Below are 288358 nucleotides of genomic sequence, written 5' to 3' on the forward strand. Positions count from 1 at the left end.
CAATTGTACGTAAATCAAGGTTGCTTAGGTTTGCATCGAGAATTGAAACTTGTGGGCCTGTGGGTCCAGCAATAATTACTAAAAAGTAAATCATAATTTGTTTTAAAACTGTTTTTCTCAAATTATCCTTTCCACCGTGTTGAGTATCCCAGTTGTAAAAGTGTACTGAACTAAACACAGGTGCTAACGACACTTTCTAGGAATATATAAACCAGGAGCCAATAGAAAATATAATAAATTACTGAAATTATTCTTAGGTTCAAAAAGCATGACAAAAATATGTAATAAGAAAAACCTATGATTAATATTTGCAACTTAGTCCTACTCGGAACATCATAACAAAGGTTATATACTTGTAGTCAAAAGAAATGAAAACAACTACAAGTCCTTAGTAGACTGAAGGTAATGTCCAAAACTGACTTTCAAATTCAATATATTCATAACATTACAAAATGAAAACCTCCCAAATTACAACTTTATATCTTCTGATTTTACATAGCAAAAAACTGATTGGTAGAAATATTGTGCTGTCATCTCTTCAGGGCAGTTAGAGGTTAACCATGAGACCCTTTGGCTCATAATTGAGGGACATTGATGTAGTCCCGAGAGGCACTGTTAGCAGGTTGTATACAGTATTGTAGCTCAGAGAAGATGCAGGGCAGGTGCAGCCGTATTACTCATCCTTCTTCCATAATCCTCCAGCTTTAATGTAATTAGATCTCCTTGGGATTCACATAGATCTGATTTTCTACTTTAAGTGGTGATGGAGAAGCATCGGATCATCTATTACAGAATAGATATATAGTTTTAGTTAATGTGTGTCTCTAGGATTGGTGGCTGTAGTCATGATTAGATGAAAACATTCGGATACTGTAGTAGAATTATAGGTTTATCATATTAAAAGTCTTTGCTTCATCATCTTCGTTACTTTTGGTGGTTTCAAGACGTCACGTCATTGAATTAAAATTCCATTTTGATCTTTTGAACATCCAAACCTTTCATAGCTCATAATATCCAAATAATGTGTATATGTGTGGAAAATGCTTGGATCAATAAGGTACCTTGCAAATAATTAGGGTGCTATGTATGTGTAAACTGTAGATGCAGGTATACACCATGCTATGTCATAGGTGCTCTCTGCAGAGAAACTGTCTATATACATTTACCTATAAATATATACGCACTGTGTACTCACCAGTTGGCAAAACATTTACACACTTTTTTATAGACTAACCTAAAATTGTGGCATATTCACATACATTGCTACATTAACACTTTGATGCACACAGATATGCGACACACAGGGCATGCATACAAATGTGCAGTGTTATGAAACCATTAGCCAAAGTGTCTTCTGCTATAGTGGGCAGGATCTTGTCATTGAGGCTTTGGATTGGTGAGAAATATTCTCCGGCTGACAAACATTGGTAAGAATACTGCCATTATGGTTGAGTTTACCATCGCACCTCATAACTCATGTGTTTGCTTTACACTCCTCATTACACCTGTAAATTCTTGAAGAGGATCACATTTCTGGAGACTGGAGAGTTTGATTAGGTTAATGTTCTGGCAGTGGTTGCACAGGAATAATGATGAATTAGTGAATTAAATAGGATCTCGCTCTTGAACATACTTACGGATAAATCAAACGAATTGAATGAAGGTGATATAGTGATACCCTATCGTATCAGCGGGCAGGTTCTTTGTAGTTTCCATTAATTTCTTCAGAGATGGTAACAGCCTCAGCTCCCAAAGGGAGCTTATCACTGTACTCAGATCCCACCTCAAAATCTTCCTGGTTGGTTTTGGATTGAGAGGTTGGAAGAGTTTCATCTATTACAATTCCTTCAACCTCCTTCTCAACCTCTTCTTCTGCAGGTTGTGCTTCTGCCTCTGCTTCTCCTTCTTCTCCTCCAGCTTCACTAGGTTCAAAATTCTTTTCAGACTCTAGGTAAGATAATCTGGGATCAAAATCAGCAGCCATGTGCTTCTCCATTGGATCTTGTTTGTGGGTCTTCATTATTAATTTATAATTTTTACCATGATATTTAGAAAGCAGATGACAACATGTAGCTCCTACTAAAGGTATGGTGGCCAAACCAAGAAGGAAAATGCTCACTATAATAATAATGATCAAAGAGGGGACTTCTTTCTTAGTGGTGAAAACCACCTGTATTTGGCAATCTTCACCTTTGTATGTTAGGCACACAGAATAGTTGGTGCCAGGTGTTAGCCCTTGAAACCAGTATGAGTTTACTCGATCCTCAATTTCTGACCACTGAACCAAAGAAAAACCTTTAGGACTTTCCTGGCAGAGGTATAGCATCTTTAGGTTCTGCTTACCAGGTTGAGTATTATATGGAGTTATTTGTACTTTTGCATCTTTCTCTGATACATCAAGTGCTATAACTCCTAGATCAAACACATGAGGTTTCAAGTTGCTACTCTCGTTGAATGCATGGTTGGAAACATGCAGCCCTCCTACACTGGGTCCACATTTCTTCTCATTTGATTCTGTGTTTTCTATGGTGTTTATCTTCTTAATCTCAGTACCTGCCTTTGAGGTTGTTTCCATTGGATTTATTTTTTCCTCTGTCTTATCTACTTTAAGAACACTGTTTCCTAATTTTTTATCAGCTGTCTTCTTCGTGTCCGTAGGTATCTTTCCTGCACCTGGATCCTCAACCTTTGAGGGATATTTTTGAGTGCCTGCAACAGAGACATTGACTAAACTCTGGCTACTTCCCATCTCATTTGTGGCTATACAAGTATATGCCCCTTCTAATTTCTTGCTAAGGTGAGGAATGACCAGTGTTCCATTTTGATAGACCAAAAAATTTCCATATTGCTCTGCTTTGGCTACATCACTGGGCAGTTTAATCTCTGTTTCTTGGGTTGAATTGCGAACTTTCCACTGGATTGCTGGCTTGGGATTTCCACTGACCAAACAGTGTAAAGTGAGAGTAAATCCATCATATAACTCTGTGCTATCGAGATTAGGGTGGTAACTTAGTTGCACAGTTGGGGCCTCACATTGCAAATCTGGAATTTTAACAAGTGTTTTCCCTTGGAGCTCTTCAGGGGTACCACATGCTATCAAGTCCTTTTCTGCTACAGTGATTTGAGCTTCTTCAATCCATTTTTTCAACCACATGAGTGAGCAAGTACAGTGGAAGGGATTACTGTGTATCTGGATGTGAAGAAGAGAAAGAAGAGGTTTGAAGGTTCCTTCCCGAATAACAGTGAACTGATTATTATTTATTCGGAGTGACCTAAGATCTTTTAAATTATCAAAGGCATCCATGGGTAGGTTGACCATACGGTTGTTGTTCATTTTCAGCAGCTGAAGAGCAGGAAGGCTGGACAGGTCCACCCATGGGAATTCTACTAGTTGGTTATGACTAATATCCAGGTTCTTAAGATTCACCAAAGTTGCTAAAGTACCCCTTTCGATGGAACTAATATCATTATGAGCTAACCACAGTGAGGTCACCTGTGTCACCCCAACAAAATTTGATTTCTTTAAAGTGCTGATTTTATTGGCTGAAAGACTTAAGGTGGTGACATTGGAAGGGAATCCAGTTGGGACTTTTTGGAGCTTCTTGTAAGTGCAGTCAGCAAACTGTTGATTGTATTTGTCCACGCAGGAGCATGCATCAGGGCAGCTGAAAGTTGTCCTCAGAAAAGACACAGCAACATACAGAAAGAGGAGTGTACCCATCCTTCCACCTGCAAGATAGATATATTATATATATATATATTATATAACAAGGGATAATACAACAACTTTGCTGTAATTGATAAGTGTAATATGATACAATAGCCTATGAAATAACATTTACAACTAGAAGATACAACAATACCTATACTTTTGGATCTCAGACACATAGACAGTTGAAAGGTTCATACATGAGTTTTATTAATCAGCCCATTTTAGTTCATAATAAACCAAGCTATCATTGGAGAAAACTGAAGGGGTTGTCCACTATTTGGCCAAGCATTCTGAATCCCTGTTTCCCATGTGCCCATATGATGTTTCTCAAAATGGGCATGGCCTTTAAAATCCCTCTGTCCTATCAATAATAATAAAAAAAATCTATTGTGGGCTGCGTTTTTTTTACATGATCTTTATTGCTTTTATGTTATGCAGAAGAAATTTTTTTTTCTAAGCATTACCAGGTCATAGTGGACATACTGTACATTTTTGGCTCATAAATTGTTACATAGAGCTTTATTAATGTGTATTTATAACTTCCGATTATCACTTAAATGAGTTGCTCAGCATACATTTCTTAGGGATGGGTTGCTATAAAGTATCATACAAAGACCTAATCCCCTGTTCTCACTACCATGGATCCAGTGGCTGGCCTCAGCTCTGGAAGCACTGTCCAGGTGTCTCAGGACTCCTAAAGCCTGTGATTGGTTGCAGAGGCCAGGTGTCTAGAATAGTGTGCTATCTGATGTTTTTATGTTGATGTGCTATTGCAATTGACCATTACAGCTAGTCACAGACTTTAGAAATCCTGTGGACATGTGGATCATGCAGTCATCAGTTCCAGAGCTGGTGTCCACAGCACCAAGCTCTGGCTCAGTCTACAGGATGACAACAGGTGAGTATGCCTTCACGTGTTATCTTATACAATCCATGCTTAACAAAATAAATCAGTCAGACAAACCCTTAAAATTTCTTGTTTTGCTCATTTATAGTAAAGCGCATTGACAGAAAAACTCATAAATGAGTCTAATTATGGAATAGATAGTACATGATATTTGTAAAATATCTAAGGAAATCCAAGCCCATTATATCTGAATAAAGTGATTTTTGTTGCGTTTTTTAAGGCATTTAAGTGTGTACAGTTTACAATCTGAGCATAAATGTACATTTTAGGCTTCTCTTTAGTGCCTTTTTGAAGCAGCAAATATATTCGGAAAAAAATAAAAACAGAAAAGATACAGCCCATGGTCAAGTTTGGAACACCTTAATACACTCTGACATCCATGCGACAAAACTCCAAAAAGCCTCATCTGATGGATCACTTTTTTTTCTGCCTCCTGATGAACTAGCATCTACAGGGGGGAAATAGGTAAAGGTCACGGTGAACTAGTAGCTATGAGTCGTCTTTTTGGCCTTTATTGTAAGGGATATTGTTGGTGCCGATATATCATATAAGCATTGTGGGTTGCTTCATTTATTTATTTATTTTTTTACATTGAGCACTTTAGGCCATGTTCACACAGTGCGTTTTTTACTGCGGAACCGCAGCGGTTTTGCCGCTGCGGTTCCGCAGCTGTTTTCCATGCAGGGTACATAACAATGTAACCCTATGGAAAACAGTCACTGCTGTGCACATGATCCGTAATTTCGTTTAAAAAGCCGCGCAGAATAGCTGCGGCAAAAAAGAAGGAGCATGTCACTTCTTTTTCCTGAACCGCAGCGGTTCTGCACCCATAGACCTCCATTGTGAGGTCAAAATCGCAGTAAAACCCGCAGATCAAAAATATATCTGCGGGTTTTACTGCGATTTGATGTGCAGAACCGCTGCAGCAGGAAGTGCGGGGGAGCGGGCGGAAGTGCGTGGGCGGAGTGTGGCTGCCCCCCCGTGCTCCGATCCCGCCCCCCCGTGCTCCGATGCCCCCCCGTGCTCCGATGCCCCCCCCCAGTGCTCCGATGCCCCCCCCCGTGCCCTAATCTCCCCCCCTTATACTTACCCGGCGTCCCGGTGTCCGTCCGGCCGTCTTCTCCCTGGGCGCCGCCATCTTGCAAAATGGCGGGCGCATGCGCAGTGCGCCCGCCGAATCTGCCGGCCGGCAGATTCGCTCCAAAGTGCATTTTGATCACTGAGATATAACCTATCTCAGTGATCAAAATAAAAAAATAGTAAATGACACCCCCCCACTTTGTCACCCCCATTGGTAGGGACAATAAAAAAATTAAGAATTTTTTTTTTTTTTTCACTAAGGTTAGAATAGGGGTAGGGTTAGGGGTAGGGTTAGGGGTAGGGTTAGGGTTAGGGGTAGGGTTAGGGGTAGGGTTAGGGTTAGGGTTAGGGGTAGGGTTAGGGGTAGGGTTAGGGGTAGGGTTAGGGGTAGGGTTAGGGTATTTTCAGCCATTTTAGCCCTAAAAAGCTTCCTAGGAAACACACAGTCTCTGCATAGAAAACTGCATAAAAAAAGGATAAAAAAACGCATCAAAAAACGCATCAAAAAAGGACAAAAAAAGGACCAAAAAAAGGACCTGCGTTTTCTGCCAAGAGCTGCAGTTTTTTAAAAAAACTGTCCTGAAAAAAAAAGGATGGAAATCCTGAACGTGTGAACATACCCTTATATTTGTTGTTTATTGTATATGGCACTGAAGACACTTTATGATATCAGTGCTTTAAACACTAATAATCATTCTGTTATTGTTAGATTTTCTATTTAGAGTTAGCCATTACAGGGCTTCCTTGGATATTGTTAGGGCCAACCTATGTTGACTGCGGGTGCATATCTTGCATGTTTTTAGGGTGCCAACCTCTGTGATTAGGCAGGGCTACCTATAGGGTTAGTTGAATTGGGAGAGTAAAGCATCCTTATCCCCCGCTGTGCCCTGATAGGCTTCCTATTCTCCATTGTGGCCAATGTGTGGACATTTATCGTTACCACTGGGGCCAAATAGTTTGATATTTGGAAAATTCATTTTTGTAATGATGCTGCCTGCTGTCATAGAAAGGCAGCCTAGGGGGCCCTAGTGGGACCGCAGGGACAAAGAGGAATGTGTCACCCAGTACACACAGGACCTGAACTAGGCTGGTCATGTGATCACTGCAGGGATGATGGGGTGGAGCTACTGCACGAGAACGGGGGGTCTGCAAGAAATGCAGGACACAGAGTACAAAGACAGAGACGTGGTCAAAGGACAAGCCGAGGGTCGGGAGCCAGACGGGAACGAGGTACCAAGGGGCAAAACAGCAGATTAGTCAGAGACAAGCCAAGGGGTGAGAAAGCCAGGACAGACAGAGAAGTACCAAGCAGAATAACCTGGGTCAGCTACATCAAGCCAAGTAGACGGACGTATAACCGACTCAGAACCCAGGAACCACCAGCACTAAATAGCCGTCCCAGAACCAAAGAGAGATGGGCTAATTTAACACAGTATGCTGAAAAAAAAGGACTAAATAGCCACAGCCAGCTCACCGATCCACGCAGGTGCACGGAACTTCATCTCGGACCAGGATGAGTGAATTGCATTGAGTAAGATCATTTAGATCGAAACGCGTCGCATGTACTCTGCACTCACATTTTCGCCCTAAGGCAAGGATTGCTGTTTCGCATTTTAATGGAGAAATAAAGTTTTTGAAATTTTTAAAGGAGCTGGAATGCCTTTCTTCTATTCCTTCTGTTAATTTAACACAGACCTGACCAGGATGGAGCCAGAACCAGCCCATCCACAGTCATGACAATATTATCTCGTGAGTTTTCCTTTTAAGATATATATATATATATATATACTGTATATATATATATATATATATATATATATATATATAGGTTATTTTTTTATAAAATTAAATGGTATTTCCATATATGTTACATAGAAAATTTTAATTCGGTCACTTTTTCTTATCTGTCCTGCTCAATCAAACTTTGATCACAATAAAGATGGATTTAAGTTTTGAGTCTCATAAGTCCTGCCTGAAACTGGCTAAAGGGCATTCCTGACAGATGATCCTCTATAGTTGACAGTGGTGCTCTCAGCATAGGTAAATTGCTTGCAGCATCCCTAGAAATACAACTGTCAAAGTCTTTGATCCTTGTCACAGCCATTAGTTACTGTGTTCACAATCTATTTTGACAGCTTCTCAACTACAGTCATAGTAGGGCTGCAGACATAGCAGCTACAAATGAGTAAAAAGTAGTGGGTGTGGTGAAACTACAGAAATAGCATAGAATAGATGCACTCAGACTCAAACACAAAAGTTGGACATCCAATGACATCGAATATCATGGCTCCATGATGTCTCCCATAAGTACAAAATTGTTTTGACTACTAAAAGAAATCAGTCTTCTCAGTTTTCTTTATCGCTATTGTACACTGAATAGTAAAATTGCAAAAAATGTTGCATTAATTTGCCAACAATGCCACCATAACTAGTGAGGCCACAATCACATGAGGGGAGGCAGAACATCACTGCAGGACCACCAGCTTTCTGATTCTCCAGTGCCCCATACCCTCCCTAAAAAGATTAGGAAACTGTGGTACCCACCAGCTTTCTACCCATTTAAAAAAAAAAACAAAAAAAAAAACATTGGCATCAGTTTTAAAAAGACATCTTTCATAACAGATAAAAGTCTTACTACATCAGTACCATTTGTAAAAAAAAAAAGATTCTTGAATTTGTGTTAGAATTTGTAAATTTAATTATTAAAGGGGAGTCCACAACTTGGAAGTTCTCTTGTTAAATTCTGTAGTCTCCTGTGTAAAATAATATAAAAAAAACCCTTACATTCACCTCTTGAACCCGCACTGTTTGAGCAATGCCAGCTCCGGATCTCTTGGTGTTCAGGTGACATTAAGGCACATGAGCGCTGCAGCCATTCAGCTGTCACTGATCAACTGCGGACTTTTAGTATTCCTTTACAGTTATTCCTTTACAGTGGACGTTTGCTATGTAACAAGTATTTGTGAAGTGAAGAGGAAATGATTTATGATTTTCTAATTATTTTAAAAATATAAACCTGAGTCAATACTCCTGCAAGTCTTTGGGGTATGGCTTTAACAGTTTTGCACATCCAGAGGATGATTTATTCCTCATTCTTATTTGCAAACTAGGGAGATTGGATGGAGAGCATCTGTGAACAGCATTTTTTAAGTCTTGTCACAGATTCTCAAAGGGATTTAGGTCTGGACTGTGACTGGGTCAATCAAACGCACGGATATGCTTTAATCTAAACCATTCCATTGTAGCTCTGGCAGTATATTTAGGGTCGTTGTACTGCTGTAAGGTGAACCTATGTGAACCTATGTGCCAGCCTTAAGTCTTTTGTTGCCTGTGACAGGTTTTTCTCCAGGGTTGTCCTGCATTTAGCTCCATCCATCGTCCCATCAACTCTGCCAGCTTCTCTATACATGCTGAAGAAAAACATCCTCACAGCAGAATGCTGCCACCACCATGTTTGACTGTGGGGATGGTGTTTTTAGGGCCATGTGCAGTGCTACTTTTCTGCCACACATAGCGCTTTGGACTCATCTGACCAGAGCATCTTCTTCTGCATGCCATGTAGGGGACAAAGCTAGCATGGTGAAGAAGGTGCTCTGGTTAGATTAGTCCAAAGTAAAACTTTTGGGGCTAAATGCAAAGCACCATGTGTAGCGGAAAACCAGCTGTCACAACTCTGTTTTTGGATATCCCGGGTCCAGGGGCTACTTCCCTGTCCCTAGAGCTAGAGACACCCTAGCTATCCCTGCTCCCTGAATTACTTCTAGTTGTAAAGACACTGGGACCACATACCTCGCTGAGCTCCTGAATCTATCCTAAGTCTGTTCCTTTTCCCCACCAAAGGAAGAGGGGAGTAGTACTGTATGGAAATGCACCATCCAGACTAACAATGGAATGCATACAGGGGTAAAGGAAAATATTAATCATACAAATATGCTCTCACAAACAACAGAGGGGAACACCGGGGAGCAAAGGAAGGAAAAAAACAAAGTAGGAGAAGAAGAGGATTTGCATGCAACCGAGACCAAGCAACAGTCTTCAGATAGATCCACCAAACACCTTCTCAAAAAAACAAAACTCCAGCCTCTAAACCATACAGCATGAAGCTAACTTTGGCAATGACAGTATATATATAGGAGAGGGGAGTTGCCAACACTGAACAGCTGAAAGCATCAACTAGCTTCCTGGAGCTGTCAACTGAACAGATGAATCCCAGATTAATGCACTGTTTAATATGAAGGTGAAGTGCTTCTAATCAATGTAGGAGTAGGATAAATCAGACAATGTGGTTTTCTGGCTCCTCTCTGTCACAGTAAACCCATGACTCTAGCACTGCACATCACGCTGAAAACACCATCCCATCTGTCAAACATAGTGACAGTATTATGTTGTGGGGATGGTTTTCTTCAGTAAATACTCTTGTTTACTATAAGAGGATGAAAACCCAACAAATATATTTGTTATTGTAGATGACAGTTTGCAACATTTCATAGTTGTAAGGTTTGAGACAAACGTCCATCAAGTTCAACCTATAATCTTTTGTTAGGTGTCAAGTTCCCGCCACTTCACAGGGGGAATCTCAAACCTCCTCCGCTGTGGTCTCTCATTCTCCTACAGCTGCAGTGGAGCCTGTTCAGCAGAGACGTCGGTCCCAGCACCTGGCTCAGACAGATACTGCGCGTTTGGTTACTGCTGGCCTTCCAGGTTCAGCCATTATAACCAGTACTGTTCAGCGGCATGCAGGCGCTCCTGGGACTAAGTCCTGCTTTTCTCCTTCTGAGCATGCCCAAGGGAAGGCCTCTCATTGGAGTTCGGGGGTCACACACTCAGGTCCTGTAACAGCTCCTATTGGTCCACTAGGAAGGTCCTGGAGAGCTACAACTATAAAAGGTTTGCATGGCCACACAGCCATGCGCTAGTATAAACCTGTGTGTGTGGTTGTATGCCTGTTCTGGTGATTGCTCCTTAATCATTTCCATTCCTAGTGAGCACGATCTGTAGTGCATCTAACCAGCAGTGACAGCCAGTGCAGTGCTGTATGCAATCTGTGCAGCTATCTTCAATTACTCCTGACAATTGGTCAGTGTAGGGTGGGAACTCCTGCTCGATATCTGCATCTGACTCAGGGCGTCCTCAGGCGTGGACTCAAAAGCCACCGAGGGTCAGAGCGGGATCAAGCACCAGCATAGTGGGGGTGAATTGCAGGGATACCACTAGTATTCATTTGCTGCTCCTTGCAACAGCTAACAGGGCACAGCGCTTCCTTGATTCCCTGCGACTCTGTGAAGCAACAGAGTTCACTTCTGTATAGACCGGGTGATGGAACCCGTGTCTATTCTTTTGTAGTACTGCCATATAGTGCCGCCATTACCTAGCAGCAGGTTCCACTCCTGCATGGTGGACCCCGGGCTGCGAATGGACCTTTACTATCGTTATATTTACTTGGTGCGTTCAGCCAGCCCTAACATCTATAACCTAATTTGTCAATGCCAAGGAAGGCAACAATCCCATAAGACAGATAATAATTACCTCATATTGCCCATTGTCATTACTGCAGGCCATATTGTATAAAAATGATTTGAAAAATCTCCATACTAACCATTTATAATCAAAATCTCTGTACTGTACAACCAGTTTGAATTTAGTGTAGGGACTTTCAAGTATGAGAGCCCTTGACATAGGTTTTGACCAAAATCTCAAAGAATACCTGATGGATTTTATAGTACTGGCCAGCCAGCCTGATCTAATAGTATGGGCATCAGCAATAGGCTGTAAGCCAGATACTGTGCATCACATGAATCTGTGTGACAGACACCCTATGCAAGCCTCATCTGTATGCATTTTTAATACTAGGCAACCACTCCCTCCATGAATTGGTTGGTTTTTGAGTGGTTGTTCCATCAGTATTTTGTACCTGTGCTGCTCCCCCCTTTACCATGGGGGAATCCGGCATCCTTCTGGTGCATTGGTAATGTGACCTAAAGTTGGTAAAGCTGTTTTTTCTTGAAATAATGTCCTTTGTGAGCTGCTTTCAATTTAGTATAGGGACTCGCAAGTATAAACACCCTTGACGGGGGTTGCGAGCTTGCTTATTTTGGACAAAATATTAACAAATACCTAATCCATGTTATAAAACATCTTTCATCTTTCTTTTAGTTGCACTTTTTTCCATTTTTTTTGCAGGATGCAGCCAGGCCATTTAGTGTTGGCTGGGTGAAATGTCTTGTGGGGTCCACTTATATAGTGCTGGGCAGCCCACCTGAATTAATGTCTTATGTGAGCCTTACCTGTCTATTTAAAAACATGGGGGGTGTATGCTTCCAGACCCAATGATTTTTCTATCGCAGAGTTTTTGACGGTATGCCATCCTTCCTGCTGGGTAGACATATGACATTTAATTGATAATTTATGGTATCCCTAAATCATGTCATCAGACATGGGATTTTCTTCTGTAAGTACCAAAGAGAAGAAGCCCTTTAATAGATCGTCCTTTTCCTTGTCCTCCTCCACTATTTCACCCAGATTTTTTTAGAGTCTTTTTGTATATATACTTGAATAATATTTTTGGATTATTTTACTCTCCCTGGCAATTAGCCTACTTGTCTCCGTCTTTGTTAACTTTATTTATTTTATGCTCAACTTATTATTCTTGCTGTAATTTTTAATGTCCTGTTACTATCCTGTCTAAATGCTTTTTTTTGTAAATTATTGCACATCTTTCAGCTTTAATTAGCCATAGTGATGTTTTCCCATTTCTAACTTATTTGTTTCCATAGGGTATATTTGCTTTGAGTCTTTCGAGTTTGAGGCAGGAGATCCACAGCCGGTCCATTCATTTGCACCCGTACTCGGACTACAAAACACAGATATATCCAGTTTTAATAAATATTCATTTACTGTAGATTTTGATATTTTTTCTGTCTTATTAGCATAGATTCCACTCTAACAATGTACAAAGTACAATGCAAATTGATAGAAGAAAGAATAAAAAAGTATATATTTATATAGATAAATCTGATAGTCTGAAAATAAACCTATGTATTTCATGGATCTTTCAAGTATATAAGAGAGGAAATAACAAGAGAATATACATTCACTGACAGCAAGAAGGTGAAGAATAAATGTCCAAAGTATACTAGAAAATGGTATCACCTGTTATGGCACAGTTATCCATGGTAGATATCCCTAAACATTTACATTAGATAAATGTTCTTAATTAAACTATACATATCACGTGTCATATTAAAGCAAATATGAAGAACACTGTTTTTCCCAAATTGTATTGTCTGTATATGCTTTCATAAAAGGCTGCCCAACAATTACAGCATCAACAGCTGTCATGTCGAAATGAAGAATAGAACAAGTGTGTAGGCGACTAAAAGACTCTGAAAAATAAGCAACTGAAACTTTAACAGAAACCATTAAATATCATTTGTTGCACTTATTAATGTATACAGACATCTATTATCTGAAAATTTCAACTATGAATTTCTTGAATACAATCCCACTTGGGGCATATGCATGATACAAATAATGTCCGCTGATCAGTATGTATCTAAATAAGCCATATGACAGAGCCACCCACACTTAGGAAAGTTGTGAGATATAATGCAGGTCCAATTTGCCATTATTTTAAGATATTACTATTTTAAGCAGATTCATCTACAGGCCCTGCTTTCTGTTTTAACTCAACTTTCCGTTAGTGCAGATTTCAGACCCCTTTTGGCCATTCTTTCTTGTCAGCAATCCACTGCTGTCGTATGACTGCGAGTCTAGTGCTTTGTAACACTGCAGTCCATGTTCAAATCCCACCAAGGACAACATTTGCAAAGGGTTTGTAAGCTCTCCCCGTGTTTGCGGGGGTTTCCTCTGGGTTCTCCGGTTTCCTCCCACACTCTAAAGACATCATACTAATATGGAATCTAGATTGTGAGACCAAATGGGGACAGTGATCATAATGTATGTAAACCACTGCAGAACATGATAGCGCTATATAATCAATACATAACAAATTAATAAATAATCAGACCATGCCAGGACTCTGATGTCCAGTGTGTGCTCAGACGCTTTGCAGGAGGACTCATCAGGATCCTGGATTAGGTGAGTATATAATGTTTTCTATTTTAATTGGGGGCATCATAAATTATGGGGACATTGTGGGGACATCATAAAGTATGGTGGCACTGGGGGCATCATCAAGAGTGGAGGAATTGTTGGGGCATCATAAAATGTGGAGGTATCATGAAGTGTGGCGGCATCATGTGACTGTGGTGGCATAAAGTATGGGTGATCCTCATATATTGTAGGGACTACTGTGGGAACACCTAATACATTGTAGGGACTATTGTGGGGTACCTCATACATTCTAAGTACATTGTAAGGACTATTTTGGAACCCCTCATAAAGTGTGGAGGCTACTGTAGGGGACATCATATATGATTGGGGCTACTGTGGGGGTACATCATATAGTGTGGGGGCTACTATGGGGGGATCGCATGCAGTGTGAGGGCTACTATGTGTGGAACTCATGCAGTGTGGGGGCTTCTGTGAGGACCTCAATTCAGTTTGGGGGTTACTGTGAGCACCTTCATACAGTGTGGAGGCTATGGTGGGTTGACCTCATACAGTGTGGGGGCTACTGTGGAGGGATCTCATACAGTGTGAGGCCATTATGCAGTGTGAGGGCTACTGTGGGGTTCATTATACTGTGAATAGGGAAGCTGTGGGTCCATTATACTGTGTATAGAGGAGCTGTACATGAGAGGACTCATGGGGCATTATTAAATGTTAAGTGGGCACTTAAGAAGCATCATTATTCTAGGGGCACTCAGAGTATTGTAACCGCCAGATGTAATTATCACTTTCTTGAGGCACAATCTGTACACAGTTTTGTAGGGCATTTGCACAGGGCATTAATATTTTCTAACCTCTAACTACGCCTGTGGTTGGACCAATAAGTTTAACCTATTACTTTTCCTGTGGATAAATAATAGCCTATTTTCATTAGCAAACACCTTTATATAATGTGATTATGATATATTTTAAGCCTCATTAGACTATTAGTTTATTTTATTTTAAACTTTAAGGTGATGGCACACAACTGTAAGACATTACATTACAGTGCTGATTCATATACAATACCATGGTGGCAGTCATTATTAAAAGAGACAACTGTACAAATGATAGTAGTGAAAAGGTAATATTCCTGGTAAACAAAAATACATTGGAATATGATTGATAGGAGAAATCTTGACATTTTATAGTCTTTTACAATCATATTAGATCAATATATACAAAGATCATCCAGAATGATAAACCCTTCTATTTTGCTTTTTGTGCTTTTGTCTTTTCATTCTTTTATTTTTCTGTCAATGTACAGTGCCTGAAAAAGTTTGTGAACTTTTCCACATTTTTTAACGTTAAGCCTACAAACTTAAATGTATTTTATTGGATGTTTTTCTGCAGCATAGATAGAGAAACTGGCAGAGTTGATGGGAAGATGGATGGAGCTAAATACACGACAATTCTGGAGTAAAACTTGCAATCAGAGTTTAAAACATATTACAGGCTACAAAAGAGACTGGGGCGTATGTTCACCTTCCAGCAGGACAATGACCATAAACATACTGCCAGAGCTACAATGGAATGGTTTAGATCAAAGCATATTCTTGTGTTTGAATGGCCCGGTCACAGGCCAGACCTAAATCCCTTTTGAGCCATATCCAAAAAAACCTTCAGCATTAACTGCAGCGAAAGGTGGTCCTACAAAGTATTCACTCAGGAGGGTTCAATACAAATGCATGTCACAATTTTAAGATTTATATTTTTAAAATAATTAGAAAAGCATGCATCATTTCCTTTACACTTCACAAATACTTGCTACTTAGTGTATATGACATGAAATCTCAATAAAATAAATTTAAGGTAAGTTTTGGGGTATAATGTGAAAATATTTGGAAAAGTTCATAGGGTAGGAAATTAGGAATACTTTTCAATGTACACTAACTGCAAAAATGGAAAAAAATCCAAGTGCAGTGAAATGGTAAACAAAATGGAAATTTGCTATTGTTTTTTCTGGGGGTTTGAGGAGGGGTTATTTTAATGGTATTTGCTGTGTGGTAAAAAAAAGACCTGGCAACATTATTTGCCAGGTTATTACAATTACAGCGATACTAAACTTCTACGGTTGTTTTTATTTAAAGGATATATCTGGGACTTTACAAAAAACAAAAAGACAAAAATGAATCTACAGTATTTTTCCGACCATAAGACGCACTTTTTTTCCTCCAAATTTGGGAGGAAAGTGTGGGTGCGTCTTATGGTACGGATGTAGCATGTGGGGAGGGGGGCAGCAGTGAGTGGGATCGCACTGTTATCCCACTTCAGGATGTCCCCGCTGCCCAGAATCAGAGCTGGAGAAACCATGTGCTCCCGACGATTAAGTGCAGTGAATATTCATTAGCGGCTCCCCGCCCACCTATCAGATGCACGGTGAGCCGGGAGCAGCAAATGCTTAAGCAGGGACACACATGGCTTCTCCAGCGCTGATTCCTGCAGCAGCTGGGCAGGTCTGTGTGTCCAGGGGAGAGGAGGCAGCAGCAGGGGCCAAGGGAGAGAGGAGATGGCTGCATACCTGCCTGCCATGCCTGGGCTGGACGCTGAGTTCTGTGCAGGAGGACCTGTGATGATGTCAGGAGTGGGCGGGCGGGAGCATCACATGGCAGCTCAGAGCCCTCCCTCTTCTTGACATCATCACAGGTCCTTCAGGCTTTCCAGTCTCCACTGCAGCTTCCTCATAACCTGTGCTATGGAAATGAAAGAGGGACTGCTCTGTGTACAGTAATGGGATGCTCCAGCTTTAACCTCACCATAGTGTGGCTGGCTGCCACATTTAAGAGGTTAGTCTTTACAAAACACAATAAAGCACTCTGCCACTCCTTTGGTGAACTATAACTCCCAGCATTTCATAGGATCTGCAGGACATGCTGGGAGTTATAGTTCTCCCATGGGATTTTAAAGCAGCACTCCAGTGTTATTTTGCAGTGCTGGAGTGGTGCTTTAAATATAAGCCCTGTGCCCCCATTCTTATACTCACCCTCCAGCATCTTCATATAGTACTGTACAGACACCACACTTGTCCCGCAGCTTCCAACATAATAACATACTATTATATATAATAACACCACATATAATAGTATGTCATTTATGTTATTAAATATTTTACCACATTTTTTAGCTTCAAATATTTTTTTTCCCCTATTTTCCACCTCTAAAACCTGGGAGCGCCTTATAGTCCGGTGCGTCTTATAGTCTGAAAAATACGGTAAGTACTAACAGGCAGGTATTTGCAACTTATATATATATATACAGGGGCGTAGCTAGAGCTTTTGCTGCCCGGGGCTGCTCCCGAGTTTGGCGCCCCCCCCCCTCGGCTCAATACACACAAAGGTTACCAAAAATAGGACAACACGCATGATCGGGTCTGCAAAAAAAAACCAAGTTCTGCTTACCTGACCGCGCTCCTGCTCTCTCCACGCAGCTGAAGCGTGCACTCGCCGGCGACTGACAATGACGTCAGCATTGCCCCAGTGTCTCCAGCAATCATCTGCCCCAGTGTGTCCTCCAGCATTGCCCCCAGTGTGTCCAGCAATCTGCCCCAGTGTCTCCAGCATTACCCCAGTGTCTCCAGCAATCTGCCCCAGTGTCTCCAGCATTGCCCCCAGACAGTGTGTCCAGCAATCTGCCCCAGTGTGTCCAGCTTTGCCCCAGTGTGTCCTCCAGCATTGCCCCCAGTGTGTCCAGCAATCTGCCCCAGTTTCTCCAGCATTGCCCCAGTGTCTCCAGCATTGCCCCAGTGTCTCCAGCATTGCCCCAGTGTGTCCACCGTTAGCTTATCAAAAAAACAAAAAACAAACAGAGTCTCCTCACCTGACCAGCGCTCCATGCGGCGAGCTCCCTCCAGCAGCGCACACTCGCCGGCGACTGACAATGACGTCAGAAGCCGGCGACGTGTGCGCTGCGCCCGACTTCAGCTGCCAGCCTCCAAATGGCTGGTGGCTGTTGTTAACTATTGACGTGCGAGCCCACACATCAATAGCGTTAAACAGCTGCAGCGCCGGCCGCGGTTTTAGAGGGCCCCGGGCGAATGAGACTCAGTGGGCCCCCCCTTTAACACATAGCACGATTCATGATGCAGATACAGCAGAGAAATATAGCATAGCCACATAGCATATAACACAGCCCACGTAGCACATAACACAGCCCACGTAGCATATAGCACAGCCACGTAGTGTATAACACAGCCACATAGTATATTGCACAGCCCACATAGCATATAACACAGCCATGTAGTATATAACACAGCTATGTAGTATATTGCACAGCCCACGTAGCATATTGCCCAGCCACGTAGTATATTGCCCAGCCACGTAGTATATTGCCCAGTGACGGAGTATACATCACAGAGTCACGTAGTATACAGACTTAAAATAAAAAATAAAGATATACTCACCCTCCGATGAAGTTCTGGCCCTGTACCGCACGAGTCAGCTTCCGGTCCCAGGGTTGGTATGAGCGCAGGACCTGTGATGACGTTGCGGTCACATGACCGTGACGTCATGGCAGGTCCTTCTCACATACCATCCTTGGCACCGGAAGCTGCCGCTTGCATGGAGCGGGCACTGGAGCGTGGGGAGGAGCGGGAAAGGCGATGGAGGGTGAGTATAGCAGGTTTTTTGTTTTTTTATTATTTTTAACACGACATATTTTTACTATTGATGCTGCATAGAAGCATCAATAGTAAATAGTTGGGGACACACAGGGTTAATAGCAGCGGTAACGGAGTGCGTTACACCGCGGGCCGTTACTGCTGCTATTAACCCTGTGTGAGTGGTGACTGGAGGGGAGGAGAGTAGAGGGGAGACAGAGGCTGCGACCAATGAATATCCGTGAAAGAAAGAAAGACAGAAGGACAGACAGAAAGACGGAAGTGTGACCCTTAGACAATGATGTTATATATATATATATATATATATACATACTTCTCACCTGTGTCTTGCCTCTCTATTGTGTTTTCTGTCTCTCACATCTTTTCTGTCTCCCGCTCTGATTTTCATATTTCCTTCTGCCTCTTCTTCCTGCTTGTCCGTGGCTCCGCCCCCGACATTTAGCCCCGCCCCTCCATGGCTCTTCACACTGTGAGAGCTGTGAAGCTGCTGGAGGGGAGGGATCGGAGCTTCTGCTGCTGACTGCAGGTGCGGGGGTGAGTCACAGCATGTGTGACTGTGTGCCCCTGCTACACTGCAGCCAGCAACTCTGCACGGCCGCGCGCACTGCCAGCACTCTGCTCCAGTCCTCAGTATGCAGAGAGGAAGGAGCAGAGAATGAGTGCGCGCAGCCGCGCTGATACCCGCCCCCCGCATTGTGCTGCCCGGGGCGGCCAGCCCCCCCCCGCGACCCCCTACCTACGCCACTGTATATATATGTATTCGCGCTGGAGGTGCCGATAAATCTAGTACACAATTAAATAAAAAGGCTTACTACATAGAATATCACTCACATTATGCTCAGTCCGCTACCTCATTAACGTTCGGCGTCTGTTTTCCATATACAGTCCCCACGGTTACCAGGTTTTCATATTAGTCTTTAGGGTCTTTCCAGATGTATGCGTAACGCTGATTTTCCAAAAATGTGCGAGGAAAGGGTGTGAACCTGAAGAAGAAGTCTGCTGACTTCGAAACGCGTTGGAGAGACTTTTTGGTCCTAGGTGCATTCCGTCAGCCGATCACGTGGAGTGTCACGTGTATGTGACGTCACGCGAGGTCCTGCAGCGTTACTGCACCTCGCCGGCAATTTGTTTGTTAAAGCGCGGCTTCACCGCTGAAGATCACGAATCATTGTTGGTGAGGTAAGGGGTGACTGTCACCAGCCGGGACAGGTTCACACCCTTTCCTCGTTATTTTTGGAAAATCAGCGTTACGCATACATCTGGAAAGACCCTAAAGACTAATATGAAAACCTGGTAACCGTGGGGACTGTATAAGGAAAACAGACGCCGAACGTTAATGAGGTAACGGACTGAGCATAATGTGAGTGATATTCTATGTAGTAAGCCTTTTTATTTAATTGTGTACTAGATTTATCAGCACCTCCAGCGCGAATACATATATATATATATAGCTATTGTGTCTTTACACTCGATATCGGACTTTTTTTGTAGTTGTGTCCGTGTATTTGCAGCAGGAGGAGGACCAAGGAATGTGCAGCGCCCTTGGTTGTTTTTAAAATTTTAGGTATTTGCAACTTACCTGCCTGTTGTGCATAACGCCATTCTTCCCTGGCACAGAGAGGTCACAGATGCTCCTGCCAGGATTCAGAAGCCTCTGCTGACAACACGTCTACAGAGTGGAGGTTTCTTTTCCTGGTCCACTCTGTAGACAGGGTGGGACTTCCAAGATCATTCTGATTGAGAGCCGGATCCTCGCGGCCTAATTGGGGGAATGGCTTGTCAATCAAAATTACCTCAGAAGTCCTGCCTTTTCGCGTCAGTAGAGGCAGCTCAATCAATAATGTAATTATTAAAACTTAAATAAAAAGAAAATTGAAAGAAAGTAGAGGCAGCTCAATCCCCAGCAGGAACCCTCTCTGACCTCTCTCTGACCGCTCTGTGCTGGGGATGAACGCCGTCATGCACAACAGACAGGTAAGTTGTAATTAACTGCCTGTTAGTGCATAGGTACATTTTTTGTTTTTTGTAAAGACCTCTCACCAAAGCTCTTCTCCAATGATTGCTCAGTTTAGCTGGACGGCCAAACTTCTTCCATGTAAGGATTATGGAGGCCACTGTGCTCTTAGGAACCTTGAGTACTGCAGAAATTCTTTTGTAACCTTGGCCAGATTTGTGCCTTGCCACAATTCTGTAGCTGAGCTCTTTGGCCAGTTCCTTTGACCTCATGATTCCCATTTGGTCTGACATTCACTGTGCCCTGTGAGGTGTTAAGGTACCTTCACACTGAGCAACTTTAGAACGAGAAAGACAGCGATCCGTGACGTTGCAGCATCCTGGATAGCGATCTCGTTGTGTTTGACATGCAGCAGCGATCAGGATCCTGCTGTGACATCGCTGGTCGTAGCTAGAAGTCTGGAACTTTATTTGGTCGTCAGGTCGGCGTGATTCGTCATGTTTGACAGCAAAAGCAACGATGCCTGCAATGTTTTTTCATGGAGCTAACAACCAGCGAGAACGATAAGTACGTCACTGGATCGCTCCTGCATCGTTCAGCTGTTGCCGTGTTTGACGTCTCCTAGCGACCTAAACAGCGACGCTGCAGCGATCGGCTCGTTGTCTATATCGCTGCAGCGTCGCTTAGTGTAACGGTACCTTTATATAGACAGGTGTGTGCCTTTCCAAATCAAGTCCTATCAGTCTAATTAAACACAGCTGGACTCCAATGAAGGAGTAGAACCATCTCAAGGAGGATCACAAGGAAATGGACAGCATCTGACTTAAATATGAGTGTCTGAGCAAAGGGACTGAATACTTATGACCATGAGATATTTCAGTTTTTCTTTTTTAATACATTTTCAAAAATTTCAACATTTCTGGGGTTTTTTCAGTCAAAATGGGGTGCCGAGTGTACATTAATGAGAGAAAAAATGAACTTTTTTGAATTTACCAAATGGCTGCAATGAAGCAAAGAGTGAAAAATTTAAAGGGGTCGGAATGCTTTCCATACTCACTGTATATACGGCTCCAACAATTAGTTTGTACTATGATACTGGATAATAATGACTAAGGCTTTAACCACTTTACCCTGAAGGTGGTTTGCACATTAATGACCGGGCCAATTTTTACAGTTCTGACCACTGTCACTTTATGAGGTAATAACTCTGGAATGCTTCAAAGGATCCTGATGATTCTGAGACTGCTTTTTCATGACATATTGTACTTCATGATAGTGGTACAACTTCTTCAGTATGACTTGCATTTATTTGTGAAAAAAAGGAAATTTGGCGAAAATTTGGAAAATTTCTCAATTTTACAAATTTGAATTTTTATGCCCTTAAATCACAGAGATATGTCACACAAAATAGTGAATAAATAACATTTCTCACATATCTACTTTACATTAGCACAATTTTGGAACCAACTTATTTTTGTTAGGAAGTTATAAGGGTTAAAATTTGCCAGCGATTTTTTATTTTTCCAACAAAATTTATAAAACCATTTTTAAGGACCACATCACATTTGAGGTCACTTTGAGAGGTCTATATGACATAAGATACCCAAAAGTGACACCATTGTTAAATCTGCACCCTTCAAGGTGCTCAAAACCACATTCACCCTTCAGGTGCTTCACATGAATTTTTCGAAGAAAAAAACAAAAATAAATAACATTTAACTTTTTTTCACAAACATATTTTCTTCAGATACAAATTTGCTTATTTGACAAGGGTAACAGGAAAACCCCAAAACTTGTGTCACTTTAGTCCCAATTTTTTAAATTTTTCTAATGGCTAATATGAGGGTTTTTTTTTTTTTTACCACAAACTGAGGTCCATTTTTCCTCATGTCATGTGAGGTCTTTTTGTGGGACGAGTTGACATTTTTATTGGTACCATTTTTGGGCACATAACATTTTCTGATCGCATTCCATTCTGATTTTTGGGAGGCAGAATGAACAAAAAACAGCAATTCAGGATTTTTTTTTTTTTTTGGGGGGGGGGGAGTTTATGCCATTCCGTGTGTGGTGAAATTGATAGGGCAGTGTTATTCTTCAGTAAGTACGATTACAGCGATACCTCATTTATATTGTTTTTTATGTTTTGTCACTTTTACACAATAAAAACTATTCAGCTGCTCAAGCCAGAGGCTGAACTATCACTGACAAATGCTATCAGAAATGGCACCAATAAATAGTCACCCATGAACCAAAGAGAGGCAGGAAAGGTTAACCCCACCATAACCAGGCCAGGGAAAGAAATGAAAGAAGCAAGCCCCGACCTGGATCATGGCAGTACCCTCCTCTCAAGGGGAGCCACCGGACCCCCAGGTTTCTCAGGATACCAAGCATGAAAGGCCGGGATCGACCGATCCGCATGGACCGATCACACTGGAACCCAGGAACGATCCTCAGGACTGAAACCCTTACAATGGACCAGATATTGGAGTGAGCGACAGACCATGCGAGAGTCCACAATCCGTTCTATCTCATGCTCACTCTGACCATCCACCGAAATAGGTGACGGTGGAGATAGAGACCCCCCTGAGGAAGACCCCGATGATTTCAAAAGAGCTTTAGTAATGGGGGAAGGCACAAACAGAAGGCCACTGGATTGACTACCTTGATAATCTCGAAAGGTCTAATGAACTTGGGCCCTAACTTAGCCGAAGGAACGTTAAGCTTAATATTCCTGGTGGACAACCATACCATATCCCCAACTCGGAATACTGGCCCCACAGATCGTCTTTTGTCAGCAAAGCATTTATACCTCCCCTGAGCCTCCCCAATTTTCCTCTGAACCTCCTGCCACACCTGACTCCAACCGTTGAACAGCAAGATCAGCTCCAGGACACCCTGAATCCAGTCTGGAAAATCCCCCAAAATGAGGGTGAAACCCATAATTACAGAAGAAAGGGGATGTGCCCATGGACTGATTAATGCGATTATTAAAAGCAAATTCAGCCACAGGCAAAGAGGAACACCAATCGTCCTGCCGAGCTGTGGTCAGACATGGTAGTATTTGTTCCAGGGACTGATTGGTCCTCTCTGTCTGACCATTAGTCTCAGGATGATATGCTGAAGAAAAAGTCAAACAGATACCAAACCTTTTACAAAAGACCCTCCAAAACATGGACACAAACTGCACTCCCCTGTCTGAACCACACCACATGTTCAACAAACAATTTAGCTAACGTCTCTGCATTAGGCAGACTTGCTAAAGGTACAAAATGCGCCTGCTTGCTAAATCTGTCCACTACCACACAAATGACCATTTTACCACTAGAACGAGGAAGATCGGTGATAAAATCCATGGACAGATGAGTCCATGGTCTATCAGGAATTGGCAACGGCACAAATTCGCCAGTCTGCCAGCTATGGGAGTTCTTAGCACGAGCACATACATCACAGGTTGACACAAACTTCACCACATCCGAAGCCAACGAGGACCACCAAAACAGCCTAGAGACAACTTTATGGGTAGCCAAGATTCTAGGGCACCCCACTCAGGGCTGAATCATGAAACTCCCAGAGTGTCCTGAGATGAAATTGAATGAAATTGGAGCTTATTATTTGACAATGACAGAGGGGAAATAGATTGGGCCTAACGAATCTCCTGCTCCAATACCGAAGGTACCTCAGCCACCACTACACCATGCTGAAGAATGGAGGAAGGAGGTTCAGGAGGTGATATCAGGTCCAGACTATGAAACAATGCATCAACCTTGACATTTTTAGAACCGAGTCGAAAGGTAAGAGAATTGAAACCATGAGAAGAAAAGTGACCATCTCATCTGTCTCGGTGTCAACCTTTTAGCAGAGTCGATGTACTCCAGTTTCTTATGATTTGTAATAACAATGATTCGATGGACTGCCCCCTCTAAAAATTTCCTCCATTCTTCAAATGTCAGTTTAATGGCTAGTAACTCTCTGTTACCTACATCATAATTATTTTCCACAGAAGAGAATTTCTTTGAGAAGAAGGCACAAGGTCTTAAAGTGATAGGTCCATGGGACAATACCACCCCCACCCCCACCTCCGAGGCCTCCACCTTCACAATAAACGATTCCGATGGATCTGGTTGAATCAGGACAGGGGCAGACATAGAGCATTTCTTTAATGCTGAAAATGCAGGCCAACTCTTGATATCAAACCTCTTTCGGGTCAAATCAGTGAGGGGTTTGACAATTTGAGAAAACACCCTTATACATTTCCTATACCAATTAGCGAACCCCAAGAACCGCTGAAGGTCTTTAAGATTTCTGTGTTTCACCCAGTCCACAATGGCTTGAACCTTTCAGGGGTATATACAAAACCCCTCAGCAGACAAGATGAACTCCAGAAATGACAATTCCTGAATCAAAAACAAACATTTCCCTGGTTTAGCAAAAAGACTGTTCTCCCAGAGCCTCTGGAGAACAGCACACAGATGACTTATGTGGGCCTGCTTCTCTGCAGAGTACACTTAGGCAGTTAACTGGTTCATGCAGCTTTACATGAACACCCGAGCCTTACACTATGGCCTGTCCGAATAACTAAAGCAATTGTTACCATCCACCTCTCGTGTCTCCCCTTCTCCTCATAGTCTGTAAGCTTGCGAGCAGGGCCCTCATTCCTCCTGGTATCTGTTTTGAACTGTATTTCTGTTATGCTGTAATGTCTATTGTCTGTACAAGTCCCCTCTATAATTTGTAAAGCGCTGCGGAATATGTTGGCGCTATATAAATAAAAAAATATTATTATTATTATGGCGGCTTACTCAGGACCAGGCAGATTATACAAATGGGCCTTGGGCAATTTAGCATTGGGAATAAGGTCAAAAGTACACTCAAATGGGCGGTGTGATAAAATCTCAGCCTTTTTTTAGGAGAACGCATTGTCAAAGTCCTTCAGGTACTCTGGAATACCCTTCAGACCGACGGATGACATAGACATAGTAGTAAGCCAATTTTCAGAACAAATAAGTCCCCACTTAACAATATCCTGTGACCCCCAGTCAATAATCAGGTTATGCAGTAGTAACCAAGGAAACCCTAACACCAGACCAACAGGGAGATTATCCAAGACAAAACATGACATACGCTCCTGGTGAAGGGCCCCCACCTTGAGGATGAATTCTTCAGAAATAGTCACCGTCCTTGGTGAGGGGTGTAAAATCAATGGCCACAATCTTTATGGTAGTCTCCAACCTAACTGTCCCTAACTTACAGCTGGCCACCAGTTTAGAGTCAATCAGTTCAGGGATGACCCACAGTCCACAAAAGCCGAAGTAGGAGTAAGGCTAGGTTCACATTGCATTAGTGCAATCCGTTTAGCGCATACGCTAACGGAATGCGCTAACGCAATGTACAAAAAGGGATTGCATTTAGCGATCCCGCTAGCGCAGATGCCCGATCTGTGCTAGCGAGAACGGACCCAAAAACGCTGCACGCAGCGTTCGAGGTCCGTCAGAAAATAACGGGACATCGCTAACGCATGCCAAAAATGGCATACGTTAGCGATGTGTTAGATACATTGTGGTCAATGGGTGCGCTAACGGATCCGTTACATTGCGTTAGTGGCGCTATGTAACGGATTCCGTTAGCGGACTGCCACTAACGCAATGTGAACCCAGCCTAAAACAGCTCTCAACACCAAGTTCCACTTTTAACAGTACTTTAAGGAATAAGGAAGAAGGTACCTGGAGTCTGGGCAACCTCCTCAGTAGTTACCTGGACTTAGGTGTTTCCTGACACCTTGGGAGTAGGAGGACAGGAGGGACAGCCCTTTTTCCAATGCCCTGGGGCACCGCAGTAAAAACTAAGAATACCCTCCCGTCGACGTCTCCTCTCCTTCTCCTTGATTGTGATGGCCTCTACTTCCAAGGGCTCAGAAGGTTGTGAGGGTTCCAGCTTAACCGGAAGGAAAGGAGCCTCCCGATACATGACTCCTCTCTCCCGTAACCTCCGACCCATGCTAACAGCCTGAGTCATGGCCTCTTCCTGAGAGCTGAGAGGAGAATAGAGAGCCAGAGCATCCTTTAAATGACCAGACAGTTCCCTACGGAACTGACATCTGAGTGCTGAGTCATTCCAGGACACCTCTGTGGACCATCGCCGAAATGCCGAACAGTACCATTCGGCAGAGAGCTTCCCTTGAGGGTATGTGCACACGTTCAGGTTTTTTTGCATTTTTTTTGCATTTTTTCGCGATAAAAACGCATTAGAAAACGCCTACATATGCATCCTATCATTTAGAATGCATTCTGCAATTTTTGTGCACATGATGCGTTTTTTTCCGCAAAAAAAAGCATTGCGGTAAAAAAGCAGCATGTTCATTAATTTTGCGGATTTTCTGCGTTTTTCCTGCTATTCTATGCATTTGGAAAAAACGCAAGAAAAAATGCATCAAAAACGCATAAAAAACGTGCAAAAAACACATCAAAACCGCGGAAAAAAACGCATGCGGATTTCTGGCAGAAATGTAAAGTTTTACACATACCCTGAGATAGACCCATAATAGTGTCCTCCTCATTGATGACGCCCAGAGCCTCAAAGAACCTGTCCACATTCTGTCAGGGGCAGACGGGGGTAAGGAAAAAGCCCAAGACTGTGGACCCGGCCTCAATAAAGATATAATTATCCCCACCTGCTGACTCTTATCCCCTGAAGATTGGGGTCTAAGGGAAAATAGTAGTTTGCTCCCCTCCCTGAACATGCAGAAATTATCCTTCCCACCAGAGAAGGTGTCAGGGAGTTTCACCGAATGTTCAGGAGAGTGCAGAGACATGTCAGTTACCTCACCAGACTTACTGACAGAGTGAGTCCCCTGGGCTATCTTAACTGTCTCAGCCATCTCCCTCTGCACCTGCTTCTGGGAAGTGAACAAAGCCCTGTGCTCCACGGATAACTCCTGCATCATCTGAGTAAGGTTAGTCACTTAGTCCACTAGAGTACAGAGTGGATCCATACTAGAGAAAGGAAAAAAAAAGTGCAAAATCCCTTTTAAATGCTTGGGTCAGTAATAATGTAATGCAACTGCAAGGCAGTTGCACGCAAACACCACCAGGGGGTGCAAGTAAGGGGAAACAGGTAGCACCACAGTGCAAAGCACGGAGCGCCATTAGGAGGTGGCAGAGTAGTCAGACTGGCCGGTCAGCAACAAATAGGAAGACAAAGTACCAGAGGTCACAGCAATAGATAGAAGACGTAGTCAGGGTACGAGCCAATGAGTCAAAGCCAGACGAGAAACATAGTAACAGAGACAGAAAGCAGGAGGCAGGGTTCAGAATTCAAGCCGAGTCATACACTGGGGGAACCACCAAACACACACTAAGTCAGGGATAGGGAACGAGACAGGCACAAATACAGGTAGTCAGAGGCAGAAGGATCACGAGAGTATAGGAGTCAGCTGCTCAAGCCAGACACTGGAAATATCACTGACAAATGCTACCAGAAATGGCACCAATAATTCACTAGTCAACAGCAAAAATGGTTCAGACTTGAAAACAGTTCAACTTAACTAATTTTGGGATGCTGAAAACAAAAATGATGCTTACATTTTGAAATTGGCTCTAGTTTTTATGATACAGGGGTGTGTCGATATTTCTCACAGCTTTGATACAACGCTATGCAAGATGGAATACATCATCGGCCTTGCGTCATCAGTTTTGCACCATCCAACTGACTAATGGATTGCTTCATCAATATTGCATCATCTCCAAATGACTAATAAATTGAGTCATCAGTGATGAGATGACTTTTGAGTCACAAAAGCGAAACTTGACTCATATGGTTAAGAAAGCCTACAACTTGTATTTTGGCTGCAAAATAGGCGATCAGGACAAGAGATGGGCTCCACATACATTCTGTAATCGATGTTCATCACATCTCATACAGTGGTTGAATGGGAAAAGACAATCAATGCCTTTGGCAGTGCCAATGGTATGGAGAGAGCCATTCTGTTACCTCCATTGCATATCAAATTGGGTCTCATGAAGAACTTCATAAAGGCATGGGACAAAAACGCTGAAGTTTCTCATTTGTAAATTTCCAAGGTTGAGTGAAGCAAATATAAAGGAAGTAGTCTTCATTGGTCATCAGATTCGTGTGCTTCTGCAAGATGAGGAGTTTCACCGTTTACTGTGTGGCAAGGAAAAGGCCTAGTGCCTTGTGAAATAGTCACCCATGAACCAAAGAGAGGCAGGAAAGGTTATCCCCACCTTAACCAGAACGGGGAAAGAAAAGCAAGTAGCAAACCCCGACCTGGATCATGACAGGAGCTTGTTTTTTGCGAGACAAGATAACATTTCCAGTGGTACCATGTTTATTTATATACGTCTTTTTCATCATGTTTTATTCCACTTTTTGTTCAGCGGTATGTTGAGTAACCATTGTTTTTTACCTTGTTTTTTATTTATTGTTTTATGGTGTTCACTAAAGGGGATAAATAGTGGGATAGTTTTATATGTCGGGTCGTTGAGGACGCGGCGATACCAAATATGTGTGCTTTTATTGTTTATATTTTTTTTCATTCAAACATTTATAGATACAATATCTCTCGATTTTATTTTTATTAATTTTGATTTTATATATATATATATATATATATATATATATATATATTTACAATTATTTTTTTAAAAATTTTTTTTTACTTTACTACTTAGTTCTATTATGGGACAATCATTTTTTGCAGGCTGATCGCTTGTATAGTATGTGGATGCAGCAGCATCTCCATGCTGTAAAAACTGTCAGCTCTGCACTGACAGGGAAAGTTGCTGATCATGCACTGCGCATGATCATCAAGTTTCCTAGCATCTTAACAACATTGGATCACCATGGCAATGATCGGGACCTGCATCACATCGCAGGGTCTCCGATCCAAAGACAGAGGGCCTGTTATACCTCTGCTTACTCCGCGCAATTCTGCTATCTCGTTTGATCGCAACACTTCGGGGGTTAAAGTGCCAGGAGTGGTGCGTGACTGCTCCTGGCACTTAGTGCTGGGAGTCAGCTGTCAGAATCAGCTGACACCCGGCGGTGATCGCGTGTGAGTTGGCGATCACACGGATGTAATAATCAGTCCCTGGTCACATAGACCCAGATCACAAGGACTGATTATTACGTCTGATGTCAGAAAGAGGTTAAACACTTAAATTTCCCTTGCTGTTATATAGATTGTCAGGAAAAACCAACCTCCTATCAACTCCACATCAATACAACCCACCAATGCCTTTAATTTGTCTAGCCATCTGCTTTGAGATGCTAAAAAATTCCTTTTAGGGAAGGGCCTTTCATTTTGTCCAACTTATTACAAGCAAAAGATTTTCACCTTTTTTGGACCTGCAAATTTCCATCAGGAAAATGACATTGAAGCGACACTTCATTATCAATAAAGATACATTTCAACCCAATAGCTTGCTGTCATAAACTAACTCAAATCATCACACTGATCTCAAAAGTAAATCCTACTTTTATCCATTACAAAGTAAGAGACATCACATCAGCACCTTTAATGATCTGGTCCTAAATAACTAAATAAATTCAGATCCTTTACAGATATACAGTAGTACAATGTCCCACTACAAATCCACATAATCTCACATTCACTGATAAAAAAGCCCTTCAGTGATGATAATAATATTATCAGATGTGCTGATAAAGAGGAAGGCATTGTGAGAAAAAAAGCATTACGTTATCTGGACCAAGTGCCATGCAAGTACCATGCGAGTGTCATGCGAGTATAAAGCGATTTTCACACCTAGCATCCGATTTACATCCGAGTGCAGTGCGATTGCTATCCAATTGCAATGCAATTTTAACAAGAGCTTTTACATGCAGCAGTTCTCTATGTCAATTACACATCGTTTTCAAAGGAAACATTCGTCAAAACACACACACATCTACTATATAATCGTCTAGCTCTGTCTGCTTGTAACGGAAATCCTGCGTCGCTGATTGGTCGCCACACAGTTCACTCACATTTACTGAACAACTTCTGTCAGTCACAGTGCCATGCAGTTCAGTCACGTTTAGTGAACAAGTTCTGTCAGTCACAGTGTGATGTAGTTCAGTCCCGTTTACTGGACAAGTCCTTTCAGTCACAGTGCCACATAGTTCAGTCACGTTTACTGAACAAGTTCTGTCAGTCACAGTGCCACGTAGTCCAGTCACGTTTACTGAACAAGTTCTGTCAGTCACAGTGCCACGTAGTTCAGTCACGTTTACTGAACAAGTTCTGTCAGTCACAGTGCCACGTAGTTCAGTCACGTTTAGTGAAAAAGTTCTGTCAGTCACAGTGTGATGTAGTTCAGTCACGTTTACTGGACAAGTCCTTTCAGTCACAGTGCCACATAGTTCAGTCACGTTTACTGAACAAGTTCTGTCAGTCACAGTGCCACGTAGTTCAGTCATATTTACTGAACAAGTTCTGTCAGTCACAGTGCCACATAGTTCAGTCACGTTTACTGAACAAGTTCTGTCAGTCACAGAGTGACATAGTTCACTCACGTTTACAGAATAAGTTCTGTCAGTCACAGTGTGACGTAGTTCACTCACATTTACTGAACAAGTTCTGTCAGTCACAGTGTGACGTCGTTCACTCACATTTACTGAACAAGTTCTGTCAGTCACAGTGCCACGTAGTTCAGTCACGTTTATTGAACACATTCAGTCAGTCAATGTGGTGTACAAAAGTATTTTGGGTTGATATTGTTAAAAAACATATTATAGTGTCGATGTACTTCTTTCGTCCGATGATTTATTTAAATAAAGTAAGATATTCATGTAATGGTTCATATATTTTGATGATCTGTTTAATAATTTCGTTCAGTTGTATTAAGTTATATGAGCAATAAATTTTAATGATAATGTATATATTTTAACTGGAAAATCCTGTGTATTCATTGCATTATTCTTAAATCTTCAGAAATAAACTACATACATATTCTAGAATACCCGATGCGTTAGAATCGGGCCACCATCTAGTATACATATATTTACCGTATTTTTGGGACTATAAGACACACCGGTCTATAAGACGCACCCAGGTTTTAGAGGTGGAAAATAGGGAAAAAAATATTTGAAGCAAAAAAATGTGGTAAAATATTTAATAACATAAATAACATACTATTATATGTGGTGTTATTATATCTAATAGTATGTTATTATGTTGGAAGCTACGGGACCAGTGTGGTGTCTGTGAAGTACTATATGAAGATGCTGGAGGGTGAGTATAAGATTGGGAGCACAGGGCTTATATTGAAAGCACCACTCCAGCACTGCAAAATAACACTGGAGTGCTGCTTTAAAATCCCATGGGAGAACTATAACTCCCAGCATGTCCTGCAAATCCTATGGCATGCTGGGAGCTATAGTTCACCAAAGGAGTGGCAGAGTGCTTTATTGTGTGTTGTAAAGACTAACCTCTTAATTGTGGCAGCCAGCCATGCTGTGGTGAGGTAAAGAGCTGGAGCATCCCATGACTGCATACACAGAGCCCTCCCTCTTGTTGCCTCTCCACAGCACAGATTATAAGAGGAAGCCAGCAGATTCTAATGGGGAGTCTGCAGGACCTGTGATGACGTCAGAAGAGGGAGGGCTCTGGGCTGCCATGTGATGCTCCAGCCCGCCCTCTTCATGACATCACACAGGTCCTGATGCCCAGCACTCAGCATCCAGCACAGCCAGGCAGGTATGCAGCGATCTTGTCCCTTCTGGCCCCTGCTGCTGCCCCCTCCTCCACTGGACACAGATCTCCCCAGCTGCTGCAGGAATCCAGCGCTGGGGAAACCATGTGTGTCCGCTGCTTAAGTGGAGTATTCATTTGCTGCTCCCCACTCACTGCTCAGCACTGCCAGGTTGGTGGGGAAGCGGCTAATGAATATTCACTGCATTTAATCATCGGGACCATGTGGTTTCCTCAGCTGATTCCAGGCAGCTGGGACATTTTTCTGCCTCCTGAAAGTGAGATCCCAGTGCGATCCCACTAGCCGCTGCCCCCTCCCCACGTTACATCCCTACCATAAGACGCACCCACACTTTGCTCCCAAACAGTGTCTTGCGAAAGTATTCGGCCCCCTGGAACTTTTCAACCTTTTCCCACATATCATGCTTCAAACATAAAGATATCAAATGTAAATTTTGGGTGAAGAATCAACAACAAGTGGAACACAATTGTGAAGTTGAACGAAATTTATTGGTTATTTTAAATTTTTGTGGAAATTCAAAAACTGAAAAGTGGGGCGTGCAATATTATTCAGCCCCTTTAACTAAATACTTTGTTGCGCCACCTTTTGCTGCGATTACAGCTGCTTGGGGTATGTCTCTATCAGTTTTGTACATCGAGGGACTGAAATTCTTGCCCATTCTTCCTTGGCAAACAGCTTGAGCTCAGTGAGGTTTGATGGAGATCGTTTGTGAACAGCAGTTTTCAGCTCTTTCCACAGATTCTCGATTGAATTGAGGTCTGGACTTTGACATGGCCATTCTAACACCTGTATATGTTTATTTGTGAACTATTCCATTGTAGATTTTGCTTTATGTTTGGGATCATTGTCATGTTGGAAGACAAATCTCCCAGTCTCAGGTCTTTCGTAGACTCCAACAGGTTTTCTTCAAGAATAGTCCTGTATTTGACTCCATACATCTTTCTATCAATTTTAACCATCTTCCCTGTCCCTGCTGAAGAAAATCAGGCCCAAACCATGATGCTGCCACCACCATGTTTGACAGTGGGGATGGTGTGTTCAGGGTGAGGAGCTGTGTTGCCTTTATGCCAAACTTATCTTTTGGCATTGTTACCAAAAAGTTCAAATTTGGTTTCATCTGACCAGAGCACCTTCTTCCACATGTTTGGTGTCTCTCCCAGGTGGCTTGTTACAAACTTTAAATGACACTTTTTATGGACATCTTTGAGAAATGGCTTTCTTCTTGCCACTCTTCCATAAAGGCCAGATTTGTGCAGTGTACAACTTATTGTTGTCCTATGGACAGACTGTCCCACCTCAGCTGTAGATCTCTGCAGTTCATCCAGAGTGATCATGGGCCTCTTGGCTGCATCTCTGATCAGTCTTCTCCTTGTTTGAGATGAAAGTTTTGAGGGACGGCCCGGTCTTGGTAGCTTTGCAGTGGTATGATACTCCTTCCATTTCAATATGATCGCTTGCACAGTGCTCCTTGGGATGTTTAAAGTTTTGGAAATCATTTTGTATCCAAATCCAGCTTTAAACTTTTCCACAACAGTATCACAGACCTGCCTGTTGTGTTCCTTAGTCTTCATGATGCTCTCTGTGCTTGAAACAGAACCCTGAGACTATCACAGAGCAGGTGCATTTATACAGAGACTTGATTACACACAGGTGGATTATATGTATCATCATTAGGCATTTAGGACAAGATTGGATCATTCAGAGATCCACAATGAACTTCTGGAGTGAGTTTGCTGCACTGAAAGTAAAGGGGCTGAATAATATTGCACGCCCCACTTTTCAGTTTTTTAATTTCCACCAAAATTTTAAATAACCAATAAATTTCATTCAACTTCACAATTGTGTTCCACTTGTTGCTGCTTCTTCACGCAAAATTTACATTTGGTATCTTTATGTTTGAAGCATGATATGTGGAAAAAGGTTGAAAAGTTCCAGGGGTCCAAATACTTTCGCAAGGCACTGTACATACATAGAGAATACATATACAGTATATACATGTCAGTGACACACACATATATATGTATTTATATTGCAGAGAAAGATAGATAGAAGAAAAGCCGGTAATTCATCTGCCGGCTTCTGTAAAATCACTGCAGGAGCCGACAGGATAGAAGAGATGGATTACATGCAGTAAATACAAATAGAATAGGTAGATATATAGATGTCAGTGACAAATACAATTAGTACAGTGTGTGTGCAAATTACTGGACATGTATTTAATTAATAAAAGATTATTTTACGTAGCTTTTTTCGATTTTGCATTTTCGTTTTTCGCTCCCCTTCTTCCAAGAGCCATAACTTTTTAATTTTTCCGTAAATATGGCCATGTGAGGGCCATGTGAGGGCTGTTCAAAACAGCTGACATGTCTGCTATGATAGGCAATTCAGTAACACAATGTACATAGCGATCAGAGCACATACAGTGATCTGACAATAACCCAAAATAATAGAACGAGCTCTGAGACGTGGAAACTCTGTAGACCGCAATTCCTGATCCTCTCCAAACACAACTAGAGGCAGCTGTGGATTGCGCCTAACGCTCCCCATGCAACTCGGTACAGCCTGAGAAACTAACTAGCCTGAAGATAGAAAAATAAGCCTACCTTGCCTCAGAGAAATACCCCAAAGGAAAAGGCAGCCCCCCACATATAATGACTGTGAGTAAGATTAAAAGACAAACGTAGGGATTAAATAGATTCAGCAAAGTGAGGCCCGATATTCTAGACAGAACGAGGATAGGAAAGATAACTTTGCAGTCTACACAAAACCCTAAAGAAAACCACGCAAAGGGGGCAAAAAGACCCTCCGTACCGAACTAACGGCACGGAGGTACACCCTTTGCGTCCCAGAGCTTCCAGCAAAACAAATAGACAAGCTGGACAGAAAAAATAGCAACAAATAGCAAAGAAGCACTTAGCTATGCAGAGCAGCAGGCCACAGGAATGATCCAGAGAAACACAAGTCCAACACTGGAACATTGACAGGAAGCATGGATCAAAGCATCAGGTGGAGTTAAGTAGAGAAGCAGCTAACGACCTCACCAGATCACCTGAGGGAGGAAACTCAGAAGCTGCAGTACCACTTTCCTCCACAAACGGAAGCTCCCAGAGAGAATCAGCCGAAGTACCACTTGTGACCACAGGAGTGAACTCTGCCACAGAATTCACAACAGTACCCCCCCTTGAGGAGGGGTCACCGAACCCTCACCAGAGCCCCCAGGCCGACCAGGATGAGCCACATGAAAGGCACGAACAAGATTGGGAGCATGGACATCAGAGGCAAAAACCCAGGAATTATCTTCCTGAGCATAACCCTTCCATTTAACCAGATACTGGAGTTTCCGTCTTGAAACACGAGAATCCAAAATCTTCTCCACAATATACTCCAATTCCCCCTCCACCAAAACCGGGGCAGGAGGCTCAACAGATGGGACCATAGGTGCTACGTATCTCCGCAACAATGACCTATGGAATACGTTATGTATGGAAAAAGAATCTGGAAGGGTCAGACGAAAAGACACAGGATTAAGAACCTCAGAAATCCTATACGGACCAATAAAACGAGGTTTAAACTTAGGAGAGGAAACCTTCATAGGAACATGACGAGAAGATAACCAAACCAGATCCCCAACACGAAGTCGGGGACCCACACGGCATCTGCGATTAGCGAAAAGTTGAGCCTTCTCCTGGGACAAGATCAAATTGTCCACTACCTGAGTCCAAATCTGCTGCAACCTGTCCACCACAGTATCCACACCAGGACAGTCCGAAGACTCAACCTGTCCTGAAGAGAAACGAGGATGGAACCCAGAATTGCAGAGAAACGGCGAAACCAAGGTAGCCGAGCTGGCCCGATTATTAAGGGCGAACTCAGCCAAAGGCAAAAAGGACACCCAGTCATCCTGATCAGCAGAAACAAAGCATCTCAGATATGTTTCCAAGGTCTGATTGGTTCGTTCGGTCTGGCCATTAGTCTGAGGATGGAAAGCCGAGGAAAAAGACAAGTCAATGCCCATCCTACCACAAAAGGCTCGCCAAAACCTCGAAACAAACTGGGAACCTCTGTCAGAAACAATATTCTCTGGAATGCCATGCAAACGAACCACATGCTGGAAGAACAATGGCACCAAATCAGAGGAGGAAGGCAATTTAGGCAAGGGTACCAGATGGACCATCTTAGAAAAGCGATCACAGACCACCCAAATGACTGACATCTTTTGAGAAACGGGAAGGTCAGAAATAAAATCCATAGAGATATGTGTCCAAGGCCTCTTCGGGACCGGCAAGGGCAAAAGCAACCCACTGGCACGAGAACAGCAGGGCTTAGCCCGAGCACAAATCCCACAGGAACGCACAAAAGTACGCACATCCCGCGACAGAGAGGGCCACCAAAAGGATCTAGCCACTAACTCTCTAGTACCAAAGATTCCAGGATGACCAGCCAACACCGAACAATGAAGTTCAGAGATAACTCTATTCGTCCACCTATCAGGGACAAACAGTTTCTCCGCTGGGCAACGATCAGGTTTATTAGCCTGAAATTTTTGCAGCACCCGCCGCAAATCAGGGGAGATGGCAGACACAATTACTCCTTCCTTGAGGATACCCGCCGGCTCAGATAAACCCGGAGAGTCGGGCACAAAACTCCTAGACAGAGCATCCGCCTTCACATTTTTAGAGCCCGGAAGGTACGAAATCACAAAGTCAAAACGGGCAAAAAACAACGACCAATGAGCTTGTCTAGGATTCAAGCGCTTGGCAGACTCGAGATAAGTCAAGTTCTTATGATCAGTCAATACCACCACGCAATGCTTAGCTCCTTCAAGCCAATGACGCCACTCCTCGAATGCCCACTTCATGGCCAGCAACTCTCGGTTGCCCACATCATAATTTCGCTCAGCAGGCGAAAACTTCCTGGAAAAGAAAGCGCATGGTTTCATCACTGAGCAACCAGAACCTCTCTGTGACAAAACAGCCCCTGCTCCAATCTCAGAAGCATCAACCTCGACCTGGAACGGAAGAGAAACATCTGGTTGACACAACACAGGGGCAGAAGAAAAACGACGCTTCAACTCTTGAAAAGCTTCCACAGCAGCAGAAGACCAATTGACCAAATCAGCACCCTTCTTGGTCAAATCGGTCAATGGTTTGGCAACACTAGAAAAATTGCAGATGAAGCGACGATAAAAATTAGCAAAGCCCAGGAACTTTTGCAGACTTTTCAGAGATGTCGGCTGAGTCCAATCATGGATGGCTTGGACCTTAACCGGATCCATCTCGATAGTAGAAGGGGAAAAGATGAACCCCAAAAATGAAACCTTCTGCACACCAAAGAGACACTTTGATCCCTTCACAAACAAAGAATTAGCACGCAGGACCTGAAAAACCGTTCTGGCCTGCTTCACATGAGACTCCCAATCATCCGAGAAGATCAAAATGTCATCCAAGTACACAATCAGTAATTTATCCAGGTACTCACGGAAGATGTCATGCATAAAGGATTGAAACATTGATGGAGCATTGGCAAGTCCGAACGGCATCACTAGATACTCAAAATGACCCTCGGGCGTATTAAATGCAGTTTTCCATTCATTGCCTTGCCTGATTCTCACCAGATTATACGCACCACGAAGATCTATCTTAGTGAACCAGCTAGCCCCCTTAATCCGAGCAAACAAATCAGATAACAATGGCAAGGGGTACTGAAATTTAACAGTGATCTTATTAAGAAGGCGGCAATCTATACACGGTCTCAGCGAACCATCCTTCTTGGCTACAAAAAATAACCCTGCTCCTAATGGCGACGATGACGGGCGAATATGCCCCTTCTCCAGGGATTCCTTCACATAACTGCACATAGCGGTGTGCTCAGGCACGGATAAATTAAACAGTCGACCTTTTGGGAATTTACTACCAGGAATCAAATTGATAGCACAATCACAATCCCTATGCGGAGGCAGGGCATCGGACTTGGGCTCATCAAATACATCCCGGTAATCAGACAAGAACTCTGGAACCTCAGAAGGGGTGGATGACGAAATTGACAGAAATGGAACATCACCATGTACCCCCTGACAACCCCAGCTGGACACCAACATGGAATTCTAATCCAATACTGGATTATGGGCTTGTAGCCATGGCAACCCCAACACGACCACATCATGCAGATTATGCAACACCAGAAAGCAAATAACCTCCTGATGTGCAGGAGCCATGCACATGGTCAGCTGGGTCCAGTATTGAGGCTTATTCTTGGCCAAAGGTGTAGCATCAATTCCTCTCAATGGAATAGGACACTGCAAGGGCTCCAATAAAAACCCACAACGTTTAGCATAATCCAAGTCCATCAAATTCAGGGCAGCGCCTGAATCCACAAACGCCATGACAGAATACGACGACAAGGAGCATATCAAGGTAACGGACAGAAGAAATTTTGACTGTACAGTACCAATGGCGGCAGACCTAGCGAACCGCTTAGTGCGCTTAGGACAATCAGAGATAGCATGAGTGGAATCACCACAGTAGAAACACAGCCCATTCAGACGTCTGTGTTCTTGCCGTTCAACTCTGGTCATAGTCCTATCGCACTGCATAGGCTCAGGTTTAATCTCAGGTAATACTGCCAAATGGTACACAGATTTACGCTCACGCAAGCGTCGACCGATCTGAATGGCCAAAGACATAGACTCATTCAAACCAGCGGGCGTAGGAAATCCCACCATGACATCCTTAATGGCTTCAGAGAGACCCTTTCTGAAAATGGCTGCAAGCACAGATTCATTCCATTGAGCGAGTACGGACCATTTTCTAAATTTCTGGCAATATAGCTCTATCTCATCCTGAGCCTGACAAAGAGCCAGCAAATTTTTTTCTGCCTGATCTACTGAATTAGGCTCATCGTACAGCAATCCAAGCGCCAGGAAAAATGCATCGATATCACTCAATGCAGGATCTCCTGACGCAAGAGAAAATGCCCAGTCCTGAGGGTCGCCACGCAAAAAAGAAATGACGATCCTAACCTGTTGCGCTGGGTCACCAGAGGAGCGAGGTTTCAAAGCCAGAAACAGTTTACAATTATTCTTGAAACTCAGAAATTTAGTTCTATCTCCAAAAAACAAATTTGGAATAGGAATTCTCGGTTCTAACAAAGAATTCTGAACCACAAAATTTTGAATATCTTGAACTCTTGCCGTGAGCTGATCTACACATGAAGACAGACCTTTAATGTCCATTGTAACACCTGTGTCCTGAACCACCCAAATGTCTAGGGGGAAAAAAAGACAAATCACAGTGCAAAGGAAAAAAAATGGTCTCAGAACTTCTTTTTTCCCTCTATTGAGAATCATTAGTACTTTTGGCTTCCTGTACTGTTATGATAGGCAATTCAGTAACACAATGTACATAGCGATCAGAGCACATACAGTGATCTGACAATAACCCAAAATAGTAGAACGAGCTCTGAGACGTGGAAACTCTGTAGACCGCAATTCCTGATCCTCTCCAAACACAACTAGAGGCAGCTGTGGATTGCGCCTAACGCTCCCTATGCAACTCGGCACAGCCTGAGAAACTAACTAGCCTGAAGGTAGAAAAATAAGCCTACCTTGCCTCAGAGAAATACCCCAAAGGAAAAGGCAGCCCCCCACATATAATGACTGTGAGTAAGATGAAAAGACAAACGTAGGGATGAAATAGATTCAGCAAAGTGAGGCCCGATATTCTAGACAGAACGAGGATAGGAAAGATAACTTTGCGGTCTACACAAAACCCTAAAGAAAACCACGCAAAGGGGGCAAAAAGACCCTCCGTACCGAACTAACGGCACGGAGGTACACCCTTTGCGTCCCAGAGCTTCCAGCAAAACAAATAGACAAGCTGGACAGAAAAAATAGCAACAAATAGCAAAGAAGCACTTAGCTATGCAGAGCAGCAGGCCACAGGAATGATCCAGAGAAACACAAGTCCAACACTGGAACATTGAAAGGAAGCATGGATCAAAGCATCAGGTGGAGTTAAGTAGAGAAGCAGCTAACGACCTCACCAGATCACCTGAGGGAGGAAACTCAGAAGCTGCAGTACCACTTTCCTCCACAAACGGAAGCTCCCAAAGAGAATCAGCCGAAGTACCACTTGTGACCACAGGAGTGAACTCTGCCACAGAATTCACAACACATGTCCCAGAAAGAGGTGGGTTCATTGCTGGAGCCCACATCAAAGGGAGGGAGTTCGACATCGGCGTACTATTACGCTTGATGTTGGAAATGGGTTAAGGACTAACGATAAAACATTCCAAACCGACGAGGAATTGCATTTTAAAGGGAAAAAAATTTCAGAACATTTTTCCTCTATATAAGGAAAAGTTTAAATAGAAAAAATATCTATAATTTAAGAAAAACTAAATGTATTTTTTTATTTAAAAAAATAGGAAATTTCATTTTAATTTATGAAGAAAGCAAGAACTGCCAAAAATTAGGGACTCAGAGGGACTCAGGTGCACCCTGCATTAGACATAAAGGAGGGCCTCATACACATTCTGTTCAAATTGTCATGTATTGGTAATCGTAGACTCATAAAGGCTATGTACCTTTGAGGATTATACAGTGGGGAAAATAAGTACCGTATATACTCGAGTATAAGCCGACCCGAGTATAAGCCGAGACCCCTAATTTTGCCACAAAAAACTGGGAAAACTTAATGACTCGAGTATAAGCCTAGGGTGGAAAATGCAGCAGCTACTGGTAAATGTCAAAAATACAAATAGATACCTATAAATGTAAAATTAATTGAGACATTAGTAGGTTAAGTGTTTTTGAATATCCATATTGAATCAGGAGCCCCATATAATGCTCCATAAAGTATATGATGGGCCCCATAAGATGCTCCATACAAAATATGCCCCATATAATGCTGCACAAATGTGGATTATGGCCCCATAAGATGCTCCATACAGACATTTGCCCCATATAATGCTGCAAAAATGCGGATTATGGCCACATAAGATGCTCCATACAGACATTTGCCCCTTATAATGCTGCACAAATGTTGATTATGGCCCCATAAGATGCTCTATAAAGATATTCGCCCCATATAATGCTCCACAAACGTTGATAATGGCCCCATAAGATGCTCCATAAAGATATTTGCCCCATATAAAGCTGCACAAACATTGATTATGGCCCATAAGATGCTCCATAAAGATATTTGCCCCATATAAAGCTGCACAAACATTGATTATGCCCCATAAGATGCTCCATGTAGACATTTGCCCCAAATGCTGTTGCTGCGATAAAAAAAAAAAATCACATACTCACCTCTCGTCGCTCCGGCCCCCGGTACTTTCTATATTCACCTGCTCCTCATTCCTCTGCCATTGGCCACCGCTGCGTCTTCCCCGTCCTCTGCACTGACTGTTCAGGCAGAGGGCGGCATGCACACTAATCGTGTCATCACGCCCTCTGACCTGAGCGTCAGTGCAGAGGACGGGAAAGAAGCAGCGGCAGCCGGCGGCGGTGGAACGGGGAGCATGTGAATATCGCCCATTGCGTTATACTCACCTGCTCCTGGCGCGGTCCCTGGTTCACCGGCGCGGCAGCTTTTTCCTGTATTGAGCGGTCACATGGCACCGCTCATTACAGTAATGAATATGCGGCTCCACCCCTATGGGAGTGGAGTGGGGTCCATTTTCATTACTGTAAAGAGTGGTACCATGTGACCGCTCACTACAGGAAGAAGCTGTTGGTGCCGGGGAACCAGGGACTGCGCCAGGAGAAGGTGAGTATGATTGCACAGCTGCTGCTCCACCTCCCCTGCCGACCCTTGGGTATGACTCAAGTATAAGCTGAGAGGGGCAATTTCAGCCTAAAAAAATGGGCTGAAATTCTCGGCTTTTACTCGAATATATACGGTATTTGATCCCTTGCTGATTTTGTAAGTTTGCCCACTGACAAAGACAGGAACAGTCTATAATTTTAAGGGTAGGTTAATTGAGAGATAGAATATAAAAAATGAAATGCAGAAAATCACATTGTATAAATTATATAAATTTCTTTTCATTTAGCAGTGAGAAATAACTACCGTATACGGTATACTCGTGTATAAGTTGACCCAAGTATAAGCCGAGGCACCTCATTTTGAAATAAAAAAATAGGAAAACCTATTGACTCGAGTATAATCCAGGTATGCATTGTTCCCTTATCCCTATCCTGGTATACATGGCTCCCCATCCCTATCCTGGTATACATGGCTCCCCATCACTGTCCTTGTATGCATGGCTCCCCATGTCTGTCCTTGTAAGCATGGCTCCCCATCCCTGTCCTTGTATGTATGGCTCCCTGTCCTCTTCCTCGTATGCATGGCTCCCTGTCCCTGTATGCATGGCTCCTTAGCCCCTTCCTTGTATGCATGGCTCCTTATCCCCTATCCTTGTATGCATGGCTCCTCATCCCTGTCCATGTATGCTTGGTTCCAATAAAAAAACACATCGTACTTACCTTCCCTGCGCTCCCTCACTGTATCTCGTGTGCATGCTATAAGAGAGAAATGAGCACAGTGAATATTCATTTCTCTTTAGCAGTGGGCACAGGCTTTAGCTGCAGCCGCCGGCTCCTGCCTCTGTGACCTGCTACTCCACCACTCCCCCTCCCTCGCCATCTTTCTGGGACAATGACTCATGTATAAGCTGAAGGGGCATTTTCAGCACATCAAAAACTCAGCTTATACACGAGTATATACAGTATTTGATCCCCTAACAACCATTAAGAGTTTTGGCTACTACAGACCAGTTAGACGCTCCTAATCAACTTGTTGCCTGCATTAAAGACAGCTGTCTTACATATTCACCTTTATAAAAAGAATCCTGTCCACAGACTCAATTAATCACTCAGACTCTAACGTCTACAACATGGGCAAGACCAAAGAGCTTTATAAGGATGTCAGGGACAAGGTCATAGACCTGCACAAAGCTGGAATGGGCTACAAAACCATAAGTAAGACACTGGATGAGGCGGAGACAACTGAAAATGGAAGAAATACAAAATTTTTGTTAATGTCGATCTTGGGCACCATGTAAAATCTCACCTTGTGGAGTATCCTTGATCATGAGGAAGGTGAAAGATCAGGCTAAAACTACATGGCGGGAATTTCTTAATGATCTCAAGGCAGCTGGGACCACAGTCACAAAGAAAACCATTGGCAATAATTACACCATAAAGGTTTGAAATCCTGAAGTGTCCTCAAAGTCCCCCTGCTCAAGAAGGCACATGTGCAAGCCAGTCAGAAGTTTGCCAATGAACACCTACATGATTCTGTGAGTGATTGGGAGAAGGTGCTGTGGTTAGATGAGACAAAAATTTAGCTTTTTGGCATAAACTCCACTCACCGTATTTGGAGGAAGAGAAATGTTGCCTATGACCCAAAGAACATCATCTCCACTGTCAGGCATGGAGGTGGAAACATTATGTTTTGGGGGTGTTTCCTTGCTAAGGGCACAAGACTAGTTCACCATATCAATGGGAGAATGGATGGAGCCATGTACCGCAAAATCCTGACTGACAACTTCCTTTCCTCCGCCAGGACATTAAAAATGTGTCATGGTTGGGTCTTCCAGCAAGACAATGACCCAAAACATACATTCAAGGCAACAAAAGAGTGGTTCATAAAAAGCACATTAAGGTCATGGAGTGGCCTAACCAGTCTCCAGACCTTAATCCCATAGAAAACTTATGGAGGGAGTTGAAGCTCCGAGTTGCCAAGCGACAGTCTCAAAATCTTAATGAATTAGAGATGATCTGCGAACAGGAGTGGACCAACGTTCCTCCTGACATATGCACAAACCTCATCATCAACTGCAAAAAATGTCTGACTGCTGTCAGTCTTGCTTTAGTCTTGTTTGCCAGAGGGATCAAATACTTATTTATCAATGCAAAATGCAAACAAATTTATGTAATTTACACAATGTGATTTTCTGGATTTTTTTATATTCTATCTCTCAATGTTAAAATTAACCTACCCTTAAAATTATAGACTGTTCCTGTCTTTGTCAGTGGTCAATCTTACAACATCAGCAAGGGATCAAATAATTATTTCCCCCACTGTATACCAAGGAAATGTACTCCAGACCACAGAATAGTCTATGGACAAGCAATATAATACTGATAAGGGTATGCGCACATATTGAGTAAAATTTCTGCACCATTTCTGTATCTCTTGGCAGGAAAAATGCAGCTGCCAAAATGCGCGTTTTTAGTGTTTTTGGTGCTTTTTTTGTCTGTGCTTTTGGCTGATTTGAATGAAGTCAATGATGAAAAACACAGGCAAAAATGAATTAAAAATTGAAATGCTGCAAAATATTTTCTGCACCAAACCTTAAAGTCAAAAATACTTAAAATGACGCTTTAAGTTTCTCACTCACTTTCCTGGCATCAGGTTTTATGGCAAATCCGTGCCAAAAAAATGCAACAAAAGAGCACCAAATCTGCAGTGTGGGCACACAACCTAAAATTTCTCAGGCTAATATAGCAATGAAATCTACCCATGAATGTGTAAAAGTCTATGGATGAGCAATATAATACCGATACATTTTTAAACAAGTTTTTTGAGGGTTATATACCAACAAAATGAACCCCAGATCACAGAATAGTATATAGGTGTGCAATATAATAACGATACATTTTTGAGGCTTTTAAAACAACTAAATCTACTCAAGAATATGTAAACGTCCATGGATGAGGAATATATTATACTGATCAATTTTTTAACAAGGTTTTTTTAGGCTTATACAGTTACAAAATCTACCTAAGAAGATTTAATACCCTTTGGATCAGCAATGAAATACAGATACATTTTTTAACAAGTTTTTTGAGGCTTTTATACCGATGAAATGGAAACCATACCACAAAATAGTCTATGGGTAAGCAATATAATATTTTTTTAGGGTTATATACCAGAGAAATGTACTCCAGACTACAAAAAAGTTTATGGGTGTGGAATATAATAACAATACATTTTGAACAATTTTTTTGAGGCTTATATAGCAAAGAAATGTACCCAAGAAGATGTAATGCCCTATTGATGTAAATTATAATATCAGTAACTTTTGAACAAGTTTGAGGCTTTTTTAGCAACCACATGTACCCAAAAAGATGTAATACTCTATGGGTGAGTGATATCATACCAATACATTTTTGATCAAGTTTTTTGAGGCTTTTATACCAACTAAATGTACTCCATACCACAGAATAGTCTATAGGTGAGTATTATAATACAAATAAATTTTTACCAAGCTTATTGAGGCTTTTATAGTGACAAAATGTATAAAAAAAAATGTAATACCCTATGGGCAAGCAATATAGTACTGATACATTTTTTTACACGTTTCTTGAGGCTTTTATAACAGCAAAATGGAAACCAGACCACAAAGTAGTCTATGGGTGAGCAATATAATACCGCCAAATTTTTGAACAAGTTTTTTGAGATTTTTATAACAACTAAATGAACTCCAGACCACGTAATAGTCTGTGGGTGTGGAAAATAATAACGATAAATTTTGAACAAGTTTTTTGAGGCTTATATAACAATGAAATGTACCCAAGAATATATAATACCCTATGGGTGTGAAATATAATATCAGTAAAGTTTCATGAAGTTTTTTGAGGCTTTTGTAGCAACATCATGTACACAAAAATATGTAAAACCCTATGGGTGAGCAATATAATACCAATACATTTTTGGCCAAGTTTTTTGATGCTTTTATGCCAACGAAATGTACTCCATACCATAGCTGAACATTATAATACCAATACATTTTTGACCAAGTTTTTTGAGAATTTTATAGCAACAAAATGTACCAAGAAAGATGTAATACCCTACGGACGAGCAGTATAATACCAATAGATTTTGAAAAAGTTTTTTTAAGCTTATATAGCAACTAAATGTACCCAAGAAGTTGTAATAGCCTATGAGTGAGCAATATGAGGTTGATAAATTTGGAAGAAGTTTTTGGAGGCTTATATAGCAACTACGTGTACTCAAGAAGATGTAATACCCTATGGATGAGCAATATAATACCGATAAATTTTGAACACGCTTTTTAGGGTTATATATCAACAAAACATAATCCAGAAAACATAATACACTTTCGATGAGCAATATAATGACGATAACATTTTAAGCAAGTTTTTTGAGGCTTGTAAAGTAACAAAATGTACCCAAGAAGATGTAATACCTTAGGTGAGAAATATAATAATGATACATTTTGAAAAAGTTTTTTTGAGGGTTATATATCAAGCAAATGTACTCCAGACCACATAACGGTCTATGGGTGATCAATACAATACCAAAAAAATTTTGAAAAAGCTTTTGGAGGGTCATATACCAAAGAAATGTACCAAACAACACGCAATACTGTATGGCTGAGAACTGTAACCCAGATCTATTTTTAAACTTATTTTTTGAGTCTCGCATATCACAAAAATGTACCCCAGAACACGGAATAGTGTATGGGTAAGAAATGTGAAGAAACAAGCAAAATTTTCAAACGCTTTTTTTCTACTGTTATAACCACCCAAATATGACAGAAAGCACATAATACTGTATGGATGAGTAATCTAATCCTGAAATATTTTTCTATGCTTTTTTAAAGTTTTACATACCACTGTAATTCAACAATAACAGTGTTAAACTGTATACATAAGTCATGTATCTATAACAAAATTGTGAACAAAAAATTCTGAAAGTGTATTTGATGTACTTATGGAATCATAAAGGCTTTGCAGAAAGTGCTAAGCCAGACAGAAAATATGATGAGAGTCATCCACAGACCCCTGATATGCAACAACTGGCCTCATTTAAATATTGAATATTACAAACACTTTACATGCTGCTGTTATATAGTGCTCTGGAGAAATGTGGGCTAATCCAGACCTTTTACATTTTTATAAGAGTGAGCCTGTCTGTCTTCTTTGTTGACAGGCAGAAGCGCCTGTCTGTTATGACCCTGCTTCCCATGGCAGCATTAAAAGCCTATTAAGACAAGATGCTAGCAGCAGGGCAGCACAACACCCCCAAGGATTAGAGGGACAGCTCAGGCCAGGTGTCCAGCTTTGAGACCCAATAGTTGACAGTCACAGCGGAATTAGTGAGTACGCTGATTTAGTCAGACAGGTATTGCTTGACTAGGTTTAAAAGATTTTCCCTCCTTGTTAAAAATACCCAGTCATCAGGCCCTGGGTGCTGGAGTGGTGTCATTAAATTGGCCCATGCCTTTGACAGTGTACTCCTGCCTCTACTGTGTGTCTCCCTGTCCTCTCCTCCTTGGTTTGGCAAGGAAGCTTTCCTACTGCCGCCAGCATTGTCTGATGGGATTTTTTTCAACATATTTTCCACAATAGTCTTTTGGTAAAGCAATATTTTAGAAGACTTTTCCACCTCAGGAAGAAGAGATACAAAGTTCTCCTTGTAGCATGGGTCTAGCAGGGTGAACAACCAGTTCTCTTTTTTTGCCAAGATGAATGTTACAGGAGAGGCAGTGGTACATAAAGTCAGCCTAATGTGCCAAGCTCCATACAGCCAACACTTTCCTATCTCCACCATGATGATGACTTCTCATCTCCTCCTCCCTCTCTTCTTCCTCATTCCCATCCGTAACCCATCCACATAGCCTCTGTTGCGCTAGCCACCAGCTCCTGTTCCTCCTCAGCGTCCACCTCCTCATTGTTACCCAATCTGTGCTGGAGTTCCAGTGCGTGGTGATGTCGCCCACCAGTTGGTGAGCTGGCACTTGCATGCGATTCTGCAGCACTGCCAGAGCAGTGGCAGCTGTAGCCGACTTGTGGAAATGGCCGCTGCCTTGGCATAACTTGACTAGAACCTCTATCAAATTTAGGTATGTTTTCAGAAACTGCTGAACTACCAATTTGAACACATGTGCCAAGCATGGTACGTGTGTGAGCTTGCTGAGTTTCACAGCCGCCACCAGGTCACAGCCATTATCACACACGACCATGCCTAGTAGGAGGTACAGCAGCAAAAAACACAGAGCTGTATGGTCTGTTATTCCTTTAGTATCTCTGCCCCTGAGGCAGTGCTGCAGAACTTCCAGCTTCCAGCTGATGTGAACGACATGCTCTCAGATATCACATCAGAGATGGAGGATGAGGAGGAGCAGAAGTGAGTGCAGGAACTGCTGTAAGAGGTGAAAAAAACCCTGATTGAAGTTTGGCAAGCAATCCTTGGCGTCGGAAGCACGTGTGCCGTGCCACCGGTTGACTTGGCCCCAGCCTCCACAATGTTCACCCAAGTGTGCCGTCAGGGAAATGTAGCAACCCTGGCCAAAAGCGCTTGTCCACGTGTCAGTCATTAAATGGACAATGCCAGTAAGTATGTTGGTAAGAGCATGGGTGATGTTCCTGGACACCTGCAGGTACCAGACGGAGACCGAGTACTAAGTGACCACTGCTGCCATGAGTTGGCGGATATCCTCCTTGTCTACCAATAAATGGCAAAATTTCCATGGCAAGCAGCCTTTAAATGTGCTCATTTCGCATTTGAGACTGTTGGTGAGTGGCTGTGAACTTTCTTCTTCATTTTAAGGCTTGTGGTAGGGACAGCTGAACACTGGGCTGGGACAAGGATTTGGAAGTCTGTGATGATGATAAGTCAGAATGTGCCAGGATAGGTGCAGGGCATGAGTCATCTTCACCAGAGTTTTGGACAGGGGATTGGTAAGCACATAGCACAGGAAAGAGGCAATGGTGTCACCAGATGGCACCAATCGTGAACCCAGGCGTTCAGTCCACTGAGTCGGGTGCTTAGTTGACATGTGCCTGATCATGCTGGTAGTGGATAGGTTCTTAGTGGTCAGGCCCCTGCTGATTTTGGCATGGCACAAGTTGCAAAAGCCATTTCATTTGTCTCAAAAATCCATTAAAAAAAGTCCAAGACAGAGGAACACCTAACTCTTTGACAGAGAAATTCAGAAGTGTTGGTGCTCTGTGGAACTTTTGTCCACCTTCTACCTCTGGTCATCCCACTGTCTTTATCTGTCTGTTTCGGTGCTCCCGATCTCTCCCCATCAGGCCTGCAAGACAGCTTCCCAGGTTGAGTTGGTGACTTCGTCGTCCACCACCTCCTCTTTCACCACCGCACCTTGGTCCTTCTGACATTGTGACTTAACAACAGTAAAACTTAGCAGCAACTGTGTCTCATTATTATCATAATCCTCCTTATCCAAAATTTGACATTCCCCACCATTATGTTCTTGTGGCCGTGGCTACACTAAGTTTTGTGCATCACTAAACAGCATGTTGTCCTGTCCCTCTTGGAGCATGCAGATTGAGAGACCAAATCAAAGAAATGTTGTGGTAAAGAGCTCCGTGGAGTGTCCTAGTGTGGGATTAGTAGTCTCCTGGGACTCAATATGGGGGGAGGAAGGAGGATCAGAGTAAGGATTTAATGATCCAGACATTAGATTGGTGAGACTGGACATTTTGGAAGACTGGGTGGTGCTGCCAAGCCTTCTGGAAGCATTATCTTCCATCCAACCGACCACCTGTTCTCACTGCTCTGGCTTCAGAAGTGGTGTACCGTGCCTCATTGTGAAGTGGGACAGGAACCTATGCATCATGGATGGTTGTGTTTCTTGTGCTCCAGCAACAGGAGTAGTCACATGTGCCCCATGTCCTTGGCATCTGTGTGCACAATCATCAGCACTTCCACTTCCCCATCCCTTAATGCACGCCTTACACATTTTGTAATTGATAAGTCTCTTGAAACCAAGTTTTTTTAATAAAATAAAAAAATTGGTTACCTGTGGCACTCAAAGCAGTTTTTGTGAGTTTACTCCACCATAATGTAACAGAAAGAATGCAAATGTAAACGGATGACAATTAAATTCAATCCAGAAAAATGTTTCAATGCTTTTTTTCTCACTTTTAGAGATCACAGAATTGTTCACAGAGCATGTAACACTGTATGGCTGAGAAATGGAAGCCTACAAAAGTTTTAAAAGCTTGTGTTCACTTTTAGAGATCACTTAAATGTACTCTACCCTACGGAATAGTGTATGGCTGAGAAATGTAGTCCAGGCAAATGTTTCAACGATTTTTGGGTGTTTTATATTACACAAAAGACCTCAAAACACGTAATACATTAAATTTTTACCCACAAAAATAACTGCAGCTATATATTTGCCAACAGACTGCACAGGCCTAATCCCTGTATACAGACTGGATACTGTCACTCTTCCAGCTACTGTGACTTTCTCTCAATAGGCTAAATGCAGATTGTATGTGCTGCAAACGATTAGCCCTTAGAAGGGATGTTAGTATGATGGCTCAGCTAAACCCCAGTTCAACACTATAAGCCTCTGATTCGTTATACTATTCACACAGACCTAGACAAGCACTCTCTCCCTCCAATATGTATGTCACAGAGCTGTGCAATGTCATCAGTGTGCCGAGCAAGGCGGCACATGTACTTTTCTAATCTCTACTGATGTCAGACAAACAGCCAATTTCAGTAATGTCACAACCAAGATGACTATCCCCGCATGATTATTGGCCGTAAAATAGGTGCCAAAGTTGTGGGGCGGGGATTCGAGTTTTACATTGAGCACCACCCATTGCTTGCTGACTAACGAGCACGTCTGAGCACCATGATACTCAAGTAATAACCGAGTATCATCAAGCACATTTGCTCATCCCTAATAATTCCCCTTTACAATTCTCTCATCAGGCAGACAATTAACGATAATCTACAGAACGCACAAGAGAAAAGATTCCTCACGGTTAGATGTCCAAGACTCCATTTTTTATCATCTTCCCAAAATTCTGAAAAACCTCAAGAAGCTATCCAGTAGACCTATTATTTTAGGTTCAGGCTCACTCACCAGCAATTTATCTGAATATATCGAAAAAATCATCAGCCTCATGTCCCCAGCCTCATTTTACCCAGCCATCTCATGGATTCTACACTTTTGATCGATCTATTACAGGATATATAATGGAACTCATTCTTCACATTTCTTACATTAGATGTTACTTTATTTTAATATTTCTCATGATATAGGATTATTATGTTTTGAAAAATATCCAATAGCAGGTAAGAGGCTCTCAGGAGACCAAAAAACATTCATTCACTAGGGTTTTTCTTTCATTTTGAAATACAATTATTTTGCTTTTTTGGGAAAACATTACCATCAATTATGCGCTACTGCAATGGGTTGAAAAGTCGCACCAACTTATGCTTATTTATTCATGGGGGTTGAGGAACTTTTCATATAGAATAAGCTCTATAAGGAAAGTATTGTCTTGTAAAAAATATTCATTGATGACCTTTTCATCACATGGGTTAGCTCTAATAGGAACATACTGGTCAGGGGATGGACCTGGGACGTCCATATAAAAGGGAAATGTTCGTGACGCCACCTGTGGTATTCGGTCAGGGTGACCGATGCTGCTTTAAGGGGTCCGCTGGGGTGATGTTATGGCAGCTAGATGGTATACCTTCTCACAGGTGAAGTATGTCCCCAGGGCGTCCCGGTGTGTAGGTGGTGGATGGTGAGAGGCGCAGTGAAGAACAAGGACACAAGGTTGCAGTCTCTTTACCTTTTACTGAAGGCTTCAGCATCCACAGTCCAGGGTACCAGACCACAGGGCAGGCAGAGTCCAGCCGGTTTGGAGGCAAATACAGAGTCCCCTTGTCCAGGTAGAAATCAGTAGCCTTCCTCTAGCACCGTGGTGTTGTAGTACCTTACTGCTAAGCATCTCATAAGGTCCTCACAACTGTTGAAGATGTTACAGATGTTATGTTTCTCTCTGTCCCCCAGATGGATAGGACAAACCCGTATGACCGATGGCTTGAGGCATTTTACAGGGACTCTATCATGCCCCAGCCTCTAAGGGGTGCCACCTTGCCTCCTGGGTATAGAGTGGGCAGGTAACATGAAATTAGCTGTCCTGCCGGTCTCTGGAGCAAGGCATAAAGGACTGTTGCTCCCTTGGTGTTCCGGCTACCGGGATCCTGCGACTCAGAAGAAGGCAGCCTGTGTAGGGCAGAACTCTGATATCCATTCCTTTGCTATGACTTCTTCACCCTCTCTACAATACAGTTCTCCTTCAGTGTCTATTTCTAGAAGCTGCTGCACTCAGGGCAGGCACAGCTCTGTGTCCTTCTGTCTCGGCCTCTGACAGGATCCCACCCCTGTCAGGTACCAACTACCTGAGCGAAGCTCAGCCAGCAACTAACTAACTTCCTCCCCAGGCAACCAGTTTTACCTAAGTGTGAGAAGTGCCCTAATAAGTAGGAGCATAGCTCCCCCTGGTGGCCGGAGTGCGAAATGTGTTGTATGTTTGTGATACCTGGATTCAGTTGTCCTTCTTTGCCTTCAAATGTAACATAACTCCCCCCTAGAGGGAAATGACATTACTGCAATGACCAGGACCCTGGGGCGCTGCATAGCCGCCGGAGATGCTGTTGTATCCATTTCAATAGTGGACACTGCACAAAATGTAGTGAAAATATACCACAAAATCAATTTAAAAGGATACATAGAAATTGTGCTTTGAACTCAGATTTTACCAGCCAAGCACACATTCTGCATGAGATGTTTGTAGTGCAGAAATATTTTAAGGAACTTGTGAAACGTGCCTTTATGAATATAAGAGATCACACTAATTAGCAATATTAACAAACAGGTAAAAAACAATAAATTTTAATATAACTTCAACACCACTTTTAATTGTTGTCACAAAAATATTCATTCAGGATTATTGGTATATCCTATTAGATGATCCTGTCCTGTGAAAGACTTTGCCCAGAAACTGAGCCATCACTTCCGGAGTACCCTACACTAAATAACATTTTGGCTCTAAGCCAACTAAGATTTGGATCCTATAATATGAAAGACATGGTAAATCTAGTGCAGTCCCCTAATGGCATTTCAGGTTCAACTTACTTCCTTTACCATAAGGGTATGTGCACACGTTCTGGATTTTTAGCGTTTTTTGGGTGTTTTTCGTCGGTTTTCCGTGGCAAAAACGCATGAAAAATGCATACTTTAAGCATCCCATCATTTAGACTGCATTCTGCAATTTTTGTGCACATGCTGCGTATTTTTCCACAATAGAAACGCATTGCAGAAAAATACGCAGCATGTTCATTAATTTTGCAGATTTATCATGGATTTCCCGCTATTTAATGCATTGGGAAGCTCCAGAAAAAAACGCGAAAAATCTGCACAAAAACCGCGACTAAAACGCGAGAAAAACGTGTGCAGATTTTATGCAGAAAATCTCCGGTTTTGTTCAGGAAATTTCTGCACTCCTGACGTGTGCACATACCCTTACACATACAAGGGAAACATTCCTTATTAATAGCCATATGTCTTGCTCCACAAATGTCATCTATGTGATTATATGTTCATGCAAAAAACTATACGTCTGGAGGACCACACAACCCTTATATAAGAGAATTATCTCACACAGGTCTACCATTCAAAAAGGGTTTTTTTTAACATGGACTATCACAACATTGTATAATCAAACATGGCAAGGATCATAAACAACTACGTATCTGTCCTGTCGAACATATGCCCCAAGACACGCAGAGCCACATGACACAACTCAATTGGAGTGAAATATATTGGATTTACAAACTTAAAACACTCACCCTCAATGGACTCAATGAAGTCATGAGTATTTTTTTATAATATACATTTTTATATAATATATGGTACATTTTTTTAATAGTAAAAAAATATTTTTAATACTTTTATTAACATTTAATTCAATACTAATTAAACCCTCAAATACGGTACATATGTTTTAACAATAATGTTTCTTTATAGATCAACAAAAATGTTGTAAGGAACCTTGCACACTATATTCTCATCTCATTATTAGGGCTACATATTGTCCTTTCTCTAGTGAAACCGCTAGAATGTTACCTACATTCAGTGTAGGGATACCTGGTGTAAAAGGGATAGGTTTAGATTAGCGGCACATATGTAGGTTTTATTGCCTTACAGTGCTTCTATGGGTATACTGCTGGTGCAACCTAAAAAACTTTTCATGGCTACATATTTACTTTTCCCTATTAATACCAAAAAGTTTGCAGGTATAAATTATATACCTAATATAAAATGCACAATACCCTCTCTCCAAATTTTTAAAGGGTCATCATGCAGCCCTCGCTCATAGCGGGCCATCATGCAGCTTTCACTCATAATTTTTAGAGGGTCATCATGTCGAAATCACTCATAATTTTTAGAGGGTAAACAGGTGGCCTGCACTCATAATTTTTGGAGGATCATCGTGTGGCTCTTGCTCATCATCATTTTTAGAGGGTCATCATGCAGACCTCATTCATAATTTTTAGATAGTCATCAGGTGACCTTCGCTCTTAATTTTTACAGAGTGTGTATGATACCCTGCTTCCTAATTTTTTGATGATGTGTATGAGGCCTACCTGTACAATTCTCATATATAAATATATGTATGTATATCCCCCAAGATGTTTAAATATTTTACTGCCCTTGCACTTAGTGCATAGGCTTTACCAGTCTAGGAGTCCCATGCCTTAAAAATGAGAAAATAATGTTTACTGAGGCCCTCCTCTAGTTGTTTTCCAGGATGTAAATGGCTCTTCACTGTGGCTGTATCCTGAGGAAATAGTTGGGTAAATTTGAAACGCCACCAGCAGCACATATAAACAACTCTATCTCTAACATTTCTCCTGGTCCGGTGAGCCATGGGTTTGCAGCAGCTAGTTGTTGCCTAAAGATTGTTGCATGTTCAACTCCATCAGAAGAGCAAGCACTCTACATTAAAATGGTTGTAATAACCGGATAAAACCCTGTTTGCACTCTGTTTGCTCACCAGCCTCCTTTGATATAACCACTGCATGGTAAGTAAATAATACAATCATACTGCTATTAAACAAAATCATGATACATAGATCACAATATTACCATCATACAATGACTGTATGGCTGAAGATACCAGTTCTACTCACGTATTCTGCAGACCATAAAAATGATCAGAAATCAGTTTAATCCAATCAATCACAATTGACATCTTTGATTGGAGTCATTCATATTTCTCATCTTTTTTATCTGGATAGAAACCTTGAAGACTTCTTCAAAGTACAAAATTCTGTCTACACATCTTTAGCTCTTTACTTTTTGAGCACCCTCCGTACAATTTCTCAACACACAAACTCACCATTCTAATGCTACCTCAATTCTGTCACTGCTGCTGCTCATTTTGTTTCTTGTAGGTTTTGTATGCTTTACGGCCAATGTGAACATACCTTTATGTGCTGCATGTATACCATCTTAAACCAAGCTCAATTTTTGTGTTTTTTCTCTGTATTTTTGCATTCTGTGCAAGCCGAGGTGTGGCCTCCCTCTCCTGAGCTGGAAATTACATTTAAAGGCTTCGCCAGACTGGTGTCCACAGGTTGGGACCCAGTCTTTTTGTCTGCCCTTATTCACACACTGAGGTCAGGGTCACTTTGTCGATGGTGGGATGGCTTTTATGCTATCTTTGATCAAAAACTGTATTACTAAGACCCCGGAGTTATTTAAATGCACTTTTGCTTTTTACTTATTTAGTTACAGCAGGGTTTTTGTTCATTTTGTTTATTGTAGGTTATGTGCACAATTTTTCTTTGTAGTCTGTAAGCATGGAGCCACCCTGGGGAGTAACTAAAAGGACCAAGGTCCTGTAGCAAATTTTTGAATGGAGCCGCTCTCTCTTCATCACTGCTGGGCCCTCCTGCAGTGCTGCCATTCTGACAACATTTTGGCACCCAGAGAGGCTGCTAATGCAGGGCCTGGTGATGATGAGCAGGAGAAAGGTGTCATAGTGGGCAGCACAACATGAATGCCCAATGGTGATGAGCAGGTAGACCAATAGATCCTGACCTGGAGCAGCGGTTGTAGCAACCTGTGCAGAAAGGTCTGCATAGAATATGTGTGCCCAAAACAGTTGGATCATTTATTTTTAGATTAGATTAATTTAAACAAAGATATACATGGACTTTAACTATATTATTAAGCTTAAATATCAAACCCAAACCAAGGTGCTTGTCTGGATTTTTGCCTGAGCTGAGCATATACAGTACATACAATACCATTTGGGAAAAACAGTGTCAATTCCCCATGTTTGCATTAAAATGACACATGATATGTGTAGCTGAATTAAGAATGTTTACCTGATTTCAATGTCTAGTGATATCTACCATGGCTGATTGTGCCATAAAAGGTGATACCATTTTCTAGTACACTTTGGATTGTTATTACTCACCTTCTTGCTGTAAGTAATATTATATCTCTCATATGTCCTTGAAAGATCTATGAAATACATAGGTTTATTTTCAGGGTATCAGATATACAGTCATGGCTTAAAGTGTTGGCACACTTGAAATTGTTCCAGAAAATGAAGTATTTCTCCCAGAAAATTATTGCAAATACACATGTTTTTTCTACATCTTTATTTCCTTTGTGTTTATTGGAACAACATAAAAAGAGAAAAAGAGGCAAATTGGAGAAAATTTCACACACAAAAACAAAAATGGATCGGACAAAATTATTGGCACCCTCAACTTAATATTTGGTTGCACACCGTTTGAAATAAATAACTGCAATCAATGACTTCCTATAACCATCAACAAGCTTCTTACACCTCTCAAAAGGAATTTTGGACCACTCTTCTTTTGCAAACTACTTCAGGTCTCTCATATTTGAACGGTGCTTTCTCCCAACACTAATTTTAAGTTCTCTCCCCAGGTGTTCAATGGGATTTAGATCTGGACTCATTGCTGGCCATTTCAGAACTCTCTAGCACTTTGTTTCCATCCATTATTGGGTGCTTCTTGAAATATGTTTTTGGTTATTGTCCTACTGGGAGACCCATGACCTAGGATGCAATCCCAGCTTTCTGACACTGTGCACTACATTGTGATGAAAATTCTTTGGTAATCTTCAGATTTCATGATGCTTAGCACACAGTCAAGGCAACCAGTCCCAGAGGCAGCAAAACAACCCCAAAACAGCTTTGAACCTTCGCCATATTTGACTGTAGGTACTGTGTTCTTTTCTTTGTAGGTCTCATTCTGTTTCTGGTAAACAGTAAAATGATGTGTTCTATCAAAAAGCTCTTTCTTGGTGTCATATGTCCCCAACATGTTTTCCTAGAGGGATTTTGGCTTACTCACGCACATTTGGCAAACTGAAGTCTAGCTTTTTTATGTCTCTGTGTAAGCAGTTGAGTCCTCCTGTGTCTCCTGCCATAGCGTTTCTTTTAATTCAAATGTCGATAGAGAGTTTGTAGTATGCACTGACACTGATGCACCCTGAGCCTACAAAACAGATTGAATTTCTTTGCAACTTGATTGGGGGGGCTTATCCACCATTCAGACTATCTTGCGTTGCAACCTTTCACCAATTTTTCTCTGCCATCCACATCCAAGGAGATTAGCTACAGTATAGTGCCATGGATTGGAAACTTCTTGATTATGTTGAGCACCGTGGAAAAAGGAACATGAAGATGTCTGGAGATTGACCTGTAGCCTTGAGATTGCTGATAGTTTTCATCAATTATGGTTCTCAAATCCTCTCCTCTTTCTGTTCTCCATGCTTAGTGTGGCACACACAGACATAATGCAAAGACTGAGTCAACTTCTCCCCTTTTTCATCTGGTTTCAGGTGGGATTTCCATATCGCCAACACCTGTTACTTGCCAAAGGCAGATTTGAACGAGCATCACAACTTTTGAAACAAAAGTTGTTTACCCACAATTTTGGAAAAGTGCCAAAAATTTTGTCCAGCCCTTTTTTCGGGGTTTTGTGTGAAATGATGTCCTATTTGCCCCTTTTCTGTTTTTTGTGCTTTTCTAACACACATAAAGGAAATAAACATGTGTATAACAAAATATGTGTAATTGCAATAATTTTCTTGAAGAAATACTTAATTTTCTGGAACAATTTCATGTGTGCCACTGCAAACATTTCAGCCATTATTGTTCAGTGGCATCTAAAGGTTTGGGCACCCCTGGACAAAATTACTGTTATTGTGAAAAGTTAAGCAAGTTGACCATGAAATGATGTCTAAAAGGCCTAAAGTTAAAAATGATACATTTCCTTTGTATTTAAAGGGTGTTATATTTCCATCAGGAATTTGTTGAAATTTCTTTGAATCTATTCTTCCCTCTACCTGTGAAATGTTCCCTGTGCCATTTTCTGCAACACAACTCCAATGCATGATTGATCCACCCCCATGCTTAACAGTTGGCAACATGTTCTTTTCCTGAAATTCTGTGCCCTGTTTCTCCACACATACCTTTGATTATTGTGGCCAAACAGTTCTATTAACCTAATCAGTCCACAGGACTTGTTTCCAAATTGTCTGGATGTTATTTTGTATACTTCTGATGCAGAATTTTATGGTGAAGACATAGGGGAGGTTTCCTTCTGATATCTCTTCCATGAAGGCCATAGTTGTGCAGGTGTCTCTGAACAGTAGAACAATGTACCACAACTCCAGAGTCTGCTAAATCTTTTTAACGGTCTTTTGCAGTCAAGCTGGGGTTCTGATTTCCTCCTTAGCAATCCTATGAGCAGCTCTCACTTAAATCACTTAAATATTGCTTGGTCTTTCAGATCTTATCTTGTCCTCCAATGTTCCTGTTAACTGTCATTTCTTAATTATATTTCTAACTGTGAAAGGGCAACTTGAAAATGGTTTGCTATCCTCTAATAGCCTTCTCCTGCTTTGTGGGCCTTCACCATTCTTGTTTTTAGAATGCTAGGCAGCAGCTTAGAAGAACTTATGACTGTTGTTTGTTGGCACAAGTTATAGGAGGCTGGGTTTTTATAAAGTTGGGAAATGTGCACCACTTGGCCTTTCCTAACTATGATAGTGAAGAAGCCATTACCCTAACAGGCTAGTTAAGGTCTGAAACCTTGGTCAAAGTTATCTGAGCACACAAATCTCCTATGATGCCCAAACCCCAAACTTTTGCATCAGCCCATTTTTCTTTTTGTAATTTTTTAAATGAAAAAAATTACAATATACTTTTTCTTTTTTCCTAAAATACAAAGGAAATATGTATTTAACTGTAGGCCTTTTAGAGATCATTTCATTTTCATCTTCACAATAACAGTAATTTTGACCAAGGTTGCCCAAACATTTACATGCCACTAAATATATTTTTTGTTCTATCAACTTGTTTTGTACTTTGTACGTTGTTACAGAGCTGAACCTATGCAAAAAGAGTTGGAGAAAACAATAAAATCTACTGTATATGAATACTTAATAAAACTGGATATACACATTTGTGTTTTGTGTTCTGAGTATGGAAATATACTGTATTTACTTAGAAAATTGGTGACGTGTTCAATAATTATTTCACCCGCTGTACAAGAATACTTTTTTTTAAAAGAATTATACAATCTTTGCATACAACTCTTTCCATTATAGTTAATAGTAAGAAAAAAATAAAAAGCGTTCTATAAAATCATATCTTTTTTTGTCATCGCTTTTTACAATTGCAGCAAAACTGTTGGCTGTTATAGAAATAATTCTGTGCATCTCAGATAAATTTCTCCCCTCGCAATGATGGAAGTGATTATCTTGTCCACTTACACACTGTGATAAATGAAAAAAATTGCTCTAGGAGAAAAGCAGTATAAAAACAGGCAAATATCTTGTATGGAAATGCACATATCTGCCAGGACTGTTTCCACAACCCCCTTACCTTACAAATTCCTGACAAGAAGAAGTAGGATCCAACTTCCATGTTAAGGAAGTGGATTTTATTTACCCACCAGCTTGGCTCTTTTGTTCATTCCGAAATGAGAATTTGTTTTTTTTTCCTTTATACTAGGAATCAATAACTGTTATGAGATTTGATTAAATTTTGTAATAATGAAACAATTTTATGAAGTTTTCCAAAACTTACTTTTATATACAAACCTCAAAGACGATGCTACTGCATATAAAGAATATGTTTATAATCCGTTTTTTTATATTTAAATAAGTCATTGTGCAAAAATCAAAGACGCATCCCTTAGAACATATAGAATGGCATGTAGCATTCTCTAACATCTAAAATTGTCACGAAGAGTCTGTATAATTACAACCTAAAAGACTCTTTCCAAAACCTTAGTTTTGGCATAGATTTAAGAAGTTTAGTCTCATCTCAACGCTTCGCCATTTTAGAAAAATCACAAGAAATTATACCATTTAAATTACTTACTACTAGGGTTGAGCGAAACAGGTCGTTCATTTTCATAAGTCGCCGACTTTTGGCAAAGTCGGGTTTCATGAAACCCGACCCGATCCCTGTGTGGGGTCGGCCATGCGGTACGCGACTTTCGCGCCAAAGTCGCATTTCAATGACGCAAAAACCGCCATTTCTCAGCCAATGAAGGTGGACGCAGAGTGTGGGCAGCGTGATGACATAGGTCCCCACCATCTTGGAGTACGTTCACATTAGCGTTGCGCCGCCGTGCGTCGGCGACGCAACGCGCGACGCACGCTAAAACGCGCGCAAACGCGCGCAAAAACGCGCGTGTTTTGCGACGCGTGCGTCGTTTTCTGACGAAAATCGGACGCACAGAAAATGCTACATGTAGCGTTTTCTTGCGTCCGACGCTAGCGTCGGAAACGACGCACGTGGCGAAAAACGCCACCAAAACGACGCACGCGTCCCCTATGTTAAACATAGGGGCGCGTCGCCGCTGCGTCGCCGCTGCGTCGCCGGCGCAACAGCGACGCACATTGGCGGAACGCCAATGTGAACGTAGCCTTAGAGAAGGGCATTTTTTTTCCTCAGCGCTGTAGCTCATTGGGCTGCCCTAGAAGGCTCCCTGATAGCTGCATTGCTGTTTGTATGCCGCTGTGCAAACCAACTGCTTTTTTCAAAGCACAAATCCTGTTGCTCCTTCCTTTCTGCGCAGCTATCTTGTTTGTTTGTCCACACTTTTGACTTTTTTTGTGCAGCAGTCCACTCCTTGTTATTGCTGCCTGCCATACTTTGCTGAGATTACTGTAGGGAGATAGTAATTGTAGGACAGTCCTTTTTTTTTTTTTTCGTTATATCTCTTCAAGCCACTTTCTGCCACAGAAAATATACTCTAATACAGTGGCCCAGATTTATTCACTACTCTCCCTGAAGAGAAACAAAAAAAAAAAGGGTGCAGATTAAAATTGGCAAATCTGCATCAGTGGCAGTCCTGTGTGTGGCATCTGTGTCTCATTTTCTGGCACAGAAAACATACAGTCTAACAGTGGGCCTGATTTCTTGCCAATTCTCCCATAAATAAAAAAAAAATAGTGGGGGATTAAGATTGGCATTTCTGCTTTGGTGCCAGTGCTGTGTGTGCCACCTGTCTCAAATTGTGTGCCACATTAAACCTAGTGTGTAACACTGGGCCAGATTTCTTTTAAATTCTCCCTGGACAAAAAAAAAAAAAAAGTGGGAGATTAAGATTGGCATTTCTGCTTCGGTGCCAGTGCTGTGTGTGCCACCTGTCTCAAATTGTGTGCCACATTAAACCTAGTGTGTAACACTGGGCCAGATTTCTTTTAAATTCTCCCTGAAAAAAAAAAAATAGTGGGAGATTAAGATTGGCATTTCTGCTTCGGTGCCAGTGCTGTTTGTGCCACCTGTCTCAAATTGTGTGCCACATTAAACCTAGTGTGTAACACTGGGCCAGATTTCTTTTAAATTCTCCCATAAATAAAAAAAAAATAGTGGGAGATTAAGATTGGCATTTCTGCTTCGGTGCCAGTGCTGTGTGTGCCACCTGTCTCAAATTGTGTGCCACATTAAACCTAGTGTGTAACACTGGGCCAGATTTTTTTTTAAATTCTCCCTGAAACAAAAAAAATAGTGGGAGATTAAGATTGGCATTTCTGCTTCGGTGCCAGTGCTGTGTGTGCCACCTGTCTCAAATTGTGTGCCACATTAAACCTAGTGTGTAACACTGGGCCAGATTTTTTTTTAAATTCTCCCTGAAACAAAAAAAATAGTGGGAGATTAAGACTGGCATTTCTGCTTCGGTGCCAGTGCTGTGTGTGCCACCTGTCTCAAATTGTGTGCCACAGAACATATACTGTATAAGAGTAGGCCACATTTCTTCAATATTCTCCCAGAAAAAATAAAAAGGGGGAGATTTTAATTTGTAGTGTCTGCATCAGCGTCAGTCCTATTAGTGGCGTTTCTGTCTGCCACTGAAGCTGTGTACTGTTATATATTGGGCCTGATTTTCCCTGCAGTCTCACCCACCTATAAAGGGATATATAAATCCAACAGAAGTTTGAGTTCACCTTGTAACTGGTTTTACAGTAACAAATACCTTTAGTTTGGTTACGTTTTTAAAACAATGAGGAAGTCTGGTGGAAGAGGTCGTGGCCGTGGGCGGTCATTACCAGCTGGTAATGATGGTAGTGGTGGTGGAGCATCAGGTGGTCGTGGGAAAAGCAATATAGCACCTAAGTCTCGAGTTGTTGAGCCAGGTTCGTCGTCAGGCTACACAAGGCCTCGAACGCTCCCATTTCTGGGAGTAGGAAAACCGCTTTTAAAGCCGGAGCAGCAAGAACAAGTTTTGGCTTTCCTTGCTGACTCAGCCTCTAGCTCTTTCGCCTCCTCTTCTGAAACTGCTAAATGTAAAAGCAGCGTGTCGCTAGTGGATGTTCACGCTCAGGGACAAGTCGCTTTCTTGTGTTCTTCACCAAGAACAACAGAGAAGGATGCATCAGGCGACACAACGGGTTACTCCATGGAGCTCTTTACACATACCGTTCCTGGGTTAGAAAGTGAAACAGTTAACAGGCCATGCCCAATACAAGTTGAATTGGACATGGAGTGCACAGATGCACAGCCACAGCCAGATTACTATGCTGTCCCTTTCACTCAGACCAGAACATTGCCCTCGCAGTGTACTGATCCAGAATCAGACCCTGATGAGACTATGGTGCCCCGTCACGAATGCTATACCACCGGCTTACACGGTGACACAGACGAATTTGCACACGAGATAGAAGAGGAGGTCATAAATGACCCAGTTGTTGACCCCGATTGGCAGCCATTGGGGGAACAGGGAGCAGGCGGCAGTAGCTCTGAAGCGGAGGAGGAGGAGCCGCAGCAGGCATCAATATCGCAACAAGTTCCATCTGCCGGGCCCGTATCTGGCCAAAAACGCGTGGCAAAACCAAAACCAGTTGTACGACAGCGTGGCCATCCGGTTAAAGAAGCTCAGTCTGCAATGCCTGAAAAGGTATCCGATAGTAGAAAGAGTGCAGTCTGGCATTTTTTTAAACAACATCCAAATGATCAGCGCAAAGTCATCTGTCAAAAATGTTCAACTACCTTAAGCAGAGGTCAGAATCTTAAAAGTCTAAATACAAGTTGCATGCGTAGACATTTAACCACCATGCATTTGCAAGGCTGGACTAACTACCAAACGTCCCTTAAGGTTGTAGCACCCTCGGCCAATGAAGCTAGTCAGCAACACTACGTCCCTTCCCTGACTGTAAGCCCACCATTTCCCGCATCACCTGCAGTAAATGTGCATGTTTCGTCGCCAGGCCAAAGCAGCCAGGGAATCACCAGGTTCGTGGTAGGAAACACAGCATGTAGGGCACCAGCAAGAATACCATCTCCAACCCTCTCTCAGTCTGCCATGTCCACCGGCACCCCCGCTAGTTCCCTGATCTGCAGCTCTCCAGTCCAGCTCACCCTACATGAGACTCTCGTTAGGAAAAGGAAGTACTCATCCTCGCATCCGCGTACACAGGGTTTGAACGCCCACATTGCTAGACTAATCTCATTAGAGATGATGCCCTACCGGTTAGTTGAAAGCGAAGCTTTCAAAGCCCTGATGGACTACGCTGTCTGTACCACGCTACGAGCTACCCAGTCGACACTTCTTTTCTAGAAAAGCCATGCCAGCCCTCCACCAGCATGTAAAAGACCGCATCGTCCATGCACTCAGGCAATCTGTGAGTACAAAGGTGCACCTGACAACAGATGCATGGACCAGTAGGCATGGCCAGGGACATTACGTGTCCATCACGGCACACTGGGTTAATGTGGTGGATGCAGGGTCCACAGGGGACTGCAATATTGGGACAGTTCTGCCTAGCCCACGCTCTAGGAAACAGTTGGCTGTAGGCGTTCGCCCCCCCTCCTCCTCCTCGTCCTCCTGCAGAAGCGAGAGCTCGTCCACAGACCGCAGTCGCACGACCACTCCATCCGCAGCTGCCACTGTTGCACACTAGGTGTCCCATTATGGGACAACTAGTGGCAAGCGTCAGCAGGCTGTATTGGCAATGAAGTGCTTGGGCGACAACAGACACACCACGGAAGTTCTGTCCGAGTTCTTGCAGAATGAAACTCAGTCATGGCTGGGCACTGTACATCTTGAGGCAGGCAAGGTAGTGAGTGATAACGGAAGGAATTTTATGGCTGCCATAGCCCTTTCACAACTGAAACACATTTCTTGCCTGGCTCACACTTTAAACCTGGTGGTGCAGTGCTTCCTGAAAAGTTATCTGGGGTTACCCGACCTGCTCCTCAAAGTGCGCAGATGTTGCGCGCATATCCGCCGTTCGCCCGTACACTCCAGCCGTATGCAGAACCATCAGCGGTCTTTGAACCTTCCCCAGCATCGCCTAATCATCGACGTTGCAACAAGGTGGAACTCCACACTGCACATGCTTCAGAGACTGTGCGAACAGAGGCGTGCTGTTATGTATTTGTGGGAGGATACACATACACGGGCAGTCAGTTGGATGGCAGACATGGAGTTGTCAGGTGTGCAGTGGTCGAAGGTACAAGACCTGTGTCAAGTCCTTCAGTGTTTTGAAGAATGCACACGGCTGGTTAGTGCAGACAACGCCATAATAAGCATGAGCATCCCCCTAATGCGTCTGCTGATGCAAAGTTTGACGCACATAAAGTAGCAGGCGTCTGCAGCCGAGGAAGAGGAAAGCCTTGATGACAGTCAGCCATTGTCTGGTTAGGGCAGTCTACAGGACGAGATAGCGGGCGAAGAGGAGGAGGATGAGGAGGATGATGGGGATGAGTATTTTTTGAATGAGGAAGCTTCTCCGGGGCCAATAGAAACTGTTGGCATTGCAAGGCCGGTTCAGGTTTTTTGAGGGAGACAAGTGACGTAGATTTGCCTAAAACTGCCCCTCAACCCAGCACAACCGCAGATTTGACAACTGGAACTTTGGCCCACATGGCGGATTATGCCTTACGTATCCTCAAAAGGGACCCACGCATTATTAAAATAATGACCGATGACGATTACTGGTTGGCCTGCCTCCTTGATCCTCGCTATAAAGGCAAATTGCAAAATATCATGCCACATGAGAACCTCGAACAAATATTAGCAACCAAACAAGCAAGTCTTGTAGACCGTTTGATTCAGGCATTCCCAGCACACAGCGCTGGTGATGGTTCTCACACGAGGTGCAGGGGGCAACAGGGCAGAGGTGTTAGAGGTGCACAAATCAGAAGTGGCGTTGGACAGAGGGGTTTTCTGACCAGGTTGTGGAGTGATTTTGCAATGACCGCAGACAGGACAGGTACTTAAGCATCAATTCAAAGTGACAGGAGACAGCATTTGTCCAGTATGGTTACTAACTATTTTTCATCCCTTATCGATGTTCTCCCTCAACCGTCATTCCCATTTGATTACTGGGCATCCAAAATAGACACCTGGCCTGAATTGGCAGAATATGCATTGCAGGAGCTTGCTTGCCCAGCAGCAAGCTGGGGTGCTATCAGAAAGAGTATTCAGTGCTGCTGGTTCAATATTGACTGAAAAAAGGACTCGTCTGGCTACCCAAAATGTTGATGATCTAACCTTCATTAAAATGAACTGCTCATGGATTTCGAATTATTTTACCCCACCTTTCCCGGCTGACACCTAGCTTTCCTATAAAAAGGTCTTGCTTGTGGACTGGTCTTACTGACTGTTCCAATCTCTTAATCTGCAGCAGCTGTTTTTCCAGCATACAACAGGTTTACACCTCCCTAAATGGGCAAACTCCCCCCACGGGGCCGTTGTCTCGCCACTTGGCGCAAGCACCCATGAGAGTGCCGTTTGTCTGAAGAGGTGGGTGTGCCCGCTTTTGGTCGACGGCACTGCCACTGGGTCCCTCATAGTACAATAAAGTGTCTCTGGTGGTGGTGGTGCGCACCCAACGTCAGACACACCATTGTAACATGATGGGCCCTGGGCCTGTACCGCCGGCCACAAGAGAGTTCCCCCCCAGCTCAAACAGTGCTCTACCACTTGCAAAATTATCTCTCACAGCTCCACCAATGTTTAGTCTATGCGCTGACATCCTTCAATGCCTGGCACTGACAATACCAATTTGTTGACATGTGTGATGCTAGTTAAAATAGTCAGGGTCAGTGTCCTATATTGACACCAGTAAATACTTAGCGGCGCCAAATTACTATGTCTGAAACTCAGCAGATGAACCCACCCCTGTACCTAAGTATGCCACCCTTTTGTTTTTTGGTTTTGTTGTTTTGCGAGACATTAACATCTATTTATTTTTTGGGAGTACTAACTGTGTCAGACACTCCTTCCAATCGTCCTCCGCTGACCACACCAATGCTGCCTGTGTACCCCTGCAAGATAATTCGAACTGCATTGAGCCTAATTTTTTTATTTTAGGTCTTCTAAGTCTGTCTGTGGTCCCTCCTTCCATTTGTCCTCCGCTGACCACACCAATGCTGCCTGTGTACCCCTGGAACCTATTTAAAAGTGCATAGAGCCTACCTTTTTATTGTAGGCCTACTAAGTCTGTCTGCGGTCCCTCCTTCCATTTGTCCTCCGCTGACCACACCAATGCTGCCTGTGTACCCCTGGAACCTATTTAAAAGTGCATAGAGCCTACTTTTTTATTGTAGGCCTACTAAGTCTGTCTGCAGTCCCTCCTTCCATTTGTCCTCCGCTGAGCACACCAATGCCGACCGTGTACCCATGTAACTTTTTTTCAACCTGCAGTGAGCCAACTTTGTGGTGTAAGGCCTACTAGCAGTGTCTGTCTGCGCCACTTAATACAGCTGTTCTCCTCAAAAAAAAAAAAGGCTGGTTTTCAGCCTGTCAGAATTATAAAACTGCATTTGGGCCACAAGTTTCGTTGTGGTCTACAAACTGATTCTTCCGCTCCAAGGTGTTCTCCTGGTTGCCTTTCCTGAGCTTCAATTTGCAGGCTCTCGTTAAATAGTTTTTTAATCAAACTGCAGTGGGGCTAGTACTTGGGTTGGGGCCTACTACGAATGTCTGCCGCTCCAAGGTGTTCTCCTGGTTGCCTTTCCTGACCTTCGATCTTCAGGCTCTTGTTAAATAGTTTTTTAATCAAACTGCAGTGGGGCTAGTACTTGGGTTGGGGCCTACTAAGAGTGTCTGCCGCTCCAAGGTGTTTTCCTGGTTGCCTTTCCTGAGCTTCAATTTGCAGGCTCTCGTTAAATTGTTTTTTAATCAAACTGCAGTGGGGCTAGTACTTGGGTAGGGGCCTACTACCAGTGTCTGCTGCTGCAAGGTGTTCTCCTGGTTGTCTTTCCTGAGCTTCGATCTTCAGGCTCTTGTTAAATAGTTTTTTAATCAAACTGCAGTGGGGCTAGTACTTGGGTTGGGGCCTACTACCAGTGTCTGCCGCTCCAAGGTGTTCTCCTGGTTGCCTTTCCTGAGCTTCAATTTGCAGGCTCTCGTTAAATTGTTTTTTAATCAAATTGCAGTGGGGCTAGTAATTAGGTTGGGGCCTACTACCAGTGTCTGCCGCTCCAAGGTGTTCTACTGGTTGTCTTTCCTGAGCTGCGATCTTCAGGCTCTTGTTAAATAGTTTTTTAATCAAACTGCAGTGGGGCTAGTACTTGGATTGGGGCCTACTACAAGTGTCTGCCGCTCCAAGGTGTTCTCCTGGTTGCCTTTCCTGAGCTTCAATTTGCAGGCTCTCGTTAAATTGTTTTTTAATCAAACTGCAGTGGGGCTAGTACTTGGGTTGGGGCCTACTCCGAGTGTCTGCCGCTCCAAGGTGTTCTCCTGGTTGCCTTTCCGAGAGCTTCAATTTGCAGGCTCTCGTTAAATTGTTTTTTAATCAAACTGCAGTGGGGCTAATATTTGGGTTGGGGCCTACTACCAGTGTCTGCCGCTCCAAGGTGTTCTCCTGGTTTCCTTTCCTGAGATTCAATTTGCAGGCTCTCGTTAAATAGTTTTTTAATCAAACTGCAGTGGGGCTAGTACTTGGGTTGGGGCCTACTACGAGTGTCTGCAGCTCCAAGGTGTTCTCCTGGTTGCCTTTCCTGAGCTTCAATTTGCAGGCTCTCGTTAAATTGTTTTTTAATCAAACTGCAGTTGGGCTAGTACTTGGGTTGGGGACTACTGTTATGTTTGCTAATGACAGGTGTTATGAAGGCAATCCAGAAACACAGTGTGCTTAGCGATCAGAGCGCACACAGTGATCTGACAAATACCCAAAAATACAAGAACGAGCTCTGAGACGTGGAAACTCTGTAGACTGCACACCTGATCCTAACCTAAACACAACTAAAAGCGGCTGTGGATTGCGCCTAACAACTACCTAGGCAACTCGGCACAGCCTAAGAAACTAGCTAGCCTGAAGATAGAAAAATAGGCCTGACTTGCCCCAGAGAAATTCCCCAAAGGAAAAGGCAGCCCCCCACATATAATGACTGTGAATAAGATGAAAAGACAAAACGTAGGGATGAAATAGATTCAGCAAAGTGGGGCCCGATATTCTAGGACAGAGCGAGGACAGTAAAGCGAACTTTGCAGTCTACAAAAAACCCTAAAGCAAAACCACGCAAAGGGGGCAAAAAAAACCCACCGTGCCGAACTAACGGCACGGCGGTACACCCTTTGCGTCTCAGAGCTTCCAGCAAAACAAAAGACAAGCTGGACAGAAAAAAAGCAACAAAAAAGCAAAAAGCACTTAGCTATACAGAGCAGCAGGTCACAGGAACAATCAGGAGAAGCTCAGATCCAACACTGAAACATTGACAAGGAGCAAGGATAGCAGCATCAGGCGGAGTTAAGTAATGAAGCAGTTAACGAGCTCACCAGAACACCTGAGGGAGAAAGCTCAGAAGCTGCAGTACCACTTGTGACCACAGGAGTGAATTCAGCCACAGAATTCACAACAGACTACTACCAGTGTCTGCCGCTCCAAGGTGTTCTCCTGGTTGCCTTTCCTGAGCTTCGATCTTCAGGCTCTTGTTAAATAGTTTTTTAATTAAACTGCAGTGGGGCTAGTACTTGGATTGGGGCCTACTACGAGTGTCTGCCGCTCCAAGGTGTTCTCCTGGTTGCCTTTCCTGAGCTTCAATTTGCAGGCTCTCGTTAAATTGTTTTTTAATCAAACTGCAGTGGGGCTAGTATTTGGGTTGGGGCCTACTACCAGTGTCTGCCGCTCCAAGGTGTTCTCCTGGTTTCCTTTCCTGAGATTCAATTTGCAGGCTCTTGTTAAATAGTTTTTTAATCAAACTGCAGTGGGGCTAGTACTTGGGTTGGGGCCTACTACGAGTGTCTGCAGCTCCAAGGTGTTCTCCTGGTTGCCTTTCCTGAGCTTCAATTTGCAGGCTCTCGTTAAATTGTTTTTTAATCAAACTGCAGTTGGGCTAGTACTTGGGTTGGGGCCTACTACCAGTGTCTGCCGCTCCAAGGTGTTCTCCTGGTTGCCTTTCCTGAGCTTCGATCTTCAGGCTCTTGTTAAATAGTTTTTTAATAGAACAACTACAGTGGGGCTACTAGTTTGGTTGGGGCCTACTAACAGTGTCTGCCGCTCCAAGGTGTTCTCCTTGTTACCTCTCCCTAGCTTCTATCTTGAAGCTCTCGTTAAGTAGTTGTTGAAACCACACTGCATTAGGCCTACAAGTTGGGTCCGGGTTCTACAAACGGTGGCTTCCGCTCCAAGGTGTTCTCCAGGTTGCCTTTCCCTAGCTTCTATCTTCAGGCTCTTGTTAAATTGTTTTTAATATAACACTGCATTTGGCCTACTTGTTTTGTTGGCCCTACTAACGGTGTCTGCCGCTCCTTGATGTTCTCCTACACTGAACAAACCAGTGCCGCCTGTTTACTTCTGTTACCAATTTTGAACTGCATTTAGTCTACTTACTGATTTGGGCCTACTCACTGTGTCAGCCTCTCATTACAGTTGTACTCCACTGAACAAAGCAATGCCCCCTGGTTAGTCCTGTTACCAATTTTGAACTGCATTTAGCCCACTTTATTATTTGGGCCTATATCTGTGTTTTATCCTCATCCTGCCCATTGCCCAGCCAGTGCTAGATGAGTCTGCTGGTACATTGACCCAGAACGCTACATTCCCCCTGCATGCTACACAGCCAGAATGTGACCCTGCTGAAAGTCAGGTTCCCCTTCCCGCATACCATACCACCTTACACGGGGACAAAGAGGAAGGTGCAGATGAAAGTGCAGGTTCCTTCATCAGGTGGGGGCGGAATACTCGTTGGCGACGTCACTGGCACAGGGCCCCTCATAGTACGCAAAAGTGTCGCTGCCGGTGGGAGGTGCCCCCGCCGTGCAAACACACCGCAGTACATTGAGGGGCCCTGTGCCAGTGCCAATGCCAACGAGTGGGCCCCCCTGCTTGCTCAGGATCACAGCAATTGCAAAGTTTAAATACTTACCTCTCCCTGCTCCACTGCCGTGACGTGGTCAAGATTTCCTGGGCCCACTAAATACTTGAACCAGCCCTACCCTCCACAACTTTAGCCAAATGACCCCCAATTTCCAATGCCTTACTATTATTATAAGGTAAATTAAGATTGACAAGCTTCAGGAACAAGAATGGATGTTTTTGCCATTAAAATGGGCACTGTAGGTGTTTTCCACTCACTGCCGACTATGCTCCCCCATTGACTTGCATTGGGTTTCGTGTTTCGGTCTATCCCCGACTTTTCGCGATAATTGGCCGATTCCACTCGACTCGACTTTTGAGATAGTCGAGTTTCGCGAAACCCGACTCGACCCTAAAAAACTAAAAGTCGCTCAACCCTACTTACTACACAAACAAATTCAACCAGGGATTCAAGCTTCAGGAGGCTAATTTGCATATTCCAGGTGCCTTCTGGGAGAAGCGAAGTCTCCCTAAGCTAGAAGATCGTTGGGTACAGCCGGGACCAGCTGCTTCGAAAGCATCACCAAACCAGGGATTCAAGCTTCAGGAGGCTAATTTGCATATTCCAGGTGCCTTCTGGGAGAAGCGAAGTCTCCCTAAGCTAGAAGATCGTTGGGTACAGCCGGGACCAGCTGCTTCGAAAGCATCACCAAATTTTTGCCTGTAGGACATTATTGCAAGAGAGCTTGGCTGAGTAGATTACACAAGAAGGAAAACACACAGCAAGTCAGCAGGATCTAGGAGCAACATGGCAGATGTGACAACCTACATGGTGAGCTGCAGCATGTGCTACATGTTCACAGATCGACCAGAAGAAGAATCCAATTTCACCTGTCAGAAGTGTAGACTAGTGGCCCTTTTAGAAGAAAAGGTGCGGGGTCTGGAAGAAAGAATAGCAACTTTGAAACTCATCAAAGAGAATGAAGACTTTCTAGACAGAACAGAAGCATCTCTACTGGTCACAGAAGGTGCAAAAAGTGTCAGAGAACCTCCAAAAGCAGATGAGTGGAAGCATGTGACCAAAAGAAGCAAGAAGACCATGGAGAAATCACCAACCACACAACTGAAGAACCGATATCAAATCTTTGTAGAGGATGAAGATGGCACACCTAAGAATGAAGCAATACCAGCAAGCAAAAAAGAAAAGGGCACACAGCAACAAGTGACAGCAAAAAGTACAGCCAAGAAGCAACGAAGAGTGGTGGTGGTGGGAGACTCACTACTGAGAGGCACAGAAGCAGCCATCTGCAGACCGGACATAACTGCAAGAGAAGTATGCTGCCTTCCAGGTGCGATGATCAAGGATGTGACCGATAGGATACCAAAGCTCTTCAACTCCAAGGACGTCCACCCATTTCTTCTGATACATGTTGGCACCAATGACACGGCAAGGAAGGACCTACCGACAATCTGCAAGGACTTTGAAGAGTTGGGGAAGAAAGTAAAGGAACTGGATGCACAGGTAGTTTTTTCTTCTATCCTTCCAGTAGATGGGCATGGCACCAGGAGATGGAACAGGATCCTTGATGCAAACAACTGGCTAAGACGATGGTGCAGACAACAAGGATTTGGATTCCTGGACCACGGTGTGAATTACTGGTATGATGGACTCCTCGCCAGAGACGGACTACACCTCAACAAACCTGGGAAACACACATTCGCCAGAAGACTCGCTACACTCATCAGGAGGGCGTTAAACTAGAAGAAGAGGGGACGGGAAGAAAAACATTAGACTCGTACAAAGACGACCCAGGAAAACATACTCAGAAGGGAGGTAAGAACATTTCTAAAACAATCCACAGTGAGGAGATTGGAACAAAACAAAATCCTCTAAACTGCATGCTCGCAAACGCCAGAAGCCTGACAAACAAGATGGAAGAACTAGAAGCAGAAATATCTACAGGTAACTTTGACATAGTGGGAATAACCGAGACATGGTTAGATGAAAGCTATGACTGGGCAGTTAACTTACAGGGTTACAGTCTGTTTAGAAAGGATCGTAAAAATCGGAGAGGAGGAGGGGTTTGTCTCTATGTAAAGTCTTGTCTAAAGTCCACTTTAAGGGAGGATATTAGCGAAGGGAATGAAGATGTCGAGTCCATATGGGTTGAAATTCATGGAGGGAAAAATGGTAACAAAATTCTCATTGGGGTCTGTTACAAACCCCCAAATATAACAGAAAGCATGGAAAGTCTACTTCTAAAGCAGATAGATGAAGCTGCAACCCATAATGAGGTCCTGGTTATGGGGGACTTTAACTACCCGGATATTAACTGGGAAACAGAAACCTGTGAAACCCATAAAGGCAACAGGTTTCTGCTAATAACCAAGAAAAATTATCTTTCACAATTGGTGCAGAATCCAACCAGAGGAGCAGCACTTTTAGACCTAATACTATCTAATAGACCTGACAGAATAACAAATCTGCAGGTGGTTGGGCATCTAGGAAATAGCGACCACAATATTGTACAGTTTCACCTGTCTTTCACTAGGGGGACTTGTCAGGGAGTCACAAAAACACTGAACTTTAGGAAGGCAAAGTTTGACCAGCTTAGAGATGCCCTTAATCTGGTAGACTGGGACAATATCCTCAGAAATGAGAATACAGATAATAAATGGGAAATGTTTAAGAACATCCTAAATAGGCAGTGTAAGCGGTTTATACCTTGTGGGAATAAAAGGACTAGAAATAGGAAAAACCCAATGTGGCTAAACAAAGAAGTAAGACAGGCAATTAACAGTAAAAAGAAAGCATTTGCACTACTAAAGCAGGATGGCACCATTGAAGCTCTAAAAAACTATAGGGAGAAAAATACTTTATCTAAAAAACTAATTAAAGCTGCCAAAAAGGAAACAGAGAAGCACATTGCTAAGGAGAGTAAAACTAATCCCAAACTGTTCTTCAACTATATCAATAGTAAAAGAATAAAAACTGAAAATGTAGGCCCCTTAAAAAATAGTGAGGAAAGAATGGTTGTAGATGACGAGGAAAAAGCTAACATATTAAACACCTTCTTCTCCACGGTATTCACGGTGGAAAATGAAATGCTAGGTGAAATCCCAAGAAACAATGAAAACCCTATATTAAGGGTCACCAATCTAACCCAAGAAGAGGTGCGAAACCGGCTAAATAAGATTAAAATAGATAAATCTCCGGGTCCGGATGGCATACACCCACGAGTACTAAGGGAACTAAGTAATGTAATAGATAAACCATTATTTCTTATTTTTAGGGACTCTATAGCGACAGGGTCTGTTCCGCAGGACTGGCGCATAGCAAATGTGGTGCCAATATTCAAAAAGGGCTCTAAAAGTGAACCTGGAAATTATAGGCCAGTAAGTCTAACCTCTATTGTTGGTAAAATATTTGAAGGGTTTCTGAGGGATGTTATTCTGGATTATCTCAATGAGAATAACTGTTTAACTCCATATCAGCATGGGTTTATGAGAAATCGCTCCTGTCAAACCAATCTAATCAATTTTTATGAAGAGGTAAGCTATAGGCTGGACCACGGTGAGTCATTGGACGTGGTATATCTCGATTTTTCCAAAGCGTTTGATACCGTGCCGCACAAGAGGTTGGTACACAAAATGAGAATGCTTGGTCTGGGGGAAAATGTGTGTAAATGGGTTAGTAACTGGCTTAGTGATAGAAAGCAGAGGGTGGTTATAAATGGTATAGTCTCTAACTGGGTCGCTGTGACCAGTGGGGTACCGCAGGGGTCAGTATTGGGACCTGTTCTCTTCAACATATTCATTAATGATCTGGTAGAAGGTTTACACAGTAAAATATCGATATTTGCAGATGATACAAAACTATGTAAAGCAGTTAATACAAGAGAAGATAGTATTCTGCTACAGATGGATCTGGATAAGTTGGAAACTTGGGCTGAAAGGTGGCAGATGAGGTTTAACAATGATAAATGTAAGGTTATACACATGGGAAGAAGGAATCAGTGTCACCATTACACACTGAATGGGAAACCACTGGGTAAATCTGACAGGGAGAAGGACTTGGGGATCCTAGTTAATGATAAACTTACCTGGAGCAGCCAGTGCCAGGCAGCAGCTGCCAAGGCAAACAGGATCATGGGGTGCATTAAAAGAGGTCTGGATACACATGATGAGAGCATTATACTGCCTCTGTACAAATCCCTAGTTAGACCGCACATGGAGTACTGTGTCCAGTTTTGGGCACCGGTGCTCAGGAAGGATATAATGGAACTAGAGAGAGTACAAAGGAGGGCAACAAAATTAATAAAGGGGATGGGAGAACTACAATACCCAGATAGATTAGCGAAATTAGGATTATTTAGTCTAGAAAAAAGACGACTGAGGGGCGATCTAATAACCATGTATAAGTATATAAGGGGACAATACAAATATCTCGCTGAGGATCTGTTTATACCAAGGAAGGTGACGGGCACAAGGGGGCATTCTTTGCGTCTGGAGGAGAGAAGGTTTTTCCACCAACATAGAAGAGGATTCTTTACTGTTAGGGCAGTGAGAATCTGGAATTGCTTGCCTGAGGAGGTGGTGATGGCGAACTCAGTCGAGGGGTTCAAGAGAGGCCTGGATGTCTTCCTGGAGCAGAACAATATTGTATCATACAATTATTAGGTTCTGTAAAAGGACGTAGATCTGGGGATTTATTATGACGGAATATAGGCTGAACTGGATGGACAAATGTCTTTTTTCGGCCTTACTAACTATGTTACTATGTTACTATGTTAATTATGACTTCTACTATAAGTATAAATTCTCTCCCTCTCTCTCTCTATATATATATCATCACCGATGAGACACCATAGCGTTAGAACTTGAACCTTTCATGCCACCAAAACAGCTCTAATGGGTCAAGGCACTTTATCTTTATTTTTAAAAAGTGTTGGGGACATGATTTTGTGCGTTGCCTGCTTGTTAGTGCAGCTTTCCTCGCAGCCTGTGCTGCGCTCCTGTTCATAAAATGGCTGCTGAGGGAAGAGCGTGTGATCAGACCTGTCCATCAGTCTCCTCAAACTGAAAACAGCTTTTCCGTGTGCAGTACAGGACCAGTCTGTTCACACGCACCTCAATGAAATGCCATTTTGAGAATTTCAGAAAGACAGCAATAAGGCGGCTGCACCAAAGAAACAATCAGCATAATTTGTCATACATATATATTAGTAAATAGGATACAATCAAGTAACCAACATATTAAAGTATCTAACAGAAGTAAAGATAAAGTGACTAACATTTTAAGTCCGGTAAATATAGGGGCTAAGTCCTGCAAGGACTGGACTTTTTAGCACTTGCAATAGTTGCTTGACTGGATTGAGATCTTGGGAAATGGAGGTCGAATCACTCTGAACTCTTTGTCATGTTGCTCAATCCATTCCTCGACCATTTTTGCAGTGTGGCAAGGAAAGAGGCCATTAGGGAACACTGCTGCCATGAAGAGGTGTACAGGGTCTGCTACTGTATGTGGGTAGAACATATCAAAGTTATATCCACATGAATGCCAGGACGCAAGACTTTCCGTCAGAGCATTGACCAGAGATCACACTGCCCATTGTGGGAACTTTCAGTACTAGACAGAGATTTACTGTACATGGGCACCACAACCAGTCAGCAACTATGCAGTCCCACATGCTACAATCTATAATTTACTGTGATTATCACAGTGTCAGGTATTATTTTCAGTAGTTTGTGCTACAGTTGCTCCTCTGTTGGGTTGGTCAGCAGGCTAGCCTTCGCTACCTTGTACCCTCTCACAACTTCACTGGATGTTTTTTTTTAGCCACTTTTGGTTGGGTAACCACTCCATACCTGGAACACTCTACAAGTCCTGAGGATTTTAGAGATCCTCTGACCTCATCATATAGCTATCATAATTTGTTCCTTAACAAAGTCATATGCCCATTTTCCTTGCTTCCAACAAATGAACTTTAAAGGGAGCATGTCAGCAGAAATAACGCTATTAACCTGCAGACATGCGGTTAATCTGCAGGTTTATAGCGTTACTAACCTGCCCGGTGCTGCACGTAGCTGAATGCCACAGGGAGAAAATGAACTTTTTTCTCCCCACCATCATTCGGTTTCAGTCATGGAGGAGGCAGCGGCGTTGGTTTAGTCACACTGCTGAGTATGAAAAACAGCTGCTGTAACCGCGCCCCAGGTCCTGATTAACAGCCTACCCCAATGCAGAGGGAGTGTCAGTCAGGGCTGGGTCGCAGTTACAGTTATACTGCATTCCCACCGTTGTCAGGTGCCATAAGAATAAAATGATCAATTTTTTATGTTTTTTATATGTATACTCAACATTTAAATTGCAACACCATGAAGAAAATATAATGATATTATGGAAGTCACAGAATCAATAGACATGGTATGATGTAAACAAATTTTCAAAACATGTGCAGAAAACACAAGAACTTACACACCTTGGCATGCTATTAATGAGGTTATCAATAATTCTCTGAAGAACCTTCTGCCATAGCGAATGCACTTGGACATGGAAATCATCAAGAACTGCTGCTGGCAGCACCTTTTACAATTGCTGACTAATGACATCCCAGTTGTGCGCGATAGGAGGCAAGTCCTGCTGCTCACAGTAACACAAGCAACATTCAGCATGGCATTTTCATGTAGAAAAAATCTCTCTTGGGACATTTTGGAGAAATGGCCTTACCACTGGTTCCAACATCAAGCCAATGTAATGCTGAGCTCTTAGTGTACCTGAAATGATAACTATGGAGGTCAAGTTACCATATGTTATACCACACCACACCATAATTAAAAGAGAAGAACCATATTTAGAATCGAGAGTCCTCAGTGGTTGATACCTTTTAATGGCTAATTGAAAAGATGGCAACAAATTGCAAGCTTTCGAGAGTCGAGACTACTCAGGTCCCTTCATTCAGTTAGCCATTAAAAGGTATCAACCACTGAGGACTCTCAATTCTAAATATTTTTCTATCCACTGGCTATCACGGTACCAAGATATATATCTCTCCTATAAGAGAAGAACCAGTGTGATGTTCTCTTCATAGTATTGCCCAGATGGAGATCGAAGGTTTGAATGGAGCAATAGAGACTGGAACGGAGGTATATTTTCTTCAGCAAAGTGTCCCAGGAACCATTTTTCAACATGATAATGCCAAGTCGCATGTTTGTGGACTACTGTGAACAGTCTGTGTAGCCTAAACATACTGCCATAATCTGTAGCATCTCCAGCACATCTGGATCGTCATTGGGCAGCAATTGCAAAGGGAGGTAACATCAGCAGATCTTGATGATTTGTGTGCTCAAGTGCATTCAGCGTGGCCGTACATTCCCCAGACAACAATTAATAACCTCATTGATAGCATGCAAAGGTGTGTAAGTGCATGTATTTCTGTGTGTGGAGCTCGTACTGGATGTTGAATAAAGATGTTTTGCAAATTTTGCTTCCATCTTTTCATTATTTGCATATTATCAACTTGTCTATCAATCTTGTGATTTCCATAATTCCACAACTTTTTCTTCTTGTTGTTGCAGTTTCAATAAGCATTAATATTGCACCGCCAAGAAAAAAAAAAAAGTCAGATAATTATGAAAATCACAGGATCGATAAACAGTGGCATGTAAAAGTTTGGGCACCCCTGATCAAAATTACTGTTATTGTTAACAATTAAGCAAGTCGAAGATGAAATGATCTTGAAAAGGCCTAAAGTTAAAGATGACATATTTCCTTTGTATTTTGTGCAAAAAACATATATATTTGATTTTTTTACATTTTAAAATTACAAAAAGTAAAATGGACCAATGCAAAAGCTTGGGCACCCTACATGGTTAGTGTAGAAGAAGAGAAATGCCCCAAAATGTATATCTCTATATAGAGATGTGTTTAGTGCATGTTTTATGTATATACACAATTATATATACACTAGATTGTGGCCCGATTCTAACGCATCGGGTATTCTAGAATATGCATGTCCCCGTAGTATATGGACAATGATGATTCCAGAATTTGCGGCAGACTGTGCCCGTCGCTGATTGGTCGAGGCAACCTTTATGACATCATCGTCGCCATGGCAACCATTATGACATCTACGTCGATACTGTGCCCGTCGCTGATTGGTCGAGGCTTGGCGGCCTCGACCAATCAGACGCGGGATGTCTACGTCCTTTATGACATCATCGTCGCTGTGCCCGTTGCTGATTGGTCGAGGCCTGGCGGCCTCGACCAATCAGAGACGCGGGATTTCTACGTCGATGCTGTGCCGGTCTCTGATTGGTCGAGGCCTGGCGGCCTCGACCAATCAGAGAGCCGGGATTTCCAGGACAGACAGACAGACAGACAGACAGATGGAAAAACCCTTAGACAATTATATATATAGATGTATGCCACATGGAGCAAAGCCCCCCCTTCCAGCCTGCTGTAAAACAAAGCTGCCATGAGCTGGAAAACCAAGTTTCATTTAGGATTGAGGGGATGTATTTTAGTGAACGACAGACCGTGACAACATCCCCCACACCTGGGGCTGCACACACTTCTTTTAGGCTACTTTCACACTAGCGTCGTGCACTGTACGTCGCTATGCGTCATTTTGTAGAAAAAACGCATCCTGCAAAAGTGCTTGCAGGATGCGTTTTTTCTCCATTGACTTGCATTAGCGTCGCATTGCGACGCTTTGCCACACGTCGCAACCGTCGTGCGACGGTTGCGCCGTGTTGTGGCAGACCGTCGGCTGCAAAAAACGTTACATGTAACATTTTTTGCTGCCGACGGTCCGCCATTTCCGACCGCGCATGTATGGCCGGAACTCCGCCCCCACCTCCCCGCACCTTATAATGGGGCAGCGGATGCGCTGGAAATATGCATCCGCTGCCCCCGTTGTGCGGCGCATTCACTGCTAGCGTCGGTACGTCGGCCCGACGCACTGCGACGGGCCGAGTACGACGCTAGTGTGAAAGTAGCCTTAGTTGGTCACATATAAGGGACAAGACCAGGAAGTTCTCTCTCTTGCCTTGCTGGATTCCTGGGACAAGGATGGACTTACACAGATGGCTGAGTATACTAGGCCATATACTAGGATAGCTGAGACCTAGGTGGGAGGGCTGATATTGCATGTGTGATTTGGGTGATTTAGACAGGTAATTCAGGGTGGGTTTTTACTGTGTGATATTGTTATATTATTGTATACTGTAGTGAGATTACTGTATTAGAGTTGTACATCCGTATATTGTGTATATATATATATATATATATATATACTAGATGGTGGCCCGATTTTAACGCATCCGGTATTCTAGAATATGCATGTCCACATAGTATTTTGCCCAGTCACGTAGTATATTGCCCATCCACATACTATATTGCCCAGCCACGTACTATATTGCCCAGCCACGTACTATATTGCCCAGCCACGTACTATATTGCCCAGCCACGTACTATATTGCTCAGTCACGTAGTATATTGGCCAGTCACGTAGTATATTGCCCAGCCACGTACTATATTGCTCAGTCACGTAGTATATTGGCCAGTCACATAGTATATTGCCCAGCCACGTAGTATATTGCCCAGCCACGTTGTATATTGCCCAGCCACGTAGTATATTGCCCAGTCATGTAGTATACTGCCCAGCCACGTAGTATATTGCCCAGCCACGTAGTATATTGCCCAGTCACGTAGTATATTGCCCAGTCACGTAGTATATTGCCCAGCCAGGTAGTATATTGCCCATTCACGTATGTAACAGGTTAAAAAATAAAAAGAGCCCGTTGTAGTTCCAGCGCTTGTGTGCTGTGTCTGGTCCCAGGATTGGTATGAGCGCAGGACCTTCCATGACATCGCGGTCACATGACCGTGACGTCATGGAAGGTCCTTCTCCCATGGCATCTTTGGAAGCGGAACCTGCCGTTTGCAGTGCCGGGGAAAGGAGGCGACGGTGGAAGGTGAGAATAAGTTTTTTTTATATTATTATTATTATTATTGTTAACATTAGATCGTTTTACTATTGATGCTGCATAAGCAGCATCAATAGTAAAAAGTTGGAGACACACAGGGTTAATAGCGGCGGTAACGTAGTGTGTTTCCTGTGGCATAACGCATCCGGTATTCTAGAATATGCATGTCCACATAGTATTTTGCCCAGTCACATAGTATATTGCCCAGCCACATACTATATTGCCGAGCCACGTACTATTTTGCCCAGCCACGTACTATATTGCCCAGCCACGTACTATATTGCCCAGCCACGTACTATATTGCTCAGTCACGTAGTATATTGGCCAGTCACGTAGTATATTGCCCAGCCACGTAGTATATTGCCCAGCCACATACTATATTGCCCAGCCACGTACTATATTGCCCAGCCACGTACTATATTGCTCAGTCACGTAGTATATTGGCCAGTCACGTAGTATATTGCCCAGCCACGTACTATATTGCCCAGCCATGTACTATATTGCTCAGTCACATAGTATATTGGCCAGTCACATAGTATATTGCCCAGTCACGTAGTATATTGCCCAGTCACGTAGTATATTGCCCAGTCACGTAGTATATTGCCCAGTCACGTAGTATATTGCCCAGCCAGGTAGTATATTGCCCAGTCACGTATGTAACAGGTTAAAAAATAAAAAGAGCCCGTTGTAGTTCCAGCGCTTGTGTGCGGTGTCTGGTCCCAGGATTGGTATGAGCGCAGGACCTTCCATGACATCGCGGTCACATGACCGTGACGTCATGGAAGGTCCTTCTCCCATAGCATCTTTGGAAGCGGAACCTGCCGTTTGCAGTGCCGGGGAAAGGAGGCGACGGTGGAAGGTGAGAATAAGGTTTTTTTTATATTATTATTATTATTGTTAACATTAGATCATTTTACTATTGATGCTGCATAAGCAGCATCAATAGTAAAAAGTTGGGGACACACAGGGTTAATATCGGCAGTAACGTAGTGTGTTTCCGCGGCATAACGCGGTCTGTTACCGCCGGCATTAACCCTTTGTTAGCGGAGACCGGAGGGGACTATGCGGGCGACAGGCACTGACTGCGGGGAGTAAGAGCAGCCATTTTCTTCCGGACTGTGCCCGTCGCTGATTGGTCGCGGCAGCTTTGACAGGCAGCTGCCGAGACCAATCAGCGAATGAATAACCGTGACAGACAGAAGGACAGACAGACAGACGGAAGTGACCCTTAGACAATTATATAGTAGATACATATATATATATATATATTTACTTATAGTCGCCAGCTTGGGTATAAATATATATGTATGTTACAGACTGCAGACTTGTGTGTGTGTAATAAATACCCTTTATTGATACACGGTTTTGTCTCAGTTAGTATATAGTAAAAGGAATAGATAACAGTTACTGTATAGTACAAGGTAAAGATAACGTTGTGGTATTAAGTGGATATTAATTATTAGTAGTCAATTTTGGCGTTAATAGTTGATATCAGACCTCAAGAGAGGTGAAGGGAGAGTTCCTCCTTAGGTTAGTAATTTTTATCCTGTCCTTTTACAGTTAGTACCTAGTAGCACCCCCTTTTGAAAGTATCACAGCTCTTAAACGCTTTTTGTAGTCAGACAATAGGTTTTCAATTGTTGTTTGAGGGATTTTCATCCACTGGAAAATTCTTCAAGTTCTGTGAGATTTCTGCACGATATTGCTTTCACTGCTATTTTGAGGTTTAGCCACTGATTTTCAATGATGTTCAGATCAGTGGACTGTGTGGGCCATTGTAAAACCTTCAGCTAGTGCCTTTTGAGGTAGTCTATTGTAAATTTTGATGTGTGTTTAGGATCATTATCCATTTGTAGAAGCCATCTTCTTTTCTACTTCCTCTTTTTTGTAGATAGTGTTATATTTACATCAAGACTTTGTTGAAGTTTCATTTAACCCATTCTTCCCTCTATCCCTGAAATTTCCCCCGTGCAACTTGCTGCAACACTGTCATGATCCGTTCCAGGGTTTATTAGTGTCTGCCCTTTTTTGGATGGATCATGTCAAGGGTTAACTTTGCGCTGCCTGATTCTGGGTTCAAGTTTACTATTTAGCTCCAATGAATCTTGCTGGCAGTGTCAGCTATAGTTCTGCCTTCGGCGTGTGAACCTGATTCTGCTGGTAGCTCTTGATTTGCCCTGCTGTGAACCCTGACTTGTCCTGTGTCAGTTAACTCCTTCTGTCTGCCTTTTTACCAGCATTTCTCTGTCTGTTTATCTGCTTGATTCTCTGGTTCTGACCTCCTGGCTTGGCTACTGACTTTGTTACTGTTTGTCCCCATTGTACCGTATATTGCCTGTTCTGGTTTACTGATCTCTTGCTACATCCTGACTATCCATCTGTCTAATCCAATTATACTGTCGTGCTATCTTGTGCTTTTGACTCGGCTTGTCTGACCACCCTCTTGCCACTTGGTTGCATCTGTTCTGCTGTCCTGTGTGTGCAGTCTCACTTTCCTCTCAAGCTCCCCCTGGCTTGGTGGAGGTTGTGCTGTACTGCACTGCAGCAGCCTGACAAACACAACCCACAAAGCATGATTAATGCACTGCCATGCTTAACGGTTGGTGAAACATTTTTTCCTTAAATTCTGTGCCCTTTTTTCTCCACACATTCCTTTGATCATTGTGGCCAAAAAATGCAATTTCATCTTCATTGGGCCACAGGACTTGTCTCCAAAATACATCAGGCTTGTTTAGATATTCTTTTGCATAGTTCTGAAGCTGAATTTAATGTTGAGGATGCAGGAGAGGTTTTCTTCTGATGACTCCTCCTTGAAGGCCATATTTGTGTAGGTGTCTCTGAACATTAGAACAATGTACCACAACTCCAGAGTCTGCTAAATCTTTCTGAAGGTCTTTTCCAGTTGTAAGGAGGTGGCGGGGACCCTCATGTGCCTTCTCTCCCCTGGTCATTGTTCACATATTACATGCAGCACCCCATGGTGTATTAATGTGAAATGCAACAATTATACATGTTTACTTATGTTTGTGTACTGCAATGTAAATGCATTTGTTATGTATTATGCATAGGCCTAGGGAAAGGTTAGGAAGTAGTATAGGATCAAGGGGGATTAGACTAGAGATAGGGAATAGGATAGCATAGAATAGACAGAAGTGTTAGTTAGATACAGACAGCATAGGGGTTAAGCAGTTGGGAGGAGTTAGAGCAGGGCAGTGCAGAGCCACAGGGATATAGGAGAAGCACTTCCTGTATAGGCAGCAGAGCCTGGGCAGTCCTGCCCAAGGCGACATGCACACAGCAGTGAGAGCAGAAGGTTCACAGGCTGTGGGGATAAAACTGCTAGGCAGTAAGGGGCCCCAGGCTCTGAGTCATGCAGGCAGTCACCAGCAAGAATAGAAGCCAACCCGAAGAGTATCCAGGGTCTAAGACCAAAGTAATATTTAGTCAGCTCACCGTCCTCATCTCCCTCCAGGGATCTGTCCATCAGCCAGGGTCGCGGTTCGGCAGCCGCAGCAACGAATTTCACGCAAAAAATATATGACCCGGCAATGAAGAATCCGCTGCACCTTTAGAGGTCTTATTGATATAAAACTTCCATTTTATTGAGAAATAATTTAAAAAAACGTAAAAAAGCACATTTACATACAGTCAGATCAAACCAATGGACAACTGGAACAACATGTTTCGGCCTATGACTAAGGCCATATAGGCCGAAACATGTTGTTCCAGATGTCCATTGGTTTGATCTCACTGCATTTAACTGTGCTTTTTTACATTTTTTAACTATTTCTCAATAAAATGGAAGTTTAATATCAATAAGACCTCTGAAGGTGCAGCGGATTCTTCATCGCCGGGTCATATATTTTTGTAGGGGTCTAAGACCGGGGCAGGAGGAGCTGAGACGGCGATCCTGGCACATTTCCCAATTGAAATCAGACCTGGGACAGGTAGGAAGCTGTTGGGCCTGGAGCACGAGTGGGACAGAGATTGTCCAATAGTGGGTCAGAGATTGACCAAGAGTGAGACAGAGGCTGCAAGTATATAGACAGAGTTGACAAAGTAGTTATCAAAGCAAAAGATGGCTACTGTGAAGAACCTAGAATATAAGACATAATTTCAGTTGTTTCACACTTTTATGTTAAGTATATAATTCCACATGTGTTAATTCATAGTTTTGATGCCTTCAGTGTGAATGTACAATTTTCATAGTCATGAAAATAAAGAAAAATCTTTAAATAAGAAGGTGTGTCCAAACTTTTGGTCTGTACTGTATATATATATATATATATATATATATATATTTATATAAACACAATATGATATACTGTATCTATATTATGCTGTTATTATTAATATTATTATTATTATTATTATTATTAATATTATTATTATTTTGCCCAAAATACAAAGGAAATGTTTCATCATTATCTTCAGACCTTTTAGAGATCATTTCATCTTCAACTTGCTTAACTGTTCACAATAACAATAAATTCAACCAGGGGTGTCCAAAGTTTTACATGAGACTGTATGTATAGTGTCACTGAGCTTAATGACTATACTGAATAATTTCTCCCACTGATTTCTAATTGTTACTTGTAAATACACACAACCTTTTTATGTCAATGTAAAGAGCATTAAACCCAGTAGTGAACACTTGGAAATTTTAAAATTTAAAGAAAAAACATTTGCAGAGATGAAAACAATAGTGACATTGAAGCCCGCAGTAGCCTCTTAGGCTACTTTCACACTAGCGTTAACTGCAATCCGTCACAATTAGTGTTGAGCATTCCGATACCGCAAGTATCGGGTATCGGCCGATATTTGCGGTATCGGAATTCCGATACCGAATTCCGATACTTCCCGCGTATCGGATACCGGAATCGGAAGTTCCCAGAATTCAAACAGAACGCAGCAGCCAATGAGGAATGATTGGAAGTGTGGGCACATCCTGTTTAGCATGGTGGGCATGTAAGTACTGGCAAGGCTGTGATTGGCTGCTGAAATGATGTCACTCTGCACTATAAAAAACGCTGCCGCCATTTTGCGCTCACTCTGCTGTGATTTCAGTTAGGGACAGGTCGCTATGTTCTAACTGAGGGCCAGTTGAGCTAGCTAATTGCTTTATTTTCCTTTCCAAAGGCTAATTTAGCAAAACGCTGTGTGTTCTTCACTGTTCACCTTGCTCTTGCCTTGCAGCGCTGTTTTAACAGCGTTCTGCAAGGTCTCTGTGTGTGTGTGTGTGTGCAGCTCACTCTGTAGTCTGTGTGCAGCCATATACCCGGTTGTATTCAGCTCAGGGGGGGTTCACACTGCCTCACACAGTTGTCCTATTTTGCTCATAGTGCAGCCTGCTGCACATTTTTTCTCAAATTTCCTATTAGTGTTTTTCCACCCGTCTCCAGCTAAATTGTGGAAAAACACTACATAGGATAACCTAGAGGGGGGGTTTTGGGCCTTGCAGCGCCGTTTACGGCTGTCTGCACGGTCTCCGTGTGAGCCCAGCTCGCCCTGTAGTCTGTGTGCAGCCATAGCCGGTTGGATTCAGCTCAGGGTTCATTACTGGCTCATACCTTGAGAAAAATTTTCCTTTTTTTCAAATAGTGCAGCCTGTTTAAAAATTTAAACAAAAAATTCCCTATTAGTGTTTTTCCACCCGTCTCCAGCTAAATTGTGGAAAAACACTACATAGGATAACCTAGAGGGGGGTTTTGGGCCTTGCAGCGCCGTTTACGGCTGTCTGCATGGTCTCCGTGTGAGCCCAGCTCGCCCTGTAGTCTGTGTGCAGCCATAGCCGGTTGGATTCAGCTCAGGGTTCGTTACTGGCTCATACCTTGAGAAAAATTTTCCTTTTTTTCAAATAGTGCAGCCTGTTTAAAATTTTAAAAAAAAAATTCCTATTAGTGTTTTTCCACCCGTCTCCAGCTAAAATAGTGGAAAAACACTACATAGGATAACCTAGAGGGGGTTTATTGGGCCTTGCAGCGCCGTTTACGGCTGTCTGCACGGTCTCTGTGTGAGCGCAGCTTGCCCTGTAGTCTGTGTGCAGCTATAGCCGGTTGGATTCAGCTCAGGGTGCGTTACTGCCTCATACCTTGAAAAACAATTTACTTTTTTTCAAATAGTGCAGCCTGTTTAAAATTTTAAAAAAAAAATTCCTATTAGTGTCTTTCCACCCGTCTCCAGCTAAATAGTGGAAAAACACTACATAGGATAACCTAGAGGAGGGTTTTTTGGCCTTGCAGCGCCGTTTACGGCTGTCTGCACGGTCTCCGTGTGATTTAAACTAGCTCTGTAGCCCGATCTGCACAAAAAAAAGTAAAGTTCACCAAACACAACTTAACACTTGTGTAGGCCACATTTGAAAAATAATAAAGTTTAGTCCACACTTTACAACATTAGTGTTTCTTACACCTGTTAGGAGGAGCATTTCAGGAATAAGCACACTAAGGCCTTAGTACTTTTCTGCTTATCTTTATCTGTCAACCAAGATGAAGAGGGCAGGGAGTAAGGCACGTGGGCGTGGGCGCGGAGCAGGGAGAGGAGCAGGGAGAGGACGTGGTGATTCTGTGCCTGCTGCGGGCGCCGGTGACTCGTCGTCACTCAGTTTCAGCAGGGAACAGTCCTTCATGCGCAGCTTTGTCGGAGAGCGCCGTGCACCGCTGCTGCGTGAAGACCAAATTGAAGCCGTTGTCGGGTGGATGGCAGCTAACGCCTCGGCATCGACTTCAGTTAGTGCCACATCCTCTCAGGCACAGAGCACTGGAGAGCAGCCATCTGTCTCTTCACCACCTGCCAAATTGGCCAGGCAGTCAGAGAGCCCAGGACAGGAGCCGTCTCTACTTCTGTTCTCTGAATCTCTTGGCTTGGAAACAGGGGGCCAGCCAAGCAGCATTGGAGAAATGGAAGAAGAGGCAGTGTGCAGTGATGCCCAACAGCTTTTTCTCTCTGACTCTGAAGAGGCAGGTGGGCCAGTGCCTCCGGTGACCACAGCGCAGTACGCATCTGATGATGAAACTCAGGTGCCGCTTTCTGATGCGTACTGTGCTGCCGAGACTACCCAGGAGGAGCAGTTGGTGGCAGAGGGTAGTGGAGATGATGAGGTCCTTGACCCATCGTGGCGTGAGGAACAGGAAGGTGGTGGGAGCAGCTCTGAGGAAGAGCTTCCCCTAACGGGCCAAAGAGGGAGAGGGAGGGGGAAGACTGCGGAGCCTGTAGCCTCCACTTTGGCACCCGTTAGGAGCCTGTCTCTTTCCAAAGCCAAAAAGGGCGCTCCCAAGACTTGCAGTGCCTGGTCCTTTTTTGACACAGTTGCAGATGACATTTGTTTTGTCAAATGCAAGCTGTGTCATCAGAAAGTAAAAAGAGGGAAAAATGTCAGCAACCTCAATACCACAAATATGTGGAAACATGTGCGGACCAGGCACGCGGTGTAGTTACAGAAACAGACTGAAGATGTAGGCCAACCAACAGCGGCAGCTACCACCTCTTCAGCTCGTGTTGCCTCTTCCTCCAGCTCACGCACAGCTGGTTTGGCTTCCTCCCAGGATCGCCATGGAAGAACCTCTGGCACTGTTGTCCAGAGACCTTGTGTAATTCCACCCACAGCACCACCTTCCCAGTCATCCTCACACTCCCAGTCTACTCTACAGCCATCGGTAGTACAGGCATGGGAGAAAAGGCGGGCATTCTCGGCCAACCACCCCCGAGCACAGGCTCTGAATGCAGGCATTGCCAAACTGTTGTCCCAGGAAATGCTCTCGTTCAGGCTGGTGGAGACTGACAGCTTCCGTGACTTGATGGCATTGGCAGTCCCACAGTACAAGGTGCCCAGCCGCTTTTACTTCAGCAGGCAGGCTGTCCCTGCCCTGCACAGGCATTTTGAGGCAAACATAAAACATGCGCTACTGAACGCCGTCAGTAGCAAGGTCCACCTCACCACCGATGCGTGGACCAGTCAGCATGGACAGGGGCGATATGTTTCCCTCACTGCCCATTGGGTTAATGTTGTTGAGCCAGGTACAGATCGTGCGAGTGGTGCAGGACGTGTCCTGCCCACTCCAAGGATTGCAGGAATCCAGTCTGTACGCATCGACTCCTCCTCTTACACCAGTTCCTCAGATTCCTCTCTGCAGGATCCGTCACAGTCCACCTCCACATGGACCCGTGAACGTTTACCTATGACCGACATGAGCACAGCCGTGGCCAAACGTCAGCAGGCCGTCTTGAAACTAGTTTCATTGGGGCATCGAAGCCACACAGCGCAGGAGCTCTGGAATGCCATCAAGCAGGAGAGCGATGTGTGGTTACTGCCAGCGAATCTCCAGCCAGGCATGGTAGTGTGTGACAATGGCCGAAATCTGGTGGCAGCTTTGGCCCTTGGCAACCTCACTCACATCCCATGTCTGGCACATGTGCTCAATTTGGTTGTGCAGAGTTTTCTGAGGGACTATCCGGATCTTGATGCCCTGCTGCACAAGGTCCGCCTAGAGTGTGCTCACTTGCGGCGTTCCAGCTTGGCCAGATCACGCATTGCTGCTCTGCAGCGCCGATTCCGCCTTCCGGAACACCGCATCATATGTGACCTACCTACCCGGTGGAATTCCACGTTACATATGTTGGAGCGGTTGTGTGAGCAGCAGCAAGCAGTTATGGAGTACCAGCTGCATCAGGCGCAAAGAAGTCGCAGTCAGCGCCGATCAGACTTCACAACCACAGAGTGGGCCACTATGAAGGACGTCTGCCAGGTTTTGCGTCCTTTGATTATTCCACGCGGATGGCAAGTGCAGATGATGCACTAGTCAGCATGACTGTCCCCCTTATCTGCCTGCTTCAGCAAACTTTGCAAGGGTTAAGGGATGATGTTGTGGAAGAGGTGGAGGATGAGGAGTCACCTTTTCCATCAGCTTCTGGAGAGTCAGCGCCACGTGGTTCCTCACAAAGGGGTACGCAGGGGCCAATTTGTGAGGAGGATGAGGAGGAGTCAATGGAGGAGGAAGAGCTCCGTCCAGAGGGAGCGACACAATTGTCCAGTGGTCAGTGTGTACAGCGAGGGTGGGGTGATGACGAGCGGGCAGAGATCATGTCTCAAGCAGGGGACAGCGTTTCTGGGCCAGTTGGCACTCTGCAGCACATGGTGGATTTCATGCTGCAGTGCCTGAGAAACGACCGCCGCATCGACCACATCTCAACATGCCTGATTATTGGGTGTTCACCCTCCTCGATCCTCGCTACCGGGACAACGTCCAAAACCTCATCCCTGCGTTGACCCGGGAGCGTAAATTGCGGGAGTACCACGACACACTGGTGAATTCCATCATCTTCTCCTGTCCAACTGAGAGGAGTGCTGCTAGTGCTTTACAAAGCAGCTCAGTGCGTCGAGGCAGTGGGGGAGGCTCTGCCCAAAGAGGGAGCAGAAGCAGTGCCTCTGCCCAAGGCAAGCCCAGTATGGCACAACTCTGGCACACTTTTGTGTGCCCGCCCCAAATGTCTACACCATCACCGGCGGCTCCAGTCAGCAGAAGGCAACGGTTCCGTCAGATGGTGACAGACTACATGGCTTGCCCTCTTACTGTACTCCCAGACGGCTCTTCCCCGTTCAAGTTTTGGGTCTCTAAGCTGGATACATGGCCAGAGCTAAGCCAGTATGCATTGGAGGTGCTGGCTTGCCCTGCGGCTAGTGTCTTATCGGAACGTGTCTTTAGTGCCGCAGGTGGTGTACTAACAGACCGTCGCATGCGACTATCCTCCGATAACGTTGACCGGCTTACTTTCCTGAAAATGAACCAGGCCTGGATCTCGCAGGAATTTGCCACTCCTCTGCCTGACTAAGTAATTGGGTGTCATCCAGGTCTCCTGCTGTGTTCATCTTTCTACCACCTGAACTGCTATTCCTGGGCTCCAACACCGCCAGTTGCGGCTCAGAAGTGCAGGCTGCACAGTAAAAACATACGACCCAGTGTTATTGGGTTTCAGTAACGTCAGCTGATCCCCAGCTGTGTAGCCGGCAATGTGTCCTGCGACCGCCACGCTGGCACAACAACGTAAATGTAAGGGAACCTGTCCCCCCCCGTCGTTTGTTACTGAAAGAGCCATCTTGTGCAGCAGTAATGCTGCACAAGGAAAAGGTAGCTCTTTTTTTTTAGCTCCTTGCACACGCAGAACTTAACACTTATAAAATGTGTTCACTGATACCGTTATACTGTCCCGGAGCTGGGACTTTCCTTCGTAATGTGATGCAGCACAGCCGTCATTCCTACCCCCTTGGTGCCATGCGCTGCCTCCTCAGCGTTGTTTTAAGCTGTCACGGAGCCTGCGCTGTTCTGTTATCCCTTGGCCATGCCCTATTTGCGCTGCCTGTCTTCTGACATAATTTGGTGTCAGGCTGGCTGCGCCTGTGCGGCCGCGCTGCCCGAGATCCCGCCTCGCAGTGTCTTCTGATTGAGTCACACTGCGGGCCTTGGATCCATGGGCATGCGCAGTGCATATCTTCCCCTCGGGCTCTCGCTCATTTCCCTCCGCCTTCTTTAGACTGTGCGCCGTCAGCTGATCTCTAATAGCATGCCACGGCCGTGACACCGCACAGTCTGAAGAAGAGGGAAGGATGGGAGTGAGAGTCGAGGATATGCACTGTGCATGCCCATGGTTCCAAGGCCCGCAGTGGGATTACGTTAGACGAGACTGCGAGGTGGGATCTGGAGCAGCGTGGACGCACAGGCACTGACAGCCTGACACCAAATTATGTCAGAAGACAGGCAGCGCTAATTGGGCATGGCCAAGGGCTAACAGAACAGCGCAGGCTCCGTGACAGCTTAAAACAACGCTGAGGAGGCAGCGCACGGCACCAAGGGGATAGGAATGACAGCTGTGCTGTGTCCCATTACGAAGGAAATTCGCACCTCCGGGATGGTTTAACGGTATAAGGGGACACATTTTTAGTGTTTATTCGGTGTTTGCAAGGAGCATAATTAAAAGAACCACCTTTTCCTTTTGCATCCTTAGTGCTGCACAAGATGGCTCTTTCAGCTACAAACGTCTTGGGGGGGGTTAAAGGTACCCTTTCAACTTGCTCCAATCAGGCTTCGGCCTACACTCTGTTCCTCTGCTCCTCCTGCTGTCCCTGGGCTCTAACACCGCCAGTTGGTGCCTGGAAGTGCTGTGTGCACAGTCAACAGTCGCTCCTCTGTTATTGGGGTTCAGTAACGTCAGCTGATCCCCAGCTGTGTATCCAGCAACGTGTCATGCGACCGCCACGCTGGCACAACTAAAATGTAAGGGGACCTGTCCCCCCCCCCCCCTAGGCGTTTGTTACTGAAAGAGCCACCATGTGCAGCACTAATACTGCACAAGGGAAAGGTCGCTCTTGAAATTATGCTCCTTGCAAACGCTGAACTACACACTCATGAATGTGTCCCCTCACACCGTCCAACCGTCCCGGAGGTGGGACTTTCCTTTGTAATGTGACGCAGCACAGCCGTCATTGCTACCCCCTTGGCACCGTGCGCTGCCTCCTTAGCGTTGTTTGATTCCGTCATGGACCCTGCGCTGTTATGTTATCCCTTGGCCATGCACAGTTTGCGCTGCCCGTCCTCTGACATCATTTGTTGTCATCCTGGCTGCGCCTGTGCGTCCACGCTGCCCGAAATCACACCTCGCAGTGTCGTCTAATGTGATCCCACAGTGGGCCTGGTATCCATGGCCATGCGCAGTGCATATACTAGCCTCTCACTCCCCTTCTTCACGCTTCTTCAGACTAGGCGGCGTCAGCTGATCCCTAATAGCATGCCACGGCCGTGACGCCGCACAGTCTGAAGAAGCAGGAAGGAGGTGAGTGAGAGGCGATGATATGCACTGCGCATGCCCATGGATCCCTGGCCCGCAGTGGGACTACATTAGATTACACTGCAAGGTTGGATCTCGGGCAGCTTGGACGCACAGGCACTGCCAGCCTGACACCTACATGATGTCAGAAGACGGGCACCGCTAACTGTGCATGGCCAAGGGATAACATTACAGCACGGGCTCCGTGACAGAACCAAACAACGTTGAGGAGGTGGCGCACGGCACCAAGGGGGTTGGAATGACGGCTGTGCTGTGTCACATTACAAAGGAAGTCCTACTTCCGGGATGGTTTGACGGTGTGAGGGGACACATTATATGAGTGTGTACTTCAGCGTTTGCAAGGAGCATAATTTTCGGAGCCACCATTTTCCATGTGCAGTATTACTGCTGTACAAGATGGCTCTTTCAGCAACAAATGCCTGGGGGGGGGGGGTTAAAGGTTCCCTTTCAACTTGCTCCACTGCAGGCTTCGGCCTACACTCTGCTCCTCTTTGATTCCCTGGGTTTCAACACTGTCAGTTGCCACCTGGAAGTGTTGTCTACACAGAAAAAACACTAGGTGATGTGTCAGTGGGGTTCAGCACCGCCAGCTGTTCCCCTGCTGTGTAGTCGGCAACGTGTCCAGCACAAGCCACGCTGGCACAACAGAACAAAAGCTGCCACCAGTGCAGGCTTCAGCCTACACTCTGCTCCTCTCCTCCTCCTGCTGACCCTGGGCTCAAACACCGCTAGTTTTTGCCCGGAAGTGCTAGCTGCACAGAGAAAAACACCAGCCAATGTGTTAGTGGGGTTCAGCAACGCCAGCTGTTCCCCTGCTGTGTAGCCGGCAACGTGACCTGCAAACGCCACGCAGGCACATGAACTGAAATTAAAGGGAACCTGGCCCCACCCCCCCAGGTGTTTCTATGTATAACAGCCACCTAGTACTGCAGTACTGCTGCATTTGTACAAGGTGGCTGTTTTTTTATCCTTGCCCACGTAGAATTAAACACGTAAAATATGTGTCTCATTACAGACCATTACAATGTCCCTGAGGTGTGACTTTCCTTTTTAATGACACGCACCACCCCCCTTGGTAGCGCTGCCCGTCTTCTGACATCATTGGTTGGCTGCCTGTGCCTGTGCGTCCGCACTGCCCGACACAACCCCCCTCGTTTCATATATTTTGACTGCGAGGGTGTGATTGATGGGCATGTGCAGTGGTAGGCGTGGTAGGCGATAAGGGATCAGCTGAGGCCGCCCAGTCTGAAGCAGGTGTAAGGACATGTGTGAGCGGCAAACATATTTACTGCACAAGGCCACGAATCCCAGCCACGCAGTGTGATTTTTTTAAAACACACTGTGGGCCTGGGATTCATATCCATTGCTAACCGCAACGGCCAACATGAAATGAGTTGAGAAGACAGGCATCGCTCACAGCGCATGGCCAAGGGATAACAAGAGCGCAGACTCCTGTACAGCTAATACAACGCTCAGGAATCTGCGCCCACCACCTAGGTGTAAATTTTGACACCTGTGCTGCGTCTCCTTAAAAAGACAAGTCACGCCTCCACTACTGTTTGACAGTATAATGGGCTAAATAGTGTACGTGTTTTATTCAGCGTGTGCAAGGAGCAAACTAAATAGAGCAACCTTTTACTTGTGCAGCATTAATGCTGCACAAGTTGTGGCTCTTGTACCTTGCAACACCTGAGGGGGGGTTAAAGGTTACCTTTGAAATTGGTTCAACTAGGCTTCGGCCTACACTCTGCTCCTCTCCTCCTACTGCTGACCCTGGGCTCTAACACCGCTAGTTTTTGCCCGGAAATGCGAGCTTCACAGAGAAAAACAACAGCCAATGTGTTAGTGGGGTTCAGCACCGCCAGCTGTTCCCCTGCTGTGTAGCCGGCATCGTGTCCAGCACAAGCCACGCTGGCACAACCGACCAAAAGCTGCCACCAGTGCAGGCTTCGGCCTACACTTTGCTCCTCTCCTCCTCCTGCTGACCCTGGGCTCTAACACCGCCAGTTTTTGCCCGGACATGCGAGCTGCACAGAGAAAAACACCAGTCAATGTGTTAGTGGGGTTCAGCAACGCCAGCTGCTCCCCTGCTGTGTAGTCGGCATCGTGTCCAGCACAAGCCACGCTGGCACAACCGACCAAAAGCTGCCACCAGTGCAGGCTTCGGCCTACACTTTGCTCCTCTCCTCCTCCTGCTGACCCTGGGCTCTAACACCGCCAGTTTTTGCCCGGACATGCGAGCTGCACAGAGAAAAACACCAGTCAATGTGTCAGTGGGGTTCAGCAACGCCAGCTGTTCCCCTGCTGTGTAGCTGGCAACGTGTCCTGCAAACGCCACGCAGGCACATGAACTGAAATTGAAGGAAGCCTTCCCCCCACCCCCAGGTGTTTCTATGTATAACAGCCACCTTGTACAGCAGTACTGCTGCATTTGTACAAGGTGGCAGACTTTTTCTCCTTGCCCACGTTTAATTAAACACGTACTAAATGTGTCTCATTGAGACCATTCCACTGTCCCTGAGGTGTGACTTTCCTTTCTAATGATACGCAGCACCACCCTTGTTAGCGCTGCCCGTCTTTTGGCATCATTGGTTAGCTGGCTGCGCCTGTGCGTCTGCCCTGCTCGAAACAACGCCCCTCGGTGTCTTATTTTTTTGGACAACGAGGATGTGATTGATGGGCATGTGCAGTGCATATGTTTGCCTGTGTTCACTCATCTCCTTCCGCCTTCTTCAGACTGGGTGGCCTCATGACCGCGGCATGCGATAAGGGATCAGATGAGGCCGCCCAGTCTGAAGCAGGTTTAAGGACATGTGTGAGCGGCAAACATATTTACTGCACAAGGCCACGAATCCCAGCCACGCAGTGTGATTTTTCGAAAACACACTGTGGGTCTGGGATTCATGTCCATCGCTAACCGCAACGGCTGACATGAAATGAGGTCAGAAGACAGGAAGCGCTCACAGCGCATGGCCAAGGGATAACAAGAGCGCAGACTCCTGTACAGCAAATAACAACGCTCAGGAAGCTGCGCCCATGCACCAAGGTGTTATTTTCGACACCTGTGCTGCTTTTCTTTAAAAAGACAAGTCACGCCTCCACTACTGTTCTACAGTAGAATGGAATAAATAGTGTACGTGTTTTATTCAGCGTGTGCAAGGAGCAAAATTAAGAGAGCAACCTTTTACTTGTGCAGCATTAATGCTGCACAAGGTGTGGCTCTTGTACCTTGCAACACCTGAGGGGGGGTTAAAGGTTACCTTTGAAATTGGTTTAACTAGGCTTCGGCCTACACTCTGCTCCTCTCCTCCTCCTGCTGACCCTGGGCTATAACACCGCCAGTTGTAGCCTGGAAGTGCTAGCTGCACAGAGAAAAACACCCGCCAATGTGATAGTGGGGTTCAGCACCGCCAGCTGTTCCCCTGCTGTGTAGCCGGCATCGTGTCCAGCACAAGCCACGCTGGCACAACTGACCAAAATCTGCCACCAGTGCAGGCTTCGGCCTACACTCTGCTCCTCTCCTCCTCCTGCTGCCTCTGGGCTCAAACACCGCTAGTTTTTGCCCGGAAATGCGAGCTGCACAGAGAAAAAAAACAGCCAATGTGTTAGTGGGGTTCAGCACCGCCAGCTGTTCCCCTGCTGTGTAGCCTGCAACGTGTCCAGCACAAGCCACGCTGGCACAACTGACCAAAAGCTGCCACCAGTGCTGGCTTCGGCCTACACTCTGCTCCTCTCCTCCTCCTGCTGACCCTGGGCTCTAACAACGCTAGTTTTTGCCCGGAATTGCTAGCTGCACAGAGAAAAACACCAGTCAATGTGTTAGTGGGGTTCAGCACCACCAGCTGTTCCCCTGCTGTGTAGCTGGCAACGTGTCCTGCAAACGCCACGCAGGCACATGAACTGAAATTGAAGGAAGCCTGCCCCCCACCCCCAGGTGTTTCTATGTATAACAGCCACCTTGTACAGCAGTACTGCTGCATTTGTACAAGGTGGCTGACTTTTTCTCCTTGCCCACGTGGAACTCAACACGTACAAAATGTGTCTCATTGAGACCATTCAACTGTCCCTGAGGTGTGACTTTCCTTTCTAATGATACGCAGCACCACCCTTGGTAGCGCTGCCCGTCTTCTGACATCATTGGTTGGCTGCCTGTGCCTGTGCGTCCGCCCTGCCCAACACAACGCCCCTCGTTGTCTCATATATTTTGGCAGCGAGGGTGTTATTGATGGGCATGTGCAGTGCATATGTTCGCCTGTCTTAACTCATCTCCTTCCGCCTTCTTCAGACTGTGCGGCCTCATGGCCGCGGCATGCGATAAGGGATCAGATGAGGCCGCCCAGTCTGAAGTAGGTGTAAGGACGTGTGTGAGCGGCAAACATATTAACTGCACAAGGGCACGAATCCCAGCCACGCAGTGTGATTTTTTCCAAACACACTGTGGGTCTGGGATTCATGTCCACCGCTAACCGCATCGGCCAACATGAAATGAGGTCAGAAGACAGGAAGCGCTCACAGCGCATGGCCAAGGGATAACAAGAGCGCAGACGCCTGTACAGCAAATAACAACGCTCAGGAAGCTGCGCCCATGCACCAAGGTGTTATTTTCGACACCTGTGCTGCTTTTCTTTAAAAAGACAAGTCACGCCTCCACTACTGTTTTACAGTAGAATGGGCTAAATAGTGTACGTGTTTTATTCAGCGTGTGCAAGGAGCAAAATTAAGAGAGCAACCTTTTACTTGTGCAGCATTAATGCTGCACGAGGTGTGGCTCTTGTACCTTGCAACACCTGAGGGGGGTTAAAGGTTACCTTTGAAATTGGTTCAACTAGGCTTCGGCCTACACTCTGCTCCTCTCCTCCTCCTGCTGACCCTGGGCTATAACACCGCCAGTTGTAGCCTGGAAGTGCTAGCTGCACAGAGAAAAACACCAGCCAATGTGCTAGTGGGGTTCAGCACCGCCAGCTGTTCCCCAGCTGTGTAGCCGGCAACGTGACCTGCAAACGCCACGCAGGCACAACAGAACAAAAGCTGCCACCAGTGCAGGCTTCGGCCTACACTCTGCTCCTCTCCTCCTCCTGCTGACCCTGGGCCCTAACACCGCCAGTTTTTGCCCGGACGTGCTAGCTGCACAGAGAAAAACACCAGCCAATGTGTTAGTGGGGTTCAGCACCGCCAGCTGTTCCCCTGCTGTGTAGCCGGCAACGTGACCTGCAAATGCCACGCAGGCACATGAACTGAAATTAAAGGGACCCTGCCACCCACCTCAAGGTGTTTCTATGTATAACAGCCACCTTGTACAGCAGTACTGCTGCATTTGTACAAGGTGGCTGACTTTGTCTACTTGCCCACGTTTAATTAAACACGGAAAAAATGTGTCTCATTACAGACCATTACAATGTCCCTGAGGTGTTACTTTCCTTTTTAATGACTTGCAGCACCCCCCTTGTTAGCGCTGCCCGTCTTCTGACATCTTTGGTTGGCTGGCTGCGGCTGTGCGTCCGCCCTGCCTGAAACCACGCTCCTCGTTGTCTTGCTTATTTTGACTGCGAGGGTGTGATTGATGGGCACGAGCAGTGGATATCTTCGCCTGTCTTTACTCATCTCCTTCCGCCTTCTTCAGAATGTGCGGCCTCATGGCCGCGGCATGCGAGAAGGGATCTGATGAGGCCGCCCAGTCTGATGCAGGTGTAAGGACATGAGGAACAGGCGACAAAATTTACTGCGCAAGGTCACGAATCCCAGCTCTGAAGTGTGACTTTATTAAAAGACACTGCGGGTCTGGGTTTCATGGCCATCGCTAACCGCACCGGCCAACATGAAATGAGGTGAGAAGACAGGCATCGCTCACAGCGCATGGCCAAGGGATAACAAGAGCGCAGACTCCTGTACAGCAAATAACTACGCTCAGGAAGCTGCGCCCATGCACCAAGGTGTTATTTTCGACACCTGTGCTGCTTTTCTTTAAAAAGACAAGTCACGCCTCCACTACTGTTTTACAGTAGAATGGGCTAAATAGTGTACGTGTTTTATTCAGCGTGTGCAAGTAGCAAAATTAAGAGAGCAACCTTTTACTTGTGCAGCATTAATGCTGCACAAGGTGTGGCTCTTGTACCTTGCAACACCTGAGGGGGGGTTAAAGGTTACCTTTGAAATTGGTTCAACTAGGCTTCGGCCTACACTCTGCTCCTCTCCTCCTCCTGCTGACCCTGGGCTCATAACACCGCCAGTTTTAGCCTGGAAGTGCTAGCTGCACAGAGAAAAACACCAGCCAATGTGTTTGTGGGGTTCAGCACCGCCAGCTGTTCCCCAGCTGTGTAGCCGGCAACGTGACCTGCAAACGCCACGCAGGCACAACAGAACAAAAGCTGCCACCAGTGCAGGCTTCGGCCTACACTCTGCTCCTCTCCTCCTCCTGCTGACCCTGGGCTCATAACACCACCAGTTTTAGCCTGGAAGTGCTAGCTGCACAGAGAAAAACACCAGCCAATGTGTCAGTGGGGTTCAGCACCGCCAGCTGTTCCCCAGCTGTGTAGCCGGCAACGTGCCCTGCAAACGCCATGCAGGCATATGAACTGAAATTGAAGGGAGCCTGCCCCTCACCCCCAGGTGTTTCTATGTATAACAGCCACCTTGTTCAGCAGTACTGCTGCATTTGTACAAGGTGGCTGACTTTTTCTCTTTGCCCACGTGGAACTCAACACGTACAAAATGTGTCTCATTGAGACCATTACAATGTCCCTGAGGTGTGACTTTCCTTTTTAATGACACGAAGCACCCCCATTGTTAGCGCTTCCCGTCTTTTGACATCATGGTTAGCTGGCTGCGCCTGTGCATCCGCCCTGCGTGAAACAACGCCCCTCGTTGTCTTATTTATTTTGTCAGCGAGGGTGTGGTTTATGGGCACGAGCAGTGCATATGTTCGCCTATCGTCACTCATCTCCTTCCGCCTTCTTCAGACTGTGCGGTCTCCTGGCCGCGGCATGCGAAAAGGGATCAGCAGAGGCCGCCCAGTCTGAAGCAGGTGTAAGGACGTGTGTGAGCGTCGAAAATATTTACTGCTCAAGGCCACGAATCCCAGCACCGCAGTGTGACTTTATGAAAAGGCAGCGTGGGTCTGGGATTTATGGCCATCGTTAACCGCAGCGGCCAACATGAAATGAGGTCATAAGACGGGCAGCGCTAACAGGGCATTGCCAAGGGATAACACAAGAGCGCAGACTCCTGTACAGCAAAAAACAACGCTCAGGAAGCTGCGCCAAGCACAAAGGCGTTATTTGGGACACCTATGCTGCGTCTCCTTAAAAATACAAGTCACGCCTCAACTACAGTTTGACTGTAGAATGGGCTAAATTGTGTACGTGTTGCATTCAGCGTGTGCAAGTAGACAAATTAATAGAGCAACCTTTTCTTCTGCAGCATTAATGCTGCACAAGGTGTGGCTCTTGTACTTTGTAACACCTGAGGGGGGTTAAAGGTTACCTTTGAAATTGGTTCTACTAGGCTTCGGCCTACACTCTGCTCCTCTACACCTCCTGCTGACCCTGGGCTGTAACAACGCTAGTTTTTGCCCGGAAGTGCTAGCTGCACAGAGAAAAACACCAGCCAATGTGTTAGTGGGGTTCAGCACCGCCTGCTGTTCCCGCACTGTGTAGCCGGCAAAGTGTCCTGCAAACGCAACGCAGACACAAAGCTGACTCCAGTGCAGGCTTCGGCCTACACTCTGCTCCCCCTGCTTACCCTTTGCTCCAACACCGCTAGTTGGGGCTGTAGGAAGACAATGTTTGATAGGCAAAGCATCCAGGTTCCAGCACCGCAAGCTGGTTCTCGGCAGTGTTTTTGTCACAGGTACTCCCTCGTGCCAAACCTGGTTTCAGCACCGTCAGCTGTTTCCGGGTTGTGTCAAGTTCACTGAGACGCCTATGCTTGCCCCGTCGTGTTGCAGTCGGGTTAGCCAACTCCAGGGTGCCTCCAGTTTAGGAGCTTCCTATGTGGGCTGCGTGAACTGGTAGTCAAGGCTGGTTCTGTAGTGTCAGTAGGCCCAGCTCCCCCTGTAGGACTGTTGGGGTTCGGTAACTGCGGCTGCCTCGCGGCCTAGCTGTTCTCTCCTCTCCTGTGGACCTTCGGGTCCACCACCTGGTTCCAGCACCGTCAGCTGGTTCCAGGCCGAGCCTTTGGCTTAGGTGCCTCCTCCTGGGTATCCGAGTTCCGCCAACGCCAGGCGGTCCTTGGTAGTGCTTTTAAGCGCGGGCACCTACAGCTTAGTAACCGGGTTCCAGCACCGCCAGCTGGTCCTCGGTCGTGCCATTGGCTCTTGCACACTGGGGCAACGCATCTGGGTTCCAGCAACGCCAGCTGGTTCTCGGCAGTGTTTTTGACACAGTTACTCCCTCGTGCCAAGCCTGGTTTCAGCACCGTCAGCTGTTTCCGGGTTGTGTCAAGCTCACTGAGACGCCTATGCTTGCCCCGTCGTGGTGCTGTCGGGTTAGCCAACTCCAGGGTGCCTCCAGTTTAGGAGCTTCCTATGTGGGCTGCGTGAACTGGTAGTCAAGGCTGGTTCTGTAGTGCCAGTAGGCCCAGCTCCCCCTGTAGGACTGTTGGGGTTTGGTAACTGCGGCTGCCTCGCGGCCTAGCTGTTCTCTCCTCTCCTGTGGGCCTTCGGGTCCACCACCTGGTTCCAGCACCGTCAGCTGGTTCCGGGCCGAGCCTTTGGCTTAGGTGCCTCCTCCTGGGTATCCGAGTTCCGCCAACGCCAGGCGGTCCGTGGTAGTGCTTTTAAGCGCGGGCACCTACAGCTTAGTAACCGGGTTCCAGCACCGTCAGCTGGTCCTCGGTGCCATTGGCTCTTGCACACTGGGGCAACGCATCCGGGTTCCAGCACCGCCAGCTGGTTCTCGGCAGTGTTCTTGTCACAGGTACTCCCTCGTGCCAAGCCTGGTTTCAGCACCGTCAGCTGTTTCCGGGTTGTGTCAAGTTCACTGAGACGCCTATGCTTGCCCCGTCGTGGTGCGGTCGGGTTAGCCAACTCCAGGGTGCCTCCAGTTTAGGAGCTTCCTATGTGGGCTGCGTGAACTGGTAGTCAAGGCTGGTTCTGTAGTGCCAGTAGGCCCAGCTTCCCCTGTAGGACTGTTGGGGTTCGGTAACTGCAGCTGCCTCGCGGCCTAGCTGTTCTCTCCTCTCCTGTGGGCCTTCGGGTCCACCACCTGGTTCCAGCACTGTCAGCTGGTTCCGGGCCGAGCCTTTGGCTTAGGTGCCTCCTCCTGGGTATCCAAGTTCCGCCAACGCCAGGCGGTCCTTGGTAGTGCTTTTAAGCGCGGGCACCTACAGCTTAGTAACCGGGTTCCAGCACCGTCAGCTGGTCCTCGGTGCCATTGGCTCTTGCACACTGGGGCAACGCATCCGGGTTCCAGCACCGCCAGCTGGTTCTCGTCAGTGTTCTTGTCACAGGTACTCCCTCGTGCCAAGCCTGGTTTCAGCACCGTCAGCTGTTTCCGGGTTGTGTCAAGCTCACTGAGACGCCTATGCTTGCCCCGTCGTGGTGCGGTCGGGTTAGCCAACTCCAGGGTGCCTCCAGTTTAGGAGCTTCCTATGTGGGCTGCGTGAACTGGTAGTCAAGGCTGGTTCTGTAGTGCCAGTAGGCCCAGCTCCCCCTGTAGGACTGTTGGGGTTCGGTAACTGCGGCTGCCTCGCGGCCTAGCTGTTCTCTCCTCTCCTGTGGGCCTTCGGGTCCACCACCTGGTTCCAGCACCGTCAGCTGGTTCCGGGCCGAGCCTTTGGCTTAGGTGCCTCCTCCTGGGTATCCGAGTTCCGCCAACGCCAGGCGGTCCTTGGTAGTGCTTTTAAGCGCGGGCACCTACAGCTTAGTAACCGGGTTCCAGCACCGTCAGCTGGTCCTCGGTGCCATTGGCTCTTGCACACTGGGGCAACGCATCCGGGTTCCAGCACCGCCAGCTGGTTCTCGGCAGTGTTCTTGTCACAGGTACTCCCTCGTGCCAAGCCTGGTTTCAGCACCGTCAGCTGTTTCCGGGTTGTGTCAAGTTCACTGAGACGCCTATGCTTGCCCCGTCGTGGTGCGGTCAGGTTAGCCAACTCCAGGGTGCCTCCAGTTTAGGAGCTTCCTATGTGGGCTGCGTGAACTGGTAGTCAAGGCTGGTTCTGTAGTGCCAGTAGGCCCAGCTTCCCCTGTAGGACTGTTGGGGTTCGGTAACTGCGGCTGCCTCGCGGCCTAGCTGTTCTCTCCTCTCCTGTGGGCCTTCGGGTCCACCACCTGGTTCCAGCACTGTCAGCTGGTTCCGGGCCGAGCCTTTGGCTTAGGTGCCTCCTCCTGGGTATCCAAGTTCCGCCAACGCCAGGCGGTCCTTGGTAGTGCTTTTAAGCGCGGGCACCTACAGCTTAGTAACCGGGTTCCAGCACCGTCAGCTGGTCCTCGGTGCCATTGGCTCTTGCACACTGGGGCAACGCATCCGGGTTCCAGCACCGCCAGCTGGTTCTCGGCAGTGTTCTTGTCACAGGTACTCCCTCGTGCCAAGCCTGGTTTCAGCACCGTCAGCTGTTTCCGGGTTGTGTCAAGCTCACTGAGACGCCTATGCTTGCCCTTGCCCCGTCATGGTGCGGTCGGGTTAGCCAACTCCAGGGTGCCTCCAGTTTAGGAGCTTCCTATGTGGGCTGCGTGAACTGGTAGTCAAGGCTGGTTCTGTAGTGCCAGTAAGCCCAGCTCCCCCTGTAGGACTGTTGGGGTTCGGTAACTGCGGCTGCCTCGCGGCCTAGCTGTTCTCTCCTCTCCTGTGGACCTTCGGGTCCACCACCTGGTTCCAGCACCGTCAGCTGGTTCCGGGCCGAGCCTTTGGCTTAGGTGCCTCCTCCTGGGTATCCGAGTTCCGCCAACGCCAGGCGGTCCTTGGTAGTGCTTTTAAGCGCGGGCACCTACAGCTTAGTAACCGGGTTCCAGCACCGTCAGCTGGTCCTCGGTGCCATTGGCTCTTGCACACTGGGGCAACGCATCCGGGTTCCAGCACCGCCAGCTGGTTCTCGGCAGTGTTCTTGTCACAGGTACTCCCTCGTGCCAAGCCTGGTTTCAGCACCGTCAGCTGTTTCCGGGTTGTGTCAAGTTCACTGAGACGCCTATGCTTGCCCCGTCGTGGTGCGTTCAGGTTAGCCAACTCCAGGGTGCCTCCAGTTTAGGAGCTTCCTATGTGGGCTGCGTGAACTGGTAGTCAAGGCTGGTTCTGTAGTGCCAGTAGGCCCAGCTCCCCCTGTAGGACTGTTGGGGTTCGGTAACTGCGGCTGCCTCGCGGCCTAGCTGTTCTCTCCTCTCCTGTGGACCTTCGGGTCCACCACCTGGTTCCAGAACCGTCAGCTGGTTCCGGGCCGAGCCTTTGGCTTAGGTGCCTCCTCCTGGGTATCCGAGTTCCGCCAACGTCAGGCGGTCCTTGGTAGTGCTTTTAAGCGCGGTCACCTACAGCTTAGTAACCGGGTTCCAGCACCGTCAGCTGGTCCTCGGTGCCATTGGCTCTTGCACAATGGGGAATCGCATCCGGGTTCCAGCACCGCCAGCTGGTTCTCGGCAGTGTTCTTGTCACAGGTACTCCCTCGTGCCAAGCCTGGTTTCAGCACCGTCAGCTGTTTCCGGGTTGTGTCAAGTTCACTGAGACGCCTATGCTTGCCCCGTCGTGGTGCGGTCGGGTTAGCCAACTCCAGGGTGCCTCCAGTTTAGGAGCTTCCTATGTGGGCTGCGTGAACTGGTAGTCAAGGCTGGTTCTGTAGTGCCAGTAAGCCCAGCTCCCCCTGTAGGACTGTTGGGGTTTGGTAACTGCGGCTGCCTCGCGGCCTAGCTTTTCTCTCCTCTCCTGTGGGCCTTCGGGTCCACCACCTGGTTCCAGCACCGTCAGCTGGTTCCGGGCCGAGCCTTTGGCTTAGGTGCCTCCTCCTGGGTATCCGAGTTCCGCCAACGCCAGGCGGTCCTTGGTAGTGCTTTTAAGCGCGGGCACCTACAGCTTAGTAACCGGGTTCCAGCACCGTCAGCTGGTCCTCGGTGCCATTGGCTCTTGCACAGTGGGGCAACGCATCCGGGTTCCAGCACCGCCAGCTGGTTCTCGGCAGTGTTCTTGTCACAGGTACTCCCTCGTGCCAAGCCTGGTTTCAGCACCGTCAGCTGTTTCCGGGTTGTGTCAAGTTCACTGAGACGCCTATGCTTGCCCCGTCGTGGTGCGGTCGGGTTAGCCAACTCCAGGGTGCCTCCAGTTTAGGAGCTTCCTATGTGGGCTGCGTGAACTGGTAGTCAAGGCTGGTTCTGTAGTGCCAGTAGGCCCAGCTCCCCCTGTAGGACTGTTGGGGTTCGGTAACTGCGGCTGCCTCGCGGCCTAGCTGTTCTCTCCTCTCCTGTGGACCTTCGGGTCCACCACCTGGTTCCAGCACCGTCAGCTGGTTCCGGGCCGAGCCTTTGGCTTAGGTGCCTCCTCCTGGGTATCCGAGTTCCGCCAACGCCAGGCGGTCCTTGGTAGTGCTTTTAAGCGCGGGCACCTACAGCTTAGTAACCGGGTTCCAGCACCGTCAGCTGGTCCTCGGTGCCATTGGCTCTTGCACACTGGGGCAACGCATCTGGGTTCCAGCACCGCCAGCTGGTTCTCGGCAGTGTTCTTGTCACAGGTACTCCATCGTGCCAAGCCTGGTTTCAGCACCGTCAGCTGTTTCCGGGTTGTGTCAAGCTCACTGAGACGCCTATGCTTGCCCCGTCGTGGTGCGGTCGGGTTAGCCAACTCCAGGGTGCCTCCAGTTTAGGAGCTTCCTATGTGGGCTGCGTGAACTGGTAGTCAAGGCTGGTTCTGTAGTGCCAGTAGGCCCAGCTCCCCCTGTAGGACTGTTGGGGTTCGGTAACTGCGGCTGCCTCGCGGCCTAGCTGTTCTCTCCTCTCCTGTGGACCTTCGGGTCCACCACCTCGTTCCAGCACCGTCAGCTGGTTCCAGGCCGAGCCTTTGGCTTAGGTGCCTCCTCCTGGGTATCCGAGTTCCGCCAACGTCAGGCGGTCCTTGGTAGTGCTTTTAAGCGCGGGCACCTACAGCTTAGTAACCGGGTTCCAGCACCGCCAGCTGGTCCTCGGTGCCATTGGCTCTTGCACACTGGGGCAACGCATCTGGGTTCCAGCACCGCCAGCTGGTTCTCGGCAGTGTTCTTGTCACAGGTACTCCATCGTGCCAAGCCTGGTTTCAGCACCGTCAGCTGTTTCCGGGTTGTGTCAAGCTCACTGAGACGCCTATGCTTGCCCCGTCGTGGTGCGGTCGGGTTAGCCAACTCCAGGGTGCCTCCAGTTTAGGAGCTTCCTATGTGGGCTGCGTGAACTGGTAGTCAAGGCTGGTTCTGTAGTGCCAGTAGGCCCAGCTCCCCCTGTAGGACTGTTGGGGTTCGGTAACTGCGGCTGCCTCGCGGCCTAGCTGTTCTCTCCTCTCCTGTGGACCTTCGGGTCCACCACCTGGTTCCAGCACCGTCAGCTGGTTCCAGGCCGAGCCTTTGGCTTAGGTGCCTCCTCCTGGGTATCCGAGTTCCGCCAACGTCAGGCGGTCCTTGGTAGTGCTTTTAAGCGCGGGCACCTACAGCTTAGTAACCGGGTTCCAGCACCGCCAGCTGGTCCTCGGTCGTGCCATTGGCTCTTGCACACTGGGGCAACGCATCTGGGTTCCAGCAACGCCAGCTGGTTCTCGGCAGTGTTTTTGACACAGGTACTCCCTCGTGCCAAGCCTGGTTTCAGCACCGTCAGCTGTTTCCGGGTTGTGTCAAGCTCACTGAGACGCCTATGCTTGCCCCGTCGTGGTGCTGTCGGGTTAGCCAACTCCAGGGTGCCTCCAGTTTAGGAGCTTCCTATGTGGGCTGCGTGAACTGGTAGTCAAGGCTGGTTCTGTAGTGCCAGTAGGCCCAGCTCCCCCTGTAGGACTGTTGGGGTTCGGTAACTGCGGCTGCCTCGCGGCCGAGCTGTTCTCTCCTCTCCTGTGGACCTTCGGGTCCACCCCCTGGTTCCAGCACCGTCAGCTGGTTCCAGGCCGAGCCTTTGGCTTAGGTGCCTCCTCCTGGGTATCCGAGTTCCGCCAACGTCAGGCGGTCCTTGGTAGTGCTTTTAAGCGCGGGCACCTACAGCTTAGTAACCGGGTTCCAGCACCGCCAGCTGGTCCTCGGTCGTGCCATTGGCTCTTGAACACTGGGGCAACGCATCTGGGTTCCAGCAACGCCAGCTGGTTCTCGGCAGTGTTCTTGTCACAGGTACTCCCTCGTGCCAAGCCTGGTTTCAGCACCGTCAGCTGTTTCCGGGTTGTGTCAAGTTCACTGAGACGCCTATGCTTGCCCCGTCGTGGTGCGGTCGGGTTAGCCAACTCCAGGGTGCCTCCAGTTTAGGAGCTTCCTATGTGGGCTGCGTGAACTGGTAGTCAAGGCTGGTTCTGTAGTGCCAGTAGGCCCAGCTCCCCCTGTAGGACTGTTGGGGTTCGGTAAATGCGGCTGCCTCGCGGCCTAGCTGTTCTCTCATCTCCTGTGGGCCTTCGGGTCCACCACCTGGTTCCAGCACCGTCAGCTGGTTCTCGGCAGTGTCTTTTGCTCTTGTACCTTCTGCTCCCCATCCTGGTTCCAGTATCGTCAGCTGGTTCCGGGCAGAGCCTTTGGCTTAGGTGCCTCCTTCTGGGTATCCAAGTTCCACCAACGTCAGGTGGTCCTTGGTAGTGCTTTCAGGCACGGGTACCTCCTGCTTAGTAACCGGGTTCCAGTAACGTCAGCTGGTCCTCGGTAGTTCCTTTGGCTCTTGGACCTTCGGCTACCCATCCGGGTTCCAGTACCGTCAGCTGGTTCTCGGCAGTGTCTTTTGCTCTTGTACCTTCTGCTCCCCATCCTGGTTCCAGTACCGTCAGCTGGTTCCGGGCAGAGCCTTTGGCTTAGGTGCCTCCTTCTGGGTATCCGAGTTCCGCCAACGTCAGGCGGTCCTTGGTAGTGCTTTTTAGCACGGGTACCTCCTGCTTAGTAACCGGGTTCCAGTAACGTCAGCTGGTCCTCGGTAGTTCCATAGGCTCTTGAACCTTCGGGTAGCCATCCGAGTTCCAGTTCCATCAGCTGGTTCTTGGCATTTTCTCAGCCTTCTTGTACCTTCTGCTACATTTCCAAGTTGAAGACCCTAAAGTCGACGACCCGGAAGACCACCCCGATGACGACGACGACGAAGACCCGGAAGACCACCCCGATGACGACGACGACGACGGCGGAGACGACGACGGCGGAGACGACGACGGCTGAGACGACGACGGCGGAGATGACGACACTGGAGACGACGACCCTGGAGACGACGACATGGAAGACCGAGAAGCAGAAGAACAAGAGGCTGCATAACAAAGAGCAGAAGAACATTAAGCATAAGACTTAATATCAGAGCAAAAGATATTATCTAAATTATATGCAGAAGAAGACTAAGCAGTGTATGGGGGTGAGTCCGTTCCTCCTCGTGGTGCCCCTGGATAAAGCCTGATGCTGCAGGCCAAACTGAACGCGGACAAATGTAACTTTTGTGACTGGCAGAACGGAAGGTGTAATCTTCCAACTTTTATAGATAACAACTACGGGAATGCCTGTCACAAATGAGAATATGATGAAGAAGTAGAATAGGAAGAATAATAACAGTGGAATAAAAAGAATATGTAGAATAGGAAGAATAATAATAGTTGAATAAAATGAATATGAAGAATGTAATCAAAAAAAAAAAAAAGGTAAAGGATGAAGAAGAAGATGAATAAGGTGAAGAAGAAGTTGATGTCAAAGATGCTGATGATGATGAAGATGAAAGTGTGGGAAAAGAAAAAAAAGAAGGGGAAGGGCGTGGAATAGTGAAACATCAATATCTGACAAAAAAAAAAAAAAATTTTACATAGTCAATATCTTTGTCACTCCGAACGTCTTAAAAAAAAAAAAAAAAAAACATGCTATTCTATTTGATTGGGATAAACCTCTATGACTTTAATGTCTCCGCCACCTCCCCAAATACATCCTGCATTATTCTTAGTTGTTTTCCTTCATGTAGAATGAACCTACAAGGCAAGAAAGGGTTTATTTTAATTCCGATATTTTGGTCCCATTGACTTGCATTGGGATCGGGTATCGGTATCGGCGATATCTGATATTTTTTGAATATCGGCCGATCCTATCCGATACCGATACTTTCCGATATCGGAAGGTATCGCTCAACACTAGTCACAATGCGTCGTTTTGCAGAAAAAACGCATCCTGCAAAAGTGCTTGCAGGATGCGTTTTTTCCCCATAGACTTGTATTGACGACGCATTGAGACACGTCGCATCCGTCGTGCGACAGATGCGTCGTGCTTTGGCATGTAACGTTTTTTGCTCCTGACAGACCGCTTTTTCCGACCGCGCAGAACTCCGCCCCCACCTCCCCGCACCTCACAATGGGGCAGCGGATGCGCCGGAGAAATGCATCCGCTGCCTCCGTTGTGCAGTGCGTTAAACGCTAGCGTCGGAATCTCTGCCCGATGCATTGCGACGGGGAGATTCCGACGCTAGTGTGAAAGTAGCCTAAGTCCACCATTGTGGCATCAGAAATCGCTGCTGGTTACATCATCACAGTCATTGACATTGAACAAGCAATAGGTCTGCACTGTGGTGGCATTCTCCAGCCTGGGAGAAGACAACCCAGGACAACAGGTGCCTGTGGAATGCAGCATTCATGGCCACAATGGCAGCCTCCCCTCCTCCCCTTCTAATCCCTCCATGCTAGAGAGAGCAGGGCACATCGTCACCGAGAGAAGTGTCTCTATTATCTTCCAGGATGACTGCAGCTTATCAGCCGTGTAATCACTGTGCAGCTAATGGAGGGACATGCAGAGCCGCCTGCAGAGCATCTCCCCATCTCTGTAGGTCACCTCCACATCATAGCCCGATGCTCTGCAGTGATATTCCACCATATGTATGAAGTGGAGAAACAGACAATAAACGTCACTGATTGATGATAAATCCACTTCAACTAATATAAGCAGTCTACAGGAATCACCTGTGAGAAGATCTATATTGCATGTAACAATACAGGGTGGAAATACAAAAGGTGTCATAATAATGGCCTGGTATCAAGGTATGGCATGTCGTGATATATGATGAAAGAAAATAACAAATAGAACTTATAAAGGCAGATAACTGTACACATTGGTATTACCTGTCGGTCTATCTGCTGTCTATCATCAATCTATCCATAGATCTATCATATATCTCCTATCTATCTATCTATCTATCTATCTATCTATCTATCTATCTATCTATCTATCTATCTATCTATCTATCTATCATTCTATCTATCTATCTATCTATCTATTTTCTATCTATCTATCATCTATCTATTATCTATCTATCTATCTATATATTCATCTATCTATTATCTATCTATCTATTCATCTATCTATTATCTATCTATCTATCTATCTATCTATTATTCATCTATCTATTATCTATCTATCTATTCATCTATCTATTATCTATCTATCTATCTATTCATCTATCTATCTATCTATCTATTATTCATCTATCTATTATCTATCTATATATTCATCTATCTATCTATCTATCTATCTATTCATCTATCTATTATCTATCTATCTATCTATCTATTCATCTATCTATCTATCTATCTATCTATCTATTATTCATCTATCTATTATCTATCTATATATTCATCTATCTATCTATCTATTCATCTATCTATTCATCTATCTATCTATCTATCTATCTATCTATCTATCATCTATCTATCTATCTATCTATCTATCTATCTATCTATCTATCTATCTATCTATCATGTATATTAGAGGTTTCTATTATCCATCTGACCCGCTAATTGTTTCTTGGAGTATAGACATGTCCTCATTTTTTTGCCCGCTGTTTAATTCACCCTATTTGGGGTGGAATGAATAAATAATTTCTTTCTTCTTGTGTGTTTTCATGCCGTAGTAATTCGTTTACAGGAAATAGTGTATATTTATTATTTTTTTTATTTATTCATTGCTATTATCTGAATAAATATCTCTTGCGTTATACTGTTGCAATATATAATTATTCAGTCTGGACGGAAAATGCTTTTCAAAATTAATCAAAATCGAATGTAAATGAGGGAAAATTAAATCAATAGCAAAACAGTGTCTTTTGGAGCCGTGACATGTATACATCGATTAGCAGTATTTTATTGAAGATCCAAATTAATCTGTATCTCAAAAGCAATGTATGTAGGTTTTACTATTGTGTTTGTGCATATAAATTACACGGGTTTTCAAGAGCTAGTTAATGTGACTATTGCTACAAGAATGTAAAAAGCAAGTGTGAAGGGAGTGCATATATACATATATATATATATATACACATTTTTGTATATGTGTAGTATATATATATACAGTGTGTGTATATATATATATATATATATATACATGTGTATATTTATACAGTGTGTATATATATATATATATATATATATATATATATATACATGTGTGTGGGTATAGTTAGATAATGGGCATAGGGTAAAGTGCCAATCAGCACAATAATATGAGAAAATCTATAAAAAAGATTGCAAGTCGTACTGTCTATGGAATATTTACATATATGTATATATATATATATATATATATATATATATTTTATTTTATTTTATTTTTCATATACTCCCTTATATTCATGTATACATAGGAAATGAAAGGTATTCATATTCAGGTGAAAAGTAACAGGGTTTTCTTTATAATGTAAATTGTTGATTAAAACACATTCTTAATAATACTGTGGATTTTTTCCATCTTATTAAATGCGTCATTTTGTTAAACTGCTCTATCAATCTGTGGCATAAAGTTGGTGTGTATATATTATATATTTATTAACTACACCTATTTTTCAATTCGGTTTATACAATGATGCACTGCATTTGTTCACCTAGTCGTTATTTATGTCTATAGCCTATAACTGCACCTATTCAAGTATTTTAACTCTTGAGATGTCTTTGTATTTGCTCTTTTCCTGTGGCTCCTTCATCTACAGAGCATCCATTAGCCCCCTTTGTATTTCTGCGCACAGTATGACAGTTGCACCATGTGTCCATACGTTTTCCGAGTGCTGAGTGTGTGCCCCGGCATTGTCCTCTGTGACCTTGGCACACGTTCTAGAATAAAGAAGATTCCAATTTATTTTCTACTGTCTTACAAAAACCCCTCCTATCCCCAAAATACACTATTATCCTAATTTTTTTTTTTATTTTGTTCATTCACTTTTTATAGATTCACAGTTTCTGTATTTTTTCTAAGTAAATCTATTTTTGCTGACCCTGCACCCTTGTGACATTTTTTTCTCTGGATTTCATATTCGTTGTCATTATTCCCTTCTATTCATCTCAATCAGTATGCCTTTGCCCCCTTTTAATTCACAATCCATTAGTTTGGAGCCCATATTTCCTCCCCTCTCTCTCCTCCTGTTGATTTAATTTCCACATCCCTCTTTCCCTGTAACCTGCTCATAGTAAATGTCACCTCAATAATGACTTTCCCTCCTTCCCCAGAGAAAACACACTGGTGCCCACATCTCCGACAAAAAAAAAAGAAAGAAAACCCTTTAAAAGTTGACACACTGCCTGAGGCTAGCAAGAAAATGTGCTGTTCTCCTAATCCTTGCTGTTCTTTGTAACTCTCCTCCCAGCTCTGCACCATTCATGCTCCCTGTGTCCTGTCCCAGTCATTTGCCAAATTAACCTTAAATGCTGCAGCCACAAAGGGAGCAGGTTGGGGGGGACACATCCAGCCTGTCCTGCTCGGAAAAGCCCACCGGTCTCATGCTGGGAGGGCAGAAAGGAACTAATGCAGACATGCAAGGGAATTATACATGCATTAAACATAGGCAGGGAGAACACAGGGGCAGAGGGGGAGATGGAGGAGGGTGGAGGAAGGGGGCAAAGAAACTACACAGGGACAATCCAGGAGATATTTGTAGAAAAGGTTAGATGAATAGATTAACACACAGGGTGATAAATAAGCTACAGTCCATGTATATGTATGTATGAGTCTAAAATGATATCACATAGACATATATACAAGCATGATAGATCTGAAGAAACATATGGACATGGAGACTGTGTGTGTGTGAGTGTGTTACCCATCTTCGTGTGCACATATTTCATGTGTGTGTGTATGCGGGTGTGTGTGCGTTTGTGTGTGTGTGTGTGTGTGTGTAATCTATCTTCGTGTGCACATATTTCGTGTGTGTGTGTGTGTGTGTGTGTGTGTGTGTGTGTGTGTGTGTGTGTGTGTGTGTGTGTGTGTGTGTGTGTGTGTTTTACCCATCTTCGTGTGCACATATTGTGTGTGTGTGTGTGTGTGTGTGCTACCCATCTTCGTCTTTGTGTGCACATATTTCGTGTGTGTGTGTGTGTGTGTGTGTGTGCTACCCATCTTCGTCTTCGTGTGCACATATTTCGTGTGTGTGTGCGTTTGCGCGTGTGCGTGTGTGTAATCTATCTTCGTGTGCACATATTTCATACATGTATGCATACAGGGTGTGTGTGTGCAAATTATATGTATGCATCTACACTCTGTAAATATCTGGCACTATATTCACACTATATACACATATATCTTCATATGTATGTATAAACAAATATACAGCCTGAATATATTGATATACATTCATTATATAGGTACCTGAGTGTGTACATGAAACACACATACATATTATATATATATATATATATATATATATATATACACACACACACATATACACATGGACATGCAGACAAAGATCCATGGATCCAGATACCAGTCACCATGTGTTGTCTGGATATATACATATTGGAGTACATATTCACACAGACCATGCATACATTGATATATAGAAGTTGATATATAGAAGAAGGGCGTCCATGGACCCCCGGACAATAGGTGATTATTACATGTGAGCAGGCGGCCCGGTGCAGCGGGTGAGAGTGCAGCGGCCGTAAAGCACGGTCGGGTCCGCTCCTACGGGACGCATAAAGCGGGAGCGGCTCATTGAATCCATCAGGCGCTGTCCGCGGTGCTGCAATAAATTCTCGCTGATTAATTCGCAGCCACTTGCAGGAATACATTGTTGCAGGAATACATTGTTGCAGCCTCAACGTGTTGCTTTTGTTGGAAGTAAAATCTCCTCAGAGGCGAGATAAGGATCGGATCCCGCAGTGTAATCCCCCCACTATCACTATCCCTGTGGGCAGCATGCCCCACTAGTGCCCATGATTGTGGTCACTGACCATGCTGCTCCTGTCTGCATAGACCCCCGCCACATTCTGCAGTCGCCCACTACACCCATCCCCAATGCTCTGTTCCTAGAAAGCAGAGGCTTACCTCCTGTGTGCGCCTCCAGGGTGCTGTCAGGGCTCCAGTAGAACAGGTATCCAAAGTTTAAAACCAACACTATTAGGCTGGGTATGGGGTTACATTGGCAGCAGGTGTTAGGGCATGAAGGAAAGAAGTAGGGTTTGGTGGGATTTCTCAGCTTCCCACCAGTAATCTGTGCACTATGGTTAGTCCACTCCCACACCCCACCCCAACTACTGTAGATGGTGAGTGGGCTAAAGCTGCAGGAGCCCCCTCAGCAAATAAAATGAAACATTAATGGCACCAGAGTGTCCCCCCACCCCATCCATGTGCCTGGCCCTCCCTCTGCAGCTGGGCTCTGCACCCATCTCCCCTTCTTCCAGGGTTACATGCCTGTTGGGGTAATGGATTGTAAATCGCTTCCAGCTATCAGTTTGGCCATTCCTGCTAGACACCCACCGATATTTATCACATGCCTGGAGAAGTCCAGTGTCTAATGGGTTAACTCCACACATTTCTATTCACCTTATTCATCATTCCTTCCAGGAAGCGATATAAATAATTGATTTTGTTACCAGATTTTAATTTCTCGACAGCTTAGAATACTCCAGAGAGAGAAAAATAGGCAGCAGTGTAATAAGGGTGTGGGTATGAATATACATAGGCAGCTCCGCTAGCTCCATGCCTGCTGCCTGCCATCTTCATGTGCTTTCTATCCTTCTAGCTAGAACAGTGCATGTGTCTATACAGATCAGCTGGTGGCTATCTATCTATCTATCTATCTATCTATCTATCTATCTATCTATCTATCTATCTATCTATCTATTATCCTATCTATCTATCTATCTATCTATCTATCTATCTATCTATCTATCTATCTATCTATCTATCTATCTATCTATCTATCATCCTATCTATCTATCTATCTATCTATCTATCTATCTATCTATCTATCTATCTATCTATCTATCTATCTATCTATCTATCTATCTATCATCCTATCTATCTATCTATCTATCTATCTATCTATCTATCTATCTATCTATCTATCTATCTATCTATCTATCTATCTATCTATCTATTATCCTATCTATCTATCTATCTATCTATCTATCTATCTATCTATCTATCTATCTATTATCCTATCTATCTATCTATCTATCTATCTATCTATCTATCTATCTATCTATCTATCTATCTATCTATCTATCTATCATCCTATCTATCTATCTATCTATCTATCTATCTATCTATCTATCTATCTATCTATCTATCTATCTATCTATCTATCTATCTATCTATCATCCTATCTATCTATCTATCTATCTATCTATCTATCTATCTATCTATCTATCTATCTATCTATCTATCTATCTATCTAAAGTATTTATCATCTACCACTGCGCAGCAAAGTAAAATCTAAAATATTATTGACAGCTGAAATGGACAGGATTGGATTCAGAGCTCACTGAAGGGGAATGTTTTTGCATATATACTGGTTTAAAATACAATAGATCAGGCTGATTATTATCGTCATCTTCATTGTCGTCGTCGTCGTCGTCATGGTAGAACACTATAGTGATCAGTGAACAAGCAACATGTAAGGCTCCTTGTTATACATTACATGCTTTGTTTTTATAGTCTATTCAATCTAAGCTACTGCATGTTGTCTGCTAAGTCATACAGCCTATGCTATACAGGTTGTTTTTCTACAGGTGGTGCTGCACAGGTTTTGATAAACAGCCTATGCTATACAGATTGTTTTTCTACAGGTGGTGCTGCAAAGGTTTTGATATGCAGCCTATGCTATTACAGGTTGTTTTTCTACAGGTGGTGCTGCACAGGTTTTGATATGCAGCCTATGCTATACAGGTTGTTTTTCTACAGGTGGTGCTGCACAGGTTTTGATATGCAGCCTATGCTATACAGATTGTTTTTCTACAGGTGGTGATGCACAGGTTTTGATATACAGCCTATGCTATACAGGTTGTTTTTCTACAGGTGGTGCTGCACAGGTTTTGATATACAGCCTATGCTATACAGGTTGTTTTTCTACAGGTGGTGCTGCACAGGTTTTGATATGCAGCCTATGCTATACAGATTGTTTTTCTACAGGTGGTGATGCACAGGTTTTGATATGCAGCCTATGCTATACAGGTTGTTTTTCTACAGGTGGTGCTGCACAGGTTTTGATATGCAGCCTATGCTATACAGGTTGTTTTTCTACAGGTGGTGCTGCACAGTTTTTGATATGCAGCCTATGCTATACAGGTTGTTTTTCTACAGGTGGTGCTGCACAGGTTTTGATATACAGCCTATGCTATACAGGTTGTTTTTCTACAGGTGGTGCTGCACAGGTTTTGAAATGCAGCCTATGGTATACAGGTTGTTTTTCTACAGGTGGTACTGCACAGGTTTTCATATACAGCCTATGGTATACAGGTTGTTTTTCTGCAGGCTGTGCTGCACAGGTTTTGATATACAGCCTATGCTATACAGGTTGTTTTTCTACAGGTGGTGCTGCACAGGTTTTGATATACAGCCTATGCTATTACAGGTTGTTTTTCTACAGGTGGTGCTGCACAGGTTTTGATATGCAGCCTATGCTATGCAGGTTGTTTTTCTACAGGCTGTGCTGCACAGGTTTTGATATACAGCCTATGCTATACAGGTTGTTTTTCTACAGGTGGTGCTGCACAGTTTTTGATATGCAGCCTATGCTATACAGGTTGTTTTTCTACAGGTGGTGCTGCACAGGTTTTGATATACAGACTATGCTATGGAGGTTGTTTTTCTACAGGCTGTGCTGCACAGGTTTTGATATACAGACTATGCTATATAGGTTGTTTTTCAACAGGCTGCGCTGCACAGGTTTTAATATGCAGCCAATGCTATACAGGATGTTTTTCTACAGGTGGTGCTGCACAGGTTTTAATATACAGCCTATGGTATAGAAGTTGTTTTTCTGCAGGCGGTGCTGCACAGGTTTTGATATACAACCTATGCTATATGGGTTGTTTATCTACAGGCTGTACAGGTATTGATATACAGCCTATGCTATACAGGTATACAGGTTGTTTTTCTACAGGTAGTGCTGCACAGGTTTTTATATACAGCCTATGGTATACAGGTTGTTTTTCTACAGACGGTGCTGCACAGGTTTTGATATGCAGCCTATGCTATGCAGGTTGTTTTTCTACAGGTGTTGCTGCACAGGTTTTGATATACAGCCTATGCTATGCAGGTTGTTTTTCTACAGGCTGTGCTGCACAGGTTTTGATATACAGCCTATGCTATATGGGTTGTTTATCTACAGGCTGTACTGTACAGGTATTGATATACAGCCTATGCTATATAGGTTGTTTTCCTACTGGCTGTGCTGCACAGGTTTTGATATACAGACTATGCTATGCAGGTTGTTTTTCTACAGGCTGTGCTGCACAGGTTTTGATATACAGACTATGCTATATAGGTTGTTTTCCTACTGGCTGTGCTGCACAGGTTTTAATATGCAGCCAATGCTATGCAGGATGTTTTTCTACAGGTGGTGCTGCACAGGTTTTGATATGCAGCCTATGGTGTACAGGTTGTTTTTCTACAGGTGGTACTGCACAGGTTTTTTTATATACAGCCTATGGTATACAGGTTGTTTTTCTACAGGGGGTGCTGCACAGGTTTTGATATGCAGCCTATGCTATACAGGTTGTTTTTCTACAGGTGGTGCTGCACAGGTTTTAATATGCAGCTTATGGTATACAAGTTGTTTTTCTACAGGCGGTGCTGCACAGGTTTTGATATACAACCTATGCTTTATGGGTTGTTTATCTACAGGCTGTACTGTACAGGTATTGATATACAGCCTATGCTATACAGGTATACAGGTTGTTTTTCTACAGGTAGTGCTGCACAGGTTTTTATATACAGCCTATGGTATACAGGTTGTTTTTCTACAGACGGTGCTGCACAGGTTTTGATATGCAGCCTATGCTATTACAGGTTGTTTTTCTACAGGTGGTGCTGTAAGGTTTTGATATACAGCCTATGCTATACAGGTTGTTGTTCTACAGGTGGTGCTGTCAGGTTTTGATATACAGCCTATGCTATACAGGTTGTTTTTCTACAGGTGGCGATGCACAGGTTTTGACATACAGCCTATGGTATACAGGTTGTTTTTCTACAGGTGGTGCTGCACAGGTTTTCAAATACAGCCTATTGTATACAGGTTGTTTTTCTACAGGCGGTGCTGCACAGGTTTTGATATACAGCCTATGCTATACAGGTTGTTTTTCTACAGGTGGTGCTGCACAGGTTTTTATATACAGCCTATGCTATTACAGGTTGTTTTTCTACAGGTGGTGCTGTCAGGTTTTGATATACAGCCTATGGTATACAGGTTGTTTTTATACAGGCGGTGCTGCACAGGTTTTGATATATAGCCTATGCTATACAGGTTGTTTTTCTACAGGCTGTGCTGCACAGGTTTGGATATACAGTCTATGGTATACAGGTTGTTTTTCTACAGGCAATGCTGCACAGGTTTTGATATGCAGCCTATGCTATACAGGTTGTTTTTCTGCAGGCTGTGCTGCACAGGTTTTGATATGCAGCCTATGCTATACAGGTTGTTTTTCTACAGGCGGTGCTGCACAGGTTTTGATATGCACCCTATGCTATACAGGTTGTTTTTCTACAGGCTTTGCTGCACAGGTTTTGATATACAGCCTATGCCATACAGGTTGTTTTTCTACAGGCTGTGCTGCACAGGTTTTGATATACAGCCTATGCCATACAAGTTGTTTTTTTTTTTACAGATGGTGCTGCACAGGATTTGATATGCAGGTTATGCTATACAGGTTGTTTTTCTACAGGCGGTGCTGCACAGGTTTTGATATACTGCCTATGCTAAATGGGTTGTTTATCTACAGGCTGTACTGTACAGGTATTGATATACAGCCTATGCCATACAAGTTTTTTTTTTTTTTTTACAGATGGTGCTGCACAGGTTTTGTTATGCAGGCTATGCTATACAGGTTGTTTCTCTACAGGCAGTGTTGTACAGGTTTTGATATGCAGCCTATGCTATACCGCTTGTTTTCTACAGGCTGTGCTACACAGGTTTTGATATACAGCCTATGCCATACAAGTTTTTTTTTTTTTTTTACAGATGGTGCTGTACAGGTTTTGATATGCAGGCTATGCTATACAGGTTGTTTTTCTACAGGCGGTGCTGAACAGATTTTGATATACAGCCTATGCTATACAGGATGTTTTTCTACAGGCTGTGCTGCACAGGTTTTGATATACAGCCTATGCTATATGGGTTGTTTATCTACAGGCTGTACTGTACAGGTATTGATATACAGCCTATGCTATACCGGTTGTTTTTCTACAGGCTGTGCTGCACAGGTTTTGATATGCAGCGTATGCTATACAGTTTGTTTTTCTTCAGGTTGTGCTGCACAGGTTTTGATATGAAGACACAAAAGAGAATAGTAAAACCAAAAACACTCAGTTTGAAAAAATGTTGCAGTAATCTGCAAGTGCTAGTAAAAGATGTAAAAAACAGGGTATTTGGTTGATACGTTTTTTTGCAAAAAATGTATACTAAGCTGCTCTACCAATCTTCACGGTATACCCATATCAGAGCAGTCCTAACTAATGTATGCAATCCCTATCTGATGTATTTAAAAACCTGATCATCTGTATATAACCTGTGTGAACAGGGTTCAGAGAGGAAAAATCCATGTGTGCATACAGGGTAGAACAGCTTTTGTGCAGATAGCCCAAGAGGAGTGGTGGAACTCCCCAGTCTTGTAGACACAAGAGAACAATTATGGAAACAGGAACACATGGGCTACTTGCACAGTGAACAAGTCTGTATGATCATGTTCACACACCACCAAGAAACCTGAAGACACAAAAGAGAATAGTAAAACCAAAAACACTCAGTTTGAAAAAATGTTGCAGTAATCTGCAAGTGCTAGTAAAAGATGTAAAAAACAGGGTATTTGGTTGATACGTTTTTGCAAAAAATGTATACTAAGCTGCTCTACCAATCTTCACGGTATACCCTTATCAGAGCAGTCCTAACTAATGTATGCAATCCCTATCTGATGTATTTAAAAACCTGATCATCTGTATATAACCTGTGTGAACAGGGTTCAGAGAGGAAAAAATCCATGTGTGCATACAGGGTAGAACAGCTTTTGTGCAGATAGCCCAAGAGGAGTGGTGGAACTCCCCAGTCTTGTAGACACAAGAGAACAATTATGGAAACAGGAACACATGGGCTACTTGCACAGTGAACAAGTAGCCCAATCCTCTTGGGCTATCTGCACAAAAGCTGTTCTACCCTGTATGCACACATGGATTTTTTCCTCTCTGAACCCTGTTCACACAGGTTATATACAGATGATCAGGTTTTTAAATACATCAGATAGGGATTGCATACATTAGTTAGGACTGCTCTGATAAGGGTATACCGTGAAGATTGGTAGAGCAGCTTAGTATACATTTTTTGCAAAAAACGTATCAACCAAATACCCTGTTTTTTACATCTTTTACTAGCACTTGCAGATTACTGCAACATTTTTTCAAACTGAGTGTTTTTGGTTTTACTATTCTCTTTTGTGTCTTCAGGTTTCTTGGTGGTGTGTGAACATGATCATACAGACTTGTTCACTGTGCAAGTAGCCCATGTGTTCCTGTTTACAGGTTTTGATATGCAGCCTATGCTATACATGTTGTTTTTCTACAGGCTGTGCTGCACAGGTTTTGATATGCAGCGTATGCTATACAGGTTGTTTTTCTTCAGGTGGTGCTGCACAGGTTTTGATATGCAGCCTATGCTATACAGGTTGTTTTTCTACAGGCTGTGCTGCACAGGTTTTGATATACAGCCTATGCCATACAAGTTGTTTTTTTTTACAGACGGTGCTGCACAGGTTTTGATATGCAGTACAGCTTATGCTATACACGATGTTTTTCTACAGGCGGTGCTGCACAGGTTTTGATATGCAGCCTATGCTATATGGGTTGTTTATCTACAGGCTGTGCTGTACAGGTATTGATATACAGCCTATGCTATACAGGTTGCTTTTCTACAGGTGGTGCTGTCAGGTTTTGATATACAGCCTATGCTATACAGGTTGTTTTTCTACAGGTGTTGCTGCACAGGTTTTGATATGCAGCCTATGCTATACATGTTGTTTTTCTACAGGCTGTGCTGCACAGGTTTTGATATGCAGCGTATGCTATAAAGGTTGTTTTTCTTCAGGTGGTGCTGCACAGGTTTTGATATGCAGCCTATGCTATAAAGGTTGTTTTTCTACAGGCTGTGCTGCACAGGTTTTGATATACAGCCTATGCCATACAAGTTGTTTTTTTTTACAGACGGTGCTGCACAGGTTTTGATATGCAGCCTATGCTATACAGGTTGTTTTTCTACAGGCGGTGCTGCACAGATTTTGATATACAGCCTGTGATATACAGCAAAAAACAAATCAACCAAATACTCTGTTTTTTACATCTTTTACTAGAACTTGAGGATTACTGTGATTTTTCTAAACTGAGTGTTTTTGGTTCTACTATGCTCTTTTGTGTCTTCAAGTTTCTTGGTGGTGTGTGAACATGTTCCTATAGACTTGTTCACTGTGCAAGTAGCCCATGTGTTTCTGTTTCCATAATTGTTCTCTTGTGTCTACAAGACTGGGGAGTTCCACCACTCCTCTTGGGCTATCTGTAAAAAAGCTGTTCCACTCAGCATGTCCACATGGACTTTTCCTCTCTGAACCCTGTTCGCACAGGTAATATACAGATGATCAGGTTTTTAAATACATCAGATAGGGATTGCATACATCAGTTAGGACTGCTCTGATATGGGTATACCTTGACGATTGGTGGAATAGCTTAGCATACATTTTTTGCAAAAAATGTATCAACCAAATACCCTGTTTTTTACATCTTTTACTAGCACTTGCAGATTATTGTGTTTTTTGAAACTGAGTGTTTTTAGTTCTACTATGCTCTTTTGTGTCTTCAAGTTTCTTGGTGGTGTGTGAACATGTTCCTACAGACTTGTTCACTGTGCAAGCAGCCCATGTGTTTCTGTTTCCTATGCTATACAGGTAGTTTTTCTACAGGCGGTGCTACACAGGTTTTGATATACAGGCTATGCTGTATGGGTTGTTTATCTACAGGCTGTGCTGTACAGATATTGATATACAGCCTATGCTATACAGGTTGTTTTTCTACAGGCTGTGCTGCACAGGTTTTGATATACAGCCTATGCCATACAAGTTGTTTTTTTTTTTCTTACAGACGGTGCTGCACAGGTTTTGATATGCAGCCTATGCTGTACAGGTTGTTTTTCTAAAGGCGGTGGTGCACAGATTTTGATATACAGTACAGCCTATGCTATACAGGATGTTTTTCTACAGGCGGTGCTGCACAGGTTTTGATATGCAGTCTATGCTATATGGGTTGTTTATCTACAGGCTGTGCTGTACAGGTATTGATATACAGCCTATGCTATACAGGTTGCTTTTCTACAGGTGGTGCTGTCAGGTTTTGATATACAGCCTATGCTATACAGGTTGTTTTTCTACAGGTGTTGCTGCACAGGTTTTGTAATGCAGCCTATGCCATACAAGTTGTTTTTTTTGTTTTTTTTACAGACAATGCTGCACAGGTTTTGTTGTTTTCTACTGGCAGTGCTATACAGGTTTTGATATACAGGCCGTGTTATGACTGTTGTGTTATAATGACTGTTCTATGGTGTACTGTCGGGACTCTACTGATTGAGCTATAAAGATGCATAAACATCATGCAAGTCATAGGAAAATAAAGATGCCATTAATCTGTGCTTAGAAAAGAAAAAAAGAAATTTTAATAGTAAATTTCTGTTGGTTCCATTAGTCTAATCTCACTTAAGATTAGTAACTTCTGATCCTAAAAATTGCATTTTCTGTATGAGTCTAGCGTTACCAGCAGCATTTCAATGTAGACTTATGATGAAGTAGTCCAATAGTCAGCATATTCTATGTGAAATAAAATGCATGGGAACCTTAGGAAAGGCAAAGTGACACTGACACCACTAAGAATCATAAACTTTGATCTGTAGAGCCACAGCCTGCAGAAAACTGCTGTATATATAAGTTCCACCAAATGATCATCACTGTAAAACATTGACATAGCTATAGTGGGGTCAATGGGCCAGCTGCCTGAAAAGAGGAGCCAATAAGCTATACTGTCAATTAAAATTAAAATAATATACTATTATACCTAGCATAAAGCAATGCATTACACAAAAAGTCATTCTTTGCTTTTTCAATCCCTTTGTTATACACCGTGCTCTGCATTAGCCATAACACAATCTTTCAGTTTTGCCAGTGTTTCTTTAGGAAGGTCAAAGATACAAAAGATTTAGCCATGATTAAATGACATGGGACATTCTGTCTTATTTGTTACTAGATGGTGGCCCGATTCTAACGCATCGTCGCGTAGTATATTGCCCAGCCACGTAGTATATTGCCCAGCCACGTAGTATATTGCACAGCCCACATAGTATATTGCCCAGCCACGTAGTATATTGCCCAGTCACGTAGTATATTGCCCAGTCACGTAGTATATTGCACAGCCCACGTAGTACAGTATATTGCCCAGCCACGTAGTATATTGCCCAACCACGTAGTATATTGCCCAGTCACGTAGTATATTGCCCAGCCACGTAGTATATTGCCCAGTGACATAGTATATTGCCCAGGGACGTAGTATATGGCCCATTTACGTAGTATATTGCCCAGTGACATAATATATTGCCCAGTCACGTAGCATATTGCCCAGTCACGTAGTATATTGCCCAGTGATGTAGTATGCAGCACAGAGCTACGTAGTATATTGCACAGTGACGTAGTATACAGCACAGAGCCACATAGTATATTGCACAGCGACGTAGTATACAGCACAGAGCCACGTAGTATATTGCCCAGCCGCGTAGTATATTGGCCAGTCAGGTAGTATATTGCCCAGCTACGTAGTATATTGCCCAACCACGTATGTCACAGGTTAAAAAATAAAAAATAAACATATACTCACCTTCCGAGGGCCCCTTGTAGTTCGGTCACATAACCGTGACGTCATGGCAGGTCCTTCTCGCGCAGGAGCGCAGGACCTGTGATGACATCGCGGTCTCATGACCGTGACATCATGGCAGGTCTTTCTCGCACAGGCGCGCAGGGCCTGTGATGACGTCGCAGTCACATGACCGTGACGTCATGGCAGGTCCTTCTCCCATACCATCCTTGGCACCGGAACCTGCCGCTTGCATGGAGCAGTCACCGGAGCATCGCGAAAGGTGAGTATATAAGGATTTTTTATTTTTTTAAATTATTTTTAACATTAGATGTTTTTACTATTAACGCTGCATAGGCAGCATCAATAGTAAAAACTTGGTCACACAGGGTTAATAGCGGCGGTAACGGAGTGAGTTACCCGTGGCATAACGCGGTCCGTTACCGCTGGCATTAACCCTGTGTGAGCGGTGACTGCGGGGAGTATGGAACGGGTGCTGGGCGCTGACTACAGGGGAGGGACTAATTGGACTGTGGCCGTCGCTGATTGGTCGTGGCAGCCATGACAGGCAGCTGGCGAGACCAATCAGCGACTTAGATTCCATGACAGACAGAGGCCGCGACCAATGAATATCCGTGACAGACAGAAGGACAGACAGACAGAAAGACGGAAGTGACCCTTAGACAATTATATAGTAGATTATGACATACAATAACATTTTGCAATAATAAATACCTAAACAATTAATGGATCAAATAAGGCTTTCAGCTTTTCAGTGATTTATCTAATAATTATTACTCCAGTTATAATCATTTTGGTACAATTGATGGTTGTACAGTATGGTTGAATTTTTATATCCTTAACATCCATGACCACCCCGATTGTTTCAATGAGAGGCATATACAGGTCCTTCTCAAAAAATTAGCATATAGTGTTAAATTTCATTATTTACCATAATGTAATGATTACAATTAAACTTTCATATATTATAGATTCATTATCCACCAACTGAAATTTGTCAGGTCTTTTATTGTTTTAATACTGATGATTTTGGCATACAACTCCTGATAACCCAAAAAACCTGTCTCAATAAATTAGCATATTTCACCCATCCAATCAAATAAAAGTGTTTTTTAATAACAAACAAAAAACCCAACAAATAATAATGTTCAGTTATGCACTCAATACTTGGTCGGGAATCCTTTGGCAGAAATGACTGCTTCATTGCGGCGTGGCATGGAGGCAATCAGCCTGTGACACTGCTGAGATGTTATGGAGGCCCAGGATGCTTCAATAGCGGCCTTAAGCTCATCCAGAGTGTTGGGTCTTGCGTCTCTCAACTTTCTCTTCACAATATCCCACAGATTCTCTATGGGGTTCAGGTCAGGAGAGTTGGCAGGCCAATTGAGCACAGTAATACCATGGTCAGTAAACCATTTACCAGTGGTTTTGGCACTGTGAGCAGGTGCCAGGTCGTGCTGAAAAATGAAATCTTCATCTCCATAAAGCATTTCAGCCGATGGAAGCATGAAGTGCTCCAAAATCTCCTGATAGCTAGCTGCATTGACCCTGCCCTTGATGAAACACAGTGGACCAACACCAGCAGCTGACATGGCACCCCACACCATCACTGACTGTGGGTACTTGACACTGGACTTCAGGCATTTTGGCATTTCCTTCTCCCCAGTCTTCCTCCAGACTCTGGCACCTTGATTTCCGAATGACATGCAAAATTTGCTTTCATCAGAAAAAAGTACTTGGGACCACTTAGCAACAGTCCAGTGCTGCTTCTCTGTAGCTCAAAAGTGGCTTTACCTGGGGAATGCGGCACCTGTAGCCCATTTCCTGCACACGCCTGTGCACGGTGGCTCTGGATGTTTCCACACCAGACTCAGTCCACTGCTTCCTCAGGTTCCCCAAGGTCTGGAATCGGTCCTTCTCCACAATCTTCCTCAGGGTCCGGTCTCCTCTTCTCGTTGTACAGCGTTTTCTGCCACATTGTTTCCTTCCAACAGACCATTGAAGTGCCTTGATACAGCACTCTGGGAACAGCCTATTTGTTGAGAAATTTCTTTCTGGGTCTTACCCTCTTGCTTGAGGGTGTCAATGATGGCCTTCTTGACATCTGTCAGGTCGCTAGTCTTACCCATGATGGGGGTTTTGAGTAATGAACCAGGCAGGGAGTTTATAAAAGCCTCAGGTATCTTTTGCATGTGTTTAGAGTTAATTAGTTGATTCAGAAGATTAGGGTAATAGGTCGTTTAGAGAACCTTTTCTTGATATGCTAATTTATTGAGACAGGTTTTTTGGGTTATCAGGAGTTGTATGCCAAAATCATCAGTATTAAAACAATAAAAGACCTGACAAATTTCAGTTGGTGGATAATGAATCTATAATATATGAAAGTTTAATTGTAATCATTACATTATGGTAAATAATGAAATTTAACACTATATGCTAATTTTTTGAGAAGGACCTGTATTGTCTCTTCGCCACATGATTAGCTGATTCATCATGTCCTTGTCTGATCATTACTTTGAGTAGCGTGCTAATAGTACATGTATTCTCACTGATGCCTATGCAGAATGCTGCTCTTTGTGTCATCTACTGGTTATGTGCGGGGAACGCCCAATGTGTATGAATATGTTACTCGGAGCATACTGTACGCGTACATCTGATATCTACTCTCTCATGCAGAAAATAAGCAGATCTGCAAACTGTCCGCTCTGCGCTTAGCTCTAGGGATCTGAGACTCAACAACGTAATACGTAATTCCTTCTTTTTCACACCTGAGTAATCTGGTGCAGAATAGACGGGGGAGCATTAGTGGTACCAAGATGTACGAGATGATGAGAGTATCAGGCACAGACGTAGAGTGATGAAGAGAGAACTGGATGAAGAGATAGAAATCTTCAGAGATAAAAGCAATGTTGTATGAGAGAGTGAGGAGTGACAAAAGGAGGTTGATGCAAGTGATGTACAGCGAAGAAACAGGCGCATAAATGACTAAAGATCTGGCCATAAAGGTCTTATAGATTTTATTTTTATAAGTGCAATGATAGCTATAGCAACATCAATAAGATTCATTTTCGAACCTATCCTTTGGTTTTAAGGGCCACAATTTTTTTTTCGTTTTAGCTTTGCCGTGTTCAGACATCCAAACCTTCTCAAATTTTCTTGTTTTCCGCTATCATGCCTTTGCGTCTGAGTTTTGACACAGCTGGTGCAATTACATCACTAGATGGCATCTGCTGTGTCCAGTGTTAGACCACAGGCTGCACAGACTGGTCCAGTGCATCAGAAGAACGTGGCTAGGTGAGGTTTTTTTTTTAATCATCTTGTCAGACACTACATGTAGAGGTTGTAGTACCTTCTTAATGTGCATATGTGAGTTGGGGGACCATCACACTGAATATATAGGGGACTATAGGGCCACCATACATTGCATAATGGGATTAGGGACCATCATACTTTGTGGCTGCAGGGGCCCTCATACTAGTAGGAGGCCATTATACTGCATATAGGGGTACTGTGGGGGCATCATACTGGATATAGAGGGGCTATAGTGCCATCAAATTGCATGTAGATGGGTTTTGGGACCATTATACTCTGTGGGGGGGCTGTAGGGTCATTATACTGTGCATAAGGGGGTCATAGGAGCATCATACTGTGTGGGAGAACTGCTTGGTAACCATCATACTGGTAAAGAGGGATCATATTGTGTGAGGGGGTTGGGGACATCATACTGTGGGGACAACATACTGTGGGGTTCACTGTGGGTGCATTGTATTTTGTGTTGGAGAACTATATATAACTTTCCTGGGGTCACTCTCAGATCATCACATGTCGTGGAAAATTGTGTGTGGGAATTTACTGTGGGTGTATCAAACTTTATGGGACACAGGCATTTTGATGGCATCACACTATAGTAGGCCATAAAAGAAGTATTTTAGTGGGTGAAAATAGTAAGGGACTTCATTAGGGGCACAATTACTGTTTAATGTCCCTCTCCCTGTCTATAAAAGGTGGGAGGTATGCCTTTCTGTGATGGCACATACACTCCGTGACAGAAGTTATGTCGCTTATCCATGTTATGTAAATAAAAGCTTATAACCTGACGTTAAATTCATCTATTGGTTGTATAAATGATTCTTTTGAAAGCTGAAACCCTCCGAAATGTGGTTTAGGTTAATAAAATAAATTGGCATCAATGCAGAAATATTGATCAGTTAATGGACACAGAGTGGTCAGATTTTGGCAAGACAAAAGTTTTGTCGCCTGGTCATATAATGCACCCCTTCCTAGTTTACATCCTTACCTTTGTTCAGTAAATTATCAGTTAATTAGTGTGTGTGTGTATAAAAAAAAACCCAGCACCCCAGACCTTTACTTGAACTGCAACTTGAGCTCTGACAACAAGTCAAAAATCCACCCTGCGACCAAAGCCTGTATTATCAAGAGGCTGAAGACCAGATCCACTGCAGAGGTGGCTGGCACCTATAATGTGTCTCGGCATCAAGTACAAAGAATTAAAAAACGATTAGAAGAGATTGAGATGTGTTTGACAAGCCCAGGTCCGGTAGACCCCGCAAGACAACTGCTCAGGAGGAACGTTTGTTGGTTAGAAAATCCAAAACAAGCCCCTCCTCCACTGCAGCAGAGCTCCAACAGGCCTGGTCACCTCAAGTCCCTGTGTCAACAAGAACAGTTTGTAGGATTCTGTCTCGAAATGGCCTCCATGATTGAATCAGTGCCCAGAAGCCAGCACTAAACAAAACTCAAATAAAAACCGTGTGGCATTTGCAAAGTCCCACAGCCTGCTAAACAGATGGACGCTGGAAAAGTGGCAGAAGGTGGATTTCTCTGATGAAGAATCAGAATCTTCAGTAGAATTACACCACAGCCGCCGCAAGTACTGCAGGAGACCTACTGGAGCCTGTATGGATCCAAAATACACACACAGAAAACAGTTACCTTTGGTTGTGGAAAGATCATGGTTTGGGGTTACATTCAGTATGGGGGTGTGCAAAACATTTGCAAGGTGGAAGGCAATATCAATAGCCTAAAATATCAAGAAGTATTAGCTACCTGTTTTACTCCAAATCATAAAAGGGGTCAAATTCTGCAGCAGGATGGTGCTCCATCTCATACATCCATCTCTACAACAAAGTTCCTCCAGGCAAAAAAGATCAAGGTGCTCAAGGACTGGCCAGCCCAATCACCAGACATGAGCATCATTGAGCATGTTTGGGGTAGGATGAAAGCGGAAGCTTGGAAGACAAAACCAAAGAATCTAGATGAACTCTGGGAGGCATGTAAGACTGCATCCTTTGCTATTCCTGATGACTTCATTAATAACTTGTATGAATCATTGTTGAACCGCATGGATGCAGTCCTTCAAGCTCATGGACTCTAATAGCACCACAACTTAATTCACCGATGTTATGCAACATATATTTGTATTTTAAGTTAATTATTTGTTTGAATATCACATTACTTTCTGTTGGCAACAAAACTTTTGTCTTGCCAAAATCTGACTATTCTGTGTCCATTAACTGATCAATATTTCTGCATTGAAGCCAATTTATTTTATTAACCTAAACCACATTTCGGAGGGTTTCAGCTTTCAAAAGAATAATTTATACAGCCAATGAATTAATTTAACGTCAGGTTATAAGCTTTTATTTACATAACATGGATAAGCGACATAACTTCTGTCAGGGAGTGTATATGCCATGACTTCGCCCACTCCACAGAATCTTTTTTTTATTGCTAAGAAGGGGGCCCAAATAGGACTTTTTCAATAGGGTCTCATCATTTCTATGTTCTCCTTGTTTGATACCTTCATTTCATTCATGGCCAAAAGTGTTGGCACACTTGAAATTATTCCAGAAAATGAAGTATTTCTCCCAAAAGATTATTGAAATTACAGATATTTTGTTATACACATGTTTATTTCCTTTGTGTGTATTTGGACAATAGAAAAAAACAGATGAAAAAAGGCAAATTGGATAGAATTTTGCATAAAACAAGTGGTCAAACCCCTGGATGTTCAGGTACGGCAGGTTCGACCGAACAGTTAAAAAAAGTTCTGTTTGTGAACCAGAACAGTACCCAAACCCCAACTGGACTCCATTCAGATGAATGGGGGCCCTGAACATCTGTTGTTTGTCACACTGTCATCTTCATGAAAGCGCAGCAAACACTGCCTCTGGTCTGCAGTAAGATCATTACCGCTGGTCAGAGAGCTGCGGTTCCCGCGCTGTCAAATGACAGCGTGAGCTAGCAGCTGTGGCCAGCGATAACCAGACAAGTTAAAGCAGACAGCTGTGGGCTGGTATTCTTATGTTGGTAAGGGGCCATGGATATTGCCCCCCAGCCTAAAAATAAGCAGCCTGCAGCTGCCCCAGAAAAGGTGCACCTACAGTAATTGGTTTTCATCCTGGATGATGCCAAGATGCAACTGTCCAGGCTGAAAACCACGGGAAAATGAGCTTAGCATCAGTGACTAGTGGTGACATCATCAAGGTTAGCGCAGGTCACTGAGGCTGTGTTCCCAGCTCACTTCAGTGTGTGCCGGGCCAATGAACTGTGATGACATCAGTGAGATCACCGCTAGCACCATGAAAAAAAGTCTCCCGATGCAGCGCTGAGCTCAGTGAGTTCACACAGTTCACAGCAAGAAATTTCTGAAATGAGATGGCAAAGCAGCCACAGTGACCTGTGGTAACGTCGATAAAGTCACCGCTAGTCACTGACGCTGCCCTCGCAACAGCTCATTCTCCCGTTGTTAATTATCAGAGACATAGATTACGGTGTGGGACAATATTTCGGAAAGGTGAGTGACATTGTAGTTTTTCATTTTGTTCTTTTCTTTTTTTACAGGAGACCAGGGTTTCAATGGAATGTGCACAAGGTGAGTATAATTGTATCTGTTATTTTTAAATACATTACTAAAGTGGTGTGTATTTTTATTTTAAATGGGGTTAGTAATGAAGAGGAGTCTTTGAGACGCCTCTCCAGTACTAACTAATGGGCTTGATGTCACCTGAAAATACAAAGGTGACATCAACTCCACAAATATTACCCCACTTACCACCATCACAGGGCAAGTGAGAAGAGCTGGCAAAAGCTACAGAACTGGTGCATCTGATAGACGCGCCTTTTCTGGGGTGGCTGTGGGCTATATCCATAGCTCCTTACCAGCCAGAGAATACCAGCCACCAGCTGGCTGCTTAGCTTAGCTGGTTGTCAAAAATGGGAGGGACCTCATGCCGTTTTTTAAATTATTTATTTAAATAATTTAAAAAAAATAGCATGGGGCTCCTTCTATTCTTGATAACCAGACATGATAAAGCTGTTGATAAAGTGGTGCCATGCTGATTATCAAAAACAGAAAGACCCCAAGCCATTTAAAAAAAAAAAGGATTTATTTATAGCACAGGTGCCAGCTGATGAATATTCCCATCAGTTGCGCCTTCTCTCACTTTTATTAGCGACAGCAGGTGTAGGCTGATGAGAGTAGTACCTTTCTCATCAGCTGATGCCTGTGTGACCGGAGGTAAACTTTTTACCACCGGTCACAGCTGCTGGAGCTCTGACCGTTGGTAATAATTTTACCGTCGATCAGAGCCGCAGGTGGTTTTTGCGCTGTCATGCAGATGACAGCATTGTAAACATCTGATGTTCTGGTGCTGAACCCAAACAGTAACACGTACTTCCTGGTGAAGTCCGTATTATGGATCCATGCCCAAACAGTAGGTGTTCGGTATGGACCTCCAACTTTACTGTTCGGGTTTGCCCATCAGAACACAAAACCCCAAAATTGGGCAGGACAAAATTGTTGGCACCCGCATTTAATATTTATTTTCACACCCTTTGGAATAAACAACTGCAATCAATTGCTTTGAACAACCAAGAAGCAGTGACAGTAGCATACCTGTTAACTGTGGTTTAGCCTACAGGTGTAGCAGCCTCCAACACGACAGCTGTGGCATCCTATGGCAATAGCATAGCAAACCAACTTCATTGGCCTAGTGTGCCACTCGTTCAAAGTGATTCAAAATGGCTATGTTACACAAATAGTGTAGATTGACATGGTCACTGCGCTATTAGGTTACCAGAGGTCATGATGGTGGTTGCTATATCTGTGTTCCTTTTGATGAATATGTATAGAGCTGTCTTTTCGGAAAAACTGTCATTTTTTTCTTACCAAGAAAAGCACATTAATAACAGCATCTGTCAAAGTAGGATCAACCCTTGTAAGCTGTTTATATGGGCATGCAGGCCATAGAAAGTCTAATAAATTTATACCTTAATATCTGCCATTCTTACTCCAGAGAAGTTCACATACAGTATATCTTAATAAGTAAATGAACTGGTAAGATTTAAAATAAGCTCTGGAGGCAGATTCTCGGGGAGATCAGGGTCCGACCCATAGATCGTAGCAGCTCATTTGCCAGTATTTAGAAGTGCAAGCACCACAAGCATCTTATGGAGTGGTGTGTAGGAAATCGATTTGTGAGTCAGTGATACATGAGACGGGAAAAATTTGATAATCTCATACAATTAGAATTGTTATAATGCATATATCATACAGTTTCTGTATTAATTATATATAGTAAATCCTATTTAAAAAAAACTATTTAGGTTTAGTATAAATCAGAAAACCCTTTGATGAATAATTTAATCCTATTACATTCTGTACTTTGTCCATAATCTTCATTTATTAATTTGATGTGCAAATTAGAAACGAGTCCACTTATTAAATCAATAGCTTGTAAAACAGCTTAGCCAGACGCTGCGTACGTTGCAGTGAATATCATCTAGTAGAAATAGATCATGCTGCATAATCGGAAAATACAGAAATGGTCAGTCTATTTTACGCATAGGACGTTAATATAAAGGGTATACGATGTGTGTAACCATTTCTATGATAAGTGGCACACAGCATCTCCACATCTCACTCTTCACAGTGCATGATATGTTATGTGTAACAGTCTGTTTTATGATCACACAATGTTGTGTTAACAGCTCCGGGGAGAGATAAATATAAAGAGCAATATACGGAGACCTCATAAAGATTGGGAGAGAGACGAGCCATGGAAATAGAGAGCAGAGTGTGTGATGAACTGTTCTCTCCCGCTATATATGAAAGCACAGTGTTAACGGGGTAATATGAAAAGAGTAATAACTATACTTTATAGAAGAAAAATTATTACTCTCTCAAGATCGTCCACTTCAAAATACAAGTTTATGAGATTAACTGACAATAAAAAGACAATAAAATGAATTCTAGGAAAGAATTATCGTTTAGCCTTGCAAATTTAATGTCTGAACATACAGTGTCAAAATGTGGTAATGCAAAAGACTGAGCCCAGTCCCAGTCTACACTCTTGATCTACATGTGTCACACTGATCACTCCTTTCATTTACAATAAGCTCTGGAGGTAGAATCTCAGGGAGATCAGTGTCCGGCCCGTAGATCTGATTTGCCAGTATAAGGCTAGGTTCACATTGCGTTAGTGCAGTCCGTTCAACGGACTGCGCTATCGCAAGTGCCGAAAAAGGATCGCGCTTATGCGATCGCGCTAGCGCAGATGCTCTATCTGCGCTAGCGGTGATGGACCCAAAAACGCTGCAGACTGCGTCCGAGGGTCCGTCACAGAATGACGGCACATCACTAACGCATGCCGATTATGACATGCGTTAGTGATGCGCTACATAATGGCAGTCAATGGGTACGCTAACGGATCCGTTACATAGCGTTAGTGCCGCTATGTAACGGATGCCGTCAGCTGACTGCACTTAACGCAATGTGAACCCATAAGCAAACACAGACAATGGAGAAGATGGAGAATTTAAGTTCTCCATCTTCTCAACACATGTGATATGATTCTCTCATTTATGAATAAACATTAAAATATAGAAACATATATTCTCAAAAGTAGCAATGATTATTAACCCTCAAGCAAGAAAAAATACTAAATTTCCCATGTAAGAAATTCAGCCCTGGCATTTGAAATCACACAGGCCCATGCTGTCCCCGTCCTCAAGCATCAGATGGGATATATTATCCTGATTGGAGGAAAGCAAGAATTACTACAAGACCAATATTTCTAATGATACCTGTGGCCTGCTGGGGTAAGTGACAGAGTCAGCAACTTTGTGCTCCATCGCAACTCTTGACAGCCCGTTCCCTGCTCACCTCTTGTCTTACCTCACTCCCCCGTGCCATGAAGATACATGGATTTGTACTGCAATAAAGACGAACTCTGATCACAGGCTCAGTGAGTGTTGCCGTGTTTTGTTCCTTTGACATTATTACGTAGCAGAAAGGCCCTTCTGGAATTTGCCAGAATTGCCTGATGGCCAGTCCGGCCCTGATGAGTATTATGGATAACCTTGAGCATCCATGGATTTACAGTTTAACAGCTGTACTCCAGTTTTCTTTTCATCTCTCCTAAACAGAAGATCAACAATATTTTCTAAATAATAAATCCCACAAGACAAACGTACTGTCACTCTGTAGAACTGAGGGTTAATGCAGAGCAGCACAAACTCCACTAAATGGCAACAGAGTGGAGAGTGAGCTGAAAATCCTGCTATGAAGCAGACCAACAGTAATACAGCGAAGCTACCACTAGGTGGCAGTGGAATAGTCAGAGACCCAAGTCGATTCCAGAGGATAATGCAGTACAAAAGGGAAAACCAAAGCACAGAGTCAGAGCAAAAAGGTCAGTACCGGTCAGTAGCAGAGATACCAGAAGGGAGGGACAGGATCGGGTTAGAGCCGAGCTAAAGTCAAATACTGGGGAATCCAAAGAACCAGGGAAATAAGGAGCAGGGACAGGTAAGTGGAAGGTAAGCAGACATGGGTCGGGTCAGAAGAATGCAGCAGGACAGATCAAGAACTCACCAGAGCCAGATAACACGCCGAAGGCAAGCAATATAAGTGGCACTGCACACAGGTTGCAGCACAGATATATAGCAGACCGGATACCGGAAGGAGGCAGGGAAAGTTAACCCTTGACATGACCAGACTGGGAAAGGAGAGACAAGACAAGGCAACGGATGGTCTCCTTAGGGATCTCCTCCCAGACCTGGAATAAAGAATCTGTCAACTCATGGACAGTCTGTGGTGCAACATGACGTTGGTGAATGGTGCGAGACATGATGTCCCAGATGTGTTCAATCGGATTCAGGTCTGGGGAATGGGTGGACCAGTCCATAGCTTCAATGCCTTCATCTTGCAGGAACTGCTGACACACTCCAGTCACATGAGGTCTGGCATTGTCCTGCATTAGGGGGAACCCAGGGCCAACCGCACCAGCATATGGTCTCACAAGGGGTCTGGGGATCTCATCTCAGTACCTAGTGGCAGTCAGGCTACTTCTGGCGAGCACATGGAGGGCTGTGCGGCCTTCCAAAGAAATGCCACCCCAGACCATTACTGCTGACTCACTGCCAAACCAGTCATATTGAAGGATGTTGCAGGCAGTAGATCGCTCTCCATGGCATCTCCAGACTCTGTCACGTCTGTCACATGTGTTCAGTGTGAACCTGCTTTCATCTGTGAAGAGCACAGGGCGCCAGTGGCGAATTTGCCAAACCTGGTATTCTGTGGCAAATGCCAAGCGTCCTGCATGGTGTTGGGTTGTGAGCACAGTCCCCATCTGTGGATGTCGGGCACTCAAACCATCCTCATGGAGTCGGTTTCTAACCGTTTATGCAGACACATGCACATTTGTGACCTGCTGGTGGTCATTTTGCAGGGCTCTGGCAGTGCTCCACCTGTTCCTCCTTGCACAAAGGCTGAGGTAGTGGTCCTGCTGCTGGGTTGTTGCCCTCCTATTGCCCCCTCCACGTCTCCTGGTGTACTGGCCTTTCTCCTGATGGCGTCTCCAGCCTCTGGACACTATGCTGATAGACACAGCAAACCTTCTTGCCTCAGCTCGCATTGATGTGCCATCCTGGATGAGCTGCACTACCTGAGCCACTTGTGTGGGTTGTAGAGTCCGTCTCATGCTACCACGAGTGTGAAAGCACAGCCAACATTCAAAAGTGACCAAAATACCAGCCAAAAAGAATTGGTACTGAGATGTGGTCTGTGGTCCCCACCTGCAGAACCACTTCTTTATTGAGTGTGTCTTGATAATTGCCAATAATTTCCATCTGTTGTCTATTCCACTTGCACAACAGCATGTGAAATTGATTGTCACACAGTGTTGCTTCCTAAGTGGACAGTTTGATTTCACAGAAGTTTGATTTACTTGGAGTTATTAGAGAATTATGTAAATGCTCATGTTAAAATCGCCTTGCAGTCGGATAGCAATCGCACTGCACTCTGATGTAAATCGGGTGCTAGTTGTGAAAAATCGGATTGTACTCGCTTGACACGTGCATTACACTCGTGTGACACTCGGTAGTGAGAATAGGACCAATATTTTATACATTTAGTGTGTGACTTCAGCCTTACAATGAAAGTCTATAGAGCCTCATTCTGACGCTCCATAGACTGACATTGTAAAATCACTTCTGGGTCACAGAGAACGCAGTGTGACCCAGAGAATCTGCAGAGGGGTGATGTCACTGAGAAGAGGAAAAGAACAACGCTGGATCCCGGAGAGAGCAGGGGTAGGTGAGTATATTAATACTCTCACACTATATTACATGCATATATACACACATTTAATGAAAAAAATATAGATGGGAATGCTTCTTTAAAATCTATCTAGAAATATCTGAAGATACTGTATTGTTCAGCCAGATATGGAACATTCAGGGCTACTTGGCTTTACTTCATTTACACCATAAATTATTAATTATAATGAGAGAACATGTAAATTGTTTTTTTCACACTTCACTTGCATGTTTCAATGATGCCTTTATTCGTCTTGACATCTGCATTTAGAAATTTGCTTTTCTGAAAAGCAGCAGGTGAATTGTTCAAGATTTGTACAATTTAAAGAGAGAACGTCAATCCTATCCATTCATATTACATACTTTATAAAAAAAAAGGCAATGCAAATAAAATACTATACCACTTTTAAACAACTATGCATAACATTTCTTATAGGCAATCTGCCAGCAGGTTTTTGCTTATGCAATCTGAGAGCAGCATGATGTGGGGGCAGAGACCCTGATTCCAGTGATGTGTCACTTATTAGGCTGTGTTTTGCTGTTTCAATAAAATCAGTGTTATATCAGCAGGAGATTATCACTGGAGGACTAGGTGACCCATGCCTCCTGGTCCAACCCCACCCCCACACCCACCAGCTTTCAGTCAATATATATTGCACATAGAAATCTGCCAATCAGTGATGTGGATTGGGTTATACACAGCTCAGCATTCAAATAACTTGTAGATCTACAGCAGAGAAAACTGTGGTTCTATCATAACTGATGCACCAAGTAAACTAAGTGATGTATAGCTGGAATCAGAATCTCTGTCCCTACATCATGCTACTGTCAGATTACAAAGTAAAAAACTGCTAATGGATTCCCTTTAAACATCTTAATAAGCGTAATTTAGAAGTAACATTTAGAATGTATAATGGAGCTTTACTACTTTCTGGACCCCTTGTAATCACTGATCTTGTACATTCTATGAAAGCATAAAAAACTGCAAAAAGGAGGGCATGACCTGAGTCAATGGATCTTCCAAACCATGTAACGGAGTTCTACTCACTGTATGGTCATGGGAGGTTATGGTTTCAAGCCTTGAATACCAGTATACAGAGAGCTGATATTCATTCAGGTAATACAATTTTTCAACATTTTGTAATAGCGTCTCTATTACCAGATGGTATTTTATAGGATCCAGGAATGTCTGAGAGCACGTGAAAGCATATTTGCTGAGAAAAAATTGGTGTACCTTTTCACAGTTACTTCATCTTGAAGTCTCGCTAGAGCAGCAAAAGTTGTGCATAGTAATCAGAAATGGAACAAATTGTATAGCAAATAAAGGTCAAGCACAGAATTAAATTGGGATCATATAAAGAAAAAATGTGCACAAAAGACCAGTAAATATAAAATAAATAGATTGTGGCCCGATTCTAACGCATCGGGTATTCTAGAATATGCATGTCCCCGTAGTATATGGACAATGATGATTCCAGAATTCGCGGCAGACTGTGCCCGTCGCTGATTGGTCGAGGCAACCTTTATGACATCATCGTCGCCATGGCAACCATTATGACATCATCGTCGATACTGTGCCCGTCGCTGAATCAGAAACGTGGGATTTCTACGTCCTTTATGACATCATCGTCGCTGTGCCCATCGCTGATTGCTCGAGGCCTGGCGGCCTCGACCAATCAGAGACGTGGGATTTCCAGGACAGACAGACAGACAGACAGACAGACAGACGGAAAAACCCTTAGGCAATTATATATATAGATATAAAAATATTTGTATTTAATAATTAAAGATAATAAATACAGCTGAATCAAATAAAGGTGCATGTCTTTTCTAAATAGTACATAGTAATAAGCCCCTAAAAGGGAAAAAATTATATTCCAAAAAATTCCCAAATCAAAAAAAACACACCTTAGTAATCTATCTATATAATCGGCTAAGGGGTACTTCTGTCTGTTTGTCTGTCTGTCTGCAACTTCTGTGATGGAAATCCCGTCAAGCCACGAATTGGCCCCTCCCTACTCTTCTCCAGTCAGTGCCCCCTCCCTACTCCCCTTCAGTCAGCGCCAGTGTGTCGCCCCATCCCGGACCAACTTCTTACTATTGATGCTGCCTATGCAGCATCAATAGTAAAAAGATATAATGTTAAAAATAATAAAAAAAAAATTTGTGCTATTCTCACCTTCTTGCGAGACCGCTAAGTCATCTGGGTAATTTTGCAATGCATCTCTGGGAACGGAAGCTGGAGGCCGCATCGCGTGCTTCGGGATAGCTTTGGTGGACGACGTAGGGTGAGTATATAACTATTTTTTATTTTAATTCTCTTTTTTAACAGGGATATGGTGCCTACACTGCTATATACTACGTGGGCTGTGTTATATACTACGTGGGCTGTGTTTTATACTGCGTGGGCTGTGTTATATACTACGTGGGCGGTGCTATATATTATGTGGGCTGTGTTATATACTGCCTGGCTGCTATACTCTACGTGGGCAGTGTTATATACTGCGTGGCCTGTGTTATATACTGCGTGGGCAGTGTTATATACTGCGTGGGCAGTGTTATATACTGCGTGGGCTGTGTTATATACTGCGTGGGCTGTGTTATATACTGCATGGGCTGTGTTATATACTACGTGGGCTGTGCTATATACTGCCTGGCTGCTATATACTATACTACGTGGGCAGTGTTATATTCTGTGTGGCCTGTGTTATATACTACGTGGGCTGTGTTATATACTACGTGGGCTGTGTTATATACTGCCTGGCTGCTATATGCTACGTGGGCAGTGTTATATACTGCGTGGGCTATGTTATATACTATGTGGCCTGTGTTATATACTGTGTGGGCTGTGCTATATATTACGTGGGCTGTGCTATATACTACTTGGCTGCTATATGCTATGTGGCTGCTATATACTATGTGGCTGTGCTATATACTACGTGGCTGTCTGTGTTACGTGGGCTGTGCTATATACTATGTGGCTGCTATGTACTATGTGGCTGCTATATACTATGTGGCTGTGCTATATACTACGTGGCTGTGCTATATACTACGTGTCTGTGCTAAATACTACATCGCTGTGTTATATGTTATGAACCGGTGACCTTGGAGCTGCATGAGAACTTTCACTGGAGAAAGTGGCCACTATACTGACCGCAAACCTAAACTTAACACCGCAACTAGAAGTAGCTGTGGAGTGTACCTAACACACCTAGACACCTCGTCACAGCCGGAGGACTAAATACCCCTAAAGATGGAAATCGGAATACTGTCTTGCCTCAGAGAAATTCCCCAAAGGATAGACATCCCCCCACAAATATTGGCGGTGAGTCAGAGAGGAAAAAACATACACAGGCAGAAAAAACAGGATTTAGCACAGGAGGCCACTCCAGCTAGATAGGACAGGATAGGACAGAGTTCTGTGCGGTCAGTATTAAAACCCTTCAAAAAATCCACAGCAGAATATACAAAAAACTTCCTACATCTAACTAAAGATGTAGGAGCGTATATCTGCAACTCCAGTGAAACCAACCAGACTGAGAAAACACAGACACAGTCTAATCTGGACAAAAGAAAAACAAACGAACAGTACTGAAAATAAGCACACTGCATGTGTGCCACAGGAAAAGAAACAGACACTTATCTTTGCTGAACTGGCAGATAAGCAGGAGAGGTCAGGCAGAGATCCAACACTTCCAGAGAAACATTGACAACTGGCAAGGGCTAAAGGATCCTGCACACCTAAATATCCCAGTCAGAATTGTAATTATCCGATACACCTGGCCAGGACTGCGAGTCAGAGACAACTGCATTCCCACCAACAACCACTGGAGGGAACCCAAGAGCAGAATTCACAACAGTACCCCCTTGAGGAGGGGTCACCAAACCCTCACCAGAGCCCCCAGGACGATCAGGACGAGCCAGATGAAAGGCGCGGGCCAAATCAGCAGCATGGACATCAGAGGCAAAAACCCAAAAATTATCCTCCTGGCCATAACCCTTCCATTTGACCAGGTACTGAAGCTTCCGCCTCGAAAAACGGGAATCCAAAATCTTCTCAACAACATATTCCAACTCCCCATCAACCAACACAGGGGCCGGAGGATCAGCAGAGGGAACAATGGGCTCCACATATTTCCGCTACAAAGATCTATGGAAGACATTATGGATAACAAAAGAGGCCGGAAGCGCCAGTCGAAAAGACACCAGATTAATAATCGCAGAAATCCTATAAGGACCAATAAACCGAGGTTTAAACTTAGGAGAAGAAACCTTCATAGGAACATGACGGGAAGACAACCAGACCAGATCCCCAACCCAAAGCCGGGAACCAACACACCGACGACGACTAGCAAAACGTTGAGCCTCTTCTTGAGACAACACCAACTTGTCCACCACATGAGCCCAAATCTGCTGCAACCTGTCCACCACAGAATCCACACCAGGACAGTCAGAAGGCTCAACCTGCCCAGAAGAAAAACGAGGATGAAAACCAAAATTACAAAAGAAAGGCGAAACCAAGGTAGCAGAACTAGCCCGATTATTAAGGGCAAACTCGGCCAATGGCAAGAAAGCCACCCAATCATCCTGATCAGCAGACACAAAGCATCTCAAATAAGTCTCCAATGTTTGATTAGTTCGCTCGGTCTGGCCATTTGTCTGAGGATGAAATGCAAAAGAAAAAGACAAATCAATGCCCAGCCTAGCACAAAAGGCCCGCCAAAATCTAGAAACAAACTGGGAACCTCTGTCGGAAACAATATTCTCCGGAATACCATGCAAATGAACCACATGCTGAAAGAACAACTGAACCAAATCAGAAGAGGAAAGCAATTTAGGTAAGGGCACCAAATGAACCATCTTAGAGAACCGGTCACAAACAACCCAGATAACAGACATCTTCTGGGAGACCGGAAGATCAGAAATAAAATCCATCGAAATATGCGTCCAGGGCCTCTCAGGGACTGGCAATGGCAAAAGCAACCCACTAGCACGGTAGCAACAAGGCTTGGCCCGCGCACAAGTCCCACAGGACTGCACAAAAGAACGCACATCACGTGACAATGAAGGCCACCAAAAGGACCTACCAACCAAATCTCTGGTACCAAAAATGCCAGGATGACCGGCCAACATGGAACAGTGAACCTCAGAAATCACTCTACTAGTCCATCTGTCAGGAACAAACAATTTCCCCACAGGACAGCGGTCAGGTTTGTCAACCTGAAATTCCTGAAGAACCCGTCGTAAATCAGGGGAAATGGCAGAAAGGACCACCCCCTCTTTCATTATACCGACCGGCTCTAAGACCTCAGGAGAATCAGGCAAAAAACTCCTAGAGTGGGCATCAGCCTTAATATTCTTAGAACCCGGAAGGTATGAGACCACGAAATCAAAACGGGAAAAAACAAGGACCATCGAGCCTGTCTAGGATTCAGCCGTTTAGCAGACTCGAGGTAAATCAAATTCTTATGATCGGTCAAGACCACAATACGGTGCTTAGCTCCCTCAAGCCAATGTCGCCACTCCTCAAACGCCCACTTCATAGCCAACAGCTCCCGATTGCTGACATCATAATTGCGTTCAGCAGGCGAAAATTTACGGGAAAAGAAGGCACACGGTTTCATTAAGGAACCAGCAGGATCCCTCTGAAACAAAACGGCCCCTGCCCCAATCTCAGAAGCGTCAACCTCAACCTGAAACGGAAGAGAAACATCCGGTTGGCGCAACACTGGAGCAGAAGTAAATCGACGTTTAAGCTCCTGAAAGGCAGAGACAGCCGCAGAGGACCAATTCGCCACATCAGCGCCCTTCTTTGTAAAATCAGTCAAGGGTTTAACCACGCTGGAAAAATTAGCAATGAAACGGCGATAAAAATTAGCAAAACCCAAAAATTTCTGAAGGCTCTTCACAGATGTGGGCTGAATCCAATCATGAATGGCCTGAACCTTAGCCGGATCCATCTCTATAGACTAAGGAGAAAAAATGAAGCCCAAAAAAGAGACTTTTTACACCCCAAAGAGACACTTAGACCCTTTCACAAACAGGGCATTGTCATGAAGGATCTGAAATACCATCCTGACATGTTGCACATGAGACTCCCAATCATCGGAAAAAAATCAAAATATCGTCCAAATATACAATCAAGAATTTATCAAGATAAGTCCGGAAGATATCATGCATGAAGGACTGAAAAACAGATGGAGCATTAGAGAGTCCGAATGGCATCACAAGGTATTCAAAATGGCCTTCGGGCGTGTTAAACGCAGTTTTCCATTCATCACCCTGCTTAATACGAACAAGGTTATATGCCCCTCGAAGGTCAATCTTGGTAAACCAACTAGCTCCCTTAATCCTAGCAAACAAATCGGAAAGCAAAGGTAATGGGTATTGAAACTTGACCGTGATTTTATTCAAGAGGCGATAATCTATACAGGGTCTCAAGGAACCATCTTTTTTAGCAACAAAAAAGAACCCCGCTCCCAACGGTGAAGAAGATGGTTGAATATGCCCTTTCTCCAAAGACTCCTTAATATAGCTCCACATGGCGGTATGTTCGGGCACAGATAGATTAAAAAGTCGACCCTTAGGAAACTTACAGCCTGGAATCAAGTCAATAGCACAATCACAGTCCCTGTGCGGTGGAAGGGAACTGGACTTGGGCTCATCGAATACATCCTGAAAATCAGACAAAAACTCTGGAATCTCAGAAGGTGAAGAAGAGGAGATTGACATCAAAGGAACATCATTATGAACCCCCTGACAACCCCAACTAGTCACAGACATGGACTTCCAGTCCAACACAGGATTATGTACCTGCAACCATGGAAAACCCAACACGATAACATCATGCAAGTTATGCAACACCAGAAATCGACAATCTTCCTGATGGGCTGGCGCCATGCGCATGGCTACCTGTGTCCAAAACTGGGGCTTATTTCTAGCCAAGGGTGTAGCATCAATGCCCCTTAAAGGAATAGGGTTCTGCAAAGGCTGCAAGGGAAAACCACAATGCTTGGCAAACTCAAAATCCATTAAATTCAAGGCTGCGCCTGAATCCACAAACGCCATGACAGAAAATTATGACAATGAGCAGATCAAGGACACAGATAACAGAAATTTCGGTTGTACAGTACTGATGGTAATTGAACTGGCGATCCTCTTTGTCCGCTTGGGGCAGACAGAAATGACATGAGAAGCGTCGCCACAATAATAACACAACCTATTTTGACGTCTGAAACCTTGTCGTTCCGTTCTAGACAGAATTCTATCACATTGCATAGGCTCAGAAATTTGCTCTGAGGATAACGCCACAGCGCGCACAGTTCTGCGCTCCCGCAGGCACCGGTCAATCTGAATGGCCAGAGACATAGAATCACTCAGACCGGAAGGCGTGGGAAACCCCACCATAACATCTTTAACGGATTCAGAAAGCCCCCTTCTGAAAATTGCCGCCAAAGCATCATTATTCCATTTAGTCAATACAGACCATTTTCTGAATTTCTGACAATACAATTCTGCCGCCTCTTGACCCTGAGACAGGGCCAACAAGGTCTTCTCAGCCTGATCCACAGAATTAGGTTCATCATATAATAGTCCTAAAGCCTGAAAAAAGGAGTCAATATTAAGCAAAGCCGGATTCCCAGATTCCAGGGAAAACGCCCAATCCTGCGGGTCGCCACGAAGCAGGGAGATTACGATTTTTACCTGCTGAATGGAATCACCAGAGGATCGAGGTCTCAGGTCAAAAAACAGTTTACAGTTGTTTTTAAAACTCAAAAATTTAGACCTGTCACCAGAAAACAAATCAGGAGTAGGAATCTTCGGTTCTAAAGCAGGAGTCTGAACAATATAATCAGAAATACCTTGCACCCTAGCAGCAAGCTGGTCTACACGAGAAGCTAATTCCTGAACATTCATGCTTGCACCAGGCTCCTCAGCCACCCAGATATTAAGAGGGAAGAGAACACAAAACAGACTTGAGAAAAAAAAATGGCTCAAGAGCTTCCTTCCCTTCTTCTGAGATGCATTTAACTCATTGTTGGCCAGTTGTACTATTATGATCCGGTGACCTTGGAGCTGCATGAGAACTTTCACTGGAGAAAGTGGCCACTATACTGACTGCAAACCTAAACTTAACACCGCAACTAGAAGTAGCCGTGGAGTGTACCTAACACACCTAGACACCTCATCACAGCCGGAGGACTAAATACCCCTAAAGATGGAAATCGGAATACTGTCTTGCCTCAGAAAAATTCCCAAAGGATAGACAGCCCCCCACAAATATTGGCGGTGAGTAGGAGAGGAAAAAACATACACAGGCAGAAAAAACAGGATTTAGCACAGGAGGCCACTCTAGCTAGATAGGACAGGATAGGACAGAGTTCTGTGCGGTCAGTATTAAAACCCTTCAAAAAATCCACAGCAGAATATACAAAAAACTTCCTACATCTAACTAAAGATGTAGGAGCGTATATCTGCAACTCCAGTGAAACCAACCAGACTGAGAAAACACAGACACAGTCTAATCTGGACAAAAAAACAAACGAACAGTACTGAAAATAAGCACACTGCATGTGTGCCACAGGAAAAGAAACAGACACTTATCTTTGCTGAACTGGCAGATAAGCAGGAGAGGCCAGGTAGAGATCCAACACTTCCAGAGAAACATTGACAACTGGCAAGGACTAAAGGATCCTGCACACCTAAATATCCTAGTCAGAATTGTAATTATCCGATACACCTGGCCAGGACTGCGAGTCAGAGACAACTGCATTCCCACCAACAACCACTGGAGGGAACCCAAGAGCAGAATTCACAACAGTTATATACTACGTGGCTGTGCTATATACTACGTGGCTGTGCTATGCACGACGTGCATACATACATACATGTTGTGAATTCTGTTGTCGAACTCCCTCCTGTGGTCGTGAATGGTACTTCGGCAAGTTCTGTCCATGGACTCCCTCTGGTGGCTGTGAGTGGAGCTGCTGCTTCTGAGGTTCTTTCCACAGGTGACGTGATTTATCCTTTGGTTGGCTGCTCTATTTAACTCCACTCAGATTGTTACTCCATGCCAGCTGTCAATGTTTTTGCATTGGTTCAGTTCGCTCCTGGATCTCTCTGGTGACCTGCCTTCTCCTGCAGAAGCTAAGTTCCTGATAGTCATTATTTGTTCACTGTTTTCTTGTCCAGCTGGTTTTCATGATTTTGTCTTGCTAGCTGGAAGCTCTTGGATGCAGAGTGGCCCCTCCGCACCATGAGTCGGTGCGGAAGTCTTTTTTGCACACTCTGCGTGGTCTTTTGTAGGTTTTTGTGCTGATCGCAAAGTTACCTTTCCTATCCTCTGTCTATTTAGTAAGTCTGGCCTCCCTTTGCTGAAACCTGTTTCATTTCTGCGTTTGTGACTTTCATCTTTACTCACAGTCAATATATATGGGGGGCTGCCTCTTCCTTTGGGGAATTTCTCTGAGGCAAGGTAGGCTTTATTTTCTATCTCTAGGGCTAGCTAGCTCTTAGGCTGTGAAGAGGCGTCTAGGGAGAGTCAGGAACGCTCCACGGCTATTTCTAGTTGTTGTGATAGGATTAGGGGTTGCGGTCAGCAGAGCTCCCACAACCCAGAGCTTGTCCTGTGTCAGTTTAACTATCAGGTCGTGTCGGGTGCTCCTAACCACCAGGTCCATAACACATACATATTCTAGAATACCCGATGCATGTTATATACTACATGGGCTGTGCTATATATTACGTGGGCTGTGTTATATACTGCCTGGCTGCTATATACTACGTGGGCAGTGTGTTGTGAATTCTGCTCTTGGGCTCCCTCCGGTGGTTGTTGATGGTAATGCAGTTATTCCTGAGCAGCAGTCTTGGACAGGTGTTTCTGCTAATTGCAATTCGGACTGGGGTATTTAGCTTTGCAGGACTCATTAGTCCTTGCCAGTAGTCAATGTTCCTTTGGAAGTGTTGGTCCTATGCCTGGCCTCTCCTGCTTGCTGCCAATTCAGCAAAGATAAGTGTTTGCTTCTTTTTTTTGACACACTGCTGTGTGTTTATTTTCTATGCTGATCTTGTTTCTATTTTGTTCCTGCTAGACTGTGCCTGATGTTTTTCTCAGCCTAGTTGGATTCACTGGAGTCGCAGATATACTCTCCACATCTTTAGTTAGGTGGTGGAGTTTTTGTATTTTTCTGCTGTGGATATTTTGTAGTGTTTTATGCTGACCGCATAGTATCCTGTACTATCCTTTCCTATCTAGGTAGAAGTGGCCTCCTTTGCTTATCCCTGTTTTCTGTCTGCGTGTGTCTTTTCCTCTCCTACTCACAGTCATTATTTGTGGGGGAGTACCTATCCTTTGGGGGTCTACTCTGAGGCAAGAGAGTTTTCCTATTTCCATCTTTAGGGATATTTAGTTCTCCGGCTGTGTCGAGGTGTCTAGGTCTGGTTAGGCACACCCCACGGCTACTTCTAGTTGCGGTTATAGGATCAGGGTTTGCGGTCAGTAAAGTTACCACTGCTCCAGCGAAGGTCTTTTCATGCTGCTCCAAGGCCACCTGATCATAACAGCAGTGTTAGTATGTGGCTGCTATATACTATGTGGCTGCTATATACTATGTGGCTGTGCTATATACTATGTGGTTGTGCTATATACTATGTGGCTGTGCTATATACTACGTGGCTGTGCTATATACTACTTGGCTGTGCTATATACTATGTGGCTGTCTGTGTTATATACTACGTGGCTGTGTTATGTACTATGTGGCTATATACTATATGGCTGCTATATACTACGTGGCTGTGCTATATACTACGTGGCTGTCTGTGTTATATACTACGTGGCTGTGTTATGTACTATGTGGCTATATACTATATGGCTGCTATATACTACGTGGCTGTGCTATATACTACGTGGCTGTCTGTGTTATGTGGGCTGTGGTATATACTATGTGGCTGCTATATACTACGTGGCTGCTATATACTATGTGACTGCTATATACTATGTGGCTGTGTTATATACTACGTGGCTGTGCTATATACTACATGGCTGTGCTAAGCGCAACATGCATACATACATATTCTAGAATACCCGATGCGTTAGAATCGGGCCACCATCTAGTAAGATATAAAACCAAAAGAAATATATCTAAAATGTGTAGTAACATGATAAACATAAAGTAATGTATATAACAGTGTTGCAAGTGCAATGGAAATGATGCAACAAGATATTGCTTTAAAAAACACACAATAATAAGGAATTGAAAAAACCAAATGCGACAATGCAAGTATATAAGAAAGTGCTGAAGTGCATACTGTATATACGGTAACTAAAAGGTTATAAATACAAAGTGCCAGTAAAAATCAAATGCGACAATGCAAGTACCGTATATAAGAAAGTGCTGAAGTGCATATATAACTAAAGGGTTATAAATACAAAGTCCAGTAAATAAAGTGCAAAGTGAAATCAAAAGAGCATTTTTACCAAAAGAACGTGGACTTTCTTATATACAGTACTTGCATTGTCGCATTTGATTTTTTCAATTCCTTATTATTGTGTGTTTTTTATAACAATATCTTGTTGCATCATTTCGATTGCACTTGCAACACTGTCATACACATTAATTTATGTTTATCATGTTACTAGTTACCAAATTTCTTTTGGGTTTTATATCTTATTACAAAGGTGTGTTTCTTTGATTTGGGTATTTTTAGAATATCATTTTTTCCCTTTTAGGCCATGTTCACACTTTGCGGTTTTTACCGCGGATCCGCGTCGATTTTGATGCTGCGGGTCTGCAGCAGTTTCCATAGCGTTTACATTAACATGTAAACCCTATGGAAACCGCAAACCGCTGTGCACATGCTGCAGGAAAAACCGCGCAGAAACGCAGCGGTTTAAAACCCGCAGCATGTCACTTCTTTGTGCAGAATCGCAGCGATTCTGCACCCATAGAAATGCATTGAACCGCTTACTTCCCGCATGGGGCTGTGCCCACGTTGCGGGAAGTAAGCGGATAATGTGCGGGTGGTACCCGGGGTGGAGGAGAGGAGACTCTCCTCCAGGCCCTGGGAAGCATAAATAGTGTAAAAAAAAGAATTAAAATAAAAAATGATGTTATACTCACCTCTCAGCGCTGCCCGCGGCCGTCCGGTCTTCGGTTTGCTGTGCAAGCAGGACCTGTGGTGACGCCGCGGTCACATGACCGTGACGTCACGAAGGTCCTTCTCGGCACAGCATCTTTGGAACCGGACCGCCGGGTGCAGTGCCAAGGAGTTCTGGACATCAGAGGGGGTGAGTATAACCAATTTTTATTATTTTTATCATTACTATTGATGCTGCATATTGCTGCATATGCAGCATCAATAGTACAGGAGTAATCCCGCAGCGGAAACCGCGGAACAAACCGCGATAAATCTGCAGGGATAACCGCAGTGGTTTTGCCCTGCAGATTTATCAATTCCGCTGCGGGATAAACCTGCAGAGCACACCGCAAAGTGTGAACATGGCCTTAGGGGATTATTGCTATGTACTATTTAGAAAAGACACGCGCCTTTATTTGATTCTGCTGTATTTATTATCTTTTATTATTAAATAAAAAATATTTTTACATTATTTTATATTTACTGGGTTTTTTTGTGCACAATTTTTTCTTTATATGATTCTCATTACAACTACAGTAGTTTCTATGACATCCCAATCAAATTCAAAAACCATTACTAAAGAGTGGTTCCTTAATTTGCTGCTAAACAATTTCCACTTCTCTGGAAAAAGTTTCTACAAGATTTCAGAAAGTGTCTGTGACATTTTTTTTACCTACTTATCCAAAAGAGCCTTACTGTGAACAGAACTGTTTTGACGGGAGGGTCTGACTCAATGTCATAACTCCGTGTGGCTTAGTCAGGTTTTTCCACAGCAAACTTACACCTTGCCTTTATGGACCTTGCTTTGATCACTGCTGTGGGCAGGCTGGAACAGGATATGGCTTCCCAATAACTGCTCCTACAAAGTCGGAAGTATACAATTGTCTAAAATGTCTTGGAATGCTGAAGCATTAAAATTTCGCTTCACTGGGACTAAGGGTCCTAGCTCAGGTCCAACCCATGGAAACAGAGGCCTAGCTAAGGGTTGGGCTCAGGGGGTGGCAAAACATCTGAGTGGGCCCATATCGGTAACCCTGATTACAACTACAGTGGCACACCCTAATTGTAGGCACAGGGGAATCTCAGCAGATCGGACTGTTACTGGAAAGAAATCTCTATACTAAGACCAAGAATGATACCGCCATATGGTGACCATATAGTAGTAGATACCAGTCCTACACAACATACAAGTGATTACAGTATAGTCAATGACTTACAGCTGATGGTCATTCTGATGCAGTTGTTCACTTTTCCCATCTTTTCCAACTGGCCCAGATTGACATAAGGCTACGTTCACACTAGCGTTGCGCCGCCCTGCGTCGGCGACGCAACGCGCAACGCACGGAAAAACGCGCGCAAACGCGTGCGTAGTTTTTTGACGAAATCGGAAGCAAGAAAAATGCAACTTGTAGCGTTTTCTTGCGTCCGACGCTAGCGTCTAAAACGACGCACGTGTCGGAAAACGCGTGCAAAAAGACGCACGCGTCCCCTATGTTAAACATAGGGGCGCGTCGCCGCTGCGTCACCGCTGCGTCGCCGACGCAACAGCGACGCGACGCTAATGTGAACGTAGCCTAACAACTTCTTCCAGCCAGGAATGGTCTGCAGAGATAACAACAAAGACACATTTGACTTCTCACATTTCTGGCACCGTCTCCGTCTGTTACCAACTTGCCCAAACTACTCAACCCAATGCTCAGCTACTACTGCTGTATGTGTCCCTATTGCTGCACCCACTTCTTGGCAAAATAACTGAGCTCCTCTTACTACCCCACATAGTAATATCTACCACTATGCCTCTTACATAGTAATAATGCCTCTTTTGTGCCCTCTAGATAATAAAATTGCCATTTTCCTCTAGAAAATATTAGTGCCCTGTGCAAATTCCCTAGAACTAGTGTCCACAAATTGCCCCCTGAAAGTAAAACTGCCCCATGTGCATCTTTGATGGTCACAATACCCTGAGTGCCCCTATAACATTAATGCTTCTTAAGTGCCCACTTAACATTTAATATTGTCCCCTGAGACCTCCAATGTACAGCTCCTCTATTCATAGTATCAGGTATGGACTGGGGCTGAAATTCAGCCCTGGCATTTGAAATTAGTTACATGCATAACAGTGCGAAAACCACTGAACGCAGATCCTCAAACATCTGACGCGTTCACAGCTGACGTTACAGGATGTACACAATGAAATTAAAATATGTCAAGACATTTACATTTTGGAGAGTTTAAAAAAAATGGATAGTGATGTCCGCAATAATATCGATCTTATTTAACACATTGGCCGCTGCCCACTTATATATCAGTAGCTGAGTTTATTCTTGCAGCGCTGCCTACTGATAAATATGTACCCCAGTGAATCAAAAGTATATGGTATTATATGAACAATATTAGCATACTAGGGACTTTCCCCTTAGCATCTCAGTAAGATAGTCGCTTATTGGGGGGCAATAATAACGTCAGTGGTCAATGTGTTAATCAACCATAAAAGAAGTCAATTTATGAGGGATTCCCATGATTAAGGCAACAATGAAGTCTATTGATGGAAATGGGGTAGAATGATACCCAAATCCATCATCACATATGAGCTTCACATCCACTGAAGGAGAAACTACTGACTTCTGTTCTGACTGTTCAGACCTATCACCTTCTACGGCTATATGAATAAGGAAGTATACATTTGATTTTATATACCTGTGGAAATGAGACTGAATAAAAATGATATGGTGAATGAGCATTCCTGTGTATGGGAGAGCCAGCCAAGATGGCTGTCAGACACATGATCGGCCAAAGCATCATTCCGCCAATGGTCAACTAATGTGCACTTCGTTCTTTGGTGCCACAAAGTAAACATTCATTTTATCTTTTATCTTTAAAAGGACCAGTCCTTCACTCAAAAAATGAAATCTGATATCATACCTCTATTGCCTGGTTTCTCCTGATTGCATAGCCTTTTCTCCAGGTTCCTTTGTTTTCCTGCAATTGGTACTGTTACATTCCATGCCTTATATACTACCGTAATTAATGAGATGCTGCTGACTGTGAGGTTCCTCTTCCTCCCAACTGTTTCCTGGACACTAAGTTATAAACGGTGACTATGTTTTCAGCAACCTGTCAAACACAATACATGTGATATAAAATATGTTAAGTTCATGAGGGGGATAAAGAGGAAGCTCACCAACTCATTTAGCACTTAGTAGAGCAGCACATGAAGCAAAAACGATCCAGACATAACAGAGGTCTATTAAAAAACCCAACTCTGCAGTCCTCAATTCCCTGGCTACTATCATGACAGATCGTGATCTTATTACATACAAGCCTCACCAGATCATGCTGCTAGAAGGCACTCTGATGTCAATATCTCTACTATATAATTGTCTAAGGGTCACTTCCGTCTTTCTGTCCTTCTGTCTGTGTTAGGACTGGCGGAACGCACCAAGACAGATGGTATAGATGTGTTCGCAGTCCGGGGTCCACCGTGCAGGTGAAAACCTGCTGCTAGCAATTAGCAGACCATATGGCGGTACACTAGAGTATACACGCGTGGGTTAACCTCACCCAGCGTGAAAGAAGCAATCCTGTTAAGGCACAGGACCGCGGTACCGCACCTAAAGCGCGAGCAAGTAGTCAGCGAACTCAACCCCAACTGGGTGTGAAATGAAACAGAAGAGCATGCAGTGCCGCACTGACGAACGCCACTAACCACCCAGGCTTGGGTAAGGAAAGCACAGAGGAAGTGCACGGCGCCGTACTGGCGGTCACAGCAACTGGACGCTATAATGTGTGACTAGTGCTGTAGGATAAGTCGGGCGCTAGGTAGCAGCCATACACCTTCCGCGAACAGTCATACTATAGGGTAGGGGTATCCAAGGACGACTTGCACTCACAACATACACACATTAGCAATTGTTTGACAATACTAGCGCATGGCCGTGCGGTCATGCGCAGTTTATATAGCAGCAGCACAGGAAGTGGCCACAGCACTTTTGCCCTTCTAGGACCTGCCAAGAGGACCAATGGAATGTGCTGCAGAGCCTGAGCACATGACCCTCGATCTCCAACGGGAAACCTTATGCTGGGCATGCTCAGTACGTGCAGACAAGGACTTAGTCCCAGAGAAGTCCGCTCGCTGCTGACCAGCACAGACTTTAATAGCAGAGACTGGAGAAGCAGCAGTAACTCTCAGAACAGAGTGAGAATGAGCAAGACGTCCTTGCTGAGCAGACTCCACTGTGGCTGGACAAGAATGGGAGACCGCAGCGGAGGTGGCTCGAGATTCCCCCTGTGCAGAAGCGGGAACTCGACCCCTAACATTACCCCCCCTCCTAGGGCCCCCCTCCTTGGGCCTCGCTACGTTCGAAGGCAGCAATGAGCTGCGGAGCCCGAATGTGCTCAGCAGGCTCTCAGGACCTATCCTCAGGGCCGTAACCCTTCCAGTCCACCCAAAAAAATTTTTTGCCACGTACCACCTTGCACCCCAAGATAGCGTTCACCTCGAAATCGTCCGTAGACGAACCCGATATCCCGGCAGATGACTCAGAAAACCGAGACATGTATACGGGCTTAAGGAGGGACACATGAAAGGTGTCGGTGATACCAAGGCGTGGAGGAAGGGCCAGACGGTAGACCACAGGATTAAACTGTTCGAGGACCTTGAAGGGACCCAAGTAGCGAGGAGCAAATTTAGTGGACTCAACTCGCAGCCTGATGTTACGGGCGGAGAGCCACACCAAGTCGCCAGGAGCAAAGGACGGGGCGAGGCGCCGATGAGCATCGGCGGAGGACCTCATTCTCTTTTTAGAGGCCCGAATGGCATCCTGAGTGCGGTCCCAAATATCCCGTGCCTCCACAGCCCAGTCTGCCACCCTGGAGTCTGCGGAAGACACGGGCATAGGCACAGGTACCCGTGGATGCTGACCATAGTTGAGGAGGAATGGGGTTTGTCCAGTGGAGTCGGCTACGGCGTTGTTCAGCGCAAACTCTGCCCATGATAGCAAGGATGCCCAGTCATCCTGCCTGGCTGAAACAAAATGTCGCAGGTATGTGACCAAGGTCTGGTTGGCCCTCTCTACCAACCCATTCGTCTCGGGATGATAAGCGGAAGAGAGATTCAACTCAATACTGAGAAGACGACACAGCTCTCTCCAGAACCGAGACACAAACTGGGGACCCCGGTCACTGACAATTTTGTCAGGCATACCATGTAGGCGGAAGATGTGCTTAATGAACAACGCAGCCAAGGCCCGTGCAGAAGGTAACCGTGGTAGCGGCACCAAATGCACCATTTTCGAGAAATGATCGGTGATGACCCAAATGATGGTACAGCCGCGAGACTTGGGCAAACCTACGACAAAGTCCATCCCGACCATCTCCCAGGGCCTATCTGCCACCGGCAAGGGATAGAGCAACCCAGCTGGCCTTTGACGCGGAGATTTATTTTTGGCGCAGGAGACACACGCCAGAATATAATCCCTGACATCCCGGACCATATGCGGCCACCAGTACGTCCTCGCCAGTAGCTCAGATGTCCTCTTTGTCCCAAAGTGTCCACCCACTCTGGACGAATGAGCCCAAGAGAGAACCTCCGGTCGCAAATTAATGGGCACAAAAGTCTTGCTCGGAGGCACAGACTCAAGCAAAACCGGTGCTACGGTTCTCAGGCTCTCAGAGGGAACAATAAGCCGAGGCTCCTCTTCCTCCTCTTCAGTTGACATAAGGGAGCGAGAGAGAGCATCAGCACGAATATTCTTCTCCCCGGCGAGAAAATGAAGAGAAAAGTGGAACCGGGAAAAGAACAAGGACCATCTGGCTTGGCGAGAATTTAGCCGCTGGGCTGTCTGTAAGTAGACCAAATTTTTGTGGTCAGTGTAAACCTGGAAGGGAAACCGCGCACCTTCCAGAAGATGTCTCCACTCTGAAAAGGCCAACTTCATTGCTAGCAGCTCCCTATCCCCGATGGAGTAGTTTCTCTCCGCTGGCGAGAAAGTCTTAGAGAAGAAGAAGCATGGATGCTTCCGACCTTGAGCATCCTTCTGGTAGAGGACTGCTCCAGAACCAACGGACGAGGCATCCACCTCCATTAGGAATGGCTTATCCACATCGGGACGATGTAAGATGGGAGCGCTAGCAAAGTGGGACTTAATAGAAGTGAAGGCCTTGGAGACCTCTTCCGACCACAATTTAGGATTCGCTCCCTTCTTGGTGAGGGCTACCAAGGGAGCTACCAGAGTTGAGAAGTGGGGAATGAACTGGTGGTAATAGTTAATGAACCCCATAAAGTGCTGCACCGCTTTAAGAGAATGGGGCTCTTGTCAGTCCATCACAGCCTGTAGTTTGGCAGGATCCATAGCCAATCCCTGGGCGGAGATGATATAGCCCAGGAATGGCAAAGACTCCTGCTCAAACATACACTTCTCCAACTTAGCGTAAAGAGAGTTTGCCCGTAGGAGGTCGAAGACTCTGCCAACATCTCTCCGGTGGGAGTCAATATCTGGAGAAAAGATGAGAATATCATCCAGATAGACTACAACTGAGGTGGAAAGCATATCCCGGAAGATGTCGTTGACAAAGTCTTGAAAAACGGCTGGGGCATTACAGAGCCCGAAGGGCATCACCAGATACTCATAGTGCCCATCTCTGGTGTTAAACGCCGTTTTCCATTCGTCCCCCTCACGGATGCGAATCAGGTTGTAAGCACCGCACAGATATAATTTAGTAAATACCCTTGCTCCCCGAAGCCTATCGAAGAGCTCAGATATCAAGGGCAAAGGATACTTGTTCTTAACGGTGATAGCGTTAAGACCCCTGTAGTCTATGCATGGACGTAGCTCCCCATTCTTCTTCTGCACGAAGAAGAACCCTGCCCCAGCAGGTGACACTGACTTCCTGATAAACCCTCTTGCCAGATTCTCTTGAATGTACTGAGACATGGCCTCCGTCTCCGGGAGAGATAATGGATAAACTCGACCCCGGGGAGGCTCCACACCAGGCAAGAGATCGATAGGACAGTCATAGGGGCGATGGGGCGGAAGGGTCTCCGCCGCCTTCTTGGAGAACACGTCTGCGTAAGACCAATATTGCTTGGGGAGAGAGGATAGATCTGCGGGTACCTCAGTAGTAGCAACCTGAACGCACTCTCGGTGACACCTACCCCCACATGATTCACCCCATCCCAGAATTCTGCCTGAGGACCACTCGATGTGAGGAGAGTGGTACCGTAGCCAAGGTATCCCCAACAGGACCTCATCAATACACTCAGGAATGACGAGCAGAGAAATAATCTCCTGATGGGATGGCGACAGGGACAGAGTAACAGGGATGGTCTGATGTGTTATCTGTGCGGGGAGTGTCGACCCATTCACCACTCGTACCGTTACTGGTTGAGATAGCATAACCAGGGGTATTGCGTGACGTTGGGCGAAGGCAGAAGACATAAAATTGCCCTCCGCCCCAGAATCCACGCAGAGGTCTACCGAGTGGGAGGATGAGCCAAAGGTAATTGTCCCCTTAAAGGACAATTTGGAGGCAAACGTCGCAGTGTCTAGTGCACCTCCACCTACTACCACTAGACGCTGACGTTTCCTCGACCGCTGATGACATCTGGTGGCAAGATGTCCTGACTGTTGGCAAACATGGCAACCCTGGAGTGCACGAGCGGTCTGGGACTTAGATCCCGCTCGTGACACCACCTTAGGTTCCTGGAACTCAGGAGCCTGGACTGGAGATTCCAAAGGTTTGGCGAAGGTGGGAGCCAGCCGAAACCTCTGCCTACACTGGGCTCGCTCTAACCTCCGCTCGTGAAAACGGAGGTCAATGCGAGTAGATACTGCTATTAACTCCTCCAGTGTGGCGGGAATCTCCCTAGTGGCCAGAGCATCCTTAACGTGGTCAGCCAGCCCCCTCCAAAATATAGGGATAAGGGCTTTATCCGACCACTCCAGCTCAGATGCCAGAGTGCGGAAATGGACGGCAAAAAGGCTGACCAAGGACGAGCCCTGAGTCAGTGCCAACAGTTGGAGCGCCGTGTCATGGGTGACACGACGTCCTAGAAAGACCTGTTTCAGAGTGCTCAGGAATAACGGAGCACTCTGCACCACATGATCGCCACGCTCCCACAGCGGCGTAGCCCACTGCAACGCCCTGTCCGACAATAAGGAAATTATAAAGCCCACCTTAGCCCGCTCTGTAGGGAAACGAGAGGCCAGAAGCTCGAGATGTATTGAGCACTGACTCACGAAACCCCTACAGGACTTACTGTCACCAGAAAATTTCTCTGGTAGCAGGAGGCGAGATAGCGTCGGTACAGGAGCGGCAGTGGACAAGGTAGCTGCAGCCACACTTGCAGCCTGAACAGCGACAGCAGTAACATCCACAGCTGAGGTTGAACGCTCAAGAGCCGCCAACCTTCCCTCCAGCTGCTGGATGTACCGCTGTAAACGCTGGTCGTCCGCCATTTTAGTAGCCAGACCCTGGCGCTAGTATTCTGTTAGGACTGGCGGAACGCACCAAGACAGATGGTATAGATGCGTTCGCAGTCCGGGGTCCACCGTGCAGGTGAAAACCTGCTGCTAGCAATTAGCAGACTATATGGCGGTACACTAGAGTATACACGCGTGGGTTAACCTCACCCAGCGTGAAAGAAGCAATCCTGTTAAGGCACAGGACCGCGGTACCGCACCTAAAGCGCGAGCAAGTAGTTAGCGAACTCAACCCCAACTGGGATTGAAGTCCGATTAGACCCTTGCTGGCGCAACACCGCAACTGGGTGTGAAATGAAACAGAAGAGCATGCAGTGCCGCACTGACGAACGCCACTAACCACCCAGGCTTGGGTAAGGAAAGCACAGAGGAAGTGCACGGCGCCGTACTGGCGGTCACAGCAACTGGACGCTATAATGTGTGACTAGTGCTGTAGGATAAGTCGGGCGCTAGGTAGCAGCCATACACCTTCCGCGAACAGTCATACTATAGGGTAGGGGTATCCAAGGACGACTTGCACTCACAACATACACACATTAGCAATTGTTTGACAATACTAGCGCATGGCCGTGCGGTCATGCGCAGTTTATATAGCAGCAGCACAGGAAGTGGCCACAGCACTTTTGCCCTTCTAGGACCTGCCAAGAGGGCCAATGGAATGTGCTGCAGAGCCTGAGCACATGACCCTCGATCTCCAACGGGAAACCTTATGCTGGGCATGCTCAGTACGTGCAGACAAGGACTTAGTCCCAGAGAAGTCCGCTCGCTGCTGACCAGCACAGACTTTAATAGCAGAGACTGGAGAAGCAGCAGAAACTCTCAGAACAGAGTGAGAATGAGCAAGACGCTGGGACCGACGTCCTTGCTGAGCAGACTCCACTGCGGCTGGACAAGAATGGGAGACCGCAGCGGAGGTGGCTCGAGATTCCCCCTGTGCAGAAGCGGGAACTCGACCCCTAACATTCTGTCACGGATATTCAGGGGTCGCGGCCCTCTGTCTCTCATGGAATTCCATGTCGCTGATTGGTTGCCGCAAAACAGCCACGACCAATCAGCAACAGGCACAGTCCGGAAGAAAATGGCCGCTCTTTACTCCCCGCAGTCAGTGCCCGGCGCCTGCATACTCCCCTCTGGTCACCGCTCACACAGGGTTAATGCCGGCGGTAACGGACCGCGTTATGCAGCGGGTAACGCACTCCGTTACCGCCGCTATTAACCCTGTGTGTCTCCAAATTTTTACTATTGATGCTGCCTATGCTGCATCAATAGTAAAAAAATGTAATGTTAAAAGTAATAAAAAAACAAAAAACCTGCCATACTCACCCTCCGTTGTCCGCCGAGCCGCTCGTGCCTGCCGCCATCTTCCGTTCCCAGCGATGCATTGCAAAATTACCCAGAAGACGTAGCGGTCTCGCTAGACCGCTAAGTCATCTGGGTAATTTCGCAATGCATCCTGGGAACGGAAGATGGCGGCTGCTGTGCGCCTATCGCCGGAGCTTCGGTGGATCCTAGGGGGTGAGTATATAACTATTTTTTATTTTAATTATTTTTTTTAACAGGGATATGGTGCCCACACTGCTGTATACTACGTGGGCTGTGTTAGATACCGCGTGGCTGCTATATACTACATGGGCAGTGTGATATACTGCGGGGGCTGTGTGATATACTCCGTGGGCTGTGCTAGATATTACGTGGCCACTGTTATATACTGCATGGGCAGTGTTATATACTATGTGACTGGACAATATACTACGTGACTGGGCAATATACTACGTGGCTCTGTGCTGTATACTACGTGGCTGGGCAATATACTACGTGGCTGGGCAATATACTACGTGACTGGGCAATATACTACGTGGCTCTGTGCTGTATACTGCGTGACTGGGCAATATACTACGTCACTGGGCAATATACTATGTGACTGGGCAATATACTATGTGGCTCTGTGCTGTATACTACGTGGCTGGGCAATATACTATGTGGCTGGGCAATATACTGCATGACTGGGCAATATACTGCATGACTGGGCATTATACTACGTGACTGGGCAATATACTACGTGACTGGGCAATATACTACGTAGCTCTGTGCTGTATACTACGTGGCTGGGCAATATACTACGTGGCTGGGCAATATACTATGTGACTGGGCAATATACTACGTGGCTGGGCAATATACTACGTGGCTGGGCAATATACTACGTGGGCTGCGCAATATACTACGTGGACATGCATATTCTAGAATACTCGATGCGTTAGAATCAGGCCACCATCTAGTATTCAATAATTGTCATATAAGGCATGGAAAGTAATTGCACCAATTGTGGGGCAATGGAGAAACCGAGAACTGCTCTGCGCTACTTGTGTTAATCAACTGAGATTTTTTTTTTTAAATTTGCCGTATAGTTTCAGAGACATGGGTCTTTTAATTTAGTGCTAAATTTAGAGTTAGTTTTTATAGTCCTTATAAAGGGAACATTGCTCTAAGGATTCTCTTGGTGAGTTTTTTGCGACTGCTCTGCATTATTACACATTACCATAAAGACCATAACAAATTGCATCAGTTTCACTTTAAAAAAAAAAAAATGTACCAAAATTTGACAGTCTGTTTGTTACATGTGTCTAATATAGGAGAAAATCATTCCATTCAGATTCTGTGTATGAGACGTAGTTTCTAGATATATTTAAAAGGAAACCTAAAGCAAAGTCTACATTTTTTGTGAACTTATATTTACATTAAAAGATTAAAGTAGCTATGATCTCATGTTTGGTACTTTATGTTACTGCTTCTTATCAACTACTCACTCCACTAAAACCTTGGAACATTCAGTATTTGACCCTGAGTTAAAGGGATTTATTACAATCTCAGGGTCCTTCATTACGTAAACAGATGTGTTATAAAATTTAATGCTGACTTGTTGTAAAAACTCTGTTCTGCCTATTAGTGAACACAGTTGTCACTAGAGTTGATCGAATAGCTTCGAATAACTCCTTATCCGAATAGCTATAGCACTTCCCGAATAGCTGCCTCGGTAACCTGGATACCTGGAGTGCTCCCGATAATCACCTGTTCGGCGATGCAGCTGCATGTGTCGCGGCTGTGTGACAGTCACAACAAAATGGCTCTAAATGCATGTGTTGTGACTGTCACACAGCCGCGACACATGCAGCTGCATCGCCGAACAGGTGATTATCGGGAGCACTCCAGGTATCCGGGTTCCCAAGGCAGCTATTCTGGAAGCACTATAGCTATTCGGACAAGCACTTATCCGAAGCTATTCGATCAACCTTAGTCATCACCAAAAGGTTTTGACAGTGACACAAATATTGGTTTTCACAAATTTTGCTGCTTCAGTTGTTTTTAGATCTTTTAGTCAAATGTCTCTATGGTCACTGAAGAACAATTATAATAATTTCATTTTTTTTTTTTAAGTGTTATCGATAAATACATCAAATTTAAGCAAAGAATCAATACTTATAATGTTGCCAGCTATTTCTTAAGAATTCTGCAATCTGCCTTGGCTGCTGGATATCAGCTTCTGGGCTAAATCCTGACTGATGGAAACCCATTCTTGTCTAATCAGTGCTTGGGCTTTAGCAATATTTCTTTGTTTTGTTTTTTTTTGGCCACTCTCTTTTTGAGGATTAACCAAGGATCTCAATGGGAATAAGATCTGGTGCGTTTCCTGGCCATGGACCCAAATTTCAATGCTTTGTTCACCAAGCCACTTAGTTAACACTTTATCCTTGTGACATAGTGCTCCATCATGCTGGAAAAAGCATTGTTCATAATGAAATTGCTCCTGAATTATTGGGAGAAGTTCTTGGAGGATGTTTAGATACCATTCTTTATTCATGGCAGTGCTCTAAGGCACAATTGTGAGTGAGTCCATTCTCTTGGATTAAAAGCAACCTCAAGCATGAATGGTCTCAGGATGTTGGCATCCCACAGGACTCATGGTAGCACTCACCTTTTCTTCCCTGGACAATCATTCGTCCCAAAGTATCTGACATAGTGTTGAGCGATACCGTCCGATACTTGAAAGTATCGGTATCGGATAGTATCGGCCGATACCCGAAAAGTATCGGATATCGCCGATACCGATATCCGATACCAATACAAGTCAATGGGACACCAAGTATCAGAAGGTATCCTGATGGTTCCCAGGGTCTGAAGGAGAGGAAACTCTCCTTCAGGCCCTGGGATCCATATTAATGTGTAAAATAAAGAATTAAAATAAAAAATATTGATATACGCGCTCATTTTAAACAAAGAAGCCTGCCGGTTACCCGCGGTGATGTCCAGTGGCCGCCGGAGAGGTGAATATATCAATATTTTTTATTTTAATTCTTTATTTTACACCTCACTATGGATCCAATACCGATACCCGATACCACAAAAGTATCGGATCTCGGTATCGGAATTCCGATACCGCAAGTATCGGCCGATACCCGATACTTGCGGTATCGGAATGCTCAACACTAAGGACAGGAACTTCATCAGTGAAAACAACTTTACTCAAGGCCTCTGCAGTCCAGTCCCTGTACTTTCTACAGAATGTTTGTCTGTCTGTCCATGTTTTTCTTGGCTTCTTTGCTGATGTTCTAAGCCAGCCTTCATATGACTTTGTCCCACTGTGGTGCAAATGCACTGACACCTGTGTGCTGCCATTCCTAAGCAAGCTGTGCGCTAATGTTGAACAAATCCTATAGTTGAATCCGCTTTAGGGGATGGCTCTGACGCTGGACTTTCTTGAGCAAATTGAAGCTTTCTTCACAGCAACTCTCTTTTTGAAGTTGTTGATGATATGATAAATGATTGATTTAGGGGCAGTCTGACATGCAGCAGTGTCTTTGCCTGTAAAGCCCTTATGATGTAAAACAATGACAACTTCATGTGTTTCCATGGGGTTAGCCATACATAACAAGAAAAAAATGATTATAAGCACAAGCTCTGTTTTAAAGCAACCATCCTGCTATTATAATGCAATCAGCATGATAGAGTGATATCAACTGCCTTGTCCACTTTAACACTTTCTCCTGAACTAATGACAAGATCGCTGAAATTATGTAAGTAGATCATTTTGTGGCAGAGCTGAAATTCTGGAAATGGCGTTTTTGTAAATAAGTTAATTTTCATGCTGTGGAAAATCTTTCTATTGTTTTGAAATTCATCTGATCATACAACACAACACTTCAAGATTCCTCTATAAAAGCTAAGGCAGCAAACTTTTCTAAAAAACTAAATTTGTGTGTCTCAAAAATGTTGGCTATGACTGTAGCTCTAATTGCTACATATTGTGGGACAACACTGTAGAATAACCACCAAGGAGATGAAGGTGGTGGTTGCCCCAAACTCTTGCTTGGGGGAGCCACCCGGAGCTGCCACCACTCTAAACTATATTGGTGTGCACAGAACAGTTAAGCTCTTCAGTAGAACAGGGAGCCCTAAAAAGTGTGGGGACCAGCCATCACACTGTATGAGGAATACTGTGGGGGTCATTATACTGTGTTTTGGGAAGCAGTGGGGGCATCATACCATGAATAGCTGACTGTGGGACGATCATACTGTGTATAGGGAGCTTTGGAGCCATTACACTTTATATAGGGGAGCTGTGACGACTTCCTACTGTGTATAGGGGAGCTGTACATGGGGGAATTCAAGGGACATTATTAAATGTTAAGTGGGCACTTAAGAACATTATTGTGCCAGGAGCTCTCAGGGCTTTGTGACCATGAAAGTTGCACAAGGGGGCATTATTTCTGGGGGCAAAATGTAGGTACTAATTTCTAGGTCACATGCTCAGTATATTAATATTTTCTAAGGGACAATTTTACCATTTAGAGGGCAGAAAGGAGGCATTTTACTTTGTAAGGGGCACAGCATTATTATGTGGGGCAATAAAGAGGAGCAAGCACTATGTTGTACAAAACTGCAGGTGTAGTAATAGTGACACATACAGCAGGAGCAACTGAGCATTGGGATGACAGTAGGATCAAGAATTTTGAGCAGGTTGGGAATAAATGGGATGGTGCTGGAAATGTGAGAAGTCAAATGTTTCTTTGTTGTAAGCTCTGCAACACAACAGACATGTTGTGGCTGGAAGAAGTTGTCATGGTGGTCTGGGTAACACATAAAAGTGAACAACTCCATCAGAAAGAACTTCAGTTTAAGTCACCATCTATAACTTTACTGCAAGCTGTTATATTTTCTGCAGGACTGTATCTACAACTACAGTATATGGAAACCACATGCTGGTACTATCAGTATTGGTCTTTGTATGGAGATTTATTTTAAGTAACACCATGGTCATCTGCTGAGGTTTCCCTATACCCACTATGATTAGGTGGTGCCACTGTAGTTGTAGACATGGTTATCTGGTAAGGTGCCCATTTAGATTTTTTTGTATTCCCTGAGCTGAACCCCTATAAAGTTTGTTGAAAAGCTGCAGCACAGCTAATCAATGAGCTTTTCCACTGCGGGCACTTCCTCAACAATCACAGCCATGTCAAGCATTGGCATGGCTGTGATTGCCTGGTGCTCCATGTGACCTGGCCTGTATAACCGGTGGTGCCATCATTGTGCTCTGAGGATGCTCTGCAAAATATCCTCTGTGGGGGTACTCTGCAAGACTGCCTCTCTGGGGGTGCACTGCAAAACTGCCTCTGTGAGGTTACTCCACAAAACAGCCTAAATGGGGTACTCTGAAAACAGCTTCTATGGGGGTACTTTGCAAAACTGCCTTGTTGGAGTACTCTGAAAACAGACTTTATGGGAGTACTCAGCATACAGGCAGTGTAATAATCTGCTGGCCACTCTCTCTCTCTGTTTATTGTCCAAGTAATACTATGCAAAGAATGAGGAGATCATCAAATAGGGCACGTGGCCGTGGTGCTGCTGGTAGTGTACCTGCTGCTGGAAGAGGACATTGTCGATCTGTGCCTGCTACACATCCAAATGAAACACCTTCCTCAAGTTCACCAAGGTGACAGGACGTTCTGCGTAATTTTGTAGGCTTGAGTACTGATGGACAAATGGTGAGGCCAGAACAAGCAGAGGCCATTTTAGATTGGATAGCTGAGAGTGCTTCCAGTTAATTCGCTTTGTCTTCCACCCGGTCCCCTGCTGAATGCACAGAGTTTACATCTGCGGTCCATGGGCATGTTTTCCACCTCAGCCCCTTGCAAATAAGGCAAGCAGTCAGAGTCCCAAGTCATGTGGCAGTCATTTCTGCTTTTTGATGATTGCGCTGGCTGTGGTTCCTTGGGCCATCCACCTGGCCCTGATCCACAAGTGGAAGAGATTGACTGCACTGATGACCAACCACTTGTTCTGCTTAAGGATGAGCACATAGGAGATGTAGGGCAAACGATCAGTAGACCATGGCTACACATCTATGATGATGATGACGAAACAAAGGAGCCAACTGCTGTGGCTTTCTGCAGTGTGCAGACGTGAGATGTGGGTGGAAGATGAATCAGGTCATGATGCAGTCCTAGACTCCGCATGGAGTCAAGGTCATCCAAGTAACGTGGGCAATTCAGAGGAAGAAGTGGTTAGGCTGCCCCAGCTACACAGCAAAAGAGGAAGCAGGATGCAAAAACACAGTGGCCAGCCCCTAGCCAATATGTCGGCTGCTACTGCCTACCACATTGACATACTGAGCAAACCCAAGACAGCTCAAAGGAGCTCCCTGGAGTGGCATTTCTTCAGGCAATGTGCTGACAACAAGACAGGGTGGTTTGCACGTTTTGAAATCAGAGCCTGAAGTGAGGCATAAATGTTCTGAACCAGAGCACCACCTGCATGATGTTCTTAAATAATGTGTCCCTAAATGTTACTTTATACAAACTGAGCTAGTGGGTGTAACAAGATTGAAAACATTAGTAAATAAGTGTACCAAGCTGGAAAATGAGTACAAGCTTGCAAAGCCCAACCAACCTAACGTATTGTTATATTTACAGCACTATGTGACAGAATAAACAGCACCTGAATAACCATACCTCCCAACCATCCCGGATCCAGTGGGACTGTCCCGATTTTGACAGTCAGCCCCGTGATCACGGGCGAGACATTAGTTTCCCCTCACTGGTTTGGAGGTGTGTAATATCACCCGGTCAGCTCCCTGAGTCCCTGCACCCGCAGAGCAGCACACCACATATTGGCTGCTCTGTGCGCACAGGAGCTGTGATGAGGTCACAGGATGGGAGGAGTCAGGGATCACATGATCAGGAGGACCTCCGTGTACATGACTCTGCTGGTTGTCATGGCGCTAGACGATGGTAAGCGTATGTGTGAGGTCAGGAGGTGTTTACAGTGTGGATGTAGCAGAGCCGTGTGTGTACGAGGTTTATGGATCGGAGAAGCATGTGAAAGGTGTATGGAGCGGAGTCGTGTGTGTAAGAGGTGTACGGAGCCATGTGTATGAGGTCAACGGAGCACAGCCGCGTGTGTACGAGGTATACGAATCGGAGCAGCATGTGAAAGGTGTATGGAGCGGAGTCGTGTGTGTAAGAGGTGTACGAAGCGGAGCTGTGTGTGTAAGAAATGTACGGATCGGAGCAGCGTGTGAAAGGTGTACGGAGTGGAGTCGTGTGTGTGTGTACGAGGTGTATGAAGAGGAGCTGTGTGTATGAGGTGTACGGAGCGGAGCCGTGTGTGTACGAGGTGTATGGAGCGGAGTCGCGTGTGCAAGGTGTATGGAGCGGATTTGTGTGTATGAGGTGTAAGGAGTGGAGTGGTGTTGTGTATGTGTACGAGGTGTACGGAGTGGAGCCGCATGTGCAAGGTGTATGGAGTGGATTCATGTGTGTACGAGGTTTACGGAGCGGACGCTAGCTGTGTCGCATTGGAGCAGATATTGCTCCTCGCTCTGACACTGACTGGTACAGGAGACACGGAGAGGTCTTTATCATTGGCGTATCACAGCTGCAGCAACGTGAGCAGTCAGCGGCGCAACTGGATGACATCATTCAGCACCACGGGAGTGGAAGCTGCCGGCTGCTGCGAGGGAGCGCGGTGAAAAGTGTGTGTGTAGTGATGCGGAAGGCAATGATGGGGGTGGGGTAACCATGTGTGGCTATTATACTGTATGGACCATCACGTGAGGCCAGTATACTGTACGCAGCATCATGTGGGGCCATTATACAATATGGAGCATAATGTGGCCATTATACAGTATGGAGCATCATGTGTGGCCATTATATAGTATGGAGCATCATGTGTGGCCATTATACCGTATGGAGCATCATGTGTGGCCATTATACAGTATGGAGCATCATGTGGAGCCATTATACAGTACGGAGCATCATGTGTGGCCATTATACAGTATGGAGCATCATGTGTGACCATTATACAGTACGGAGCATCATGTGTGGCCATTATACAGTATGGAGCATCATGTGGAGCCATTATACAGTACGCAGCATCATGTGTCACCATTATACAGTATGGAGCAGCATGTGTGGCCATTATAAAGTATGGAGCATCATGTGTGGCCATTATACAGTGTGGAGCATCATGTGGAGCCATTATACAGTACTCAGCATCATGTGTCACCATTATACAGTATGGAGCAGCATGTGTGGCCATTATACAGAATGGAGCATCATGTGTGGCCATTATACAGTATGGAGCATCATGTGGAGCCATTATACAGTATGGAGCATCATGTGTGCCATTATACAGTATGCAGCATCATGTGGGCCCATTATACTGTATGGAGAATCACGTGGCGCCAGTACACTGAAAGCAGCATCATTTGAGGCCATTATACAGTATGGAGCACTATGTGTGGCCATTATACACTATGGAGCATCATGTGTGGCCATTGTACAGTATGGAGCATCATGTGTGGCCATTATACAGTATAGAGCATCATGTGGGGCCATTATACAGTATGGAGCATCATGTGTGGTCATTATACAGTATGGAGCACTGTGTGGCAATTTTTTTGTTTATAATTATTATTTATGAAAGATTGTGATCAGCAGTGCTAAATGGGTGTGGTTGGGGGCATGGCTAGTTGTGAAATGGGTGTGGTCAGAGGCGTGGCCTGAAATTTGCTGGGGCACGCTGCGCATGCTGCTAACTTTGTCCCTCTTTCCCTTCCTCAAAAGTTGGGAGGTATGGAATAACCACAATGTGAAACCCTAAAATAAGATAGCACTGTAATAGACCCTAAGACAAATAATACTGTAGTAGAATAAGGTCAATATATTTCCAAAGTGCTAAAATAAATGTAGCACTATAGTAAAAATATGGTCAATCTATTCTATAAGTGCTAGCAGTGTAAAAAATATGGGTATAAAGTGCATAAGTGCATGCCACATGTAAGGCAAATAAATAGATGTCTTGATGAACAAGACCACAACCAAAACTGCAGAGATGCACAGCACACAGCAGATAATGCAGAAGGCCGTGGATCCGAAGAAAGCAAACAATCAAACCTGCAAGTGTGGATGTAAAAACACTGCAGGTGGGGCCATTCTGGCAAACAAGAGTAAAGGAGGAACAGCAACCCAACACGTATCTGCACCGACGTGTGTGACTTCTTTAGGGGAGGTGTGACAGCTTAGTATCTGTTGTGATCTGCTGTGAAGACACTGAGCTTGAACTATGGTGGCTTCATCACTGGCTTTTCCCATAGTGCTGAGGTCACCACAGATCAGCCCTGCTGTGAATGCAACCTCACTGACTGGAGGTAACCACGATGATGTCACCGCTGGTCAATGATGCTGCTCTCGCAGCAGCTCATTCATCTGTGGTTCTCAGCCTGGATGGTCGCATCTTGGCACTGTCCAGGCTGAAAACTATTTATCCCCCAGACATGGATTATGGCATGGGACAGAACGATGGACAGATGAGGGATTTTTTTTAATTTTTGGTTTATTATAGGAGACAAGGGATTCAGTGGAATTAGGTATTAGGTAAGTATAACTGTGTTTGTTACTTTTAAATTAAAATTGAAAACTGTGTTTTGTTTTATTTCTTATAAAACACTTTATCTTGACTGTGTCTTTCTTTACAATACAACTATAGGATTAGTAATGGAGAGGTGTCTGATAGACACCTCTCCATTACTAAGCCATGGGGTTGATGTCACCTAACAATACAAAGGTGACATGAACCCCACAAATATGAACCCCACTTGCCAACATTACAGGGCAAGTGGGAAGAGCCAGGCAAAGTGCCATAATTGGCACATCCAATAGATGTGCCTTTTCTGGGCAGCTGTGGGATGCTATTTTTAGGCTGGGGGTGTCAACATCAATGGTCCCTTACAAGCCTGAGCCTTCCATCCACCAGCTGTCAGCTTTAGCAAGACTGAATGTCAAAAATGTGGGGGATCCTATGCCGATTTTTAAAATTATTAATTTAAACAATTAAAACATACTGCATGGGGACCCCTCTATTCTTGATAACCAGCCTTGCTAATGCTGACATCTGAGGGTTCTGAGCCCCAGCTGTCAGTTGTGCCTGGCTGGTTATGAAAAATACAGGGGAGGGGACCAATGCCGGGTTTTTTATTTATTTATAGCGCAGGCAGCAGGTGATGAATGCTCCCATCAGCCGCTTCTGCTGTCACTGTTATTAGCGGCAGCAGGAGCAGGCTGACGGGATTAATAGTCCCATCAGCCGCTGCCTGCGGTTATTGTTATCACTTGAACATAACACGCGTAATTCTTCCCTGCTTGTGCTGATCGCCGGCAGAGCAGGGGAGAATGATGAGAGCCTTCTTCAGCACCCAGTGCTGGGGAACAGCGCTTACTGTAGCGCTGCTTCTCAGGCATCGGGACATGTCATACAGATGACATCCCAGTGTGTCATCCATGTGCACGTCTGCGGGACATTTTGCGGCCCGTGCTGAAAGTAAAAAATTGACATGTCAGCGTGTTTTGCCCACGGACACATGGTCCGTGGAAACACACTGAGGTGTCCACGGACCCATTCACTTGAATGGGTCTACGTGTGTCAGAGTCTCCGGTACATGTGAAAACTGTCACCACATGTACCGGAGATACTGACGTGTGAAAGAGTCCTTAGGCTGGTCGGACTTTGCAAGCTTGTACTCATTCTCCAGCTTGATATACTTATTTACTAATATTTTCAGTCTTGTTATATCCACTATCTCAGTTTGCATAAAGTAACATTTAGGACCAGGTATTTTTTAAGAACAATTATTACTGGAGGATTGTCATCACCTTATTGTGGGCCTGACTTGCCAATTAACCATGTCTAGGTTTTTAATTGTTTTTTACATCTGTCCTTTGTTTGCATGTGTGATAATCAAGTATTTTTTTATATATATTTGATGATCCCCATTTTGTCAGCATGTGTCTTCCTCTCAGTCTTTAGTTTATACTATCAGTGTCAACGGCCACATTACCACCGATACATGGACCAGTAAGCATGGGCAGGAACGTTATATCTCCCTAACTTCCCATTGGGTAAATGACGTGGTGGCGATTTGGTGTATGTCCTACCACCACCAAGGATTGCTGGATGATTCTCTGTCTATGGGCCTGTGACGGAAAGCGATTTAGAGCATGTCCTACCACCACCGAGGATTGCTGAATATTTACAGGTCCTTCTCAAAAAATAAGCATATAGTGTTAAATTTCATTATTTACCATAATGTAATGATTACAATTAAACTTTCATATATTATAGATTCATTATCCACCAACTGAAATTTGTCAGGTCTTTTATTGTTTTAATACTGATGATTTTGGCATACAACTCCTGATAACCCAAAAAACCTGTCTCAATAAATTAGCATATCAAGAAAAGGTTCTCTAAACGACCTATTACCCTAATCTTCTGAATCAACTAATTAACTCTAAACACATGCAAAAGATACCTGAGGCTTTTATAAACTCCCTGCCTGGTTCATTACTCAAAACCCCCATCATGGGTAAGACTAGCGACCTGACAGATGTCAAGAAGGCCATCATTGACACCCTCAAGCAAGAGGGTAAGACCCAGAAAGAAATTTCTCAACAAATAGGCTGTTCCCAGAGTGCTGTATCAAGGCACCTCAATGGTAAGTCTGTTGGAAGGAAACAATGTGGCAGAAAACGCTGTACAACGAGAAGAGGAGACCGGACCCTGAGGAAGATTGTGGAGAAGGACCGATTCCAGACCTTGGGGAACCTGAGGAAGCAGTGGACTGAGTCTGGTGTGGAAACATCCAGAGCCACCGTGCACAGGCGTGTGCAGGAAATGGGCTACAGGTGCTGCATTCCCCAGGTAAAGCCACTTTTGAACCATAAACAGCGGCAGAGGCGCCTGACCTGGGCTACAGAGAAGCAGCACTGGACTGTTGCTAAGTGGTCCCAAGTACTTTTTTCTGATGAAAGCAAATTTTGCATGTCATTCGGAAATCAAGGTGCCAGAGTCTGGAGGAAGACTGGGGAGAAGGAAATGCCAAAATGCCTGAAGTCCAGTGTCAAGTACCCACAGTCAGTGATGGTGTGGGGTGCCATGTCAGCTGCTGGTGTTGGTCCACTGTGTTTCATCAAGGGCAGGGTCAATGCAGCTAGCTATCAGGAGATTTTGGAGCACTTCATGCTTCCATCGGCTGAAATGCTTTATGGAGATGAAGATTTCATTTTTTAGCACGACTTGGCACCTGCTCACAGTGCCAAAACCACTGGTAAATGGTTTACTGACCATGGTATTACTGTGCTCAATTGGCCTGCCAACTCTCCTGACCTGAACCCCATAGAGAATCTGTGGGATATTGTGAAGAGAAAGTTGAGAGACGCAAGACCCAACACTCTGGATGAGCTTAAGGCCGCTATTGAAGCATCCTGGGCCTCCATAACATCTCAGCAGTGTCACAGGCTGATTGCCTCCATGCCACGCCGCATTGAAGCAGTCATTTCTGCAAAAGGATTCCCGACCAAGTATTGAGTGCATAACTGAACATTATTATTTGATGGTTTTTTTGTTTGTTATTAAAAAACACTTTTATTTGATTGGATGGGTGAAATATGCTAATTTATTGAGACAGGTTTTTGGGGTTATCAGGAGTTGTATGCCAAAATCATCAGTAATAAAACAATAAAAGACCTGACAAATTTCAGTTGGTGGATAATGAATCTATAATATATGAAAGTTTAATTGTAATCATTACATTATGGTAAATAATGAAATTTATCACTATATGCTAATTTTTTGAGAAGGACCTGTATATGTCCATGTCGCCTCCTCCTCATCCGGTGAGTGTAACACCTATATGACCACCTCCTTAAAAATAACAGTTACTGCTGCCTCGTGGCTGGGACATACCTCCCAGATAAAATTCACCAGTAGGAAAAAAAACACTTTAAAGATGGGATATGCGGCTGGATAATACAGTCCTTGCTGCTGTACTAAAATATATATATATATTTTTTTTTTTTAACTAAGCTTTCAATGTTGTACTGGCATCTTTTTCAAGTTAATAAAAACTGACAATTGTTTTTTGAACTTGAAAAAGACCCCATTTCAACTTCGAAATGTATAGTTAAACAAAAAAAACTTTTTTGACTGCTTTTTTTTACCTGGAAAAAGACGCCAGTTCGGCTTTGAAAGGTGTAGTTGACTAAAAAAATGTTTTCCTTTTCCCTACATGTGTGTCATAGATGCAATGGTAAAATCTATAAAGCCATCTCTTATGAAGGGACGTATCACTCTCAAGTTGAGGCTTGAAACATGTCTTAAGGTACCGTCACATTTAGCGATGCTGCAGCGATATAGACAATGAGCCGATCGCTGCAGCGTCGCTGTTTAGGTTGCTGTAGAGACGTCAAACACCGGCAACAGCTGAGCGTTGCAGGAGCGATCCAGTGACGTACTTATCGTTCTCGCTGGTTGTTCGCTCCATGGAAAACCATTGCAGGCATCGTTGCTTTTGCTGTCAAACATGACGAATCACGCCGACCTGACGACCAAATAAAGTTCTGGACTTCTAGCTCCGACCAGCGATGTCACAGCTGGATCCTGATCGCTGCTGCGTGTCAAACACAACGAGATCGCTATCCAGGATGCTGCAACGCCACGGATCGTTGTCGTTCTCGTTGGTAAGTTGCTTAATGTGACGATACCTTTATTTATAACTTGAGAAAGGAACAAGAACGGCACTTCATCTGACCCTGGTTGCTTTATTATGACCTCCTGAGTTGAATAGGTAATTGAAGTAGGTTATCTGCTGGAGAACAGACCGAAGGTTTGGACTCAGTGTATACAAGGTGCAGAGAAGCGACAAATCTATCACTTCTGAGAAAAGTTAGTTTGGTCTTTGAAGGAATTATAGCAGACTTTTTGGAGCCGGACTCCAGTTATGAGTATTGGGTTTTTTTGTGGCAAGTGTAGGTCCTATAGTTATGGGAGACATATTTCAGCATTGTGACAAAGTAGCAAATATAACACAACTACTTACATCACTGAGCAGCCTGCACATCAGTCCCAAATTAATATTGGACAGGTGGATGATGATATATATGCAATGCTTCTTATCTATGGAAAGGTAAAATCATTATTGGAAAAAAGGCTTTAATATCTCCTGCCTGAGATCTCCAGGGGGAAAGATATCCTGAATATTGTGTATTTCATAATTTTTTGGGACCCTAGCCACATCCCATTGACCAGCTCCAGATGAGGTAATCAAAGGGAGATATGTGGGAGTAGCTTTTATCTGATAAAAGCAAGTTCTGCATTATCATTGTTAGACCAGGAAGATACAGTTTGCTGTAGTTCTGTACCATTTTCAGAGAATAGCTTCTTTCAGCTAAGATCTGTGCCATTTCCCTCACATCAGGTCTAGTACTTTTCTTTTGTTATCCCTTTTTGTTTTATGTAATTGAATATACTGTATAGCTTTGTACGCTTTTGTAACATTTTTTGTATATTTTTGTAAATACTGCTTACTTTTCAGATTAAATATATAAAATGTGATAGTTTCATTCCTCTTGTTCTATAAACCGCATCCATGAAGCCATATGCTAGCCATAACGAGTGTCTAGTCAGCCTGTATAAATGATTGGTGTTGGCAGCTAGTTTTTTTCGGGTTGTTGTGAAGCTTGGATGTGACTGTGGCCTCATCCTTCCATGGTCAGTCAATTGTGTAACTGTCCTGACGACTGGAGGTGGCAGAGTGCTGTTGATGACAATTTGTGACAATTTGGTAACTGTGAGAGGATATTTGCATGATCCCCTGCCTGTTCCCCTGAAAAGGTGAACACTTATAATTATTATGTGTTTTTATTCTTTATAATGTCAACACCATGCTTCTATTTAATCCAGAAATATAAACCCCATACAAATATTCAAGTAATGCTTTTAAAAGGATTAAACTCCATATTTTATATTTAGTTAGATGTAGGGTGAACTGATGAACCAACTAAATCTAAATATCATCATTCTACTATTACTACAGTAATCTAAAATGCATTACCAGATAAATCCTATTAAAGCTGTCAGTATAATATAATTCAGTTGATTTCTCATATTGGATCATGAGGTCATGTGATCTTCATCCTTCCAGATATTTTTTTAAAGCTGTACACATAAAAGGGACATCAATTCCAAAAATCATCACAGAAAAGGGGCCATACTCAACAATAACTGTTCACAATGCAGGTACCAATGATAAAATAAAAAGACACCAATTACTATTACCAGTGACCACACAAGGACAGACCACCATTACAGGACCTGGCTGCATCCTGAAAAGATGAAAAATAAATGAGGTATTTTCTTTCGAGTCCTTCCACTAACATTTAAATGAAAAGCAATTCACTAAAAAAGACATTAAACCCAAAAGTCATCACAGAAAACAAACCATACTTACCAATACCTGGTCACAATAATAATAATGTACTGTAGGATGCAGCATGACCTTATGATAAAAAAAGACACAGCACGTGTGAAAAATACTGATAAATAACCACTCACCCACATAGCATTCATGAGGGGTGGTGGTGGGGTAGTGATTTATTTTTCAGATATTTTAATAGTACTTTTTATGTAGAAAAGTTGTTCTCACCTCATTTTAGCTTTATCTAAAGGGTAGTTATTGTGTGTGACGGATGACACCAGAGACCTCACACATATCCCACCGCTGCCAGCAATATGTGAAGTACTGCATCTTGCAGCCCCACCTGATGTCACTAATGCGTTGAGGGGTCACACGGTATGGTCTCACCACTGTCACCAACGTGACGTTCCACATCCCCTGTGACACACCCCTGTCCACACAGGCACAGGGAGGCATGGGGAATTAGAGAGGGTGGCCTACACAGCCACTGTCATAGCACAACACTAACTCACAACTCTGATAGGTTGAGAGGCCCCTTTCATTAGCACCAGTGGGAACAATGGGGATGCTAGCTGTTTCCGGTTACTTCCAACACAACACGTGACCTCCCTCAAAAGTGAACAAAGGGTCACACAGCCTCACCAGAGAACTTAATCTCTTGGTCAATTTCCCCTTTCCCATGGATGGGATGGTCCTAGTCCCCCTCCCCTGGGCTCTTGGTAGCTGAAACTCCAAAACCTATGGGCAGTGGTTTTGGTGCCATCGGATCCAGCCGGGTCCCCGTTATGCTTGGAGACCAAACACAGCTGCACTACCTGGCTTCTACTAGCTATTCTACGTAACTCTCTACCCTGGGGTGCTAGAACGGATCAAGACCCAAGCAGGAGTTTGTCCTGTTCCCGATATCTCGAAAATGTAAGCGGTCTATGGCTAGGAAGTACAATAACTCCATAACCTCTTTTATGAAATTATGGCTCCCATCTATTTGGCTGAATTCTTTCAAGCAGTTAATTAGCTTGGGCTCCCTGCAGGGGTCCATCCTGCCAGGGAGGTCTTGGTACTAGCTAGGCTGCTGGAGTTTGTGAGCTTTTTCACTTGGAATTGTTGAAACAGAACCACCTGCTAAGTCAAATGTCCTATCTCAGTTTCCCACAGAATTGGGATGTCTATAATCTCCGATCGCATATGATACAATTGATTCGCACAAAATTATATCCCCCATATTCTTCACTGTGTGCATGAATGAAGTGCATTCAATGTTAAAGCATGTGGGTCTAAGGGAGAGTGCCAAGCTGCCGAGACTTATAGGCCATACAGTGCTCCTCTGGGGACTTAAATATGCAAATAACCTCTGTAGGGAGAAAATAGACTTGAATTCTAGCATCACTAAAGGTACCGTCACATTAAGCAACGCTGCAGCGATATAGACAACGATGCCGATCGCTGCAGCGTCGCTGTTTAGTTGTTGTGTGGTCGCTGGAGAGCTGTCACACAGACAGCTCTCCAGCGACCAACGATGCTGAAGTCCCCGGGTAACCAGGGTAAACATTGGGTTACTAAGCGCAGGGCCGCGCTTCGTAACCCAATGTTTACCCTGGTTACCATTGTAAATGTAAAAAAAAAAAAAAACCACTACATACTTACATTCCGGTGTCTGTCGCGTCCCCTGGCGTCAGCTTCCCTGCACTGTGTAAGCGTCGGCCGTAAAGCAGAGCGGTGACGTCACCGCTGTGCTCTGATTTATGGCCGGCCAGTGCTGACACAGTGCAGGGAAGCTGACGCCGGGGGACGTGACAGACACCGGAATGTAAGTATGTAGTGTTTTTTTTTTACATTTACAATGGTAACCAGGGTAAATATCGGGTTACTAAGCACGGCCCTGCGCTTAGTAACCCGATGTTTACCCTGGTTACAAGTGAACACATCGCTGGTGATCCAGCGACGAAATAAAGTTCTGGCCTTCTAGCTCCGCCCAGCGATGTCACAGCAGGATCCTGATCGCTGCTGCATGTCATACACAGCGATATCGCTATCCAGGACGCTGCAACGTCACGGATCGCTATCGTTATCGTTCTAAAGTTGCTCAGTGTGAAAGTACCTTAACTGGATTTAGCAATTCTAACAGTCAATAATGACCCTTTATTAGCCTTGCCACATGATTTAGGATAAGAAGCAAAACCAGACACTGATTTGCAGTCACATATTTTGCGATGTTTGCCCTTCATCAGTGCAAAACAAGAGATCTGATTTGGTGAGAGGTCTCTGACTGGGGGACTAAGGGTGATTGTTTCTCTTTGTGGAGAGTGCCAAGCTGGCATAAGGAGACTTAAAGGCCTACTGCTACATGCAATAGGTAGCGCTAGAATTCAAATCCTTTTCCTCTTCCTCTCTGAAGAGACAATTTGCATGTTAAGAGGATTGCCACTACATTTTTTTTACATTAATATGTGATCGATGGGTGGTACGACATTCTGCACCCAAGCCAATCAGATTTTAGTGGAGTCGGTGGCAGCCACAAGATCACAGAGGCTGACAAACAAAACATTAGTTTCATCAAAACTATAGTGACCGTGACCAGGTTCTGCACATCCACCCCCTATTCATTTGATCTGCAGTCAGGGCCGGCATTAGGGGCAGGCAGACCAGGCAGCTGCCTGGGGCCCCCGCTGCCCCAGGGGCCCCCAGCTAGCGGCAAGTCACGCAGCCGCTATGGGGCCCCTGTGAGGCAGGGGGGCCCGCCTGCCTCCAGTGCCGACTCCCCCGCCGCATTGAACTATACCGGCGTCTGCCAGTACAGTTCAAAGCAATGATGGAGGAGAGAGCATCACCTGATGCCCCCTCTCCCATCATTCCCCGCTCTGCCTCTGACACTGTGGGTGCGCATCATCGCACACTCACTGTGTGCCACGCAGTGCAGCGGCAGCCGCAGACACAGGAGCAAGGAGCAGTGCGGGCACAAGGAGAGGTGAGGAGCTTGTGTTTTTTTTTTACTGAACTGTGGGGCCATTCTTGGGAGAGGAGGGGAGGGAAGGGGGGATGTGGGCTGTGCTGTATACTACAGTGTGGGCTGTGCTGTATACTACTGTGTGGGCTGTGCTGTATACTACTGTGTGGGCTGTGCTGTATACTACTGTGTGGGCAGTGCTGTATACTACTGTGTGAGCTGTACTGTTTACTACTGTGTGGGCAGTGCTTTATACTATTGTGTGGGCTGTTCTATATACTACTGTATGGGCTGTGCTATATACTACTGTGTGAGCTGTGCTATATACTACAGTGTGGGCTGTGCTATATACTGCGTGGCTGTGCTATATATTACTATGTGGGCTGTGTTCAGGGCCGTATTTAGAGTTTCTGCTGCCCTAGGCACTTTTAGTGCTGCCTCCCCCTTTGGTGAGTATGACACTATCGGCAGTGACTTTGGCAAGAATCGCTGATGTGAAAGTAGCCTTTTGCAGCAGATCGGGCAGATTTTCCGCATCTGCCGCGTAACGGATCACTTACGGCAACACTGCGTTTGGTTTCATTCATTCCCTATGGGATTTGCGGCACTTGCTGTGATCTGGGAAATGCGGTACCATACCCCCCAACTTTTGAAGAAGGAAAAAAGGTGTAAAGGTTGCGGCGCACTTAGTGCGCCGCGGTAAATTTTGGGCCACGCCTCTGACCACACCCATTTCACAACTAATCACACCCATATCCAAGTCCCAACCACACCCATTCAGCACTGCTGATCACACTGTTTCATATACAATAATTAAAACCAAAAAATATGGCCACGCAGTGCTCCATACTGTATAATGGCTACGCAGTGCTCCACATACTGTATAATGGCCCTACATGATGCTCCATACTGTATAATACCCTCACATGATGCTCAATACTGTATAATGACCACACATGATGCTCAATACTGTATAATGACCGCACATGATGCTCCATACTGTATAATGGCCATACATGATGCTCCATACTGTATAATGACCGCACATGATGCTCAATACTGTATAATGGCCGCACATGATGCTCCATACTGTATAATGACCGCACATGATGCTCAATACTGTATAATAACCACACATGATGCTCCATACTGTATAATGGCCGCACATGATGCTCAATACTGTATAATGACCACACATGATGCTCCATACTGTATAATGGCCGCACATGATGCTCAATACTGTATAATGACCGCACATGATGCTCCATACTGTATAATGGCCGCACATGATGCTCCATACTGTATAATGGCCACACATGATGCTCAATACTGTATAATGACCGCACATGATGCTACATACTGTATAATGGCCATACATGATGCTCCATACTGTATAATGACCGCACATGATGCTCCATACTGTATAATGACCGCACATGATGCTCCATACTGTATAATGACCCCACATGATGCTCCATACTGTATAATGGCCGCACATGATGCTCAATACTGTATAATGACCGTACATGATGCTCCATACTGTATAATGGCCATACATGATGCTCCATACTTTATAATGGCCCCACATGATGCTCAATACTGTATAATGGCCGCACATGATGCTCCATACTGTATAATGACCGCACATGATGCTCAATACTGTATAATGACCACACATGATGCTCCATACTGTATAATGGCCGCACATGATGCTCAATACTGTATAATGACCACACATGATGCTCCATACTGTATAATGGCCGCACATGATGCTCAATACTGTATAATGACCGCACATGATGCTCCATACTGTATAATGGCCGCACATGATGCTCCATACTGTATAATGGCCACACATGATGCTCCGTACTGTATAATGACCGCACATGATGCTCCATACTGTATAATGGCCCCACATGATGCTCAATACTATATAATGACCGCACATGATGCTCCATACTGTATAATGACCCCACATGATGCTCCATACTGTATAATGGCCGCACATGATGCTCCATACTGTATAATGACCGCACATGATGCTCAATACTGTATAATGACCACACATGATGCTCCATACTGTATAATGGCCGCACATGATGCTCAATACTGTATAATGAACGCACATGATGCTCCATACTGTATAATGGCCGCACATGATGCTCCATACTTTATAATGGCCCCACATGATGCTCAATACTGTATAATGGCCGCACATGATGCTCAATACTGTATAATGACCGCACATGATGCTCCATACTGTATAATGACCGCACATGATGCTCCATACTGTATAATGACCCCACATGATGCTCCATATTGTATAATGGCCATGGCTCATATCCCCCTCCCCTCCTCCTGTATGCATGGCTCATAATTCCCCCCCCCTCCCTATGCATGGCTGATGGCTCATAATTCCCCCCCCCTCCCTCCCTATGCATGGCTGATGGCTCACAATTCCCCCCTCCCCCCTATGCATGGCTGATGGCTCATAATCCCCCCCCCTCCCTCCCTATGCATGGCTGATGGCTCATAATTCCCCCCCCCCCCTCCCTATGCATGGCTGATGGCGCTCATAATTCCCCCCCTCCCCTCCCTATGCATGGCTGATGGCGCTCATAATTCCCCCTCCCCCTCCCTATGCATGGCTGATGGCGCTCATAATTCCCCCTCCCCCTCCCTATGCATGGCTGATGGCGCTCATAATTCCCCCCCCTCCCTATGCATGGCTGATGGCGCTCATAATTCCCCCCCCCTCCCTATGCATGGCTGATGGCGCTCATAATTCCCCCCCCCCTCCGTATGCATGGCTGATGGCGCTCATAATTCCCCCTCTCGCCCCCCCTCCCTCTGCATGGCTCATCTCTCCACCCCCTCCCCGCTCCTTCTCCTGGGCCATCTTGCATGGCGCGGGTGGCTTCCCATCCTCCCCCGCCCCCCGTCCCTCATACTCACCTGTCAGCTGCCTGTCTGTCCCACACGCCGCGCCGACATCCCTCCGGCTCCGGCTCTGTCCAGCGGCGCCGCAGCGCCTTCGTCCTGAGTGAGCGGTCATGTGGTATCGCTAATTAAGGTCATGAATATGCGCATATTCATGACCTTAATTAGCGGTGCCACGTGACCGCTCACTCAGGACGCGCTACAGACGCTGAGACCAGGCATCGCTGGAGCAGGTGAGTATCGTCTTCAGGGAGGGTGGGTGGGACTCGGAGACTTGGAGGTGGGGGGACTCGGAGGTGGGGGCCTGGGGGGACTCGGAGGCGGGGGGGGGGGCAAATACGGCCCTGGCTGCGTAGATTACACAAGAAGGAAAACACACAGCAAGTCAGCAGGATCTAGGAGCAACATGGCAGATGTGACAGCCTACATGGTGAGCTGCAGCATGTGCTACATGTTCACAGATCGACCAGAAGGAGAATCCAATTTCACCTGTCAGAAGTGTAGACTAGTGGCCCTTTTAGAAGAAAAGGTGTGGGGTCTGGAAGAAAGAATAGCAACTTTGAAACTCATCAAAGAGAATGAAGACTTCCTAGACAGAACAGAAGCATCTCTACTGGTCACAGAAGGTGAAAAAAGTGTCAGAGAACCTCCAAAAGCAGATGAGTGGAAGCATGTGACCAAAAGAAGCAAGAAGACCATGGAGAAATCACCAACCATACAACTGAAGAACCGATATCAAAACTTTGTAGAGGATGAAGATGGCACACCTAAGGATGAAGCAATACCAGCAAGCAAAAAAGAAAAGGGCACACAGCAACAAGTGACAGTAAAAAGTACAGCCAAGAAGCAACGAAGAGTGGTGATGGTGGGAGACTTACTACTGAGAGGCACAGAAGCAGCCATCTGCAGACCGGACATATCCGCAAGAGAAGTATGCTGCCTTCCAGGTGCAATGATCAAGGATGTGACCAATAGGATACCAAAGCTCTTCAGCTCCAAGGACGTTCACCCATTTCTTCTGATACATGTTGGCACCAATGACACAGCAAGGAAGGACCTACCGACAATCTGCAAGGACTTTGAAGAGTTGGGGAAGAAAGTAAAGGAACTGGATGCACAGGTAGTTTTTTCTTCTATCCTTCCAGTAGACGGGCATGGCACCAGGAGATGGAACAGGATCCTTGATGTGAACAACTGGCTAAGACGATGGTGCAGACAACAAGGATTCAGATTCCTGGACCACGGTGTGAATTACTTGTACGATGGACTCCTCGCCAGAGACAGACTACACCTCAACAAACCTGGAAACACACATTCGCCAGAAGACTCGCTACACTCATCAGGAGGGCATTAAACTAGAAGAAGAGGGGACGGGAGGAAAAACATTAGACTCGAACAAAGAAGACCCAGGAAAACATACTCAGAAGGGAGGTAAGAACATTTCTAAAACAATCCACAGTGAGGAGATTGGAACAAAACAAAATCCTCTAAACTGCATGCTCACAAACGCCAGAAGCCTGACAAACAAGATGGAAGAAATAGAAGCAGAAATATCTACAGGTAACTTTGACATAGTGGGAATAACCGAGACATGGTTAGATGAAAGCTATGACTGGGCAGTTAACTTACAGGGTTACAGTCTGTTTAGAAAGGATCGTAAAAATCGGAGAGGAGGAGGGGTTTGTCTCTATGTAAAGTCTTGTCTAAAGTCCACTTTAAGGGAGGATATTAGTGAAGGGAATGAGGATGTCGAGTCAATATGGGTCGAAATTCATGGAGGGAAAAATGGTAACAAAATTCTCATTGGGGTCTGTTACAAACCCCCAAATATAACATAAATCATGGAAAGTCTACTTCTAAAGCAGATAGATGAAGCTGCAACCCATAATGAGGTCCTGGTTATGGGGGACTTTAACTACCCGGATATTAACTGGGAAACAGAAACCTGTGAAACCCATAAAGGCAACAGGATTCTGCTAATAACCAAGAAAAATTATCTTTCACAATTGGTGCAGAGTCCAACCAGAGGAGCAGCACTTTTAGACCTAATACTATCTAATAGACCTGACAGAATAACAAATCTGCAGGTGGTTGGGCATCTAGGAAATAGCGACCACAATATTGTGCAGTTTCACCTGTCTTTCACTAGGGGGACTTGTCAGGGAGTCACAAAAACACTGAACTTTAAGAAGGCAAAGTTTGACCAGCTTAGAGATGCCCTTAATCTGGTAGACTGGAACAATATCCTCAGAAATAAGAATACAGATAATAAATGGAAAATGTTTAAGAACATCCTAAATAGGCACTGTAAGCGGTTTATACCTTGTGGGAATAAAAGGACTAGAAATAGGAAAAACCCAATGTGGCTAAACAAAGAAGTAAGACAGGCAATTAACAGTAAAAAGAAAGCATTTGCACTACTAAAGCAGGATGGCACCATTGAAGCTCTAAAAAACTATAGGGAGAAAAATACTTTATCTAAAAAACTAATAAAAGCTGCCAAAAAGGAAACAGAGAAGCACATTGCAAAGGAGAGTAAAACTAATCCCAAACTGTTCTTCAACTATATCAATAGTAAAAGAATAAAAACTGAAAATGTAGGCCCCTTAAAAAATTGTGAGGAAAGAATGGTTGTTGATGACGAGGAAAAAGCTAACATATTAAACACCTTCTTCTCCACGGTATTCACGGTGGAAAATGAAATGCTAGGTGAAATCCCAAGAAACAATGAAAACCCTATATTAAGGGTCACCAATCTAACCCAAGAAGAGGTGCGAAACCGGCTAAATAAGATTAAAATAGATAAATCTCCGGGTCCGGATGGCATACACCCACGAGTACTAAGAGAACTAAGTAATGTAATAGATAAACCATTATTTCTTATTTTTAGGGACTCTATAGCGACGGGGTCTGTTCCGCAGGACTGGCGCATAGCAAATGTGGTGCCAATATTCAAAAAGGGCTCTAAAAGTGAACCTGGAAATTTTAAGCCAGTAAGTCTAACCTCTATTGTTGGTAAAATATTTGAAGGGTTTCTGAAGAATGTTATTCTGGATTATCTCAATGAGAATAACTGTTTAACTCCATATCAGCATAGGTTTATGAGAAATCGCTCCTGTCAAACCAATCTAATCAGTTTTTATGAAGAGGTAAGCTGTAGGCTGGACCACGGTGAGTCATTGGATGTGGTATATCTCGATTTTTCCAAAGCGTTTGATACCGTGCCGCACGAGAGGTTGGTACACAAAATGAGAATGCTTGGTCTGGGGGAAAATGTGTGTAAATGGGTTAGTAACTGGCTTAGTGATAGAAAGCAGAGGGTGGTTATAAATGGTATAGTCTCTAACTGGGTCGCTGTGACCAGTGGGGTACCGCAGGGTTCGGTATTGGGACCTGTTCTCTTTAATATATTCATTAATGATCTGGTAGAAGGTTTACACAGTAAAATATCGATATTTGCAGATGATACAAAACTATGTAAAGCAGTTAACACAAGAGAAGATAGTATTCTGCTACAGATGGATCTGGATAAGTTGGAAACTTGGGCTGAAAGGTGGCAGATGAGGTTTAACAATGATAAATGTAAGGTTATACACATGGGAAAAAGGAATCAATATCACCATTACACACTGAATGGGAAACCACTGGGTAAATCTGACAGGGAGAAGGACTTGGGGATCCTAGTTAATGATAAACTTACCTGGAGCAGCCAGTGCCAGGCAGCAGCTGCCAAGGCAAACAGGATCATGGGGTGCATTAAAAGAGGTCTGGATACACATGATGAGAGCATTATACTGCCTCTGTACAAATCCCTAGTTAGACCGCACATGGAGTATTGTGTCCAGTTTTGGGCACCGGTGCTCAGGAAGGATATAATGGAACTAGAGAGAGTACAAAGGAGGGCAACAAAATTAATAAAGGGGATGGGAGAACTACGATACCCAGATAGATTAGCGAAATTAGGATTATTTAGTCTAGAAAAAAGATGTCTGAAGGGTGATCTAATAACCATGTATAAGTATATAAGGGGACAATACAAATATCTTGCTGAGGATCTGTTTATACCAAGGAAGGTGACGGGCACAAGGGGGCATTCTTTGTGTCTGGAGGATAGAAGGTTTTTCCACCAAGATAGAAGAGGATTCTTTACTGTAAGGCTATGTGCACACTTTGCAGATTCCACTGCGGATTTTTCCGCAGCGGAATTGCAAAATCCGCAGTGAAAACCCATCGCGGTTTTTACTGCGGATTTATTGCGGTTTTTACTGCGTTTTCTTCTGCGGATTTTCAACTGCAGTTTTCTATTGGAGCAGCTGAAAATCCGCAGAAAAGAAGTGACATGCTGCGGAATGTAATCCGCAGCGTTTCCGCGCGGATTTTTCTGCAGCATGTGCACAGCGTTTTTTGTTTCCCTTAGGTTTACATTGAAATGTAAACTCATGGGAAACTGCTGCGGATCCGCAGCGGTCAAATCCGCTGCGGATCCGCAGCAAAATCCGCAAAGTGTGAATATAGCCTTAGGGCAGTGAGAATCTGGAATTGCTTGCCTGAGGAGGTGGTGATGGGGAACTCAGTCGAGGGGTTCAAGAGAGGCCTGGATGTCTTCCTGGAGCAGAACAATATTGTATCATACAATTATTAGGTTCTGTAGAAGGACGTAGATCTGGGGATTTATTATGATGGAATATAGGCTGAACTGGATGGACAAATGTCTTTTTTCGACCTTACTAACTATGTTACTATGTATAATGGCCACACATGATGCTCAGTACTGTATAATGGCCACACATGATGCTCCATACTGTATAATGGCTATGCAGTGCTCCAAATACTGTATAATGGAGCTACATGATGCTCCATACTGTATAATGGCCACACATGATGCTCCATACTGTATAATGGCCACACATGATGCTCAATACTGTATAATGGCCACACATGATGCTCAATACTGTATAATGGCCATTGGCCACACATGATGCTCCATACTGTATAATAACCACACATGATGTTCAATACTGTATAATGGCCCCACATGATGCTCAATACTGTATAATGGCCACACATGATGCTCCATACTTTATAATGGCCACTCATGATGCTCCATACTGTATAATGACCCCACATGATGCTCCATACTGTATAATGGCCACACATGATGCTCAATACTATATAATGGCCCCACATGATGCTCTATACTGTATAATGGCCCCACATGATGCTCAATACTGTATAATGGGCACACATGACGCTCCATACTGTACAATGACTGTACATGATGCTCCATACTGTATAATGGTCACAGATGATGCTCCATACTGTATAATAGCCACAAATGATGCTCAACACTGTATAATGGTCACACATGATGCTCCATAAATTATAATGGCCACACATGATGCTCCATACTGTATAATGGCCACACATGATGCTCCATACTGTATAATGACCCCACATGATGCTCAATAGTGTTTAATGCCCCCCTCCCATCTTGTATGCATGGCTCATCTCCCTCCCATCCCATATGCATGGCTCATATTCCCCCCTCCTCCTGTATGCATGGCTCATATTCCCCCCCTCCTGTATGCATGGCTCATATCCCCCCTCCTCTATGCATGGCTCATATCCCCCCTCCTGTATGCATGGCTCATATCCCCCCTTCCTGTATGCATGGCTCATAATCCCCCATCCTGTATGCATGGCTTATATCCCCCACCACTTGTATGCATGGCTCATTGTTGTGAATTCTGCTTTTGGGTTTCCCCCAGTGGTTGTAGGTGGGAATGCAGTTGTCTCTGAGTCGCAGTCCTGGCCAGGTGTTTCTGCTGATTGCAGTTCTGACTGGGATATTTAGGTGTGCAGGATTCATTAGTCCATGCCAGTTGTCAATGTTTCTTGGGAAGTGTTGGATCACTTTCTTGCTTCTCCTGCTTAGCTGCCAATTCAGCAAAGATAAGTGTCTGTTTCTTTTTCTGTGGCACACATGCAGTGTGCTTATATTCTGTGCTATTCATTTGTTTTTCTCTTGTCCAGCTTAGACTGTGTCAGTGTTTTCTCAGTCTTGTTGGATTCTCTGGAGTTGCAGATATACGCTCCCCATCTTTAGTTAGATGGTGGAGTTTTTGTATTTTCTGCTGTGGAAATTTTTGGAAGGATTTTTAATACTGACCGCTTAGTATCCTGTCCTATCCTTTCCTATTTAGCTATTGTGGCCTCATTTGCTGGATCCTGTTTTCTGCCTGCGTGTGTCTTTTCCTCTACAACTCACAGTCATTATTTGTGGGGGGCTGTCTTTTCTTTGGGGTTCTGCTCTGAGGCAAGGTAGAATTCCTATTTCCATCTATAGGGGTATTTAGTCCTCCGGCTGTGTCGAGGTGTCTAGGTTTTGTTAGGCACACCCCACGGCTACTTCTAGTTGCGGTGTTAAGATCAGGGTTTGCGGTCAGTATAGTTACCACCTACTCCAGTGAAAGTTTTCATGCTGCTCCAAGGTCACCTGATCATAACAGCTCATATTCCCCAGTATGCATGGCTCATCTCTCCACCCCCCGCTCCTTCTCCCATCTTGCATGGCGCAGGCAGCTTACCGTCCTCCTTCATCCCCCCATCCCTCATACTCACCTGTCAGCTGTCCCACGGCCACACAGCGCGTCTGGTCCAACATCCCTCTGGCTCTGTCCTGACTCCCGGCGCAGCACCTTCTTTCTGAGTGAGCGGTCAGGTGGTACCATTCATTAAGGTCATGAATATGCGCTTATTTATGACCTTAATGAGCGGTACCACCTGACCGCTCACTCAGTATGCGCTACAGACGCTGAGACCAGGCATCGCTGAAGCAGGGTCAGGGTGAGTATTGTTATGATAAGGTAATTCAGTACCACAATGGACATAGAGGTCAGATCACATACAGTGACCTGACAATAACCCAAAAACATAGAACGAGCTCTGAGACGTGGGAACTCTGCTGACCGCAATCCCTAATCCTCTCCAACCACACTAGAGGCAGCCGTGGATTGCGCCTAACGCTCCCTATGCAACTCGGCACAGCCTGAGAAACTAGCTAGCCTGAAGATAGAAAATAAGCCTACCTTGCCTCAGAGAAATACCCCAAAGGAAAAGGCAGCCCCCACATATAATGACTGTGAGTTAAGATGAAAAGACAAACGTAGAGATGAAATAGATTTAGCAAAGTGAGGCCCGACTTTCTGAACAGAGCGAGGATAGGAAAGTGTTATGTTTGCTAATGACAGGTGTTATGAAGGCAATCCAGAAACACCGTGTGCTTAGCGATCAGAGCGCACACAGTGATCTGACAAATACCCAAAAATACAAGAACGAGCTCTGAGACGTGGAAACTCTGTAGACTGCACACCTGATCCTATCCTAAACACAACTAAAAGCGGCTGTGGATTGCGCCTAACAACTACCTAGGCAACTCGGCACAGCCTAAGAAACTAGCTAGCCTGAAGATAGAAAAATAGGCCTGACTTGCCCCAGAGAAATTCCCCAAAGGAAAAGGCAGCCCCCTACATATAATGACTGTGAGTAAGATGAAAAGACAAAACGTAGGGATGAAATAGATTCAGCAAAGTGGGGCCCGATATTCTAGGACAGAGCGAGGACAGTAAAGCGAACTTTGCAGTCTACAAAAAACCCTAAAGCAAAACCACGCAAAGGGGGCAAAAAAAAAACCCACCGTGCCGAACTAACGGCACGGCGGTACACCCTTTGCGTCTCAGAGCTTCCAGCAAAACAAAAGACAAGCTGGACAGAAAAAAAGCAACAAAAAAAACAAAAAGCACTTAGCTATACAGAGCAGCAGGTCACAGGAACAATCAGGAGAAGCTCAGATCCAACACTGAAACATTGACAAGGAGCAAGGATAGCAGCATCAGGCGGAGTTAAGTAATGAAGCAGTTAACGAGCTCACCAGAACACCTGAGGAAGGAAGCTCAGAAGCTGCAGTACCACTTGTGACCACAGGAGTGAATTCAGCCACAGAATTCACAACAGTACCCCCCCCTTGAGGAGGGGTCACCGAACCCTCACCAGAGCCCCCAGGCCGACCAGGATGAGCCGCATGAAAGGCACGAACAAGATCGGAAGCATGAACATCAGAGGCAAAACCCAGAAATTATCTTCCTGAGCATAACCCTTCCATTTAACCAGATACTGGAGTTTCCGTCTAGAAACACGAGAATCCAAAATCTTCTCCACAATATACTCCAATTCCCCCTCCACCAAAACCGGGGCAGGAGGCTCAACAGATGGAACCATAGGTGCCACGTATCTCCGCAACAACGACCTATGGAATACATTATGTATGGAAAAGGAGTCTGGGAGGGTCAAACGAAAAGACACAGGATTGAGAACCTCAGAAATCCTATACGGACCAATAAAACGAGGTTTAAATTTAGGAGAGGAAACCTTCATAGGAATATGACGAGAAGATAACCAAACCAGATCCCCAACACGAAGTCGGGGACCCACACGGCGTCTGCGATTAGCGAAAAGTTGAGCTTTCTCCTGGGACAAGATCAAATTGTCCACTACCTGAGTTCAGATCTGCTGCAACCTATCCACCACAGAATCCACACCAGGACAGTCCGAAGACTCAACCTGTCCTGAAGAGAAACGAGGATGGAACCCAGAATTGCAAAAAAATGGAGAAACCAAGGTAGCCGAGCTGGCCCGATTATTAAGGGCGAACTCAGCCAACGGCAAAAAGGACACCCAATCATCCTGGTCTGCAGAAACAAAACATCTCAGATATGTTTCCAAGGTCTGATTGGTTCGTTCGGTCTGGCCATTAGTCTGAGGATGGAAAGCCGAGGAAAAGGATAGGTCAATGCCCATCCTACCACAAAAGGCTCGCCAAAACCTTGAGACAAACTGGGAACCTCTGTCAGAAACAATATTCTCAGGAATGCCATGCAACCGAACCACATGCTGAAAGAACAAAGGTACCAAATCAGAGGAGGAAGGCAATTTAGCCAAGGGCACCAGATGGACCATTTTAGAAAAGCGATCACAGACCACCCAAATGACTGACATCTTTTGAGAAACGGGAAGGTCAGAAATGAAATCCATCGAAATATGTGTCCAAGGCCTCTTTGGGACCGGCAAGGGCAAAAGCAACCCACTGGCACGAGAACAGCAGGGCTTAGCCCTAGCACAAATCCCACAGGACTGCACAAAAGTACGTACATCCCGTGACAGAGATGGCCACCAGAAGGATCTAGCCACTAACTCTCTGGTACCAAAGATTCCAGGATGACCAGCCAACACTGAACAATGAAGTTCAGAGATAAGTTTATTAGTCCACCTATCAGGGACGAACAGTTTCTCTGCTGGACAACGATCAGGTTTATTCGCCTGAAATTTTTGCAGCACCCGCCGCAAATCAGGGGAGATGGCAGACACAAGGACTCCTTCCTTGAGGATACCCGCTGGCTCAGATAAACCCAGAGAGTCGGGCACAAAACTCCTAGACAGAGCATCCGCCTTCACATTTTTAGAGCCCGGAAGGTACGAAATCACAAAGTCGAAGCGGGCAAAAAATAACGACCAACGGGCCTGTCTAGGATTCAAGCGCTTGGCAGACTCGAGATAAGTCAAGTTCTTATGATCAGTCAATACCACCACGCGATGCTTAGCTCCTTCAAGCCAATGACGCCACTCCTCGAATGCCCACTTCATGGCCAGCAACTCTCGATTGCCCACATCATAATTACGCTCAGCGGGCGAAAACTTCCTGGAAAAGAAAGCACATGGTTTCATCACTGAGCAATCAGAACCTCTCTGTGACAAAACCGCCCCTGCTCCAATCTCAGAAGCATCAACCTCGACCTGGAACGGAAGAGAAACATCTGGCTGACACAACACAGGGGCAGAACAAAAACGACGCTTCAACTCCTGAAAAGCTTCCACAGCAGCAGAAGACCAATTAACCAAATCAGCACCCTTCTTGGTCAAATCGGTCAATGGTTTGGCAATGCTAGAAAAATTACAGATGAAGCGACGATAAAAATTAGCAAAGCCCAGGAACTTTTGCAGACTTTTCAGAGATGTCGGCTGAATCCAATCCTGGATGGCTTGGACCTTAACTGGATCCATCTCGATAGTAGAAGGGGTAAAGATGAACCCCAAAAATGAAACTTTCTGCACACCGAAGAGACACTTTGATCCCTTCACAAACAAAGAGTTAGCACGCAGGACCTGAAAAACCATTCTGACCTGCTTCACATGAGACTCCCAATCATCTGAGAAGATCAAAATGTCATCCAAGTAAACAATCAGGAATTTATCCAGATACTCACGGAAGATGTCATGCATAAAAGACTGAAACACAGATGGAGCATTGGCAAGTCCGAACCGCATCACTAGATACTCAAAATGACCCTCGGGCGTATTGAATGCAGTTTTCCATTCATCTCCTTGCCTGATTCTCACCAGATTATACGCACCACGAAGATCTATCTTAGTGAACCAACTAGCCCCCTTAATCCGAGCAAACAAGTCAGATAACAATGGCAAGGGATACTGAAATTTAACAGTGATCTTATTAAGAAGGCGGTAATCAATACACGGTCTCAGCGAACCATCCTTCTTGGCTACAAAGAAGAACCCTGCTCCCAGTGGTGATGACGATGGGCGAATATGTCCCTTCTCCAGGGATTCCTTCACATAACTGCGCATAGCGGCGTGTTCGGGCACGGATAAATTAAATAATCGACCTTTAGGGAATTTACTACCAGGAATCAAATTGATAGCACAATCACAATCCCTATGCGGAGGTAGAGCATCGGACTTGGGCTCTTCAAATACATCCTGATAATCAGACAAGAACTCTGGGACCTCAGAAGGGGTGGATGACGAAATCAACAAAAATGGAACATCACCATGTACCCCCTGACAACCCCAGCTGGATACCGACATGGAATTCCAATCCAATACTGGATTATGGGTTTGTAGCCATGGCAACCCCAACACGACCACATCATGCAGATTATGCAACACCAGAAAGCGAATAACTTCCTGATGTGCAGGAGCCATGCACATGGTCAGCTGGGCCCAGTATTGAGGTTTATTCTTGGCCAAAGGTGTAGCATCAATTCCTCTCAATGGAATAGGACACCGCAAAGGCTCCAAGAAAAACCCACAACGTTTAGCATTATCCAAATCCATCAGATTCAGGGCAGCGCCCGAATCCACAAACGCCATGACAGAAAACGACGACAAAGAGCATATCAAGGTAATGGACAGAAGGAATTTGGACTGTACAGTACCAATGACGGCAGACCTAGCGGACCGCTTAGTGCGCTTAGGACAATCAGAAATAGCATGAGTGGAATCACCACAGTAGAAACACAGACCATTCAGACGTCTGTATTCCTGCCGTTCAACTCTAGTCATAGTCCTATCGCACTGCATAGGCTCAGGTTTAACCTCAGGCAGTACCGCCAAATGGTGCACAGATTTACGCTCGCGCAAGCGTCGACCGATCTGAATGGCCAAAGACAAAGACTCATTCAAACCAGCAGGCATAGGAAATCCCACCATGACATCCTTAAGAGCCTCAGAGAGACCCTTTCTGAACAAAGCTGCCAGCGCAGATTCATTCCACTGAGTGAGTACTGACCATTTCCTAAATTTCTGACAATATACTTCTATATCATCCTGACCCTGGCACAAAGCCAGCAAATTTTTCTCAGCCTGATCCACTGAATTAGGCTCATCGTACAGCAATCCGAGCGCCAGGAAAAACGCATCGACACTACTCAATGCAGGGTCTCCTGGCGCAAGAGAAAATGCCCAGTCTTGAGGGTCGCCGCGCAAAAAAGAAATAATAATCAAAACCTGTTGAATAGGATTACCAGAAGAATGAGGTTTCAAGGCCAGAAATAGCTTACAATTATTTTTGAAACTTAGAAACTTAGTTCTATCTCCAAAAAACAAATCAGGAATAGGAATTCTTGGTTCTAACATAGATTTCTGATCAATAGTATCTTGAATTTTTTGTACATTTATAACGAGATTATCCACTGAAGAGCACAGACCCTGAATATCCATGTCCACACCTGTGTCCAGAATACCCAAATGTCTAGGGGGAAAAAAAAAAGTGAACACAGAGCAGAAAAAAAAAAAAAAAAAAAAATGATGTCAGAACTTTTTCTTTCCCTCTATTGAGAATCATTAGTTTGGGCTCCTTGTACTGTTATGTTTGCTAATGACAGGTGTTATGAAGGCAATCCAGAAACACCGTGTGCTTAGAGATCAGAGCGCACACAGTAATCTGACAAATACCCAAAAATACAAGAACGAGCTCTGAGACGTGGAAACTCTGTAGACTGCACACCTGATCCTATCCTAAACACAACTAAAAGCGGCTGTGGATTGCGCCTAACAACTACCTAGGCAACTCGGCACAGCCTAAGAAACTAGCTAGCCTGAAGATAGAAAAATAGGCCTGACTTGCCCCAGAGAAATTCCCCAAAGGAAAAGGCAGCCCCCCACATATAATGACTGTGAGTAAGATGAAAAGACAAAACGTAGGGATGAAATAGATTCAGCAAAGTGGGGCCCGATATTCTAGGACAGAGCGAGGACAGTAAAGCGAACTTTGCAGTCTACAAAAAACCCTAAAGCAAAACCACGCAAAGGGGGCAAAAAAAAAAACCACCATGCCGAACTAACGGCACGGCGGTACACCCTTTGCGTCTCAGAGCTTCCAGCAAAACAAAAGACAAGCTGGACAGAAAAAAAGCAACAAAAAAAACAAAAAGCACTTAGCTATACAGAGCAGCAGGTCACAGGAACAATCAGGAGAAGCTCAGATCCAACACTGAAACATTGACAAGGAGCAAGGATAGCAGCATCAGGCGGAGTTAAGTAATGAAGCAGTTAACGAGCTCACCAGAACACCTGAGGAAGGAAGCTCAGAAGCTGCAGTACCACTTGTGACCACAGGAGTGAATTCAGCCACAGAATTCACAACAGGAAAGGTAACTTTGCGGTCAACACAAAACCCTACAAAAACCACGCAAAGGGGGCAAAAAGACCCTCCGTACCGAACTAAAGGCACGGAGGTACACCCTCTGCGTCCCAGAGCTTCCAGCAAGAAGGAAAAAACAAATATACAAGCTGGACAGAAAAGACAGCAAACAAAATAGCAAAGCAGAACTTAGCTATGCAGAGCAGCAGGCCACAGAAACGATCCAGGAGGAAACAGGTCCAAAACTAGAACATTGACTGGAGGCCAGGATCAAAGCACTAGGTGGAGTTAAATAGAGCAGCACCTAACGACTTCACCACATCACCTGAGGAGGGAAACTCAGAAGCCGCAGTACCACTTTCCTCCACCAACGGAAGCTCACAGAGAGAATCAGCCGAAGTACCACTTGTGACCACAGGAGGGAGCTCTGCCACAGAATTCACAACAGTACCCCCCCTTGAGGAGGGGTCACCGAACCCTCACCAGAGCCCCCAGGATGACCAGGATGAGCCATATGAAAGGCACAAACAAGATCGGGAGCATGGACATCAGAGGCAAAGACCCAGGAATTATCTTCCTGAGCATAACCCTTCCACTTAACCAGATACTGGAGTTTCTGTCTTGAAACACGAGAATCCAAAATCTTCTCCACAATATACTCCAACTCCTCCTCCACCAAAACCGGGGCAGGAGGATCAACAGATGGAACCATAGGTGCCACGTATCTCCGCAACAATGACCTATGGAATACGTTATGTATGGAAAAAGAATCTGGAAGGGTCAGACGAAAAGACACAGGATTAAGAACCTCAGAAATCCTATACGGACCAATGAAACGAGGTTTAAACTTAGGAGAGGAAACCTTCATAGGAATATGACGAGAAGATAACCAAACCAAATCCCCAACACGAAGTCGGGGACCCACACAGCGTCTGCGATTAGCGAAACGTTGAGCCTTCTCCTGGGACAAGGTCAAATTGTCCACTACATGAGTCCAAATCTGCTGCAACCTGTCCACCACAGTATCCACACCAGGACAGTCCGAAGACTCAACCTGCCCTGAAGAGAAACGAGGATGGAACCCAGAGTTGCAGAAAAACGGCGAAACCAAGGTAGCCGAGCTGGCCCGATTATTAAGGGCAAACTCAGCCAAAGGCAAAAAGGACACCCAGTCATCCTGATCAGCAGAAACAAAGCATCTCAGATATGTTTCCAAGGTCTGATTGGTTCGTTCGGTCTGGCCATTAGTCTGAGGATGGAAAGCCGAGGAAAAAGACAAGTCAATGCCCATCCTACCACAAAAGGCTCGCCAAAACCTCGAAACAAACTGGGAACCTCTGTCAGAAACGATATTCTCCGGAATGCCATGTAAACGAACCACATGCTGGAAGAACAATGGCACCAAATCAGAGGAGGAAGGTAATTTAGACAAGGGTACCAAATGGACCATCTTAGAGAAACGATCACAGACCACCCAAATGACTGACATCTTTTGAGAGACGGGGAGATCCGAAATAAAATCCATAGAGATATGTGTCCAAGGCCTCTTCGGGACCGGCAAGGGCAAAAGCAACCCACTGGCACGAGAACAGCAGGGCTTAGCCCGAGCACAAATCCCACAGGACTGCACAAAAGAACGCACATCCCGCGACAGAGATGGCCACCAAAAGCATCTAGCCACTAACTCTCTGGTACCAAAGATTCCAGGATGACCAGCCAACACCGAACAATGAACCTCAGAGATAACTTTATTCGTCCACCTATCAGGGACAAACAGTTTCTCCGCTGGGCAACGATCAGGTTTATTAGCCTGAAATTTTTGCAGCACCCGCCGCAAATCAGGGGAGATGGCAGACACAATTACTCCCTCCTTGAGGATACCCACCGGCTCAGATAAACCCGGAGAGTCGGGCACAAAACTCCTAGACAGAGCATCCGCCTTCACATTTTTAGAGCCCGGAAGGTACGAAATCACAAAGTCAAAACGGGCAAAAAACAGCGACCAACGAGCCTGTCTAGGATTCAACCGCTTGGCAGACTCGAGATAAGTCAAGTTCTTATGATCAGTCAAGACCACCACGCGATGCTTAGCTCCTTCAAGCCAATGACGCCACTCCTCGAATGCCCACTTCATGGCCAGCAACTCTCGATTGCCCACATCATAATTTCGCTCAGCAGGCGAAAACTTCCTGGAAAAGAAGGCGCATGGTTTCATCACCGAGTAATCAGAACTTCTCTGCGACAAAACAGCCCCTGCTCCAATCTCAGAAGCATCAACCTCGACCTGGAATGGAAGCGAAACATCTGGTTGACACAACACAGGGGCAGAAGAAAAACGACGCTTCAACTCTTGAAAAGCTTCCACAGCAGCAGAAGACCAATTGACCACATCAGCACCCTTCTTGGTCAAATCGGTCAATGGTTTAGCAATACTAGAAAAATTGCAGATGAAGCGACGATAAAAATTAGCAAAGCCCAGGAACTTTTGCAGACTTTTCAGAGATGTCGGCTGAGTCCAATCATGGATGGCATGGACCTTAACAGGGTCCATCTCGATAGTAGAAGGGGAAAAGATGAACCCCAAAAATGAAACCTTCTGAACACCAATGAGACACTTTGATCCCTTCACAAACAAAGAATTAGCACGCAGGACCTGAAACACCGTTCTGACCTGCTTCACATGAGACTCCCAATCATCCGAGAAGATCAAAATGTCATCCAAGTACACAATCAGGAATTTATCCAGGTACTCTCGGAAGATGTCATGCATAAAGGACTGAAACACTGATGGAGCATTGGCAAGTCCGAATGGCATTACTAGATACTCAAAATGGCCCTCGGGTGTATTAAATGCAGTTTTCCATTCATCGCCTAGCTTAATACGCACCAGATTATACGCACCACGAAGATCTATCTTGGTGAACCAACTAGCCCCCTTAATCCGAGCAAACAAATCAGATAACAATGGCAAGGGGTACTGAAATTTAACCGTGATCTTATTTAGAAGGCGGTAATCTATACAAGGTCTCAGCGAACCATCCTTCTTGGCTACAAAAAAGACCCCTGCTCCTAATGGCGACGATGACGGGCGAATATGCCCCTTCTCCAAGGACTCCTTCACATAACTCTGCATAGCGGCGTGCTCAGGCACAGATAAATTAAACAGTCGACCTTTTGGGAATTTACTACCAGGAATCAAATCGATAGCACAAACACAATCCCTATGCGGAAGTAGGGTATCGGACTTGGGCTCATCAAATACATCCCGGTAATCAGACAAGAACTCTGGAACCTCAGAAGGGGTGGATGACAAAATAGTCAGAAATGGGACATCACCATGTACCCCCTGACAACCCCAGCTGGACACAGACATGGATTTCCAATCTAATACTGGATTATGGACTTGTAGCCATGGCAACCCCAACACGACCACATCATGCAGATTATGCAACACCAGAAAGCGAATAACCTCCTGATGTGCAGGAGCCATGCACATGGTCAGCTGGGTCCAGTACTGAGGCTTATTCTTGGCCAAAGGTGTAGCATCTATTCCTCTCAATGGAATAAGACACTGCAAGGGCTCCAAGAAAAACCCACAACGCCTAGCATACTCCAAGTCCATCAAATTCAGGGCAGCGCCTGAATCCACAAATGCCATGACAGAATACGATGACAAAGAGCAGATTAAGGTAACGGACAGAAGAAATTTTGACTGTACCGTACCAATGGTGGCAGACCTAGCGAACCGCTTAGTGCGCTTAGGACAATCAGAGATAGCATGAGTGGAATCACCACAGTAGAAACACAGCCCATTCAGACGTCTGTGTTCCTGCCGTTCAACTCTGGTCATAGTCCTATCGCACTGCATAGGCTCAGGTTTAAGCTCAGGTAATACCGCCAAATGGTGCACAGATTTACGCTCACGCAAGCGTCGACCGATCTGAATGGCCAAAGACATAGACTCATTCAGACCAGCAGGCATAGGAAATCCCACCATGACATCCTTAAGGGCTTCAGAGAGACCCTTTCTGAAAATAGCTGCGAGCGCACCTTCATTCCATTGAGTGAGTACGGACCACTTTCTACATTTCTGACAATATACCTCTATCTCATCCTGACCCTGACACAGAGCCAGCAAATTTTTCTCTGCCTGATCCACTGAATTAGGTTCATCGTACAGCAATCCGAGCGCCAGGAAAAACGCATCGATATTACTTAATGCAGGATCTCCTGACGCAAGAGAAAATGCCCAGTCCTGAGGGTCGCCACGTAATAAAGAAATAATGATCCTAACTTGTTGAACTGGGTCACCAGAGGAGCGAGGTTTCAAAGCCAGAAATAGTTTACAATTATTTTTGAAACTCAGAAATTTAGTTCTATCTCCAAAAAACAAATCAGGAATAGGAATTCTCGGTTCTAACATAGAATTCTGAACCACAAAGTCTTGAATATTTTGTACTCTTGCCGTGAGCTGATCCACACATGAAGACAGACCTTTAATGTCCATCGCTACACCTGTGTCCTGAACCACCCAAATGTCTAGGGGAAAAAAAAGGCAAAACACAGTGCAGAGAAAAAAAAATGGTCTCAGAACTTCTTTTTTCCCTCTATTGAGAATCATTAGTACTTTTGGCCTCCAGTACTGTTATGATAAGGTAATTCAGTACCACAATGGACATAGAGGTCAGATCACATACAGTGACCTGACAATAACCCAAAAACATAGAACGAGCTCTGAGACGTGGGAACTCTGCTGACCGCAATCCCTAATCCTCTCCAACCACACTAGAGGCAGCCGTGGATTGCGCCTAACGCTCCCTATGCAACTCGGCACAGCCTGAGAAACTAGCTAGCCTGAAGATAGAAAATAAGCCTACCTTGCCTCAGAGAAATACCCCAAAGGAAAAGGCAGCCCCCACATATAATGACTGTGAGTTAAGATGAAAAGACAAACGTAGAGATGAAATAGATTTAGCAAAGTGAGGCCCGACTTTCTGAACAGAGCGAGGATAGGAAAGGTAACTTTGCGGTCAACACAAAACCCTACAAAAACCACGCAAAGGGGGCAAAAAGACCCTCCGTACCGAACTAACGGCACGGAGGTACACCCTCTGCGTCCCAGAGCTTCCAGCAAGAAGGAAAAAACAAATATACAAGCTGGACAGAAAAAAACAGCAAACAAAATAGCAAAGCAGAACTTAGCTATGCAGAGCAGCAGGCCACAGGAACGATCCAGGAGGAAACAGGTCCAAAACTAGAACATTGACTGGAGGCCAGGATCAAAGCACTAGGTGGAGTTAAATAGAGCAGCACCTAACGACTTCACCACATCACCTGAGGAGGGAAACTCAGAAGCCGCAGTACCACTTTCCTCCACCAACGGAAGCTCACAGAGAGAATCAGCCGAAGTACCACTTGTGACCACAGGAGGGAGCTCTGCCACAGATTTCACAACAGAGTATTGTCTGACTCTTCAAGGAGGGTGGGGGGGATTCGGGGGGGCGGTCGTAGGGTGGGTGGGAGCCGGGCGGGAATGGGGGCGGTCGGTCTGGAGGTAAAAAAAACAAAAAAACCTTGCTCACTTGCTCAGATGCCGCCCCCCGCATCGTCCCCGCCCTAGGCACGTGCCCTCGAGTGCCTAGTGGCAAATACGGCCCTGCCTGTGTTATATACTATGGGGGTATATTATATTCTATGGGGGAGGCTGTGTTATATACTATGTGGCTGTGTTATATATTTGGGGGGTACATTATACATTATATTCTATGGAGGAGGCTGTGTTATATACTATGGGGGCTGCATTATATTCTGTGGGGGTTTTTATTAGATTTTATGAGGGATGATTGCATCATGCTCTTTGATGGGGCTACATTACATTCTATGGAGAGGTGGGCTGTATTACATCCTGTTCGGGGCTACATTATATTCTATGGGGGGCTGTATTATATTTATATTCTTTGAGGGGTGATTGCATCATACTCTATGAGGGGCTACATTATACTATATGGGGGGCTGCATTATATTCTATGGGGAGGTTACATTATACTCTGTGGGGGGTTACATTATACTCTGTGGGGGGTTATATTATTCTCTGTGGGTTGGCTGCATTATACTCTGTGGGGTGACTGCATTATACTCTGTGGGGTGGTGGCTGCATTATACTATATGTGGGCTGAATTATACTGTATCGAGGACTATGGGGAATACATTCTACTATATGAAGAACTATGGGTGCATTATACTATGGGAAGTGAATTTTATTACATGGATGACTATGGCAGTGCATTATACTATATGGAGCACTGTGAGGAGTGTATTATGCTATATGGAGGACTATGGGGCACATTATATTATATGGAGGACTATGGGGTGTACATTTTACAATATGGAGGACTGAGGTGCACATTATAATATATGGAGGAGTATGGGGTGTATTATACTAAATAAGCAAAATGCTGTATATTCATTGGGTGACTGGATTGTTTATGCCGGAATAAAAATCATTGTTCTCAGCAGGACATCGCCGGTGTAAACTGTAGATGTGCTGCTGATAACATGGTACTGTATGGTGATCTGTTAGTGATCTATTAGTGATCGTTCTGTCCCCACCATTCTTTCTCAGACGGTGGAAAGAGGCCGTGAAACAAGCATCCAACGACTTCAGAATTGACGATCACACTTGTTTAGCGGCCTAAGATCAGCGCATTTAAATACAACTGAAATGCTTCTGTGGGATGTGCATTTGTGGCCCCATTTTAATCTTTGCCTAGGGCCCCACTTTGCCTAAAACTGGCCCTGTCTGCAGTACATTGCAATGGCCACTATAGAAATGAAGAAGCTGTTGTGTTCCGACAGCATTCAAGAAACTCAAGCCACCACTAGTGCAGGTAATAGCTGACCAGTGGCGTGTCGATACCCCACAGATTAAACATTCATGGCCTATCCTAGGTACAGCTTTAATGCCTTAAGGACCAGGGGTATTTCCGTTTTTGCGTTTCCATATTTTGCTCCCCTTCTTCCCACAGCCATGACTTTTATATTTTTACATCAATATGGCCATGTGAGGGCTTATTTTTTTGTGGGATGAGTTGTACGTTTTAATGGCACCATTAATTTTACCATATCATGTACTGGAAAATGGGAAAAAAAATCCAAATGTGGTGAAATTGTAAAAAAAAAAGTGCAATTCCACATTGTTTTTTTGGATTTTTTTTTCAGAGTTCACTAAATGCTAAAACTGACCTGCAATTATGATTCTCTAGATCTTTACGAGTTCACAGACATCAAACATGTCTAGGTTCTTTTTTTATTTTAGTGGTGAAAAAAATGTCAAAGTTTGTAAACAAAAAAAAATGTTGCCCGTTGCGTCTCCATTTTTCGGGATCTGTGGCCGAGTGAGAACTTATTTTTTGTGCACTGAACTGAAGTTCTTATTTCATTTTGGTGTTTTTTGTTTTATTTTGAATGGGGCAAAGGGGGGTGATTTAAATGTTTATATTTAAAAAAAAAATGTTTAACTTTTGGCATGCTTCAATACTCACATGAGAGACTAGAAAAAGAAAAGAATGCGCATCTGGTGGAACAAGGCCACCCTGGAGAGCTATCTGTCCAAAAATTTGATCCCTTGGGGTCTCCGGGTCAGAATTTTACCTTCATTTCCTGTTGACACTTTTTTTCGTTCCCGTTGGGAGGAAGCTTGTAATATATGCTCCCGTTCCCTGATCGAATTACTTATAGGATTGAATAAGAAAAGCCTGGAGTCTATGGAGAGTGAAATTGAAACCCTACAGAAGAAACTCACCGAGTCTATAAGTCCTGCGGACATGGAGTTATTTAACCCCTTCATGACCCAGCCTATTTTGACCTTAAAGACCTTGCCGTTTTTTGCAATTCTGACCAGTGTCCCTTTATGAGGTAATAACTCAGGAACGCTTCAACGGATCCTAGCGGTTCTGAGATTGTTTTTTCGTGACATATTGGGCTTCATGTTAGTGGTAAATTTAGGTCAATAAAATCTGCGTTTATTTGTGATAAAAATGGAAATTTGGCGAAAATTTTGAAAATTTCGCAATTTTCACATTTTGAATTTTTATTCTGTTAAACTAGAGAGTTACAGTGGGGCAAAAAAGTATTTAGTCAGTCAGCAATAGTGCAGGTTCCACCACTTAAACAGATGAGAGGCGTCTGTAATTTACATCATAGGTAAACCTCAACTATGGGAGACAAACTGAGAAAAAAAAATCCAGAAAATCACATTGTCTGTTTTTTTATCATTTTTTTTGCATATTATGGTGGAAAATAAGTATTTGGTCAGAAACAAACAATGAAGATTTCTGGCTCTCACAGACCTGTAACTTCTTCTTTAAGAGTCTCCTCTTTCCTCCACTCATTACCTGTAGTAATGGCACCTGTTTAAACTTGTTATCAGTATAAAAAGACACCTGTGCACACCGTCAAACAGTCTGACTCCAAACTCCACTATGGTAAAGACCAAAGAGCTGTCAAAGGACACCAGAAACAAAATTGTAGCCCTGCACCAGGCTGGGAAGACTGAATCTGCAATAGCCAACCAGCTTGGAGTGAAGAAATCAACAGTGGGAGCAATAATTAGAAAATGGAAGACATACAAGACCACTGATAATCTCCCTCGATCTGGGGCTCCACGCAAAATCCCACCCCGTGGGGTCAGAATGATCACAAGAACGGTGAGCAACAATCCCAGAACCACGCGTGGGGACGTAGTGAATGAACTGCAGAGAGCTGGGACCAATGTAACAAGGCCTACCATAAGTAACACACTACGCCACAATGGACTCAGATCCTGCAGTGCCAGACGTGTCCCACTGCTTAAGCCAGTACATGTCCGGGCCCGTCTGAAGTTTGCTAGAGAGCATTTGGATGATCCAGAGGAGTTTTGGGAGAATGTCCTATGGTCTGATGAAACCAAACTGGAACTGTTTGGTAGAAACACAACTTGTCGTGTTTGGAGGAAAAAGAATACTGAGTTGCATCCATCAAACACCATACCTACTGTAAAGCATGGTGGTGGAAGCATCATGCTTTGGGGCTGTTTCTCTGCAAAGGGGCCAGGACGACTGATCCGGGTACATGAAAGAATGAATGGGGCCATGTATCGTGAGATTTTGAGTGCAAACCTCCTTCCATCAGCAAGGGCATTGAAGATGAAACGTGGCTGGGTCTTTCAACATGACAATGATCCAAAGCACACCGCCAGGGCAACGAAGGAGTGGCTTCGTAAGAAGCATTTCAAGGTCCTGGAGTGGCCTAGCCAGTCTCCAGATCTCAACCCTATAGAAAACCTTTGGAGAGAGTTGAAAGTCCGTGTTGCCAAGCGAAAAGCCAAAAACATCACTGCTCTAGAGGAGATCTGCATGGAGGAATGGGCCAACATACCAACAACAGTGTGTGGCAACCTTGTGAAGATTTACAGAAAACGTTTGACCTCTGTCATTGCCAACAAAGTATATATTACAAAGTATTGAGATGAAATTTTGTTTCTGACCAAATACTTATTTTCCACCATAATATGCAAATAAAATGTTAAAAAAACAGACAATGTGATTTTCTGTATTTTTTTTTCTCAGTTTGTCTCCAATAGTTGAGGTCTACCTATGATGTAAATTACAGACGCCTCTCATCTTTTTAAGTGGTGGAACTTGCACTATTGCTGACTGACTAAATACTTTTTTGCCCCACTGTATGTGACACAAAATAGTTAATAAATAACATTTCCCACATGTATACTCTAGATCAGCACAATTTTGGAAACAAAATTTTTTTTTGCTAGGAAGTTATAAGGGTTAAAATTTGACCAGCGATTTCTCATTTTTACAACGAAATTTACAAAACCATTTTTTTAGGGACCACCTCACATTTGAAGTCAGTTTGAGGGGTCTATATGGCTGAAAATACCCAAAAGTGACACCATTCTAAAAACTGCACCCCTCAAGGTACTCAAAACCACATTCAAGAAGTTTATTAACCCTTCAGGTGCTTCACAGCAGCAGAAGCAACATGGAAGGAAAAAATGAACATTTAACTTATTAGTCACAAAAATTATCTTTTAGCAACAATTTTTTTATTTTCCCAATGGTAAAAGGAGAAACTGAACCACGAAAGTTGTTGTCCAATTTGTCCTGAGTACGCTGATACCTTATATGTGGGGGTAAACTACTGTTTGGGCGCACGGCAGGGCTTGGAAGGGAAGGAGCGCCATTTGACTTTTTGAATAAAAAATTGGCTCCACTCTTTAGCGGACACCATGTCACGTTTGGAGAGCCCCCGTGTGCCTAAAAACTGGAGCTCCCCCACAAGTGACCCCATTTTGGAAACTAGACGCCCCAAGGAACTTATCTAGATGCATAGTGAGCACTTTGAACCCCCAGGTGCTTCACAAATTGATCCGTAAAAATGAAAAAGTACTTTTTTTTCACCAAAAAATTCTTTTAGCCTCAATTTTTTCATTTTCACATGGGTAACAGGATAAAATGGATCCTAAAATTTGTTGGGCAATTTCTGCTGAGTACACCAATACCTCACATGTGGGGGTAAACCACTGTTTGGGCACATGGTAAGGCTCGGAAGGGAAGGAGCGCCATTTGACTTTTTGAATGAAAAATTATCTCCATCGTTAGCGGACACCATGTCGCGTTTGGAGAGACCCTGTGTGCCTAAACATTGGCGCTCCCCCACAAGTGACCCCATTTTGGAAACTAGACCCCCCAAGGAACTTATCTGGATGCCTAGTGAGCACTTTAAACTCTCAGGTGCTTCACAAATTGATCTGTAAAAATGAAAAAGTACTTTTTTGTCACACAAAAAATTCTTTTTGCCTCAATTTTTTCATTTTCACATGGGCAATAGGATAAAATGGATCATAAAATTTGTTGGGCAATTTCTCCCGAGTACGCCGATACCTCATATGTGGGGGTAAACCACTGTTTGGGCACACGGCAGGGCTCGGAAGGGAAGGCGTGCCATTTGACTTTTTGAATGGAAAATTAGCTCCAATTGTTAGCAGACACCATGTCGCGTTTGGAGAGCCCCTGTGTGCCTAAACATTGGAGCTCCCCCACAAGTGACCCCATTTTGGAAACTAGACCCCCCAAGGAACTTATCTAGATGCATATTGAGCACTTTAAACCCCCAGGTGCTTCACAGAAGTTTATAACGCAGAGCCATGAAAATAAAAAATAATTTTTCTTTCCTCAAAAATGATTTTTTAGCCTGGAATTTCCTATTTTGCCAAGGGTAATAGGAGAAATTGGACCCCAAATGTTGTTGTCCAGTTTGTCCTGAGTACGCTGATACCCCATATGTGGGGGTAAACCACTGTTTAGGCGCACGGCAGGGCTCGGAAGGGAAGGCACGCCATTTGGCTTTTTAAATGGAAAATTAGCTCCAATTGTTAGCAGACACCATGTCGCGTTTGGAGAGCCCCTGTGTGCCTAAACATTGGAGATCCCCCAGAAATGACCCCATTTTGGAAACTAGACCCCCAAAGGAACTAATCTAGATGTGTGGTGAGGACTTTGAACCCCCAAGTTCTTCACAGAAGTTTATAACGCAGAGCCATGAAAATAAAAAAAAAAATTATTTTCTCAAAAATGATCTTTTAGCCTGCAATTTTTTATTTTCCCAAGGGTAACAGGAGAAATTTGACCCCAAAAGTTGTTGTCCAGTTTCTCCTGAGTACGATGATACCCCATATGTGGGGGTAAACCACTGTTTGGGCACATGCCGGGGCTCGGAAGTGAAGTAGTGACGTTTTGAAATGCAGACTTTGATGGAATGCTCTGTGGGCGTCACGTTGCGTTTGCAGAGCCCCTGATGTGGCTTAACAGTAGAAACCCCCCACAAGTGACCCCATTTTGGAAACTAGACCCCGAAAGGAACTTATCTAGATGTGTGGTGAGCACTTTGAACCCCCAAGTGCTTCACAGAAGTTTATAATGCAGAGCCGTGAAAATAATAAATACATTTTCTTTCCTCAAAAATAATTATTTAGCCCAGAATTTTTTAATTTTCCCAAGGGAAACAGGAGAAATTTGACCCCAATATTTGTTTTCCAGTTTCTCCTGAGTACGGTGATACCCCATATGTGGGGGTAAACTACTGTTTGGGCACATGCCGGGGCTCGGAATTGAAGTAGTGACGTTTTGAAATGCAGACTTTGATGGAATGCTCTGCGGGCGTCACGTTGCGTTTGCAGAGCCCCTGATGTGGCTAAACAGTAGAAACCCCCCACAAGTGACCCCATTTTAGAAACTAGACCCCGAAAGGAACTTATCTAGATGTGTGGTGAGCACTTTGAACCCCCAAGTGCTTCATAGAAGTTTATAATGCAGAACCGTGAAAATAATAAATACGTTTTCTTTCCTCAAAAATAATTATTTAGCCCAGAATTTTTTATTTTCCCAAGGGTTACAGGAGAAATTGGACCCCAAAAGTTGTTGTTCAGTTTCTCCTGAGTACGCTGATACCCCATGTGTGGGGGTAAACCACTGTTTGGGCACACGTCGGGGCTCAGAAGGGAAGTAGTGACTTTTGAAATGCAGAATTTGATGGAATGGTCTGCGGGCGTCACGTTGCGTTTGCAGAGCCCCTGGTGTTCCTAAACAGTAGAAACCCCCCACAAGTGACCCCATTTTAGAAACTAGACCCCCCAAGGAACTTATCTAGATATGTGGTGAGCACTTTGAACCCCCAAGTGCTTCACAGACGTTTACAACGCAGAGCCGTGAAAATAAAAAATCATTTTTCTTTCCTCAAAAATGATGTTTTAGCAAGCATTTTTTTATTTTCACAAGGGTAACAGGATAAATTGGACCCCAGTAATTGTTGCGCAGTTTGTCCTGAGTATGCTGGTACCCCATATGTGGGGGTAAACCACTGTTTGGGCACACGTCGGGGCTCAGAATTGAGGGAGCACCATTTGACTTTTTGAATACGAGATTGGCTGGAATCAATGGTGGCGCCATGTTGCGTTTGGAGACCCCTGATGTGCCTAAACAGTGGAAACCCCTCAATTCTACCTCCAACCCTAACCCCAACACACCCCTAACCCTAATCCTAACTGTAGCCATAACCCTAATCACAACCCTAATTCCAACCCTAACCGTAAGGCTATGTGCCCACGCTGCGGATTCGTGTGAGATTTTTCAGCATCATATTTGAAAAATCCGCGGGTAAAAGGCACTGCGTTTTAGCAGCAGATTTTCCGCAGATTTCCAGTGTTTTTTGTGCGGATTTCACCTGCGGATTCCTATTGAGGAACAGGTGTAAAATTAAAAGAATTGACATGCTGCGGAAAATACAATGCAGCGTTTCAGCGCTGTATTTTCCGCACCATGGGCATAGCGGATTTGGTTTTCCATATGTTTACATGGAATTGTAAACCTGATGGAACACTGCTGCGAATCCGCAGCGGCCAATCCGCAGTGTGCTGATGGAACACATGCTGCGGAAAAACTGCACGGAAACGCAGCGGTTTACATTCCGCAGCATGTCACTTCTTTGTGCGGATTCCGCAGCGGTTTTACAACTGCTCAAATAGAAAATCGCAGTTGTAAAACCGCAGTGAAATTCGCAGAAAAAACGCGGTAAATCCGCCATAAATCCGCAGCGGTTTAGCACTGAGGATTTATCAAATCCGCAGCGGAAAAATCCGCAGAGGACCAGAATACGTGTGCACATAACGAAACCCTAACCCTAGCCCTAACCCTAGCCTTAACCCTACCCCTACCCCTAACCCTACCCCTAACCCTAACCCTACCCCTAACCCTACCCCTAACCCTAACCTTACCCCTAACCCTACCCCTAACCCTACCTCTAACCCTACCCCTAGCCCTAACCCTAGTCCTAACCCTACCCCTAACCCTACCCCTAACCCTACCCCTAGCCCTAACCCTAACCCTACCCCTAACCCTAACCATATTCTAACATTAGTGGAAAAAAAAAAATTCTTTATTTTTTTATGGTCCCTACCTATGGGGGTGACAAAGGGGGGGGTTCATTTATTATTTTTTTATAATAGGTGAAATATTACAAATCGCTCTGATTGGCAGTTTCACTTTCAACAGCCAATCAGAGCGATCGTAGCCACGGGGGGGTGAAGCCACCCCCCCGGGCTAAACTACCACTCCCCCTGTCCCTGCAGATCGGGTGAAATGGGAGTTAACCCTTTCACCCGATCTGCAGGGACGCGATCTTTCCATGACGCCACATAGGCGTCATGGGTCGGATTGGCACCGACTTTCATGACGCCTATGTGGCGTCATGGGTCGGGAAGGGGTTAAGAAGGACCTTGATGGACAGTTCGTTATTTGGGAAAAGGAGATTCAGGAAGTAAAAACCAGTAAATTTATGAGAGATGTACAAGATTTTAAGACCAATTCCGTATACAAGTGGTATAAACCACGGATGTCAACACATTCCTCCTCTATTTCCTCTCTTTCTTCGGCTGATGGAAAAACCGAGACTTCGGACATACAACGTCCCTCCTCTATTGGTAGGAATAAAAGAAAAGGCACTAACTACAATCGGAAATATAATTCGTCCAAACGGGTCTATACTAATTCCGCAGGACCATCCAAACTGCAGGTGATTAATCTCTCTTCTCTTCCTCTCACTGATACACAGTTGGAAGTGTTAAGCTTGGGTCTATCTTTTTCTCCCACCTCATCATTCAATTTATTCACAGCAATAAAGGATCTCCATTTGTTCGCAAGGAAGCTGGTACTTCATAAATTACATCAGAAGAACAATCCGGATAATGCCCAATGGACTATTGAGGAACAGGAAACAATTGCCATCTTGAATGAACTTTGTGAGTAATCTTCATCCAATGCCCCTATAGGTAAGTTTCTACTACCTAAGCCTAAACGCTTCCCTCCACTTAACCTTTTTCCGGAGATTGATCTTTTTGTCAAAGTGGTTACTGAAGATCTAAAGAAAATTTCAACCAGATTACAACATGACAACTTGACCCGCCAACAGCGACGAGCCCTGACCGAATTACGATCTATTGATCGAGTATTAATTAAGCCTGCCGATAAAGGCGGCAATATTGTACTATGGCCAAATGAAATGTACGAAAAAGAGGCTTTTAGACAGTTGCGTGACGAAGATACTTACAGGAAACTGAGTTTCAACCCTACCTCTATTTTTCAGGCGGAATTGCTGGATATAATTGAGGAAGCATTTACCGACGGACTGATTACTAAAGATTTGAGAGATGGCTTGATCCCTGACGCACCACGGACTCCATGTCTGTACCTCTTACCCAAAGTGCATAAAAACTTGACATGCCCTACAGGTCGACCCATTGTGTCCGGAAATGGAGGATTGACAGAGAATGTGGGTAAGATGCTTGATTTTTACCTTAAACCTATTGTTGAAACACTTCCTTCTTACCTGAGAGACATGGGGGATATCCTATCGAAGATCTCTAACATTAATCTGGAACCAGACATGCTGCTGGTCACATTAGACGTCGAATCTCTCTATACGTCTATTCGGCAAGCCGATGGCATGGAGGCAGTGAGCTTCTTTTTGAGCAACACTGATACTGATGACCGGTTTTGTAAGTTTTTGCTATCCCTGCTGGAATTTGCATTGAGTCACAATTTTTTTATTTTTAAGGAGGCACTCTACCTACAGCTCCAGGGTACAGCCATGGGGGCGGCCTTTGCGCCATCCTATGCATGTCTGTTCCTGGGGCTGTGGGAGAGGAAAATCTTCATTACTGATGCCACTCCTCTTTCCTCCAACATACTTATGTGGGCCAGATATATTGATGACGTTTTTGCTATCTGGCAAGGCTCTGAAAAAGATCTTCTAAAGTTTATTGATGAACTCAATGTCAATGACTTGAACATAAAACTTACCTGTCATTACAGTCGCGAGAAGATCGATTTCTTGGATGTGTGTGTTCAGAGGGATGGAGACGGCTTCCTCCAGAGCGATCTACATAGGAAAGCAACATCAGTTAACAGTCTCCTACACTCCACTTCTGCTCATCCGAAACATCTTAAAAACAGCATTCCATATGGACAACTGCTTAGAGCAAAACGGATATGTTCGGAGGACAGTTCATACCAAAAACAGGCTGAAGACATTTCACATCGATTTATGGATCGGGGCTATTCATCTAGGACTATCAGACGGTGTAGGAGGAGAGCTTCACGAGTCGACAGGGCAAGCCTCTTTGTGACCAAGAAGGAAGCTCAAACACCAACCGAGGTGAGATTCATAGCCACTTTTTCAAATAAGTCGACGGAGGTCAGAGAAATACTGGGCAAATATTGGCCCATTATAAAACAGGACACTGTATTGACTAAATGTCTAACAAACACACCCTCTGTCACGTACCGGAGGAACAAAAACCTAAGAGACCTCCTTACCCACAGTTACTATAGGGGCCCAGAATCAAAATGCGCGTTTGGCTCTAAAGGCCCGAGATGGGGTTTTTTCCCATGTCGTGATTGCACGGCATGTAAAAACTTGGAACGGTGCTTTACATGTCAGTCCAGTGATGGGTCTAAAGAATTTAGGATTACCAGCACATAACCTGTTCCACGGACCACGTGGTATACTATGCCACTTGCCCCTGTGGACTTATTTACGTAGGCCTCGCATCACGCCAACTACGTATTAGGATCAGAGAGCACATTAGGGACATCAAAGCAGCTCTGAATTCATCGGCTGATGAGTTCTTGAAGCCTATCCCAAGGCATTTCAAAGAAAGACACGGTTGTAATAGTCACCTCCTGAAAGTACGTGGTATAGACCGTGTTCTCATGGATGGACGAGCTGGTGATATGAGGAAAAGACTCGCCCAGTTGGAAGCCCAATGGATTGTCCGCATAGATTGCATTCGCCCTAAGGGGCTTAATGAAGTTTTGAGTTTCGTTCCATTCTTGTAATAGTTTTTTATAGCCCCACATTTATTTCTACTCTGGCTATATTAAAACTTTTTAACTAGTGTTTTGTGGTTCTTTTTTATTTTATTACTTTTTAACAGTTGTCTTCTGTTCATGTTACTCATATTTCTTTTTTCTCTATTTATTCAACAGATTATTTACGTCCTCCACTAAATCTCTATTTATACTCAGGAAGCGTTGTTGGACTCTACCACCAAGAAATCAAGAGTCTTTCTACATATCTCTCTATATATATTTATATTACATTGTTTGGTTTTTCCTCCGTTCTTGTCTTTATCCTAGGTGCATTATTAACCACTTCTGTGGTTTTTTGTCTCACTGTATTTTTATGTGTCACATGTATTTTATTATCATACTGCTTGGTTTTTATACAGTAATATTCACCATAATCTCACTAGCTGCAGGGCTGTTATGGAGTCTCTAGCACTCTCCATAGTATATAGCACAGTGGATTACCACTATTATTCTCCCTTCAGGAGTTCTCATTTGCATTTTTTATGCTTTGTGCTTTACCTTCACTTTCATTTTATGTGTATGTAACTTTCCTTCTTATGGCCTTTGTCCTTTTATATTATTGTTAGGCTACCTAAATAAATTATATTGTCTTTTTGTTAGGTTATATTGTAGCATCTAGTATTAGTATACTCATATTCAATACCAATTTAGTTTTTTGTCCAGTGACATATTGTTGCTATTTGCACTATTTGATCTTTCACTTGTATTACTGACACTATTGTCTAATCTTTATATCAATTCTATCTTAGTTTGTTTATTTATTCCAGGCCGTGCTCGGCTTCCATACACGCACCTTAGTCAGATCTCATTTCACTTTCACCGTACTTTTTAGAGTTATACGCACTTACACTCCATAGACTCCTTGCTGTTTTCTCCATGTCAGCGTCTTCCGTCTTCCGTCCTCTGGGCAGCGTGCGCTTCACTGGGTGGGCGTGGTCTGGTTGCCGTGGACACGCGTCCTCTTCGCGTCGCACGGCTGGCCCCTCCCACTGACGCGTCAGTGCGGGGCGCGGGTGTGTGACGTTGGACGCCGCCTCCGCCGCCTCCAGCCACTGCCGGACCAGATGCAGCGCCGTCATTGCCGCCTGGAGGTCACATTAGTCAGGTATTTAAGGACCTCCATTTCCACTTTTCACTAGCGCCACCCGAGGAAGCAACTTTTGCGAAACGCGCGTCGGGGCCTCCTCTTCCACGCATGATAGCAGCAGGTCGGTAAGGTATCCATCTTCCTTCGGCTTAGTCTTCCCCCCTTTTTTGCTTGGGACTTCCCGGGTTCATTTGCATTGCATGGCTTGATGAGCCATTAGGAGGCATTGGACTGTTATGCCATACTTAGTCTATTTAATAGTTGTTATATGCCAGGTGGGGTTTATTTGTGTGCACTATGCTCTAATGTGACACCCATACATCTGGCTATACACTGATGTTATGTTCCTGCCGTCTGCTTAGTATTTTGGAGCTTTATCTTTTATGTAGCCGCCACTACTTCTGGGATTAAGAACTATAGTGAATATTGTGACTATACTTAGCTTACTATTTATCCCATATGTGGCCCCACGATTTTACAGCTACTATCTGATTTGCCCGGTATTGTATTTATGTATTTGTGCGTGGCACTAGGCTCGCCTCTGCTTTTAGCTCTTGCATCCTATATGTATGATTTTTAACGTTTATATTGTTGTTAAACTTTGTGTCTCTAATAAAGCTGTTATAATTGTTACTTTGAGCTCTTGTGTCCATTGTTTCTTTGGTTATTGAGAAACTAGCTAGCCTGAAGATAGAAAATAAGCCTACCTTGCCTCAGAGAAATACCCCAAAGGAAAAGGCAGCCCCCACATATAATGACTGTGAGTTAAGATGAAAAGACAAACGTAGAGATGAAATAGATTTAGCAAAGTGAGGCCCGACTTTCTGAACAGAGCGAGGATAGGAAAGGTAACTTTGCGGTCAACACAAAACCCTACAAAAACCACGCAAAGGGGGCAAAAAGACCCTCCGTACCGAACTAACGGCACGGAGGTACACCCTCTGCGTCCCAGAGCTTCCAGCAAGAAGGAAAAAACAAATATACAAGCTGGACAGAAAAAAACAGCAAACAAAATAGCAAAGCAGAACTTAGGCTACGTTCACATTAGCGTTGCGCGCCGGTGCGTCGGTGACGCATCGGCGACGCAACGCGCAACGCACCAAAAATGCGCGCAAAAACGCTGCGTTTTGCGACGCGTGCGTCGTTTTTTGACGAAAATCGGACGCACGAAAAATGCAACTTGTTGCATTTTCGTGTGTCCGACACTAGCGTCGAAAACGACGCACATGTCGAAAAACGCAAACAAAAAAACGCACGCGTCCCCTATGTTAAACATAGGGGCGCGTCGCCGCTGCGTCGCCGACGCAACAGCGACGCACATTAGCGTAACGCTAATGTGAACGTAGCCTTAGCTATGCAGAGCAGCAGGCCACAGGAACGATCCAGGAGGAAACAGGTCCAAAACTAGAACATTGTCTGGAGGCCAGGATCAAAGCACTAGGTGGAGTTTAATAGAGCAGCACCTAACGACTTCACCACATCACCTGAGGAGGGAAACTCAGAAGCCGCAGTACCACTTTCCTCCACCAACGGTAGCTCACAGAGAGAATCAGCCGAAGTACCACTTGTGACCACAGGAGGGAGCTCTGCCACAGAATTCACAACAGAGTATTGTCTGACTCTTCAAGGAGGGTGGGGAGGATTCGGGGGGGCGGTCGTAGGGTGGGTGGGAGCCGGGCGGGAGTGGGGGCGGTCGGTCTGGAGGTGAAAAAAAACAAAAAAACCTTGCTCACTTGCTCAGATGCCGCCCCCCGCATCGTCCCCGCCCTAGGCACGTGCCCTCGAGTGCCTAGTGGCAAATACGGCCCTGCCTGTGTTATATACTATGGGGGTATATTATATTCTATGGGGGAGGCTGTGTTATATACTATGTGGCTGTGTTATATATTTGGGGGGTACATTATACATTATATTCTATGGAGGAGGCTGTGTTATATACTATGGGGGCTGCATTATATTCTGTGGGGGTTTTTATTAGATTTTATGAGGGATGATTGCATCATGCTCTTTGATGGGGCTACATTACATTCTATGGAGAGGTGGGCTGTATTACATCCTGTTCGGGGCTACATTATATTCTATGGGGGGCTGTATTATATTTATATTCTTTGAGGGGTGATTGCATCATACTCTATGAGGGGCTACATTATACTATATGGGGGGCTGCATTATATTCTATGGGGAGGTTACATTATACTCTGTGGGGGGTTACATTATACTCTGTGGGGGGTTATATTATACTCTGTGGGTTGGCTGCATTATACTCTGTGGGGTGACTGCATTATACTCTGTGGGGTGGTGGCTGCATTATACTATATGTGGGCTGAATTATACTGTATCGAGGACTATGGGGAATACATTCTACTATATGAAGAACTATGGGTGCATTATACTATGGGAAGTGAATTTTATTACATGGATGACTATGGCAGTGCATTATACTATATGGAGCACTGTGAGGAGTGTATTATGCTATATGGAGGACTGAGAAGAATATTTTAATATATGGAGGACTAGGAGGAATGTATTATACTATATGGAGGACTATGGGTAGTGTATAATACTATATGGAGGACTATGAGGAGTGTATTATACTATATGGAGGACTATGGGGCACATTATATTATATGGAGGACTATGGGGTGTACATTTTACAATATGGAGGACTGAGGTGCACATTATAATATATGGAGGAGTATGGGGTGTATTATACTAAATAAGCAAAATGCTGTATATTCATTGGGTGACTGGATTGTTTATGCCGGAATAAAAATCATTGTTCTCAGCAGGACATCGCCGGTGTAAACTGTAGATGTGCTGCTGATAACATGGTACTGTATGGTGATCTGTTAGTGATCTATTAGTGATCGTTCTGTCCCCACCATTCTTTCTCAGACGGTGGAAAGAGGCCGTGAAACAAGCATCCAACGACTTCAGAATTGACGATCACACTTGTTTAGCGGCCTAAGATCAGCGCATTTAAATACAACTGAAATGCTTCTGTGGGATGTGCATTTGTGGCCCCATTTTAATCTTTGCCTAGGGCCCCACTTTGCCTAAAACTGGCCCTGTCTGCAGTACATTGCAATGGCCACTATAGAAATGAAGAAGCTGTTGTGTTCCGACAGCATTCAAGAAACTCAAGCCACCACTAGTGCAGGTAATAGCTGACCAGTGGGGTGTCGATACCCCACAGATTAAACATTCATGGCCTATCCTAGGTATAGCTTTAATGCCTTAAGGACCAGGGGTATTTCCGTTTTTGCGTTTCCATATTTTGCTCCCCTTCTTCCCACAGCCATAACTTTTATATTTTTACATCAATATGGCCATGTGAGGGCTTATTTTTTTGTGGGACGAGATGTACATTTTAATGGCACCATTAATTTTACCATATCATGTACTGGAAAATGGGGAAAAAAAATCCAAATGCGGTGAAATTGTAAAAAAAAAAGTGCAATTCTACATTGTTTTTTGGATTTTTTTCACAGAGTTCACTAAATGCTAAAACTGACCGGCAATTATTGATTCTCTAGATCTTTACGAGTTCACAGACACCAAACATGTCTAGGTTCTTTTTTTATTTAAGCGGTGAAAAAAATTCCAAAGTTTGTAAACAAAAAAAAAATGTTGCCCATAGCGTCTCCATTTTTGGGATCTGTGGCCGGGTGAGGACTTATTTTTTGTGCACTGAACTGAAGTTTTTATTTCATTTTGGTGTTATTTGTTTTATTTTGAATGGGGCAAAGGGGGGGTGATTTAAATGTTTATATTTTTTATTTTTAAAATATTTTTTTAAATTTTTTTTTTTTTTACTTTTGGCATGCTTCAATACTCTTATGAGAGACTAGAAGCTGCCATATGCTGATCGGCTCTGCTACATGCAGGAGATGATCAGATCGCCTGCATGTAACAGAATCCCTCACTTGCTATGAGCGCCGACCACTGGGTGGTGCTCATAGGTATCGGCTATGAGAATCACAGGGGTCTCCTGCTGACCCCGGGTTGTCATGCCGACCCATTGGCGACCCTCAGTCATGTGACACAGGCGCCGATGGGAGTAAGTAATGACGCGCTTCCTGCATGTTCATGTTAAGTGCCAGTGTCAAAGTTTGACAGCTGCATTTATCATGTTAACAGCTGTGGGTGAATCACGATTTTACCCACGGCTGTTAGGAGCACATGTCAGCTGATCAGATCAGCTATCATGTGCTGGAAAAGGTGACTTTGTCCGTCATTGGACATTAAGGGGTTGAAGGGTACCTTCCCACAGAATGGTGCACAGTTACCGACACACAGTATCAGGTCGGTGCCGTTATACTGATTAAAAGTATAACTTGGTTGATGAACTCCATCTTGTGGTTGTTCTTTAATCTTTATTTACAATTTTGAGTTAATGATATGCTCGTGCCCTAAGGTGGGTCTGGAGGGCGGATCTGCATGGGGTGCTCTGATTAGGTATTCATAATGCAGACTGCTGACAGGTCACTGATCCCTCACTGACTTGCCCCCTAGTTTGCATAATGAATATCTGTGCATACTGATGGCACCTGCTCTGCAGCATAATCTCATGTTTTATATGTCAATAATACATTTTCTTCATGTTATTCAGCTAAAAGAAAAAAGTCATTTTGAAAATGTTGCCCGCCGCGCCTGTGCGGGAGCTGCCAACGGTATCTATGAGTGATGAGCGAGTATAATCGCCGCTCGGGTTTTCCCAAGCATGCTCGGGTGATCTTCGAGTATTTTGACGTGCTCGGAGATTTAGTTTGTCGACGCAGTTGCATGATTTGTGGCTGCTGGACATCAGTATAACGGCATCGACCTGACACTGTGTGTGTAGGTTATTGTGCACAATCCTGCTGACAGGTTCCCTTTAAGTATAAAAGTTGTGGCCAAATCCTTTAAAGCATATTACAGTAAATTATACTCCAAATGTCCAGCATGTTGTTCTTTCATAACACAACTTACTATCAACCAACCTCAAAAAGGAAATAACTTACATAAACCAGGTTAGAAGCCTTACAATTCATACTGGATAATTATATTTTAGATAAATATGTTCCATGGCAGACTGCAGATGGGACTTTGCTTTATGGGTAGACTGCAATGCACATTTCTGGAAGAGACAGAGGGTTTGGCCTTTGTGTTTTTATTTTTCGGGACAGTAAAAAATAATTGCCTAGCAGCTCTAAAATCTACCATGAACAGGCTTTGTGCAAGCCACTCCGTTTACCAAATCCAAGGGTTTCCCTTGACCTTCATCATTTAACCCATATGCAGGGATCTGGGCTTAAACAGGGAATCATGGACTGGGGTCACCGAATAAGCTGCTGTTTTGTGGTGCAGACTGGCAGGAGTAGTCATATTGCCTTGTAAGAACCAAGAAGGCATGAAAAAGTACAAAATCAGAATTCACAAGAATAGTCAGTAAAACAAACTGAGGTCAAAACCGGAAACAATAATACTACACAGGAGCAGAATAGACAGGACTAAATCAGAGGAGCACAAGGCTATATCTTGCAGCATCCAGCAGTAAGCTGGAAGATTAACTAGGAGGTGGTGCTCTTTAAGTCACTGGAGCAGGGAACTGTTAAATCTAGCTGGGCAGTACACAAACCCATACTGTCAGACTGAATGGCACTTCAGGTACCAGCCACACAACCAGCCACAGACCCTGTCCTGTCCAGAGCTTCTTGTTCCAACCTCTCTTTTATCACCAGTGCCGCTTGCAGAATAAATATGGAGGTGCCTGGTGTCAGAAGCAGACATTACAGGAGCAGGTCCTGGTGGAGATGTGACATTTCATTGATGCAGAGGTCTCAAGTGTATTTTTTTTTTAAATATCCGCCTATTGCGCAGAAGGCTTGAGGCTAGAAGGCAGTACCTTGATTGTGAGTAGAGACAGCTATTACAGTAAAATAAGTATGGGTGCATTGGGAGAAGGGAGTTGGGCCATCCCACTCTGCCGCCATTCAATGCCGTGGTAACACTGGTCTAAACTATCCTATGAATTTATCAAATTTACAGTTTAAAATTGTAACATTTATAATACATAAATAACAAAATGGAGTTATTGTGAGTTCTTATATCTTCACATGCTAGTGCATAGCTCACTATAGAAACAGTCGGCGTCTCTTAACAGTGACATTCACAAAGCCCACATACTAGTGACACCAACTGTGGCCATTCCTTCACTTTTTCCAATGTTATTAGACTATATTCAATTGTAGCCACATCCTCATTAGCATAGTGTTGATCTCCCACCCAGGTCAGAAGATGGGAGACCTAGCATATTTTAATAAGTTTGAAACTTTATTTTTATTTTTATGGACACTAGCTAAAACAAAATATAAGGTTTTCTTTACACCCCACCTGAAAATATTTTGTAGTTTGAAAAATCATTATGAATATCTCACTGACATTTCCATCAATACAATTATTATTTATACAGTACGCATTGATTTTCCATAGCAAGTTCAATTGAAGCCAAAAATTGTATATTCAAAGGAAAGTGTCTTCAGAAAATGACCTATTGTTGAAATCAGTTTTTGCATGACATGTTTTTATTAATTTTTGTAAATTTTGTTTGCAATATTATAATCTATATTAATTATTATTATTTGAAATCTTGCAATTTTCACTCTGGCCAATGGGTTTATTCTAGCCCATACTTCCTGTTCTATCAGGAAATACACATGTACTTTAGCAGCGATAGACTGACTCAGACCCTATCGGTAAAAGGGAGGGGTCAGCTGTGACATTGACTGCTATGATTGGTGGATCCTGTGTTCAGCTGTTTGTGTGTGTCATAGTAATCCCGCCTCTGATGATAAGGAGCCTTGCTGAAAACTCTTTCTGAAAGGACTGAACGTAAAAGTTTAAAAAAGTCTTAGTGGCCAGTATGAAAATAGCAATATTATTTATTTTGCTTTCTCAGATTTGTGATATGAAAATAAAATGAGAATATAAAATAAATGGAACTCAAATACCTTGCTAAAAATGGTCATTTCCGATGAACCATTCCCTTTAAAGTAAATTGTAAAGTAAAATGTTCAGAACACCAATTCATTAGCATATACGAAGCAATTAATAGTTGTAAGTCTGCTGTAATTTAATCAGATTTCATATCATAATACAGACATAATGAATGTTGTTTCAATTTTGTCTTTCAACCAATATCCAACTACCTTGTAAACTGCAATTACTAATATCCACCCTTCCCTTTCTGCACACTCTCATGATGTTCATTCACAGGGTCTTGCCCTGTTCAATATCTATCGGCTGAGAATGAAGCTTCTGAAAGATCAATATTCCCTGCTACGTGTCGAAGACTGGAGTGCTCAGAATGTCAATCAGCCGTCTCCCCTCGCTGCATGTCCGGTTCTACTCTACCCAGAAATGACCCTCCTCCTCTTTCACGACTCTTTGAAGCTTCTCCTTTAGAAATTAAATATTAAGAGATACACCAGTGATTGTGCTGAATAAGACTGTCCTCAAGGACACCGCCGTGACCCTCCCCCTCCTCTGTTTTACTCCCGTACCTTTATTTATGGCATGTATTATTACAACAATCACTCAATCCAAAAAGTGACTTATACATTTTTTGGATATTTTCTTTTCCCTATTTAATGATTTTATACGCCTAGCTCCCGACTATGTATTTGTCTTTCTCCTCTATCCTATAATAACTATCTCCTGTGCCAATCACACCTCCTCTGTTTTCGCCGTACCTCCTTCTGTCACTCCTTCTGTTCACAATAATATCCCCCCCACTACTTTTTTCTGCTTTAAAAAGGTTTGGAAATCTGACACAAAGCTTGAGATTTCTACATTAGGACATGGTAGTCAGGAGTAACTAATTACAATTATTAACAGCAACCAAAATATGTAGTATTATAAGATTTATTCGTGTGCAGGGCTCAGATGGCAATATAGATTGGTGCGATGCAATTCTCATTGAAAGTCTAAGCAGCTTTTTCTAAATGTCTTAAAATGGCAACTTTGTCCTTCCTTCTCTTGAGACATGTAAATACAATAAGACTAGGAAGCAAAAAGCGTAGGGAATCAATGTAATTAATATGTAACAGATTCTTGTTTTACCACATGGCTCCAGCGAGCAGCCTCGTACATCTGTAAGATCCCATTCTGAAGATGCATCGCCATCCCTGGGTTAATACCAACCTAACCAATTAGACTGCCATAATACAGATAGGCAGAGAAGAGGCTAATGGAACATATGTAACGGCACGCCATCTTTGCCTTCATTGTATTTCCATATTTATAAGCAATAGGCACAAGGTCTGCATAAATAGCACTATACTAATAGACATAACACAACAAATCAACAATGGTGCATCATGTAGAACGTATGGGACCACTAATGTCTTGACACTTCAAATGGCCTGAGAGGTAGATCAATAATCTATACTAATACCTAATGGGGTTGCGTTTTCTATTTAAAGATCGCATATAAAAATCATGTGATGTGATCACTGATCATGGTTTCATTATATTGAATCTAATGAAATACTGTTTAATTATATCCATTGCTCTGTGCAAAATAATATTTATTCACGCCAATATGAGCTCTCTAAATTCAAATATGGAGTGCACAGTGTCTCTGTTTCTTTTGGAAATACTAAAGAATGATCAGAAGTGGCGTTTTTGCACCGAAAACCAGAGTGATGCCAGAAAAAACAATGCGTACGTTTTTGCCCAAGTTTTTACTTGAATTTTTCAAAGCGCTGCAAAGACTCTGTTTTTTGGCAACAGTAGGGCACAAAATATGTGTGGAAAAATAACACAGTATAGGCATTACATTTCAGAAATCTCATTGATTAGGCTGGCACTGTACTTATTTTACACATCAAATACACTGCGTAAAATGTGCCGCACTTGTAAACATACTTTTTGATAAAACTGGTTTGAAGATCAATAAAACAGGCAAAGAAAAAAGTGCTTGTTAACTATCACTTGTATACAGGGGCGGATTATCAGAGGGTCAATATGGGCGGTAGCCCAGGGCCCAGTGGTGTGGGGGGGCCCTGGGCTACCGCTCAGATTGACCCTCTGCTAATCCGCCTGAGTGTGACTGTGCCCGCCGGGCGGCGTTTATGTGCCCCCGGACCCGGTGGGCAGAGAGAGGGGCCCGCATCGGGCCCCTTCTCATCTGCTCACCGGGCCCCTTCCGGCGCTGCGGCGGTTTCCTATTGACGTGCGGGTGCGTGCCCGCATGTCAATAGTTAAAAACAGCTGCCAGCCAATTGGAGGCTGGCATCTGAAGTTGGCCGCAGCACACACGTCGCCGGCGTCTGACGTCATTGTCAGTCGCCGGCGAGTGTGCGCTGCGGAAGGGAGATCGCCGCTGGAGCGTCGGTCAGGTGAGGAGACTCTGTTTTTTTTATTTTGTTTTGTTTTTTGATCGGTTAACGGTGGGCACACGGGGAGGGGGGGTTGGGGGGCAATGCTGGAGGACACACTGGGGCAATGCTGGAGACACTGGGGCAGATTGCTGGAGGACATACTGGGGCAATGCTGGAGACACTGGGGCAGATTGCTGGAGACACTGGGGCAATGCTGGGACACTGGGGCAGATTGCTGGAGACATGGGCAGATTGCTGGAGACACTGGGGCAGATTGCTGGAGACACTGGGGCAATGCTGGAGACACTGGGGCAATGCTGGAGGATACACTGGGGCAATGCTGGAGACACTGGGGCAGATTGCTGGAGGACACACTGGGGCAATGCTGGAGACAATGGGGCAGATTGCTGCTGGAGACACTGGGGCAGATTGCTGGAGGACACACTGGGGCAATGCTGGAGACACTGGGGCAGATTACTGGAGACACTGGGGCAGGTTGCTGGAGACACAGGGGCAGATTGCTGGAGACACAGGGGCAGATTGCTGGAGACACTGGGGCAGATTGCTGAACTCACTGGGGCAATGCTGGAGACACTGGGGCAATGCTGGAGGACACAATGGGGCAATGCTGGAGACACTGGGGCAGATTGCTGGAGGACACACTGGGGCAATGCTGGAGACACTGGGGCAGATTGCTGGAAACACTGGGGGCAGGACTGGAGGCATGGGCAGAATATAGACACGGGGCATGATTGGAGACACGGGGCAGAATGAAAGACATGGGGCAGGATTGGATCATGGTGCAGGATGGAGACAGATGGGGCAGGATGAGGAGATCATAAGGTGTAGAATGGATACTCATGAGTGCAGGATGGGAGAACATATGGCTGGAGCCAGGAATGAGACACACGGGGCCAGGGTGGGGAATATTATTACCATAGGGGCTAATTAAGGGATATTATTACTGCAGTGATGTATTTATTTTATTTTTTGAGTATACTGTTTTAAATGGGGGGGAGGGGGCGGTCCTGTTACTGTGCAGAGTGACACTATATCGCCTTTTTTTCTTCATGTGGTGTAATGTAGAAGTTGTGAAAAATTAAGTAATGTGTTCTACAAGCGGAGCTCGAGATAACTGTGTTATTTCCTGCAGAAAGGAGTCCTGGCTGGAAGAAATGATGGCGGTCTGTGCTGGATGAAAGATGAAGGACTTCACCTAGAGACGTCACTGGTGAGTCAGTGTTACATATACACTGACACTATACACTGTATACTATATACAGAGGTCCTGTGTACAATGTCACCAGTGATCACTGTATTACCTATACATTATATACAGAGCTCCTGTGTATAATACCACCAGTGATCTCTGTATTACCTCTACACAGACATTGCATACTAAGTACAGATCTCCTGTGAATACTGGCACTTGTGGTGATAGTATTGTGTTTTTTTTTTTTATTACTGATCAGTATTGTAGTATTCAGTCACTATGTGGTGGTAATATGTGGTCTGGAAATGGTGTTGTGGTATTTGTCCCTTGTATGTGCTATTTGGTCACCAATTGGTGGTAATATGTGGTCTTGACATGGTGCGGTGGTATTTGTTCCTTGTATGTGATAATATTCAATAACTGTGGTTGTAATTTGTGGTCTGCTCATGGTGCGGTGGTAGTTGTTCCTTGTATGTGATATTATTCGATCACTGTGGTTGTAATTTGTGGTCTGGTCATGGTGCGGTGGGATTTGTTCCTTGTATGTGATATTATTGGTCAAAATATTCCTAAATTGTATTGCAGATTTTAACAAATATTTAATAGGTTACAGTAGGGTAGGGCCCGGCCATTTTTCTGGAATAATCTGGTTCGGGTATATCATGACCCCCGTCACATGAACCCCGTCACATGACCCCGTCACATGACCCCCGTCACATGACCCCCGTTACATGACCCCCGTCACATGACCGGGGGGGCCAACAGTGTCTGAACAGCCCGGGGCCCTGGCTACCCTTAATCCACCCCTGCTTGTATATAAGTGGTAACGACTAGCAGAATACTTGTTATATGAAAAAAAAAACTACAGCAGGTAATTACCTGATTTAAAGGGCTTGTCTGGTCTTAAACTACAAGTCTGCGGTCACTCTGTGTGACTGCAGAGTTGTGAATCCTCAAATGGTGCACACTGCAAGTGAGTGGCTCGACAGGGCAGTGGACTACTCGGTACCAGGTCCGGTTGCACATAAAGGGGATGTCACAGTGGCTGCGACCCGGTCCGTGGCCCTGAGCGCCCAGTTAAAGGGGAAAGGTCTTTTAAAGGGATTTGTATTAAAGTTTGTGTTTGTGACGCCACTTGTGGTTCTCGGTCAATAGGGACCGACGCTGCTTAAAGGGGTCCTCTGGGGTCATGTTACTGCAGCATAGATGGTGACGATTCCCACAGGTGAAGCGGGGTCCCCAGGGCTCACGGTGCCTGGTTCCTGAGCTTCTGTTCTGAGGGTGCCCGGTCACAGTTCTCCTCTGAGCCCCTTTCCTTCTCCTGTGGTTCGTTCCTTTGATGCTTCACTACAATCAACGGGTTCACTTCCTTTCCTGGAGCTGCAGCTCAGTCCTGGCTGCACGGCTCCACTCTCCTTCCTCACTCCTCCACTCTCTCTCCAGATTGACTAACTCCTCCTCCAGACCAGAACACTTAAAGCTAGGGAAGCTCCCCTAAATCCGGATTCAGAGCTGCCCCTTCTAGCCTGGATTCAGAATGTGTTGTATGTAGGTGCGTTACCTGGTAAAGGGAATCCTCCTTGCCTCCAAGTGTGATATCGACCTCCCTGAAAGGAAGGCAACACCACTGTTACAACTGGTTACATGGGGTGCCACTCAAGCTGTGAGGATTCTCAGGTGTCGGCACCAGGAGCGGGCAGTCATGTGACCACAAGTATGAGATATGCATATGGAACCCCCATTAGGGCCGTGGGGTACTCGGGCCGGGTCCGGTGGTACTTAAAGGGGTGGTCACAGTGGCAGTGACCTGATCCATGGCCCTGGGCATCCAGTTAAAGGGGATGAATGGAAGTGGAGAATAAAGTCTATAAAGGATAATTCGTGATGCCACCTGTGGTATTCAGCCAGGGATGGCCGATGCTGCTTAAAGGGGTTGGTATAGCACCCCACAGGCAGAGCTTAGTCCCCAGGGCTATGGTACAGTTGGTAAGAGGGATGATTGACAGTGGGGTACAGGACTGAGGGTGCAGGAAATAATTGAAGGACACAGGGATAGCAGTTTCCTTTACCTTTTACTGATGAAACGCAGATACAGTCCTGGCTACAGGTAGCAGGTGGTGATGGGGTGCGGGCAGCCAGGAAACAGTTTGGGATCCACCTAACCAGGTGGGTTCGAGGCCTTCCTTCTGCACTTTGTACTCTGACCCTTGCTGCCTGAAGCTCTGCACAAGTCCTCTCGGTGTCTGTACTTTCAAACTAAGTATATAAGGGGACAATACAAATATCTCGCTGAGGATCTGTTTATACCAAGGAAGGTGACGGGCACAAGGGGGCATTCTTTGCGTCTGGAGGAGAGAAGGTTTTTCCACCAACATAGAAGAGGATTCTTTACTGTTAGGGCAGTGAGAATCTGGAATTGCTTGCCTGAGGAGGTGGTGATGGCGAACTCAGTCGAGGGGTTCAAGAGAGGCCTGGATGTCTTCCTGGAGCAGAACAATATTGTATCATACAATTATTAGGTTCTGTAGAAGGACGTAGATCTGGGGATTTATTATGATGGAATATAGGCTGAACTGGATGGACAAATGTCTTTTTTCGGCCTTACTAACTATGTTACTATGTTACTATGTATGGCTGACAGCCTGAGCCTGTCCTGGGCACTGCCAGGCTCCTGACCTCCTGTATTGCGTCTGGACATCAGTTGGGGCCAGGAGACTTGGAATCTCCTGTCCTCCGGATTCAGTGGAAGAGTATGAAATCCTCTCACCACGACAGACTCTGGTGTCCGGGCTCTTTGTGCTTTATCTTGGGGCGAGCCCAATCGCAGCTCCAGACCCTGGACTCCTCTCTTGCCTCCTTTCCCTTCAGTGTCTCGCACTCAACTCACTAATCTTGCCTCCAAACCAGAAATTATAGGGAAGCTCCCCTGAAGCCGAATTTAGAGCTCCCCCTTCTGGTCTGGAGTTAGGAAGGTGTTGTATGTTTGTATTACCTGATTAGGGAATCCCTCCTTGCATCTAGGCATGACATCACAGCCCCCCCCAGTAGGAAGGCAATGCCATTGTGACATCCGGACTCCTGGGGTGCCACACATACTCTCGACCATATTCTAACAAGATGGGTGCAGTTCGCTCAATGAAAGTGTATTGAGCGAGGCTGGAAACAGTCTAATCGGAATGTGGCCACCAGTATGCATATCGGACAACTCCTTTAATGTCAGCATCACATGAGGTTGACTTGTGCTGTATGCAATGGATTGAGTTTTGGATGCACCTTGTGATATCAAAGTCCCAGTGCTCAAAGGGGTCTATCTTCTCATATTTATTTTGTAAGTTTACATGAAAAAAAGCCAAAATGGCTAAAAAAAAAACCTTCAGCATGTAATGCTGTTTACCAAGTACCGTAGATCAAAAGACCAAAAACTGCTTTCCTTGTGTGGATCAATATTAATAAACCACCAGGCAGACTTTCCTTATGTACTCTGATTGTAATGCAGAATTATGCATTACACTTCTAGCAGGAAATTCCCTTATCTAAAATCCAGTTAGCTTCTGAATAAAAAAAAATATTCTTTTAGATCATCACATGAGGAAAACTATGTTCTTGATAATTGAAAAGAATGCACCAGTGAGCATTTATGTTTACACGCTTTTAATAATGAACTGTTCTCTTAAAGTCATTGGCAAAAGTTACAATTTAATTTGCAGCAGAAAAAATGTAGATGTTAAGCATTTCTCTAGGGAGTAGTAAAAAATGTGTAGTAAATCTCCATCCTAAAACATTTTATAAGGGTCTTGCATTAACACAGGTTGTTTTTACAATCCACCTTTTTACTAGATTACAGAGAATGGCAGGTCAACAAAATACATGGACCATTTATGGCACCTATAGGGGCTGTAACTGAAGACCATCTTTGCAAAATCCCATTTGCTTATTCCACTGAGAACATACTGCTGCCATAAATAAAGACTCTTTCATCCTTAAAATTGTTCTCAGTTGGGTTTTTAGTTTGTTTTGCTCTTCATTGGCAAGGCGTGTGGTATCACCATGTCACAAGGCTAAAAAAGTTTTTCAAGGAGAAGCAGAAACAAAGTGTTAAGGACTGGCGGAACGCACCAAGTATAGATGATATGAAACTAGGTGCGTTCGCAGTCCGAGGTCCACTGTGCAGGTAAAAACCCTGCTGCTAGTAAGACGGACTATATGGCGGTACTATAAGTATACACGCACGGGTTAACTTCACCCTGCGTGAAGGAAGCGATCCTGTTGTGTCACAGGACCGCAGTACCGCACATAGAGCGCGAGCAAGAAGTCAGCGAACACAACCCCAACACAGGATTGAAGTCCGATTAGACCACTTGCTGGCACAACACCGCAACTGGGTGTGTAAGGAAACTATAAAAATAGTATATAAAGGCACGAGAGTGCATGCAGTGCCGCACTGACGGACGCCACTAACCACCCAGGCTTGGGTAAGGAAAGCGCAGAGGAAGCGCACGGCGCCGTACAGGCGGTCACAGCAACTAGACGCTGTTATGTGTGTAACGTGCTGTTGGATAAGTCGGGCGCTAGATAGCAAACATACACCTTCCGCGAATAGTCATCCAATAGGGAGGGTATTTTAAAGAGCGACTTTCACTCACAACACACACACATATTATCAAGACAATACTAGCGCATGGCCGTGCGGTCATGCGCAGTTTATATAGTTGCAGCACAGGAAGCTGCTACTGAAGTTTTGCCCTTTCAGGACCTTCCTGGAGGACCAATGGAATGTGCTGCAGTACCTGAGCATGTGACCCTCGATCTCCAACGGGAGATCTTGCCCTGGGCATGCTCAGTGTGTGCAAATAAGGACTTAGTCCCAGAGAAGCCCGCTCGCCGCAGATCAGTGCAGGGTACAACAGGAGAGCCAGAAAAGGCAACAGTAACCCTTTGCACAGAATCAGTCCCAGCAAGACGCTGGGAGCGACGCCTCCGCTGAGCAGGCCCCACTGCGGCCGGTACAGAATGGGAGACCGCAGCAGACAGGGATCGAGATTCCCCCTGTGCAGCAGAGGAAACTCGACTCCTAACATTACGCCCCCCCCAGGCCCCCTCCCCCTGGGCCTCGCTACGCTCGAAGGCAGCAATGAGCTGCGGAGCCCGAATGTGCTCAGCAGGCTCCCAGGACCTGTCCTCAGGACCATAACCCTTCCAGTCCACCCAAAAAAAATTTTTGCCACGTACCACCTTGCACCCCAAAATAGCATTCACCTCATAATCGTCCGAAGACGAACCCAATGTCCCAGCAGATGACTCGGAAAACCGGGATATGTACACGGGTTTCAGGAGGGACACATGAAAGGTGTCGGTGATACCCAGGCGTGGTGGAAGAGCCAAGCGATAAACCACAGGATTAACCTGTTCGAGCACTTTGAAGGGACCCAAGTAGCGAGGAGCAAACTTAGTGGACTCAACTCGCAGCCTGATGTTACGGGCGGAGAGCCACACCAAGTCGCCAGGAGCAAAGGTCGGAGCGGGGCGCCGATTAGCATCGGCGGAGGACCTCATTCTCTCCTTAGAGGCCTGAATGGCATCCTGAGTGCGGTCCCAAATATCCCGTGCCTCCACAGCCCAGTCTGCCACCCTGGAGTCTGTGGAAGACACGGGCATAGGCACAGGTACCCGTGGATGCTGACCATAGTTGAGGAGGAATGGGGTTTGTCCAGTGGAGTCAGCTACGGCGTTGTTCAGCGCAAACTCTGCCCATGATAGCAAGGATGCCCAGTCATCCTGCCTGGCTGAAACAAAATGTCGCAGGTATGTGACCAAGGTCTGGATGGCCCTCTCTACCAACCCATTCGTCTCGGGATGATAAGCGGAAGAGAGATTCAACTCAATACTGAGAAGACGACAAAGCTCTCTCCAGAACCGAGACGCAAACTGGGGACCCCGGTCACTGACAATTTTGTCAGGCATACCATGTAGGCGGAAGATGTGTTTAATGCTGCCAAGGCCCGTGCAGAAGGTAACCGTGGTAGCGGCACCAAATGCACCATTTTTGAGAAATGATCGGTGATGACCCAAATGATGGTACAGCCGCGAGATTTGGGTAAACCCACGACAAAGTCCATCCCGACCATCTCCCAGGGCCTATCTGCGACCGGCAAGGGATAGAGCAACCCAGCTGGCCTTTGACGCGGAGATTTATTTTTGGCGCAGGAGACACATGCCAGAATATAATCCCTGACATCCCGGGCCATATGCGGCCACCAGTACGTCCTCGCCAGTAGCTCAGATGTCCTCTTTGTCCCAAAGTGTCCACCCACCCTGGACGAATGAGCCCAAGAGAGAACCTCCGGTCGCAAATTAATGGGCACAAAAGTCTTGCCCAGAGGCACAGACTCCAGCGAAACCGGCGCTACGGTTCTCAGGCTCTCGGAAGGGACAATAAGCCGAGGCTCCTCTTCCTCCTCTTCAGTTGACATAAGGGAGCGAGAGAGAGCATCAGCACGAATATTCTTCTCCCCGGCGAGAAAATGAAGGGAAAAGTGGAACCGGGAAAAGAGCAAGGACCATCTGGCCTGACGAGAATTTAGCCGCTGGGTTGTTTGCAAATAGACCAAATTTTTGTGGTCCGTGTAAACTTGGAAGGGAAAGCGTGCACCTTCCAGAAGATGTCTCCACTCAGAAAAGGCCAATTTCATTGCTAGCAGCTCCCTATCCCAGATGGAGTGGTTTCTCTCCGCTGGCGTGAAGGTCTTAGAGAAGAAGAAGCACGGATGCTTCTGACCTTGAGCATCCTTTTGATAGAGGACTGCTCCAGCACCAACGGATGAGGCATCCACCTCCATTAGGAATGGCTTATCCACATCGGGACGATGTAAGATGGGAGCGCTAGCAAAGTGGGACTTAATAGAAGTGAAGGCCTTGGAGACCTCTTCCGACCACAATTTGGGATTCGCTCCCTTCTTGGTGAGGGCTACCAAGGGAGCTACCAGAGTTGAGAAGTGGGGAATGAACTGGCGGTAATAGTTAATGAACCCCATAAAGCGCTGCACCGCTTTAAGAGAATGGGGCTCTTGCCAGTCCATCACAGCCTGTAGTTTGGCAGGATCCATAGCCAATCCCTGGGCGGAGATGATATAGCCCAGGAAAGGTAAGGACTCCTGCTCAAACATACACTTCTCCAACTTAGCATAAAGAGAGTTTGTCCGTAGGAGGTCGAAGACTCTGCCAACATCTCTCCGGTGGGAGTCAATATCTGGAGAAAAGATGAGAATATCATCCAGACAGATAGACTACAACTGAGGTGGAAAGCATATCCTGGAAGATGTCGTTGACAAAGTCTTGGAAAATGGCTGAGGCATTACAGAGCCCGAAGGGCATCACCAGATACTCATAGTGCCCATCTCTGGTGTTAAACGCCGTTTTCCATTCGTCCCCCACACGGATGCGAATCAGGTTATAAGCACCCCGCAGATCTAATTTAGTAAACACTCTAGCTCCCCGAAGCCTATCGAAGAGCTCGGATATCAAGGGCAAAGGATACTTGTTCTTAACGGTGATAGCGTTAAGACCCCTGTAGTCTATGCATGGACGTAATTCCCCATTCTTCTTCTGCACGAAGAAGAACCCTGCCCCAGCATGTGACACTGACTTCCTGATGAACCCTCTTGCCAGATTCTCTTGAATGTACTGAGACATGGCCTCCGTCTCCGGGAGAGATAATGGATAAACTCGACCCCGGGAAGGCTCCACACCTGGCAAGAGATCGATAGGACTGTCATAGGGGCGATGGGGCGGAAGGGTCTCCGCCGCCTTTTTGGAGAACACATCTGCATAAGACCAATATTGCTTGGGAAGAGAGGAAAGATCTGCGGGTACCTCTGTAGTAGCAACCTGAACGCACTCTCGGTGACACCTACCCCCACATGATTCACCCCATCCCAGAATTCTGCCTGAGGACCACTCGATGTAAGGAGAGTGGTACCATAACCAAGGTATCCCCAACAGGACCTCATCAATCCCCTCAGGAATGATGAGCAGAGATATAATCTCCTGATGGGATGGTGACATGGACAGAGTAAAAGGGATGGTCTGATGTGTTATCTGTGCGGGGAGTGTCGACCCATTCACCACTCGTACCGTTACTGGTTGAGATAGCATAACTAGGGGTATTGCGTGACGTTGGGCGAAGGCAGAAGACATAAAATTGCCCTCCGCTCCAGAATCCACGCAGAGCTCCACCGAGTGGGAGGATGAACCAAAAGTTATTGTCCCCTTAAAGGACAATTTGGAGGCAAACGTCACCGTGTCTAGTGCACCTCCACCTACTACCACTAGACGCTGACGTTTCCTCGACCGCTGATGACATCTGGTGGCTAGATGTCCTGACTGTTGGCAAATATGGCAAACCTGGAGTGCACGAGCTGTCCGGGACTTAGATCCCGCTCGTGACACTACCTTAGGTTCATGAGACTCAGGAGCCTGGGCTGGAGATTCCAAAGGTTTGGCGAAGGTGGGAGCCAGCCGAAACCTCTGCCTCACTGGGCTCGCTCTAACCTCCGCTCGTGAAAACGGAGGTCAATACGAGTAGATACTGTTATTAATTCTTCCAGTGTGGCGGGAATCTCCCTAGTGGCCAGGGCGTCCTTAACGTGGTCAGCCAGCCCCCTCCAAAATATGGGAATAAGGGCTTTATCCGACCACTCCAGCTCAGATGCTAGAGTGCGGAAGTGGATGGCAAAATGGCTGACCAAGGACGAGCCCTGAGTCAATGCCAACAGTTGGAGCGCCGTATCATGGGTGACACGAGGTCCTAAAAAGACCTGTTTCAGAGTGCTCAGGAATAACGGAGCACTCTGCACCACATGATCGCCACGCTCCCACAGCGGTGTAGCCCACTGCAACGCCCTGTCCGACAATAAAGATATGATAAACCCACCTTAGCCTGCTCTGTAGGGAAACGAGAAGCCAGAAGCTTGAGATGTATTGAGTAGGGTTGAGCGAAACGGGTCATTCATTTTCAAAAGTCGCCGACTTTTGGCAAATTCGGGTTTCATGAAACCCGATCCGACCCCTGTGTGGGGTCGGCCATGCGGTACGTGACTTTCACGCCAAAGTCGCGTTTCAATGACGCGAAAAGCGCCATTTCTCAGCCAATGAAGGTGAACGCAGAGTGTGGGCAGCGTGATGACATAGGTCCTTGTCCCCACCATCTTAGAGAAGGGCATTGCAGTGATTGGCTTGCTGTCTGCGGCGTCACAGGGGCTATAAAGGGGCGTTCCCGCCGACCGCCATCTTACTGCTGCTGATCTGAGCTTAGGGAGAGGTTGCTGCCGCTTCGTCAGAAGCAGGGATAGTGTTAGGCAGGGTCCATTAACAACCAAACCGCTTGTGCTGTAGCGATTTCCACTGTCCAACACCACCTTCGGTGTGCAGGGACAGTGGAGGCTACATTTTTTTTTCTTTTTCTCAGCGCTGTAGCTCATTGGGCTGCCCTAGAAGGCTCCCTGATAGCTGCATTGCTGTGTGCAAAGCACAAATCCTGTTGTTCCTTCCGTTGTGCACAGCTATCTTGTTTGTTTGTCCACACTTTTTATTTAATTTGTGCATCAGTCCACTCCTTATTGCTGCCTGCCATACCTGGCTGAGATTACTGCAGGGAGATAGTAATTGTAGGACAGTCCCTGTTTTTTTTTTTTTTGTGGGAGATTAAGATTGGCATTTCTGCTAGAGTGCCATCCCTGTGTGTGCCATCTCTCACTCAGTGGGCCATAGAAAGGCTATTTATTTTTTTGCTTGATTTGGGTTCTAAAATCTACCTGAAAAAAATCACTACATCAATCAGTGGGAGATAAATATTGGCCTCTGGGCTTGTGTTCCACTCCTGACTCCTGTGTGTGCCATCTCTCACTCAGAGGGCCATAGAAAGCCTATTTATTTTTTTGCTTGATTTGGGTTCTAAAATCTACCTGAAAAAATCACTACATCAATCAGTGGGAGAAAAATATTGGCCTCAGGGCTTGTGTGCCACTCCTGACTCCTGTGTGTGCCATCTCTCACTCAGTGGGCCATAGAAAGCCTGTTTATTTTTTTGCTTGATTTGGGTTCTAAAATCTACCTGAAAAAATCACTACATCAATCAGTGGGAGAAAAATATTGGCCTCAGGGCTTGTGTGCCACTCATGACTCCTGTGTGTGCCATCTCTCACTCAGTGGGCATAGAAAGCCTTTTATTTTATTTTTTTTATTTTGTTTCTAAATTGTCCTTGAAAAAATCATTTTATTTTATTTGGTTTCTAAATTCTTCCTGAAAAAATCATTTTATTTTTTTTTTGTTTCTAAAGTCTCCCTGAAAAAAAAAAAAAATTAAAACAGTGGGAGATTAATATTGCCCTTTCTGCTTGTGTGCCAGTCTTGACTCCTGGGTGTGCCATCTCTCTCTCTCTCTCAAATTGTGGGCCATAGAAAGCCTATTTATTTTTTTGCTTGATTTGGGTTCCCAAATCTACCTGAAAAAATCAGTACATCAATCAGTGGGAGAAAAATATTGGCCTCTGGGCTTGTGTGCCACTCCTGACTCCTGTGTGTGCCATCTCTCACTCAGTGGGCCATAGAAAGCCTTTTTTTGTTTTTGGTTTCTAAATTGTCCTTGAAAAAATCATTTTATTTTATTTGGTTTCTAAATTCTTCCTGAAAAAATCATTTTATTTTTTTTTGTTTATAAAGTCTCCCTGAAAAAAAAATAAAAAAATAACACAGTGGGAGATTAATATTGACATTTGTGCTTGAGTGACAGTCCTGCGTGTGTGGCATCTCTGTGATTTGGTGCCACAGAAAACAGAGTGTGTAACATTGTGCCTGATTTTACTTGTGGTCTCACCAACCTGTAAAGGGATATTGAAATCATACTGAAGTTATAGGTCACCGTGTAAGTTGTTTGACAGGAACAAATAAAGTTACTTTGGTTAAGTTTTTAAAACAATGAGGAAGTCTAGTGCAAGAGGTCGTGGCCGTGGGCGTTCATTGTCAGCTGGTAATGATGGTAGTGGTAGTGGAGCATCAGGTGGTCGTGGGAAAAAAAATATTCCACCTAAGTCTGGAGCTGTGGAGCCAGGTTCGTCGTCTGGCTACACAAGGCCTCGAACGCTCTCTTTTCTGGGAGTAGGAAAACCGCTTTTAAAGCCGGAGCAGCAACAGCAAGTTTTGGCTTACCTTGCAGACTCAGCCTCTAGCTCTTTTGCCTCCTCTTCTGAAACTGGTAAATGTAAAAGCAGCGCGTCGCTTGTGGATGTTCACGGTCAGGGACAAGTCGCTTCCTTGTCCTCTTCAGCAAAAACAACAACAAGAGAGAAGGATGCAGCAGGCGACACAACGGGTTACTCCATGGAGCTCTTTACACATACCGTCCCTGGCTTAGAAAGTGAAACACTTAACAGGCCATGCCCATTACAAGTAGATTCTGACATGGAGTGCACTGATGCACAGCCACAGCCAAACTACTATGCTGGTCCTTTGACTCAGACCACAACATTGCCCTCTCTGGGTACTGATCCACAATCAGACCCTGATGAGACTATGTTGCCCCGTCACGAACGCTATACCACCGACCGACACGGTGACACAGACGAAGTTGCACACGAGCTAGAAGAAGAGGTAATAGATGACCCAGTTGTTGACCCCGATTGGCAGCCATTGGGGGAACAGGGTGCAGGCGGCAGTAGTTCAGAAGCGGAGGTGGAGGAGGGGCCGCAGCAGGCATTAACATCGCAACAGGTTCCATCTGCCGGGCCCGTATCTGGCCCAAAACGCGTGTCAAAGCCAAAACCTGTTGGAGGACAGCGTGGCCATCCGGTTAAAGCTCAGTCTGCAATCCCTGAAAAGGGATCCGATGCTAGGAAGAGTGCAGTCTGGCATTTTTTTAAACAACATCCAATTGATCAGCGCAAAGTCATCTGTCAAAAATGTTCAACTAGCTTAAGCAGAGGTCAGAATCTGAAAAGTCTCAATACAAGTTGCATGCATAGACATTTAACCACCATGCATTTTCAAGCCTGGACTAACTAACAAACGTACCTTAAGGTTGTAGCACCCTCGGCCAATGAAGCTAGTCAGCAACGCAACATCCCTTCCGTCACTGTAAGGCCACCATTTTCCGCACCACAGGCAGTATCTGTGGAGATTTCTTTGCCAGCCAAAAGCAGTCAGGGTCAGGGAATCACCAGTTTTGTAGGAGGAAATATTGCATCTAGGGCACCGGCGGAAACAATACCGTCTCCAACCGTCTCTCAGTCTGCCATGTCCACCGGCACACCCGCAAGTTCCACGATCTCCAGCTCTCCAGTCCAGCTCACCCTACATGAGACTCTGGTTAGAAAAAGGAAGTACTTATCCTCGCATCCGCGTACACAGGGTTTTAACGCCCACATAGCTAGACTAATCTCATTAGAGATGATGCCCTACCGGTTAGTTGAAAGCAAAGCTTTCAAAGCCCTGATGGAGTACGCTGAACCACGCTACGAGCTACCCAGTCGACACTTTTTTTCCAGAAAAGCCATCCCAGCCCTGCACCAGCATGTTAAACAGCGCATCGTCCATGCACTCAGGCAATCTGTGAGTACAAAGGTGCACCTGACTACAGATGCATGGACCAGTAGGCATGGCCAGGGACGTTACGTGTCCATCACGGCACACTGGGTGAATGTGGTGGATGCAGGGTCCACAGGGGACATCAATTTCGGGACAGTTGTGCCTAGCCCACGGTCTAGGAAACAGTTGGCTGTAGGCGTTCGCACCCCCTCCTCCTCCTGCAGAAGCGACAGCTCTTCCACAGACCGCAGTCGGCCAACCACTCCATCGGCAGCTGACACTGTTGCACACCAGTTGTCCCATTATGGGCCAGCTACTGGCAAGCGTCAGCAGGCTGTATTGGCTATGAAGTGTTTGGGCGACAACAGACACACCGCGGAAGTTCTGTCCGAGTTCTTGCAACAAGAAACGCAGTCGTAGCTGGGCACAGTAGATCTTGAGGCAGGCAAGGTAGTGAGTAATAACGGAAGGAATTTCATGGCTGCCATCTCCCTTTCCCAACTGAAACACATTCCTTGCCTGGCTCACACCTTAAACCTGGTGGTGCAGTGCTTATTGAAAACTTATCCTGGGTTCTCCGACCTGCTCCTCAAAGTGCGTGGACTTTGCTCACATATCCGACGTTCGCCTGTACACTCCAGCCGTATGCAGACCTATCAGCGGTCTTTGAACCTTCCCCAGCATCGCCTAATCATAGACGTTGCAACAAGGTGGAACTCAACACTGCACATGCTTCAGAGACTGTGCCAACAGAGGCGGGCTGTTATGTTTTTGTGGGAGGATACACATACACGGGCAGGCAGTAGGATGGCAGACATGAAGCTGTCAGGTGTGCAGTGGTCGAAGATACAAGACATGTGTCAAGTCCTTCAGTGTTTTGAGGAATGCACACGGCTGGTTAGTGCAGACAACGCCATAATAAGCATGAGCATCCCCCTAATGTGTCTGCTGATGCAAAGTTTGACGCACATAAAGGATCAGGCGTCTGCACCAGAGGAAGAGGAAAGCCTTGATGACAGTCAGCCATTGTCTGGTCAGGGCAGTGTACAGGACGAGGTAGCGGGCGAAGAGGAGGTGGAGGACGAGGAGGATGATGGGGATGAGTATATTTTTAATGAGGAAGCTTTCCCGGGGGCACTGGAAATTGGTGGCGTGGCAAGGCCGAGTTCTGGTTTTTTGAAGGACACAAGTGACGTAGATTTGCCTGAAACTGCCCCTCAACCAATCACAACCGCAGATTTGACAACTGGAACTTTGGCCCACATGGCGGATTATGCCTTACGTATCCTCAAAAGGGACACACGCATTACTAAAATGATGAACGATGACGATTACTGGTTGGCCTGCCTCCTTGATCCACGCTATAAAGGCAAATTGCAAAATATTATGCCACATGAGAACTTGGAACTAATATTAGCAACCAAACAATCAACTCTTGTTGACCGTTTGCTTCAGGCATTCCCAGCACACAGCGCACGTGATCGTTCCCACACGAGCTCCAGGGGGCAGCAGACCAGGAGTGTTAGGGGTGCACACATCAGAAGTGGCGTTGGACAGAGGGGTTTTCTGACCAGGTTGTGGAGTGATTTTGCTATGACCGCAGACAGGACAGGTACTGCTGCATCAATTGAAAGTGACAGGAGACAACATTTCTCCAGTATGGTTACTAACTATTTTTCATCCCTTATCGATGTTCTACCTCAACCGTCATTCCCATTTGATTACTGGGCATCCAAATTAGACACCTGGCCAGAATTGGCAGAATATGCATTGCAGGAGCTTGCTTGCCCGGCAGCTAGTGTCCTATCAGAAAGAGTATTCAGTGCTGCAGGTTCAATATTAACCGAAAAAAGGACTCGTCTGGCTACCCAAAATGTTGATGATCTAACATTCATTAAAATGAACCACAACTGGATTTCGAATTCTTTTGCCCCACCTTGCCCGGCAGACACCTAGCTTTCCTATGAAAAGCTCTTGCCTGTGGACTACTGTGAATTACTTATCTAATGTCTAATTTGCTGCAGCTGATTGTCCAGCATACGACATGTTTACACCTCCCTAAATGGCCAAACTCCCCACACGGGGCCGTGGTATCGCGACTTGGCGCAAGCACCCGTGAGAGTGCTGTTTGTCTGAAGAGGTGGGTGTGCCCGCTTTTGGTCGACGGCACTGCCACTGGGTCCCTCAGAGTACAATAAAGTGTCTCTGGCGGTGGTGGTGCGCACCCAACGTCAGACACACTGTTGTAACATGAGGGGCCCTGGGCCTGTACCGCCGGCCACAAGAGAGTTCACCCACCCCCAGGTCAAACATTGCTCTACCACTTCCACAGTTATCTTTCACACTTCCACCAATGTTTAGTCTATGCGCTGACATCCTTCCATTCCTGCCACTGACAATACCATTGTGTTGACATGTATGATGGTACTTAACATAGTCAGGGGCAGTGTCCTCTATTTACCACAGTAAATACTTTGCGCTAAATTAGTAGGTCTGAAACTACGCAGAGGATCCCACCCCTGAACCTAATGATTGCACCCTTTAGTGTTTTCGTTTTGTTTTAATGCGAGACATTCACATTTATTTTTTGTTTTGGACTACTAACTGGCAGAAACTCATTACAATCGGCCTCCGCTGACCAGACCACTGCTGCCCGTGTACCCCTGGAACCAATTTTAAATTGCCTACAGCCTGTCCAATTTTATTATGTTAGGCCTTCGAAGCCTGTCTGCGGCCCGTTCTTTCAACTACTACTACACTGACCTGTCTACTGCTGCTCGTGTACTCCTGGAACCAATTATAAAGTGCCTACAGCCTTCCAATTTTATTATGTTAGGCCATCGAAGCCTGTCTGCGGTCCCTCCTTCCACTAGGCCTCCACTGACCTGTCTACTGCTGCCCGTGTACCCCTGGAACCAATTTTAAATTGCCTACAGCCCAATTTTTTTATGTTAGGCCTTCAAAGCCTGTCTGCGGTCCCTCCTTCCACTAGGCCTCCACTGACCAGACCACTGCTGCCAGTGTACCCCTGGAACCAATTATAAAGTGCCTACAGCCTTCCAATTTTATTATGTTAGGCCATCGAAGCCTGTCTGCGGTCCCTCCTTCCACAAGGCCTCCACTGACCATTCTACTGCTGCCCGTGTACCCCTGGAACCAATTTTAAATTGCCTACAGCCAGCCCATTTTATTATGTTAGGCCTTCGAAGCCTGTCTGCGGTCCCTCCTTCCACTAGGCCTCCACTGACCTGTCTACTGCTGCCCGTGTACCCCTGGAACCAATTTTAAATTGCCTACAGCCCAATTTTTTTATGTTAGGCCTTCGAAGCCTGTCTGCGTTCCCTCCTTCCACTAGGCCTCCACTGACCTGTCTACTGCTGCCCGTGTACTCCTGGAAGCAATTATAAAGTGCCTACAGCTTTTCAATTTTATTATGTTAGGCCTTCGAAGCCTGTCTGCGGTCCCTCCTTCCACTAGGCCTCCACTGACCAGACCACTGCTGCCCGTGTACCCCTGGAACCAATTTTAAATTGCCTACAGCCAGCCCATTTTATTATGTTAGGCCTTCGAAGCCTGTCTGCGGTCCCTCCTTCCACTAGGCCTCCACTGACCTGTCTACTGCTGCCCGTGTACCCCTGGAACCAATTTTAAATTGCCTACAGCCCAATTTTTTTATGTTAGGCCTTCGAAGCCTGTCTGCGTTCCCTCCTTCCACTAGGCCTCCACTGACCTGTCTACTGCTGCCCGTGTACTCCTGGAACCAATTATAAAGTGCCTACAGCCTTCCAATTTTATTATGTTAGGCCTTCGAAGCCTGTCTGCGGTCCCTCCTTCCACTAGGCCTCCACTGACCAGACCACTGCTGCCCGTGTACCCCTGGAACCAATTTTAAATTGCCTACAGCCAGCCCATTTTATTATGTTAGGCCTTCGAAGCCTGTCTGCGGTCCCTCCTTCCACTAGGCCTCCACTGACCTGTCTACTGCTGCCCGTGTACCCCTGGAACCAATTTTAAATTGTCTACAGCCCAATTTTTTTATGTTAGGCCTTCGAAGAATGTCTGCGTTCCCTCCTTCCACTAGGCCTCCACTGACCAGACCACTGCTGCCCGTGTACCCCTGGAACCAATTATAAAGTGCCTACAGCCTTCCAACTTTATTATGTTAGGCCTTCGAAGCCTGTCTGCGGTCCCTCCTTCCACAAGGCCTCCACTGACCATTCTACTGCTGCCCGTGTACCCCTGGAACCAATTTTAAATTGCCTACAGCCAGCCCATTTTATTATGTTAGGCCTTCGAAGCCTGTCTGCGGTCCCTCCTTCCACTAGGCCTCCACTGACCTGTCTACTGCTGCCCGTGTACCCCTGGAACCAATTTTAAATTGCCTACAGCCAGCCCATTTTATTATGTTAGGCCTTCGAAGCCTGTCTGCGGTCCCTCCTTCCACTAGGCCTCCACTGACCTGTCTACTGCTGTCCGTGTACCCCTGGAACCAATTTTAAATTGCCTACAGCCCAATTTTTTTATGTTAGGCCTTCGAAGCCTGTCTGCGTTCCCTCCTTCCACTAGACCTCCACTGACCAGACCACTGCTGCCCGTGTACCCCTGGAACCAATTATAAAGTGCCTACAGCCCAATTTTTTTATGTTAGGCCTTCGAAGCCTGTCTGCGGTCCCTCCTTCCACTAGGCCTCCACTGACCAGACCCACTGCTGCCCGTGTACCCCTGGAACCAATAATAAAGTGCCTACAGCCTTCCAATTTTATTATGTTAGGCCTTCGAAGCCTGTCTGCGGCCCGTTCTTTCTACTACTACTACACTGACCAGTCTACTGCTGCCCGTGTACTCCTGGAACCAATTATAAAGTGCCTACAGCCTTCCAATTTTATTATGTTAGGCCTTCGAAGCCTGTCTGCGGTCCCTCCTTCCACAAGGCCTCCACTGACCTGTCTACTGCTGCCCGTGTACTCCTGGAACCAATTATAAAGTGCCTACAGCCTTCCAATTTTACTATGTTAGGCCTTTGAAGCCTGTCTGCGGTCCCTCCTTCCACTAGGCCTCCACTGACCAGACCACTGCTGCCCGTGTACCCCTGGAACCAATTTTAAATTGCCTACAGCCAGCCCATTTTATTATGTTAGGCCTTCGAAGCCTGTCTGCGGTCCCTCCTTCCACTAGGCCTCCACTGACCTGTCTACTGCTGCCCGTGTACCCCTGGAACCAATTTTAAATTGCCTACAGCCCAATTTTTTTATGTTAGGCCTTCGAAGCCTGTCTGCGTTCCCGCCTTCCACTAGGCCTCCACTGACCAGACCACTGCTGCCCGTGTACCCCTGGAACCAATTATAAAGTGCCTACAGCCTTCCAATTTTATTATGTTAGGCCTTCGAAGCCTGTCTGCGGTCCCTCCTTCCACAAGGCCTCCACTGACCATTCTACTGCTGCCCGTGTACCCCTGGAACCAATTTTAAATTGCCTACAGCCAGCCCATTTTATTACGTTAGGCCTTCGAAGCCTGTCTGCGGTCCCTCCTTCCACTAGGCCTCCACTGACCTGTCTACTGCTGCCCGTGTACCCCTGGAACCAATTTTAAATTGCCTACAGCCAGCCCATTTTATTATGTTAGGCCTTCGAAGCCTGTCTGCGGGCCCTCCTTCCACTAGGCCTCCACTGACCTGTCTACTGCTGCCCGTGTACCCCTGGAACCAATTTTAAATTGCCTACAGCCCAATTTTTTTATGTTAGGCCTTCGAAGCCTGTCTGCGGTCCCTCCTTCCACTAGGTCTCCACTGACCAGACCACTGCTGCCCGTGTACCCCTGGAACCAATTATAAAGAGCCTACAGCCTTCCAATTTTATTATGTTAGGCCTTCGAAGCCTGTCTGCGGCCCGTTCTTTCTACTACTACTACACTGACCAGTCTACTGCTGCCTATGTACCCCTGGAACTAATTTTAAATTGCCTACAGCCCAATTTTATTATGTTAGGCCTTCGAAGCCTGTCTGCGTTCCCTCCTTCCACTAGACCTCCACTGACCAGACCACTGCTGCCCGTGTACCCCTGGAACCAATTATAAAGTGCCAACAGACTTCCAATTTTTTTATGTTAGGCCTTCGAAGCCTGTCTGCGGTCCCTCCTTCCACTAGGCCTCCACTGACCAGACCACTGCTGCCCGTGTACCCCTGGAACCAATTATAAAGTGCCTACAGCCTTCCAATTTTATTATGTTAGGCCTTCGAAGCCTGTCTCCGGCCCGTTCTTTCTACTACTACTACACTGACCAGTCTACTGCTGCCCGTGTACTCCTGGAACCAATTATAAAGTGCCTACAGCCTTCCAATTTTATTATGTTAGGCCTTCGAAGCCTGTCTGCGGTCCCTCCTTCCACAAGGCCTCCACTGACCTGTCTACTGCTGCCCGTGTACTCCTGGAACCAATTATAAAGTGCCTACAGCCTTCCAATTTTATTATGTTAGGCCTTTGAAGCCTGTCTGCGGTTCCTCCTTCCACTAGGCCTCCACTGACCAGACCACTGCTGCCCGTGTACCCCTGGAACCAATTATAAAGTGCCTACAGCCTTCCAATTTTATTATGTTAGGCCTTCGAAGCCTGTCTGCGGTCCCTCCTTCCACAAGGCCTCCACTGACCATTCTACTGCTGCCCGTGTACCCCTGGAACCAATTTTAAATTGCCTACAGCCAGCCCATTTTATTACGTTAGGCCTTCGAAGCCTGTCTGCGGTCCCTCCTTCCACTAGGCCTCCACTGACCTGTCTACTGCTGCCCGTGTACCCCTGGAACCAATTTTAAATTGCCTACAGCCAGCCCATTTTATTATGTTAGGCCTTCGAAGCCTGTCTGCGGGCCCTCCTTCCACTAGGCCTCCACTGACCTGTCTACTGCTGCCCGTGTACCCCTGGAACCAATTTTAAATTGCCTACAGCCCAATTTTTTTATGTTAGGCCTTCGAAGCCTGTCTGCGTTCCCTCCTTCCACTAGGCCTCCACTGACCAGACCACTGCTGCCCGTGTACCCCTGGAACCAATTATAAAGAGCCTACAGCCTTCCAATTTTATTATGTTAGGCCTTCGAAGCCTGTCTGCGGCCCGTTCTTTCTACTACTACTACACTGACCAGTCTACTGCTGCCTGTGTACCCCTGGAACTAATTTTAAATTGCCTACAGCCCAATTTTATTATGTTAGGCCTTCGAAGCCTGTCTGCGTTCCCTCCTTCCACTAGACCTCCACTGACCAGACCACTGCTGCCCGTGTACCCCTGGAACCAATTATAAAGTGCCTACAGACTTCCAATTTTTTTATGTTAGGCCTTCGAAGCCTGTCTGCGGTCCCTCCTTCCACTAGGCCTCCACTGACCAGACCACTGCTGCCCGTGTACCCCTGGAACCAATTATAAAGTGCCTACAGCCTTCCAATTTTATTATGTTAGGCCTTCGAAGCCTGTCTCCGGCCCGTTCTTTCTACTACTACTACACTGACCAGTCTACTGCTGCCCGTGTACTCCTGGAACCAATTATAAAGTGCCTACAGCCTTCCAATTTTATTATGTTAGGCCTTCGAAGCCTGTCTGCGGTCCCTCCTTCCACAAGGCCTCCACTGACCTGTCTACTGCTGCCCGTGTACTCCTGGAACCAATTATAAAGTGCCTACAGCCTTCCAATTTTATTATGTTAGGCCTTTGAAGCCTGTCTGCGGTTCCTCCTTCCACTAGGCCTCCACTGACCAGACCACTGCTGCCCGTGTACCCCTGGAACCAATTATAAAGTGCCTACAGCCTTCCAATTTTATTATGTTAGGCCTTCGAAGCCTGTCTGCGGTCCCTCCTTCCACAAGGCCTCCACTGACCATTCTACTGCTGCCCGTGTACCCCTGGAACCAATTTTAAATTGCCTACAGCCAGCCCATTTTATTACGTTAGGCCTTCGAAGCCTGTCTGCGGTCCCTCCTTCCACTAGGCCTCCACTGACCTGTCTACTGCTGCCCGTGTACCCCTGGAACCAATTTTAAATTGCCTACAGCCAGCCCATTTTATTATGTTAGGCCTTCGAAGCCTGTCTGCGGTCCCTCCTTCCACTAGGCCTCCACTGACCTGTCTACTGCTGCCCGTGTACCCCTGGAACCAATTTTAAATTACCTACAGCCCAATTTTTTTATGTTAGGCCTTCGAAGCCTGTCTGCGTTCCCTCCTTCCACTAGGCCTCCACTGACCAGACCACTGCTGCCCGTGTACCCCTGGAACCAATTATAAAGTGCCTACAGCCCAATTTTTTTATGTTAGGCCTTCGAAGCCTGTCTGCGGTCCCTCCTTCCACTAGGCCTCCACTGACCAGACCACTGCTGCCCGTGTACCCCTGGAACCAATTATAAAGAGCCTACAGCCTTCCAATTTTATTATGTTAGGCCTTCGAAGCCTGTCTGCGGCCCGTTCTTTCTACTACTACTACACTGACCAGTCTACTGCTGCCTGTGTACCCCTGGAACCAATTTTAAATTGCCTACAGCCCAATATTATTATGTTAGGCCTTCGAAGCCTGTCTGCGGTCCCTCCTTCCACTAGGCCTCCACTGACCATTCTACTGCTGCCCGTGTACCCCTGGAACCAATTTTAAATTGCCAACAGCCCTATTTTGTTATGTTAGGCCTTCGAAGCCTGTCTGCGGTCCCTTCTTTCTACTACTACTACACTGACCAGACCATTGCTGCCCGTGTACCCCTGGAACCAATTTTAAATTGCCTACAGCCCAATTTTATTATGTTAGGCCTTCGAAGCCTGTCTGCGTTCCCTCCTTCCACTAGGCCTCCACTGACCAGACCACTGCTGCCCGTGTACCCCTGGAACCAATTATAAAGTGCCTACAGCCCAATTTTTTTATGTTAGGCCTTCGAAGCCTGTCTGCGGTCCCTCCTTCCACTAGGCCTCCACTGACCAGACCACTGCTGCCCGTGTACCCCTGGAACCAATTATAAAGAGCCTACAGCCTTCCAATTTTATTATGTTAGGCCTTCGAAGCCTGTCTGCGGCCCGTTCTTTCTACTACTACTACACTGACCAGTCTACTGCTGCCTGTGTACCCCTGGAACCAATTTTAAATTGCCTACAGCCCAATATTATTATGTTAGGCCTTCGAAGCCTGTCTGCGGTCCCTCCTTCCACTAGGCCTCCACTGACCATTCTACTGCTGCCCGTGTACCCCTGGAACCAATTTTAAATTGCCAACAGCCCTATTTTGTTATGTTAGGCCTTCGAAGCCTGTCTGCGGTCCCTTCTTTCTACTACTACTACACTGACCAGACCATTGCTGCCCGTGTACCCCTGGAACCAATTTTAAATTGCCTACAGCCCAATTTTATTATGTTAGGCCTTCGAAGCCTGTCTGCGGTCCCTCCTTCCACTAGGCCTCCACTGACCATTCTACTGCTGCCCGTGAACCCCTGGAACCAATTTTAAATTGCCAACAGCCCTATTTTGTTATGTTAGGCCTTCGAAGCCTGTCTGCGGTCCCTTCTTCCTACTACTCCTACACTGACCAGACCACTGCTGCCCGTGTACCCCTGGAACCTATTTTTTATTGCATAGAGCATCCGATTTTTAATAGTAGGCGTACAAAGTCTGTCTGCGGTCCACTATTGAAATTGTCCTCCACTGCCCAGAGGAATGCTGCCTGTGTACCCCTGTAACCTTTTTTAAGCTGCAGTGAGCCACATTTTTGGTTTAAGGCCTACTACCTGTGTCTGTCTGCGCCACTCAATTCAGCTGTGTTCCTTTGAAAAAAGCTGAGCGTCAATAGTCTTGTTTTCAGCCTCTAGGAATTTTAAAACTGCATTGGGGGTACAACTTTGGTAGGGCCTACTAACGGTGTCTGTCGCCCCAAGGTGTACCCCAGGTTTCGTCCACATTGCTTCGGTCTTCCGACTCTCGTTTAGTAGTTGTAGAAAACTACACTGCATTAGGCCTACAAATTGTGTATGGGGTGTGGAGACGGTGTGTTTCACTCCAAGGTGTTCTCCAGGTTGCCTTTCCAGAGCTTCTATCTTCAGGCCCTCATTTAGTAGTTGTTGGAAACTACACTGCATTAGGCCTACAAAATGGGTATGGGGTGTAGAGAGATGGTGTGTTCCACTCCAAGGTGTTCCCCAGGTTTCCTCGCCATTGCTTCGATCTTAATGCTCTCGTTTGGTAGTTGTTGGAAAGTACGCTGCATTAGGCCTACAAATTGGGTATGGGGTGTAGAGAGATGGTGTGTTCCACTCCAAGGTGTTCCCCAGGTTTCCTCGCCATTGCTTCGATCTTAATGCTCTCGTTTAGTAGTTGTTGGAAACTACACTGCATTAGGCCTACAAAATGGGTATGGGGTGTAGAGAGATGGTGTGTTCCACTCCAAGGTGTTCCCCAGGTTTCCTCGCCATTGCTTCGATCTTAATGCTCTCGTTTAGTAGTTGTTGGAAACTACGCTGCACTAGGCCTACAAATTGGGTATGGGGTGTAGAGAGATGGTGTGTTCCACTCCAAGGTGTTCCCCAGGTTTCGTCCACATTGCTTCGGTCTTCCGACTCTCGTTTAGTAGTTGTAGAAAACTACACTGCATTAGGCCTACAAATTGGGTATGGGGTGTAGAGAGATGGTGTGTTACACTCCAAGGTGTTCCCCGGGTTTCCTCTCCATTGCTTCGATCTTCTGGCTCTCGTTTAGTAGTTGTTGGAAACTACACTGCATTAGGCCTACAAATTGGGTATGGGGTGTAGAGAGATGGTGTGTTCCACTCCAAGGTGTTCCCCAGGTTTCCTCGCCATTGCTTCGATCTTAATGCTCTCGTTTAGTAGTTGTTGGAAAGTACGCTGCATTAGGCCTACAAATTGGGTATGGGGTGTAGAGAGATGGTGTGTTCCACTCCAAGGTGTTCCCCAGGTTTCCTCGCCATTGCTTCGATCTTAATGCTCTCGTTTAGTAGTTGTTGGAAACTACACTGCATTAGGCCTACAAATTGGGTATGGGGTGTAGAGACGGTGTGTTCCACTCCAAGGTGTTCTCCAGGTTGCCTTTCCTGAGCTTCTATCTTCAGGCTCTCGTTTAGTAGTTGTTGGAAACTACACTGCATTAGGCCTACAAAATGGGTATGGGGTGTAGAGAGATGGTGTGTTTCACTCCAAGGTGTTCCCCAGGTTTCATCCACATTGCTTCGGTCTTCCGACTCTCGTTTAGTAGTTGTAGAAAACTACACTGCATTAGGCCTACAAATTGGGTATGGGGTGTAGAGAGATGGTGTGTTACACTCCAAGGTGTTCCCCAGGTTTCCTCTCCATTGCTTCGATCTTCTGGCTCTCGTTTAGTAGTTGTTGGAAACTACACTGCATTAGGCCTACAAATTGGGTATGGGGTGTAGAGAGATGGTGTGTTCCACTCCAAGGTGTTCCCCAGGTTTCCTCGCCATTGCTTCGATCTTAATGCTCTCGTTTAGTAGTTGTTGGAAAGTACGCTGCATTAGGCCTACAAATTGGGTATGGGGTGTAGAGAGATGGTGTGTTCCACTCCAAGGTGTTCCCCAGGTTTCCTCGCCATTGCTTCGATCTTAATGCTCTCGTTTAGTAGTTGTTGGAAACTACACTGCATTAGGCCTACAAATTGTGTATGGGGTGTAGAGACGGTGTGTTCCACTCCAAGGTGTTCTCCAGGTTGCCTTTCCTGAGCTTCTATCTTCAGGCTCTCGTTTAGTAGTTGTTGGAAACTACACTGCATTAGGCCTACAAAATGGGTATGGGGTGTAGAGAGATGGTGTGTTCCACTCCAAGGTGTTCCCCAGGTTTCCTCGCCATTGCTTCGATCTTAATGCTCGCGTTTAGTAGTTGTTGGAAAGTACGCTGCATTAGGCCTACAAATTGGGTATGGGGTGTAGAGAGATGGTGTGTTCCACTCCAAGTGTTCTCCAGGTTGCCTTTCTTGAGCTTCTATCTTCAGGCTCTTGTTAAATAGTGGTTAAATGGAACAACTGCATTTGGCGTACTAGTTGGTTTGGGGCCTACTAACACTGTCTGCCGCTCCTTGCTGTTCTCCTGGTTTCCTGTCCTGAAATTCCATTTTCAGGCTCTCGTTAATTAGTTGTTAATGTTAGACTGCATTTGGCCTACTAGTTGGGTTGGGGCCTACTATCGGTGTCTGCTACTCCTTGCTGTTCTCCTCCACTGAACAAAGCTGTGCCGCCTGTTTACTACGGTTGCCAATTTTGAACTTCATTTCGACTACTTACTGATTTGGGCCAACTCTCTGTGTCAGCCTCTCATTCCAGTTGTCCTCCACTGCAATGCCCCCTGGTTAGTCCTGTGTTACCAATTTTGAACTGCATTTAGCCAACTTTATTCTTTGGGCCTATATCTGTGTTTCCTCCTCATCCTGCCCATTGCCCAGCCAGTGATAGATGAGTCTGCTGGTACATTGACCCATAACGCAAAATTCCCCGTGCACGCTACACAGCAAGATTATGACCCTGCTGAAAGTCAGGTTCCTCTTCCCGCATACCATACCACCTTACACGGGGACAAAGAGGAAGGTGCAGATGAAGGTGCAGGTTCCTTCATCAGGTGGAGGGAGGAATACTAGTTGGCGACGTCACTGGCACAGGGCCTCTCATAGTACGCAAAAGTGTTGCTGCTGGTGGGAGGCGCCCCCGCCGTGCAAACACACCGCTGTACTTTGAGGGGCCCTGTGCCAGTGCCAATGCCAACGAGTGGGCCCCCCCTGCTTGCTCAGGATCACAGCACTTGCAAAGTTGAAATACTTACCTCTCCCTGCTCCACAGATTTACTGGGCCCACTAATTACTTGAACCAGCCCTACCCCCCACAACTTTAACCAAATGACCCCCAATTTCAAATGCCTTCCAATTATTATAAGGTAAATTACGATTGACAAGCTTCTGTAACAAGAATGGATGTTTTTGCCATTAAAATGGGCAGTGTAGGTGTTTTCCTGGCCTCAACTCACTGCCGACTATGCTCCCCCATTGACTTGCATTGGGTTTCGTGTTTCAGGCGATACCCGACTTTTCGCGATAATCGGCCGATTCCACTCAACTCGACTTCTAAGATAGTCGTGTTTCGCGAAACACGACTCGACTCTAAAAAGGTCAAGGTCGCTCAATCCTAGTATTGAGCACTGACTCACGAAACCCCTACAGAACTTACTGTCACCAGAAAATTTCTCTGGTAGCGGGAGGCGAGATAGCGTCGGTACAGGGGCGGCGGTGGACAAGGTAGCTGCAGCCACACTTGCAGCCTGAACAGCGACAGCAGTAACATCCACAGCTGAGGTTGAACGCTCAAGAGCCGCCAACCTTCCCTCCAGCTGCTGGATGTACCGCTGTAAACGCTGATCATCCGTCATTACTAGCCAGACCTTGGCGCTAGTATTATGTTAAGGACTGGCGGAACGCACCAAGTATAGATTATATGAAACTAGGTGCGTTCGCAGTCCGAGGTCCACCGTGCAGGTAAAAACCCTGCTGCTAGTAAGACGGACTATATGGCGGTACTATAAGTATACACGCACGGGTTAACTTCACCCTGCGTGAAGGAAGCGATCCTGTTGTGTCACAGGACCGCAGTACCGCACATAGAGCGCGAGCAAGAAGTCAGCGAACACAACCCCAACACAGGATTGAAGTCCGATTAGACCACTTGCTGGCACAACACCGCAACTGGGTGTGTAAGGAAACTATAAAAATAGTATATAAAGGCACGAGAGTGCATGCAGTGCTGCACTGACGGACGCCACTAACCACCCAGGCTTGGGTAAGGAAAGCGCAGAGGAAGCGCACGGCGCCGTACAGGCGGTCACAGCAACTAGACGCTGTTATGTGTGTAACGTGCTGTTGGATAAGTCGGGCGCTAGATAGCAAACATACACCTTCCGCGAATAGTCATCCAATAGGGAGGGTATTTTAAAGAGCGACTTTCACTCACAACACACACACATATTATCAAGACAATACTAGCGCATGGCCGTGCGGTCATGCGCAGTTTATATAGTTGCAGCACAGGAAGCTGCTACTGAAGTTTTGCCCTTTCAGGACCTTCCTGGAGGACCAATGGAATGTGCTGCAGTACCTGAGCATGTGACCCTCGATCTCCAACGGGAGATCTTGCCCTGGGCATGCTCAGTGTGTGCAAATAAGGACTTAGTCCCAGAGAAGCCCGCTCGCCGCAGATCAGTGCAGGGTACAACAGGAGAGCCAGAAAAGGCAACAGTAACCCTTTGCACAGAATCAGTCCCAGCAAGACGCTGGGAGCGACGCCTCCGCTGAGCAGGCCCCACTGCGGCCGGTACAGAATGGGAGACCGCAGCAGACAGGGATCGAGATTCCCCCTGTGCAGCAGAGGAAACTCGACTCCTAACACAAAGTTCTCACAGACCATATCAATTACAATTAATTACATCTCATATCCACCATGCATGTTGCAGGTGAAAAAGAGGCATAGGCAAATCAATGTGTTATTTAAATAGATCAGTTTATGTTAGGTCTCGAGTTCCCACTTCTGCACAGGGGGAATCTCGGGCCGTCTCCGCTGCGGTCTCCCATTCCTATCCAGCCGCAGTGGAGTCTGCTCAGCAGGGACGTCGGTCCCAGCGTCTTGCTCGGTCTCACTCTGTACAGAGAGTTACTGCTGCTTCTTCAGCTCCTGCCATTAAAGTCAGTGCTGGTCAGCAACGAGCGGACTTCTCTGGGACTAAGTCCTTATTTGCGCACACTGAGCATGCCCAGGGCAAGATCTCCCGTTGGAGATCGAGGGTCATGTGCTCAGGCTCTGCAGCGCATTCCATTGGTCCTCTTGGCAGGTCTTGGAAGGGCAAAGTTTCTGTGGCCACTTCCTGTCCTGCAACTATATAAACTGTGCATGACCGCACGGCCATGCGCTAGTATTGTCTCATAATGTTATATGTGTGTGTGTAGATGGATGTATGTCGATGGATGAAAGCTCCTAAGTATCCCTCCCTAGAGTTGTTGATTGCTCGCGGATGATGGTAGCTCTCTAGCGCCCCACTATCCATCTGTATGTTATACACATCACAGCGTCCTATAGCTGTGCCTGCCAGTACGGCGCCGTGCGCTTGCATTGCGCTTTCCATACCCAAGCCTGGGTGGTTAGTGGCGTCCGTCAGTGCGGCATCGCACGCACTCTTGTGCTCATTTATTACTAATAAGGTTCATTACACACCCAGTTGCGGTGTTGTGCCAGCAAGGGTCTAATCGGACTTCAATCCCTTTCGGGGTTAAGTTCGCTGACTACTTGCTCGCGCTCTATGTGCGGTACCGCGGTCCTGTGACTTAACAGGATCGCTTTCTTCACGTTGGGTGAGGTTTAACCCACGTGTTTATACTTTTAGTACCGCCATATAGTCTGTCGTTCACTAGCAGCGGGTTTCGCCTGCACGGTGGACCCCGGACTGCGAACGCATCTATATCATCTTACTTGGTGCGTTCCGCCAGTCCTAACATTACACTAGCGTCAGGGTCTGGCTAGTGATGACAGACAAACAGCAATCCTTCCGGCATATCCAGCAGCTGGAGGGTAGGTTGGCGGCTCTCGAGAGCGCAACCTCAGCTGTGGATGTGACCGCAGTTGCTGTACAGGCTGCCAGCGTGGCTGCAGCAACTTTGTCCATTGCCACCCCTGTTCCTACATTTTCTCGCCTCCCGCTGCCAGAAAAATTTTCTGGTGATAGCAAATTTTGTAGGGGATTTGTGAGTCAGTGCTCTATTCATCTTGAGCTCCTGGCTGCACGCTTCCCCACAGAGCGGGCTATGGTGGGATTTATTGTATCTCTATTGTCGGACAGGGCGTTGGAATGGGCTACGCCGCTGTGGGAGCGTGGCGATCATGTGGTGCAGAGTGCTCCGCTGTTTTTGAGCACTCTGAAACAGGTCTTTTTAGGACCTCAAGTCACCCATGATACTGCGCTCCAACTGCTGGCATTAACTCAGGGTGAGTCCTTGGTCAGTCATTTTGCCGTCCAATTCCGCACTTTAGCATCTGAGCTGGAATGGTCGGATAAAGCTCTTATCCCCATATTTTGGAGGGGCTTGGCTGACCACGTAAAGGACGCTCTGGCCACTAGGGAGATTCCTACCACACTGGAGGAGTTAATAACAGTCTCCACTCGAATTGATCTCCGTTTTAACGAGCGGAGGTTAGAGCGAGCCCAGTGTAGGCAGAGGTTTCGGCTGGCTCCTACTTTCGCCAGACCTCTGGAATCTCCGGTCCTGGTTCCTGAGTCACATGAGGCCAGAGAAGTGTCACAAGCGGGATCTAAGTCCCAGACCGCTTGTGCACTCAGGGTCTGTCATGTTTGCCAGCAGTCAGGACATCTAGCTACCAGATGTCCTCAGCGGTCGAGGAAACGTCAGCGTCTAGTGGTCGTAGGTGGAGGTACACTAGACACGGCGACGTTTGCCTCTAAATTGTCCTTTAAGGGGACAATTACTATAGGCTCATTCTCCCACTCAGTAGAGCTCTGCGTGGATTCTGGGGCGGAGGGCAATTTTATGTCTTCTGCCTTCGCCCAACGTCACGCAATACCCCTGGTTATGCTAGCTCAACCTGTAACGGTACGAGTGGTGAATGGGTCGACACTGCCCTCACAGATAACACACCAGACCATCCCTTTTACTCTGTCCATGTCGCCATCTCATCAGGAGATTATTTCTCTGCTCGTCATTCCTGAGGGAATTGATGAGATCCTGTTGGGAATACCTTGGCTACGGTGTCACTCTCCTCATATCGAGTGGTCCTCAGGCAGAATTCTGGGATGGGGTGAATCTTGTGGGGGTAGGTGTCAGAGGGAGTGCGTTCAGGTTGCTACAACAGAGGTACCCGCAGATCTATCCTCTCTCCCCAAGCAGTATTGGTCTTATGCAGACGTGTTCTCCAAAAAGGTGGCGGAGACCCTTCCGCCCCATCCCCCCTATGACTGTCCTATTGACCTCTTGCCTGGTGCTGAGCCTCCCCGGGGTAGAGTCTATCCGCTATCTCTCCCGGAGATGGATGCAATGTCACAGTACATCCAGGAAAATCTGGCAAGAGGGTTCATCAGGAAGTCAATGTCACCTGCTGGGGCAGGATTCTTCTTCGTGCAGAAGAAGAATGGGGAATTGTGTCCATGCATAGACTACAGGGGTCTTAATGCCATCACCGTTAAGAATAAGTACCCTTTGCCTCTGATATCCGAGCTATTCGATAGGCTTCGGGGAGCAAGGGTATTTACTAAATTAGATCTGCGGGGTGCTTACAACCTGATTCGCATCCGTGAGGGGGACGAATGGAAGACGGCGTTTAACACCAGGGATGGGCACTATGAATATCTGGTGATTCCCTTCGGGCTCTGTAATGCCCCAGCCGTTTTCCAAGACTTTGTGAACGATATCTTCCGGGATATGCTTTCCACCTCGGTCGTAGTCTATCTGGATGATATTCTCATCTACTCTCCAGATATTGACTCCCACCGGAGAGATGTTAGCAAACTCTTCGACCTCTTACGGGCAAACTCTCTCTATGCCAAGTTGGAGAAGTGTATGTTTGAGCAGGAGTCCTTACCTTTCCTAGGCTACATCATCTCAGCCCAGGGATTGGCTATGGATCCTGCCAAACTACAGGCTGTGATGGACTGGCAGGAACCCCATTCTCTTAAAGCGGTGCAGCGCTTTATGGGATTCATCAATTATTATCGCCAGTTCATCCCGCACTTCTCAACTTTGGTAGCTCCCTTGGTGGCCCTCACCAAAAAGGGGGCGAATCCCAAATTGTGGTCTGAGGAGGTCTCCAAGGCCTTTATCTCTATAAAGTCACACTTCGCTAGCGCTCCCATTCTACATCGCCCCGATGTTGATAAGCCATTTATCATGGAGGTGGATGCCTCTTCTGTTGGTGCTGGAGCAGTCCTCTTCCAAAAGGATGCTCAAGGTCGGAAGCATCCATGCTTCTTTTTCTCCAAGACCTTTGCACCAGCAGAGAGGAATTATTCCATCGGGGACAGGGAGTTGCTAGCCATGAAGTTGGCTTTCTCGGAGTGGAGACATCTCTTGGAGGGAGCACGTTTTCCCTTCCAAGTCTTCACAGACCATAAAAATTTGGTGTACCTGCAGACAGCTCAGTGGTTGAATTCTCGCCAGGCCAGATGGTCCTTGTTCTTCTCCCGGTTTCATTTCACCCTCCATTTCCTTTCTGGGGAGAAGAACATTCGGGCCGACGCTCTCTCTCGCTCCGTTGTGTCATCTGCGGAGGAGGAGGAGGAGCCTCGGCTTATTGTCCCCACCGAGAGCTTGAGAACTGTGGCTCCGGTTTCGCTGGAGTCTGTGCCCCCGGGCAAGACTTTTGTTCCATCCAGTTTGCAACCGGAGGTTCTTTCTTGGGCGCACTCGTCCAGGGTGGGTGGACATTTTGGTACTAAAAGGACATCTGAGCTACTGGCGAGGACATACTGGTGGCCGCATATGGCCCGTGATGTCGCGGAGTATGTTCGGGCGTGTGTCTCTTGCGCCAGGAACAAGACTCCTCAGCAACGGCCAGCTGGTTTGCTTTATCCTCTGCCCGTGGCGGACAGGCCCTGGGAGATGGTCGGAATGGACTTTGTGGTGGGCTTGCCCAAGTCTCGTAACTGCACCATTATCTGGGTGATCACCGACCATTTTTCCAAAATGGTGCATTTGGTGCCTCTTCCACAGCTACCATCTGCACGGGCGTTGGCTGTCTTGTTTATCAAGCATATCTTTCGCCTACACGGTATGCCAGACAAAATTGTTAGTGACCGGGGTCCCCAGTTTGCGTCTCGATTCTGCAGAGAGCTTTGTCGTCTACTCAGTATTGAGTTAAATCTCTCTTCGGCATATCATCCAGAGACGAATGGGTTGGTTGAAAGGGCCAACCAGACCTTGGTCACATATCTGCGACATTTTGTTTCTGCCAGGCAGGATGACTGGGCATCCTTGCTACCGTGGGCAGAGTTTGCACTTAACAATGCCGTAGCCAACTCCACCGGTCAGACTCCATTCCTCTTAAATTACGGCCAGCATCCGCGTGTTCCTGTGCCCATGCCTGTGTCTTCCACTGACTCCAGGGTGGCAGACTGGGCTGTGGAGGCACGGGACATTTGGGATCGCACGCAGGATGCCATTCGGGCCTCCAAGGAGAGAATGAGGTCCTCCGCCGATGTTCATCGGCGCCCCGCTCCGACCTTTGCCCCTGGCGACTTGGTGTGGCTCTCCGCCCGTAACATCAGGCTGCGAGTTGAGTCCACTAAGTTTGCTCCTCGCTACTTGGGTCCCTTCAAGGTTCTCGAACAGGTTAATCCCGTGGTCTACCGTCTGGCTCTTCCTCCACGCTTGGGTATCACCGACACCTTTCACGTATCCCTCTTGAAACCCATATACATGTCCCGGTTTTCCGAGTCATCTGCCGGGATATCGGGTTCGTCTACGGACGATTATGAGGTGAACGCTATTTTGGGGTGCAAGGTGGTACGCGGCAAAAAGTTCTATTTGGTGGATTGGAAGGGTTATGGCCCAGAGGACAGATCATGGGAACCTGCTGAAAACATTCGGGCCCCACAGCTCATTGCTGCCTTCGAGAGTAGCGAGGCCCAAGGAGGGGGGGTAATGTTAGGTCTCGAGTTCCCACTTCTGCACAGGGGGAATCTCGGGCCGTCTCCGCTGCGGTCTCCCATTCCTATCCAGCCGCAGTGGAGTCTGCTCAGCAGGGACGTCGGTCCCAGCGTCTTGTGCTGTTCCATGTATATTCCTCAGTTTCCACGTATGTTGTTATATTTTATTCTGCTGCCACCCAATGGCCTTTTTCTGTATGGCAGCTTGTTTTTCATGTATTTCTTGTGGGCATGTCTTACATCCGGTTCAGGGGTCAAATCTTCTCTTCCTCTGGCAGCCATTTCCAGTTTACTTTCTGTTGTGAGAGGACGTGCTTTTGAACTGGGCTTAGGAAGGCATCAGTCTTTCGACCACTCTCTCATGCTGCTCACACTTGCAGACACACTTGGTGCTACATCTTACTGTACCCTGTCTACCCTGCATTTCTGGAGAAGTTCTGTATTACCAGTTATACGCTGTATGTCCAGATCTACAAAATAAACAAGTCTGGATTACACAATCCCTGGAGTGCATCATCTCTCTGGACGCTGAGCAGCATTGGTCCTGTCTGCCTCATATCGAGGAAATACGAAGGTACGATTATCTCTCTCACAACTCTTATTAGTCTGCGACACCTTCATTCGCCTGATGTGGGGACAGAACAGTCGAAAGACTGCCTTGAAGCCCGGCCAGAATCACCCTTATATCACTATTCACGTGCCCGCTCTCTGCCCGCTCACATACTGCAGCCCTGCTCTGCTAAGAAATCTCCTGCAGCATCACCTCAGACTGCATTGTACATAAAGACTCTCTGTGTATTATACCACACTGCTGCAGATCGTCGGACCGCAGAACCCCACAATTCTCCAACAACACCTTGGGAATCTTATCAGGGGGTCGCAACTAAGCTGCACCGCAATTTCCAGCCCCCAATTCAAAGGTTCAGTTTCTTAAAGGGACAGCGCACCTTAAATCAAAATGGCCGAAAAGGACCTTCCACAGTTCCCCAATGCTGAAACAGAGCAAATACAACCTGAAACTGTCCATTATGAAGACCAGGAAGCAGAGCCCGCTTCCACAGCAGACCCAGATGCACGACCAGTACGTTCCATCAAGCCAACATTAAAGGTCCTCGAGAATTACTGTTCCACAAGGGATGAGTTCAATGACAACTTGGACGACCTATGGGAACGAGTCGCCTCCCTTATGTCAAGCGTCCAACGCCATAAAAATGATGCAGCGGGTTTACAGGACACTATAAGACAGCTAGACGTGGCCCACGGCAGATACAAGAGACTGTCCGCGAAGTATGCTGCCTTCCTAAAAGAATCTAAAATCGACGAAGCCCTATCAGAGTTAAGCAAGGCAGATTCCACAGACAGAGAAAGGGACGCCGCCGTGCAAGACGCCAAAGATAAAGCGGAGCTTCGTATCACCCTTCTGCAAGAAACTAGATCGCACAGGTCAGCCTCGTCTAAACACTCTGCTCGGTCATACAAATCATCCTGCTCAAGAACTTCAGCCCTCAGCGACAGAATCCTAGAGGCCCGTTTAAATGCAGAGCGGTCCAAGCTAAGACGTTCATACACCGAAAAGAAAACAGAAGCAGAAGCGAAGAGAGCAGAAGCAGAGGCTAGAGCAAAGATTCTTCAAACAGAAATGGAGGAAGAAATTGCATTAGCCGAAGTAAAAATACTCGAGCAAGCATTGAAGCAAAACCTCGACCCAATTTGCCTGCCACCACAGGAAGAAGACGACCCAGCTGTTCGTACCAGAGACTACGTGCAGAAACAGATACCTGCAGCGCACACCTTCTCCAGTGACGTTCAACCCAACATTGCGGAAACGTCCAAGTCAGCCCAACCTATGGTGCCAGTATCGCCCACAGCCCCTACAGAGACCCAAGACCAACGCCGTGATGTACCCCCTCAGGAACAATCCTCATCGCAAGACGACCACAAGGCACACTCCAGCCCGCCTCCACAGTTCAAGCAGCAGTCATCAGAATCTCCAGAGGTTAAACCACAGCTCAACCCTGCAGCGACATCATTCTACCCGGGAACAATTCACCCTTCCACGCCACACAGCTTATACGCCCGAGGGGCACCACAAGCTAATATGGTAACAAGGAGTGAAGGATCAGACATGTCCGAGTTTGCCAGGTTCATGGTGAGCAGGGAGCTAATCAGCACTAGCCTCTCAAAATTCGACGACTGTGCAGAGAACTACAGAGCCTGGAAAGCAACCTTCAAGGCCGCCATTGCTGATCTCAACCTATCCGTGGAGCAGGAGCTCGACCTCATGGTAAAATGGTTGGGTCCTGAATCCACAAACCGTATCAAGAGTCTTAGGACCGTCTATGTGGGGCAAGCTGAAGCAGGTCTCGCTGCTGCCTGGCAGAGACTCGAAAGAACCTACGGCAGCGCTGAAGCCATAGAAAAGTCCCTATTCAAGAGACTGCAGAACGTTCCAAGGATCAACCTTAAGGAAGCCCACAAGCTTCTGGATTTAAGTGACCTGCTTATGGAGCTGGAACTTGCTAAAAGAGACCCTCGTCTGTCTGGACTGTGCTACCTGGACACTGCCCACGGGGTGAACCCGATCATCTCAAAGCTGCCACATAGTCTGCAAGAGAAGTGGGCAGTGTGTGTCTCCAGGTATAAAAGGTCACATGACGTCACCTTTCCTCCGTTCATTCAGTTCTGCAAGTTCATTGACGAACAAGCCCAAATGAGGAACGACCCTAGCCTCGACTTCCTGGAGTCTAACACTGCAGCTCCAGCAACACCTTCATCAAGGTATGAAAGCGTCGCACATAGACGCAAGGACTCAAGGAACAGTGTAAGCGTCAGAAAGACTAATCTGCCATCGCCTGCAGTACCTGCCGACAAGCAGTACACTATTCCGTCGAGGGATAAGTCTTTCAATCGTGAGTGTCCCATTCATAAAAGACCACACTCACTGAACAAATGTAGAGGCTTCAGGTCCAAAACCATGCAGGAGCGCAAGAAAATCCTCAGCGAACTTGGGATATGTTTCAAATGCTGCGCTTCATCAGAACACATGGCCAAGGACTGTAAATCTGCCATTAAGTGTGAAGAGTGTCATAGCGACAGACACCCATCAGCCTTGCACCCAGGCTCAGTCACCAGCGATCCAGCAGTCGCAGTTACCTCTGGTCCCGCTACAAACCATGGCGGGGAGCCACAGAATCACGCCAAGTCCACCACAGCTGTGTCCTGCTCATGCTCAGAGGTATGTGGGGAGAATCAAAGTGCTAAATGCTGTGCCAGGATATGCCTAATCAGAGTCTATCCAGAAGGGCAACCAGAGAAGGCTGTAAAAATGTATGCCATCATTGACGATCAGAGCAATCGATCCCCAGCTGGACCTAAGTTCTTTGAAGCCTTTAGAATCAAGGGACCAGCAACGCCCTACACTCTGAATACTTGCTCGGGGCGCATAGAGACTAGCGGCAGAAGAGCACAAGGTTTCATCGCTTCTCCTGTCAATGAAGACGTAGAAATACCCCTACCTACGCTAATTGAATGCGATCAAATACCAGACCAAAGTGATGAGATCCCTACCCCGGAAGCTGCTTTCCACCAACCACACTTAAGGCACCTAGCCAGCGTTATCCCACCTTTGGACACAGATGCTGAAATCCTACTTCTGCTCGGCAGAGACAATTTGAGGATACATAAGGTCCGCCAACAGTGTAATGGTCCTGACTACGCCCCCTACGCCCAGAGACTTGACTTGGGGTGGGTAGTCATAGGAAATGTATGCTTGGACCAAACAGGAGTCCACTCCTTTAAGACGTACGTACGCCGAGACGGGCGCACTACCTTCTGCAAACCATGTCCTCATCACTATGAGGTGAAGGAAAAGTTTCCAGATTCCATAGAGCTGCCTGATGTTATCCCTTCTCCCTATGCAGACGACTTGGGAAAATTGGTGTTTCATACCACTAAGGATGACAACAAAGTAGCCCCATCTATGGAAGACAAGAAATTTGTCAGGATAATGGACAATGAGTTCCTTAAGGACGAAACCAATCACTGGGTTTTCCCCTTACCCTTCCGAGCTAGCAGGGTAAGGCTCCCGAACAATCGTGAACAAGCCTTGTCCAGATTTAACTCTCTCCAGCGCACGCTAAGCAATAAACCGGAGATGAAAGAACACATTGTCACCTTTATGGGCAAAATATTCCATAACAACCATGCGGAGCCAGCGTCTCCCTTAAAGGAAAATGAGGAGTGCTGGTACCTACCCTCATTTGGAGTATATCACCCGAAGAAACCTAAACAAATTAGAGTTGTCTTTGATTCAAGCGCCAAACATCAAGGCGTATCTCTCAATGATGTCCTCCTCACAGGTCCTAATCTGACAAACAACTTAGTAGGAGTGTTGATGAGGTTCAGGAAAGAGCCCATTGCCATCACCGCCGACATTGAACAGATGTTCCACTGTTTCATAGTCCGAGAGGACCACAGGAATTTCCTCAGGTTCCTGTGGTACAAGGACAATGACCCCAGCAAAGAGATGGTGGAGTATCGCATGAGGGTGCACGTATTCGGGAACAGCCCTTTACCCGCTGTGGCAACATATGGCCTGCGGAGAACCGCACAAGAAGGAGAGTCCGAGTATGGAACAGACGCCAGAGACTTTGTAGAGAAAGACTTCTACGTAGATGATGGACTAAAATCTCTACCTACAGAAGAAGCTGCAATCGACCTACTCAAAAGGACCCAACATATGCTGTACCGAGCTAAGCTTAGACTGCACAAAATTGCTTCAAACAGCCCGGCTGTCATGAGAGCCTTTGAGTCAAGCGACCACGCACCTGGATTCAAGGACATAGACCTGGGACCAGACCGTCCGCCTGTGCAGAGAAGCTTAGGCCTGAGGTGGAACCTGTCAGCCGACACCTTCGGATTCCAAATCAACTGTGCAGACAAACCATTCACTAAACGTGGTGTCCTGTCAGTGGTAAATAGCCTGTATGACCCACTGGGATTCGTAGCACCAATTACCATACAAGGTAAATCCCTTCTGAGACAGCTGTCCGAAACTGTCAAGGACTGGGATACCCCTCTACCTCCTGATAAGGAACCAAAATGGGAAACCTGGAAGCAGTCTTTGTGTGCCTTGGATAAAATCCATATAACGAGATGCTACGCTGGAATCTCACTTGCTGCTAGCACTAGGACGGAACTCCATGTGTTCTCGGATGCATCCACGGAGGCCATTGCAGCTGTTGTCTACCTGAAGGTAACGGGATCTGACAATCAAGATCATGTTGGGTTCGTTTTCGGCAAAGCTAAGTTGGCTCCCAAGCCTGACCACACTATTCCCAGGCTGGAACTCTGTGGGGCTGTGCTTGCAGTAGAACTCGCAGACTTTATTCAGCATGAGCTGGACACTCACATAGATGACGTACAATACTACAGTGACAGTAAAGTTGTCTTAGGTTACATCTACAACCAAACAAGGCGCTTCTACGTGTACGTCAGTAACCGCATTGAGAGAATAAGAAGGTCTTCCAAACCTGAACAGTGGCACTATATCCCATCTGAACTTAATCCAGCCGACCATGCCACTAGACCTATGTCTATAAATTCCTTTGCTAACTCTTCTTGGCTTTCAGGTCCAAAGTTTCTGCTGGAACAGAAGGGAAGTGAATGTGTTCAGGAATTCTTCAGCATCCAGGATCCGGACGATGATCCAGAAGTCCGCTCCGAGGTCAGTGCTCTGTCCACGAATGCAAAACCAACCTCCACCCTCGGTTGTCAGCGCTTCGAACGCTTCTCCAATTGGATGAAACTCATTAAGACTATTGCAAGGTTAGTCCACATTGCGAGATCTTATCACAAGCCACATGGAGACAAAGACTGTCATGGTTGGCACGTCTGCCAAAAAATACTCACTACCGAGGACATTCCGGTAGGATAAACTATGAACAGAACACTGCACTACTATTTGTCCATTGGATTACAGTGGGTCAGAGATAGTTTGGCCTAGTGCGGCTTCTCTGATCCGAAGATGGGTTTTCCATTGGATTATCTCAGGAACTGACTTAATGTCTTGTTTAAAGTTATTATTGCATTACATGCATGTTTGGTTTCACTTTCTAGGTTGTTGGACTTTTTAAGGACATTGATATAGTGAAATCCCTTACGGAATTTCAGACGGTGAGTGTGCTGTTCCATGTATATTCCTCAGTTTCCATGTATGTTGTTATATTTTATTCTGCTGCCACCCAATGGCCTTTTTCTGTATGGCAGCTTGTTTTTCATGTATTTCTTGTGGGCATGTCTTACATCCGGTTCAGGGGTCAAATCTTCTCTTCCTCTGGCAGCCATTTCCAGTTTACTTTCTGTTGTGAGAGGACGTGCTTTTGAACTGGGCTTAGGAAGGCATCAGTCTTTCGACCACTCTCTCATGCTGCTCACACTTGCAGACACACTTGGTGCTACATCTTACTGTACCCTGTCTACCCTGCATTTCTGGAGAAGTTCTGTATTACCAGTTATACGCTGTATGTCCAGATCTACAAAATAAACAAGTCTGGATTGCACAATCCCTGGAGTGCATCATCTCTCTGGACGCTGAGCAGCATTGGTCCTGTCTGCCTCATATCGAGGAAATACGATTATCTCTCTCACAACTCTTATTAGTCTGCGACACCTTCATTCGCCTCATGTGGGGACAGAACACGTCTTGCTCGGTCTCGCTCTGTACAGAGAGTTACTGCTGCTTCTTCAGCTCCTGCCATTAAAGTCAGTGCTGGTCAGCAACGAGCGGACTTCTCTGGGACTAAGTCCTTATTTGCGCACACTGAGCATGCCCAGGGCAAGATCTCCCGTTGGAGATCGAGGGTCATGTGCTCAGGCTCTGCAGCGCATTCCATTGGTCCTCTTGGCAGGTCTTGGAAGGGCAAAGTTTCTGTGGCCACTTCCTGTCCTGCAACTATATAAACTGCGCATGACCGCACGGCCATGCGCTAGTGTACAATTATTGTGTGTGTGTGTAGATGGATGTATGTCGATGGATGAAAGCTCCTAAGTATCCCTCCCTAGAGTTGTTGATTGCTCGCGGATGATGGTAGCTCTCTAGCGCCCGACTATCCATCTGTATGTTACACACATCACAGCGTCCTATAGCTGTGCCTGCCAGTACGGCGCCGTGCGCTTGCATTGCCCTTTCCATACCAAAGCCTGGGTGGTTAGTGGCGTCCGTCAGTGCGGCATCGCACGCACTCTTGTGCTCATTTATTACTAATAAGGTTCATTACACACCCAGTTGCGGTGTTGTGCCAGCAAGGGTCTAATCGGACTTCAATCCCTTTCGGGGTTAAGTTCGCTGACTACTAATAGGTATATACTCACCCTCGGATGCGCCCTGGTTCTAACACGCAGCCTTCCTTCCTAAGAATCAGCGCTTGAAGGACCTTAGATGACGTCGCGGCTTGTGATTGGTCGCGTGACGCCCATGTGACCGCTCACGCGACCAATCACAAGCCGCGACGTCATCGAAGGCCCTTCAGGCGCTCATTCTTAGGAAGGAAGGCTCCCGGTTACAACCAAGGCGCGTCCGAGGGTAAGTATTTCAATATTTTTTATTTTGATTCTTTATTTTACACATTAATATGGATCCCAGGGCCCGAAGGAGAGTTTCCTCTCCTTCAGACCCTGGGAACCATTAGAAACCCAATGCACTGCATTGGGTTTCGTGTTTCGGCCGACCCCGACCCCGACTTTTCTATAGGATCGGCCGATTTCACTCGACCCGACTTTTGAAAAAGTCGGGTTTCGTGAAATCCGACCCGATCCTATAAAAACAAAAGTCGCTCAACCCTAATTAGGTAAACCAAGTAAAAAAGATCTGAGGGGAATAGGAATACCAAATCTTTAGCTGAAGCACTGCTGTATACAGTGTGGCTCATTAGATAATACTTATTCAAAATGCATAGTGCTAAATAGTTTATTATCATAAGAGCAAAATAGTATTAATTTTTATAACAGATTATTAACCCTGTTATGGCTGGCAATCAGGCAACACAGCGTGCAATAATCAGCGCACATACAGAGATCTGGCAATAACCAAAAACAATAGGACGAGCTCTGAGATGTGGAATCTCTGTAGACTGCAGTACCTGATCTATCCTCACACAACTATAAGCAGCAGTGGATTGCGCCTATCACTACCTATGCAACTCGGCACTGCCTGAGGAGCTGACTAGCCTGAAGATAGAAATACAAGCCTGACTTACCTCAGAGAAATACCCCAGAGGAATAGGCAGCCCCCCACATATAATGACTGTTAGCAAGATGAAAAGACAAACGTAGGAATGAAATAGATTCAGCAAAGTGAGGCCCGATATTCTAGACAGAGCGAGGATAGCAAAGAGAACTATGCAGTCTACAAAAAACCCTAAAACGAAAACCACGCAAAGGGGCAAAAAGACCCACCGTGCCGAACTAACAGCACGGCGGTGCACCCCTTTGCTTCTCAGAGCTTCCAGCAAAAGTTAATAGCAAGCTGGACAGAAAAAACAGAAAACAAACTAGAAGCACTTATCTAGCAGAGCAGCAGGCCCCAAGGAAAGATGCAGTAGCTCAGATCCAACACTGGAACATTGACAAGGAGCAAGGAAGACAGACTCAGGTGGAGCTAAATAGCAAGGCAGCCAACGAGCTCACCAAAACACCTGAGGGAGGAAGCCCAGAGACTGCAATACCACTTGTGACCACAGAAGTGAATTCAGCCACAGAATTCACAACAGTACCCCCCCCTTGAGGAGGGGTCACCGAACCCTCACCAGAACCCCCAGGCCGACCAGGATGAGCCACATGAAAGGCACGAACAAGATCTGGGGCATGGACATCAGAGGCAAAAACCCAGGAATTATCTTCCTGAGCATAACCCTTCCATTTGACCAGATACTGGAGTTTCCGTCTAGAGACACGAGAATCCAAAATCTTCTCCACAATATACTCCAATTCCCCCTCCACCAAAACAGGGGCAGGAGGCTCCACAGATGGAACCATAGGTGCCACGTATCTCCTCAACAACGACCTATGGAATACATTATGTATGGAAAAGGAGTCTGGGAGGATCAGACGAAAAGACACCGGATTGAGAATCTCAGAAATCCTATACGGACCAATAAAACGAGGTTTAAATTTAGGAGAGGAAACCTTCATAGGAATATGACGAGAAGATAACCAAACCAGATCCCCAACACGAAGTCGGGGTCCCACACGGCGTCTGCGATTAGCGAAAAGCTGAGCCTTCTCCTGGGACAAGGTCAAATTGTCCACTACCTGAGTCCAGATCTGCTGCAACCTGTCCACCACAGAATCCACACCAGGACAGTCCGAAGACTCAACCTGTCCTGAAGAGAAACGAGGATGGAACCCAGAATTGCAGAAAAATGGAGAGACCAAGGTAGCCGAGCTGGCCCGATTATTAAGGGCGAACTCAGCCAACGGCAAAAATGACACCCAATCATCCTGGTCAGCGGAAACAAAACATCTCAGATATGTTTCCAAGGTCTGATTGGTTCGTTCGGTCTGGCCATTAGTCTGAGGATGGAAGGCCGAGGAGAAAGATAGGTCAATGCCCATCCTACCACAAAAGGCTCGCCAGAACCTCGAGACAAACTGGGAACCTCTGTCAGAAACAATATTCTCAGGAATGCCATGTAAACGAACCACATGCTGGAAGAACAAAGGCACCAAATCAGAGGAGGAAGGCAATTTAACCAAGGGCACCAGATGGACCATTTTAGAAAAGCGATCACAGACCACCCAAATGACCGACATTTTTTGAGAAACGGGAAGGTCAGAAATGAAATCCATCGAAATATGTGTCCAAGGCCTCTTCGGGACCGGCAAGGGCAAAAGCAACCCACTGGCACGTGAACAGTAGGGCTTAGCCCTAGCACAAATTCCACAGGACTGCACAAAAGCACGCACATCCCGCGACAGAGATGGCCACCAGAAGGATCTAGCAACCAACTCCCTGGTACCAAAGATTCCTGGATGACCGGCCAGCACCGAACAATGAAGTTCAGAGATAACTTTACTAGTCCACCTATCAGGGACGAACAGTTTCTCGGCCGGACAACGATCAGGTTTATTAGCCTGAAATTTCTGCAACACTCTCCGCAAATCAGGGGAGATGGCAGACACAATGACTCCTTCCTTGAGGATACTCGCCGGCTCAGATAACCCCGGAGAGTCGGGCACAAAACTCCTAGACAGAGCATCCGCCTTCACATTTTTAGAGCCCGGAAGGTATGAAATCACAAAATCAAAACGAGCAAAAAATAACGACCAACGGGCCTGTCTAGGATTCAAGCGCTTGGCAGACTCAAGATAAGTAAGGTTCTTATGATCAGTCAAAACCACCACGCGATGCTTAGCACCCTCAAGCCAATGACGCCACTCCTCGAATGCCCACTTCATGGCCAGCAACTCTCGGTTGCCCACATCATAATTACGCTCAGCAGCAGAAAATTTCCTGGAAAAGAAAGCACATGGTTTGAACACTGAGCAACCAGAACCTCTCTGTGACAAAACCGCCCCTGCACCAATCTCAGAAGCATCAACCTCGACCTGGAACGGAAGAGAAACATCAGGTTGACACAACACAGGGGCACAGCAAAAACGACGCTTCAACTCCTGAAAAGCTTCCACGGCAGCAGAAGACCAATTAACCAAATCAGCACCCTTCTTGGTCAAATCGGTCAATGGTCTGGCAATGCTAGAAAAATTACAGATGAAGCGACGGTAAAAATTAGCAAAGCCCAGGAATTTCTGCAGACTTTTTAGAGATGTCGGCTGAGTCCAATCCTGGATGGCCTGAACCTTAACCGGATCCATCTCGATAGTAGAAGGGGAAAAGATGAACCCCAAAAATGAAACTTTCTGCACACCGAAGAGACACTTAGATCCCTTCACGAACAAGGAATTAGCACGCAGTACCTGGAAAACCATTCTGACTTGCTTCACATGAGACTCCCAATCATCTGAGAAGATCAAAATGTCATCCAAGTAAACAATCAAGAATTTATCCAGATACTCACGGAAAATGTCATGCATAAAAGACTGAAAAACAGATGGAGCATTGGCAAGTCCGAACGGCATCACCAGATACTCAAAATGACCCTCGGGCGTATTAAATGCCGTTTTCCATTCATCTCCCTGCCTGATTCTCACCAGATTATACGCACCACGAAGATCAATCTTAGTAAACCAACTAGCCCCCTTAATCCGAGCAAACAAGTCAGAAATCAATGGCAAGGGATACTGAAACTTAACCGTGATCTTATTAAGAAGGCGGTAATCAATACACGGTCTTAGCGAACCATCCTTCTTGGCTACAAAAAAGAACCCTGCTCCCAATGGTGACGACGATGGGCGAATATGTCCCTTCTCCAGGGACTCCTTCACATAACTGCGCATAGCGGTGTGTTCAGGTACGGACAAATTAAATAAACGACCCTTAGGGAATTTACTACCAGGAATCAAATCGATAGCACAATCACAATTCCTATGCGGAGGTAGGGCATCAGACTTGGACTCTTCAAATACATCCTGAAAGTCCGACAAGAACTCTGGGATGTCAGAAGGAATGGATGACGAAATAGACAAAAATGGAACATCACCATGTACTCCCTGACAACCCCAGCTGGTTACCGACATAGAGTTCCAATCCAATAATGGATTATGGGTTTGTAGCCATGGCAACCCCAACACGACCACATCATGCAAATTATGCAGTACCAGAAAGCGAATAACTTCCTGATGTGCAGGAGCAATGCACATGGTCAGCTGGGCCCAGTACTGAGGCTTATTCTTGGCCAAAGGTGTAGCATCAATTCCTCTCAACGGAATAGGACACCGCAAAGGCTCCAAGAAAAATCCACAACGTTTAGCATAATCCAAATCCATCAGATTCAGGGCAGCGCCTGAATCCACAAACGCCATGACAGAATACGATGACAAAGAGCACATTAAGGTAATGGACAAAAGGAATTTGGACTGTACAGTACCAATAACGGCAGAGCTATCGAACCGCCTAGTGCGTTTAGGACAATTAGAAATAGCATGAGTAGAATCACCACAATAGAAACACAGTCTGTTCAGACGTCTGTGTTCTTGCCGTTCTACTTTAGTCATAGTCCTGTCGCACTGCATAGGCTCAGGTTTACTCTCAGACAATACCGCCAGATGGTGCACAGATTTACGCTCGCGCAAGCGACGACCGATCTGAATGGCCAAGGACATAGACTCATTCAAACCAGCAGGCATAGGAAATCCCACCATTACATCCTTAAGAGCTTCAGAGAGACCCTTTCTGAACAAAGCCGCTAGTGCAGATTCATTCCACAGAGTGAGTACTGACCACTTCCTAAATTTCTGACAATATACTTCTACATCATCCTCACCCTGGCATAAAGCCAGCAGATTTTTCTCAGCCTGATCCACTGAATTAGGCTCATCGTAAAGCAATCCCAGCGCCTGGAAAAATGCATCAACATTACTCAATGCAGAATCTCCTGGTGCAAGAGAAAACGCCCAGTCCTGTGGGTCGCCGCGCAAAAAAGAAATAATAATCAAAACCTGTTGAATAGGATTACCAGAAGAATGAGGTTTCAAGGCCAAAAATAGCTTACAATTATTTCTGAAGCTCAGGAACTTAGTTCTGTCACCAAAAAACAAATCAGGAATCGGAATTCTTGGTTCTAGCATCGATTTCTGATCAATAGTATCTTGAATCTTTTGTACATTTACAACGAGATTATCCATTGAGGAGCACAGAGCCTGAATATCCATGTCCACAGCTGTGTCCTGAAGCACTCTAATGTCTAGGGGAAAAAAAAGACTGAAGACAGAGCTAAGAAAAAAAAAATGCTGTCAGGATTTCTTTTTTCCCTCTATTGGGAATCATTGGTGTGGCTCCTTGTACTGTTATGGCTGGCAATCAGGCAACACAGCGTGCAATAATCAGTGCACATACAGAGATCTGGCAATAACCAAAAACAATAGGACGAGCTCTGAGATGTGGAATCTCTGTAGACTGCAGTACCTGATCTATCCTCACACAACTATAAGCAGCAGTGGATTGCGCCTATCACTACCTATGCAACTCGGCACTGCCTGAGGAGCTGACTAGCCTGAAGATAGAAATACAAGCCTGACTTACCTCAGAGAAATACCCCAAAGGAATAGGCAGCCCCCCACATATAATGACTGTTAGCAAGATGAAAAGACAAACGTAGGAATGAAATAGATTCAGCAAAGTGAGGCCCGATATTCTAGACAGAGCGAGGATAGCAAAGAGAACTATGCAGTCTACAAAAAACCCTAAAACGAAAACCACGCAAAGGGGCAAAAAGACCCACCGTGCCGAACTAACAGCACGGCGGTGCACCCCTTTGCTTCTCAGAGCTTCCAGCAAAAGTTAATAGCAAGCTGGACAGAAAAAACAGAAAACAAACTAGAAGCACTTATCTAGCAGAGCAGCAGGCCCCAAGGAAAGATGCAGTAGCTCAGATCCAACACTGGAACATTGACAAGGAGCAAGGAAGACAGACTCAGGTGGAGCTAAATAGCAAGGCAGCCAACGAGCTCACCAAAACACCTGAGGGAGGAAGCCCAGAGACTGCAATACCACTTGTGACCACAGAAGTGAATTCAGCCACAGAATTCACAACATAACCCCTTAATGACAGCCAATACGTCTTTTAACTGACCTGACATATAAGAGAATAGCCTTCCCATACAGTTAATAATCTATAATCTGTCGGTTGTGCACTATAGCTGACAACTTGCTGTATCAGCCACGATCAGTGTTTGCACCGTCCAAATCTGTTTAACCCCTTAGATGCTGCTGTAAATAGTGACTACATCATTATATGTGGTTAACAGAGTGTGGGGGCTTCCTCTTTATCCCAATTGGTGCCCTCAGATCATGATTGTGTGGTCCTGATGTTTGCGATGGCAATTCATGACCAAATAGTGACCTTAGAGTCTGACGGCTGTAGTAACCTGTTCAGAAGTTACCGACATTTAGGTGGTAAAAATACACATTTTCATTTCTGTCATACTACTTTGCATTAATACCTGTAAAGCACCTGAAGGGTTAATAAACTACCTGACAGCCGTTTTCAATATGTCAGGGGGTGCGGTTTTTAAAATGGTATCATGTTTGGGGGTTTCCCAATATATGGGACCCCTAAAGTCACTTCAAACATGGATAAGTCCCTAAAAAAATACATTTAGTAAATTTCCTTGAAAAAATGAAAAATTGCTGCTACATTTTTAAACCTCCTAAAATGCTAACAAAATAAAATAACATTTTACAAATGGTGCTGATGTAAAGCCGACACGTGGGAAATGTTATTTGTTAATGGTTTGCTGTGGTATAACCATCTGGATTAAAGGGATAATCATTCAAATTTTGAAAATTGCTAATTTTTTAACATTTTTCTCAAATTTTTGATATTTTTTATAAATAAACACAAAACATATTGACCTAAATTTACCATTATCATAAAGTATAATGTGTCACGAAAAAACAATCTCAAAATCACTGGGATTTGTTGAAGCGTTGCAGAGTTATTACCACATAAAGTGACACTAGTCAGATTTTAAAAATTTGGCTCCGTCACTAATTAAGTAAAGTGTCTAGTGCAAAAAGTGCCTCAATAAGCGTTATCACCCATAACCCCATGTATCCTCTTACTTACATGAGCATTAGTCCTGTCATGGACACCTATCATTCACCCCGACAGTGCCGTTTCGCCATATTGGCTTCTTCAATTAGGGGCATAACAATTACATAAAATGTCTATTGTAAGTTCCCTCTGCCAAATGAAACAATACCAAATTAAGCTTTCATGGGTTCCTTACTAGTGATGAGCGAATATACTCGTTACTCGAGATTTCCCGAGCATGCTCGGGTCTCCTCAGAGTATTTTTTAGTGCTCGGAGATTTAGTTTTCCTCACCTCAGCTGAATGATTTACAGCTCTTAGCCAGCTTGATTACATGTGGGGATTCCCTAGCAACCAGGCAACCCCCACATGTACTTATGCTGGCTAACAGATGTAAATCATTCAGCTGTGGCGATGAAAACTAAATCTCCGAGCGCTTAAAAATACTCAGAGGTGATTCGAGTGTGCTCGGGAAATCATAAGTAATGAGTATATTCACTCATCACTATTCCTTACTAGTGATGAGCTAATCTAATAAGAATAATAATAATCTTTATATAGCGCTAACATATTCCACAGCGCTTTACACACATTATCATCGCTGTCCTCGATGGGGCTCACAATCTAAATTCCCTATCGGTATGTCTTTGGAATGTGGGAGGAAACCGGAGTACCCGCAGGAAACCGGAGTACCCACAGGAAACCCATGCAAACACGGAGAGAACATACAAACTCTTTGCAGATGTTGTCCTTGGTGGGGTTTGAACCCAGGACTCCAGCGCTGCAAGGCTGCTGTGTTAACCACTGCGCCACCGTGAATATACTCGTAACTCAAAATTTCCCGAGCACGCTCGGGTGTCCTCCGAGTATTTGGAAGTGCTCGGAGGTTTCGTTTTTATCGCCACAGCTGAATGATTTACAGCTACGAGCCAGCATAAGTACATGTGGGGGTTGCCTGGTTGCTAGGGAATCCCCACATGTAATCAAGCTGGCTAACAGATGTAAATCATTCAGCTGCTGCAAGCAAAACTAAATCTCCAAGCAGTTACAAATACTCGGAGGACACCCGAGTGTGCTTGGGAAATCTCGAGTAATGAGTATATTCACTTTTTAATTTTTAAAAAGTGGCGTGGGAACCACTCTATTCTTGATAAACAGCCATGGTAAAGCTGACAGCTGAGGGTTGCAGCCCACAGCTTTCAATTTTGCCATGCTGGTTATTAAAAATACAGTGGAACCCACGTCCCTTTTTTAAAATGTATTTATTTATAGTGCAGACGCCGGCTGATGAATACTTCCATCAGGTGGGCCCTGCTCTCACTGTTATTAGTGGCAGCAGGCATAGGCTGATGGGAACAGTAGATGAAGATGCCAGATGTGATGTGGCATTAAATTGGTTGAAAGATTATGAATTAAGTCCTAGGAGTTCTCAGAGTATCATACATTTCTATTCAGGGCAATTATAGTCTTTGAAGTACTTTTGATTAATGTCAAATTCATTCTATGCTGTTAGAATTTCCCGCAAAATTTATCAAAGCTGGAAATTTTTAATTCAAAGCACCACTTCCTGCCCTTAGTGTTATACTCATCAGCCACCATTTTCTTTTGTTTTGGAGCTGCTCCCCTTGCCTTCTGCAGGATGTGACCCAGGGGAGGACACTGACAGCTTGGGGCTCCTGTGCAAGAAATGTGTCTGGGCCCCCCTCCTTTTATGGTGACAAAGCTACAAGTATATATATATGTTCCTGTTTCCAAGTATATATATACCGTATATACTCGAGTATAAGCCGAGACTTTCAGCCCATTTTTGGGGGCTGAAAGTCCCCCTCTCGGCTTATACTCGAGTCATATACCGGGAGGTCAGCAGGGGAGGGGGAGCGGGGGCTGTGTAATTATACTTACCTGCTCCCAGCGCCGACCCTGCAGTCCCTGGCTTCCCCGGCGCTGCAGATTCTTCCTGTACTGAGTGGTCACATGGCACCGCTCATTACAGAAATGAATATGTGGCTCCACCTCCCATAGGGGTGGAGCCGCATATTCATTGCTGTAAATGATCGGTAACTGTGACCGCTCAATTCAGGAAGAAGATGCGGTGCTGGGGAAGCCAGGGACTGCAGGGACCGCGCCAGGAGCAGGTAAGTATACGGGGAGCTCAGCGCTGCGCGATATTTACCTGCTCCTCGCTCCGGTGCGGCTCCATCTGCAGCGTCCTCTGGCAGTGACGCTCAGGTTAGACGGTGCGGTGACGTGGTCAGTGCGCGCCCTCTGCTGAGCGTCAGTGCTGGAGACAGAGCCGCATGAGGAGCAGGTAAATATTGAAAGCGCCGGCATCCTGAGCGAAGAGAGGTGAGTATGTGATTTTTTTTTTTTTATTGTAGCAGCAGCAGCATTCTATATGGCACAGCTTTATAAGGAGCATCTATGGGGCAATAATCAACGGTGCAGAACATTATATATGGCACAGCATTATAAGGAGCATGCATGGGGCAATAATGAACGGTGCAGAGCATTATATATGGCACAGCATTATAAGGAGCATCTATGGGGCCGTAATCAACGGTGCAGAGCTTTCAATATGGCACAGCTTTATAAGGAGCATCCATGGGGCAATAATGAATGGTGCAGAACATTCTATATGGCACAGCTTTACAAGGAGCATCTATGGGGCCATAATCAACGGTGCAGAGCACTCTATATGGGGCACAGCTTTCTATGGAGCATCTATGGGGCAACAATGAACGATATGGAGAATTATATGTGGCACAGCTTTATATGGAGCATCTATGGGGCAATAATGAACGGTATGGAGCATCTATTTTTATTTTTGAAATTCACTGGTAGCTGCTGCATTTCCACCCTAGGCTTATACTCGAGTCAATAAGTTTTCCCAGTTTTTTGTGGCAAAATTAGGGGGGTCGGCTTATACTCGGGTCGGCTTATACTCGAGTATATACGGTATATGATTAAAAATCATGGTTATTCCACAAAATATTGATTTCTGAACTCTTCCTGAGTTAAAACATTAGTACTGTTGTTTCTAAATGGTTATGAACTTGTTTTTTTTTTTTTGCATTATTTGAGGTCTGCAAGCAATGCATTTTTTTGTTATTTTGACCATTTCTCATTTTCAGAAAACAAATACAAAATATATTGCTTGGAACTTAGGAGACATGTTGTCAGTAGTTTATAGAATAAAAGAACAATTTACATTTTACTAAAAAATATACATATAAAGAGAAAAATCAGACAAACTGAAAATTTTGAAGTGGTCTCTTGAGCTGTATATAATAAGGGACGGCACAATATATAACTAGAGATGTTGGTTCATAATAAGGGATGGTGTTATACATAATAAAAGAGGAAACTATGTAACTAAGGATGGTGTGATACATAATAAGTGAGTACACTGTATACTAAGTGACTGTGTTAGACATAATAAGTGAGTACACTATATACTAAAGGACTGTGCTATACATAAGTGAATACACTATATACTAAAGGAATGTGTTATACATAAAAAGTGACTACATTCTATACTGAGGGATGGCGCTATACATAAGCGAGTATACTATATACTAGGGGACTGTGCTATGCACAATAAGTGAGTACACTATATACTAAGTGACTGTGTTTGATATAATAAGTGATAATAACCTTTTCCTCCACCTCCCCTCTGTTCCTACGTCCATTATAAATCCCCCTTCCTTCCATCCCAATCCCACCCACCCCTCATTGTCCTCCTCCTTCCGCATCCCATTATTGTCCTCTTCTCGACCCAAATCATTGCCATCTCCACCACCTCCACCATTGCCCTCTCCCCCACCACCCCATCATTGCCCTTTCCACGACCTTTATCATTGCTTTCTTCCCCACCACCCCATCATTTCCCATTCCACCACCAACATCATTGTCTTTTCCACCACCATGATCATTGCCTTCTCCCCATCATCCCCATCATTGTACTCTCCTCCACCTAGAAACACACAGCACCATTCACCTCTCTGCACGTTCCCTCACAGCTGCAGCCTCACCATCACTGGCAGCTTCCTCTGTCTGACACAGCCGCTGAATGATGTCGTCATCCAGCTGCACTGCTGTGTGAGACAGGAAGTGCAGGCAGGAAGCAAAACGGATTGCTGCAGCTCTGCTCCACTGGCAATTTCTCTTGTATCTCTTGTAGGCAGCTAAGCTGTAGGGATTGCTCCTTGCCCGCCACAAATGAGGGCAATCTGGCCAGGGGCCCACCGGAGCCACTGGGACGGATAAACAGGCCAGATTGCCCTCATTATTAGCTGCTTTGCAGGGGCCCCCTCCACCTCTGGGCCCCGATGCAGCCGCACCGGCAGCACATGCGGTATGTCCGCCCCTGATGTGACCTGTCGAATCACTCCAATGTTTGCTGAGCGATCCGGAAGTCACTACTCAATATGAGAGCCAGAATGAGGTCAGAATGAGGCTCCCATAAACTTTCATTGAGAGCTTGTGACTATTACCTTTGACTTTTAGTCAGAAGTTGCGGTCATGAGATGGCGGTGCTAGTTAAAAGTTGAAGATGGCGGCTCATGAGTATAATACTGTCGTCAAAGAATTTAGATTAGTGGCATCACTATTGCTCTGAAATAACGAAAAAAATGGAGTGGTGCTTTAAAAAGATTGGCTACAAAAACCGTAATATTATTTTCTATTATGCATTGTCTAAATTAGATTAGTCTAAAACCCACATTGCAAACCCGAAAATAATATCTTGACATATCAACATTGATTTTGGTAGGAAGTAGATTAGGTTTCTATTTCAAAATTAAGCCTTTGCTTTATTCTTCATAAATATACTGCATTTAGTCATTTTTCCAATGCTGGAAAACTGATAATTCTATACAATTAGTCACTACCATTAAGTTTGTGTTCCAATTAAATATTGCGGAAAAAACAATGAGGTTAAAATGGAAATGTACTCAGAAAACTGATTAAGGATAATTCATTAGTGTCTTCAATGAGGATTTTCATACAAAGCAAACAACTTGCCTTACATTAGCAAATCAAATAATTTAAAAAAAAAAAACCTGAATCTTTGAATTAGATACTTTGTAATTTATATATTTTGTCAGTGATTTTTAACAAAACAATTTAAAGCTGGAGGTAGATATTGTAAAACTTGAACAGATTATCAATATGTATAAGGCCTTCCTGACCATCCCCTGCTGGTAGTTGTATGGGTAAAGAAGAATTAAGACTGTTGAATTTTAACATGCCCTATCGGTTGCTTTTGGGAGTGATGATCTTATTCCATTAATTCTTATTCTATATCCATTAAAGTAAGCATGCTCTCTTGGTCAAGCATGCTTGTGTATGGCAGAGTCAGGAGAGGTACCCGTAGACCAAACTATTGTTTGACCGACATCTACTGCATGTGTATGGTAATTTTATTCATCAGTTTCTGAGAAGCTAGATGGTTTATGCAACAAAACTGCAACAATAAAATAATTTTGTAAATAAATACATTTTAATTAACAGATTTTAACTTTTCCTTCTGACTTAACAGTTCAGTAATTTTACATTTTTGGTTAAAAAAAAAATAGAATAAGAATAATAACTAATTCTCACTTGGACCAATATTTGCAAATGTTATTGGAGGTTTACCCTTTCATAACCAGTAAAAAAATGCCCTCCCCTGCTAAAGAAATGACATGAGAGCATCTCATAAGGTAGTTCCTGCAGCCAGTGTGCAGGAAGTAGTAAAGATGGATTTTGCTAAAATGGATTAATATAACTGTGAGATTGTCTTGAAGAAAAAAAGTAAAATTCTGCCATGTATAACCATCTGAATGAAAACTTTGTGAAACCCAAATGTAAATACCATCTGATGCCACTTATTCATTATGTTTGTTCAAATTCTACCTCAGTAAAATACGTTTTGTAGTTAACCATAATGGACTCTGCTCTTCACTACACTACATCTCTGGAAGTTGCCTCCGGCCACCAAGGGAGCAGTACCATGAGTGTGTGAAGGAAGATATTATCACCATATCACATGTTTCACTGATGTTAAGAGTCCAAATTACACTGTCATGGTCTGCCTATGTAGGGGTGCATTGCACTATAGAGTCTGCCTTTGGAGGGTGCATTATACATTATAGAGTCTGCCTATGGTGAGTGCAGTATACTATAGAGTTTGCCTATGCGGAGTGCAGTACACTGTAAAGTCTGTCTATGAGGGGTGAGTTTGCCTGTGGGGGTGCATCATACTATAGAATTTGCCTGTGGGGGTGCATTATACTATAGAGTTTGCCTATGGGGGTGCATTATACTATAGAGTTTGCCTATGCGGAGTGCAGTACACTGTAAAGTCTGTCTATGAGGGGTGAGTTTGCCTGTGGGGGTGCATCATACTATAGAATTTGCCTGTGGGGGTGCATTATACTATAGAGTTTGCCTATGGGGGTGCATTATACTATAGAGTCTGCCTACTGAGGAGGTAAATTATACTATAGATTCTGCCTATGGAGGGGTGCATTATACTATAGAGTCTGTCTATGGAGGGGTACATTTTAATATAGAGTCTGCCTATGGGGGGTGCATTATACTCTAGATTCTGCCTATAGAGGGGTGCATTATAATATAGAGCCTGCTTATGGGCAGTGCAGTATACTATAGAGTTGCCTATGGGGGGTACAATTATACTATAGAGTCTGCGTATGAGGTGGGGGTGAAATATACCATAAAGTCTACCTATGGGGAGAGCATTATACTATAGAGTCTGCCTATGGAGGGGTGCATTATACTTTAGAGTCTGTCTGGGGGGTGCATTATCCTTTAGAGTCTGCCTGGGGGTGCAATATACTATAGATTCTGCCTATAGAGGGGTGCATTATAATATAGAGCCTGCCTATGGGGAGTGAAGTATACTATAGAGTTGCCTATGAGGGGTACAATTATGCTATAGAGTCTGCTTATGAATTGGGGGTGCATTATACAATATATAGTCTGCCTATGGGGCTGTGCATCATATAATATAGATTGCCTATGGGGAGTGCATTATACTATATATAGTATGCCGTTGGGGAATGCAATATATTATATAGAGTCTGCCTATGTGGAATGCATTATTTTTTTAGAGTATGCCTATGGGGAATTTGATATGCTATATAGAGTCTGCCTATGGGGATTGCATTATACTTTAGAGTCTGCCTATGGGGAATGCAGCATACTATAGAGTCTGCCTATGGGTGGTGCATTATACTACAGAGTCTTCCTATGGGGGGTGCATTATACTATTGATTCTGCCTATGAGGGGTGCATTATAATATAGAGTCTGCCTATGGGAAGTGCAGTATACTATATAGTATGCCTATGGGGAATGAAGTATGCTATAGAGTCTGCCTATGGGGAGTGCAGTATACTATAGAGTCTGCCTATGGAGGGAGTGCATTATAATATAGAGTCTGCTTATGGGGAGTGCATTATAATATAGAGTCTGCCTATGGGGAGTGCAGTTTACTATAGAGTCTGCCTATGTGGGGTCCAATTATACTTTAGAGTTTGCCTATGAGATGGTGATGCATTATACTATAGAGTCTGCCTATGGGGAGTGCATTATACTATAGAGTCTGCCTATGGGCAGTGCACTATACTGTAGAGTCTGCCTATGAGGAGTGCAAAATACTATAGAATCTGCCTATGGAGGAGTGCATTATGCTATATAGAGTCTTCCTATGAAAAATGCATTTACTGTGTAGAGTCTGCCATGGGGGTGCATTACATAATATAGGGTTTTCCTATGGGGAAAGCATTATACTATATAGAGTCTGCCTTTTCAGAAGCATTTTACTATATACAGTCTGCCTACGGTGGTGCATTATACAATATAGAATCTGCCCATGGGGGTGCATTGTACTATATAGAGTCTGCCTATGGGGTTGCATTATAGTATATATAGTGTGTCCATGGGAGTGCATTATACAATATAGAGTCTGACTATGGGAGTGCATTATACAATATGGAGTCTGCCTATGGGGAGTGCATTATACTGAATAAGGTATGCCAATGGGGAATGCATTATACTGTAGAGTCCTATAAGGAGTTCATTGTACTATACAGAGGTCTATGGGGAGCGCATTATACTATACTGATAACTATCTGGTGCATTAAACTATGTAGAGACCTTTGGGGAGTGCATTATACTATATAGAGGCTATCTAGGGGGCCATCATACAGTGTGGAGATTACAGTGAGGGGGCCATCATACAGTGTTGGAGCTATTAAACAGTGTGGAGACTACTAAGCGGTCAGTACACTGTGGGGGTGGTACTATACAGCGAGGGGTCATTACACTGTGTATAGGGGAGCTGCAAAGGGGGAGATTCAGATTACTCAGATTACTGTGACTTACAAAGGGGCAGACAGGGCATTATTAACGTCTAGGTTTCTAGGAGGTAAAATGTGGGCACTGTTATCTAGGGCACTTGCACACGACATTACTATATTCTAGAGGTTTGTTTTACCATCTAGAGGCACACTGTTCCACAGAGTAGGTGCAGTAATAGGGACAGATATGGCAGCAGTGGCTCAGCATTGGGGTATCAGCAGGATAAGGAGTTTGTGCAGGTTGGGAATAGATGGTGATGGGACTGGAAATATGAGAAGTGAAATATGTTGTAATCTCTGCAGCCGAGTCCTGTCTGGGGAATTTGTCTTGTCGGTCTGGGCCAGATGGAAAAGACGGGAAAATTGAATGATTCCATCAGAAAGAACGTCAGTGGTAAGTCACCATCTGTAACTGTGCTGTAATCATTTATATGTTCTGTAGGACTAGTAATAGGGACACATACGGCAGCAGCCGCTCAGTATTGGGGTATCAGGTGCAGTAATAGGGACACATACGGCAGCAGCGGCTCAGTAGCGGGGTATCAGGGGCAGTAATAGGGACACATACGGCAGCAGCGGCTCAGTATCGGGGTATCAGGGGCAGTAATAGGGACACATATGGCAGCAGCGGCTCAGCATTGGGGTATCAGTAGGATGAGGAGTTTGTGCAGGTTGGGAATAGATGGTGATGGGGCTGGAATGTGAGAAGTGAAACGTGTCTTTGTTGTATTCTCTGCAGACGAGTTGTGGCTGGAAGAAGTTGTCATGTCGGTCTGGGCCAGATGGAAAAGATGGGAAAAGTGATGATTCCATCAGAGAACGTCAGAGGTGAGTCATTATTTGTAACTGTGCTGTGATCTCTTACATGTTCTGTAGGACTGGTATCTCCAACTGACCATATGGCGGTAATATCAATTTCGGTCTTTATATAGAGATTATCTTCAGTAATAGCGCGGTCATCTGCTGAGGTTCTCCTCCCCTATTAGGGCGCGTCACCGAATTGTAATCAAGGTTACCTGGTTAGGGGCCCACTCAGAAGCTTCGTCCCCCCTGAACCAAAACCCTAGCTACGCCTCTGAAGTGGATGTTATTATTACGACAGCAAATGGGTTAATAGACGGCTGAGTAGTTGGCCCACAGACTTCCACTGGGAGCACACCAGCTGCAATAGCCTAAGAAGTGGCAATGGATAAAGAGGAGTGGGCTTTAATCCTCTCCAATAATTCCATTTTCTGAAAAGCATAAGCTAGCTTTATGAAGTCAAACAAAACCAATTTACTGCTTGTTTAGGTGAAGAATATCTTCCATTTCCCATATGTTTGCTTTTAGACACAGTTCTAACCCACTAAATGAATAAAATCAGAAAGGTATATGAAATATATATATATATATGTATTATTTATTACATCTTGTTATATAACAACACCAATATATTCTGCTGCACAAAGGAAAGGGTTTATGCTTTCAGCTCACAGAAATGAAGGTTATATGTGGTTTGGAAGATAGGAAGAAATCATGTAAATTTTGCTATAGTCTGTGATTTCAGTGATGCAAAACATCATTTAGCCACCTTGAAATTACTATATGATTAATCACAGATACTTGATTTCACTCTTAAAAATATAGCAATGCAATCATTAATGCTAACAAACAATTACACAATTTGAAGAGATTGGAAGAAAAAAAAAGACATGACTAATCTTGCCCATATGGTTTTTATATTGCAGCACAGTCTTAAAACTGAATTGGGAAGCTGCATTAGCATTCACTAACCACTAGGGTTGAGCGAAACGGATCGGACAAATTGAAAAATCGCCGACTTTCGGCAAAGTCGGGTTTCGTGAAACCCGACCCGATCCTAGTGTGGGATCGGCCATGAGGTCGGCAATCAGCGCGCCAAAGTCGCGTTTGGTATGACGTTTTCATCCAATAAAGGAGGATAAATAAATATAACCCCAGACTCATAGTGCAAAGCGTCCAAGTACCATGTCCTGGGCACTATAAATCCTACTCCAAGAAGTACTGATATAATTAAAGGAGAACAAAAGGAGCGTTTAAACATACCAACATAAAAAAGTACAAAATTTTATTGAAACATAAACAAAAGACATATACAAACACATGCATGAAAATAAGGACACTAAAAAGCACCCGTAACACCCACACTGGTCCTCAAAGGTATAAGGCGTGTACATGGTACCAGAAAATGTGTCACGCAAGTGGTACAAAGTGGGCAACCGTGTCCATATAGAGCACCATGGACCCTAGACTGAGCCCTAATGGTCCTAAGGTATGGACCTAAATGGGGCTTACAGACAATGCTGCAAATACAAACAGTCTATGAACCCGGACACACTCTAGGAAACCGATGACACTGCCGGTATAAAAAATGCATGTAGCGTCATGGATGCAGTGAAATCAGTAACCAAAACGTACCACTTACCCAGGTGAAGGGATCAAAAGAGTTGGGCGACACCCCCTACGCGCGTTTTGCTCTAGCGTTCTCTTTGCTTTCTCAAGGGGAAGTGTCTAAAACTCCACCGAAGGAACCTTATATCCCATACTTCCGGTCACATGAGAATCATGTGACCCGGAAGTCAGTGCGGCTGCTAATGAACGGTGCATGCATCCATGGCCCCCGACGCCGCAACCACCCCGCCCAGCCAGGCAACCGAGCCAAGTGAGTGGGAGCTGTTATGAATAGGTAATTCAGAACCACAATGGACCTTGAAGTTCAGAGCACACAAAGTGACCTGACAATAACCAAAAAACATAGGACGAGCTCTGAGACGTGGAAACTCTGCTGACCGCAATCCCTAATCCTATCCAACCACACTAGAGGCAGCCGTGGATTGCGCCTAACGCTCCCTATGCAACTCAGCACAGCCTGAGAAAGTAACTAGCCCTGAAGATAGAAAAATAAGCCTACCTTGCCTCAGAGAAATACCCCAAAGGAAAAGGCAGCCCCCCACATATAATGACTGTGAGTTAAGATGAAATTACAAACGCAGAGATGAAATAGATTTAGAAAAGTGAGGCCCAACTTACTGAACAGACCGAGGATAGGAAAGATTGCTTTGCGGTCAACACAAAACCCTACAAACAACCACGCAGAGGGGGCAAAAAGACCCTCCGCACCGACTAACGGTACGGAGGTGCTCCCTCTGCGTCCCAGAGCTTCCAGCAAGCAAGAAAAACCAATATAGCAAGCTGGACAGAAAAAACAGCAAACAAAAACAACACAAGCAAAACTTAGCTTATGCAGGATAGGAAGGCCACAGGAACGATCCAGGAGGAAGCAAGACCAATACTAGAACATTGACTGGAGGCCAGGATCAAAGCACTAGGTGGAGTTAAATAGAGCAGCACCTAACGACCTAACCTCATCACCTGAGGAAGGAAACTCAGAAGCTGCAGTACCACTCACATCCACAAACGGAAGCCCATAGACAGAATCAGCCGAAGTACCACTTGTGACCATAGGAGGGAGCTCGACCACAGAATTCACAACAGTACCCCCCCCTTGAGGAGGGGTCACCGAACCCTCAACAGAGCCCCCAGGCCGACCAGGATGAGCCATATGAAAGGCACGAACAAGATCGGCAGCATGGACATCAGAGGCAAAGACCCAGGAATTATCTTCCTGACCATAACCCTTCCACTTAACCAGATAATGGAGTTTCCGTCTCGAAACACGAGAATCCAAAATCTTCTCCACTATATACTCCAACTCCCCCTCCACCAAAACCGGGGCAGGAGGATCAACAGATGGAACCATAGGTGCCACGTATCTCCGCAACAATGACCTATGGAATACGTTATGGATGGAAAAAGAATCTGGAAGGGTCAAACGAAAAGACACAGGATTAAGAACCTCAGAAATCCTATACGGACCAATGAAACGAGGCTTAAACTTAGGAGAGGAAACCTTCATAGGAATATAACGAGATGACAACCAAACCAAATCCCCAACACGAAGTCGGGGACCCACACAACGTCTGCGATTAGCGAAACGTTGAGCCTTCTCCTGGGACAAGGTCAAATTGTCCACTACATGAGTCCAAATCTGCTGCAACCTGTCCACCACAGTATCCACACCAGGACAGTCCGAAGACTCAACCTGCCCTGAAGAGAAACGAGGATGGAACCCAGAATTGCAGAAAAACGGCGAAACCAAGGTAGCCGAGCTGGCCCGATTATTAAGGGCGAACTCAGCCAACGGCAAAAAGGACACCCAATCATCCTGATCAGCAGAAACAAAGCATCTCAGATATGTTTCCAAGGTCTGATTGGTTCGTTCAGTCTGGCCATTTGTCTGAGGATGGAAAGCCGAGGAAAAAGACAAATCAATGCCCATCCTAGCACAAAAGGCTCACCAAAACCTCGAAACAAACTGGGAACCTCTATCAGAAACGATGTTCTCTGGAATGCCATGTAAACAAACCACATGCTGGAAGAACAATGGCACCAAATCAGAGGAGGAAGGTAATTTAGACAAGGGTACCAAATGGATCATCTTAGAGAAGCGATCACAAACCACCCAAATGACAGACATTTTTTGAGAGACGGGGAGATCCGAAATAAAATCCATAGAGATATGTGTCCAAGGCCTCTTCGGGACCGGCAAGGGCAAAAGCAACCCACTGCCACGAGAACAGCAGGGCTTAGCCCGAGCACAAATCCCACAGGACTGCACAAAAGAACGCACATCCCGCGACAGAGACGGCCACCAAAAGGATCTAGCCACTAAATCTCTGGTACCAAAGATTCCAGGATGACCAGCCAACACCGAACAATGAACCTCAGAGATAACTTTATTCGTCCACCTATCAGGGACAAACAGTTTCTCCGCTGGGCAACGATCAGGTTTATTAGCCTGAAATTTTTGCAGCACCCGCCGCATATCAGGGGAGATGGCAGACACAATTACTCCCTCTTTGAGAATACCCGCCGGCTCAGACAAACCCGGAGAGTCGGGCACAAAACTCCTAGACAGGGCATCCGCCTTCACATTTTTAGAGCCCGGAAGGTACGAAACCACAAAGTCAAAACGGGAGAAAAACAGCGACCAACGAGCCTGTCTAGGATTCAACCGTTTGGCAGACTCGAGATAAGTCAAGTTCTTGTGATCAGTCAAGACCACCACGCGATGCTTAGATCCTTCAAGCCAATGACGCCACTCCTCGAATGCCCACTTCATGGCCAGCAACTCTCGATTGCCAACATCATAATTTCGCTCAGCAGGCGAAAACTTCCTGGAAAAGAAGGCGCATGGCTTCATCACCGAGCAATCAGAACCTCTTTGTGACAAAACAGCCCCTGCTCCAATTTCAGAAGCATCAACCTCGACCTGGAACGGAAGCGAAACATCTGGTTGACACAACACAGGGGCAGAAGAAAAACGACGCTTTAACTCTTGAAAAGCTTCCACAGCAGCAGAAGACCAATTGACCACATCAGCACCCTTCTTGGTCAAATCGGTCAATGGTTTAGCAATACTAGAAAAATTACAGATGAAGCGACGATAAAAATTAGCAAAGCCCAGGAACTTTTGCAGACTCTTCAGAGATGTCGGCTGAGTCCAATCATAAATGGCCTGGACCTTAACAGGGTCCATCTCGATAGTAGAAGGGGAAAAAATGAACCCCAAAAATGAAACCTTCTGAACACCAAAGAGACACTTTGATCCCTTCACAAACAAAGAATTAGCACGCAGGACCTGGAAAACCATTCTGACCTGCTTCACATGAGACTCCCAATCATCCGAGAAGACCAAGATATCATCCAAGTATACAATCAGGAATTTATCCAGGTACTCTCGGAAGATGTCATGCATAAAGGACTGAAATACTCATGGAGCATTGGCAAGTCCGAATGGCATAACCAGGTACTCAAAATGGCCCTCGGCCGTATTAAATGCAGTTTTCCATTCATCGCCACGTTTAATACGCACAAGATTTTATGCACCACGAAGATCTATCTTGGTGAACCAACTAGCTCCCTTAATCCGAGCAAACAAATCAGATAGCAGCGGCAAGGGGTACTGAAATTTGACCGTGATTTTATTTAGAAGGTGGTAATCAATACAAGGTCTCAGCGAACCATCCTTCTTGGCCACAAAAAAGATCCCTGCTCCCAATGGCGATGACGACGGGCGAATATGACCCTTCTCCAAGGATTCTTTTACGTAACTCCGCATAGCGGCGTGCTCAGGTACAGATAAATTAAACAGTCGACCCTTAGGAAACTTACTACCAGGAATCAAATCGATAGCACAATCACAATCCCTATGCGGAGGTAGAGCATTGGACTTGGGCTCATCGAATACATCCCGGTAATCAGACAAGAACTCTGGGACCTCAGAAGGGGTGGATGATGAGATAGACAGAAATGGAACATCACCATGTACCCCCTGACAACCCCAGCTGGACACAGACATTGATTTCCAATCTAATACTGTGTTATGGGCTTGTAGCCATGGCAACCCCAACACGACCACATCATGCAGATTATGCAACACCAGAAAGCGAATATCCTCCTGGTGCGCAGGAGCCATGCACATGGTCAGCTGGGTCCAATACTGAGGCTTATTCTTGGCCAAAGGCGTAGCATCAATTCCTCTCAATGGAATAAGACACTGCAAGGGCTCCAAGACAAACCCACAGCGCCTAGCAAACTCCAAGTCCATCAAATTCAGGGCAGCGCCTGAATCCACAAATGCCATGACAGAATAGGAAGACAAAGAGCAGATCAAAGTAACGGACAAAAGAAATTTCGACTGTACCGTACCAATGGTGGTAGACTTAGCGAACCGCTTAGTGCGCTTAGGACAATCGGAGATAGCATGAGTGGAATCACCACAGTAGAAACACAGCCCATTCTGACGTCTGTTTTCTTGCCTTTCAGCTCTGGTCAAAGTCCTATCGCACTGCATAGGCTCAGGTTTATGCTCAGATAATACCGCCAAATGGTGCACAGATTTACGCTCACGCAAGCGTCGACCAATCTGAATGGCCAAAGACATAGACTCATTCAGACCAGCAGGCATAGGAAATCCCACCATGACATCCTTAAGGGCTTCAGAGAGACCCTTTCTGAAAATAGCTGCCAGCGCACATTCATTCCATTGAGTGAGCACGGACCACTTTCTAAACTTCTGACAATAAATCTCTATCTCATCCTGACCCTGACACAGAGTCAGCAAATTTTTCTCTGCCTGATCCACTGAATTAGGTTCATCATACAGTAATCCGAGCGCCAGAAAAAACGCATCAATATTATATAATGCAGGATCTCCTGGCGCAAGGGAAAATGCAAAGTCTTGAGGGTCGCCACGTAATAAAGAAATAATGATCTTAACCTGTTGAACTGGGTCACCAGAGGAGCGAGGTTTCAAAGCCAGAAACAGTTTGCAATTATTTTTGAAACTCAGAAATTTAGCTCTATCTCCAGAAAACAAATCAGGAATAGGAATTCTTGGTTCTAACATAGAATTCTGAGCCACAAAGTCTTGAATATTTTGTACTCTTGCAGCGAGATGATACACACATGAAGACAGACCTTTAATGTCCATCACTACACCTGTGTCCTGAACCACCCAAATGTCTAGGGGAAAAAAAGGCAATACACAGTGCAAAGAAAAAAAAATGGTCTCAGAACTTCTTTTTTCCCTTTATTGAGAAGCATTAGTACTTTGTGCCTCCAGTACTGTTATGAATAGGTAATTCAGAACCACAATGGACCTTGAAGTTCAGAGCACACAAAGTGACCTGACAATAACCAAAAAACATAGGACGAGCTCTGAGACGTGGAAACTCTGCTGACCGCAATCCCTAATCCTATCCAACCACACTAGAGGCAGCCGTGGATTGCGCCTAAAGCTCCCTATGCAACTCGGCACAGCCTGAGAAAGTAACTAGCCCTGAAGATAGAAAAATAAGCCTACCTTGCCTCAGAGAAATACCCCAAAGGAAAAGGCAGCCCCCCACATATAATGACTGTGAGTTAAGATGAAATTACAAACGCAGAGATGAAATAGATTTAGCAAAGTGAGGCCCAACTTACTGAACAGACCGAGGATAGGAAAGATTGCTTTGCGGTCAACACAAAACCCTACAAACAACCACGCAGAGGGGGCAAAAAGACCCTCCGCACCGACTAACGGTACGGAGGTGCTCCCTCTGCGTCCCAGAGCTTCCAGCAAGCAAGAAAAACCAATATAGCAAGCTGGACAGAAAAAACAGTAAACAAAAACAACACAAGCAAAACTTAGCTTATGCAGGATAGGAAGGCCACAGGAACGATCTAGGAGGAAGCAAGACCAATACTAGAACATTGACTGGAGACCAGGATCAAAGCACTAGGTGGAGTTAAATAGAGCAGCACCTAACGACCTAACCTCATCACCTGAGGAAGGAAACTCAGAAGCCGCAGTACCACTCACATCCACAAACGGAAGCCCATAGACAGAATCAGCCGAAGTACCACTTGTGACCACAGGAGGGAGCTCGACCACAGAATTCACAACAGGGAGCATGGAGTTACCATGACACCCAGTCACAGACCCGGAGCGCCAAGCGGCCGGACCGAGGAGGGGCGGAGCCAAGAGCAAACGGGCGCGTGCGCACTGCAGACCGGGACCAAGTCAGGGCATGGAAACACCAAGAGAATGTATATGCAATGAACACAATATTATGACAATATAGGTCACATCCAGCTGTACAAAAATAGTGGCAAAATAGAAAGAAGCGGTCACAGGCAAAATATAACCAAATATAATAACAATAATTGTAACAGACAGATATAAAAGCATACAATTATAGCAGCAAATACAATGGCGGTAATTGCAGCAGACATATATTGAGTCCATCCAGTGCTTCAAGATGCCAGTCACAGGTCCAAATATTTCAAGGGATATCAGGAACATAATGAAAATATTCAAAGAATATCAGGAACATAAAGAACAACTATAAAAAACACAAAACAAATAATTAAAAAAATGAATTAAAAAGGTGAAGCAGACACCTAAAAGCGGAGGGAAGACCAAAGATCTTAAAAGGGAGGGGCTACAAAAACGGAGCAAAATTGAGAGATTCATTGAGACCCCCGGGTCTAACAGTGCCCAAGGTCACAATCCACTTAAGTTCACGTTGGGCAAGGAGTTGTTTAATATTACCCCCCCCGTATGCCCATGTGGACGACATCAATCCCCCTTACCAAAAACTGGCTGGGGTCACAATCGTGATACTTACTAAAATGTCTCGGTATGGTTTTCAATTGAGAGACATCCTCCACCATCCTGGCAGCGCCAATGTCCCGCACATGCTCCCTCACCCTCACTCTGTGCTGTGCTGGTGGCGATATATTGATGATGTTTTGTTTTTGTGGCGCGGAACGGAACAGCAGCTCGGGGATTTTATGACTGTGCTCAATTCTAACACCTTCAATATTAAGCTCACCTATAAGTCTGACCCCCGTGAAATCGATTTTTTAGACATACTTCTGAGGGTAGGGGAGGATCAGCTTATAGAGACAGAGGTCTTTAGAAAAACTACGGCTGTTAATGCCTTGGTGCATGCCACTTCCGGGCACAGTCAAGCCACAATTAGGGCCGTCCCGGTCGGACAGTTCCTCCGGGTGAGATGGATCTGCTCGAATGACCATACCTTTAAACAACAGGCTGGCGACTTGAGACAACGCTTTGAACAACGGGGATACAGCCATCGGTGTGTGAGATATGGATATAACAGGGCTAAGGCTATGTTCACATTAGCGTTCCGCTAATGTGCGTCGCTGTTGCGTCGGCGACGCAGCGGCGACGCGCCCCTATGTTTAACATGGGGGACACGTGCGTTTTTTTTGTTGCGTTTTCCGACACGTGCGTCGTTTCCGACGCTAGCGTCGGACGCAAGAAAATGCAACAAGTTGCTTTTTTCGTGCGTCCGATTTTCGTCAAAAAACGACGCACGCGTCGCAAAACGCAGCGTTTTTGCGTGCGTTTGCGCACTTTTTTTGTGCGTCGTGCGTTGCGTCGCCGACGCAGCGGCGCGCAACGCTAATGTGAACGTAGCCTGAGAATACCTCGCGTAATTGGCTTCTATATTCGAAAAAACAACAAAGGAAGGATGAGTCGATTCGATTTATATCTGAATTCAATCATGAGTGGAACAATATACGTACTATTTTGAGCAAACACTGGCGGATTTTAAGTACTGAGTCGTCTCTGAGCCCCTTTCTGTCTGATCACCCCCTGATGACTCCCAGGAGAGCTAGGAGTCTTAAAGATATCCTAGTTAGGAGCCATTACGTGGCACCTAAGGCTCCCCTTTTTGGTTCGGTCCGTCGTACCGTGGGTTGTTGCACGTGTGGACACTGTGTTGCCTGCGCCAATGTCCTGCGCAGCTCCTCATTCTCCTCGGCAGACGGCAAAATAAATTTTGACATAAGACACTATATATCCTGCGGTACCAAAAACGTGATCTATTATGCTACCTGCAGTTGCCGTCTCATCTATGTAGGTCTAACATCACGCAAACTAAGAGTGAGGGTGAGGGAGCATGTGCGGGACATTGGCGCAGCCAGGATGGTGGAGGATGTCTCTCAATTGAAAACCATGCCGAGACATTTTAGTAAGTATCACGATTGTGACCCCAGCCAGTTTTTGGTAAGGGGGATTGATGTCGTCCACATGGGCATACGGGGGGTAATATTAAACAACTCCTTGCCCAACGTGAACTTAAGTGGATTGTGACCTTGGGCACTGTTAGACCCGGGGGTCTCAATGAATCTCTCAATTTTGCTCCGTTTTTGTAGCCCCTTCCTTTTAAGATCTTTGGTCTTCCCTCCGCTTTTAGGTGTCTGCTTCACCTTTATAATTCTTTTTTTAATTATTTGTTTTGTCTTTTTTATAGTTGTTCTTTATGTTCCTGATATTCTTTGAATATTTTCATTATGTTCCTGATATCCCTTGAAATATTTGGACCTGTGACTGGCATGTTGAAGCACTGGATGGACTAAATATATGTCTGCTGCAATTACCGCCATTGTATTTGCTGCTATAATTGTATGCTTTTATATAACATAGTAACATAGTAACATAGTTAGTAAGGCCGAAAAAAGACATTTGTCCATCCAGTTCAGCCTATATTCCATCATAATAAATCCCCAGATCTACGTCCTTCTACAGAACCTAATTGTATGATACAATATTGTTCTGCTCCAGGAAGACATCCAGGCCTCTCTTGAACCCCTCGACTGAGTTCGCCATCACCACCTCCTCAGGCAAGCAATTCCAGATTCTCACTGCCCTAACAGTAAAGAATCCTCTTCTATGTTGGTGGAAAAACCTTCTCTCCTCCAGACGCAAAGAATGCCCCCTTGTGCCCGTCACCTTCCTTGGTATAAACAGATCCTCAGCAAGATATTTGTATTGTCCCCTTATATACTTATACATGGTTATTAGATCGCCCCTCAGTCGTCTTTTTTCTAGACTAAA

At 45.1% G+C, this 288358-nt stretch overlaps 1 protein-coding gene across 2 annotated transcripts; it reads right to left on the reverse strand.

The window, feature by feature from the left end:
* Window positions 1–229: 229 nt before the first annotated feature.
* ISLR2 (immunoglobulin superfamily containing leucine rich repeat 2) lies at window positions 230–151731 on the reverse strand. Of its 2 annotated transcripts, none has more exons than XM_069765649.1 (2): window positions 151675–151731; window positions 230–3729 (listed from the first exon to the last, which is right to left on the reverse strand). In XM_069765649.1, the coding sequence occupies exon 2, from the start codon at window positions 3719–3721 to the stop codon at window positions 1688–1690; it is 2034 nt and encodes a 677-aa protein (XP_069621750.1). In that variant the 5' UTR covers window positions 3722–3729; window positions 151675–151731; the 3' UTR covers window positions 230–1687. The 2 variants fall into 2 exon arrangements, with proteins under 2 accessions (XP_069621750.1, XP_069621749.1); XM_069765648.1 differs by lacking the exon at window positions 151675–151731 and adding an exon at window positions 113932–114090.
* Between the last annotated feature and the right edge of the window lie 136627 nt (window positions 151732–288358).

Source organism: Ranitomeya imitator, chromosome 4 (assembly GCF_032444005.1).
Source record: "Ranitomeya imitator isolate aRanImi1 chromosome 4, aRanImi1.pri, whole genome shotgun sequence".
Taxonomy (NCBI): Eukaryota; Metazoa; Chordata; class Amphibia; order Anura; family Dendrobatidae; genus Ranitomeya; species Ranitomeya imitator.

Coding starts and splice junctions, on each gene's coding strand:
- ISLR2 (XM_069765649.1), bottom strand. CDS start 3,721: ATGGGTACACTCCTCTTTCTGTATGTTGCTGTGTCTTTTCTGAGGACA.